We start from the raw sequence: 288,358 nt of genomic DNA, 5'->3' as shown, positions 1-288,358 counted from the left end.
TGCCCTGCGGCCAAGAATGTAATTTTACTGATAACCATACTCAATATACCCAGAATGTATCTGATGTTCTAGTCAATGGCACCTATATTAGTGCATGGCAGCCGTCCCCACCCCAAACCATCAATGTTTTGGCTCCCACTCCCAGCCTGCCCATTCCCCCCTCACAGAACTGGTCCATTTGGACCAAGCTCTTAAACAAGAGTTCCAGTGTGGCCCAACAGGCCTGATTAGTGGCCCAGTCCGCGATCAACATCCAAATTCGTGTTTTAACTTTATTTTGCTTGATGACTTACTTTGTACTTCTGTTATTACTTGAAACCACTTAAATCCTACCTTTTATACTTAATAAAATCACTTTTGTTTATCAATATAGCCAGAATAAGTGATTAATAGCTGGGGGAGCAAGCAGCTGTGCATATCTCTCTATCAGTGTTATAGAGGATGGACAATTTATGAGTTTACTCTGTTGTGACATTCCCCTCTGGTGTTGTCTGGACTGGTGATTTGCTAGGCCTTTCCAATCCTCGACTCTGGCAGCCAGCCTTACCCTGCACTGCTGTGAGAACCCCCACTCCTGGGATGTTCACGCACAGCCTCCGGCATGTAAGCTGCTCCCAGCTACTTGCAAGCGAATGACACTAGACAATATCTCCGGTCCCAGGCACAACCCTAGGAATCTCCGTCTTGCAATGTCCAGTTATGCCCACTGGACACTGCAAGCTTATGTGAGCTTATCAGTTTAACAAAGAAATTGATATGTACCAGGCTTGTTATCCCAAAGAGTGTCTCTGACACACTTCAAACCAAACACACAGCTTCCGGTAGAATAAACAAATGTATTAACTATAAAGGTAGATTTTAAGTGATTATACATCAAAACATAACAAGTCAGATTTGGTCGAAAGAAATAAAATCAAAACACATTCTAAGCTGATCTTAACACTTTCAATGTCCTTACAAACTTAGATGTTTCTCACCACAGGCTGGCTGGTTACTTTTCAGTCAGGCTCTCTCCTTTGATCAGAGCTTCAGTTGCTTGGTGATGGTGGTGTCTGTAGATGTAGGTGGAAGAGAGAGAGCTTGGCAAAATGTCTCTCCCTTTTTTGATGTCCTTTCTTTCCTCTTGGCTTTGCCCCCAACATGACAAACTTTGCATTGAATACCACACAATCATTTTATAAAGATGAACATGGGGGTGTAGGGTGTTTCCCCCGAGGTACAGAGCATCACAACTGTCAAAGTCAGACTCGGGACTCACAGTTTGTCAGACCACTCTGTTTATTAGCAAAGCGCTCTGCTAATACACCCAGATAATGTGAGTGCCATGCAAAGCCCAAACTATCTTATTTATACAGATAAAAAGGGCATGAATTTAACAAGATAAGAAAAGGAAGCAGAATCTGATAAGTTTACCTGGGCTAGACATGCATATCTTAATTCCTTACTAACTATTACCGATCTTCTGTTAATGTCTCACCATTAGCTTAAGTAGACCCATTGTTTTGTACCTTAATGTTTTTCTTCCTGACAATGCATACAGCATTTATTTAATTTATTTTTATTTTTACAATATAATTCATTTTACTTTCACACAACCATGTATAAGCTTTATACAGAGTAAAATGGATTTATTTGGGGTTTGGATCCCATTGAGAATTGGATGTCTGGGTGCTTGAGGCAGGTAACCTGCTGAGCTGTTTTCAGTTAAATCTGCAGCTTTGGGAGCATGGATCGGACCTGGGTCTGTGTTGCAGCAGGCTAGCGTGTCTGGCTCAATAAGACAGGGTTCTGGAGTCCCAAGCTGGTAGGGAAAACAGGCTAGAGGTAATTTCAGCACATCAGGTGACAGTCCCAAGGGGGTCTCTGTGACTGAATCCGGCACAGTGGTATAGTCGAACAGGATCTGTGCACAGCTCATTGCTTTGAGACACTGATAGAGATTTTAAGTGAGTTTTAAGTGTGCTGGGTGGAAAACAAACAAAGTAGTTACTTGTTTGTTATTTTCTTAATGCACCTTGTTGTCATCATATTGATTATTCTTAGTATACTTTTCATTGTATTTTTATACTTATGTTGTTATACCTGGTTGTCAGGACAGGCAACAGCAGATACTTACCCTTTTCACCCAATTCCTGGCAGATAAAGGAATCCAGCATGTCTGTACTCCCAGATACTAGCCTCAGCCTAATGTAGGGGCGTAAAGAGATTTAATCTCACATTCCTCCTAGAAATCAAGTTGTTACATGAGGAATAGTTTCCAAATGCTTGTTCAGTACTAGCAATATCTCTTAGGCCATGGCTACACTTGCAGGTGTGCAGTGCTGGGAGTTACAGCTGTCTTCGTACAGCTGTGTAGGGAAAGCGCTGCAGTGTGGCCACACTGACAGCTACCAGCGCTGCAGTGTGGCCACATTTGCAACATTTGCAACGCTGCTGGGAGTGGTGCATTATGGGCAGCTATCCCAGCATTCAAGTGGCTGCAATGTGCTTTTCAAAAGAGGGGGGTGGGGTGGAGTGTGACAGGGAGCGTGGGGGAGACAGAGTGAGTGGATTTTTGGAGCTGATTTTTGTGAGCTCCTTGCCTTGCAAGTTCTAAGGACTGGAAGATACACAGCACCAACCTTCAATCAATTTGAAACTTTCGACCCCTTCCCCTACCCCTCTCTTATTCACTAAATGCAAATAGCCTTCAGACCACATAAGCAGCTGCTTCAAAATGGACCCCCTCTGCCCCCCCCGCTTCTCTCCTCAAGCAAATTATCTCTCTCCTCAAGCAAACACTAGCTGTGCACATTCCAAAGGAATTCCCCTGCCTGCCTCTGCTCCAGCAAACAGGAGCTGTGTTTGTTTTTTAGATAAGCAGCTCCGGGAGCCGGGAGTTCACAACAAAACAAAGAATGTTATCTGGTACTTAAAGCATTATGGGAAGGTTCCGGAGGTCAGTTACAGCATAGTAAGATTAATCACTGTTTACAATTGCTCCCCAGTGCTGCATCACCAGTGCTGCACTCGTTATACCTGAGGCAGATCAGGTGTATGGCCAGCATTGCAGCCAGGGAGATGCAGCTCTGGATGTGCCTTGCAGGTGTGGACAGTTACATAGGGCTTGGCTACACTTACAAGTTGCAGCGCTGGGAGTTACAGCGCTGGTCATGCAGCTGTGGAAGGGCCAGCGCTGGAGTGTGGCCACACTGACAGCTACCAGCGCTGCAGTGTGGCCACACTTGCAGCACTTTCCAGCGCTGTATTGAGAGGTGCATTGTGGGCAGCTATCCCACAGAGCACCTCGTCCCGTTTTGGCGCCGTTTTGGCGCTGAGTATTGTGGGAAGGGGAAGGAAGTGTGCGGGTCATTCCGCTTCCTGTTTGCCAGCGCCCCGTGGTGCATCGCTTCACATCCCAGCATTCACTCTTTCCAGCAGCGTTTGGCGCCATTGTGAGTGTCTTTCTGTTACTCTCTGTGTGAATCGCGATTTCTGTGGCAAATGGAGCCCGATCTGCTGAGGACTCTGCTGATGAGTGTCACCAGCACAACACGTTTGGCAGTCCAGCTATTCCTTCAGCTCCAAAGTGACAGTGAGGATTCCGACGATGATATCAATATGGATTTGCCTGCCGCGTGTGACACTAAAGTGCTTGCGGCATTTACGGAAATGCTCAGCACCGTTGAACGCCGCTTTTGGGCTCGGGAAACAAGCACTGAGTGGTGGGATCACATCGTCATGGAAGTCTGGGATGACGAGCAGTGGCTGCAGAACTTTCGTATGAGAAAAGCCACTTTCATGGGACTGTGTGCTGAGCTCGCCCCCACTCTGCGGCGCAAGGACACAAGATTGAGAGCTGCCCTGACGGTGGAAAAGCGAGTGGCTATTGCAATCTGGAAGCTGGCAACTCCAGACAGCTACCGGTCGGTCGGGAACCAGTTTGGTGTGGGAAAGTCGACCGTGGGAATCGTTTTGATGCAAGTTTGCAAGGCAATTAATCGCATCCTGCTAAGAAAGACCGTGACTCTGGGGAGCGTGCAGGACATTGTGGATGGCTTTGCACACATGGGTTTCCCTAACTGTGGAGGGGCAATAGATGGGACGCATATTCCTATTCTGGCCCCCCCCCACCTGGCATCAGAGTACGTTAATCGGAAGGGGTATTTCTCTATGGTTCTCCAGGCGCTTGTGGATCACCGCGGGCGTTTCATTGACATTTACACAGGCTGGCCTGGAAAGGTGCATGATGCACGCATCTTTCGGAACAGTGGCCTGTTCAGGAAGATGCAGGCAGGGACTTTTTTCCCAGACAGGAAGATCACAGTAGGGGATGTCGAAATGCCCACTGTGATCCTTGGAGACCCCGCGTACCCGTTACTGCCTTGGCTCATGAAACCCTATACAGGGAAGCTTGACAGGAGCAAGGACCGGTTCAACTACAGGCTGAGCCGGTGCAGAATGACTGTGGAGTGTGCTTTTGGGCGTTTAAAAGCCCGCTGGCGTTGCTTGTATGGGAAGCTAGACTTGGGGGAAAGCAGCATCCCCGCGGTTATATGCGCTTGCTGTACCCTCCATAATATTTGTGAAGGGAAGGGTGAAACATTCAGTGAGGCATGGACCACCGAGGTTCAAGTCCTGGAGGCTGAATATGCACAGCCAGAGAGCAGGGCTAATAGAGAGGCCCAGCACAGGGCTACAAGGATTAGGGATGCCTTGAGGGAAGAATTTGAGGCTGAAAGTCAACAATAATGTTTGCTGCCTTGCATGGGAGTGAATTGCACTGCTTACACTGTTATTCTATTATCCATAATAATAATATGATTTGTAGTGCCTCTTTCTTTACTGGGCTAAGGTATCTTTCACTATCTGCTATAATAAAGACTGTTTTCAAAGCCAAGAATTGTTTTATTGAAAAGAAAAAAACTTCCTTGACAGACAGACAGACACACAACATTTCATGAACACAAGAGGGCAGGGGTGTGGGTTGGTGAACTGTACAGTCACAAGTTTGCATATGCCCTGTCTGGATTGCTGTTTAATGAATCCTGCACTTCAGGGTTCATATACTGCATGGTGATGGGGGTTGAATGCAGAGGGTAAGGGTGGTGGTAGGTATCAGGGCTGGTTGGGGAACATACAGGTGTTGGAGGCAGCTGGTGGTGGTAAGAACCTGGATGCTGGGGAAAGGTGGTTTGAGCTGACATTGGGGCACAAGGCACAAAGGACGGGGCGGGTGGGGGAGTAGCACGGTAGTGCTCTGCTTGCATGGCAACGAGTGACTCTATAGACTCCGCTTGGCGCTCCAGGATGCTTAGCAGCCGCTCCGTGGTTTTCCTCTTGGCCACTGCATTTCTCTTGCGTGTCCTGCTTTCTTTCTCTCGCCAATCCTTCAAGTCCTTACTCTCTCGAGCAGACTGATTAAGAACAGTTTTCAGCATGTCTTCTTTGCTCTTTCGGGGATTTTTTCTCAAATTTTGAAGCCTCTGTGATGTTGAACATCTGGGCAGTCCAGTAGTCAAGGTCACTGTAGAAACAGAAATGACAACATTTAACACGGGCAGCATTGTATCCACTATCTCCAGACATGAATTGTTACACTGAGGGAGTGAGTTCTTATTTAAGCATTCTTTTACCCACACGCATAACACTACAGAAGCCACGACATGGTGAGTGAGCAGTGCTTATATGGGGAGAAGTGGGGCTTGGGTGATAGAGGGGAGCTGGTTGCTTCGGGTAATCTGGAGTGCTAGAGGGTTTGAGTGAAATGAAGATGCAGATGCAGGGGTGATCTTATCTCCCTATCTCTTCACTAAAGAGTCTCCCAACATTTTTCACAGGACTTAATCCTGGAAGATGTTTCCCTACTGCGAGTCACTAGGGAACAGCGGGGGGCTCTTTTAGAGCAATGTGGATTCCGCCCGGGACCCTATGCGGCTTGCCTGTGTTCAGAAATGGTCCCCCCACCACTGGCAGAAGAGTGGCGCGGACGCGTCACCGTCACTGGGACAAGGGACACAGTGGCTCTGCCTATAAACCTGCGCAGGCATATTGCCCACGCTCTGGATGAAGCTTTTGCTGAGATAACTGAGGCAGATTACCGCGACGTGATAGACCACATCAACGGGCTATTCCACATCTAGAGGCTGGCATGCATGCATCCATAACCCCCCCTCCTCTCCAGAAACATTTCACCCAGAAAATAAAAGCCGCTTACCGGTAACACGCTCCTCTGCTTGTCCTTCTGCAACTGCTGGCTGCTGCGATTGGGTGCTTTCCTCCTGGCTTGAGAAGAGCTCCTGGCTGCATGCCTCCAGGGAATCTGCGGTTTCTTCCCCCATGCCAGGAGCTTCACTCGCGGTTTCCTCCCCCCCCCACGCCTCCGCCTCCGCCGCCTCCTCCGCCTCCTCCTCCTGTCCCCCAGCCTGCTCAGAAGTGTCCATCGTTATCCTGGGATTGGCAGTGGGGTCACCCCCAAGTATCTCATCCATCTCCCTGTAAAAACGGCAGGTCGTGGGAGCAGCTCCGGATCGTCGATTCCCCTCTCGGGCTTTGTAATAGGCACTCCGCAGCTCTTTAATTTTCACCCTGCATTGTACTGCGTCCCGATCATGGCCCCGATCCAGCATGGCCCTTGATATCTGCTCAAAGATATCGTAATTCCTACGGCCGGAGCGCAGCTGTGCCTGAACAGATGCCTCACCCCAAACACTGATGAGGTCCTGCAATTCACCAGTGCTCCATGCTGGGGCTCGTTTGCCGCGTGGAGGCATGGTCACCTGTAACTGATTAAAACTGATTGCACTCCACACCTGGCTGCAGCAAACAGGAAGGAGATTTTTAAATTTCCCGGGGCATTTACAGGGCGGGTCACCTGAGGCAAGAGCAGTAGAGTGCAAACTGATGTGCAGAGTGGCTGAACAGGAATTCTGGGATACCTCCTTATTCCCTGGAGGACAGGTAAAGCGCTGGTGAGTGTCCACACCTGCTGGGCAGCGCTGGATCACCAGCGCTGCACTCCTTATACCCCTGCCGGGATGGGTTTTCAGCCAGCGCTGCAACCAGGGAGTTGCAGCGCTGGTTGTGCTCTGCAAGTGTGGACGGGGTGTTGTTGCAGCGCTGGAAAGCCTCCACCAGCGCTGCAACTTGTAAGTGTAGCCAAGCCCTAAGTTGCAGCGCTGTAAACCCACCACCAGCGCTGCAACTCTCCAGTGTAGCCAAGCCCTTACTCATCAGGGGACTGCTTTTCCTTAGAAGTTCAGCTGTAACTGTGGAATTAGGAAGTTATCTGAACTTTATCAATGACTGTTTGCACTGCTCACCATGTTCAGATTTACCAGCAGTGGATATGTAGAGGTGACCAGGGTGTCTTTAAAAGATTATTTCCTTGCCTTCTGGAGCATGTACTCTGGACAACAGGGTAGCCCCTTGATAGCTTTTAAGAGCCTCTTCCTATTCAGGAGAAGCTGGAAGTCAGCTTGTCAATGATTATCAGCCTGAATCTATTCTGTTCTGTAATAGCCTGGCTCTGGTCATTGGTTATGAGAGCAAACCTTCTTCAGGTGAAGAACAGTGGCTTTTTATGCACCTTCCTTTCATGCATTAGGCTAGTGTCCAGCCCATAGGGTAGTTGTCTCAATTGGCTGAAGCATTCTCCTGGGCTGTCTTATGCAAACTTGATTTTCTATAGTTCTAGTTACTGAATTCATATGCAAAGGGGTGAGATGACTTTTGGACTGAAAATCCGAACATGATAAACCATTTCCTTTCTATGTGATATAAATGTGTGTGGTACATGCTACTTATTTGCTGAAAACTCCTTCGTTGTGCACAGCTCTCCCTCTTGGCAGTCTGCACAACTAGAATACAATTCTTCAGCTAATTTGAACATTTCAAGCATTGGTACTAAATCCCACAACTGTAGAATTTAGAGTCTGGGAATAATTTCCACGGAGGCTGTTATCAAGGATTAACAATTCCTATTAAATGTTCACAGTGTTACATTTCTCACTGTGATAAATCAGCAAAAAGTCAGGATAAGAGACACAATCCTTACAACAGCCTTGTTGCTGTGAAAGATAAACTACAGGGTTTAAACTTCTGTAAAGATTGTCTGTGGAAAATAATGAGGAAAGAAACAAGGTTGTTACATTAGTTAATGCTCATCTAGTGTTTACTAGAACTGTCTGCTGAGAAAGATGGTCTTGGTTTACTCTTCTGTCTAAGGGCATGTCCTCACTGGCAATGCTAAAGTGCTGCCACGGCAGCGCTTTAATGTGGCTGTGTAGTCACAGCATAGCGCTGGGAGAGAGCTCTCCCAGTGCTCTAAAAAACCACCTCTACGAGGGGCGTAACTACCAGTGCTGGTGCACTGTACACACTGGCACTTTACAGCGCTGAAACAATATGGTTATAGGAGCAACAAGAGGGAAATCAGTGTGGGAATCTACTTAATATCTAGATATCTATTGTAAGGAGTATACGGGGAATAAACAGGAAGAACTGGAAGTAGTACCTAAGCTAAAATATTACTTATTTGACATCACAGAGACTTGGTGGGATAAGACTCATAACTGGAACATTTGGACAGAAGGGTATATCTTGTTCAGCGAGGACAAGCAGGAATAAAGAAGGAGATGTTGCATTACATATCAAGAACATATACATTTGTTCAGAGGTTCAGAAGGAAATGAAAGGCAGACCAACTGAAAGTCTCTGGGTAAAAATAAAAGGGGAAAAATAGGTGTGACATCGACTATTGCCATCAAAACAGGAAGAGGAAGTGGCTGAGGCATTTCTAGAACAAACAAAAGAAATATCCAAAATTAGGGCTGTCAATTAACTGCCATTAATACGTGCAATTCACGAACAGCACAATTAATGCATTAATTTTTTAACACGTGTTAATTGCAGACCTCTGGGAGGGAGGGCAACAGGAGCTGCTCCGGAGACCATCTGATCAGGCGCAGTAACACAAGCTGCCACCAGAAAGCGGGAAGAGATGAGGCTAGAGAAAGTAACCTGGATCTCACCCAGGGGCGGCTCTAGGTTTTTGGCCGCCCCAAGCAGTCATGCCCGGGAGGCGCCCCCGAGCCGCGGGAGCAGCGGACCTCCCGCGGGCATGACTGCAGAGGGTCCGCTGGTCGCGCGGCTCGGCTGGACCTCCCGCAGCTGCGGGCGGTTCTCAGGTCCGGCGGCTCCGGTTGAGCTGCCGCAGGCATGCCTGCGGGAGGTCCAGCCGAGCCGCGGGACCAGCGAACCGTCCGCAGTCATGCCTGCGGGTGGTCCACTGGAGCCGCCGGCCGAGCGTCCCCTCCGCAGTCATGCCTGCGGCAGGTCCGCTGCTCCCGGGGCTCCGGTGGACCTCCCGCAGGCATGACTGCGGCAGGTCCACCGGCCCAGCCTGCCGCCCCCCCGGGAAAGGGCCGCCCCAGGCGGGTGCTTGCCCCGCTGGGCTCTGGAGCCGGCCCTGATCTCACCCCCGCATTTTTAAAGTAAAAACAGGACGGCCAGGGGCTCACTGGAGCTGCTGCCCCACTCCCTTGCAGGGCTCGCCTGAGCCGCCCTTCCCATGCCTCCCGGTGCTGGGGCTGACCTCCACCCATGCCGCCTGCAGCTGGGGCTGCCCCCTCAAGCTCCACAGTGCCCACGGTGAGGTCTCCCCATCCCAGCCCTGTGCCACCCTCAGCTGGGGCTGACCCCTCCCCCATGCCGCCTGGGGCTGGGACTGACCCCCACCCCCGAGCCCTGTGCTGCCCACAGCCAGGGGCGGCTCTAGGAATTTGGCTGCCCCAAGCATGGCGGCATGCTGCAGGGGGTGCGCTGCCGGTCCCGCGGCTCCGGGGGACCTCTTGCAGACGTGCCTGCGGAGGGTGCGCTGGGAGGGCGGCAGGCGGCTCCGGCGGACCTTCCGCAGTCATGCCTGCAGGAGCTCCACCCGAGCCGCGGGACCAGCGAACCCTCCGCAGTCATGCCTGCAGGAGGTCCGCTGGTCCCGCGGCTTGGGTGGACCTCCCACAGGCATGACTGTGGAAGGTCCGCCGGAGCCGCCTGCCGCCCTGCCGGCAAAATGCTGCCCCAAGCGCGTGCTTGGTGCGCTGGGGTCTGGAGCCGGCCCTGCCCACAGCTGGGGTTCAATCCAGCCCCCAGTCTTGTGCTGCCCAAAGCTGGGGCTGATTGCCCCCCCTCCATGCCACTTGCAGTTGGGGCTGATCCCTCCCCACTCTGCACCTCCCCCGGCTGAGGCTGATTCCCACTCCCAGCTGTGCACCACCCAGGGTCAGCTCTGAAGCCAGAACTGCCCACCAGCACCAAATTTCTCCACCTTCCTGCTGGCAGGCTGCAGCCCCCTCTCTCTGCTCTGCCTTGCAGCCGGGATGAATGCCCAATTTTGGCGAAGAAGTAGGGACGGCCGGGACAGGACTGAAAAGGGAACTGCCCTGGCTAATATCGGATGTATCGGCACCCTAGCCAGCCTGGGCCCTATTGTTCCAGACCAGCCACTCACTCCCAGGACCAACTCCTCTGCGCTGTGTCCCCTTGCCCTTAGCTGGCCGCTCGCTTCGGGGGTACCCCATAGAGAACATGGGCCTGGCAAGCTCAGCATCCCTGCACCAGCCTCTCCTCCGCTGCAGTATGATGAGTCCCTGAGGTAAAATCCACCCTCCCTTGCAAACAAGGGCTTACTTAGCTGAGGGGGGCTCCACCTAGCTCAGTAAAAGGAGGTGAGCCTGGTGAGCCCAGTACCAGAAACCACCCTTCCGGAAGCAGCAGCAAGACACCTTCCTCACCCTCCTCCTGCACAAGTTATTGCTTGCTCCTCCTCATTGTCACCCCCTGTCCTCCCAGGCCCTCCTCCTGCACACAACATTGCTTACTTCCCCCCTCCCCATCTTCCCCCAACACTGAATGCTTGTTTGTCTGAGCAATTGGCTGAACAAGAAGTAGAACTGAGTGGACTTTTAGGCTCTAAAGTTTTACTTTGTTTTATTGTTAGGTAAGTTATTCTTTTTTACATAATTCTACATTTGTAAGTTCAGCTTTCATGATAAAGAGATTGCACTAGAGTACTTGTGTGAGGTGAAGTTTCTTTTTTACAGTGCAAATGTTTGTAATAAAAAATAAATATAAAGTGAGCACTGTACACTTTGTATTCTGTGTTGTAATTTAAATCAATATATTTGAAAATGTAGAAAATATCCAAAAATATTTAAATAAATGGTATTCTATTGTTTAACAGCGCAATTAATCATGATTAATTTTTTTAATCACTTGACAGCCCTATCCAAAATATAACACCTGCTAGTATGCAGATATCTGTTGGAAAAGTAATATGACAAAACACAAAATTTCCAATAAGTTTTTGGAATGTATTGGGAACACTTTTTGTTTCAGAAAGTGGAGAAAGTAACCAGCCATTTTAGACTTGATTCTGACCAGCGGCGACTCTAGGCATTTTGCCGCCCCAAGCATGGCAGGCACGCTTGGCATTCTGGGGCCTGGAGCTGCCCCTGATTCTGACCAAGAGAGAGGAATTGGTTGTGAATCTGAAGATATAAGGAAATTTGGGTGATGGTGATCATGAAATGATAGATTTCATGATTCTAAGAAAAGGAAACAGCGAGAGCAGCAGAATAGAAACAAAGGAATTCAAAGAACATACTCTTACAAAATCAGAGAACGTGTAGGTAAGGTCCCCTTGGAAGAAAGTCTAAGGTATAAAGGAGTTCAAGAGAATTGGCAGTTTCTCAAGGGGACACTATCAATGACACAACCCAAACTATCTTGAGGCAAAGAAAAGATATGAAGACTATAAAAGGCCAGTGTGTCTCCCCCAGGAGTTCTTTAATGCCATGAAAATCAAAAAGGAATCTTACAAAAAGTGGAAACCTGGATAAATTGCTAAGGCGGAGTACAAAAAAATAGCACAAGCAGATAGGAACAAAATCAGAAGGGCTAAGGCCTGGTCTACACTACGAGCTTAGGTCAAATTTAGCAGCACTAAATCGAATTAACCCTGCACCCGTCCACACAACAAAGCCATTTACTTCAACATAAAGGGCTCTTAAAATCGATTTCTGTACTCCTCCCCGACGAGGGGAGTAGTGCTGAAATAGACATTGCCAGTTCGAATTAGGGTTAGCGTGAATGCAATTTGACGGTATTGGCCTCCAGGAGCTAACCCACAGTGCACTGTTGTGACTGCTCTGGACAGCAATCTGAACTTGGATGCACTGGCCAAGTAGACAGGAAAAGCCCCAGGAACTTTTGAATTTAATTTCCTGTTTGCCCAGCCTGGAAAGCTGATCAGCACAGGTGACCATGCAGAGCCCATCAGCACAGGTAAGCATGCAGTCCGAGAATCGAAAAAGTGCTCCAGCATGGACTGTAGAGGAGGTACTGGTTCTGATCGCTGTATGGGAAGAGGATTCCGTGCTAGCAGAACTACGTTCCAAAAGACGGAATGCCAAGACATTTGAAAAAGTCTCCAAGGGCATGATAGACAAAGGACACTATAGGGACTCACTACAGCGCCATGTGAAAGTTAAGGAGCTCAGGCAAGTGTACCAGAAAACCAAAGAAGCAAACGGAAGGTCCAGGGCAGGGCCGCAGACATGCCGCTTCTACGCTGAGCTGCATGCAATTCTGGGGGGGAGAGGGGTGCCACCACTACCCCACCCCTGACTGTGGATTCCGAGGAGGGGGTACTCTCAGCCATGCCTGAGGATTTTGCGGATGGGGAAGATGATGATGAGGACAAGCTTGTGGAGAGCACACAGCACTCCGGTCTCCCCAACAGCCAGGATCTTTTTCTCAGCCTGACTAAGGGTTGAAGCCATGGAAGGGACATATGGTGAGTGTAACTTTGTAAATATAAAACATGGTTTAAAAGCAAACATTTTTTAATGATTAATTTGCCCTGAGGACTTGGGATGCAGTCATGGCCAGTACAGCTACTGGAAAAGTCTGTTAATGTGTCTGGGGATGGAGCGGAAATCCTCCAGGGACATCTCCATGAAGCTCTCCTGCAGGTACTCCAAAAGCCTTTGCAGAAGGTTTCTGGGCAGGGCAGCCTTATTCCATCCTCCATGGTAGGACACTTTACCACGCCATGCTAGTAGCAAGTAATCTGGTATCATTGCATGACAAAGCATGACAGCGTATGGTCCTGGTGTTTGCTGGCATTCAAGCAACATCCATTCTTTATCTCAATGTGTTATCCTCAGGAGAGTGATATCGTTCATGGTAACTTGATTGAAATACGGGAATTTAATTAAGGGGACAGAGGTGGCCGTTCCTACTGGGCTGTTTGCCTGTGGCTGAAAAGAAATCCTTCCCTGCAGTTAGCCAGGCGATGGATGGGGGGAATCATTGGCGCTGAGCTGTTCGCGTTTGGCTAGCAGGGATCTTCCCTGATACCAGCCATGCAGTGGTGGGAGGGGTAAAGTGATAATCCCAGAGAATTGGATTGGGGGGTTTAGTTTGGTTTCTGCTGCTGCACGTTAACACGAAAACTGCAGCACTCAACGGGCTTTGCTTGGTATAGGAAAGGAGGGCTCTGCTTTTATGAAGGTTGCAGAAGCCGAAAGACAATGGCTTACCATGGCCGCATGCAAGCTGAATTCTGCTGGCCGGACCTGCGTCTGTGATCTCTAACACCAAAGCCGCAGGCACTCAATGTTAAGATGCAAAATGCAACCTTGTACCGAAATCACATATGCTATGTAATATGAATAGTGTTGTTCACCGTGAAAGAGTATACACATTGTTCTGTAAAATGTATCTTTTTAAATACTTTTCTCCCTTTTTTCCCTCCCACAGCTGCAAATTTTTCAAGCCTCCCTCCTCCATCCCGAAGGCTATCTCAGATAAGGCAGCGAAAAAAACGCACGCAAAATGAAATGTTCTCTGAGATCATGCAGTCGACCCGCAGTGAAAGAACTCATTTGAATGAGTGGAAGGACACAGTATCACAGTACAGGAAAGTGGCCAACGAACATGAGGACAGGAGGGATGCTCAAGATGAGAGGTGGCAGCAGGAAGATCAGAGGAGGCATGATGCAATGCTGCAGCTACTGCGGGATCAAACTGACATGCTCCAGCGTCTGGTGGAGCTTCAGGAACGGCAGCAGGATCACAGAGTGCCGCTGCAGCCCCTGTATAACTGCCATCCTCCCTCCCCATGTTCCATAGCCTGCTCACCCAGATGCCCAAGAACGTGGCGGGGGGGGGAGGGGAGGCTCCGTGCACCTTGCCACTCCACCCCAGTGGACAGCCGAAGCAAAAGGCTGTCATTCAACAACTTTTGAAGTGGCCTTTTTCTTCCTTCCCTCCTCCCCACCCCACCCGGGCTACCTTGTCAGTTCTCTTCCTATTTTTATAATCAATTAATAAAGAATACATAGTTTTTTAACAATAGGGACTTTATTTCCTTTGAAAGCAAGCTGTGATCAAAGTGGGGAGGGTGAGTGGCTTACAGGGAATGAGTCAATCAAGGGAGCAGGTTTTCATCAAGGAGAAACAAACAGAACTCTCACACCATAGCCTGGCCAGTCATGAAACTGGTTTTCAAAGCTTCTCTGATGCGCAGCGCTTCCTGGTGTGCTCTTCTAATCGCCCTGGTATCTGGCTGCGCGTAATCAGCAGCCAGGCGATTTGTCTCAACCTCCCACCCCGCCATAAATGTCTCCCCCTTACTCTCACAGAGATTGTGGAGCACTCAGCAAGCAGCAATAACAATGGGAATATTGGTTTGGCTGAGGTCTGAGCAAGTCAGTAAAGTGCACCAGCGTCCCTTTAAATGTCCAAATGCACATTCTACCACCATTCTGCACTTGCTCAGCCTGTAGTTGAACAGCTCCTGACTACTGTCCAGGCTGCCTGTGTATGGCTTCATGAGCCATGGCATCAAGGGGTAGGCTGGGTCCCCAAGGATAACTATAGGCATTTCAACATACCCAACGGTTATTTTCTGATCTGGGAAGAAAGTCCCTTCCTGCAGCTTTTGAAACAGATCAGAGTTCCTGAAGACGCAAGTGTCATGAACCCTTCCCGGCCATCCCACGTTGATGTTGGTGAAACATCCCTTGTGATCCACCAGTGCTTGCAGCACCATTGAAATTACCTCTTGCGGTTTATGTACTGGCTGCCTTGGTGCTCCGGTGCCAAGATAGGGATATGGGTTCCATTTATCGCCCCACCACAGTTAGGGAATCCCATTGCAGCAAAGCCATCCAATATGACCTGCACATGTCCCAGAGTCACTACCTTTGGTAGCAGCAGCTCAGTGATTGCTTTGGCTACTTGCATCACAGCAGCCCCCACAGTAGATTTGCCCACTCCAAATTGGTTCCCGACTGACCGGTAGCTCTCTGGTGTTGCAAGCTTCCACAGGACTATTGCCACTCGCTTCTCAACTGTGAGGGCTGCTCTCATCTTGGTATTCTGGTGCTTCAGGGCAGGGGAAAGCAAGTCACAAAGTTCCATGAAAGTGGCCCTACCCATACAAAAGTTTTGCAGCCACTGGAAATCATCCCACATCTGCAACACTATGTGGTCCCACCAGTCTGTGTTTGTTTCCTGGGCCCAGAATCGGCGTTCCACGGCATGAACCTGCCCCATTAACACCATGATCTCCAAAGCGCCGGGGCCTGCGGTTTGAGAGAATTCTGTGTCCATGTCCTCATCACGCTCATCGCCGCGCTGCCGCCTCCTCCTTACCTGGTTTTGCAGGTTCTGGTTCAGCATAAACTGCACGAGGTCTTTACAATGTTCATGACTGCTGCGTTGAGCTGAGCAGGATCCATGCTTGCCGTGGTATGGCGTCTGCACAGGTAACCCAGGAAAAAAGGCACGAAATGATTGTCTGCCGTTGCTTTCACGGAGGGAGGGAGAGGGAGGGTGGCCTGACGACATGTACCCAGAACCACCCATGACAATGTTTTTTGCCCAATCAGGCATTGGGATCTCAACCCAGAATTCCAATGGGCGGGGGAGACTGCGGGAACTATGGGATATCTATGGGATAGCTACTCACAGTGCAACGCTCTGGAAGTTGATGCTAGCCTCGGTACTATGGACGCATATCGCCAAATTAATGTGCTTAGTGTGGCCGCGTGCACTCGACTTTATATAATCTGTTTCCAAAAATCGATTTCTGTAAAATTGGAGTAATCCTGTAATGCAGACATTCCCTTAGACACAAAATAAGTTACACATAGTAAAGGACGTAAAATGCAGTAAGAAGATGTTCTTTAACTATAATACAAGCAAGAGAATGGAAAGTGTAGGTCCTCTAGTGTGGAAGGAGATCTAATAACTGGTGACATCAAGAAGGCAGAGATGTTTAATGCCTATTTTGCTTCACTAAAAATGTTAATTGTGACTAGATACTCAACACAATAACAATAAAGGGGAAGGAACACAAGGCAAAATAGGGAAAGAATAGGTTAAAGAATATTTAGGTAAATTAGATTTATTCAAGTGGGTAGGGTCTGATAAAATTTGTCCTAGCATACTACGGAACTAGCTAAAGCAATTTCAGACACAATAGCAATTATCTTCAAGAGCTCATGGAGAACAAGTGAGGTTCCAGAATACCAGAGAAGGGCAAATATAGCACCTATCTTTAAAAAGGGACCCAGAAATGATAGGCCAGCCAACCTAACTTCAATAACTGGAAAGATACTGGAGCAAATTTATAGAACAATCAGTTTGTAAGCACCTGGAGGATAATTGGGTGATAAGGAATAACCAGCATGGATTTGTCGACAACAAATCATGCCAAATCAACCTAATTTCTTTCTTTGACAGGGCTATTGGCCTCATGGATGGGGGAAAGAAGTAAACGTACTTCATTTTAGTAAGGCTTTTGACACAGTCCTACATGTCATTCTCATAAGCAAATGAGGAAATTGTGTTCTAGATGAAATTGCTATAAGGTGAATGCACTGGTTGAAAGATTATACTTAAAGAGTAATTCAAATAATTTATTCTCAAACTTGGAGGTTTATCTAGTAGGTTCCCTCTGTTACCCAGGGTTCTTTCAACCCAAAGCTCTTGGTTACTTTTACTCTGCATGAGGTGGTGTCAGAAAATAAATCAGGGGAGGCACAGCCGTCTGACCGATAGATAGCTGGCACAAACAGGACAACACAAGAGCGCTTTCATTTAAAGCTAAACTTTACTTAATCTCAAGCACTTACACATGTCTGCAACAGGTTAGTAAAACACCCCCAACTGAAGCTGAGTGTGGCTCTCGGGTGGCACAGCGGCAGCCCATCTGCCAGTGGGGAACACAAGATGCATCCAGAGGGAGAGTTCCTGAAGAGCGCCTTCTGAGAAGTCCCACTATCTCAAACTTTTTTCCTTTATTTATACATTACTAATACAATGACATGTCCCTTAAAGAAAACTTGCTAAGCAAACAGTTTTTAAAGGTCAAGCAAGAGGTTTCCTTATGATCGTCAATTAACCAAATATGGGTTTTTTTTTCCAAAGTGTGCATGCCTTGGGACCCTAACAGACACATTCCTCAAGGTACATTATAGACAAGCTTCCTGTTTTTCTAAAATACATATATCAGCAATTTCAACATTCTTAGCAGGAAGGACACGAGGTCAAGCCACCCTGTCTGTGGCACCCCAAACCTCCTCCTCTCTTGCCTTGGTTATGCTAAGGCCGCTGCATGACCAGTTTACGTCCTGCTGACTTGACTACTTTTAAAAATAAGCAATAGAGGTTTCAGGCACTTTACTTGTTTGCCAAAATCTCCCCATACACCTTCGGTAGGGATCAGTCCTGGGTCTGGTATTATTCAATATTTTCATTAATGACTTTGATAATGGATTAGAGAATATGATTATAACATTTGTAGATGATGCCAAACCAGAAGGGGTTGCAAGCACGTTGGAGGACAAGAATAGAGTTTAAAACAACTTTGACAAATTAGAGAATTGTTGATCTGGAATAAAAAAGATGAAATTCAATAAAGTGCAAGTAGGAAGGAAAAAATCAAATGCACGGTTACAAAATGGGGAGTAACTTCTGAAAAGGTACTGTGGTTTACGGTGGATCACAAACTGAACAGGAGTCAACAATGTAATGTAGTCGAGAAAAAGGCTAATTTGGGGTGTATTAACAAGAGTGTCATACATAAGACATGAGAAGTGGTGAGGCCTCACCTGGAGTATTGTATCCAATTCTGGGATCACACTTTAGGAACGATGTGGATAAATTAGAAAGAGTCCAGAAGAAAGCAACAAAAGTGATAAAAGGTTTAGAAAACCTGACCTATGAGGAAAAGCTAACAGGCCATGTTTAGTTTTGAAAGAAAGACTAAAGAGGGGCCTGATAGTCTTAAGTTAAGGCCTGTTACAAAGAGGATGGTGATCAATTGTTCTCTGTGCCCACTGAAGGTAGGACAAGCAGAAATGGGCTTATTCTGCAGCAAGGGAGATTTATTGTAGATACTAGATAAAAATTTTTAACTATAAGGATAGTTAAGCACTAGAAAATAGGCTTCCAAGGGATGTTGTGGAATGCACATCATGGGAGCTTTTTAATAGAACGTTGGACAAACACCTTGTCAGGAGGGGGAGATATTTTGGTAGCCCAGAGCACAGTAACATGCATAGACCACTGCCCGCAGATGGAATACCAATTGTTATGCTTATTGCTGAAAGCTGCAAAACGGATGCCATTTCCAAACCCTTAGCACAACTAACAGACCAAGAAGGGATGGGGAAATGAGTGACCATAAGGAGTAAACACGACCCTGTGCCCTCCTGTCTTGAGCTTTTTGCTGAAGCATGCACTTGTGCAAAATGGGAAGTATGGCAATAGTTAACTGTTGTTATGTGAAATACATCTGGTTAACAGATGGAAAGTTCCCTGCCTGACAGGCCAGAAAACGCCACACTTAACTTCTGCTCAGCAGTTTTTTTGATGAATAAGCTATGTAATACTAACATTGGGTATAAAAAGAGGAAGAGATCTGAGCTCAATGGACACCTGAACACTGGGACACCTTCAGGGGTGAAAGTAACTTACAGGACTTACCGGTACTGCCGGAGTCCTGAGGGGGGCGTGGCCTCATCAGGAAGGGGCGTGGCCTCTCATGATTTAAAGGCCCTGGGGCACCAGCTGTGGCTGGGAGACACAGGGCCTTTAAATCAACCAGGGCCTCCCAACTGCAGAGGTAGCTGGGAGGCCCCCAGAGCTCAGGGGTAAATTAAAGGGCCCGGGGCTCCAGCTGCCGCGGGGAACACTGAGCTTTGCGGGGCTGCCGCTGAGGGGAGCTGCCGCTGAGGGGAGCCCCAAGCCTTTTAAATCCTGGCCCCAGCCCGGCCACCAGAGCCGCAGCCGGGATTCAAAGGGCTCTGGGCTGCCCGCAGCAGCGGGGAGCTCTGAGCCCTTTAAATCTCAGCTGCGGTGAGGGGTTTCAAGGGCTCTGGGCTGATCGCAGCCGCGGCAGCCCAGAGCCCTTTAAATCCGGCCCCAGCCGGCTGCCGGAGCCGCGGGCAGGGGGGTTAAAGGGCTCTGGGCTGCCAGCTGTGGCAGGGAGCCCAGAGCCCTTTAAATCCCCGCAGCGAAAGCTGGTGCAGTCCGGCATGGCGTACTGGCTCTTGCCGGTATGCCGTACCAGCTTGTACCGGCTTACTTTCACCCCTGGACACCTTGAACATTTCTTGAACACCTCTCAAGTTCCCCTGCAGATGGAAGGCTGTCCACTGGAAGTCTTCAGATATCCACTCAAGACCTCCTCAAGATCTTGGGTAAATATTAATATGAGGTTAATTTGAGGTGCTCTACTAACCTGTTGTGGATGTGTGTAAGTGCTGGAGACTAAATAAAGTGGAATCATTGACTGAAAGCACGTTTGTTTGCTCACTTGCATCAACCTTCTATCGTCCGGACGTTCCGTGTCCCCAGTGATTTATTGCCTGCAACCACCTCACAGAGAGTAAAGTTATCAAGAGCTTTGGGTTCAGCAAAACCCCAGGTAAAAAGGGATGGTCTAGATTTACTTGGTCCTGTCTCAGTGCTGGAGGCTGGACTTTGTTGACTTCTTGAGGCCTACATTTCTAAGGATTTGATTATTTTTTTTCAGATAAACTTTTTTATTTTTACTTTACAGTGTATAAAGAAAGCAAATTGATAAAGCTGGTTATTTGTTCTATAGACGTTTTAGTGTACTATTTCAAGATGACTTCACGAAGAATAAAATATAGGGAAAATATTTTGAAACTTATCATCATAAATTCTCTGTAGAGCAGCTGTAAATACAATAGTGATCTGTAAGTGCCTGAAGAATATATATATAGATATAGATATAGATATATTTGTAAAATAAGCTGTAAATCTAAACTTTAACAATCTGGCTGCATCATCGTGATGAAAAACATATGGACATGATTATCTGGAGCACACAAAAGTATGAGGAAGCAGGAACAGGTGTATCGTACAAGAATATTTTAAAGCAAACACTTAAGGAAAGTGTTTTAGATAAATATTATCAAACACAAATATATTTAAAGAATCAAAGAATGCAGCATGAAATATCATTTCAAGGCCCTCTTGTATAATAGTTATTGCACAATTAGCAGTATTATGTACGTTCACTTGAAGTATCTGAAATTGGCACTGGATACTGAATAAGATGCACAATCAGTCTGTCCTAATGTGGCAATTCTAATGTTGTTAGCTGGAATGTTTTGTGGACTTTACTTACACTATAAAATCTGTTGTAAAGTCTGTTGTACTGTCAATCTACTAGCCCTCTCTTCGTTTATATTTGTAACCATTTCAGAACGTTCTGATGCTATTCAGAAAATATACACACTGAATTATTTTAGTTATTAATTAATTTTATTTCATTTCATAGCAATCTCTAGCTATGAACCCTATAGCGGTAATCTGGCAGCAGTTGAAATATTGATTTGGACCTATATTCCAGTCAAACAAGAAAGGATGATTGTGATATAACATTTCTGGAAAGAAATAATGACTAATGAGTGCTGCATCAAGGATAAAGACTGAGATGCTGGCAAGCCAGTTGCCAGCTATTGCCCAGGTTGCAGGAATTAGTTAGGAACTGACAAACTCACAGATGGGGACCAGAACAGTTCACCTGTATGTTAGTTTTGCTTAAAATAGGTTTTAGTCTTATAAGAATGTATTTAGACTTTGTGAAATGCTTGTAAATTGCTGCATGCATTAATCTCACTTGGAATGTCTGTATTCCATGCTATAAGGAAATATAACCCATCCTGGACAATGATCCCTCACTTTCACAGGCCTTGGGTGGCAGGCCAGTCCTCTCCCACAGACAACCTGCCAACCTGAAGCATATTCTCACCAGTAACTACACACTGCACCATTGTAACTCTCACTCGGGAACCAATCCATGCAACAAACCTCGATGCCAACTCTGCCCACATATCTACACCAGCGACACCATCACAGGACCTAACCAGATCGGCCACACCATCACCGGTTCATTCACCTGCACATCCACCAATGTAATATACACCATCATATGCCAGCAATGCCCCTCTGCTATGTACATCGGCCAAACTGGACAGTCCCTATGTAAAAGGATAAATGGACACAAATCAGATATTAGGAATGGCAATATACAAAAACCTGTAGGAGAACACTTCAACCTCCCTGGACACACAATAGCAGATTTAAAAGTAACCATCCTGCAGCAAAAAAACTTCAGGACCAGACTTCAAAGAGAAACTGCTGAGCTTCAGTTCATCTGCAAATTTGACACCATCAGCTCAGGATTAAATAAAGACTGTGAATGGCTAGCCAACTACAAAAGCAGTTTCTCCTCCCTTGGTGTTCACACCTCAACTGCTAGAAGAGGGCCTCATCTTCCCTGATTGAACTAACCTTGTTATCTCCAGCCTGATTCTTTCTTGCATATTTATACCTGCCTCTGGAAATTTCCACTACATGCGTCTGACGAAGTGGGTATTCACCCACGAAAGCTCATGCTCCAATACGTCTGTTAGTCTATAAGGTGCCACAGGACTCTTTGCTGCTTTTATAAGGAAATATGTAACTTTTGCTTTATAACTTGGAAAATGTTTACTCTGAACTTGTGAACTCAGACACAGGAATCATCCCCGCTGCTTATCCAGAACTATCAAAATCAGATGGGCCATCAAGGAACATTGCAATAGAAAGATTTGGTTAATGGCCCTATTGCATCTTGGCAATGCTGTGTGCAAGGAAGCTCATCCTGTGGACTTGGAAGCTGAATGAAGGAAATAAAACAAAGTCACAGGAAAATTTTCCATCTCTTTTGCTGTTTGAACTCTCATAGGGCTGGAGAAACCAAACTGAAGCCAGAGGTCCCCAGAAGTTACCTCCTGGTCTGCTCTGAAAAAACACTTGAATTGACATATCACTACATCTGTCACTCTTAGAATCTAGATGGTAACTCATTTGTGTGTATATGTTTGCTTGCTTTAACCTGTAAATAACTATTATTTGTTTTTCCTAGTTTAATAACCCTTTAGATAGTTTATTACAGGATTGGCTACAGACACTGTCTTTCATGTAAGATATAGGGTGCCAAATGATCTGGGGTAAATGACTGTTCTCTTGGAACTGGAATCAACCTGAATATTGTGTAGTTTTTTATTTTTATTTATGGTGTAAGTGACCATTTATCACTAAGTCCAATTTGTCTGGACAGACAGGAGAGTCTAAGGGGACTGTCTGTGACTCTGTGGTAGGATTGGTATAGTGATCCAGAGGTCACGTTTGTCACTGGCTTGGTTAAATCTAATTATAGAACATACCACCAGCTTGGGGTGTCTGCTCTGTTTGTGACAGTCTGACTTGAGGTAGGCACTCCCATTCGTGAAATGGGAAATACCATTGACCGAGTTTTTGAAAAAACACATAGAGCAATATAGTGGTAGACACTTGTGTACTATAGGAGTTCACAAGCTGTCAAAGATTTTCATACCCCTGACCCACAGCATACGTTGTTTCTGTTAGTAGCTTATGATCTTTTTTCAAAATGGCTGAAGGTAGCAGCTAGCAGCCTAGTAACCCCACAAGCCATTTGTGATGTGCTGGAGGAGTGGTTGTGTAGGTGGGATTGTCCCTGCATAATTACTGATAATGGACTGCAGTTTCTTTCTGCTTGTTTCAACCAATTCCTAGCAGATAAAGGGATCTGGCATGTCTGTTAACTCCCAGATACCACCCTCAGGCTAACGGGGGTGTAGAAAGACTAAGGGTATGTCTACACTATGAAATTAGGTTGATTTTATAGAAGTCGATTTTTAGAAATTGATTTTATACAGTCGATTGCATATGTCTACACTAAGCGCATTAAGTTGGCGGAGTGCATCCTCACTACCGTGGCTAGCATCAACGTACAGAGCGGTGCACTGTGGGTAGCTATCCCACAGTTCCTGCAGTCTCCGCCGCCCATTGGAATTCTGGGTTAAGCTCCCAATGCCTGATGGGGCAAAAACATTGTTGTGGGTGGTTTGGGGTACATGTCATCAGTAGCCCCTTCCTCCATGAAAGCAAAGGCAGACAATCGTTTCATGCCTTTTTTCCTGGTTTACCCGTACAGACGCTATACCACAGCAAGCATGGAGCCCACTCAGCTCACCGTCACCGCTGATGTTGTGGGCAAGTCTACTGTGGGGGCTGCTGTGATCCAAGTAGCCAATGCAATCATTGACATTCTGTTATCAAGGGTAGTGACTCTGGGCAAAGTGCAGGCCTTTTTAGATTTTAGGTGCATCATATTCCTGTTCTTTCTCGCTGGTGAAGAAGTCTTGCAGCCGTACATTCCAGTCCAGTCAGTGCTGTAACACCCCACAGCACCTCTGTGGTTGACACATGTAACAGCTCCAGGGCTCTTGGTATTTTGCTTTGACCGAGGTACCTTTGCCCTACCCGGACCTCCAAGCATTCAACACAAAAGCACCTGCAGCATCTGGCATTGCTACACAGCAGCACCTCCTTGCCTTTGCAGCAGACAGTGAAGTCGGACTGCTAACCATCCTCGTCGGACATGTAGCTTGACCGGGGGTTCTGGGAACGTCTTCCCTGCCCAGCTCCTTGCAACCTCCAGGGCATGGTGTACAGATTCACTGCTTCTGCTGCAACTCAGCTCGCCTGCTCCCCAGCAATGAGCTCGGGGGATCCGTTCTGGTCCTCCTGGGTGCTGCTGGCAGCAGATGGTGCAGGACTGCTAACCGTGCTTGTCCACCATTTCCGCTGCAACTCTGCTCTCCTGCTTGGTGAATCCATTCATGAAGCCTGGACAGTAGTAAGGAGCAGTTCAACTATAGGCTGAGCAAGTGCAGAATGATGGTAGAATGTGCCTCTGGACATTTAAAAGCTCACTGGTGCTGTTGGTCAGACCTCAGCGCAGCCAACATTCCCATTGTTATTGCTACTTGCTGTGTGCTCCATAGTATCTGTGAGAGTAAGGGGGAGACATATATGGTGGGATGGGAGGTTGAGGCAAATCACCTGGCGTCAGATTTTGACCAGCCAGACACCAGGGCGATTAGAAGAGCACAGCAAGGCACGCTGCGCATCAGAGAGGCTTTGAAAACCAGTTTCATGACTGGCCAGGCTTCGGTGCAACAGTTGTGTCTATTTTTCCTTGATGCAAACGTGCCCCCTTTGTTGATTTTAATTCCCTATAAGCCAACCACCCTCCCCACTTTGAAATAAAGTAACTATTGTTTTGAAACCATGTGTAAGCAGAGTCAGGATGAGCTCTACCCTGACATCTGGTGGTAAAGTATGGGGAGTGTGGAAAGGAATTTCAGGTATTTGCATTGGCACACCCACCCCACCTAGCATAGCACATGGCAGCCTGGAATGATTATTTTGACAGCTCTGGGATCCCCAATTTCTTTGTTATTGGGGCAGGAGGAATAAAGTGTTGTCACCCTGATTATGTAAATGAGGAACTATGAGACTGCGTTAGGACAAAAATGTCTCACTATCCATTAAGTAGCACTTGCTAGACAAGGGACATGGGTGCCAAAACCCAGCGAACTGAGAGAGGTTGGGGATTGGTGTGTGTGTACCTGATGATATGGGCCCCTTTTGAGGGCCTGGAACACCAATTGCACAGCCTCCTCTCTTCACTGTTGAAGAGCAGAGCTAATTTTGAATTCTTTAGGAGTTCATTTAGAGGCTGCTGACCTGAATTCACATTGGGCCAATGGTGCACCAGCACTGGGGCTCCCCTACTACAAGCTGAAATCACTAAAAGAGCTAAGCTTGCTGAGATCACTGAGCACTGTGTTAACTAGTGGGGGAGTCTGAAGATCTATTGCTAAGCGGCTGACAGAGTGGAGCAGTTTGCAGCATGTTGGAGCAGCCCATGGAATGCGGAGTGGAGCGGTTTGCGGAGACGGCTGAAGCGGTTCACGGGTCGGCTGGAGGAGCGGCACAGCTGGTGGAGAGGAGCCAGTCGTGGTGAAGGCTGCAGCAGAACTCCACGGAGAGGCGGAGCAGTTGGCCCCGGCCCATGTAAGGTGCCCCTTAACACCCTGTGTGTGCCCCCTCCCATTTCCACCCAGGCTGGGGGGAGGTAAAACTCTGCAGATAAACTTTTGAACTCTGGGGTGGCACTGACCAGAGGCAGAGACTTTTGGGTTGTTGGACTTTGGAGTGATTGGACTTAAGACCCTAAGGGGGAAAGGACATTGCCAAACGTACTTGGAGGTGGAGTGTGTTTTTTTTTTGCTTATGGTTTGTGTTATAATCTGGTTTGTGGTGTTTCTCCAATGGTGATGCTGCATTGTTTCCCTCCTTTATTAAAAGGATTTTGCTACACTCGGACTCCGTGCTTGCGAGTGGGGAAGTATTGCCTCCTAGAGGCACCTGGGGGGTGGTATGTAATTGTCCTAGGTCACTGGGTGGGGGCTTGAGCTGGTTTTGCATTGCGTTATTGAAACGGAACCCCTGGATACTGAACCCAGCCCTTGTTGCTGCCAACTCAGAGGGGCAGAAGGGTTACATATGCATTCTTTCTTTATTAATTAAAAACAAAGATAACAGACAAGGTAGCTGGGGTGGGGTGGGGTAGGAGGGAAGGACAAAGCCACATTGCTTATTGTAGCCACACTAAAAATCAAACTGTTTGAATGACAGCTTGGGCCATCCTCTGGAGTGGAGTAGCTGAGTGCCCGGAGCTCCCCGCCACCCTCTGTGTTCTTGGGCATCTGGGTGAGGAGGCTATGGAACATGGGGAGGAGATGGTTATACAGTGGATGCACTGGTGGTCTGTGCTCTTGTTGGCTTTCCTGCAGCTCCAACAGATGCTTCAGCATGTCCATTTGCTCCCCCATTAGCCTCAGCATTGTTTCCTGCCTCCATTCTTTGCGCTCACTTAATTCTTTCCTGGCCTCTGCCACTGAATTAAGCTGTGCCCTATCAGTGCAGGAGAACTGCAAGAGCTCGGAAAACATGTTATCGCAGGTGCATTTTTTTTCACCTTCTAATCTGCGATAACCTCAGGGACGGAGATGATAGGGGGCATGAAGAAACATTCTATGCTCTACGATTCTGGGGCGACTGCATGGTCACCTGTGCTGCTGAGTTCGCCATGCTGACCAAACAGGAAATGAAATTCAAAAGTTCCTGGGGCTTTTCCTGTTTACCTGCCTAGTCCATCGGAGCTCAAAGTGCTGTCCAGAGTGGTCACAATGGAGCACTCTGGGATAGCTCCCGGAGGCCAATACCATCAATTTGCAACCACACTACCCCAAATTCGACCCAGCAAAGTTGATTTTAGCGCTACTCCCCTCATCAGGGAGGAGTACAGAAGTTGATTTTACGAGACATTTAGGTCAATGGAACAGGATTGGGTTGTGTGGACACAGTCATTTTTAAATCAACCTAACACAGCTAAATTCAACCTAACCCCATAGTGTAGACCAGGCCAAAGAAGAACGTGCATCAGGTTTATCTGTAGCAGGGTTTGCCCTTTCCACAGGCTCTCCACTCAGTATTACAGCATGAATGGGCTGTTCCTTAGCAGGGCCAGCTATGGCTTTTTTGCCATCCCAAGAAAAAAAAGCCAAAAAACACCTGAGGTCCGGCTGGAGCAGCGAAGGAGAAAAAACCCAAACAAACAAACCCTGTCCTTAGAGAAGTACAGGTCGGTCCCTGGCTTCTTTTGATGGAGAAGAAATTATTTTGAATTGTTAGAGAGATTGACCTACAATATTTACAACCTCCTAAAATTTTAATTGAATGTTAACCCAAGCTCAACTCCCTGGGTTGGGGTATTGCTCTGCTCACTTAAGGCCTGGTCAGTGTTCAGCCGATATATTAATAATTTTTAGCCAGGACAAGGCATAATATCTTTAACCCAGATAGAATGTTAAGGCAGCCTAAGTGCCTGGTTACAGCTTTCCCATCATCTACAAGCCCTTTCAAGGCAATAGAGCTATTTCAATAGAGGGATGTTAAGATCAGCCTCCCAATTCAGTTCAATGGGTTTGAATCAGTGCCACTGTTCTCAAGCACATAACTCTAAGATGTATGTTTGATAAAGCAATGTAACAATTTTTGCTTTCTTTTAAATGCCAGTATTTTATTTCCAACAGATTGTACTACAAATATTTCATTTTTTTATGGTAAAATGATCTTTTCTCTTAAGAAGAGAACAGTTTTCACACAAACTATTTTAATTAAAAGCCACACAGGCCTTGGAAGCACCAATAGAGTCCCTTCACACTCCTTTTCAAAGTTTTAATACCCCTCTTGTCAAACTGTTCACTCAACCAGGTTGGAGGAAATAAGGGGGAAGATTGAGATTGGATGAGGAGCCCAGGGAGGCAGAAGAGGACTGGAAGCTAGTGGGGTGATGAGTTAGGAATCTAAATGGAGGTACATGTTTTTCAAAAAAACTTGATTGATTTATTTCCCATTTTCTGCCATTAGCAGAACTCTGTAATCCACGGGTTCACCCTCCCCACTTTAGAACAATGCACTTTTCTAAGGTTGCCTGTTTACTTGTTGCAAAACTCAGTAATTTGTTCTTCCTAGAAATTATATAGTATAAGGGAAATCCACAAAATATTCCAGCTAACATCATAAGAATTGCCATATTAGGACAGACTAATCCATCCCATTCAGTACCCAGTGGCAAAAATGTCAAGTTACTTCAAGTGTTAGGTGTATAATGCACCTAATTGTGCAATAATTATATAAGAGGGATTGAAATAACAATTCACACTCAATTCTTTGGTTCTTACATATTACCAAACACAAATATTTAAACTACAATACTTCCCTTAAGTATTTGTTTCAAAATACTCGCTTCCTCATACCTTTGTATGTTCCAGCTAATCTTCCATTATGTTTAACTATACATTTTTTTCTCATCAAGGCACAGTAGCCAGAATGTTCCATTTTATATTTGCACCTTATCTTATATTCTGCAGGCACTTACAGATTGCTATTATATTTACAGACACTTTACAGAGAATTTGTGATGAGAAGTTTCGAAACATTTTCCTCCATTTCATCCTTTGAGTCCTTTTAAAATAATACACAAACTCCTATAGAGGAAATAAAGCTATCTAGAGGATGGAAAAGCAGGTTAACAGTTTGCTTTACTTATGGCCTGTCAAGTAAAAATAAAAGTGTTTCTCAGGAAAGTATCATAGAAATGTAGGGTTGGAGGTTTCTCAAGAAATCGTGAAGTCCAGCTCCCTGCGCTGAGGCAAGACCAAGCAAACCTAGATCATCCCTGACACATTTGCCTATGGGATGCAGTCATTGGAAGACTCCCATTGACTCTGATGAGATTTGAATCAGGCCTGACATTTTCAGAATCCAGTGAAGATATCTTCTCAGAGAAAGAAATTGTTAATGAAATCTCCATTCCTTTGATGTCAGTGGCAAAGGGCTTCAGCGGGTCAGGATTTCACCTTGTGTGGGCAATAGCACTGATGATAGAAACAATCGTGTTGCACAAGCACCGCTTTTCATAGCTGTATGAAAGACAGTCAGTAAAAAGAAATTTCAGTTAACTTTCCACAGGGTAGTACTAGTTTATCTACAGTGGAGCTGGAGCTGTAATTTCCAGGCCGCATTGCAGAGACTACACTTCTATTTGTACCATGCTAGCTCAGTCAAAGCTAGGGCCTGTACATCTGCCTGAGCTGGAAGTGCCTCCCATAAACGGGGCTTCATTAACTGCTCTTTATTTAGGCCCCAGTTTAGCAAAACACTTAAGCAGATGGTTAATTATAAATGTGCTTAAGTGCCATTGATTTCAATGAGACTTAAGCACGTGGTTATAGTAAGTCTGCGCTTAAGCAGCTTGCTGAATTGGGGCTATAGGAGGCCCTCTTTCACTAAGTGCAACTCAGTTAAGGGATTTTACTAAACACACACTAAAATAAGTATTTGTACATGAAACAAGAAGACAAGGTATATATATTAAATTATATTGTATACATTGAGATCATGTGAAAAATAGATAGAGTATGGATCAGGGAGTTCTCAGAGCAGCAGGAAACCGAGTGACTGGAGGTTGTGAGGTAGAAGACATATAAGAGGTGGATGACTGGGAAGAAATCTGAGAGGAAAAAGGTTCAGAACTATACCACGGCAAGCATGGAGCCCACTCAGCTCACCGTCACCGCTGATGTTGTGGGCAAGTCTACTGTGGGGGCTGCTGTGATCCAAGTAGCCAATGCAATCAATGACATTCTGTTATCAAGGGTAGTGACTCTGGGAAATGTGTGGGCCTTTTTAGATTTTAGGTGCATCATATTCCTGTCTTTTGTCGCTGGGGAAGAAGTTTTGCAGCCATACATTCCAGTCCGGTCGGTGCAGTAACACCCATAGCACTTCTGTGGTTGACACACATAACAGCTCCAGGGCTCTTGCTCTTTTGCCTTGGCCGAGGTACCTTGCCCTACCCGGATCTCCAAGCATTCTACACAGAAGCACCTGCAGCATTGTGTGGCATTGCTGCACAGCAGCAGCTCCTTGCCTTCACAGCAGACAGTGAAGTAGGACTGCTAACCATCCTCGTCGGACATGTAGCCTGGCTGGGGGTCTGGGAACGTCTTCCCTGCCCAGCTCCTAGCAACCTCCAGGGCATGGTGTACAGCTTCACTGCTTCTGCTGAAGCTCTGCTCTCCTGCAACTCTGCTCGCCTGGTCCCCAGCAACGAGCTCGGGGGATCGGTTCTGGTCCTCCCTGGGTGCTGCTGGCAGCAGATGGTGCAGGACTGCTAACCGTCCTCCTTCACCGTTTCTGCTGCAACTCTGCTCTCCTGCTTGGGGAATCCATTCATGAAGCCTAGACAGTAGTAAGCAGCAGTTCAGCTATAGGCTGAGCAAGTGCAGAATGGTGGTAGAATGTGCCACTGTCTCCGGACGTTTAAAAGCTCACTGGTGCTGTTGGTCAGACCTCAGTGCAGCCAACATTCCCATTGTTATTGCTACTTACTGTGTGCTCCATAATATCTCTGAGAGTAAGGAGGAGAGATTTATGGCAGGGTGGAAGGTTGAGGCAAATCACCCGGCATCAGATTTTGAGCAGCCAGACACCAGGGCGATTAGAAGAGCACAGCAAGGCACGCTGTGCCTCAGAGAGGCTTTGAAAATCAGTTTCATGACTGGCCAGGCTACGGTGTGACAGATGTGTGTATTTCTCCTTGATGCAAACTCACCCCCTTTGTTGATTTTAATTGCCTGTAAGCCAACCACCCTCCCCCCTTCGAAATAAAGTAACTATCGTTTTGAAACCATGCATTCTCTCTTTATTAATTAAAAAAAAAGAGCTAACAGACAAGGTAGCCAGGGTGGGGTGGGGGAGGAGGGAAGGACAAAGCCACATTGCTTATTGTAGCCACACTAAAAATCAATCTGTTTGAATGACGGGCTTCTGTTGCTTGGGCCATCCTCTGGAGTTGAGTAGCTGAGTGCCCGTAGCCTCCCCCCCCCCCGCCCACCCCTCACGTTCTTGGGTGTCTGGGTGAGGAGGCTATGGAACATGGGGAGGCTATGGAACATGGGGTTAAAGATATTATGCCTTGTCCTGGCTAAAAATTATTAATATATCGGCTGAACATTGACCAGGCCTTAAGTGAGCAGAGCAATACCCCAACCCAGGGAGTGGAGCTTGGGTTAACTTTCAATTAAAATTTTAGGAGGTTGTAAAATATTGTAGGTCAATCTCTCTGACAATTCGAAATAATTTCTTCTCCACCAACATGGGGAGGAAGGGAGGCAGTTATACAATGGATGCAGTCTGTGCTCTTGTTGGCTTTCCTGCAGCTCCAACAGGTGGTTCAGCATGTCCATTTGCTCCCCCCAACAAATGCTTCAGCATGTCCGTTTGCTCCCCCATTAGCCTCAGCGATAACCTCAGGGATGAAGATGATAGGGGGAGCGTAGAAACATTCTACGCTCTACGATTCTGGGGGGACTGCATGGTCACCTGTGCTGCTGAGTTCACCACGCTGACCAAACAGGAAATTAAATTCAAAAGTTCCCGGGGCTTTTCCTGTGTACCTGGCTAGTGCATCAGAGTACAAAGTGCTGTCCAGAGCGGTCACAATGGAGCACTCTGGGATAGCTCACGGAGGCCAATACCATCGATTTGCATCTGCACTACCCCAAATTTGACCCAGCAAAGTTGATTTTAGCACTACTCCCCTTGTCGGGGAGGAGTACATAAGTCGATTTTAAGAGACATTTAGGTCGATGGAATGGCATTGGTTGTGTGGACGCAGTCATTTTTAAATCAACCTAACACAGCTAAATTTGACCTAACCCCAGAGTGTAGACCAGGCCAAAGAAGAACGTGCTTCAGGTTTATCTGTAGCAGGGTTTGCCCTTTCTGCAAGCTCTCCATTCAGTATTACAGCATGAATGGGCTCTTCCTTAGAGAAGTACGGGTCAGTCCCTGGCTTCTCTTGGTGGAGAAGAAATTATTTCGAATTGTCAGAGAGATTGACCTACAATATTTTACAACCTCCTAAAATTTTAATTGAAAGTTAACCCAAGCTCAACTCCCTGGGTTGGGGTATTGCTCTGCTCACTTAAGGCCTGGTCAATGTTCAGCCGATATATTAATAATTTTTAGCCAGGACAAGGCATAATATCTTTAACCCAGATAGAATGTTAAGGCAGCCTAAGTGCCTGGTTACAGCTTTCCCATCATCTACAAGCCCTTTCAAGGCAATAGAGCTATTTCAATAGAGGGATGTTAAGATCAGCCTCCCAATTCAGTTCAATGGGTTTGAATCAGTGCCACTGTTCTCAAGCACATAACTCTAAGATGTATGTTTTATAAAGCAATGTAATAGTTTTTGCTTTCTTTTAAATGCCAGTATTTTATTTCCAACAGATTGTACTACAAACATTTCAATTTTTTATGGTAAAATAGGTTTTTCTCTTAAGAAGAGAACAGTTTTCACAAAGACTATTTTATTTAAAAGCCACACAGGCCTTGGAAGCACCAATAGAGTCCCTTCACACTCCTTTTCAAAGTTTTAATACCCCTCTTGTCAAACTGTTCACTCAACCAGGTTGGAGGAAGTAAGGGGGAAGATTGAGATTGGATGAGGAGCCCAGGGAGGGAGAAGAGGACTGGAAGCTAGTGGGGTGATGAGTTAGGAATCTAAATGGAGGTACATGTTTTTCAAAAAAACTTGATCGATTTATTTCCCATTCTCTGCCGTTAGCAGAACTCTGTATTCCACAGGATCACCCTCCCCACTTTAGAACAATGCACTTTTCTAAGGTTGTGTAGCAGAGTGGACCCCTGCTCCGGCTCTGAAAGGGTTAAAAACAGCCCTGGAAAGGGGCCGAGGCTGGAGAAAGCAGCTTTTAAGCTGGGCTGAATGGGAAGCGGCTGCAGCTGGGCCATGCCCCAATCAGGCCCAGCTGGCCACTATAAGAGGCTGTGAGCCAGGATCACACTCAGTCTCTCTCTGGCTATAAAGGGAGATGGGCCTGGCTTCAGGGAGCTAGACCGGGTACCTGAGTGGCACAGGGTTGGGGAAAGGCAGAGGCGCTGGGGAGCTCCAGCCTGGAAAGCCCCAGGCTGCGGCCTAGCATTGGGCTAACGGGTACTGGAGGTTGCAGAGGGCAGCCCAGGGGTAGGCCAAGGCAGCAGGTCCAAACCCTCCTTGCCAGTGATGAGTAGGCTGATACTGCAGTCTGCCCCAGGACGTGGGAGCTAGACGGTGACTGGCAGTAGCCATATACTGAGGCAAGGTGGGGATAGAGGGTAGGGGTTCCCTGGGGAGGGGAGACCCAGAGAGAAAGGGGTTACTGCCAGGGGGCAGCACCCCATGTAAAAGGGCACCAGGTCCAGGGAGGGACACAGGGGCCAGAGGACAGGCGCATCACTGGCCTGCAGAGGGCGCTCCAGGGCTGGAATGAGCTAATTCCCAGAGTCACCAGCAGGAGGCGCCACAGGGGTGAGTCCGGCCCGTTACAGGTTGCCTGTTTACTTGTTGCAAAACTCAGTAATTTGTTCTTCCTAGAAATTATATAGTATAAGGGAAATCCACAAAATATTCCAGCTAACATCATAAGAATTGCCATATTAGGACAGACTAATCCATGCCATTCAGTACCCAGTGGCAAAAATTTCAAGTTACTTCAAGTGTTAGGTGTATAATGCACCTAATTGTGCGATAATTATATAAGAAGGTTTGAAATGACAATTCACACTCAATTCTTTGGTTCTTACATATTACCAAACACAAATATTTAAACTACAATACTTCCCTTAAGTGTTTGTTTCAAAATACTTGCTTCCTCATACCTTTGTATGTTCTAGCTAATCTTCCATTATGTTTCATTATACATTTTTTCTCATCAAGGCGCAGTAGCCAGAATGTTCCATTTTATATTTGCACCTTATCTTATATTCTGCAGGCCCTTACAGATTGCTATTATATTTACAGACACTTTACAGAGAATTTGTGATGAGGAGTTTCGAAACATTTTCCTCCGTTTCATCCTTTGAGTCCTTTTAAAATAATACACAAACTCCTATAGAGGAAATAAAGCTATCTAGAGGATGGAAAAGCAGGTTAACAGTTTGCTTTACTTATGGCCTGTCAAGTAAAAATAAAAGTGTTTCTCAGGAAAGTATCATAGAAATGTAGGGTTGGAGGTCCCTCAAGAAATCGTGAAGTCCAGCTCCCTGCGCTGAGGCAGGACCAAGCAAACCTAGATCATCCCTGACACATTTGCCTATGGGATGCAGTCACTGGAAGATTCCCATTGACTTGATGAGATTTGAATCAGGCCTGACATTTTCAGAATCCAGTGAAGATTACCTTCTCAGAGAAAGAAATTGTTAATGAAATCCCCATTTCTTTGATGTCAGTGGCAAAGGGCTTCAGCGGGTCAGGATTTCACCTTGTGTGGCTAATAGCACTGATGATAGAAACAATTGTGTTGCACAAGCACCGCTTTTCATAGCTGTATGAAAGACAGTCAGTAAAAAGAAATTTCAGTTAACTTTCCACAGGGTAGTACTAGTATATCTACAGTGGAGCTGGAGCTGTAATTTCCAGGCCGCATTGCAGAGACTACACTTCTATCTGTACCATGCTAGCTCAGTCAAAGCTAGGGCCTGTACATCTGCCTGAGCTGGAAGTGCCTCCCATAAACGGGGCTTCATTAACTGCTCTTTATTTAGGCCCCAGTTTAGCAAAACACTTAAGCAGATGGTTAATTATAAATGTGCTTAAGTGCCATTGATTTAAATGAGACTTAAGCATGTGGTTATAGTAAGTCTGCGCTTAAGCAGCTTGCTGAATTGGGGCTATAGGAGGCCCTCTTTCACTAAGTGCAACTCAGTTAAGGGATTTTGTGAAAAATGATCTCAGTGGAGGATTTTTTAGTTAAATGCATCGAATTTAAGGCGTTCTTATTTAAGTTTATTGCGTTCCTGCCGCTGGCTGTTTTGGTGCAACAGGGCCTCTGGTGGACTAAAGGAGGAACTGCAGCAGTTCTTGGGAAGAATGTATTTTCTGTGGGGAAAAAGAATTCTGCACCAGACATGAATTCTGTGCATATGCAGTTGAGCAGAATTCCCCCGCAGTATATAGTTAAGGGCACTTCAGTAAACTATGTCTCATTAAATATCATAGAGAAATGCATCTTACCTAAGGATGCCTCAGTTATAAGTTCACACCTTAGTGAAGGAAACTTACTACGGTGGAGGATGCATTAGTTATGCCTGCCTGAAGTAAGGGTGTCCTTAAGTTAAGGATGCTAAGGTGTGCGTTAAAGTTAGCTGACTTACACTAGGGATGAATTTGCCCCCCCCCCCCGCAAACTAACCACATCATTTTAACATTCTTAAGCATGTACAGCTACAGCACTCTATAGACATCTGGATTCTAAATGCACACTAAAATAAGTATGTGTACATGAAAAAAGAAGACAAGGTATATATATTAAATTATATTGTATACATTGAGATCATGTGAAAAATAGATGGAGTATGCATCATGGAGTTCTCAGAGTAGCAGGAAACCGGGTGACTGGAGGTTGTGAGGTAGAAGACATATAAGAGGTGGATGACTGGGAAGAAATCTGAGAGGAAAAAGGCTCAGAACTTTCTGGTAGAAGGCTACAGGGTTTAATGAAATCAGGAAGGGATAAAGTGGCCATTGCAGCTGCCTGCAAAAGACATCCCGAGTTGTACATATTTGAACTGATGATATCATTGCAAGTGAAAAGGACATTCATGTGTTTCAGAATTCCCTGCAGGACTTGGAACTGACTTTGCTGATTCATATCGACATTTTCCCACATACTCCTCACTGTGTGAAGAAAGCAACGGTATTTGATATTTTATTTCAAAAGCTTTTTTATACTTTACATGCCTCAAGGGCAAGTCTTGAGATGTCCTTGCCTACTTTGTCTATACTACTATCTTGCTGCTGCTTCTGAGATATTGGTATTATTGTGTAGAAATCAAAATGTGTTAAACAAATCAGTGCACTTTTTTTTAAAAAAGATACAATTAAGCTTTTGTAAATGTTTCCATTCCACTGGGCCTTTTACAGCTGCTTATTTGTTACTTTGTTAAAGTTCTACATTTCTGGCTGAAGTATCCCAGATCAGATCTTTGCCCAAGGATAAATTTCTTTAGAAAGAATATGCACAGTCATATTTTATCAACTAAGACTTTTTAATAATGATCTCCCAATATTCTGTTGGCACTGCAAATGTATATATTACAAAGTGATTGGGATTTTAGATTGCACTAAACATTTTTGAAAAACCCACTTTCATTTGATATGTAATTATCTATGGACGGCAGCAGATGTTTGCCTCATTCTCTGGGAGTTTTGAGGGAATATATGGAATAAGTCAAGATTTTGGAAGGTGCTAATGAAATGACACAGGGCTTTGATGCACCCCTACCTCAATGAGTTCACAAAGGGCTCATTCAGTGACACAAGGCTCCAAAGCAGCCCTTGCTTTAATGAATATACATCGTGTGTAAGACTGGGGGTGCAATCCTGGCTCTATTGAACTGAATGGAAGTTTTGCCTTCGACTTCAATGGGGCCAGGAATTCATCCAGTGAGATTTAGTGCTTTCTAGCAAACAGTGCCACATTACAGGGTTTCTTTTTTTTAATCTTGCATCATCTTTTCATACAGGAAATAGAATTTCAAAACTGCCTTTCAAAAATGTTAAGGTAGCAAAATGAAACACTTAAAAGTAAAGAAATGACAGTTAACATTGTCTGCAAAAGCTAAATTTTTCCCTTTAGACATATTGTGACAGTTTTTACCCCTATATTCACCCCTTTTAAAGCTGTGAGTGTGGCCACACACCAGCGCTGGCCCTGCACAGCTGCACGACCAGCGCTGTAACTCCCAGCGCTGCAACTTTCAAGTGTAGCCAAGCCCTGGGATATTTCCCAGAAGCAGAGCATAATACAAAATACAGACAGTACAGAGCCAATACTTATAACTTCAACTACAAAATGATACACAGACATACAGACACCATAATCATAACCAACAACCCAGAACCTGGTCTTAGATACCTTATATGACCCCCTTTACTTAAGATTTGGTGCCACTACAGGACCTTGGTTGCAACCCATGTTCTATATGGTCCCAATTTATATCAATAACGTCACAGATGGTGAGTGCTCTGAGTTATCACACAGAATTCTTTCCCAGGTATCTTCCTGGCAGGTCTTACTCCCATGGTCAGGGTCTAACTTATTGCTATATTTGTGGTTGGGAAGAAATGTTCCCCTAGGTCAGATGGGCTGTCAGGCAGGGAGGAGCACAATCTCACTCCCTATGCACAACAGCCATTAAACTATGGAATTGGTGCATACATCATCACATAAAAGTCACCGATTCCTACCTGCCCATGTGTCACAACACTACCGCCAACACACTCAGCAGACACTTCTCCGAGAAACACAAATGGGAATTACATCCCTCGAAACCCCGACAGCTCTCCTCCCACTGGGGCACTCCGTTGATAGACCTGTTTGCCACTCCTCAAAACTGCAAATGCCATCTATTTTGCTCCAGAGCGGGACTTGGAAACACACCTCATTCCTTGGAACAACTCCCTCATGTACGCTTTTCCACTGATTCCACTCATACACAGGGTTCTACGCAACATCACAGAGGACAAGACCCGGGTCATACTTATTGCCCCAGCTTGGCCCAAGCAGACATGGCAAATTTTGCCATCTCACTGTTTACCCCTTTTTACAGATCTTTTAATTTCTGTTTAACTAATTTCCTCATTTTTGTGTAGTTTCTCTTTCTGAAATTAAATGCTACCATGGTGGGCTGCTGTGGTATTTTCCCCACCACAGGGATGTTAAATTTAATTATATTATGGTCATTATTACCAAGCGATTCAGCTATATTCACCTCTTGGACCAGATCCTGTCCTCCATTTATGACTAAATCAAGAATTACCTTTCCTCTTGTTGGCTCCAGGATTAGCTGCTCCAAGAAGCAGTCATTTAAGGTGTCAAGAAACTTTATCTCTGCCTCCCGTCCTGAGATGACATGTATCCAGTCAATATGGGGATAGTTGAAATCCCCTATTATTATTGAGTTTTTTTATTTTTATAGCCTCTCTAATCTCCCTGAGCATTTCACAGTCACTATCACCAGCCTGGTCAGGTGATCAGTAATATATCCCTACTGCTATATTTTTACTATTCAAGCATGGAATTGCTATCAATAGAGATTCTATTGTACAATTTGGTTCATTTAAGATTTTTACTTCTTTTGATGCTATGCTTTCTTTCACGTCTAGTGCAACTCCTCCACCAGCACACCCTGTTCTGTCCTTCTGATATATTTTGTACCCTGGTATTACTGTGTCCCATTGATTTTTCTTATTCCACCAACATTCTGTAATGCCTATTATATCAATATCCTCATTTTATATGAGGCACTCTAGTTCACTCATCTTTTTAGACTTCTAGCATTTGTATATAAGCACTTAAAATTTTTCACTTTTTAGCTGTCTGCCATTATGTGATGTAATTGAATGGGATTCTTTTTCATTTGACTGTTTATCATATCCTACCTGTATTTTATCATCTTCCACCCTCTCCTCCTTACTAGGACATAATGGATATTCTCTAATAGACCCTCCCCATTGGATGTCTCTGTCTGAATCATGTGCTTCTCTGCACCTGTCAGCTTTCTCCCAGCTCTTAATTTAAAAACTGTTCTAAGACCTTTTTAATTTTAAGTGACAGCAATCTGGTTCAATTTTGGTTCAGGTGGAGCCCATCCTTCCTGTATAGGCTCCCCCTTGCCTAAAAGGTTCCCCAGTTCCCAATAAATCTAACCCCCTCCTCCCTAGACCATCGTCTCATCCATGCAGTGAGACCCTGCAGTTCTGCCTGTCTAACTGGCCCTGCATGTGGAACTGGAAGCATTTCAAAAATGCTACCATGTAGGTCCTGGACTTCAATCTCTTACCTAGCCACCTAAATTTGGCCTTGAGGACCTCTCTCCTGTCCTTTCCTATGACATTGGTACCTACATGTGCCATGACCACTGGCTCCTCCCCAGCATGACACATAAGTCTGTCTAGATATTTTGAGGGTACGTCTACACTACGGGATTATTCTGATTTTACATAAACCGGTTTAGTAAAACAGATTGTATAAAATCAAGTGCACGCGGCCACACTAAGCACATTAATTCGGTGGTGTGCGTCCACAGTCCGAGGCTAGCATCGATTTCTGGAGCGTTGCACTGTGGGTAGCTATTCCGTAGCTATCCCATAGTTCCCGCAGTCTTCCCCGCCCCTTGGAATTCTGGGTTGAGATCCCAGTGCCTGATGGGGCAAAAATCATTGTCGCAGGTGGTTCTGGGTAAATGTCGTCACTCATTCCTTCCTCCGGGAAAGCAACGGCAGACAATCATTTTGTGCCCTTTTCCCCTGGATTGCCCTGGCAGACGCCATAGCATGGCAACCATGGAGCCTGTTTTGCCTTTTGTCACTGTCACCGTATGTGTACTGGATGCCGCTGACAGAGGCGATACAGCAGCGCTACACAGCAGCATTCATTAGCTTTTGCATGATAGCAGAGATGGTTATCAGCTGTTCTGTACCATCTGCTTCCATTGTAAATTAACAATGAGATGATGGTTACCAGTCCTTCTGTACTGTACTCTCTGCTGCTATCATGGGTGCCCCTGGCTGAGATTGGCCGGGGGCGCAAAAGATAAAAATAGGAATGACTCCCTGAGTCAATCCCTCCTTTATGGTATCTAAAAATAGAATGAGTCCTGCCTAGAGTATGGGGCAAGTGTACTAGAGAATCAGTGTATCAGAGAACCAGAAAGCACAGCTGCTCCGTGTCAGATCCCGCAGAAATGATGAGCTGCATGCCATTCACAGGGGGTGCCCCTGCAACAACCCCACCTGTTGCTTCCCTCCTCCCCCAGCCTTCCTGGGCTACTGTTGCAGTGTCCCCCCATTTGTGTGATGAAGTAATAAAGAATGCAGGAATAAGAAACAGTGACTTGTTAGTGAGATAAAATGAGGGGAAGGCAGCCTCCAGCTGCTATGATAGTCCAGACAGGACATTAAGCAGTGTGGGGGAGAGGAGCCCAGCATCCCGCTGCTATGATAGTCCAGGCAGAACAGAATCTTTTCTTTACACATGAAGGGTGGGGGCTGATGGAGCTCAGCCCCCTGTTGCTATGATGAAGATGGTTACCAGCCGTTCTGTACCATCTACTGGGAAGTAGTAGCACTCATGGGCTGATGATGAGGACGGATACCAGTCCTTCTGTACTGCACCATCTGCCACAAGGCTGATGATGAGAATGGATATCAGTCATATTGTACCATCAGCTACCAAGGGGGGGGGGCGAGGATGCTACAGTTCACTGCCGCAGCATTGCGTCTACCAGCAGCATTCAGTACACAGGGTGACATTTAAAAGAGTCAAGAGACGATTTTTTTCCCTTTTCCTTCTGGAGGTGGGGGTGGGGGGTAAATTGACGAGCTATGCCCTGAACCACCCCGGACAATGTGTTTGACCCTACAGGCATTGGGAGCTCAGCCAAGAATGCAAATGCTTTTCGGAGACTGCAGGAACTGTGGGATAGCTTGAGTCCTCAGTCCTCCCTCCACAACCTTTGCACTAGGCAGGCAAGTCACCCAGCAGTTCTCTCGGTCATAACATACCCAGCTATCTATGTTTCTCATGATCAAATCCCCCATAACTATTATCTGTCTCTTCCTAATAACTGGAGTTCCCTCCCCTGGAGAGGTATCCTCAGTGCGAGAGGATACCATGACATCATCTGGAAGGAAGGTCCCAACCATGGGGTTGTTTTTCTTTGCTCCAGTTTGATGTTCTTCTTCCCTCAGACTTTCATCCTCCTGAACAGCAGAGATGCTGTCAGACCAGAAATGGAACTGTTCTACCATGTCCTGGATCGTTTCATCTATGTACCTCTCTGTCTCCCTTAGTGCCTCCAATTCACCCACTCTGGTCTCCAAAGCCCATATACGGTCTCTGAGGACCAGGAGTGCCACAGGGCAGGTAATCATACATGATGCATTGAGTGCAATAAACTGGATAGCCCCCACTCTGTTGCTGGACTTCTGCCAGCAATCTCTTTTAACTTCTGTAGCTCTTTCCTTTGTTGTTTTGTTTTTCTTCTTTCGTTTGTTTTTGTTTGGATTGAAGTATTTGGGAAGCTCCAGTTGGGATAACAAGATTTGTGCCTATCATTTTCTATTAATAAAATGACAGACTATATGAGCTTGTATTGTCCAGGAGAGAGCTGGGCAGTACAAGACGTCCTTTCCTGGGGAAAGTCTGGGACTGCAAATTTGCTGGTGTTGCTCTGCAGTGTAATTCAAGAATGGCTGGCTATAGCACTCAGACAGTACAACGGGGAGTAACTTACACGATGGAGACTGTGTGTGAGCATATCAGGAGTGGTAACTTTCACAGCAAAAGAATGTAAAAGGCATCCTAGTCTGAGAACTGAGGGGACACAGCTGTTCATCAGTCCAAATTTTACCCTGAGTAGTGTCACACACACACACACACTACAATACAGTCTTCAATTACACCTTAATTTACTCTTTTCCCTTATGATGCATCTCTCATTCTATGCACAGACTGGATGGTATGTGCTGTATAAAGTTGGGATGTGAATAGGACACAGGTGCCTTATATGGCACAAAATTCTATGATCAGTTATGATGGTGTAAACCTGGAGAAATCCACTGAAGTCAATGGAGTTAATGTAAACCAACGTAACTAAAAGCACATCTGGCCCCTTAGTGGGCAGGATGGTCAGTGTGTAATGAATGAGGGAATGCTGTCTAGTAAACAAAGCAATGGAGTGCCATGCCTCATTCAGTATGCAGGATAGATAGTATGTGATCAAAGAGGCAGAATCTCCATTCCCTGGACATTAAGAATAAAAATATTTAACTGCCTCTTCATTCACTGCACATTGTGCGGTTTGTGCAATGACATCCTGATCCAGTTGGCCACTGAAGTCATAGGAAAGCCTAGCACTGCGTTCAGTGGGCTTTCAATCTGAACTTGAATAAGGCAGGAGTCCTGCAGGGGAAAAAAAAGTGATCACGTAATTAAAGACTACATTGTAACGCATACACACAAAGGGGTGGAATTAGCGCTGGCCATTTCCTGACATTCACGTTCCCTGTGATGATGCCTTAACATTCTAACAGTTTTTTAAAAATGAATAATAGTCTTTAGGTGCATGTCAATCATTAGTATTGGGATTACATACAGAAGGAATTTATAACCATTTACTTGGTTTGTTCCTTTTAGGACTCTAGTTAAGGCATAAGAAAGAAGAATGGGAACATTGCAATGCTTTATACTTGGAATGAGACCACACCAGTGTGCACTAATGGTACCTGTAAGATTTTGCATGATTTATGAATAACCTACAGACAGAAAGCAAACCTAGTTTGCATTAGGCATACCTGTGACACACTGATCAGGTCTCTCCCTTGGGGATTCCTGGATGTTTAATAAAATTTAAGCTGGGGCTGGAGTTTTCCCCATCTTCAGTACACAGATAAGGGGTCTCTTTTGAGTGGTTTTCCTGATGTCTGAGAAAGGCTGAGCTCTGACTGAAGTTTTGTCCACATTCAGTACAAATGTCAGACTTCTCTCCCATCTGGGTTTCCTGACATTGAAGAAGGTTAGATCTATTAGAAAATCCTCTCTCATTCAGAACATCTATTATATTTCTCTCCTGTGTTGACTCTCTGATGTGTAATGAATACTGTGTTCCCACTGCAGCTTTACCCCCATTCTGGCACTCATGGGGCAGCTCGCCAATGTGGATTCTCTGATGTGTAAAAAGGTTTGTGCTCCATCTGTGACTTTTCCCACATTCTGCACATTTTAGGGTTTTTCTCCTGCATGCAATAAGGTTTGAGCTGCTGATAAAGTTTTTCCCACATTCAGAACATTTATAAAATTTCTTTTCTGTGTGTGTTCTCTATTGATCAGTGAGTTTCCTATCCTCTCTGACTTGGCTAGTGGATTTGCCCTGTGTCTTCCTCTGTTGCCTTTCTGATATGAGCTGACCCTCATATCCTATACCTCCGTCTGGACTCTGCGCTTCAAAGCCTGATAATGTGTTTTGACCTTCTCCAGATCTTTCTGCTGCTGAGAAGTTGCCTCATCTTCACCCTTGATGTCATCACCTGCTGGAATAAAAAGGGAATTCTGTCATCATTCATGACCTCTCCTGCGTTGAAAGGAAGCATGGGGATGGTACCTGTGAAGTATTTCGCCCTAATAAATCTGTACATTGAACCTTAAACCCAGAGCTAAAGATCCCCAATTACTCTCTCAGAGAGGAGGAGGACATGAGAAGAAGGCAATGGAGAACAGGAAGAACATGGGGCTGATGGGAATGGGGATATTAAGGCAAAGAGAGAGGGTGAGAGAAGAAGACACTGATGAAAGGATGGAGAGAACTATTGGGTCTTTATCGCTTTTGAAGGTGTTTAATTTTGTTTTTATTTTAATCAGAAAGACAGGAGAGCAATTTGCCTTCAGCTTCCCCATCAAAATCTTGCTAGGGGACCAGGAAGGGTGGGAGAATGTGCTCACACACACTGTACTTATATTAAAAATCTCACTCAACTACTTCCTGAGCCTAGAGGCCATCTGTACATCATGTGCTGGTGCACTCATCTAGCAGAGTACCAGAGAGAGTCACTGGAGCACCTCTGCTGTAAAATGGACCATTCTTTTCTACCTTATCAGGTACTTGAGCATCCTTCTAAATGACAACATAAGTATAAGAGAAAACTTTACTCAACAGGAGTCTATTTTGAGTCTCTCATTCAGCATATTAATGAAAGGTGGTCTCTATTTTCATTTATTTCAGGCAGGCTGCAATCTTTTGCTTAGGTGGAAGAATCCCAAGGCAGAAAAGAATGCTCAGTGTTACAGCACATGCATGACTCTAAGGGACAGCATAATACAGGCTTTGCTATTGTATAGCAAAGTGAACAGATGAGGTGAGCCAGACCTGAGAGCGCTCCTGGCAGCTTTGTTATGATTCTTTTTACTTCATTTGTTGTTGGTCTCTGACATGGAATAAATTATTCCTCCCCTGTGCAGACAACTCTTGGGATCTTCCTTTCTCTGGAGCACTGGAGGTACAAGACACATGGCTTTGTCATTAGTTCCATGCAGGAGGCTGGGAGAACTCTGGAATTAAAACTCCTAGTCAGAGGAATGAAAACTAGTGTGATGCACTGCTGGGGTGATATTAGATTCTGCTGCGATAAAAGAAGTGAACATGACAACCCCATACCCAACACACGAGCTTTTATTTAGGAATTGATCATGAAACTCAGAGATTGGTATGAATAACTTCAGAGTTCTCTTCTTCAAATAAAAGAAGAGGAGAGATTCTGGAGCTGACACACTGCAATTGGCAGGGCCAGCTCCAGCGTTTTTGCCACCCCAAGCGGCATGGGGGGAAAAAAACCCCCCGCGATCGGCAGCACTTTGGCAGCAGCTCTACAGCTGCCACTTCATTCTTCGGTGGCAATTTGGCGGCAGGTCCTTCCCTCCACGAGGGACGGAGGGACCTGCCACCAAATTGCTGCCGAAGAGCCGGATGTGCCGCCCCTATGCGTTGGCCGCACCAGCAGGGGCGGCTCCAGGCACCAGCACGCCAAGCGCGTGCTTGGGGCGGCAAGCCACGGGGGGCACTCTGCTGGTGCTGAGTGGAAAGCTCTGTGGCCCCTAAGCCTGACTCTCCGCTCTGGGATAGGGAGCACTCATTGTTTGAGCAGCAGCTCTCCTCACCTGACCTGGATGCTTTCACTGATAGTGAGAACAGTACACAGCAGCAGGCAGAGTTCTCCTTGCCTGAGTCCTCCCCCCGCCATGGGAGCCATACATACCCCAAGACATGGGGCATCATAAGAATCAGCCTCAGTTTCCCTACTTTGTTCCCCAGTGGCCGGGACCCATTTTTTTCCCTACCCGGTGCTCTGGCCTCAGTGGTACCCGTGGTCAGCTCCTGCCACCGCTTCTCCTTGCGCCCCTTCTACCAGACTGCAAGCTCGTCCTATGCCTATATCCCCAGCTCTATCAACATCTAGCGCTCCTGAACCCCCTCCTGAAGACGTGGGCTATGACCCCTTCCCTGTTTTACTGGCTCCTGCCTTGTCATCAGCCGCAGAAGTTGCCCTTATGCCTCCACCTCCACAAAACGTGGACGACTTTATGCAATTCCAGGAACTTTTTAAGAGAATGGCACTCAGCCAGGACATCCCTTTGGAGCAAGTCCAGGAGACACAACATAGGCTTCTCAAAATTCTCCAACCCTCTGCACCTTCAAAGATAGCACTACCCATAGAGAAAGCTCTCCTAGAACCAGCTGGTGCTCTCTCGCAGACCCCTGCCTCCATTCCACCAACATGCAAGAAAGCTCAACATAAATACTATGTGCCTGCGAGGGACATCGATTTCTTATTTTCCCACCCACAACCCAATTCTATTGTGGTTGATGCAGTGAAGCACAGAACAAAGCAGCCACACTACCGGCCCACTCTGCAGGACAAGGACCTCAAACGTCTTGACCTCCTGGACCACAAGGTTTATATTCTTCTACTTTGCAGTTTAAAATTGCAAATTTATTCTACCCTCCTTGCAAGCTATGACCATGACAACTACAACAAACTCTTTGATTTGCCTCCCATATACTGGAGGACAGGAGAGCGGACTTCCAGTTAGTCCTCACCAAAGGTCAGTTGGTGTCTAGGATGGCACTACAAGCATCCATGGACATGACTGATCCAGCTGCTCGCACCATTGCAGTGGTGATGCGCTGGTCTTCTTGGCTCTCGGCATCCGGTATCCCTAAAGAGTTGCAGTCCAAAGTGGAGAGTTTCCTCTTTGACAAAGATAACCTCTTTTCAAAAACAAACAAACAGATGAAATCTTTCACACTATGAAAGACTCTAGAGCCACTTTGCGCACATTGGGCACATACCCATCCCTCCCCAGGAGACAAGGGTATCAACCTTACCGAAGGCCCAGCACACAACAATATCACTAACCCCAGTCCAGACCGTATGACACTGGGAAAAACTGCAACAGACCTCCTAGATGCAGGCAAAACCAGGCGCAACCAACTTCTTCCCACCATTGGGTAACAAACAATTTTGAAGTGCTGATCGGGGGACTATGCAACCACCCCTTGACTCCGCCACCTATTTGCCCATTTGGCTACCGCCTCCAGACTTTCTACCATGTCTGGCAACAGATCACGCAGGACAGCTGGGTCCTGGAAGTAGCTCAGTCAGGTTACTCCATCCTTTTCCTATTTTCCCCGCCCATCCTTTCCCCTTTCCTGTCCCTCTTAGGGACCCCTCTCACGAGCACCTTCTCTGCGTGGAGGTGGCTCATCTTCTCCACCTAGATGTAGTTGAACATGCACTGATGCAACATCGGGGAAAAGGATTCTACTCCCAAAAGAAAGGCGGGAGGTGGAGACCTACATTGGACTTACACCAACTGAACAAGTTTGTACATGTACAAAAATTCAAGATGGTCACATTGGGCACAATAATACCCGCATTGCACAAAGGGACTGGTTCACAGCCCTCACCCTACAAGATGCCTATTTCCATATATACATTCATCCAACCCAACAGACATAGTTTCTGAACTTATTGGCCTCCCTACATTGGTAGACAAAACCAGAGAACCTATGCACAGACGTTCCCTTCCATCCACGCTCCTCAGTACTCATGCTGACCACGGTCGCTTCCCAGATAGATCGCGGAGCAATCTCCTAGAACTCCAAGCTGTCAGGCAGGGAGGAGCACAATCTCACTCCCTATGCACAACAACCATTAAACTATGGAATTGGTGCTTACATCATCACATAAAAGTCACCGATTCCTACCTGCCCATGTGTCACAACACTACCGCCGACACACTCAGCAGACACTTCTCCGAGAAACACAAATGGGAATTACATCCCTCGATACCCCAACAGCTCTCCTCCCACTGGGGCACTCCGTTGATAGACCTGTTTGCCACTCCTCAAAACTGCAAATGCCATCTATTTTGCTCCAGAGCGGGACTTGGAAACACACCTCATTCCTTGGAACAACTCCCTCATGTACGCTTTTCCACTGATTCCACTCATACACAGGGTTCTACGCAACATCACAGAGGACAAGACCCGGGTCATACTTATTGCCCCAGCTTGGCCCAAGCAGACATGGTATACTTACCTGCTACACATGTCCATCCATCCTTCCCATCCTCTCCCTGACAGACCACATCTCCTCTCCCAGAACTGCGGTCGGTTTCTTCATCTGCAGCGCTGGAAACTCCATCTGCCGGTGTTGTTCTTTCATGGTTTCCATCCCACAAATTAGCTTGCTTAGAACAGGTCTGACATGTCCTCCTGCACAGTAGAAGGGACTCCACTCCTAAGACTTACCTGCAAAAGTGGAAATGCTTCTCGATCTGGTGCTTCCACAGATGCCTAATACCCCAGACTGCAACCCTTCCTGACATCTTACAGTATCTTTTTTAACTAAAACAGGATGGGTTTTTACTCAGTTTTATCAGAGTATGCCTTGCAGCCCTTACCACCTTCCATGACACTCTGGATGGCTATTCACTTTCTCACACCCCACCATGAAACGCTTCCTCATGGGCCTGCAAAATCTCTACCCTGAGATTCATTCACCAGTCGCCTCCTGGAGTCTCAGCCTAATTCTCTGCACTCTTATGAAACCCCTTTTCCAGCCCCTGGCCACCTCATCCCTGCTCCACATGTCCAGGAAAGTGGCTTTCTTGGTTGCCATAACGTCAACAAGAAGGGTTGGTGAAATAAGCGCCCTGATGGCCTACCCTCCCTACACCATTTTCTCTAAACACAAGCTTACCATACAGACCTGCCCCAAATTCCTTCCCAAGGTGGTGTCTACCTTCCACCTTAACCAGTCAATACACTTACCTGTATTCCATCCCAACCCTCACATGACTCCACAGGAAGCTGAATCACATAGCCTTGATGTCCGACGGGCTCGTGCATTCTATCTTGACAGAACTAAACCATTTTGTGAATCCCCTAGGCTTTTGTTTCTACTACCGAGAGATCAAAGGGTGAAGCTATCTCTAAGCAAAGACTCTCCAAGTGGGTCTCTGCCTGCATCAGATCCTGCTATCAGACCCAGAATGTTCAACCACCAGAGGGTGTTAGGACTCGTTTTACTAGAGCAATGTCAACATCCATTGCCTTCCTCCACAGCGTACCTGTTACAGACATATGCAAGGCGGCCATGTGGACATTTGACCACACATTTGCCAAATATTATGCTATCACATGGGATACCACGGCAGACACCACAGTCGGACATATGGCACTGTCTACCTATGTTCCTCACACAACTCCAAAATCCCACCAACATAGTGGGTACTGCTTCACATTCACCTACAGTGGAGCACCCACAGGGACAGCCCTCAAAGAAGAAGAGAAAGTAACTCACCTTGCAGTAACTGAGGTTCTTCTAGATGTGTGTCCCTGTGGGTGCTCCACTCCCCACCCTCCTCCCCTCTACTTTGGAGTACTAGTATGATTTCTCCATGGTAGAGAAGGAACTGAGGAGGGTGCGGGACGCACGCGCTCAGGAAGATTCCAATGAGACAGGAGATACCAACTGAGTGCATGCGTCCCAACCAGGCACTGCTACCGAAAATCTCCGATCAACGGCACCAGGATGCACCGTCACCTACAGTGGGGCACCCACAGGTACACACATCTCGAAGAACTTCAGATACTGCAAAGTGAGTAACTTTCTCTTATGAATCTGTGTATTTAAGTATACAGAATGCTATGCTCATGACCTGTACTTCAATTTCAAGTACACCTCATGCCAGTACACCTCCCAGGCTAGTTGTTTACACAAAACCAACTTCAAGTATCATCCAGGGTCCAGCCAGGAGGAGACAATGGTGGACCATTAAAGTTAATGGGAAAACAATGAAACAACTTGAGACTGAAAAGAAAACCCTAGTCCTGGAAAACTAAGGCCTGGCCTACACTAAGAAATTACACTGGTATAACTATGTTGCTCAGGGGTGTTAAAAATCCACACCCTTTGAGCGATGTAGTTAAACCTGCCTAACCACCAGTGTAGACAGCAGTAGGTCAACAGAAGAATTCTCCTGTTGACCGAGCTACTGCCTGTCAGGGAGATGGATTACCTATGCCAACAGGAAAACTACTGTAGTTGTTTTATGTGTAGACAAGCCTTAAGAAAGGTGGGAATTCTCCCCATACTGAATAACTATGAGTCACAATAACAAGAGAAAAAAACTTTTAAAAACAGACTTAGGTCTAGGATGTTTTTATCCAGAAACTGAGGGCCAGCATCTAAACAGAGTGCTGTCTGTGAAACACCAGATCCCATCTAGGACAGAGGGCATGCTGGGAAAGTGCTCAAAGGCAATAGGTAACTTATATTAGAAAAACGAATTTAGTTAATATAGAAGTATAAAGCCTGAGGTTGCATCTTTATATATATTTTCTGTTAGCTAGTATGTGTTAGCTTTCCCTTATTATTTCATCTTTGAATCTATTGTTTTTGTATTAAATTAACCTTTTGTTTATTTTTACCCCAAGCAGGTCTGTGGTGTGTACACTGTGTGGAGTGTGTGTCCTCAAGTGAACTGACAACTTGCGGGCAGGTTTCACTCCTTTGAGGGGTGACGAAACAGAGTGGAAAAGGCTGAGTGTCTAGTAGTTAAGAACTCAGGGTAGATGGATTTGGGGAGCCTTGGGCCTTGAAGGAGTTGCCCTGTGAGGTGTAACTAGGCTGGTGGAAGCCAGGGTGAGATCCTGATGCTTATATGCTGGTTAGGGCTCTGATCCATAGCCGTGTAGCATTAAGGCATCCAATGTTACATGACAGGCAGTGAAAGAACCCTTTACTGGTCTGAGGGAATCCCCAAAACATCACAGGAATATGAAGCTGAATACAAAGAACTGAAAAGTTTACTCACCCGTAATCCATGCAGTAATATTTCAACATTGCCTGCCCTACAACACTTTCTGTGGATGCCTCTAAATATGGACTAGGTGTTGTACTATTGTAAAAGGAAAATATGCAACTGGAGACTTGCGGCATATGTACCCAAAGCCTTCCAAAGCCATATACACCTTTTTAGAAATAATAAAGGAAATTCTGCAAATCACATTTGATTATGAAGCTTTTCACATTTATGTCTATGTACAAGCATTTGTGATTGAAATTGATCACAAACACTTATTAACCGATTCAAAGAAGGGTCTTTGGCAAGTAACATCTAGAATTCAAAGACTGTTATCACAGGTTCAGAAATATTGGATTCACTCCAGAAAGTCATTTAATTGCAGCCGATACTTTGTGCAGGACGTGGGATGAGACCCAACTAGGTCAGGATCCAGAAACTAAATCTGCTATAGATATCCACATGGTAAACTACTTGGATGCTTTGTCACCTCGCATCTTGGAAAAAATACATGCTGCTCCAACACAGGATGAGACCTTGTGGTCCTTCATACATGGTATACACATCAAAAACCTTTCATGCCTCAGCACTAGGTACCTCCCAGGCATGAGCTCTCCATGGTGGATGGTGCTCTCTCCTTAAAGAAAGGTGTATAGGGGTTGCATTTGTACTAAGAAAAGAAAAAGTCTTAAAGTTTATTCTTGGAGATGAAAATATGTAATAGGAGGATATGAGAAGTAATCTATTAGCCAGGAATGAGCAAAAATATCACAGACATGGCGTGGCTACTGAGACCAAGATCATTCTCCATCTTAAAAGGTGCAGTTTGACTACAGGCCGACCAGGCAACTGCAAAACAGCAGGATCTGGTTACTATGCTCTGCCATGTTTAAATATCAAGACTGATGGGCCTTGTGATGTTATGTGATAAAATATGACCATGTAGATCATTGTTGCTACCACTGTTTTATATTTGCAACAAAACTTGTACAAAGGCTGTCAAGTAAGGTGTCTATGGAAAGGTTATGATTTGCTGAATATCATTATGCTATTTGTATGCATGTATCTGTGACGGGTTGGGTCACAGAAACTCCCTTGGGATTGCCACTTGATGTGCTGAGCCTACCTGTGAGCCTGTTTTCCCTGGCAGTTTGGGACTTCAGTACCCTGTCTTTTTGAGCCAGACGGAACATGGTTGCTGGTTCTGTCCACCTCTTCCCTGCTTCCATCCAGGCTGTTGGCTCCTAGGTTTCCCCCAGAAACCTCTTCCAATGGGCTGGAAGGTCCCTGTAATTCTGGACCATCATTTCTTGTCTGGTCACTAGACTACTGCAAGTCTACTTGGTATGTCTCTGTCCCATCCTCAGTGTTGAGCTGCCTTTCCCTGCATAGCTCAATTAGGTGATTTTTCTTCATTTATTCAGAATTCATTTCCCCCATCTCTCTTTTGACAATTTTTTCCCCAAAAGGACTATTGAGACATTTGTTCTGTTGCTTTTCCTCTTAGAGTACTTGCTTTCAATACTGTTGGCACTTATGGAATTCACACCGTTATCACCAGATAAGTCACAGTTCAGGACAACTACATCTGTATTTCTCCTCTGTATTTCCCCTCTCTCAGGCTTCTGGCTGTCACTTCTTTTGGGTGGACACCCATTTCTCTTCACATCATGAAAAGCTGCACAATTCCCTGCCTACACTGTGATATCCCCAGAAACAGACAGATTAACTAAGCAGGCCTGCTTTGCCTTTATCCTCAGGGACAATAAACGGAGTGATTGACTACAGATAGGTTACCACACAGCCCTTCCTAAGTGAGCACATATATGTTTAGGGTAAAAGCATTACAGAGAAAACAATAAACGAACCAACACACATGCTAATAAGCTTACAAGAGACCAACCCTCACTCCAATTAGGGCTCTGGCCCAGGAACAGTATTTCAAGTCCCAGCTAGATGGGGTTTTGGGATATTTTCAGTCACAAGTTCATAACAGCTTTCATTCAGAACAAGGACCTCAGTTTTATGGGGCCTCAGTCCTTCCAATCCTTCCTTGAGGATTAGGGCCATGGACAGCAGGTGTAATAGGCAAGGGGAGGCTCAGCATCCCCTGACACAACCACCGCTGCCACCCCGCCACTGGACACCTGGGCCATGGTGGCCCCACCTCTTCCTCTCCCTGCTCTGCCCCTTCTCCAAGCCCTCCACCACCTGCTGCCTGGTAAGTCTTCCTCCTCTCCTCCACTCTACTCCCCCCTCTCCGGAGGTCCCCACCACTTGCTGTGTCCCTCCTCTCCTCCACTGCCCTCCCGCTCAGGGGCTGAGGGGTGAGAAGAGACACAGTGGGCAGGTGACCAGGCAAGCAGCAGGCTGGGGGGGGGGTCACGTGGCCAGCCAGTGACCATGTGAGCAGCAAGCAGGTGAAGAGGCAAGTGGCAGATGGGTGGAGAGGTCTCGCGATGGGCCAGTGACTTGGCAAGCGGCGGGCGGGTGATCAAGCAGGTGGCAGGTGTGTGTGTGGGATGTAGCCTATAGGACTAACCTACTTGCTTGCATATATATATATCTATGGTCTAGATAAAAGATCATAGACATAGGCATGGGTACTTATCCTATATATATAATCTTTTCTTATAGTTTAAGTATTTGGTTTATTGTAATAGGTTTATAGATTTATATTAAAGTAAGTTTGGCTGTAATGCAAGAGACCTACAGGTCGTATCCTGTATGTTAAGCTAAGGCAAAGTTAGCACATCTATATTAAAACTTTTACTCAGAAAAGTAAAGTTGACCTATACCTTGTTACCTAAATAGATAAGCACCCATGCCTATGTCTATGATCTTTTATCTAGACCATAGACAATGGAGAATGGCATGGGGGGGTTTCAATGTTGTACCGACAGACTTAACAAGTACACCACAAGAGACTGATGTGCGTACATACCTGTCACCAATACGCACATACATATTAGCCTATGGGGTAAGCATACCCTAACATTTTGTGGGTGAGGAATGAAATTTGTGCATAGGAGGAACGATTTCCAGCACTTTGCCCTATAAAAGAGGTGACCCACCTCAATAGAGTACTCCATCTTCATTCTCACTTACATTTTATTTGTACTCTATCTCTCTATCTATTCTATCTATCTACGATGACAGCAGCTACTATTAGTAGGCTGTATTTGTTCTTCTTAAACTTTACGTTTCAAGGGAACTAGGCTAAGCTTGGTTTCCCTAAGTTTTATTCTTAGTTTGTTTATTAGGTTTTGATTTTAAGTTAGTCAAGTAAACCCTAATTTAGTTTTGATAGCTCATAGCATTAGATTTCTTCTAAGCACTGCATCCATCACTCAAAAATTGAGAAACCTGAACTGCAAGGCTGGTCCTGTGTTTCTTACCACCAGGTTATCAAGGAAGGGTGTGAGTATATTAACCAAAGCTTTGTTGCATATAATACTATATTAGCATATGTATCTTTTGAATAGTAGTAATGCAATTGTAACTTTGTAACTCTAGGTATTTTACCATTTACTTACTATTATTGATTTTAATTAAAGTCTTTAAGGCTATCTCTGCCTCAGTGTGAGCTTCCTGTCATACCCCCAAGGGTCCTTTGTAAATTTTGTGGAGCCTGGTTCAGGACAAGAACTTTTATCTTCTGATCAAACAGCTTGGCGAGCCTAAGACCCATACTAATTAATATTAATGATTATTAATATTATTAAGACATTAAATTAAATAAGAATTAAATTAAATTAATATTGTCAGTACACCCTAAGTCAGGCTAAATCAGGCTCACAGTGGGATGCAGCAAACGGAGAAGGGGCGGGGACAGTGGCAGAGCCCGGGTGGAGTGTGGGCAGGGCCATGGGCGGAAGAGGCGGGACAGGGAGCTAACCTCCCCCAGGGAAGCTTCACCTGCTGCCCATGATTAGGTCCTGTCTGTTTTCTGAATGAGAAAGAAGGCCTCAAGTCAGAGTAAATTCAAATTAGGGGTTATGTAAGAAAATAGGGAACTGGCCGAGAGGCTACCATGGTCATGGAGGTCTACAAATTAATGGGTATAGAACAAGTCTGTTAACTCCTCTGTCCCCAAATCCCAAAATCCTTTCTTTATGGTGATGTTTCTCTTGCGGTGTAAGACCCTGAGTGAACCTGCCTAAGTACTCCACACTGTTTTCAGTTCCCGTAGGAGCTATGTTTATCTTTCCCATGGAAATACATACAGTTCCTGTTCACGAGGATACATCAGCCATTAATTTAATACAGTGGACTCCATAGATATTACACTTAAATCAATAAGGTTTAACTTAATTCAGTAAAGTTTGTCCAGGTTAATGAAGGAAAATCATCATATCTGTGTCACACACATGTTTCAAAAATGGTTTTGCCAGGACACTGGTATCAATGCTTTTATTCTTGCAAAAAGTTCCACCAGACCTTTAATGACCACAAGTCATCAGGATCTTGGTTTTAGGTATCCAGCAAAATATAACAACCATTGGAGCATAATTCCTCCTAAAATGACACTGAGATACTGGGTTTAGAAAAATACATCACCTACAGAGGAACTAATTCAGGAAAGCACTTAAGCACCTGTTTTAATGTTAAGCACATGCTTAAGTCTTACTAAAGTCAAAGGTACTTGTACTTAAGAACCCTTCCAGAACAGAGATGCCTTTCTGAATCAGGGTGCAGCTAAATTGTCCCTGTGTGTTTCTCACTCAAAACAGGACTATACCTGCTTACTAGTGTATATGAGATTGGATGGGATCATAGGCCAATGTGGTTTAGCTGTGTTGACTATAATTTTCATAATGAAAACAATCCAAATGTGCATAAATTCATACTTGATCGACCTCAAATGTTGAGTGCTGGGCGGAAGTTTGGACTGATGCTTATCTGTTCCTAAACAGTTCACCTAGTCTCAGTGCCCAAAAGATGTGGGATCTTTGAAATATTTAAATTCCTTTTTTGCAGAAAAAGGATCAGAAATGACTGAACCAGAATTAGAGAGACAAGGTGGGTGAGGCAATATCTTTTATTAGACCAACTTCTGTGGGTGAGAGAGACAAACTTTCAATCTTATACAGACCTCTTCTTCTGGTCCTCTCACCAACAGAAGTAGGTCCAATAAGAGATATCACCTCACTCATTTGTCCTTCTAATATCCTGGGACCAACCCGGCTTTAGCAACACCGTGTAGAACCAGAATGGAGATTTACCTCTCCTTCCACATTATTCTGTGATCCACTTCTTTTATCATAAACCCAATACAGTTATAAATATTGTGATACAGCAGGACTAGAGGGCAGCAGGAGAGTGATCATATTGGATTCTGGGAAGTATATAAGCCCCAGGATGAGCAGAGCCTTATTCCCTGTGAACTAAGGAGTGGTTAGTACAGGTTAATTAGAGCACCTGGAGCCAATTAAGGCCCTGCCCAGATCTCATAAAAACCCTGTTTCAGGCAGCTAGGAGGAGGAAGGAAGGAGAGCTGACTGTAGTTTGGAGGTGTACTAGTGTTAACCAGAGGACCTGGGGAAGGGAGCCCCTGCCCAAGCAGGGTAGATGGACTCCCCCCATACAGAGGACTGAGAGAAACCTTGTGCAAGGGGAAAGAGGGTAGGTAAGAAGCCTGTGAAGCTGACGGGGCTGGGACCAGAGTAGGGGGCAGACCGGGGTCCATACCCTGCTCCCCTTCTCTTCCCCCTCCAGGGCCCAAGAATAGGGGTAGGGGTGGTGGCCTGACCCCCACAATAGTGTTGCCATTTGGCACAATATCTTCTGACTACTTTCATCTTCATTAGCTACGTTGAAAATCAGCATTTCTCAGCCAGTGTCTAGCTCACATGGCATCTCTACTGTTCCCTTCAGGTGAATCTTGGAGAAACATACGAGAGCCAGCATTGTGAGCAGAGCCTTAGAAATATTGTGCCAGCAGCAGCAGCTGTTCTGTCCTGAAAAAATGAAACAAGTGGTAAGTGCAAGGTCCTCAGTTTTTTTGCTTAAATATTATGAAGAATATGGATCCTTTTCTCTTTAGTGAGACAAGTGATCTTTATAAGTAAAGAATGATGTAGACCTATTGGAAAGAGTCTAGAGGAGAGCAACAAAAATGATATAAAAACCTGACCTATGAGGAAGGCTGAAAAGAATTGAGCATATTTAAATCAAAGAAATGGCTGCAAGGAGATAAAGAGGAGGATGGTCAATTGTTCTCCAACTCCAACAAGGGTCGATGAAGAAGTAAATGGCTTAGTTTGCGGCAAGGGAGATTAAGGTTGGATATTAGGAAAATGTTTAACTATAAATGATAGTTAGGCTCTAGAACAGATACCAAAGGTGGTTTTGGAATCCTTGTCATTGGAGGTTTTTAAGAACAGGTTAGACAAACATCTGTCAGGGATGGTCTAGGTATATTGGGTCCTTCCTCAGTGCAGGGGGCTGGACTAGATGACCTCTTGAGATCTCTTCCAGCCATCTGAGTCTATGAAATTTGAGGGCCTGATTCCTACTTAACTGGTGTATGTGTCAATGGTGCTATAATGATTTACATCAGCCAAGGATCTAGCCCTAAATGGGTGTTGGTTTTTTTTGTTTGTTTGTTTTTTGCTAAAGCAGAGATTATCAAGCACCAAAATCAGGAAGACTGAAATTCACCCCTGTGCGAAGGGCTACCAGAAGGCATATGTGCCACTTAAATCCCATATAAATCCCCAAAACAGGTCTTCAATGGGATTTAAATGGTGCCTAGGACTTGTTCTGCCCCCTGCACAGGAGTGCATTTCACCCTAAAAGAGATATAGATACATTTTAAATCAAACTATTTGGAAACCAGTGTGATGGGTCACCCCCAGGGTGCCACCTGGAACTGGTGTACCACTGAGCCCTATGCCCCATCTTCCCCTTGGGTTTTGGAGTGGGAGCAGAGGGTGAAGCCTCTTGGTGCTGAGCCATCTCTAGGTATGGAATGAGTGGGCAAAGAGCCTCCTGCTGCTGGGCCTCTCCCCACAGCAGAGCAGCTGGAGACACTGGCCTTTTCATGGGAGCAGAGTGAGGCCCAGCTGGAAAGGCAGAGCAGGGAATCAAAGCCACAGAGGACTCAGCAATGAGGTGCAGTGGGCATAACTTTGTATGTGGGCACAGCTGTATTTGAGGTCAGAATTTTAACCTGCCAGGGCTGTACACGAGATACAATGTGTCAATGACCCAAAATGAGGGTCATGAGAATTTAAAGGAAGGAGGAGGGATGAAACCCTCAAAAAAGGCAATTCCAGGGCTTGACCACACAGGGGCTACATGAGCTGTAATAAGGCCTCCAGCTGCTGTTAATAATTGTTCTGCTTCAGGTGCATAGTGGGTGATCTCTCCCCATCTTATTGCCTGAAAGAGTAGGAGGATGGACTATATATTGGGGAAGCAGTTAAGGCTGTGTTTCTGAGTTCAGTTTTAACAGTAGCTTTAAATCTTTGTTTTATAAAAAAACCTTCTTACTGAAATGGCAAAAGACAATAATAGAAACTTTGAGCACTGAATTTTTCATGCTGATTTGATAAAAATGGTTAGATACAGAAATACTGCAAGATTAAAAATCATCCCTTTGGGAAATTTTTTCCTGGAGTGTCTCACTTTTTTGTACCCCTTTTGCAAGCAACCTAAAACCCGCTAGGATCTGTCGTTTGGCCATTTTGTTGCTCCTTATATGCCGACTCCTAGAATAGAATATCAATTATATGTTGATGTGTCTATAGAGTATTTTATAACACTTTCCATTGCAGCTAAAAAATGTGGGAAACTGACCTGATAGTTTGACTAATTTGCTACCGCACTGTCACTAGCTTCCAGGATTCCTGTCAGCAATAGAATATTGGGGATCAAATAATCAATCATGTGCCCCACTCTAATATAAAACCTTAACAGTGACCTCATCAGTATTCAGGTAGCATAATTTCCCAAATGCACAGAATGTGAGCCAATCAGATCTGCTGATGTAAAACAAATGAGGTCACTGGTAAGATTTTTGCATTAGAATGCAGTTTGATTAAACTGTGGGTTCATATTGCCTTTTCTCACCTGTTGGTATTGGAAGTGAAAGCCTTTTGGTACATAGGAGTGTGTTATCAACACTCTTGTAGGCTACATGATGGCGGAAAGGAATACAGAGATCTTTCCCTTTAGCTTCTTTTTTCCATTCTTTGGTTGGAGGGGATGTGTCCTACTGTAAACTTACCAGACACTAAATATAATGTTTGCCAAAATCTATTCTTTCTGCCAGAGAAGGCAGGTAGAGGAGTGGGGTGAAGTGTGATTCTTAGTAATGATACTTTTTCTTAGGTTAAAGATACAGCCAGGAATTGCTGACATGTCCACAAAAATGCAAATTTTAATACAGTCCCACTATGGTCACACAATTAGGGAAAACTGCAAAGAATGGGGCAGACAATCATCATAAAGCTGGTGGATATTCCAATACTTAGATTTACCAAGCCAGAATAAAACAGCTTCTTTATTACCTTACTGGTTACTCAGAAATCCAAACAACACAGTTCCCTTGAAGTGGAGCCTCAGGTCTCCATCCAGGTACCCACGTCACAGAATTTTTCATCATATTTGTCTTATTTCATCATATACAAGAAAAGGTTCCACCAATCCCAAAGGATTGGACACATTACCTTCCAGGTTAATGAATGTTTCAGAACTTACCCAAATCACGCTACAGCCAATTCTTATTAACTAAACTAAAACGCATTAAACGAGAGAGAGAGCGAGTATGGTTAAAAGATGGTTAAAATATAAATACAGACATGAGCTCAGTTCATTGAGGTTCAGATTCATAGCAGAGATGGTGAGCTTTGTAGTTGCAAAGTATCAGGGGGTAGCTGTGTTAGTCTGTATCCACAAAAACAACAAGGAGATTAAATCTGTCAGTCTTTAAGGTGCCACCGGACTCCTTGTTGTTTTTGTAGTTGCAAAGAGTTCTTTCAGAAATAGTTCATAGGTTATAGTCCAATGTCAATACAGGGTGTTGCAGCTTAGGACTGGGATCTCAGTCCTTTTGCCTAAGCTTCTCTGGTATGAAGCCTCAAACAGATCTGAGATGAACAGGATCTGGACCCAAGGATCTTTCATACAATTTCATGTCCTTTTTGACAAGTTGGAGTTCCTTGAAGGAGATCCATCTTAGCTATACGAATTAATATAAGGCAACTTGCTCGTTCTGCCACCATTCACAGATGATTTGCTATACATTTCAAAGAGAGATGAATACAGAGCTATCCCATGTTTACAATTCATTTTAATACTAGGATGTTCTTTTGATCTCTGCATTAACAGAATACAACATAGACAGAGACTGATTATATTGTTGACCCTACTCATATATATGTAAATACACAAACATTATCTCCCCACATGTCTTTTGAGGTTATTTATTTTGCAGGATGTTTAACCCTTTCTAGCCATGCACCACAAGCACCCTTTTGCTCTGGACGTTCTAAGGCTGAGTGATCACTTAATAATCTTAAAAGGAAATTTAAGTGATACAATTCCTTTAATATGCTAATACTCTTCAGTCGTTAAACACATCATCATCCAGACATGCCAAAGAATGGTGGGATTTTGCCAGTCTGAAATGGTCTTTTCATCTTATCAGCAATCTCCTCTGCCTAGTGCTCAATGAAGAGATCCTACTAAGTGACATAGGAGTTTGAACCTTGATCCATGTCATGTGAATAGGGCCAGAAAATAAAGATCAGTCTCTTACCAGCATTCCTGTGTGTGACAGCTTTATTACAGTAACCAGTGGCTGTACTGCTTATCACGAAGCTCCTACTCTAATGCTATAGGAACCAACACTTACATGGCTGCAGGTTTTTTTCCCTTTTAAATTAATATGATAAGGGTCTTTATATGAATCAGGAGGGAATTAGTTGTCACAAAAGCTCCTTCACCTTTTTCTTTGCCTTTAATTACCCCCTGCCCCAGCCAGTGTAGTTCTATTCCTAATGCAATCCCTGCCGCTTGCTAATCTTAAAATGCAAAGAGTTGAGATTTAAATGTTCCTCTTCTATACTCTTGTTTAGTAAATGTGATAGTTACTAAAAAGCCTCCAGCCTAGTTGGGATTATAATGGGTGTGGGAAGCTGAACGCCTGTTACCTTGGTTTAGTAAGAAAATAAAATGTAAATCATAAATAATACGGCTGCGCATGGCCACTTTAATTCACTAGGGAAAAACGAGAGATTTCTGTGCTATTACCTTTGCTTTTGAAGTGGTGCTGCATAGCTGCTCTGTAGTAAGAGGTGTGTCTGGAGCATTTTGACCTGGGGAGAATCTGTTCCCTGACTTATTGCCACATTAGCCTTGCTCACCTTTCCAGTCCTGATTACTTCATTAGCCTATTCACTGGTGAATTTGTTTTCACTGGATTAGTGCTTCTTTGCATCTCCACACCAAATTCTACCTGACAGCCTATTTATCAACAAATTTTGCCAGCCACACAAAGTGGTGGAAAACTTTTCAAAGAAGCGTGAGATTGATGAATATTTACACACACGCACGCACGCACACACACACACGCACGCACGCACACACACACACACACACACACACACACATTCTTCTCTTTTCCTATAGAAAGCATCAGAGCATTCTTCTCACCAGCTTTATACTTTGCAAACCCAGTGGCTGAGAAGGGGCAGGGAAGTGACAACAATGATGAAACCAGCAACTCCCCCTCACTCCGCCGGCCCAAGTCTGATTCACACACCCCTCGGGCTACAGCTTTACTCACTGCATTTGTTCAGCAATGTGTTTAATATGATTACTTCCCCCAGTTATAAAGCGCCTGGTTATATGCTTCCTGTCCTTATGAAAAGCCCCAAGGAACAACAAAAAAAGTAGTAGGAGGAGGAAGTATCAGAGTATTCACCCTTATGAAAAATAACTAATAGGTATTAGCAGTGGACCAGACCTAGCAATGGAAAAGCCATCTAATCTATCCCCTGTCAGTGCAGGATTGGTCCCTGGAGAATGTTTTCTAGCACTTTTTCTACTCCGGGTTTAAATGTTCCAAGCAATGGGGCTCTCAGTACTTTCCTTGGGTGTCTTTTCTACAATCTCTTACAACAGATCTCTTTAGGTGAAATTTCTCCAGGTGCAGAGGGCCAAGAGAAGGCCTATGCATCTCCTAAAGCCATTTAAGAACTATTGTCAGGTTATAAGTCGGACTCACGTGATGTACAGTCTTTTGTGGTGACCCTCTTCACAGGAACAAATTTCACGCGTTGATAGGAATTTTTTCCTCAGTTGGACTTTTATTTTTAGGAAAATGAGAAGTGGGGAGGCTGGAGGAAGGGTCTGGAGAGCAAATGACCCTAAGTAATTTCAGTGTTGGTCCTATAATAGAGCTCTGTGTGGATAGACTCCACTGAAAACCATGTACCTTAAATTGTAGTCAGTGGGTCTTAGACTGTAATGATCTCATTTTGCCTATCTCTTCCCTTCTCTGGTGCTGAGCAAGAAACAGTAAATGATAGAGAATCCAAGTGAATAGGAACATGAAAGAATAACTTGCTAAAGTAAAGACTTATACAATCACCCCTTATGTCTTCCTTGGACTTCCTACAGTAGTTTCTGCTGGTGGTCTGTCAGAGGTGTCACCTTCATGCTCGCTTGACTGATCTTGTTTCCCGGCTGTTTTAACAAAGCACTGTCGTTGGCAACCATATCATTAAAAATTGCCATGGAGGTGTGACTAGCACTAATTGGTGTCCCTCCTCTCAGGAGGGAGTGATTGAGCACATAGCCGGCAGCCCTGGAGCAGTTGAGACGCCTCATGAAGCAGGGGAGTGACAGAGGAGCAGCATGCCACCTGCCAGCTCTTAGGTTGTGGGCAGAATCCTCTTGCTTACATGTAACTATCATTACAGCCACATTTATACCCTGCCACATAGCTAGGACATCCTAATGCTACAGGCCAGACGTTCACTGGTCACTAGCGTCATAGGGCCTCATACCTTGTGCACTCATTTACATTGGAAAAAGAGTGTAAAATGTTTCCAAAGCAAAATGATTCAGGCAATGGCAAATTGCCCTCCCCCACCCCCACACTGACTCTTTGTAATGTGTACATACAGCATGCTAGTATTGTTCTTTAACCGCTAATGAGTGAGGCTAAAGGTAGTTCATGAACTACTGAAGTATGAAGTGAGCTGCAGCTCACGAAAGCTCATGCTAAAATAAATTTGTTAGTCTTTAAGGTGCCACAAGTACTCCTGTTCTTTTTGAAGTATGAATGGTTACCTACGTGTATGCCATGTGTGGCAAATCTCAATACATTGTTTACGCAGGGTTCTAAAAGTGGCAGTTCCCAGGAAAGCTGTTGGTGTCGGGCGGGGCACTCTCCAAGGAGCACAGCACAGGCCTCACAGCCAGGGGAGTGGGGCACTAAGGTAGCTTTAAGTCCCCTGTTTGCCCACCCAATCCAGGGCTGCTGTGGGGGCTGGAGAAGCCCCCAGTGTAATCTAGACAACCCTGGGTGCTTAAGTTACAGCAATCTCCCCAGGCTGCCCCTTGGGCCTGATCGCTGCCCTGAATTTCTGCAGTGCTGTGTGCTGCCATCCAATCCCTGACATGCCTCTCCCACCTCTGCCCTACCCGGATACACCCCTCATGCGAGGGCTTGTGTGAAGGGTTCCTCAGAAGCCCGGCTTACTACTGGCACTGGACCGTGTATGCTGGAGGAATCCTCCCCTGCTGGATACAAGGGCTTTTAGCGCCACTTTACACTGCTCTGGCCCTGTTATCTGGTACCTGTCTGGCATGGGGCTGAGACTCTCACCATGAGTGTCCCAGTTGACGTTGTTTATGTAACTGAATGGCACGATAGCACAGGTTAATCAGAAATAAGGCTTCAAATATTGAAATCTACAGGCTGACCTTTCTATTTTTTTTTCTTATGAATAAATGAACTTTTTTGCTGATGGCTTTAATTCACGGTAGGTGGGGCTGTCACTAGCAAAATTTCTCCCCAGAACTCACATTTACATTAAATTGACTGATATTTGAAGAGAAGCATTTTATTAAGGTTTATTAAATATGGATTTTCTTTTTCAGTCCATGCATTGTGTTCCATTGTACTGGAATAGTTATTTTACTGAAGTGCCAGACACAGTGTTAATATTGTCATTTGAAGAGTCATTCTTTTTTTGTGCAGCTTTCATTTAACACTTGTGTATAGTATAGGCATACTGGGTGGCAATGGACGATTCCTACTGAAGTGGTCTACTGTTTTATACTAGGTTCTTAGGGACAATTTTCAAAATCTTTGAGGGTCAGGCACCTAACTGCCAGCTCTGCTTTTGAAAAGCTCCTCCCTTATTACATTGAGACAGCACCACTACTTGCAAACTCAGCACAAGTTTTCAAAATGCAGCTGCTTTGACATAGCACCATTATAGGCCAGATCCTGCTCCCATGGGTGTTCCATTAACCTGAATGGAAGAAGGATCAGCACACACATATATATTTAAATAGTTTGGGAAGCATGTGCCAGATTCTGTTTTCTTCCCACAGGCCACTTGTGGGGCAGGAATGGCTCGTGGGGAAGGAAAACAGTAGCCATCTTTGCCCCTCCACATATTCTGAGGTCTCCAGTGCAAGCTGAAGTAGCTTTGCAGGGTAGTTGATATCTACACTCAGATGTAGTGGCCATACAGGGGATATCCTGGGGACTGGAACTAACCAAAGCACAGTATGCTCTGTCATTCCTCTCCTTCCCAGCACATGTCCTACTCAAGGCTGGTTGCTAAGAGCTAGTGTGACAGCTCTCCACCATGCTGGGGATCTGCCTTACATTGGGGAAACTCCTTCTGCTGCATGGCCTAGTTCTGCTATTGGAGCAACATGAGGGGCCCTGTTGGAGCACAGAACCTGACCTGTATGTTTTTAACCAGCTTAGTTATACGACCTGTTATGATTTCTGGTAATTCTTCTATATGAGAGAATTTACAGTCCACAGGGCTTTGTGACTACAAAAAGATCAGGGGAAAGGTTCAGAGTAACAACAATTATTAACTAAATTTTTGAACCAAACCACAGTCTATGGTAAAACAAAAATTCAGGTTTTGGTAAAAATTTGTGGGTTTTTTGGATTTTGAAAATCAAAACTTTTTACCAAAAACTGGGTTTTTTTGGGGTGAGGGGTAGGAAATTTTTAAAAAGTGTTTAATTTTTTGTGTGCAAATCATAATTGGCTTTTCCCAAACAGCTCTAGTTGTATTCCTTTGTCTGCTTACCTTTCAGGCCTTGAACCTGCAACTGGCTTCATATGGGCAGACCTTTGTATGCACATAGCGGCCCTGATATTCACTGGAGGCTGAGAGCGAGGGGGTGGGAGAAAAAGATCGATATAAATGACACATCAGAATATAATGGGGGAAGTTTTCAGCTGCTTCCCACCCTCAGACAATAAGAAAAGGAGATGTCTCCCTCAAAGACCATAAACAGTATGCTGAAGCATCCAAAGGGCAGTGTAAGATCACATGACAATGCCGGTTGGAAAGCCATTTTTATTTTATCATGAAAATATTTTTCTGATAGTTTCCAGTTACTAAACATGGGCTTGATTTAAAAAACAGTAAAAAAAAATAAATAAAAAAAATTGATAATTCTGTACTTAAAGATGCACTGTATTTTTGTCTCTGCTAGGTTAATTGTAATGTATATGTCACCCTCTCTGTGTAATGCTTGTGTGCTGATATATCATCACTTTGCATACAGCCCCCCCTGCAATTCATGCACGCTTACAAAAAGTACAGCCTGCACCGTATAGGGAATTGGCTCTACTATGTTTGGTCAAGCCCTTCCTCTTCACCCATGTCAGGAAATAGAGAAATTGTGAATTCCATAGCCAGCTGTGGGTTTTTTAAACAGAACTCCCTGAACATGCTATGACATTTCTCGCAGAATCCAGACTGTTTCGAGGCAGATCCCAGTAATTCACTAGAGTTAATTTTGAACAGTTTAAATGATATAGGGAAGGTCTTCATGGCCCAGACCCTCAAAGGTACTTAGGCTCCTAATGTCCAGTGGAATTTAGGAGCTTAAATACCTTTAAGGTTCTGGACCTCTGCTCACATTTCAGACCTGTGAGGGAGTCAGCCGTCTCTGCAGAAGAGATTGTTGCTGAACCCAGACCTTTTGGCATCTTTCATTTAGGCACCTGGAGACCTTGAGACCATAAGTTCTAGGCCAAGGTGATTTTTCCAGAATGAGTAGGGTTGCCAACCCTCCAGGATTGTCCTGGAATCTCCAGGAATTAAAGATTGTTGTGTGATGGCATGTCCAGGAATACGTCCAACCAAAACTGGCAACCCTAAGAATGATGCCTCTAGTTCAGTAACCTATAAGATCTGTTTTGCATGTAAAATGTCCCTTGCCTGCTAGCACTTCTGTATCTCTATTAGGGCACATTTCATAGTCCATCTTATTACATCACCATTTCTAACTGGCTACAATTGAGTCGGAATCTAAGCATGAAGTCACTTCAAGCTGTGTTCAAGCACTGCACTTGCCCTAGGTATTCTGGGCTTTTTGTGGGGCAGGCCACGCCTGTTATTGGATTAAGAGTGGCAGTTTACTTACTGCTTTAATGTAGAGAAGTCTGTCTGCAGTTCTGGGCATATATTTAGAGTCTGGTTCTCATTTTCACAAGGAGCCCTTTTAAATGGGAGTAAATTATATTTATACTGACTTTAAGTTGCCAGAGTAATGCAAAGTGGCTCTAGCGTAATTGAGAATCAGATTGTTAATTTATAAATTAAACATATCATCGCTTTGGGCAGATCCTTAGCTGGTGGAAATTGTCAGCGGAGCAACAACCATTTACCCCCTACTGAAGCTATGTCCCCTTTGCTTTCCAGGTGTAAGTGTGTCTGGTGGGCACCCATGTAGAAAAAAACAGTAAGGCTGTGTCTATATCCAAAACGATGCGCTTTCCCGAGCTAAATGTAGACATTCTCTCTCCCCTTATAGTCCCTTTAGCTGCCTTTTGCCTCCTGAATCCTGTAGGTGGAGGGCTTGAGCAAGTCCATGTAAAACTTACCCTTTTCCGCCCCAAGTTTTGAAATAGTGAAGAAGAGGCATATGGAAAAACACCACTGCTCGTAAATAACTTTTCCTCAGCAACTCCAGTAGATTAATGCATAACAACAACTGTTTTAAAATATTTTATTTATTAAATGTTTAAAATAACATAATTAATATTAGCAATTTTATGGCTGAGGTTCTTGTATTCCGTGACCGTACAACTTTGACATGGAGGGCTCAAAACATTACACTTTTGAATAAGAAACTTCATAAGTAACATTTATAACAGTAAATTGTCTCATAGGGAAAAGTGTATAGAAATATCAGTTATAACCATATAAACTTTGGGCAGTGGGACAATAAATATTTTGCTATAAAGGGGGTTCATTCTATTGTCAAGGTTATGTATAGTGATCAAGAAACAATATTAAAGCCGTTTAATTGTCTATGGTACTCGTTGAAAAAAGAATCAAGATTTCTTTCTTTAGTAACTGAAAAACTGGGATAGTACCTTTAAGTCTGTTAAATTACTCCTAATATGCACATTTTTATTTGCCCTTAAGTAAGTTTTTTAACCACCTTCTTACCAAGGTGTAGCACCATTTAGCAAGATCATTACTGATACATTTGCTGGGAATGTACAATATATAATCTATTCTGCGCTAGAATACAAGGCCCAGTTGAACAACAAGTTCATCCTTGTTGTCTGCAGTAGAACTTCAGTGCAGGAATAGCAACAACACGCTTTAAATCATGAAGCTGAAATTTATTTAAAAACAAAAAGCCCCCCCCCCTTCCAAGTTGCATAAGGATTCATGAATGATGACTGATTATTTAACAGTACTGTTTTTTTTTTAAACCTAGAAAATTAGAGTGGTGGTTTTGACATCATCTTAACTTTATGAAGAAAAGCACATAATAAATGGTTACTGCCTGGCCTTTCAAAAAGATCAGATAGTTGCAACATTTCTGGAAGTCATGTGAGATGATTGGTGCTGAAAATGTATAAATATACATACAGCTATGTACACTCACCCCCACACACAGAGGTGCACCAGGTCACCTTGAAAACACATCATGCAGCAGCAAAAGGTGACCAAAAGTGCCCCCAAGAAATGTGGCCTGGTCATCAAGTTTTCCTGCAAATGTATTGGGAAAAACCTCATTTTGCAGAAAATTCTCTGGAAAGAAATTGACTTGTCAGTCAAATGGCATGTTCAGATTAATTTTGGTGGGTTTTTTTTTTAGCAGGGGTATTTAGTTTAATTTAAAGTATACAATTTGTTATTTGAAAGCTAACAGTTTGACAGACTTCCTATAACAGAGAAATCATTTGACAATGAAACGATATTCAGTGTTTCATAGCTTCTACATACCACTCAGCTTATAGCTATAGCCTGGTATGCGTGTATAATATTGACTAAAACAAGAGTACATCGGGTTCAGTGTGTCACAGGTTAGTTTCCCGAGTAACTATGACAACTCTGCAGTATTCTGTCACAATATCATGTGGTAACTGCATGGTAAGTCCACTGAGTACACAAGTCCACTGTTTTGTGATGCTGTGGCAAATAAACTGTCTTGATTGTACAGTATGTGAGCACCAGCTCTGTCCTCAAAGCTGCTTGTTCATAAAGGGCAGCGGGGGAGCAAGGAAGATTCGAGGCTACTGCTGAGTCCCACCCATGGCAAAAGGAAGCTAGATGTAGCTCTGTGATTGGTCAACAGCATTTCGTCCGTCAACAAGATGATAACACAGGAAAGTGAATCCACTTCTTTGCACAGGACTAAGCATGCTGCCTCAGCAAAAATCTCTAGCCCAACTGGCCTCCGCTCATAAAGATGCTATGGGCCCATCTCTGCAACCTTCCCTCCGGTACGTCATGTATACTTATGACTCCGCACTGAATGGAATTTTTTGATTAATAGTTTATTCAACAAAAAATGCAGCTTTGATCAATCCAAACCTATTCACAAATGTGACTACCGATAATTTTGGCCATGGCAGGAAGAGAAGGTGATGGTGCTACTGCTATTGCCACCCTCCCTTACGCTCTTTAGTCAAGTGGTTGGGGCACTCACATGGGATGTGGTTTAAATCCCTGCTTTGGAAGGGACCCATGGTGGGGTTTTTTCAATTCACCAAAAATTTCATTCTTTGACCCAAACCAATTTTTTTCCAAAACTGCCACCAAACTGAAAAATCAGTTATTTGCCCAGCAAGTGTAATGCCAATGAACCAAAGTATGATTTCCTACAGGACCTCTTTAAAACTGCAACTTTTTAAAACAAAAAAAACTAAACTGGATTTTGCTTCATTTTATCAAAAGGAGGGGGAGGGAAAAGGCGAAGCAAGCATCTGTTTCCTTTTTTAGCGAGAACTTCCCCAGGGCTTTGAGTTCACTGAGAAAGAGTGGCTGTATGTTGATGAGCACATTGTTTGGAGACCATTGCAAAAGTCCCATAGACCTTTGGTGTGAGGTCGTAAAGATCTCAAGAGCCCAGAGAAATCACTGCAAGCCTGAGCTCAGTAAGAATTTCCACCAGGTCGTCAACATAAGCACCAGAACACCATGGCCAGAGTTGTCCTTGATGAGACCTTGATTGGTCCACAGAACGATCTCAATCAGGAGATGTTCTGAGCCACATGAAAGAGGATTAAAGATGTAAATTTTATCATACTTATGCTCAGGTTTAGAAAAATTAGCAACCTGGTTTTCCACTCAGGAAAGGCAACACAGGTCAGGAGCTATTTGCTGGCAATGCTGGAGTTCCCCAGAGACAAGGATGAGGCTGAGAGGATGGCAGGGCAGATGGTGAAAGCTCTCCAGAATACAGTTTGCCACTTGGAATGAGAAGAAGTGGTCACAGTTGTGCATTTGCAATATCCCCAACAAGCTCTACTGCTCTTCAAGGGTGAGAAAGAAAGGGCTCACTTTGCTCCTGTGGTTGCATTTGGCAAAATACTAAGGTGCCTGGAAAAACTTAAACTTGGTACCACCAGCCTCCTGAGTGAAAACTACTGCATCCTGATTCTCATGCAGGTACAAGGGTCCTGACATGTTCATGGGGAGACAGACTGGTTGGGGTGGGCATAGCATATGCGAATGACCAGTCACAAGTAGGTCTAGCCAAAGGAAGGGGTTGGTGGGGATCAATATAACTCAGAATCTGTGAAAATAATGTGTGTTGTGTAGATCTTTCACATCAGATATGTTCAGAGTCCCACTGCTTTCAATGGAGCTCCACGTGTGCTGAAAGGTTTGACCTTGTGCATCTGATTGTAGGATTGGGTCCTTTGTTTATGTGGGCAGAGTAAGATTTAAGATTGCTATAGCTATTTGTTTCTTTCTTTTTAAGTGCTTGGATTTTGTAAATGTGCTTGGTCAGTTCATTGGTGCTAATTAGCATCCTTAACTGGACTTTTTTGGTGAAGTTTTTTGTTTTCAGAATGACCCAGGTTTTGTTTATTTTTAACATTTCATTTTTTCTTGTGTGCAGGTAAATGAAGATAGTGTTTTAAATCAGCGGGATGAATGTGCCACCTGATTATTAAAATAAAGGAGTGAGTGGTGCAGGTAGGGTGACCAGACAGCAAGTATGAAAAATAAGGACGGGGGTGGGAGGTAATAGGAGCCTATATAAGAAAAAGACCAAAAAATCAGGACTGTCCCTATAAAATCGGGACATATGGTCACCCTAGGTGCAGGTCTAACTAACAATGCATCCTGCAGAGATAGCCTTGCCTCATTCCATGTGGACCTGACAATTTAGGTGCATTCACTAGGTAGCTATGTTAGTGATGCATACAAGTACAGTGCACCTGGCCTTCACTCCAGACACTGCTGAAGAGTCAGAGCACACGACATGTCCAATCCAAGGCTAGAAAACCACATCTCCTGATTGCACAAGCAGCAGCAGCTAAGCCAGTAGGATGCAGTGCCGGCTAGACACCTCCCTGAACCTCTGTGTCTTACTCACCCCACCTGAAAAAAACGTGGCTAACAAAGTTTTGCATTTACAAAGCACTTTTTCATCCTAAGACCTCAACACACCTTACAAAGGTGGTTAAGCATTAGTAGCCCATTTTACACTTAAGGACAGAGACTTGAAGCAATCTGTATGAGAGGTACTGTGGTCTAGTGAGAAAAGAAGTGGTTTTACCATTTCAGAGAGCTGGGGGAGGAGTGTCTATATTCTGGGATCCACCAAAAGCCTCCTTTGGCAACGTGTTTAAACTCTGTTACTCTCATTTGGAAAATGGTCCTGTAGAGGATGGGGAAGGAGAGGTAACTTCACTCGTTCTTTTCACTTTTAAAAAGAAATATTGCTTGTGGCCATGATTTTTTCCCCCCATTGTCAGAAGCAGGTATCATTCCGAAATAATGGCCACTTCATAGACATTTGACTATTCTTGGCCTTAAACTGCTTCTTGTATCACATTTTGTGATGCACTGTTACTTGCTTGGGAGGCAGAAGGCACAAAGTTAGACAGATTGGAAACTTGCAAACACTTTAAAAAGGAGTCATTTTAAAGTGTTTTAATCTTAACAAATGCTCACTCAATTCACTAAATGTAAAGAAAATGTTCCAGTTGTCAATGAGACAATCATTAAAAACTGAAAGCTTAATAATGTGGTGGGTTTTTTTTTTGGTACAAAAAAATCAGCCTTTCAATGGGATCCTAGTTGCAACTCCTTGTCCGCCTTCTAAGCTGCAGCAAGCTGTTCGAGCACTATGCTCTTTATATATCACATGCAATCCCTCTCCAACAGAAGTCAATGAAAAATAATGCCTATTGTTGTCCATGAAAACAGGACTGGGCCCGTTACTCAGACTGACATCAATGGGAGCAAGATCGGGATGCATGATCCATAACAAAACACTGTTATTAACTTTGCTTAATTACACTTTCTTCAACAAAGTGGGTGCATGAATTTTCAGGGAAATTTAACGATATGGAAAGTTTGAAAGGGGAGTAACAAGCTGTTTTTCAGCTAGACAAAATAAATGTTAGCCAAAAATCAGAATTTCAAAGCATGGTGATCTTTTTTTTTAAAATGACTGATTCAAAAATACCTTTATTTTCTTTCAAGGTTTGCACACGCATTCTCCTTCATGTTGAGAGTAAATACAACTCCACTCAGGCCACATAAATTTTCCAAGCAAAAGCTATAGAGGTGATAAAAGAGGGCTTTTTAATGGAAGACAAATTATAGAGAGATTAATGCTTCTCCATAGTAAAGTCACTTGTGTGTGTGTTCATGCTGATAAAAAATGTACACAGCTTCTGTATATCTCATCAATCAGAGCTTGAAAGTATCAGTCCTTGGCAACCTGAGATAGAGATCTAAACCACATTATCAGCCTTCCACAGTTTACTTTTCCTTACTTCCTTTAGGTCTGAGTGACATAGAAAATGTGGTTTCACAATCTAATAAGGTATTTGGCCCTGTTGGTTTCATTGAGCTAAACTTGTGAATTGCATTTAAGAAAACCTCTCACTGATTTATTTCTCTATTTCCTTGTCTTATCATATTCCTTTCCTAATTTCTATTACTTTAACATTTGCAACTATTAAGGAGGGAGGTGGGGATGAGAGTGTCTAGCTCTTAGACTTTGGATGGAAAGATGGCAGCTTTGGTTAATCCATCCTCTTGCACACCAGAATCTAGACAAAAGACCCAGAATAGCCCATGCCTAAAGCTTCAGTTATGGCTTTAAAATTAGCATGGTCCTATGGAAGAAAGTTTGCATATTAAAGCATTAGTAAAAAGATAATTGTGGTCATAGTAACAGGACACATTGACTGCAGGCAACTGGTGGTGGTAGTGGATTCCCTGCTACTTTCAAGCCCAGATGCCCACAGATGCTGTTTAGAGGAGAGGAAGGTCCTTTTGGCCGCTGACTGACTATTTCAGTGCCTGAGGGTGCTTGATGCCCTGAAATAGGAAAGGAACTTATAGCAGAGGCTCACAACAAAGTACCAGATGTTGCGAGCCATCTGCGACCTTGCAATGAAAATGCGCCAGATGATCACAAGGAGGGTGGTGTTGAATGCATACTGGATGTTCCTTAGCCTGTCAAATAAAAGAGAAGCACATTAAGAAAAATTACTTAAAACAATACCGAGATGCAGCCTTAACATCTTTGGATCAAACTTAAAGAGGAATTTCTGCATTGCACTTTTAAAGTGATCTTATTTATAAAGCGGAATGATGTGGCCTTCCTGCCTTTTCTGTTTATTAGCAAGGATACTGGCGCCTAAACAGGTGTCTCCTTTGTGTCCCAAAGCCACCACCTCCTACATGACCTTGCATTGAAATTATAAGGCAATGAATGCAGTGATGTGATAGATTCAGCTATACCAGCATGCCCCAGATGTCTTTGATTCCATGCATTCTGATTTCAAACCAGAACTGAGACTGAATTAACATTGACAGCTGATTGCCTAGGGATGGACTAATTGATGTCCTATTGTCCATGTTTTACTCTGGTGTGTCAGCAATTTTTAATAACGTCAACAATGAGGTTTTGGTGACTGGCTTATGGAATGTTTGCAGGGATTGACAAAATGCCCCTTCAGTGGGTTTGTTCCTCCCTTGCTGCAACATCTCAGACAGGTAATGTCAGGCAATGGTTCATCCTCCCCAATGGTCCACTTTTCAGGATCTTGCAGGGTTCTGTTTTTTTTCCTACCACTCCTGTTCATTGTGCATGTCAAGCCATTTGAGGAAACTGAGATGATTTAGGCTAAAATGTCATTATTATACTGATTATATTAATCTCTGTGTCTACCTTTTGTCAAACACAGATGCTACAATTCTATACATTCCTTACTTTCCTAGTGTCTGGCCAAGGTGAGGATCAGGACAAAGCAAACTAGCTGTGACCTAGCCTGGTCAAGATTGCTTAGTCTTTTGTGTGTGTGCACTTTGTTTTGATATTTTGGGTTGTACTGGTAGTGATGGAGTTTATGCCACCCATTTGGGTTACTATGTAGTTTATATGTTTCTGATTTATTATAGAAGCACTTAGAAACTAGGAATATAAATCTTTAAAAATTACTCAAACTAATGATTCATTTGTGACATCCCAGCAATGGCAACGGCCTGTCTTACACTTATAGTTTCACAGGAGCAAGTGTTTTCCAGAGTGAAAAGTGCTGTTCCTTGAAAGGCATAACACTGGTCCTCCAGCAGAAGTGCCTCTGTCCCCCTTTGCATGTTCTTTGGCACTTCCGAGTATTTGGTCTGGAGAAGATGAGCAGGGCTTACACTTTTTTAATTTGAAAAAAGGAACCCAAGATCTTTAATTTAGAATGTTTTAGAACTTTATAGGTTCTAGTTCCAAAATACCAAATCCAACTTTGAAGCCTTTATTTTATTTGGGAATGGGAGACCAGGAAGATTTTACCCTCACTCCCTATCTCCAGTACAAGTGTATTTCTAGATTGTTTTAAAATTTTACACAACCCCTGGAAATTGTCATCAACCTTTAGGAGTTTCGCTATATCCAAAGCTGCTCCTCACCCCTTTATTTTTTCCTGTCCTGAATGAACCTTTGGAACTTTTGCAGCAACAGATCTGTAACCCCTCTCTGCCGCTTTTTTTGGGGGGAGTGGGGGGAGGGGAGGTTGACTAACTCATTGGTGAGGAAGATTGACTACTTCCATGATAGTATAATGTGCTGCTGCTGGACTATGGGGCCAGCCCAAACCCCCTTTTCTTCCCAAGATGGGCAAGGAAATATTAGGCCAGATCCTCAGCTTATGTGAAAAGGGAGCTATGTCATTTTTTATCTCCCACAAGATCATTCACAACTTGACACAGGTATGATTCATCTGTCCTCGTCCCAGGAATCGTATTATTCAATTTAAAATGGAAACCCTTGCCTTAAAAACCCTTATGTACAGCTACCCAAAGCAGCTGGGGGCTGTTGCCACATTTGACCATGTATGGCTTACTTTCGTAAGTGCTGCTTTGCTGCAGGAATCCCAGACATGTCCTCATTCAGCAAATATTTCTTCGCACCTATGCAGTAATTTTCAATGTATTCCGACCAATGCAGCTGACGCACATCAAAGTTGAATAACTGGAATTAAAGAAAAGGAAAGTTAATTAAATGCAACAGATTTGCAGTGAGAGTAAAGCTGTACAACTTCATGCTGTGATTTTGAACTGAGCTTCACTCGGAACAAAGCCTAAAAATTTCTGAATCACAAGATTCAGTGAAGAAATGTGCAATGAAAAAATGTTACTCCAACTCTATTATACTACTCTTCATTCGTCACCTGGCTCTGCTTTCAACTCAAACCCTCCGATCTTAAAAAAACTAGATATTTCCTACCAATGGTCTTCCATGCGGTTATCTGTATATGTAGAGTCACCAAAAAGAAAATACCATCGTGCTAGAACACAGACTGTATATTGAAAATACTTCAAAACAAGTCCCTGTTCACTGGTGTCATACTGGGATTATATTTTTAGTGAAAATAAATGGACCAGACACTGAATCAACAGGTCTCCCTGTGTCAGTAATTCAGCTGGGCAGAGCTACATTCTCTCTTGGCATCTGTGGCTCCAGAAATCCAAGAAATTGCTTATTCAGTTCTTTGCCTTGCTAATGACATTTAGTTTCATAGATCAAGATTTTAAATGGAAAAGGTGTCAGCAATGCTCTCAGGGGATTATAGGTCTAACAGAGCGAAGAAACAGCTTAAGCAAAAAAGAATGAAGAGGAAGTGCTTTCTTTGCAGAGAGAACTGTTAACTGTGAAGCAGGGTTTTATGAATGAATAACAAGATGGCTGACATGACTCCACAGAAGTATTTTCAAGGAAGATATGCAGAAAAGAACTCTTCACTCTCAAGCCCACCCAATCCTTTCAGCTTGGTGCAAGAGCACTGGCATCAGCATGGCTGTGAGCTAGAAGATAATTCTGGGTATGGCCTAGCTATACCTGGAATTTACTGCCTCTCTGAATCCACAGTGTAGGGGTTCCATGACGTGTGAGGCTTTATACCACAGTGGGGATCTGCATGAGTATTGCACAAGGGACTAGACCAATTTTATTTGATCACTGAGTCCTCATCTTGCAAGTATATGATACAGCCCCACAGGTACGTTGAAACTCATCCTAGATCTGCTCATTGTATTCCTTCGGCCCTGTTGCTTCTTCTTCCATCACTGCCCCACTCATGTGCAGAAGTACTTAAAACCAGCAAAGAGTACATTAGATTTTGACATCCTGCAGTTATTGCTCTATGGGGGCTCAAATCTAACAAGAACTTGTTCATACTGTGTGTTTTCTCTGGCTATGATACTGTACTATTTTCTAAAATATTGTACTTATGGCCCTGTCCAACTCCCAATGACATCAATGGACAGAAGAGGTTATTCAAGATATGTGGTCCCTATTTGTATTCCAAACATGTGTGCCATGCGCCGGATCTGAAAGATTTTTGTAGCAGTGTCCGTTGACCAGCATGTGCGTCGTGAGCTGCCTCGCGTCTCAGGCAAGGTTATATTAGGTCATGCGGGTCAATGCCTCTTCAGTCACTCTTACCACTGAGCAGATCAGTCCGCAGCAAAGGGGACAGAGGACAGGTATTGGAATACAAATAGGCACCACACATCTTGAAGAACCTCCAGTTACAGGCAGAGGTGACATGTAGGCGGGAGGCACAAGGGGTCACGTGTCCGCCCCCAGAGATGCTGCTTGGTTTGTATTGAGCATGCTCACATGGACTGAGCAGGCTCAGTAACATCTGCTGAAGCCACTGCCCTCATTCCGTCCCCCCACTCTCAGCAGGTACGGGTTGTCTCTGGACAGGTAAGAAACATCTTTTTCTTCGTGTTGTGGTCCCTATATGTATTCCAAATGTGGGTAAGTATCTAGCAGTGATCAGCATGGAGATGGGTGCCAAGATGCAAGAGGTAGCACAGTTTGCAATTTGGCATGGCCCACTGCAGCGTCTTCAGCCATCTCTTGGGTGATGGTGTAATGGGTGGTGAAGGTATGTAATGAACACCACATCACGGCCTGATGGAAGTCCTGCCAGGAGACGTATGCTAGGGAGCTGGATGTGGCTGCTTGCACCTGCATCGAGTGCACTGTAATTCCATCAGGCCGTGGGATGTTGGGAAGTGTGTAGCATTCTCAGATGCAGCTGGACACCCATTTTGAGATTCGTTGGGAGGAGAGGGCTTGGCCCTTGAATCAGTCAGCAACAGAAATTAAGTCTTGTTGACATGCAAAAGGCATAAGTTCTGTGGAGGCAGAATGCTCGCGCATCATGGACGTAGAGGGAATGGAGGGTCCTGTCTGCAGGGGAGACGTGGCTTAGGATGGAAGACTGGGAGGTGGACAGATTGGTTGAGGTGGAACTCTGAGACCACCTTTGGGAGGAACATGGAATGCAGTCGCAAGGAAACCTTGTCTTTATGACAGTGTAAGTGTGGGGATAGAGGGGTAAGCCATCATGGCAGCTAGTTCGCTGACCTGCAGAGTCGAAATGATGGCCACAAGGAAGATTACCTTCATGGAGAGATATGAGAGGGAGCATGTTGCCATTGGGTTGCAGGGTAGAGAGGACAAGATTAAGATGCTACAGGGTTGTGGGTTTTAGTACCAGCGGGAAGCTATTGAGAAGACCTTTCATGAAGTGAACTATGGTGTGGTGAGTAAACATCGAGTTGCCATCTTCAGTGATTGGTCCAACCCTTTTTTGCTGCATTGCAGAAGCAGAACATCCTCCTAAATGAAATTGAAGGCTTGTACAAGTCTAATTAACAAAACTGGGGGGAAATACATTATTTCTGTTTCTTTCAAGGAAGTGTTTTTAATGCTGCCCGTCCCTGGAATATGCTATTCAAAGGCTCACCCATAACTCAAATATGATAGGCTGGAGGTAAACAGAACTGTGGTTGAGAATGAGCAATTTAGCAATAGGTATACTTACTCTCCTGTCCTCTGGACTGAGCTGGGTCATTAACATGTTCATATTTTCTGAAGACCACTCCCAGGACTGACAGGTGAAATATTCCAGAAGCATCATAGACTTGTGCAGCCGATTGAAGATCTTCATCATCCTGGAACAGTGCAGAGGTGTTGGAGCCATGCAGAGCCATAGCAGCACGTATAATGAAATAAGGAGAACTTGCTCTTATCTGAAAATTGGAGTTTCATGCAGGGCTCTCCTACTTTACATAATAGGTTTCTCCATGGAGCTTAATGCCTTAGTTGCTTTTGCTAGTTATTGTGAAGCTGAGTTTTGGGACTCAGCCATCCAGCAGCAGCCTCCTCTTCTGTTCAGCAGACTGATAACTTGCTTAGTTGGAATTGTTATATACTTGCTGAGGCCCTGATCCTGTAGCTGGCTCCTCAGGGACAGACCCTGGTGCCTGAGAAGATCACTATTGACATCAGTGAGACTCAGCATAACCATGACACTGTACCTACACAGAGCCAGTTGCAGGACCATGGCCTAACTTACTAGTTTGAACCGAATAACAGTAACAACTGACTAAGTCCTAGAACATAGGACACATATAATACCTATAACATAGGTCTTGGATATCTTACAGACCCCCTTTCTCCTTGTGTACTACTGCAGCAGTTTTGAACAGTTCAAGTGCTCTAAATGATGTCCCCTTTCTTAAATGGGAAGGGCCTGGTGGCAGAGCACTCTGAGTGAAGGATTCTTGACTTCTGTAAAAGTCATACAACCATAGCTGCTGTGAGTCTGGTAGCTATCTTTCACAGTTCCTTTTCCAGAGGAAAGATTCATAGATTCTTAGGCCAGAAGGGGCCATTGTGATCATTTAGTCTGACCTCCTGCACAAAAACAGGCAAAAGAACTTCCCCAAAATAATTCCTAGAGCATATCTTTTAAAAAAAAAATCCAATCTTGATTTTAAAATGGTCAACAATGGAGAATCTATCACAATCCTTGGTAAGTTGTTCCAGTGGTTAATTACTCTCACTGTTAAAATCTATGCCTTATTTCCAGTCTGAATTCTTCAACTTCCAGCCATTGGATTGTGTTACACCTTCCTTGGCTAAACTGAAGAGCCCACTATTCAATATTGGTTCCTTGTGTAGATATTTATAGACTGTAATCACCCCTTAACCTTCTCCTGGTTAAGCCAAATAGATTGACCTCCTTGAGTCTCACTAGAGGACACATTTTCTAATCCTTTAATCATTTTCATAGCTCTTCTCTGAAACCTCTCCAATTTATCAACATCCTTCTTGAATTGTGGACACCAGAACTGAATGTAGTATTCCATCAGTGGTCACACCAGTGTCCTATACAGAGGTAAAATAACCTTTCTATTGCTACTTGAGATCCCCCTCTTGTTCAGAGTCTGTTTCCCAGGATAGAGTCCCCCATCTTGTAAATATGGCCTACATTCTTTGTTCTTTGGCCTCTCTGAAGATGCCAATAAGGGTAACAATGGTGAGGCTGGGTTTTGGGGACACCTGTCCAAAGGGAGTTGAACATTGACCACTAAATCCTTCCATACAAGCCATCAAACAGCTGACAGGGAGTAACAATTCAACCCAGGTTAACTCTGGCTGGCACCTGGAAAGTAAATGCATTTTGATGGCTAAAAAGTTAGGACTGAGTGTTTGTGGGGGAAGATTATGGGTGGGTGCCACAGCGGGTAAGGGGGAATCTGAATCATCTGGGCACTTGCTGGGGGGGCAGGAGACCAGCAGAAGATGTAGCATCAGGGATAGTGGAGAAGGCAACATGATGCTGTGTGAAGGAAAGGAACTACTTGAAGGTGTGGAAATTGGAAGAGGCATCGGAGGGACAATAAGAGAATTCAAGCTGATGGGATGGAGGAAGGTTTGGATTTAGACATTGCAATGGACGGTGAGAAGGAAGTCAAGGCTATGTGTAACACTGACAGACTCTGGTCATCAGCGGGTGAGATCAAACTGGGGACCTCTGGAGTTTAATGCATGACCCTCTACTGCATGAGCTAAAAGCCAACTGGCCCTTAGCTAAGGCTGTAGAGCAGACTCATTAATCTCTCTCTGAGTGGTCTCTAGACCACTAGATGGGCCAGAACACCACATCCAGGAGGCAAGTGGGTTACATACGGACTTGTCTGAGGTGGAGAAGAGGGGTAAGGGGAGAGTTTAGCAGCTTGAGCAGGCTCAGTGGCATACTTAATGAACTCAATGATGCAAGGCTGTGTCTTGTTTGCCCAGCTCAGAGATCTGAAAGTTCAAGGGGTGGGAGGTACTTCTCAGCCTGAATAAATTCCAAACTGCATTTGAAATTAAAGTTTAGGATTATAGCTGACATTTCTGCATCTACTACAAGAATTATTGCAGGGATGTTCTGTGGCCTGTATTATGTAGGATGTCAAACTAGATAATCACAGTGGTCCCTTCTGGCTTTATAATTTATTAACTTAGTGGCAACAATCTTGCTGAAAGGGGCCATCATTTGTAACACCAGCAGTAACTATATTTAGCACTTATTACTGTTCTTTATTTGCATTACAGTGCCTAGAGCAGTGGTGGGCAACCTGCAGCCCATCAGGGTAATCTGCTGGCAGCTCCCATTGGCTGGGAACGGTGAACCACAGCCGCTGCGAGCCATGAGCAGCTGTGCAAATGTAAACAAACTGTCTGGCAGCTCGCCAGCGGCTTATTCTGACGGGCCGCAGGTTACCCCCCACTGGCCTAGAGGCTTCTTGCACTGCTCTAATTTATGCCCAGTTTTCTATGATTCCTAGGGCCCATTCCTGAAGTTGGGAATAACTGGGGCTCTAAGTATAGGCCCCATTTCCTTCAGACATGTCAGGGGGTAGGGTAACATCACAGCTGCTAGAGCAGCTCCAGGCCATCCAGAGATTTCCCTACAGATGGCTGATTTAACCAGCCATACACTGCCTGAGTGGGCCAAAGCAGCTGGCCTGGTCCACTGTTCAAGCTTTCTTGTGTGATTATTAAACACGCAGGAAAGAAGTTGAGTTATTATTTACACAGAGGTCCCCCACGAAAGGGTCATGGATGCCTTCATTTTGCTTAACCACACTGTTGCCAATGCTCAGAAATCATCTGTAAGTGTAAACGTTCTTTTTAAATGCAGTTCAGAGCTTACGAACACTCAAACACTCATTACACCTTTCCAACTGTCAGACTGTTGTATGCGGGTTGTCACCTGCTGGACATGCCACTGACCTATAGGTCAAAATAACTGTGTGTGGTAGCACTCTGAACATTGCCAAGCCTGAGTCTTTATGCATGGACACAATTTCACAACAGACTGAACTAACATCAGGATATTGCAGTGATCTAAAGCTTGCAGTATGCATGGCAATAGGGCCAGGTTAAGCACAGACAATAAAAGTAAGGGACAGAGGCACCACCCTTTTGTCTACCCACACTAGCTGTTCAATGCTTGACCTGATTTCTCTTTGCAGGGTTTTGGTAGTGGGACCAGATGGAGAGGCCACTCCTAACCTTCTGGCAGCTTGGGAAACCACAAATTCTGAGACCAACTCCATGGAGCTGAGTCTTATTGAAAATCTAAGACTCTCCCATGAAAGCTGTGAGAGCTGGGAGCTGTATGCTGAGCTGAGCAAATGGGGTTCCGTTCTTTCTTCTTGAGTAAATGGCTCAAGAGGAGTACTGGAGAAAGGAAGACAACCAAGAACTTTAAAGCAAGTGCAGACACTGTAGGGCTGATTTTCTCAGGACATGTTAGAGCCCGTCTCCTCTATGATATTTTTAGGTATGATAATATATGGAGTAGCGCAACTTCTCACCTGGGCTTTCTTCCTGTTAATCTCAAGTAGAAGTCATACAGCATGGCTGGAGCCTTATGACTGACAGTTATCCAGTACTGGTTTATCAGGTGGTTTGAGGTCGTCTGAGCCCTGGGTATTCTGAAAGCCTGCTCAAGGGGGTTCCTTTTGAATGTGGATATGACATGGTATCCTGTAAGAGACCAGAACAGATGTTTTGAATTAGAAATGCATCACTTTTAGAACAGGCTGCCATGAGCATAGCAATGTGCTCAAATCTATGAATACTACCAGGTAATATGGTTCTAGGGAAATAGTTGGATTATACGATTTACATTTTCTCAGAGGAGAAAGATGGCTGTTCATGCTGATTAACTCATACCATATACATATGTAAAAAGAAGTGTTGTTATAGATATAAAAATCAACAATGAGAGCCCACTAATCGGGTTTTTACATATTTCCCAACTCATGCATGGCCTTTGTTATATTTGTCACAAATGTGTGTTGGATACAGTCTCTGTCTCTGCCTTTTCTACTGTCCTTAAAAAGAGAGGATGACAAGATAAGCGTGGCCCAAAATTTGATCAGTTTTATATTTATACATTTTTAAAAAGATAAATCTCTTTGCAAAAATCCCCATCATTCATTATGGTTTGAGGGACTGGTCCTACTCCATGGCAGTTTTGCCATCAAAAGGAAAGGGGGAAGGATCCAAGTCTATAGGCAGTCTTCATATTAGGATTGGATGCATTTCTGAAATACACCTCTACCTTGATCTAATGCTGTCCTCAGGAGCCAAAAAATCTTACCGCGTTATAGGTGAAACTGCATTATATCGAACTTGCTTTGATCCACCAGAGTGTGCAGCCCTCCCCCACCGGAGCACTGTTTTACTGCGTTATATCCAAATTCATGTTATATGGGGTCATGTTATATCAGGGTAGAGGTGTATATGCTTTAATCAAACACAAATTATTGGGTCGAATAGAGGAACAAATGGATTATTCTATGGCATGCATTGCACAGGAGGTCAGATAAAATAATCTAATGAGCCTTCTGGCCTTAAAAATCTATGAATCTGGGCTGCTAGTTATTTTAAACAAATGCACTCATGAAAACAACATATGATGGAGGAAACATTTCAAGAGGGAGCCAATTTCCGCTTCAAACTTTTAACAACAGTGAATTCTAATAGCTCAGTAGTTTAAGCATTGACCTGCTAAACCCAGGGTTGTGAGTTCTAATCCTTGAGGGGGCCACTTAGGGTTCTGGGGCAAAATTGGTCCTGCTAGTGAAGGCAGGGGACTAGACTCGATGATCCTTCCAGCTCTAGGAGATAGGTATATCTCCATTACAGTGGTGTAAATCCAGGAGAATGCCATGAATATCAGTGGTTACTCCAGATTTACTCTTATAACTCAGAGCCAAATTTGACCTATTAACTTTAAACTATGATCGTATTTCTTAAGAAAAGAGAACTTTAATTAATTTTCAAAAAAGTGCCAGTGCATATACTGGGTTGTACTGAGAAAAAACAGCTAGCATATCTGTATATTCTATATACTGTATATTCTGAAATCCTCATCATATTCCTTCAGAGCAGAATTGGTTTAGGGTAACTAATTGCAATCATCATATATACCACAGACTTTGTGGGATTTGTTGTCTATGTAACAACAAAGTTAATTCCATTATAGTCATACCCTATGGAGCCTGAGAAATGAGACTAAAATGGCACAACTACAGTGTGGCAGCTGTGCCACTGTAGCGCTTCAGTGTGGACACTGCCTACGCCAACAGGATGAGTTCTCCTGTCAGCATAGGTAACCCACGTCCCCAAGAGGCAGTAGCTAGGGCAACAGAAGAATTCTTCTATCAACCTACTGCTGCCTACACTGAGGGTTAGGTCAGCTTAACTATGATGCTCAGAGGTGTGGATTTTTCACAATCCTAAGTGAGGTAGCTAAGCCAACTTAATTTTGTAATGTGCACCAGGCCTAAGAAACAAAATGCTTAGGGCTGATCCTCCAACCTGCTATTTGAGGGAATCCCCAGGTAGCACAGAGTCACTGTAATGTCACCCCTCCTGACCTTTTATACAGAAAGCTCGATGCTGGAACAGACCCTGGGGACCAGAGGCAGCTGCCGATACCTCCAAAAGAATTTACTTTTCAATGGGAACCTGTGGCAGGGTGGTCACCCTGCTCCTGCTCTGAAGGGCTTAAAGCAGCCCTGGAGAGGGCTGCAGCAGGAAAAGCTAGGTTGACTGGGGGAAGTAGCCACAGCTGGGGCCACACCCCAATCAGGTCACAACTGGCCCTATAAAAGGGCTGAGAGCCAGGAGCTCAAGAACAGACTCTCTCACTAGCTTTGGGAGAGAGAAGGACTTGGCTGCCTGGAAAGCTGAGAAGGGCACCTGAGGTGGAGCAGTGCTGGGGAAGGGCTAAGGGAGCTGGGGAGCTCCAGCCTAACAAAGCCCCAGGCTGCAGGCCTAGTTAAAGGCCTACACACAGGTACTGGGGCTGCAGAGGGGCAGCAGATCCTAACCCCCTTGCCGATGAGTGGCCAATACAGACTGCAGTCTGCCCCAGGGAGCGGGGCTAGATGGTGACTGGCAGTAACCACCGAGCCAAGGTGGGGATAAAGGGTTGGGGGTTAATGCTGGGGCAGAACTCCAAGGCAAAGAGCACTGGGTCTGGGAGGGATACAGGGGCCAGCGGCAGGCGAGACACTGACCTGCAGAGAGCTAATTCCCAGGACGACGAGCAGGAGGCGCAGTGCCAGTGATTCGTCGCCCCGCCACAGAACCGCATGGAACTGTGTTCCTGTTGCTTTATTCACTTGGCTTATGTCACAAATAGAAAACCAGATCAAAATGTTCAGTGTCACAAATTATGTCTAGACCATCCTCATACAGGATGATTCCAGACTAGTGCCTGGCCAGTCCTCTGCTACATATCATATGGTCTGTTCATCACTGTGCTATTCCTACTTAAGCATATGTAGGAATGTAGCCTGTGACTGGGAAGATGCTGGTTAGATTTTGTGCTAGGAGGAGGAGTCAGACACAACATTTAAAAAAAAATAGTACATTATAATTTTAGCTTGAGATCAGTGTTGTTTGTCTTTGTTTCCAACATGCTACAAGGAGCTTAATGGCTAAAATCCAATGTTCCTCAAACTTGTTTTGCAACTGTCTAATCAGAGCTAGTATTCCTTTTATTTTGTAATTCTGTAGATCATTTGTGGGCCACAGGGTAGAGATGCTCTTGCTTGTGGAGATGCTTCTCTTTACTGTATATTCGTTCACCGAGAAAAGTAAAAGGTGGAAGTGAGAGAGAAATAGTATTACATAATCAAACAAATTAGTCTGGTAGGAAATTCTAGAGTGAGGCTATTTTTTTTTCTTTACAGAATTCCGTATGTATCCAGAAGCTGTAACAATGAGTGGCCATATACATTCAGTACAGCCCCCTTGGGCCAATTAAGGAAAAGAATTCACAAGCCTTGCCTCCAAAAAAGCACAGGTTTGTGCGTTATCAACTGAAAGACCAGCTCCACTACTTCATCCAGTCAAGGAAGCCCTAATACACATAAGCATGTTTGATGCATCCTAGCAGAAGTGCACATACACAAAAGCTAGCACCCCAACTCTGCATTACCAAGGTCCATAATGACAATCTGCCAAGAGTCCTATGGATTCTGCTCATCTGGATTTTTAAATTTGGCCCTTTCTCGTTATCATTCTGCATATTTGGATCTGATGCATTTGACCTTTGAAGCAATGGGGGAGTGCACTTTGCCTACCACTTTGAGCCAGACACATGATGACATTACTCACTCCAGTAAATAGGCTTTTAACATGCTTTCTTTAAAGAATTTTCAGTTTGCTTACTGCTGTGGCATCTCAGCCCATTACATACCAAATTAGCTTCAATTAACAAAGGCATGAGGCATGGGGTATGGGGAGTGAAATGCCTCAGATCTGACAAAGCTTTGGCCAACCAGATGAGGTCTTACAATAAGGCTGAGTTAGCTAACGTGGGCTTTTGACAAAACAAGTCCACTGAGAACACTTGCTTGACCTCAGAAATTCACTACTAGTGACTCTCAGCAGAACTGCTTCACTTAAAACCAGCTGTGATTATGGTGCATGGAGAATGAGATGGTCTCTAAAGTCTTAATGACTACAACCATCACCTTGAATTGCACTCAGAGGCGCACTGTAAACCAGTGCAGTACATGGAACACAGGTGCCCACATAAACCTAATCCACTAGGCAGGCAAGTTGCCACATTCAACAGTAGCTGAAGTGGTTTTCAAGAGTGGCTCCAATAGAGAACATGGCCCTTAGCCCACTTGGAACTAAGCATGCATGACTGTGACAAGGTCTTCATCAGCAAGGAAATACCTCAACCTCGGAGCTAAATACAGATTTAAAAAAAAATATGAGTTACTGGTGAGTCCAAGATGTACCCTGAGACTGCCAAATCCCTGGTAAGGGAATGGCCTGATCCGCTGACAGATGGAGTACTCACAACCCTAACTAATTCAAACCAAAACAATTTTAAGTGAACACACTTGTACACACACTTCTTCAGTTTTCACCCATAAACAAGTTGCCAACACTAACAGTAAGTAAATGAAAAGCAAATTAATAGTCCTAGTTAAGGATGCCTGTGTTCTGATGGCTTTGATGGAGGTGCAGAGATATGCAGGAGGGGATGAGACTGGGTGTGTTCTTTCCATAGGCTGTGTAGCTGGGCAGGTAACACACTGAAGGAATAATTTCATTCTTTATTTTCCCTGCTTTTGTGGATTTACATTGGGGAGAGTCTCACATAGGCAGCGTTAACTAGATGTTGGTATTTTGTGGAGAAATTTGAATTAAGCTTCAGAGAATTTAGCGTTCTCATCTTGGTTCTTCACTCAACACTAACCACAGGATGTCAAAACTCCTGATGTCATAGTTTAAAAATCTTTAAAGAGAGGGTATTAAAGTTTAGGAGGAATTGACACCAGTTCTACTCTGAAAAGTGGCAATGTGAAAAGGGCACCTTCTCACTCAACAGGCCTGTTTCTTGAGTGTATTCAGAGTCATTTCTCCTTACTTGAGTGACAAAAATAAACATTTAAAGCCTTTTACTTCAGTTAATCCTGCAGAGCCAGAACAGCTAGGAGAGATGGCTCAGGATTCTGTCTGCATTGACAAGACAATTGTTTACTACATTTAGACCTGGGCAAATCCACTTGAAAATAAAGGGTTTGCCCACATATAACTGAGGGGATAATTTGAAAACAAATGAGCTACCTCCTGTATCTGAGTGCCTGATTTAGCTTGCAGAACCTTGTGATGAAACCCTAGAAGGAAAACACCCACCTTACCTCTCCGAATCCAGGTGATAGTGTTAACAATACAATGTGGCACCTCTTGAACATGGGAGTAAAATGGTAAATAGAGCTCATCAGGCCCAATGCACTGGAGTATATCTTCTAAACACTTTCATCATCAAAATAGAATAAATTACTTTATTGTGGAAACTAAATGGGTTCCATGATATTTACAAGTGTGGGGAACCTTATTCTTTGTACTTCAGCTGAGGGCAGCTATACTTGACCATAATTACTTCTGTGAATTTTCCTGAATACGCTTGGTCTATTCAAAATCTACATTTGGCCATTTGTTCCTCCACTGAATGCTAGCAAATATCGTTTCAGGCATTGATCAATCTCTAGATCCCTGTCTTGCTATCTTTCCCTCTCCATTAATTCTACTTTGGAATGATTACAATGGTGGGTTGGAAAGAGAAGAGTTTTAGTATAATTTGATTAGTTATTAAAAAATCTTGCCAAGGAGTGGAGACTGAAATATAAACCAACCCAGGAGAACAGAAGGCTGATGTGTTTGGATGTCACAACACAAATACAGTGAAGAGAGTGTCCAGGCCATCTCTTTGCTAATTACAGGGTCAAGCATGTTGGTGCTCAGGAAATAATCATGAGAGACATGCCTAACCCCATGCACGAATCTGTGGATCAGGTGGGAAATCCCATGAACTCTGTCCCGTCTCCCCTAAAGGAGAGTTCTTTAAAAAGTCTCTTTAAGTCCTGAACAGTGTTCAAGTTTCAGAGTTTATTTAGCCTTTCCCTTTCCTAATGGAAACTCACAGTGTTATTTGCTGCCAGTGATATCCTGGAGCTGTGATAGTGTTTTGATACCATATGCAACAAGTGTTTACAGCATCATCTGCTTTTATTCAAATCCAAACATTTGCAAATCCAATTTTCAATTATAAACTGATGGAGGTTTTCCTTTTGGAAGCAGTCACTTATTTAGTCCTCCATCCACTATTCTTGGTATCTTTGGCTGTGACAAAAAAAGACAAATCATTGTCATATTTATAAAATGCAGCCATTGTCATTTCAAATCACATACCAGACATTGCATTTGGGGAAATCAGCAATGCCTTCTCTGTGTAAGCTAATTAAGGCTTCTAGCAAAACAGCTGCAGCACGCTGCCCTGTGTTTCTTCTTGATGTGGAAATCATGTTTAACAAATGGCAGAGGAGACAAGAGAAAATGCTGAAAAGCAGGAGGAAAACATCACCTTTGTATTGTATTAGTAAATACCTGAGATGGCTGTGAGACCTACATGAAAATCTCAATGAAGGGAGGTTCGGTGACTGGTGGAAAATACAAAACCATTCTGCACAATTGGCATAACTGGTGCTGTGGCCAATTTATGATCAAATACACCTTATTCTATCTGGTAGTTTAATTCCTGCCTTTAACTTCTTTCTCTCAAGACTTACACTGGAGAGACCACAGCCCTTATTTCACTGAGTTGGCTGCATTGACATATGTACTATATGTACTAGCCTCTGTGTGCCTAGGCATGTTGCTCTATAGGAAGTGGTCAGTACTCACAACTGGGGTCAGATTAAGTAGCTAGATTTTCAAAAGAGGTATGCATGCTGAGCACTTTTGAGAATCTGACCCTCATTTACATGCATAAATGGGAGAAAGTTGAGCTTTTATGAAAATGTGGCTCCAATTGACTTTGAACATCTGGCCTTGAACTCTTTTGAAAATCATCCCCAACCGTTCAAGATCCCAAATCAGTATGAGTATCATAGCTATCAGTACAACCAGGCCATTATGTATCTAAGTACATGTATGTCACTATATGTGATGGATGTAAAATGTGGGACATATAAGGACACTGGTATAGGAAGCATCAAAAGAGACCATTAATTTTTAGAATATTTTCTCTAACCTTGTACACCAATTCTGTTGTAAATAATATCTAGTAATAAGTGTCCAAGCACTAGTTTGTGTGGGAAAGAGGTAAATCTGGGCCTAAAATGAGGTATGCGAATTCAAGTAAATTTCAAAATGAAAAGGTGGTTCAAATCAAAAGGTCAAAATGTTTAATCTTGAAAATTTCAAATCTTGAAAATTGAAGCATTTAGACTTTTTCAGAATTTTGTTCAGTTTTTTCAACTGAAGTAATTCAACACAGATTCATTAAACATTTCAGCTGACCCAAATCTGCATTTTTCAGAAATAAAAAAAACCAACCCAATCCATATACAAACAACAATAAAACCCACCCCCCACACACACATTTCAGCCAAAAAAATTCATCCAGCACTAATCATAATGGGATGTGTACAAAAGGGCCATATTAAGGTTGTTCAGGGCAGGCAAAGAAACCTGAGCACAAATGAAACCCCAATAGATTTGCTGAAATGACACCAGGACAGCCTTCCCCACTCCTCCTTGCTTAATAATAAAAGCAAGTTCTAGAAGTCCATTTAGAATTTCAGTGGGTCAGAATTAGAACTCATTCTGCCCTACCCAGTTCATCAAGGGAAAACTGAATGGCTTGAAATTCATTAATATTCACACAGTGAAAACCATATTGCAGCCTGTTTGAATAACTGCTTTTGACTAGAAGTTTCAGAACATACTGTGTATGCTGCAGCTAGCAAGATTAACCCACTTTGATTTTATTGGCCAGACCTAAACTGCAGCAAAGCAGAACAAATTGCTTTGCGATTACCTCAGGTTAATGCTTAGCTGTGGGGCACAGACTTTGTAACAATAATAACAAATAATAACAATAATAGAAAAGAGACACAAATATACTTTCAATGGTATGTTGTTATTTTGAAAGGGAATAAAATAACAATTTAAGTAATTGGATAATTTGACATTTAGGGCTTGTCTACACATGGAAATTTAGTGAAACATATATTCCAGAATAATTATTATCCTATTTTGGTATAGGTCCCCACTTACGAACACTCTTATTTCAGAATAAGAATGTCCAGACAGGGGCTTTTACTGAAATAACTATTTCAAAATAGCTATTTCAGTAAATTTCCAAGTGTAGACAAGCCCTTAGAATCAACCTGGGGAGTACAGGAAGTAGAAGAGAACTAAAGAAAGATTAACATTTTAGAGAAAACACGTTTTAGCCTAAATTCTTCCATCTGCTATTCCACTGAAAATCCAGTGTAACTCCATTAATTTCTATATATTTGTATGGGTGTGGAACAGAATTTGGTCCAAAGCAGGGAAAAAACATTTAGAAATAGTTTCTCAGTGTAAATTGGCACAGATCCATTGGAGTCACTAGTTTATGTCTGATGAGGGGCTGGCCCTTACTTTCACACCCACGCCGAAAGGGCCAAATTCATCCTTGATTTCACCGGAGTTCTTCCAGGGATAAATTTGGCCCTGGAGGCTTGTTTTGTACTCCTTGCAGCTCATTAATTCTTATGAACTATTTCAACTGCTTGGTGAAAAGAAAATATAATTCATAAAAGAAACATGCAATTGGTCTCAAGAAAGAAATCCCAACAGAGTCATACAGTCTACAGTCAGTCCCATTTAATACATAAATGTGAGGGACTCCCTATTTCCACAGCAAAATGACACGTCAGAGACAGTGAAATTAGTTAAGGCATTGCTCCTATTACTAAGCTAATCTCTTATCAGGATCTGGCTCCTTACAAAAGGCCAAATTCAACCTCACTGTAGTGACACTTTATATCAAGGACGCTTTATACCAGGGGAAGTGCTATATTAAGAAGAAAACAGCTAAACTAAAAGATAAAAGAAAACACTGGATAATGATGATACACTAAAAAACTTACTGGAATCAGCCACTCAAAGGGTCAGCAAAATATTGCTTGACTGGTACAAATTTCTTTGATTGAAAGTTGAGCAAAATTTTACTGGATACCACAAGAGCATAGGTCAAAAATATCCTTTAAAAAGGGGATGCTAATTACAGATATCCATGTGTGCAGAGTTTACTGCACATTTAATAATGAACTGTTTGAGTAATTTGTTTCCTTTGTGGAGAATGTATGTGTTAGGTGTTGGGACATATGAAAAGATGCCTGCTTTCTGGCAAGGAAAGAGAACAGCCAGGTAAAAAGCTGAGCCAGCAATGTGACCAGGTAAACAACTGGGTCAGCAATCTGATCAGGTAAACAACTTGGTCAGCGTCCAGTCAGGTAAACAACTGAGTTAGCAAATTTATCTTAGTGCTAGGCAGAAAAAGTGCTTATACAATATATCATGAATAGCTTTGAAACAATGCAGTTAAGGCACACCTGAATGTGGTTGTGCACTTGCTTTTAACCCTATGCTGTGCCCTGTTTTGGTGGACTGATCACTCACTGAAGCAGCAGATAAATGACACACTTTTTCAACTCAGGAGTCTGTCTGTGAACCTGAGGGTTCTGGATAGCGGGAAGAACCACCATCAACAGTTTGGTGCCATGACTGGGAGTGGAGCCCATGATGGTCAGCGAGTATACAGTCCTGTGGGGAATTTTGAAGGACTATCATGGGGTCTGGTTGAGATAAAGTAAAGGTCATAACTGGGCTTTGCTATATGGATTTGGTTATCTTTGTGGAAGTTTGGGTCAGTGACAAGGGAGGTCCCTATGACATTGATCCCCAGAAAACAGAAGTCCCTTAATCATGCTAGATCTGAAAGTGAAGGAAAGACAGAAGAAAGCTTGCATTATACAGGGATTAATTAAAGGAATTAATGTGTTATGGGAGCAGTTTGTACTAAGGAGGTTGAACTTCAGACACTGCCCTCGAGCTCGAGGGGGATGGAGATAAAGGAGAAGCTTTTAAAATACATGTGGTAATAGCTAATCAAGGCTTCGACCAATCATCTAATGATTGTGATAGCATACAACAGGAATGGAATGAATTGTTGAATGAGGTAGCAAACTTTAGGGACCAACTGGCTCAATGCCAGCATGGGGATCCGCCGGTTCCCCAGGATGGGTCTTTCCCCATGTCCCTCCCTCCTTACTTTTCCCAACCCTCAGCCCCTCCAGTGGTGCCCTATCTGGCTGCCCCTATGATTCTAAAATCTGAGATGGATGGTAATCACATCTGCAACACCCTGGATGATAAACTGTTGGCAGCTAGGGAATTTCAGTCTCCATGGAAAAATCCAGGTCCCAACCCAAGGGATCACTGGAATAAGTTTTGTCAGTGGCTTTGAATGGCTGCGGATATCATGGAGGACAGCAATTTAAATGATAAAGATTGGAACCAGATGTTGAAAGGTGTATTCAGAGGTTTATACGCACAAATTGCTGGATGTGTCAACACTCACCAGCCAGAAAGGAAATTTTGTTTGGTAGTCCATCATCTACAAGTGACATGAGTAGGTTACATCTTTGCCTGGGGAAAACCCCACAGAGGTAGGGGAAAGGGCTATGAATTATTGGAATTTGGGTCATGGACCAAATGATTGAGTGGGAAGGAACTTCCAAGAGCATACTGAATTGTTGTTAATAGAACAACCAGATGAGTGTCCACGGCAATCCTACAGTTGTCACCCCAGCCCCATGATTATGAGCAAACTATTACCCATGCTGAAGCATGGTTGAGGGAGAGGGAGGAGACAGTCCTACCTATAAACAAGGCAAGGGTGTTTCAAGTTGAGGTCAGGAGAGGCACTGGTGCATGGACAAGAGGAAGGGGATGGAGAAGAGGAAGCATGGGTAGAAAGGGGGATAAGAGAATGGATTTCTTTCAGGCAGTTGCAGGAAGAAAAGAAGGCTCTGGAATGTCAGGTAAAAGAATTAGAGGAGAAGGCTGGAAGCCTGTCCCCACAATAAGGTTGTGCCATGCCCTGAGGCCACTGCACATCAGGTTTGTCCTATTAAATTAGATAAATGGGGGCAGCCTCATGTTCAAACATATATTAATAGATAGTGGGAGCAGCAATTTGCATGACACAAAGTTAGGGAAGGAAATGCTCAAAGGAAGATAAAGCGGGTAAAAGAACAGGTAGTAAATGCTAAGGAGGAGATTCTGTCAGCAGCAGTACTTGGAGCCTACAATTTTTTAATATATCTGGCTAACCTGTGTGTCTGAATGTGGTTAAACATTACCAGCCTGTAAACAGAATGGAAGTTACAGAGTTAAAAGCTCTTGCTGCTGTGTAGGCAGAGCACAAGACAGACTGCGGCAGAACAAGTTTTATAGCTAGGATAGAGGGACTTGATCTCCCACCCCCGCCACCCACAAAAGCAGTATGCTGTGCCCTGGGAGGCTGTTGCAGATGTAACAGAGAAAGTGCAGCAGCTGCTGCATCAGGGGTGTCAAAGGGAAATTTGGTCTACCTGTTATGCACCTGTATGGCCAGTAAAGAAGCCTAAAGGCAAATGGAGGCTAACTATAGATTATAGAGCCCAGACTGACTATGCAATGGGGGAGCTAATGTAGTAGTGGCATATCCACAAATGATTGCTATAATACATCCAGATAGAAACTGGTTCTCAGTGTTAGATGTGGCAAATGGCTTTTTGGCAATACTACTGACAAAGAAACAGCAATATAAAACTGCCTTCACTTGCCAGGGGTTGCAATATGCATGGACAGTTTTACCACAAGTATATAAAGATTCATCTGCCATTTTCCACAAATGCATGAAAGATTTTGGGGGATCTTGGAAATCATAAATTAATCATTCAGTAGGTAGATGATATCCTAGTCCAGGGAAGGAATAAGGAGGAACATGATGAGTTGTTGACAAAAGTCTAACCTATCTCATGAAAGGGGGCCTTAAAATTAATCCAGATAAGATCCAGATCCATCAAAGTACAGTTAATTTCCTAGGAGTAACATCCTAGGAAAAGATGGGAGAAGTGTTAACGCATTTAAGGTGGCCCTAATTGAAAGACTTCCTATTCCACAAGAGGTAAACAACTGAGTTAGCAAACTAATCTTAGCACTAGGCAGAAAAGGTGTTTATATAATACAGTACACTCTTGCTATATTACCCCTGGGGATCCAAGCCATTTGTTCTGTATAGCCAGGGGTTAGTTATAGCAAGGTGGTGGTGGGGCTGGGGGGGGGGGGTGAGGGGGAGCACAGAGTGAGCTCCTCTGGCCCCGAGAGGGGGCAGTGTGCTCCTCTGGGCCTGGCGCTGGAGGAAATCTCTGACCCAGTTGCAGAGCGAGAGGAGCACTGCTGCAGCCCCGGGCTGGAGAAGCTGTCAGTCCCTAACCACAGCCCAAGGTTCGCTATTGCGAATGGCATTATAGCGAGGCTCTACCATATATAATGAATAACGTTGTAACAATGCATTTCAGGCGAGTACCTGAACGTAGGTGTGTGGTTGCATTTACCCCTATGCTGTACCCTGTTTCGATGGACTGATCACTCACTGATGCAGTGAATAAACAAACATACTTCTTCAGCTCAATAGTCTGTCTGTGAACCTGAGCATTCTGGGTAGCAGGGAAAAGAACCAGTCAACACTTAGAAGCTCTTATGTCTTCCACTGGCCTTCTGGGTGACTTTAGGCATGTCACATCACTCTCCGTGCCTCAGTTTACCTATCTGTAAAATTGGAATAATGATTCCAACTTTCAGGACTTCTGTTCAAGCATGATCCCCACCCCAACTTGGAGCAGCCATCACAGGGAAAGTCCTTCTGAACCCCCATAACTCAGGTTTGGAGGAAGCATGCTCAGTCGCTCTGTGGGGTGGTGCAAGTGCACTCTGGTCAGCACTAGAAGCTGGGAGAGGCTTGAGCATGCTCAATAAAGATGGGGCCATAAGAGATTTTAGCAGTTAAACCCTAAGAGGTCTCTACTGAGCATGTGTAAACTGTGATTTTTCAATGGCTATTTTTAGCCAATTATGAGTCAATTTTTATAGGGATGGCATAAGGGACATCTATGACACAAAGTCCACTCCTCTTCCAAATATCAATTATCTACTCCAAAGCATGGGCATGCTAGAAGATCTCAAAGAAAAAGTTTGCTCATATTTTTTTTTAACATAGGCAAAACAATGTATTTTTCCCTACCTTTGTTCTCGGAAATGGCTGGACCATTTTGACTGTAATTTTCCAGAACAATTCAGCCTGAGGCAGACATTTGACAAGGGAAATTTCAGCTCAAACTATTAAATTTTGGCAAAGTTATAAGCACTTGAAAACAGGGTATAATAATGGGAAGTGCTACCAGTCCTGCCTTTAATAAGGATTATTGGGTGAGGTTCTATGTGTTATGCAGGAGGTCAGATCTTCATGGTCTCTTCTGGCCTTAAAAAATCTGTGTATATGAAAAGTACTCACCACAAGTCCTGGGGTGTAGAGGCTATGTGAACAGGACAGAGGATAGATAGGAAGTTGCATGGAGAAAGGTTCAGAAAGTCTGTCATGTATAAAGGCCATTTAAAAAGCATGTATTCTTATTTCTAGGAAATGGAAAGCAGACCCATTTGGAAATTCAAATTGTCTACTTGCTTTTGAAGACAATACTTATGTGCTAAGCCTGAACTACTAATGTGGTAATCCCCTTTCAAACCTACTTCAGAAACAGTCCCACTTCATTTAGGGCAAAATTCTGCTCCCAAATGTACAGTACATCTTTCCATTGCAAATTCTGCACTCAATCCCCAAGCAAACGCCCACTGACCTCAATGGCTCTACAGATCTGCACTGTGTATCAGAGAGAATTTTGCCCTCAGTCCATTTACAAAGCTGAACTGCTCATGCACAAGCTTGCCTTGTGCATCTGGTTGCAAGTGGATGGAGCTGAACCATCAGAAATGCAAGCTTCTGTTACACAATCTGATGAATCCAAGTTCCTAGTTAGACTAATGAGCACTGTAATAGGAAAAGATTAGGTACAATCCATTTATTTATCAGTATTTTCATCAATAAAATTACAACTGAAAATAAAACAGAAAAGGCGACAAATGGGAGTGTTATGAAGGCTTTGACCTCGACTAGTGGTACAAAGTTTGTTCAAGGCAATGGAGAATCAGGCCCAGTATGTTTCTGCTGCAGTATACTGACTGATTATGCTGATTTGCAATACTGTAGCTGAAGATACCTCAACAATGTGGGCCAAATTCTGCTATTGGGTTTCTGTGACATTTTTTCTGAGTAATGACCTCAGGATTTATCCTTACATTTCCATCACCTCTGACTCAGCATCATGCCGGATTTAAAACATTTCACTCAAAAGTTAAAAAAAAAAAAAAGCAATGAAAATGGCTTGAATATTTCCATTGACCAGCTTTTTGCAATGAAAAGCAAACTCTCTTCAATTAAGTCTGTTCTTTCCAGGATCATCTTTTCAAGTGAATCAAAGACATTTCTATTTCAAGACTGTACCCTTAAGGTGCGCCATAGAAACATGAAGAAAAGTCTATTTTATTTTCTCTTTATATACTAACTTTTTCTATTCTGATAATTAGAGTGGCCTTTGGAAATTACATCATTCATGTCAAGGGTCTTCTAATTTGGATTTAAACACAATAAAGCAAAAAAGAGGAAATTTGGGTTTGGATACTTATAGCATCTTCCAATGGAACCTGAAGTTATGACCTCCTACTCCTTCCTTTACACCCTCAAAAGTTCAGCAAAGCATTTAAGCATATACTTTGATGAACAGGGACGGGTTTACTCAAATACTTAAAATTAAGCATGTGCTTAAACACTTTGATGAGCAGGAATGAGATTATTCACACGTTTAAAATGAAGCAGATGCTTCAGTACTTTTCTGAACTGGGGATTAAGTCTGATCTGTGAAACCACTGTACGCAACACACCTGTTCAATGTAAAGGGAGTTCCACATGTTAAGCGCTTACAGGGTCAGGTTGCTGCTACTGAATCTGTCAGCTAAAACCAAGACCATTGTTTCCATGTTTGGCACCCAGGAACACCACTGATGGTTTGTTTTCTTGCTTTAGTTAGAACTTACCCATCTCTCCCCAGCAGAAAGGGTTGATTCCACCTGTTGTACAGTTGTACACCATCATTGTTTTTGGTCTGGAAAATACATGATGTGAAAAATGAAGGAAAATTTAAAAATGTGGAAAGAAAACACACACAAAAAATATCCAGTTATCTTGAGATGGGGCTTAAAATCATGGACAAGAGATTGGGAGCAAGAAATACTTTAACTAAAATATGGCAACTATGTCTGACTGTACTATTTGAGTTTATGGGACAGTTTTGTAATTTCACTGTATTCAGTGGAGATAATTAGGTGTAAATGAGAGCAGAATTTATCTCTATATAGTTTAATCCAAGCTAACTAGATAATAAATAATCAAACAAAACACATTCTAAAAATAAAAAATATCTTACTTGTGCATAGGGTTTTTCATCCCCAAATGCTTTAAATCTATACCCAACATACAGCACTAACGAAATGCAGCTACATCTGTGGTTGAGCATGACAACCAAACATCACATTAGTGAGATGGGGGCAAATGTAGCCAAGCACACTAAGGCCTCTTATTGATTTCAATGGGAGTAGGTGCCTATCTTGCTTAGGTGCTTTTGAAAATCGCAATAGATGCCAATCTGTAGGGTGACCATATTTCCCTACGCTGAATACGGGACACCTGGTAAAATTACTCGTATTCAAGTGAGTTCAACGGCAATCAATTAGAACTATGCAGTGCAAATGTTCAAATTAACATAGTTGACTGAGCCCCCGTTAAAAAGAAATACTGCGTAGCTGGATTATTTTTATTTACCTTCTTATCTTTAAGGTTTTAGGGTTCACACAGGAAGGGGTGACATACACACCCCTACCCTCCCACACACACATGGGGAGAGGTGACACACACACACTCCCGTATACCTCTGACACACATGGGGTGACCGACCAACCTGACCCGACTCTCCCTGCCCAGCACTCTCCACCCTCCATGCTTGGCTGGGCCCCTGGGATGGATCTACCTCTCCTGGTTCCTGGTGTCATGTCTTCCCGAGGCAACACATGGTGGGGGGAGGGGGCATGCAAAGTCGCATGCTCCTGTACCCAGATTACTGCCAGGATTCACACCAAAATGTGGCCAGCAGCAGCCTTTTGGCACTGTGGGGGAGGGAAGGGACAGGAGCTGCTACCAACCACAGGGGAAGTGGAGGAGGGGAAAGGGATTACCTGGCCTGTGTATTTGCGGAGCTCAACTCTTCTTCCCCCCCCCCACCCCTGTGACTGGAAGCAGCTTGTCTCTTCCTGTCCGGTGTCGAAAGGCAGCTAACACCTCCAGGCTGCTGCTGGCCACCGACATAACCCAGCCACCTCCTGGTCTCCCCCAACTACAGCATGGGCAGGAAGGGCTTAAGCTCTAAGGATGCATTGTGCACCAGGGCCCATGAAACCTGACTGCAGGGGCTACAATAAGTGCATGTATAACCAATAAATAACAAATCTTAATTTAACATACATGTGAAAGCCATTAGGCAAGAATACATAAAGCCACACAAAGACTTATATTGAAGCATGAAAGTCAACAGCTCATAAAACAAGGACACTAAACAAGGTTCATCCTATATATAAATGCAAAATACAATTTAAAAAAGATTAATCAAATCCAGCCAGTGAATCTAGGTAGTGTATGCAATCAATAAACAACAGATTTGGCTTGAGATAAATTATCTATACATCAGTTATTAAACTATGAAAACAATAAAGGAAATTATTAATAAAAGCAGGTTTTTGTATTTACTGCAACGTTTCTCTTGATGTATTGTAGCTCATTTGTCCAAGCCAAAGTCAGGAAGAAACTGTGCTTTATAAATCATTTATTTGAAAGATGCCACTTTTGCTAGAGCCAAAAATCAGTGGTGATGTGGGGAAATTCTTGCATTTTCCCCGGTTTCTCCAAAATAACATGTGTCTGTTGATCTTTCATGTTTCATTTACCCAGATGGGAGAGAGATAATCAAATCCTGGAATGAGGTTGCAAGTTCTGTGATAAAGTCCACATTTCTCTGATGTATTTTAGAATAAGGTTTTCCTGTAGAATGTTACCTGATCAGAAATGATAGTAACCTTCTTGATCACTGATTTTTTTACTAAGCCATATAGCAGCACCACTAATAAACAAAGGCATAAAATGCCCCAGAGGCCACTGGGTAGATAATAGAAATGTATTTTAGAAATGCTCAGACTCTCCCTTTAGATTTACATGCCACAAAATATCTCATTTCAACAGAGTGGTTTTGCCAGCCAAGTGGAGTTTGTAATGATAATCTGTAATTGCTTTTGAGTCCCACAGGTGTTAAACAAGGGAACCTCAATAAAAATATAGTTAAATTAGAGGGTAGGGAATTCTGTAATAAATTGCATCCTAGCCCACACTGTCGGCTGTAGATTATTGCATTTAGCAGCGTTATTGTGTAGGAATTACACTGGCGAAGACTATGCTATCGCATATTATACTTACCATGAGCCTGCTCATGGCTGGCTGTGAACAGATGCACAAGGAGATGAAGAGGGTGCAATGAGTCTTCTTTCCAACCCCCTTTTGCCAGGTAGCAAACACAAGGACAAGTGGATTAGCCCTTTCCTTAGGGGGTAGTGAGCGTGGGTAAGCAAGGGAATTGACCTGAGTTATAGTCCAGCTCTGCTACACAGTCTTTGGGCCTGATTCTCAGTTACATTAAGGCCCTTTTGACATCATGCTGGCAGCGTACAGAGGCCTTAAAGTGGGTGTAAATGTAATTTTTGCATGCTTGAAGGCCCCTTACGCTGTCCAAGTGGTGTAACACGGCTTTAGTGTCAATAAGAATCAGGCCAGCTGTGTAGATGTGGGGATACATCACTTAACTTTTCTGTGCTTCAATTTTCTCATCTGCAAGATAAATGGCAACATACTAAATGTTCCCGGTGGGCAGTGCATCTCTGCACCTTCCTACTGCCTTGAAGACCTCATCTAGTGCTACACTTCTGCTTAGAATAACCCCAACTTGCTCCATACCTGGGATTACTCATTTCAATCACTACTGTGAACATACTGGGTAAAGTTTTCAAAAATGTTGAGATGAGTGCGGGTCCTACATCACTTAGGTGCTTTAAAAAAAATCTCTTACCCATTTTGACAGGTTAGAGGTAAAACCTGACCATTTCCCCACACACATATAAAGAGAATTTAGAGAACGTTTTTCAAAGCTGTCCAGCTGGTGTCAGTCACTGTTTAAATACATTCTATACTTACATTGATTATTTAAAGTGTGTTCCTTATTTTGTAAAATAAAAAGCACATCAAGTAAGCATTTTATCTTTATCCTACAACTTGCTGTCCACTATCTAGGTTTTTACATAATGCCCATCACTGTGGTATCTAATCTCCTCCCAAAATTATGAAATGTACATATAAAATAAATTGCATTCTCTTTGTTCCTTGCAAAGCATTACCTAATTGTTTTTAATTTTTGGTTGTGGTGTCACTGTGGGAAGGCTAGATCAAAAAAGTGGGTTCTGCATTGTGCTTTGAAGATACTGAAGTTCATGGTCATCTGATCTGCCTGGGTAGTGAGTTCCACATTCCTAAGCCAGTCATTGAGAACACGCTCCCTTCTGTATTCATGAGTTTCACACTTGAGGTTGACAATTCTCTTGTTCCAGTGGAATGTGGTTGTCACAGGGCATTCAAGTCACACAGGGATGAAGTGGTCCCTCATGTAACAGGGGTAAGTTCCACAGAAGAGGAGGACTGAATTCTTACATTTCACCAGGTATTCAACAGGGAACCAGTCAGGAAAGTGGAGCGATGAGCTCTCAGCAGCCATGCATTGCTGGGCACATGGGCTACTGTGATCTGAACCAGCATTTTAAGTTCTTTGGTTTCATATTCAGCTACAGAGAATTACAGGAATAAGGCCTAATGGTAATAAATGCATGAATCACCACAGTTAACTCCAAATCTGACAAGAGGCGTAATAGTTTTCTTGCAAGAAGAAGATGGGAAAAGACTTTTTTCACTGCTATGGCTGGCATCCAGAAGCAGTGAGATCAGGTGAATACTGAAGCAGCAGTGACGTAATTTTAGGATAGATGCCGTCAGTGAAGGGTGTTATTATAGAGGTGAGAAGTTCTTGGAAGTGCTTCCTTCTCCCTTTCCAAGATTCAGCTTCAGGAGGCTTTTCTTCATTTAATTGCTGATTGCAACCAAGGCCTTGGATAGCTGAGAAATGGTGTTGTTTTCAGCTGATGAGAAAGTAATGTAGGACTGTGTGTTATCTGCTCATTGTTGGCTTTGTAGTTCATGCTGATCACAGTCTCCAACACTGATATGAAATCATAAGGAACAGAATGGCCGAGAGAACAGATCTTTGAGGAACTTCAAAGGTGTGAGCTCTGCAGATGAAGGAGCAGAAATCAGTCACCTTTCTGGTTGTGATCTCAGAGGAATGACTGAAGTCATCATGGCATGATCCTACTAATCCCTACTGCATGTCTGAAGCAGGACATCAGATAGACGGTATCATGGTCCAGCACTACAGGTGTAGATGAAGGGCCTTTGTCCGTGGCTAAAGGATGTTCATCCATCAGTGCTAATAGCACTCTCTCTGGAGAGCTTCTCAGTTAGGTTAGATACTGGGTGGTAGTTACAGAGGGTGATTATGTCAAGGGATGGTCTCTTAAGTATTTGCCAGATTATGACATGCTGTAGGGAGGTGGCAGGATTTTCCTCCTCAATGAAGATATAGATATCTCAGTTAGTAGGAGTCCAAGATGCTCTTGACACTCTTTGACTAGTCAATGAGAATTTAGATCAAAGACATAGGTGGTAGCTCAGTTTTTCTCCTGTATTTTTAGACCTTCCTGTTATGTGCTGGGCTGGCTTCAGAGGAGGATGGTATTGTGTTATGGTGGAAAATGCCAATGTATAGTACATGGTGTTTCAGCAGCACATCTCTGTTGTTGGTGATATTTTATGAGAAGTAGAGTGATAGTTCTTTGCAGCAGAAGACGGTGAATTCTGGAGCTGAGCGAGAGCATTCCCCATTAACACAAGACAATTCATAGTCCAGAATAGTTCAGTAGAGTATGATTTAACAGTTGCTGTGGTGAAGGAGAGGTGGAATTGTTTTGTTAGTTTGTTTCTTCCACAAATAGTGCATAGATTCACAGGAATTCCTTGTACTGGTGTCTGTCTGCATCAGCCCAAGTTTTATGCCACACACATAAGAACTCAGCTTCCTTCCACCTGATGCTTTTGTTTCAGCACATCAAAGAAACAAAGGAGATCTGTAGAGGAGAAAAGCACTTCGGTGAGAGAGGTGACTAATAAGTTGTCATAGTGACTGGTTAGATTTTCTATACGGTGATCTTTTTTGGTGGTGAGGCGTTACCTACAATAATGTTGTAGAAATTAACTCAGTTCCTGAGCCTGAGGCCAATTGTTATTGTTCCTTCTTGCCTAGACATTAGGTCAGCTTTGATCGCAGCCTGGTGGAAGTTGTGGTCAGTCCAGGATAAGGACAGTTTCTTGTGTCCCCTGTATCCATGCCAAGTCTAAAATCAAGCTCAAATATGACTGGCAGCATGTCCAGGTCCAAAGATGACTTGTCAAAAACAGACGGTGGCAAATATACAGAAAAGGTTTGGGGCTATTGTATCTGAGTTGTTGTCAACATGGATATGAAAGATCTCAGGATAAGAAGTCTTGGGGACTTCATTAACATATCAGACAGCAACTCAGGCAGTCCCTCTAGGAAACCTTTGCTCTTTGCAGTCTATAGATTAGTATAATGCACATGTATAACTTGTCTCTGGATTTGCAGAATGACTGGATCCTCTAATTCCCCCCCACACCCGAAGGTAGCTTCTCTTACATTTGGAATATGATGACTGATACCCCTCCATGCTTGCCTTGTACAGGTCTAGGTTTGTGGTATGCTGAAGTTTCAGACGCAGGTCAGGACCTCTTGAATATAAAGGGCTTCCTGACAATTCACCTCACATTCATCAGCAGGAACATGATATCCTGATGTTTGTCTCCCCCCGTTGTAAATTTGTATGAAATGACTGTTGTCTGACTGCATTCAATTGGCAGCAAATTTATACCAATCTGCATTCTGGGTCCTGGTTTGCGCTTCCTGTTTGCATTTCTTCCAGTTAAGACTTGGATAGGGGAGAAGTGTTGGGTGTTAGTTGTGGCTGGCTTTGGCAGAGACCTGGGTATGAACCAATTGGCAAAGGTTCTCAATACCTCTAGCCATTATGTTGTTGCTGTGAGAAGGAACGACACTGCTCAAACTCCACTCCAGAGTAGCAGAAAGAGGGTTTGCAAGTAGGAGCCATTTCTACCTCCACTATTTTAGGTGCAGGCATTAGGCAGTTTGGGAATGATGGAAGGTGTGAGCTTGTCGTTTTCTGGGTCTCTGTGGTAAGACAGGCCCGTCTTTCTCCTGGAGGGGCAATGGGAGAGAGCATTTCCTGGGTGCGGGTTTCAAAGCTCACAGACCCAGGAAGTCTGTCTCTGGGGCTCTCTCTGCTTCCTGCTTTGCTGGTCAGACAGCACTCCTCAGCCTATGGAGGGTGCTTCTCCCTGGTGGAGGGAAGTGGCATTTGTGTTTTGGAACTGGAGCAGTTGTACTCTCATTCGCTTGTGCTGGGCACCCCTCTTCTTTGCCAGCTGCTGTTGGGTGGGAATGAGGAAAAAAATGAAACTGCAAAGTCTAAGCTGCCTTTAACGTTCATTTCTGGCTCCCCATATTCTGGCTCTTCTTTGTGGGTTTTCTTCACCCTAGGCTCAGGGGATAAGACTGGCTTTCATGTTTTCTTTCTCTTTTTCGGTTGTATTGATTTCACATAGTTACATAGGCCTCTATAATAATCCATGAAGCTTATACCATAGCTCCCACTACACAAAGATTTAAATCTCAGAGCATGAAGTTAAACAGGAAAAGACGTTAAATCTTTAATGTGGCTTATACATGTGCCTTTACCAAGCAAAGAACTGGGGTTTAATAGCTCTTCCCTCCACCCCACCCCCCGAACCTGTAACGTAATAACCTATTTAAATCATGCAATTTTTTTCAAAGCAATATATTCCAACTATGAAACACCAAGATCCATTTGGAAAACACCCGTATGAATAGCTGATTCAATGCACTGGTTGGGAAAGAGGGCCAATTAAATGACTTTAACTTGATACCTCAAGAGAAGAAGAACCTTGTGATTACAGTTCTGCAGTCTTAAAATTCCATTTCTCTGGCAAGGGCTGCCTTTTTAAAGAACTCAGTGTCATTTAATGGCAGTAACCATGTAGGGCAGGAAATATGAAAAAGAGGTAGAATTTCAAAAGTTCAGGACTGTAGTTAGCTGGAGAAAAGTTACTGCTGAAGAGAGAACCTTAGGTCTGCCATTTGTGCTTGCACTGCACAGAGGAACGTGCATTGGTCATAGCTTGTGAGTAAGAATCCCATCTGGCCAATGACTACAGAGAGAGCTCTCCACCTGCAGAGATGAAGTGAGAGAAAGTAAACCCTCAGCCCTCACATCCAGAAGCCGGACTGAGGACAAAGTGTTGCTGGTATTTTCCAGTCCCTGCCCACAAAACAGGCTTTGCCCTGTGAATTACAAACACTCACAGTAGATTGGGCAGATGTTCAAAATATGACTGTGTGTGCCGCCTGGCTCCGCGAGGCTCCTTGAGCTTGTGCTTCTCTCCCCCTTGAATATGCACTTGGACACTGCAATAATCCTGGGGCGGGGCTCTTTCTTGATTGGGGTTGGGGAGAAGTGGTGCTATGTTCCAAATGCCATCCACTTGTGGCACCATGATGAGACACCACTTACAGTAAATCGGCAGATCTGCAAGTCCCCTTTGCTTTTTTACATAAGCATCAATGTTTAAATGATAATTCAGAGGCCCACTGATGAACATTCCACTGAGATGAGTAGGACAGTTCAAAATCCTCAGAGCTGTTGATCAAGGCTCTCTGCAGATTCTTCTCTGAATCAGTTATGACTTGTTTACATGGGAGATTTTTCTAGTTACACTGGTAATCATATCCGTAAAGTTAAACTGCAGGCGTTATACAAGTAGAACAACTCTTCATATTAGGCACATGAGTGGCTTTTTCAGCTTATTTTATACTGCTTCCAAAATGATATAAGCTAAACCAGAAAAAGGCACTCTTATATTGCAATAAGAATGTCTATGCTAGGTTGACATAAGTATGGAAAAATCCACAGCCCTGAATGGCGTAATTAAGCCGACTTAAGTCCTCATGTAGAATTCTTCTATTGACCTAGCTACTGCCTCTCAAGAAGGTGAATTACCTACGACGATGGGAGAATCCCTCCTGTCATCATATGTAGTGTCTACAGTGAAGCACTACCACGGCACAGCTGTTCTGTTGCAGCATTTTAAGTGTATATAAGCCCGGAGACTTCTACTGGTATAACTATAGCACTTTAAAGTCACACCCTAACTTAACTTCCCCATGTAGACAAGTCCTTACACTCAATTCACATTTTAGAGGTTTTCTCTGCAACCGTAACAGATGGAGACTTACTTTTTTAAAATGAAAGCTGATACTCTGCAGTGCAACACAGCTGCTTCAGAGAGATGATGATGTGGCATATGGGTGTATATTGGCTTTTTCTAAGGGTTGCTCATGTCATATTCATGACTGTCTTGGCCGTTGGAGTTTGGGCCCAGTTGTAAGCTGGCTAATAAGGATAGTGTTATTTATGAGTGTAACTGGAGGTGAGTTAAATATATGGGACACATTCTGAAAACCCAGGTATTTACTCTGGCAACACTCCCAATAAAATCCATGGGAGATTTTTGTGAGTAAGGATTTAGCCCATATAAAATCCAGAGGACACGTCTCACCAGGTTCTAACATTTCCCCCTACTTGCCACCCCTTACCCCCATGGACATATTTATTTGCCCTCCTGTTTACACGCAACCACCCTCTGAAACCTGTATTCCATCAATTTTCCTTTGGTTAAAGAGAGTCTAGAAGACTAGACAGCCTTTTCAACACCATTCCCACTTTGATTAGTCATGTATATGTCCCGTACTTTATAAGTGCTACGTAATCATCTTACTGACCAAAGGGATTTCTGCAGAGTGGCATAAGAAGCTCCCCCACATCCCAGGATCTGTCTTAATGGCTTCTGTAGCACTTTTAGCCTTTACTACACCCAGGAAACAAGATATTGAACTTGGGAATCAAATGCTCCTGTCTCATGAAGTCCAAGTTTGATGATATTTGCTGTCCCATTAAAATCCATATTGTACCATAATACCTTACCAGCAATCTGAGAAACAAGTGCTCATCCCTACCTGTGAACTGCAGTGTACCACCCAGCTGCTAGGATAAGGTTGATGACGACATCTACTGGAATTAGATCTGCTACTGCATCATTATTGACTTTGAGAGTTTGCAGAATCCCTTTACCAGCCTGTGTGACAGAGGGAAAGAGTCAGTGACAATATGCCATGACAGGATTTCCTTCACCTAGAGAGGATGTAGCATCACTTAGTCACTTTTCAAGCCCACTGTGGAACACACAAGATCAGTCTACCTCTATGGAGAGCCAGTGCTCACAGACTCATAGACTTTAAGGTCAGAAGGGACCATTATGATCATCTAGTCTGATCTCCTGCACAATGCAGGCCACAGAATCTCTCCCACCCACTCCTGTAATAAACCCCTAAACTATGTATGAGCTATTGAAGTCCCCAAATCATGGTTTAAAGACTTAAAAGTGCAGAGAATCCTCCAGCAAGTGACCCATGCCACATGCTGCAGATGAAGGCGAAAAACCCCAGGGCCTCTGCCAATCTGCGCTGGAGAAAAATTCCTTCCTGACCCCAAATATGGCAATCAGCTAAACCCTGAGCATGTGGGCAAGACTCACCAGCCAGACACCCAGGAAAGAATTCTCTGTAGTAACTCAGATCCCACTCCATCCCATCCCAGGCCAGTGGGCATATTTACTGCTAATAGTCAAAGATCAATTAATTGCCAAAGTTAGGCTATCCCATCATACCATCCCCTCCATAAACTTATCAAGCTTAGTCCTGTAGCCAGATATGTCTTTTGCCTCTACTTTACTCACCTAAGCCCTGCCTCACCAGCTACACTGCTTTGATACCCGGTCTGGGGAGCTATACACCTACGTACACTGCATGCCACCCAAACAAGCGTGCTGTATAGATGCAACCTTAGTGCTCTCTTCAGAAGAAACAGCCAATCATGTTGAATTGTGAATTTTGTGATGTGAACAAATGGTGATCACATACAGGTGGACAAACTCACATTCACTTGTGCCCCAAATTGCTACTTGAACCCAGTAGAAGAGAGAGGATGATGCATGCTTATTTACCTATTGTAGTAGTTATGACATGTTATAAACATACTCTCTATTCATATTGATGGTCATATGTATTTGAAGTAGATCTTCGATATATAAATAAATATTAATATATAAATAATTCAAACAAATTGCATGCTGCACATTATTTGGTTCATTATATGGGCTAATTTTTTTATTAGATTGTTGACATTTTCTGTTTGGTATAATAAAAGCTACTTCTACTGAGGTCTCTGAGATCACTTGCCTCTTTGAGTTTGACATTTTTAGGCAGTATCCCAGCTGAAGAGCTCAGGGGCCAATCACAGTTCAGGACACATACCAAAAGCAGAGTTATTCCCCATAGCAACTAATCATAGCTTTGTAGGGGGGAAGGAAGGCTGTGCTACACTAAGACATAATTCTTCAGTTATAGGCTAGCAGAAATGTGATTCACTTCACACAACCTCTGAAATCCACAGATAAACCAAAGCTTCTCTTCCCAGCAACAGAATCAATTCGAAGCAAAGGAAAATAAATCACTCCATTCAATAAAGCAGAGCTCTGCCCCCTCACACTGTGTATTTAACAGAAAGATATGTATTTGGGCAGACAAATGATTAGACTCATATCTCTATATAAATGCTAATGAGGGGGAAAAGTTCAAAAGGTTTGGAGTTCAGGTTCAATTTGGATAAAGCAGCCAAAAGATGCTTATCTGAACTATCTGTATATCTGCAAAATTGGTCTGGAAAAACAGTCCAATGTCTTATATTTATAGGATGCCAATAACTGCAAGATCTAGGAACAAAATTCACTTTGCTTGTCGAGCACAGAAAATTACCCAAATGGAATTTTGCTTTTGCCATCATAGGTTTCACCCACTAAACTTCAATTATTCCTTCTTCCCTCATCATTGCAAGTAGGATCAAAAGAATGGGCCTGAAAACGGATAGACTGGGATCCATTCAGATCTCCTCAGCTAGGGCAGTCCAGCACCCAACATTGAGAACATCCTGCTTTCTGCTCCTGAAGGTTTCACCCTAAGCACTTCTAATTTCTATATCCCAGATTAATTCAGTTGCCTTGAGTGATCATTGATACAGATTCAGTCTCTGATGTAGCCTGTCTCAAGACCACTAAGGAATTTCAAGATAAGGACCAGAACTTTGAATTAGGCAGAGAAGGCATCTTAACCGGAGAGGGCACACGTGCGATATGCTCTCAGCAGCTTGTCCTGTTCAAAGTGTATATGTTGGACAAGGTGAAGTTTTTGATTGACCTTGACCAACAGGCCTACTTAGAGCAAGTCCAGCCCTGAGAAGATGAACAGGTGGATCACAGTTGCTAGTTTGTCATCTGCAATGGCTAGCTAGGAACAGCCTCCTGCCAATCAGAAATGAAAAAAAAAAGTGTTCCTCATGAATTCCATTCACTGGTTATCATGAAACAGAGATTCAAACAAGTATTAAGCTAAGAGCATGCATTTCCCCTGCCACTTACTGCCTGGTCCTGCACTCTATTAAGTCAAAGGGAAAATTTCAGTGGTGCAGGAACAAATCTTTGAAGAACAGATGGATACTTTTTATGGAGGGCCTGGCAGGATGCTAGCTAGCATCCTTGAAGTGTCTGGCTCTCCCTACCAGCAAATCTTCTGTCTTCCCTGGGTTGAAATCTCATGAAAATAGACTTTATCACAAGATTTTTGTACTTCTAGTTTGTGGTTGGTCCAGACAGAGTTTGAGAACAGCCCTTTTTACAATATTTCAGCCATTCCACTTCCATTCCCAGCCATAACTTGGAAATTCAGAGATGAGCTAACATGAAAAATAACCATACTTCTCCAAACCTGGTTTCGGTTATCAGATGGGGTGGGTTTTGTGTGAAGGTTCAAGGTGTGGTGTGTGCGTGCGTGTATGGAGGGACTTTAATTTAATCAAACCAGTTGACCATCTTAATTAAGGCCAAAAAAGTGATTGGCAGATGAATACTGTACATGTTTTTAAAATACAAGTAGCTCAAAACAGAAGAGAGTTGCCTCTAATCAAATGTGGTTCAGCTAATATGTAATGTACACCATTCAAGGGTTAGTTTTGAAAGCACCATGCAGGGATTATCGGTCCTTGATTTCCATTGATGTTAGTGCAAAAAGTGCAATTAAAACCATATACACTTTTGCCCTCCTTTAAGGAATGGATGGCTCAAAGGGAAAAAGTTGCCTTTTTCTATAACATTGGTATAAATCCAATAAAGATCAGTAACAACTGAAAGTTGCTACCAAACAAAAGCTGTTTGGTAGTGTATTAGAGTGGTCTGCCCATTTAAGGGCCTGCAAAGTCAAGGAACAGCAAGCCCTGGCCTCTGGAGAAGCCCTGCAGGCAGGTGATTGGAAACCAGCTGATCCAGCTAAGCAGCAGCTAAAGAGTGGTTCTGGTTCCTAGCTGTAATATATAAAAGTGAAGACCCAACTCTGCAACTGGGGAGGGGTCAGGCAGGAGAGACAAACAGTTCCCTGAGCAGCAACAGTAGGCTTCAACACGGCAGGTAAGCCCTGTGGTCCCCCTGAGGCAAAGGGAAGGGTTGTGATCCTCAAGCTACTGGGTGGGCACAGGACCTGCAGTATCAGTCCAGGTCAGGACTATCACTTTTGTTACATTTTCCATATTTTTTGCATTTCTATGTCAGAAAAATAACAGAGCCTGTGTAGAAGGTAATAACATAGTGGGAGATCTCTGACTATTTTTCCCCAAGCTGGTGGACAGACCCACCAGAGGATATCTGAAATGTGATGACCATCTAAGTCCAGTTCTTAGGAGATTCTGTGATGCAAACACCTCTAGCCTATCTAATGAAAACTGACACTCTTTTTAGTCTCAATGGGGTGGATAGTTCAGTGATTTGAGCATTGGCCTGCTAAACCCAGGGTTGTGAGTTCAATCCTTGAGGAGGCCACTTAGGGATCTGGGGCAAAATCAGTACTTAGTCCTGCTAGTGAAGGCAGGGGGCTGGACTCAATGACCTTTCGGGGTCCCTTCCAGTTCTAAGAGATAGGTATATCTCAGTATATTATAAAAGTAATCCCTCCAATGCCAGTGTTCAGGCACACTGACAGGGTGGAGTAGGGAAACCTACACTGATGCTGCCTGTGCTTCTATTGTTCCCTGCATAAACTTCAGTCTACAGGGCTGATGATCTAGCCCTTTTCATGAGTACTAACTTAAAGGAAACATTTTAAGAATGTTGATACTTTTCTATACTCACTCAGTTATGGCAGTGATCTACAGCAATGGTTTTCAACCTTCTTTCATTTGGGGAACCCTAAAAAAATGGAACCCTTTGGAAATTCAACCTGTGGTCCACGGACCCCTACCACAGAAGTCAGACTGAAAACAATTCAGCTATAAATGTTACACATGCTCAGCACGGCATTTGACACAGTGTGAGGACGCTAAACCATGGGTTTCTACAATAATGACAACACTTCTGGGTTTTGTACTGTAGGTGGGGGTATTCACATACTTTTGATTGATCAGAAAAACAGAATGCCTTTTCTGGGATCTGAAACTTTATTTTCATAGTCACCTTTCACAGATCCCTTAGACATAGTCTGCGGACCCCCAGGGGTCCATAGGCCACAGGTTGAAAACTACTGATATAGATACCAGGAAATAGTTATTTTGCAATATATAGGTTTTATATATGATATAAAATATAGTGTAGATATTAAAAAAAACACCACAGTGATCTTGCAATACATAAAAACCTAAATTTTATCACTATGTAAATACTTCAACCACTTTTCTTGGGAGAGGAAAGACAGACAAGTGAGCTGTCCCCTCTGGGACTCTCAGGGCAAAGTCATCAAAATGTGTGAGAAACCCCAAACTGTCAAAGGAAACTGCAAAAGTGGGATTTTTCTTCTCGGACTTCCATGTGTGATGGAATTAAATCGTCAGATCCTGCACGGGGTTGTTAATGTGTTCAGTGTAACCTAAATGTACACTCATTCCTTGTGATTATTTTCTGCAGTCTCTTCATTTCAGAAATATAAGAACCTAGAACCTTGGCACCTGATTCATTTGAACAAAACCCAAATCTTTCACAATTTAAAAATATTCAAGTCACAAAATGTGGGCAGTTTTTGTAAGAGAAAACTGCAGTTTAGGAAGAATTAGTAAAACAGTCCTGCAGTGTCAGAAACCCCAGCTATACACTAGAATTCATTCAGCACTAAAGACGTAACTTTAAATCCTGGACCTCTTGAAGTCAATGGTAGTTTTGCCACTGACATCGATGAGGCCTGGATTTCACAGATGGAATTCAGGAAAAGATACAGTTATATAATCGTGTAAACCTCCATTTCTCCTTTATTGCTGAGCCAAGGAACAATGACATGAAATACACACGGGATCTTGTACAACTTCAGCAGATGATTTAATGAAAGAAGAAATATTATTGGTGGATGAAGATTCCAAATACTTTGCCATGTAGGTCAGAACTGATTTGTTGATAGTCAAAAAAAGTGCAAGAAAAACATTTTACAAAAGCAGTGAAACATTTCAAGTCACACAGTCACACTTGATCGCTGAATTTCTTGGGTGGCTGAAAGACTCAGCTTTTGGGCGCCAGCCTCACAATGTGCCTGATGTATGCAGGTATACAGCACAACTTACTCAAAAAACAATCTCAAGGGAAATAAAGGACAAAACAACAGAACTTTGTTTTGTGTAACATCGTTCATGCAAATTATATCCCAAAGAACACACCGAGTTAAATAATACAGATATAAAATTAAAACAATAGCCAATGGAGAGAAATTCAGAGATGTTGGCAAAGAAGAAAAAAAATCTCTTTTCAGATGATAGCTGAAAAGCAATAGAGAGTTAATGAAGCGGGGATTTACATTTACAAGGAGTTTCCAGACATAAGTTGCAGAGGAGAAGGTTCTCACTCTTAACAGTGGCAAAGTTGTGTGAAAGAACACAGAAAAGACATGTACTGGGTGAACCTAAGGTGCTAAGTGTGGAGAAGAGAGAGCGAGTGAAACATTTGCGAGCTTGTCCATGGTGTGTGTGTGTGTGTGTGTGTGTGTGTGTGTGTGTGAGTGTGTGTGTGAGAGAGAGAGAGAGAGAGAGAGAGAGGCTGCACGTATGGCAGATATAGCACAAATCCCTGATTAGAAACACAGGAGCCAGGACAGCAGATGGACTCTTGTGTATTGCAAAAAGAGAGAGAAGAAAAACATAGTAACCACTACATAACAGATTCAGCATACACAACTACTTAAGAAACTATAACTGCAAATTCACATAAACAGATTCAAAACTCTGTTAAATACATTCAAGTATATCATATCTGTCCTTCCCCCTGAAAAATGAAATGGACACAAACCTTCAGAAGGTGGAGGAACAACCCAAGGTCCAGTAACAAGTGAAGTCTTTAAGGTGGCTTGCACTGTCTTTCTGGATAGCATCTGCCAACATTTTGAACACTTCTCTGAGGAAGTGATGTGTCTGCAGCAATTTCTGACTCAGATATTCCCTCAGATGATGCTGGTTGTTCAGCACAGCTGCTTCTTGGTTGCTGCTTCAGGCTGGGGCATTGATGTTGGAACAATTGGCAGTTCCCCAAATTCTACTGCTTTTCTCAGCCATAGGTCACGCCCAAATCTCACACTTGGTCAACGTGGCAGAACTAAAACATATTGGGTTCCTCTTGTACTATGTAAGACAAAGGACCCGTTTATGTGATAATAGTTGCTGGAAGCCATGTACTGGTTCCCCGATAATCATGCACCAACGCTATTAGACCCACTTGTAGCTGACGAGGTGCACTGGTCCTTCTCACCATAGCTTGACTTATTGGACAAATTCTGACTTGTAGTAGTATATTTGGCTTTAATAAGTCCAAATATGACCTGAGATTTCTGCCCATAAACAGCATCTCAGGTGTTTGGTTCGTCATGGAATATATCGCATTTCTATATGCTAGCAAGAAACATGCCAGCTTCTGCTGTAATGACCCTTTCTCATCTGTCATGGATCGCAGGGCTTGCTTAAACTTCTGTACAAACCTTTCAACCAAGCCTTTTGTGGCTAGGTGGTGTGGTATTAAGGTGATATATCTAATACCATTTTTCTTCATGAGCTGCGGAAACTCTTCTGAGCAACACTGAGGACCTGGTCACTCACAGCTTGTCCTGGCAGTCCAGTTCTTGCAAATAAACATCCAAGTTTTTCTATTGTCTGTGCAGCTGTGGTAGTTTTCATGCAAAAAACTTCTGGCCATTTGGAATGGGCACCTCCCACTACTAGATACATCATTCCCAAAAATGGTCTGGCAAAGTCAATATGCAGACATTGCCAGGGAGCTTATGGCCATTCCCAGGGGCAATGATGCTGGTTTAGGCATGTGTTGTACCTGTTGGGAGTCCAAACATTCCTTAGCAAGCTGCTCTATTTGTTGTTCAATGCCTGGCCACCATACAAAACTTCTGGCAAGCGCCTTCATTTTTACTATCTCTAGGTGACCTACAAGGAGCTCTTCCAAGACTCTTGTGCACAGTTTACTAGGTATAATAACATGAATCCCACAGGACACATCCTTAATGTATGGTAAGCTCACCTTCCCATGTGTAAAAGCATGCCCAATTAGGACTGTTAGCATATTTTCAGCTGTTCAGAGTGGCTTCATAAACCTGAGCTCACATGGGATCCCTCTTGGCTCTTTGTATGCTTCCATTAAGTAGTCCACACACAAATCTGTCTCTCAAGGCCTCGTTAAGACCATCCTTAAAAGGACAGTGTTTTGATCATTTTTTTTAACTCTGTCCCAAAGGAGGAAATAGATTCACCTTCAGGTTGATTCCGCTTATGAAACGCAAAACCATGGGCTGCACCTGAACCGCTGGCTGGGGGAGGCTAGTCCGCAGCTCTGCCCCTTACATCTGAGGCCCGGCCCCACCCCTTCCACGCCCCCAGAACCCAGAGATCCCCGCACGGCCGCTGGCCTCTGCCCCAGGCTGGCTAGTGCCTGTAGACCCCCACAGCCCTGGAGCGCTGGGAGGGAGAGCACATGGCACTGCTGCGGGCTCCCTGGCCATGGGGCACCAGGAAGGTGGGCGGCATGGCCCAAGTCCCTGGAGCCCAGTGGCACCACCGAAACAGGGCCCTGGTGGGCGGAATATGGGCGGGACCACGGCTGGCTGTTTGGGAAGGCACAGCCTCCTCTACCCGCCGCCAATGCCCAAACCTTTCAGCCATAATCAGGGGCTTGGGCGCCAAGTGCTCTTGAACAATTTGCATTCTCTCTTTAAAAGTTTTGCTTGCTGGCTTCTCTGGGATGATCAGACTGCGAACTACACTGTGTGTTTTTCCTTCCAGTACTCTTAGTAATGGTACATTTTTCTGAGGGAATCTCGTTTCCTTCAACATGGTGCTCCAGACTCTCTATAGATGTGGGCCAGTCCTCCATGTCAAAAGTCCTCCATTGTTCCAATATAGCCTGCTATTTCACCTCGCTGTTCTTAGTTTAGTAGTTTGGAGTACTCACAGTTATGGCAGACTCCTCTCCTCCCTCCCCCCACCACCCTGGGGGCTGCAAGCAGTGTGGTAAATAGTTTGCTATTCTGATGCACGGAAGGTTCTTGAAATTGTCATAGTCAGTTGTTCTGTATGATAGATATAGCACAAATCCCTGAATAGAAACACATGCACATACACACTGTTGGAGCCACCATGATGCCAGACTGTATTATAAAGAGAGAGAGAGAGAGAGAGAAAAAAAACCCATAGTACCACTATATAACAACAAACTTGGCACGAGCAAATGCTTAAGAAACTATAAGTGCATTCGCATAAACAGATCCAACACTCTGCTCGATACATTTAAATATATCACAGCTGGAATGCAATTATTTTAATTAATCTTAATATTAATGGAGAGCCAGTGGAGTTTTGTGAATACAGAGAATGTGGTTTGAAATGAATAACAAAGGCCTTGGATGATAGCATTAGCATGAACATATCTACTTACTAATCCTGCTCTAGCATGAAGGGTGTATTCCACATGTAATTATAACAACTTTCATTTCCTAAGGTAAAAATGAGCTGTTTTTATTAAGATGCTATGTCAACATAATCCTCCTTTGCTTTGATTACAAACCACAAATCCTGTTATACACTGCACAAGGCTGACAATAGCATAGTTTTATAGTGTAATCAACCTGGATAAAATAAAGATTAACAAAAATATACCGTATACCCCCATTTATTAGAATGTGCCCCTGGGGTAGCACATTGTATATATGAGTATGGATGGCATTAAGTGAGCATATTGATATCTGGGAAACTTGGTAGAATGAAAATAATCAACAGGACATGGTAATACCATGGTACAAAATATACAGAAGTCAGCCTCTGTACCAGATGACTGGAGGGTAGCCCATGTAATGCTGATTTTTAAAAAAGGCTCCAGAGACAATTATAGGCTGGCAAGCCTAACTTCAGTACCAGAGCAATTGGCTGAAACTATAAGTTACAGAATCATCAGACACAGAGATGAACATGGTTTGTGGGAGAAGAGTCAACCCAGCTTTTGTAAAGGGAAATGATGCCTTGACAATATATTAGAATTTTATGAGAGGAACAACAAATGTGGACAAGGGAGATCCGGTGGAGATAGTGTACTTGGACTTTCAGAAAGCTTTTGACGAGGTCCCTCAACCAAAGTCTCTTAAGCAAACTAAGCAGTCGTGGAACAAGAGGGAAGGGCCTCTCATGGATCAATAACTGTTTAAAAGATAGGAAACAAAGGTCAGGAATAAATGGCCAGCTTTCACAATAGAGAGAGGTAAATAGCCAGGTCCTCCAAGGAAGTGTACTGGGACCTGTGCTGTTCAGCATATTCATAAATGACTTGGAAAAGGGGGTGAGAAGTGAGTTGGCGAAATTTGCAGATGATAAAAAGTTACTCAAGATAGTTAAGTCCAAAGCTGACTGAGAAGAGTTACAAAGGGATCTCACTAAACTGGGTAACAGGACAACAAAAAGGCAGATGAAATTCAATATTGATAAGTGCAAAGTAATGCACACTGGAAAAATAAATTCCAACTACACATACAAAGTGATTGGGTCTAAATTAGCTGTTATCTTTCAAGAAAGAGATATTGGAGTTGTACATAGTTCTCTAAAAATATCTGCTCAGTGTGCAGTGGCAGTCAAAAAAGCTAAAAGAATGCTAGGAACCATTAGGAAAGTGATACGACCAATAGGGCTATGATAGAGGTCTATAAAAGCATAAATGATGCGGAGACAGTGAATAAGGAAGTGTTATTTACTCTTTCACATAACACAAGAACTAGGGGTCACCCAATGAAATGAATAGGCAGCAAATTTAAAACAAATAAAAGGAAGCACTTCACAGAATGCAGTCAACCACAGGATGTTATGAGTGCCAAAAGTATAACTGGGTTAAAAAACAATTAGGTAAATTCATGGAGGATAGGTTCATCAGTGGCTTTTAGTCAAGATGGTTGGGGATGCAACCCCATGTCCCTAAATCTCCAACTGCCAGAAGCTGGGACTGGATGACAGGGGATGGATGGATCACTCAAAATGTCCTGTTCTGTTCATTCCCTCTGAAGCATCTGACACTGGCCACTGTCAGAAGACAGGATACTGGACTAGATGGACTATTAGTTTGACACAGGATGGCTGTTCATATGAGTTGGGGGAGTAGCAGTAGTTTTGGTTTAAAACAAAAATCAAACCGATGAGAAATGCATGGAAAAGGATATGCTTTTCATATGTATTATTATTTCTGATTTACTTATTTATTGCATCTTTCTTCAAGGGAATTCTTTAGGAACACTAGTGTTTTATTCTCCATTATCCTGGATTTTGTTCCAAATGTGCAAATGTAAACAAACCGTCTTGTGGCCTGCCAGCAGATTACCCTGACAGACTGCATGCTGCCCGTGGGCTTCAGGTTGCCCACCACTGGTGTAGGTCAAGCACTATCATGATGCATGTGACACAAATGCATATAATGAGAAATGATGGTACACCTCTACCCCGATATAACACGAATTCAGATATAACATGGAAAAGCAGCGCTCTGGGGGTGGGGGGCGGGGCTGCGCACTCTGGCGGATCAAAGCAAGTTCGATATAATGCGGTTTCACCTAAAACACGGTAAGATTTTTTGGCTCCCGAGGACAGCGTTATATCGGGGTAGAGGTGTATAAGAATTGCATTGCACTTGTTTCATGGGAATAAATGAACCTAAGTCCTTGTGTGAGACTTGAACCAACAACTTTGTTGCCTTGAATTGAGTGCTTCCAACAGAAGCACATCTAGGTTACACATGTCCTGGAAATGACATGTGTAATTAAAGTTTCTATTTTATGACACTGTTTTCAGTTGCTTATAACTTTGCCAGATCTGAACTGTTCAGACTGAAGTTTTCCATGCCAGGTGTCTGTCTCAGGCTGAATTTTCTCGGAAACTTTCAGTAGAAACGAGTTGGTCACTTCTGAGTACAAGATTAGGGAAAAATACATTGTTTTGCCCATGTTAAAAAATTCTAACCACTATTTCATTGAGAATCTCTAGTGCCCCCATGCTTTGGAGCAAGGAGTTGGACATTTGGCAGGAGGTGGCAGACATGCTAAACCCACGGAAAAAACCACAGAAACTGGGCTTGTTTTTGGCTTAATTGGCTTGTGATTTGCTTGTTGGCTAGTTTTTGGATTGTGGCTTGTAGCTTGTTGCTTCCTTTTTTTGATCGGCTCCTGGAAAGCAGCAGCAAGATGGGGAGAGAGTCAGGGGTGCATAGAGGGCCCACCACAGTCCCAGACTGCATGCGGGGGTGATCTAGTCACAGAGCATTGGGGTTCTTAGGGATTGGCTTGTTTTGACCTTGTTTTGAAATGCGATTAGCTTGATTTTTGGCTTATTGTGAAAGTCAGGATGCTTATTTACTGTGTGAAAGTTGGCATCTGTGCCTACCATCAATGATGTGCCTTTTGCCAGCCCCATAAAAATTTGCCCAAATATGGCCAATTTATAAGCCTCTGAAAATCACAGTTCACACATGTTCAGTAGAGCTTTGGTACAAGCTGGCAGCTAGATTCTCCCAAGATTCTGTCTGCAATGAGCATGCTCCATACCCACACAGATCCTACATGCTGACTAGGATGAGCATTTGGTATCCCCATAGAGCTTGGCAGATGCTCCCCATTAGCTGCCACTGTTGTGCCAGGCATCAGAACTGAAAGCACGGAGACTATGCTCTCAATGCACCTTCTGCTGGTAGGAGGCCAGGATCCTGCGGAAAAGCTAGTATGTGATCATGTAATTAAAGACTGTATCATAATGCATATGCATAACAAGGGGGACAAAATAAGCTTGTACAGGTAACATTAATTCTTTTATTTCCTAACTTTTCAGTACTTGACTATGCAACCTTAATGTTGTTTTAAGGTAGTTTTTTTGGATGCAGTATAAACAGACAACACTGTCGGGTCCTGTAGGCATATGCCTAGAAATATATATGGTATGTGTCTCTATTAAAATCTACAAAATGCTATGGAATTTTCTGCACACACGTTTTGAGCAAAGGAAATTTTTTTTAAGTAGTAACTATACGTACCGCAATAATCATTCCACTTGCTCCATTGAAGTTGTCAATCCAACCCTGCAAAAAAGGAAAGACATTTTTTATTATTTCTTTCAACAATGTTTAGCTCATACAGGCTTCAAAAAGTGTTACAGTGCTGTGGTATGGATGAAGTCACTTAATCAGACCACTGTTAAAAAGGATGCCAATTTAGCTTGGACAATTGCCAGAGAGCAAAGATAGCACAACGTATTGATTTTAAATAAAGGATGCATGGTAAACAGCCAGTGTTGTCTGCAGTTTACAATTTAGTTAAATATAGTCAAATTTTGTTTTAAAGATCACCACATTAGGGTAATAATTTGACTATGTGTACCAGATCTGACTTTCCAAATGCCATGTAATCTAGGTGTTGATGCAATCACCCTGGCTTATAATTACCAGTGTGGCATAGCTGTGTAACGGTCAGATTGGAGGTAATTTATTTGATTTTTCCTGATGTTTTCAAAGACAGTAAAGAATATCAGGACTCTTGAACAACACTCTGTTGCAGTAAGGAAAGTCACATCTTGTGGGAATGTTAATTAGAACCAATAATATTTGGAATGACTTGCAATGATACTATTATGCTGCACGCTGTCCTTCCAAGATGGATATTTTGGGTCAGATCCTAGGTGATGTCTGACCTTTGCCTGGTACCACCCAGGTACGGAAGAGGCAAAGGTGACTATGTCACCTTTATGACTCAGGTGCAAACTTAGGACATGTTGCACCTCCTAATGCCAGGAGTAAATTTGGCCTAGAATATTTATTTCAATGTACAAATGTAGCTGAATTCTATTCCATGTGTGGTACTCCTAATATTTGCAACACTCCCAATAAATGTGCATCTGGAGCATCTCAGCTTGGTGAGTTGCTGAATGTCATGTTATGTCATCCAAAAACCCCTCACAAATGGCCCTACCTGGCATGCCTAACAGACTGCCTTAGCATAAAGATCAGGATGGAGAGCCTGACCTATCCTATGAGCCCTAGGAGTGTTCCCCCAGCTGAGTGCTGAGGTATGTTGGCATGGCAGTGTGTAGAAGCTCTCTGGATACAGGGCTTTAGTCTCCAGTATTGCAAGTCCAGCATTTCCCACCAACAGTAAATCCAATTCATTTGTTTTTTATTTTAAATTGCCTTTTTCAACTTGCAAATGTGAATCTTTCCTGGAGACGTTGAGCAAGTCTTGCAGTTCTGCACCAGACACTGCCTGCTCCCATCTCCCACAGCCCTCCCTGGAGACCCTGAAGAACCAGAGTGCACTTCTAAGATGATCAGCAGGCATCTTTATAATGAGGGCTTGCCCCCCGGACAGAAGGCTGGATTTAGAGCAGGAGCCTCAGCTGTATCTGGAGAGCACTCAGCGGGAAATGGTTAAAAGAAGGAGCGTAATCAGGCTTACTGGGAAAGGCTCATGCCAGCTGGCTCCCACGATGGATGGCCGGATGATGGCAATGTTGAAGTGCTCTTTCTCTTGCTGGACCAGGTACTCTGCCAAGGCTTTGGTGTATGTATACGTATTGGGCCAGTCCCCAATCAGCTTGGGTGTGATCTCTTGAATGATAGATTCATCCAGCCACCTAGTGGGACAAAGAAAATAATTTTGTTGACATAAACCACATGGACAGATGAATGAAATGAGGAAGAAGTTAAGCAAATTGGTCAGCATACTCAGCTGTCTATAGTTTCAAGACTCTTACCAGCAGTGGGGAAGTCAGCAACTAGAATACTTTTAGGCAAAAGAAGGAATAACTGGGAGTTTTGTTATTTACGGTAATGGAGCCAGGATTTCACCCCTAGTACCGATGTGCTGCACCAGCATTGTTTAGTAATGCAATTTTTACTGGTCTAGACAAACCCTGATGGATGTTCATAACCTGGCGCTATAGTTCCCTCTGAATTAGCTAGCACAGTCCCCAGCTATGCATGCAAATGCTTGGAAAAATTCAATTCCACCAAGAGTTTAGCAGCATTACAAAAGTTTAAAATATCACAATTATCTTCTTCAATGATATTGCAATTGCATTTATTATGCAACTATCTGACATTATCACTGTGGTTGCATGCAGGGTCCCTTTCCAAATCTCCCCACCAGCTCCCACCCCCACCCCCACCCCCACACCTCCCCACACAAAATCATGTGTTTAGTTCTACTCTAGCCAAGCACAAACGTTTGGTCCATTTTTTCTGAGAGGTAGTGTGGCTCAGTGGATAAGCTGAGCTTGCTATTTGAGAGACCTTGGCTGTACCAGATGTGGCTTTGTAGAACCTCTGTTGTCTTCAATTTTTCCATCTGTTAAAGGAGATGAATGATATTTGCTTTCCCCTCTGCCAAAAGATATTTTTATGGAGGTGAATGAATGCCTGTGGCTGGCTCAATAAGTGTTATGTGTTCCCTTCTATTACTGCTACCAGATGAAGGAGTTACCAATTTGGCTTCTGGAGTCAAGGTCAGTGATGTTAAAATGGAGGCCCTGGGTTCAAACTGCGCTCTGGCAAACCAACAAAACTTTGCTCATCTGCATGTGTTTTGGTTCAGACAGGAAGGGAGCTGGGTGTGTTTCTGAAATCTACAGACAGGGCTGGCAATCTAGATAGGTTCACAGAAGTCTGGTGCATAACTCCATAGAACCGAAAATAAAGTCCAATAACCTTTTATTAAGTTTTGGAGCTTTTTCTTTGTGGTGGACAGGAGAGCTCACTGGGGACATTCCAGTGATGCTCCACTACTTCCTTCTCTCCCCTATCTCTACATAAAATAAGGTGAGAAGACCTGAAATCTTAAAATAGGCCACTTGGGGGCAGAAAATGAGTACAGGACCTCCTGCTGGGCAGCGCTTACCTCCGGTGGCTCCCGGTTGGCGGTGGGCACAGCAAGGCTAAGGCAGGCTGCCTGCCTACCCCAGCCCCACACCGCTCCTGGAAGGGGCCAGCGTGCCCCTGCGGCCTCTGGGGAATAGGCGGGGGACATGTGGCTCCACACGCTGCCCCTCTCTGCAAACACTGCCCCCGCAGCTCTCCCAGCCAATGGGAACTGCGGGGGCGGTGCTTGCAGGCAGTAGCAACACACAAGAGGGAGACCCATGCCACCCTCCCTCCACCCCCCAGGGCCATGGGGCTGCACTGGCCACTTCCAGGAGCAGCGTGGGACCAGGGTAGGCAGGGAGTCTGCCTTAGCTGCAGCCACACTCCGCCAGAGATCGCAATTGACTGGGAGATCCTCTAGGATCAGGGGCGGCTCTAGGTATTTTGCCGCTCCAAGCACTGCAGGCAGGCTGCCTTTGGTGGCTTGCCTGCGGGAAGTCCCTGGTCCCGCGGATTCGGCGGCACGCCTGCGGGAGGTCCACCAAAGCCGCGGGACCAGTGGACCCTCCGCAGGCATGCTGCCGAAGGCAACCTGCCTGCCGCCCTCGCGGCGACCAGCAGAGCGCCCCCTGTGGCTTGCCGCCCCAGGCATGCGCTTGGCGTGCTGGTGCCTGGAGCCGCCCCTGTCTAGGATCGACCAGTCAATCACGATCAACCAGTTGGTGACCACTGTGCTATATCTTGAGAACCACTTCATCAAATGAGCTCAAATTTGCACCACAAACTCTGTCCCTGAACTAGCACAGCGATTTTAAACCAGTTCTGACTAGAGATGGGCAGGAATTTTCTGACAAAATATTATTTTTTTCAAATTGGAAATAGCAGACCCAAAACTGTTTGCAGGAAAGGGTTGGTTTTATTAATCTCGATTGGGGAAAAAAAAGTTTTCAAATTGTCAAAACAACACTTTTCAACATTTTTGAAACAAAAAGTTTCCTTTTCTGGTTCAAAACGACTTCATTTTGAAAGTATAGTTAATTTATACTAAATAAGGTGAAATTCTATAAAAGGTCAAAATCAAAACAGAACATTTCAATTGACCCCTGGAAAATTTCAGATCAGATTATTGGTTCATGAAAATTTTCAAAATTTCAACTTTTCATCCTAAATCGGGATGGGAGAAAATGTAGAAATCTCAAAAACTCTTGTGGGATAGGAAATGGTTTCCTGCCCACTTCCAGTTCTGACCATGTATGTGGATTTCAGAAATAATGCAAAATTCAGCTTTAAACAGAAACCCTGCCTACAGTCACAGCTATGGTCAGAATACTGCCTTTGCTTTCCCAGTGTAATTGAGCTACCATGGGAATAAGCCATCAGGGGTACTAGGGCAAATTGTAATGCTAATTTACCAGATGTTGCAACTTGTCCATCTAATATATCTAGGGCCCTACCAAATTCACGACCATGAAAAATGCATCACAGACTGTGAAATCTGGTCTCCCCCAGTGAAATCTGGTCTTTTGTGTGCTTTTATCCTACGCTATACAGATTTCACAGGGGAGACCAGCGTTTCTCAAATTGGGGGAGTCCTGAGCCCAAAGGGAGTTGCAGGGGGGGTCACAAAGTTATTTTAGGGGGGGTCACAGTATTGCCACCCTTACTTCTGTGCTGATGCCTTCAGAGCTGGATGGCGCTGGCTAAGGGCTCAGCTCTGCAGGCAGCAGCACAGAAGTAAGGGTGGCAATACCATACCATGCCATCCTTACTTCTGTGCTGCTGCTGATGGTGGCTCTGTCTTCAGAGCTGGGCTCCCAGCCAGCAGCCGCTGCTCTCTAGCTGCTCAGCTCTGAAGGCCATGCCACTGCCAGCAGCAGCACAGAAGTAAGGATAGCAATACCGCAACCCCCCTACAAAACCTTGTGATGCCCCCACCCCCCTCCTTTTTGGGTCAGACCCCTACAATTACAACACTGTGAAATTTCAGATTTAAATTTCTGAAATCATGAAATTTATGATTTTTAAAATCCCATGACCATGAAATTGATCAAAATGGACTGTGAATTTGGTATGGCCCTAAATATATACTTTCAAAGTGCCCAGCTAAAGTGCCCTGTCATGACTCCAGTATCTTGGGGGAGCCTCCATGTCGCTCTGAGCGATAGTTGAGAGGTTTGTGCTACAGACCCTCTCAAGAATACCAACCTCCCACATGATATGATTAATCGGTGTTCCCATCATGGAAGTACCGAGCCAACAATTCAACAAGGCCTTATGCTGCCCTACATTTTCTGTGACCTACATTCGAGGTTTTGAAAGGCTAATTCATATACTAACTGCTTTTCCTCACTGCTGTTGGTGCCTTATGAAATCAAAGAAAAATGCTGTGGTTAGCTGTCCACTGTCCCCCTGCTCCATCAAACAGATATGTCATTTTCCCCTGAGAAAATGTGACTTTCTGTATTAAGATTTTACACTGAACACAAATAAGATGCTCCCTTATGTAAATTAGAACTGACCTTTTACATTTCCTATAATATTATAATCAGGGACAACGTGCACCCTGCTTTAGTCCACACTGTATAGACTGTGCTGTGCTCCTTACCTCAGTGCACTCTCCAAAGCTGATTTCCCTCAGCTTTAGATTAAGGCATACCTTGCTTGATGTAGCAGATTTTACATTTCCTCTAGTGGCCTGGTGGTATTTAGAAGTGTGACTTTTGGTTTCCACAGATCAATCTTAACGTTTCAGTTACAGTTAAAGAAGCATCATATTTGAAATCAGGGACATAGAAGGAGGACAAATGCAAAAAAACCCAGCTTGACCAAGGATTCCAGTGGAGTCAATAATCATAAATATAAATTAAATCTGTCATCGAGAAGATCATTAAAGGATCTGTTATTTAGCTACAATTGTAAGGTCATGCCTTTTAATAACTTTGTAAAAATTCTGCTTTCCTATTAGACCTAAGAAGCTTCTTTACACATTAGCCTTAAAAATCCCCATTACACATCATAACAGCCAATGTCCTACAACTGTAGAAGTATATCTGAATGACCTGTTCCAGTTTCTGCTGGCATTGGCTACTATGAACCCGAACAGCAGGTGAACAGCCAGGATTATAATGTATTGCCAGCCTCAGACATACAGATATATGAAACTTAAGAAAAGAAAAATATAGATGCTTGTTCAGTTGAGTGCTTTAAAATCAGTTTTCAAATAGACATTTGATGAAGATACGAAGGGATGCTTTCACAGCTGGCTGGCCCAAAGTATAACTTGCTATTTCTTTTCCCTTTTTACTGACACAATCCATGTAATTCTTTGGATATATATGGGGTGGAGGAAGGGATTAAGGGGAAAACTCCCTCACCTATTAATTATCTTTCTTTGAGCCCTTCTGGACTAGTGCACACACTTAGATATACTTCCTCCTCGTTAGCTGAAGACAGAATAATGAAGTATTCTGATAGCATCATCTTTGCTTCCGTCCTCTTACCCATTCTTTGTCTCCCTCCCTGCGCCAGCCAGTTCTCTGCTCTTCACATTCTCCCGTAGTCTCCGGTCCCCAACTTGCCTTTGTATTTTCCTTACTTTTCTCCATCACAAGTCCCTGATCTTGACTTTCTCCCTCCTACTCCCCCATGTTCTTCTGCAGCCTCCCCCCGACACCACCGCCCACAAGTCTCCTTCATGCACCATTACAGTTTCCAGACCACTTTCCAAACCAAGAGTCCGGCAATCTTCGCTGAGTGACCCCTAGTTTCAGTGCCTTTAAAAACAATGGGAGACAGTGGTCCTCTTCACTATGGGCAGCCTTCATGCCACCTGCAAAGGCTGCAGGGAAGTGGCAGCCATCTCAACTGAGGGCAGCCTGTGGCTTCCAGCCCACTGAAAGCAATGGAAGATAGTAAACTTGTTGAGCAAGGACAACATTCACAAGAATGCTGCCAAAATTCAGGCAATCATGAGAAAGTGTAAGGCAAGCAAGTAACCAAGCAAACAAACAAAAAACCAAACTGTGGTGACCAAGAGCTGACAGCTGTATACTGCTGAGGCAAACATACAGCAGAGCAGATAAGAGCTAGTGCCTCACCCCCTAACTCTCTGAAGCTTTCATCATTACTTCCTTTGCCTGTGCAACCTGGAGGCTGCAGTAGAGGCATATTGTCAGAAATTCCTGCCAGCTTCAGAGGCTCATTCTGTCCTTTGCTCAAGTCTTTTTTTTCTGAGCCAGCACTTGCCAGTGACAGACAACTGAACTCTGCAAGCTGGCTAAACCCCTTATATGTAAGTAGTGAAGGCGGGAGGTCCTGATATCATTAAAGTTATTTTGACTCCATATGTTGGCTGGGGAGAACTATATTCAAGACTCTGGGCTGCTAGAGGAAAATCAAAGACAGAACAATATTTGACGTTACATTTTCCGGTTAGCACTCAGAGAATGCAATCGTTTATTTTGGCAAAATGGGATTCAAGAGCCAACCCAAATTCTACTCTTCCCTCAGAGAAAAAGCCAGCAGATACTGCTTATGCCCATCTCTGAACAAGTCCAAAGGACAAGGCAACTCACACCTGCATTCTGAGCTAATGGCTGGCAGAGTTAAAGTTGATATTATGCAAATGGAAAATCATTTGAAAAGAAAAAGGAAAGCAGAACAAACTGCCATGGGGAAGTTTAGTTCTTCTCAGGAAAAGGCTTCCCTGGAATCCCTGTCAGCAGGTTTTGTTTTTCTTTCTAATTATCCATCTATTCAACAAACTCAGTTAAATAAACACTTTTGTTGTCCTGCAGATTTACTGAATTCTCCAGCTGGGCCGTGGTTTTCAATTCAGAATGAACCTGGCCCTGCAGATGGACAGCTCATACATGGGGAGAAAGCAGTTGGAAAGGAACCATTAGAAAGGGCTAAACTCAGCAGTCTGGGCTGGGATTCTTGCAATGAGCTGTCATCATTTTAAATCTCTTTCTAAAACAGTGAGTCTGATTCACTCCAGTTTGACACTATTTGGGACTGCATTGAAATAAGTGGAGTCACACTGAGTGATGCAGTGGTGAAATCATGCTCACTTTCTGAAAAGTTACAGCTCCTATTGAGGGAACAAGAGTGTTGGGACTTAGAAAAGGAAGAAGCACTGCATCATTCTCACTAACACAAACAAGCACCATCAACTGACTCCATGCTGGACCATAAAAAGTCACATGCCACTATAGATAAAGACTGTGGAAAAACATCTGAAATAATAGGATTGACACATATGGATCATTTTATTTGCTAATTCTTTCCTATTCAAAATGAAATCAAAATACCATTGGAAGGTCGATCCAAATGACAATCTAATGTGACTTTAAAATACCTCCAAATAAAGATTCAGAGGTTATGTCTATATTGCAAATATTTCCAGAAAATATGAATAAAAATAGGTTAAAGGAGAAGGCCAAACATGCTAACATTATATGATACAAGCATGTAGGAATGATTCCTCCAATCAACGTTTTGAAAGTTGATCTCTTGAAGATAGTTGGAATCCAAGTTATCACCTTTGTCTCCTTCTCTTACACACCCATTTCCCAGCATTGTTAGCTGAGGTGCAGATGTGAAGGGCACTGCAACTATAACTGGTCTGGGGAAACATTCCATAGCATAGGTATATGAACAATCCAGTCATAGGTTTTCTGCAGAGGTGGCGCATCACACCAGCATCAGGAAGGAAAACTGTGTTTGTTTCTACTTACTCCACTAAGTCGCAGAGCTTCTTGGTCTCAACAGGTGGTGGGTAGATGACTTCATCTATATTTCTCCTATTACAATTTGCATAGGCAGTGGAGATGTGGATAAAGGCCTCGAGCTTCTGCATCTGCCGGGCCAGCAGTAAGAGCTGTTGTGTGCCCATGACATTCAGCAGCAGGGCATGTCTAGACAAGGGGAGAGAAAGCAAACAAAAGGGGTTCATAGGGGATGAATGTATTAAAACTACATACACTGCAAATCTCTCCTCAGAGGCAAACCTCCACAGTGAGGAAAATAGGTCACAGCAGAAGAGGAAGTTTAAATGAGATGCAAGAGGCAAAATTAGTTTTCAAACATGTAGGATTCTTCTACTATGAATCCACTACTCTGGTCAAAAACTGTAACTCAGGAGTATTTCTACCCAATCCAATGGACTGGAGGCAAAGTTCCTCATTAATTTATTATGGAAATTAAAACTGACAACACCTCTTTGCTGGCATGTTTGCTGAACAACCATTCCACCTCAAGAAAAATACAAGTATTTAAACAGAAGGACATGAAGTGTTGTTCTTATTGACTTTTTAGCCCCATTCAGCATGGTCTCATATCTGGTCTTGAAGGACACATGCTATACCAACATACAAGGGATTCCAGATAAGTATATGGGGCCTTGTCCAAAGCAATGGAACAACACTAGAAGAAGCCAAAGTTACAAGTAATAAAATTAGTGATTCCAAGTGGTTGGGGCGGGGGGGAGAGTTGGTAAAGGAGTAGGGAAAAAGGGTACCAGTGTGAAGGTCTTCCCTGAAACATTCAGGATATGAGCAAGGTGTTCTGCTGGTTTTCTACATGGGCTCTGACTGATATGTGGGCTCCCTTTGCCTGAGCTTGCTTGCAAGCTTCATATTAGAGGAAATGTGCTCTCCTCCATGGAGGCAGAGACACTGGGGAAGATGGGGCCAGTTTCAGCAACTTGTCAGCAGGAGGAGCTTTTAGTTTTGGGGGGGAAAAGAAGAACTCATTATCAATTCAGCTGGACTGGACAGAAATACCCATGAGTTATGATTTCTGGCCAAAATAGTACATCTAAATTCATTTATTTTGCATATACCATACAATATTACCTAGTCCAGGGATTGGGAACCTTTGGCACGCGGCTCACCAGGGTAAGTGCCCGGGCAGGCCAGGCTGGTTTGTTTACCTGCCGCTTCAGGCCAATGGGGGTGGCGGGAAGCACATCCAGTGGGAGACGTGATCTGCCGAACCTGTGGAAGTGGCAGGTAAACAAACCGGCCCGGCCCGCCAGGATGCTTACCCTGGCAAGCCACGTGCCAAAGGTTGCCGATCCCTGACCTAGTCTATAATTGGAGCAGAGTGAATAATAGGTTTTTCAGCTCACTCTCAATTCTGAACTAAAAAAAAAAATGTTTTGGAGAAATTAAAATGATTTTTTGAAAAATATTCAGCAAATAAAGTTGAAAAAAATTGTTTCAGGTCAAACAAAATGATTTGTTTGACTCAAAATGCAATGTTTAATTTATATTTAAAGCCTTTTAAAACTTTTTAAAATATAAGTAAAAGGAATTCCGAATCAAAAAGTAATTTCAAATTGAAAAATAAAAATGTTTAATTTCGAAAATGTAAAAACAAAATATTTCAATGTTCTTCCCCCTTGATGTGAACAATCTGATTAAACTAACATGAACTTGCAAAACATTTCAGTGTTGCCGAATACCCAGTTTGTTTGTTTTCATAAAAAAGAAGTTTTGGCTGAAAAAAATTCACCAAGTTCTATCTATAATCTCATTTTAAGGGCTTTGTTTTTGGAACACAAGAACATTCACTCTATCGTGCCATGCTGAATCAACAGTCCATGGAATCCACTATCTTGCCCATAGCAGCAACTCAGCCCTCATGTTTCACAGGAAGGCAAAAAATACATATCACATTTATACAATGCTCTGGGAGAAATTCCCCCCTGGTCCCTGTGGTGATTAACTAAATACAGTTACAGTAATAATAAGTGAAAAAAACCCTCATGATGAGCAATGGAGACACAATCAATGTACTGTCTCAGAGGGATATATTTGAATTGTCGTTAATGAACTTCTTTTGGGGCCTGTATCTATGACCACAATCACGTCATTATCATTATTAAAGTGGGACTCAAAGGCACCAGTCAGAATTCAGACCCCATTATGCTAGGAACTCTTTCATTAATATGTGACAATGAACAAACCAAGTGCTTTTCAAGGTAATGCCTTAAGTAACAGGCCATCTTTTTAAAATGCCTCATTACAATGAAGGCAACATTTTCAAAGCTGGGTGAATATTTTAAAATGTTACAGTACCTTGTGATTTGCTATTTAAAATATGCTGCTTCAAACATTTATCATTTACCTCCTTGAATTACCTTTAGTGAAAAAGTAGGACCAATAACATTAGCTGTAGAGTCAGAGACTGCGTAGTCTCACTTCATGCTCCTTCCCTGTAGCCCTGTCAATACATCTGAGACCAGGCACATAGCACCCTCCTGCTGTCCCAGTTCTGCGGCCCCACCTAACTCTGCCAGTGCACTGCAATCCTAATTTGCAGGACTCCTTTTTATTCCTGTCCTGGGCTCCATGTAGCAATGCCACAGTACCTCAGTCTTGGTGTGTGTGTATTTTTTAAGGTCTGACATATGTGATATTTTAGGCAGTCAATAATTTGAGCCCTTTAAATTGTATATCCAATCCAGAATTTATGTGCAGTTTGAAAACATACCTGGAGAATTATTACTGTAATTGTACAAGAAAAAACAATAATGGTCTCTCATATTTTGTGTTTCCCAGTAAGAAGCTAAGTTCTACTTAATAAATGCAAACAGAGAACCAAGGACATACTTTAGTGGCTCATCAAAGCGAACTGTTGCTGCACAGTGGAAGACAACATTGACCTGGGACAGGAGCTCCTGTGAGTCCTTGGCGCTGATGGCCAGATTTGGCTGAGTGAGTTCTGCATTAATGGGCTTAATCTTCTCCTGGAAGTTAGGGCAATCTTCCCGGACTCTGTCAAAGACCTAGAAACACAAACACAATGATCAGCTACTGAATCATGGACTACTGCTATCATTCCTATTGATGATAATAGCACCCTGATTAACAGCCCGTTAGCTTCATCAACTGATGCAAATACAGCAAACATGACAGAGAATGACTGATACTTTCAGATGTCATAGTGGTAGGAGGTTCTTTATTGGAGCATGTAGGCAGATAAATAATAATGGACCTGATCGTCCCCTCCCATAGAAAAATCTGTCAGAGAGAGTGCCCTCCCAAAAATTTGAGGACAGGATGAGTTGGCTCTGCTGAAGAATGAACAAAGGGTCCTCTCAGCATCCCATGTCTCCTGGGGAATCCACAGGAGGTCCCATGCCTCCACAGTGGCTCTGCAACCCCCTACACAGAATCTGGCTAGCAATGCTCCAGTGGAGCTCCATTGCCAGGATTTCCTCCACTGGCGGCTGACCCTAGAACTTTATATGAACAGGTGGGGGATGAGGGTAAGGTGTGGAGTGGGACCTATGGGAAAGTTAATGCAGTATTAGGCTCTGTTAGATTTCCTGCTGATTCTACAAAGAGCTTGAGGGGAAGAGGGAGACAATGTGCACCATCCTGCCCCCCAGCTCTCCCTCTGTCACCACCTGGCGATTCCCTCTCACAAAGAGCCATCCATGATATCTAGAGCAGAGGGATCAGTACTGGGGAAGTGGTTGACCACTGCCTACGCTTTTGCATGGAGGGGTCCCTTTTCATGCAGATCTCAGAGACAAGTGGGCTCAGCATGAACTATACTCTGCATTTACATCCTGCCTTTCCTAAGACCTCAGAAAGTAGATGCACTAAAACAGTATTTTAATTGTCCAAAATCCACCTTAAAGATAAGTGAAAAAAATGAACAATCATTTAAACTGGGCTTATGGATAGAAAAGTACTAATAAAATTAGCACCCTTTCCCACTCTACAGTTCTGCTCCCTGTGTCTTTGAATAACATGCGTTTACTTGCCTGAGAAAAATGCAATGTTACAGCTATCAGCAAAGTGAAGATTTGATTCTCCCTTGTGCATCAGGAGCAAAATAGCCAACTACTGTAAGTCCTAGCTGCAAAATCTTTGTTACTGGTAATGACATAAGAGGCAAAAGAGAACATGACTTGATTTTCAGAACTCCACAGGAGCTTGCTGGATTAGCAGTTAAAATGGCTTTTTGACTTGCAAATTGGTCAAACTATAAAACTTCTCTTATGGCTTTATACTGCCACCTATTACTGCAGTATCTGACCACCTTTTGCATAAAATTGATAATAGTGAAGTCCCTAGTGGACTTCATGATGTCTCTGCCCTTTTGGGGTACAGAGAGAATAACGAGAATACCTATGAAATGATAGAGGTATAATCTAGTCAGATTTCAGAGTAGAAGCACACTTCAAGGATCACTTTTTTCCTTTCTTGTTACACTGGAGATTTTCTGCCCAGTCCAGTGAGGGAGGGTGTGGGGCTGTGCATCTTTCCATTACCATGATCTCTGTTTTGATAGATACTGTCCTACCTGTGACTTGTTCAGTGCTTATGGAAGGGTATGAAGTACTTGCTTTAAAATAAACATACAGTAAATAAAAAGATGTACAAATATATTAAATTGCAACTAAAGCAAATATTCTGTCATCTGACTAAGGGATTGTCATCCTTCTGTTTATTTGGTCAACAAATCCTGATACGCCTCCATGTTTGCAGCAATATAGCAGTGATCAGGATATGATCAGCCTTCCCCCTAAAGCAATGTGTTTGTCTGCTATGTCTCTTTTCTTCAACATATTGCTGTAGGGTCTTAACAAACAAGAAATTCCCAAATGAGTGAGTTAACAAGAGTGTGGACATAAGGATGATGTTTTAATTTTCCAAATTGTACACAGTTACCAGGTATATGTTGGGAGCTGTACTTTAGCTATGGAAACTGGGTTTACAGCTGTAAATCATTCCCTAAATATCATACATTGAGTCACTGTTCTTTACAACAACAAAATCCTATACATAGTCTCTGAAATGGGCAAGATTTTCAAAGGCACCAGTTTGAGCTCTATTCCCACTTAGTTTCAATGGGAGTTGGGTGCCTAATGCACTTTTGAAAATCTCTCCCTGTAATTTGAGGGTCTATAGAGAAAGTGCCTTAATCTGCATCATTTCAATGTTACAATATATGTAGGGCCAGTAGGTAAGTCCTGATGAGACCAAAACTGAGCTGTGTTTTAAAGAGAGGTACTGTAAGACTAAAGTCTTGACCACTTGTGGTCTTTTAAGATCTCAGGCCTGATTCCCCATTGCCGTGCCTCTTGTGTAATCATTTACACCAGTGCAAAAGGAGCGTGAAACCCTGAATCAGAGTCCGTTACACTCCAGTTTGTGCAATTACATTCTGCCCATATCTGAATTCCACCCATTGTTCCCATATATTCTTCTTCAACTTCTTGTATATAATTCATAACTGCTCCTGCCTGTCAATCTTTTAATTAGAATGATTTGTACATAATTCAATATAAAAGCCTCCGTTGAACAGTTTATTTCAGGTCACCTGCACAATTGAAAAAGGAATTCATCCGGCAGTTTGAGATGCCAAACACTTAAACCTGCCCTCTTTACTCAAGACAAAATTCCTAATCAAATAATATGTTGAAGTAAAGACAACGAGATAGGGCCTAAAATTTCACCTACTTTAGAGGAACACTGTAAAGGCTGGCAGGCCCAACATTTGACCAGTTCTGTTTTCTGACAGCTATTTGCAGAAGGTTGCAGCCTTTTCTTTCGGATGTGGGCCTCATTAATTATCTATTCCTTTATCACCCACAGACTGGATAACTGTCATATGCTCCAAACAGGGCAGAAGGCCATTCAGAAGCTTTAGCTAGATCAGAAAGCAGGGCTCAGTGTGTTTTGCACTGATTCCCACAGCAAGCCCCTTCCACCAGTGCCCCCCTACAGTTTGTACTGGCTGCCAGTTTATTACTAACTGCCATTCAGAGTGCTGGTTTTAGTCCTTAAGGGAGTGATCTTGCCAAGTGCTGAATATCCAGGCCCTGATCCAGCACAGTGTAATCCACTGAGAAGTGTGTGTTATAAGTGCTGGGCACAGAGAGTATGAGTTGTTACAGCCCCCACCTACACAGCCATGGCTCTTTAGCTTAAGCGGTAGCAGCTTACACTTTTAGCTCTACAGGTCCCCAGTGTGTCAGCCAACAGAGCAACTGTCACAACTGCACTTTACATGCGCTTAACTTGAAACATATGGGCAGCTAAGCATGTGCTTATGTGACTTGCTGGATCAGGGCCAGAGTGCTCGGCCCATTTCAGGATTCAGCATTAAGTCCCTATATGGTCTGGGGCCTGGCTACGTGGGAGACTGCCTCTCTGCTTCTGTGGTACTAAAGCAGTTGAACAGTCTGATCTACTAGTCTCCTACTTTCACTGGGAGGTGCTGGTGTTTTTGGTAAAAGACCCTGAACTCTGCAATGTGTTCCCTGCTTGGTCTGACGGGCTCTGTGTCGGCGGATCTTGAAGACATACCATTTTATTAGGCTTTTGTGAAGGGAGTAGGAAAGAGAGAAATTTTGAATACTGCACTACCAGAAAGTTGTTAAATTGAAAGAAATTCAGAGAACAGCAACAAAAATGATTTTGAGACTGAAATGAGGAAAGATTAACAGGATCGAATACATATAGTTTGACCAAACAGAGAATAAGAGGAATAAGGAATCTGTCTACAAGTATTTAAAAGTAAACACCGAGAAGAGGTAAGAATTGTTTAGCATAATCCAAGGGAGCATAGTTGAATAATAATTAAGTAAAGAAAAACTACGTAAGTTAAGCAAAGGAAAATTTAGGCTGAATGTCAAAGCAACACCTAAACAAAACCATTCCTAACAGTAAGCTCCATGAGCCTGTAGATAATCTCAGAAAGCAAGTGGTGGAAACCCCCTTTATTTGGGACATTTAAAAGTAGTCTGGACAACAATCACTACTGTAGGGGACAATCTTGCCATGATATAGTATATTTATACTATGCCTCCTTGGTCTTCACTTCTATATCTAATTTCTATGAAAATGTGTCACTGTTATAAATGGATAAAACTAACCAGCATGTCAACATTTTAGAAAGATTTACTCAAGTTATAAAAATAGCTCAGCAAGTGCCAGAATGATCCCTACTCTCTATTTCTGGAGAAAAGAGCATACCTAATACATCCCAGTTGTGTTTACAGCTGATAAACCCATTCTGATAGTCTGCAAAAACTGTGTGTGCCTAATGCCTACTTTTAGAACTTCCAGTATAGCAACATTCTTAACTAATTAGGCAGCTTGTCAACATCAGATAATTAGTCTACCATTAATTGATAACATGGCCTATTTTGAGTGAAATGCATCGCGTAGCCAGACAATGCGTGAAAACCATAGCTTGAGCAGTGTTAAACAAGGCTACACTGTTGCCCTTCTCCACCATCCCCTTTTTGCCTCCTCTTCTCTCCTGAGTTACTTTAAGCATGATTTTTCTCAATGTAAATGAGGGCATAATTCATCTAATTAGTTAAAAAATGCACTAGGGATTTCCCGAGTATCAGTTAACAAATGACTTCTAATCAGATCCGGACTTAAGGCCTTTTCTTAAGTAGAAGCAGTGCAGTGAAAATGCAGTACCCATGACCAATAACTAGTAAACAAAAAAGCTGATTATTCCAGGGCAAATAATGACAATAGAGATACAGAGATGACAAAACATGAATTCCATTCTGGGTCAGCAGAGGCTAATGTGCCCAACTAGCTACTTAGCATGTGTTTTTAAATGGATGTTCTTGGGTTCACATTGTATTTAAGCCAATTTCCATGAACTTTGCCTGCTGCCAATGCTTAGCAGAATAGGCTCTGGAGAGAGCTCTGAATTACACACCATTTAACCTGGAGCTCTGGAAGAGCCCTTTCAGATATAACCTTTAATACCTCTGTTTACAAGAATCTATAGAGGCAGGAAAGCTTTCCATGGTGTTTGGTACTATTATGCAAGAAGACATGCAAGGGACAAAGTCTGATGATCCACTTCTCAGGTCACTCACACCCCCTTGTACTCTCTGGGCTGTGTATTGGAATGCATTGCCATCAGAACTGATAGTGTGATTGATGATGTTAATGACACTTTCAAAGTAGAGGAGAAATTAGGGTGCAGAGAATGGTTTTCTGTTCTCCAGATGGTAATTAAGAAGCCACATGTACATAGAAAGCTGAGGTCTATATACACAGACATACAACAGATATATGTATGGGTATGGACACAATGGACAGAAGTGAAGGCAGAAGAATTCAGAGACAAACAAAAGGTGGGCGAGTACATAAGAACATAAGAATGGCCCTACTGGGTCAGATCAAAGGTCCATCTAGCCCAGTATCCCATCTTCCGACAGTGGCCAGTGCCAGGTCCCCCAGAGAGAATGAACAGAACAGGTAATCATCAAGTGATCCATCCCCTGTCGCTCATTTCCAGCTTCTGGCAAACAGAATTTTGGGTATTGTGTCAGGAACATTTTCTAGTGATTTGTCCAGACCAGTTGTATAAATTGCCTGAATGATAAAAGTTTCCGCCACTTCCCACAAGAGACTATTCCAAAATCTAAGCAGATCTTTATCCTTCTAAGCAGCTTTTCTGAAAATTTCCCAGACTAACATTTCCTTCGCATAATGTCCACCCATTACCCTTGTTATACTCCAAGGTTTCAAATGAATGAGGAGAAAAGTTAAAAGGGAGTCAGCAGTGACCAGAGAGGTGGCACGAGGAGTGGGCAATTACCAGAATTCTATACTTCTTTCCTCTTTGAAGAATGAGAATTGATTACCGTAGCTTTAGTTTGCCTAATTACAAATGTTATGGTCATAAATTTATCCAGCCTCTTTTAAAATCCAGCCACACTATTTAAGCCTGGTTCTCCACGCCCATTGACTCAATAATAGCTCTTTGCAGCTTCAGTAACAGACCTTGCTTGGATGCCAAGAAAGCTAAGCAGCAGCTGATGGGCCCCAAAAGACTAAAAAATCAGGCACACAAGCCATACCAAACACAGATAGCTACTTCTTTGAAATAGTTAAACTATTGACTGTGTCTGCTTTTATTTTTAAGTGGCCGTTATGATAATTTAAGTTCCTTTTCAAGGCATCGCATATGGGTAGGAAAACTTACACTAAACAGCTTAGATTTTTTTTATTATTATTATTCTGCATCACATAAGAGCCCAAAGAGCCTGAAGGCTGGATCTCCACTCTCAGGAACTCTCCCCTCCCTGACCTATTGTGACCTTATCCTAAATGCAGACACAACAGGGAGCCCCCTTTGGAAGCACTGGTTGCTCCTTAATTGGCTGGGAAAGAGAGGTCACTGCAGGCCACAGTTTTCCATTATGGCGGACAAAGAGCACCATTTTGTTTTTCACAACTTTTTAGCAGTTCTTCAGGAATAGAGTTCTAGGCCACAGCAATGCTATTCAGACAGCAATCTTGGGCCTTCGAGGATTTTTGGTTCAACTCAAAACCAACTGTTCCTACCAGCTTCTATATAAAATCTGATAGAAGAGCTCAGGTTATCCAAGGCACAGTGCTGTGTTGCTCAACTTCCTCTGGGTAAAATACAGTGTATTTGGCCTCTGATGGATCTGCACCCATCTCCAGTTATATGCATTTGCTCCTACACCAGCAGCTCAGCATGGTGAGTCGATAGGGATAGTAGGAAAGGCAACATAGCCAAAGCAAGTAGATGTTATCTACAGTGAAAATTTTGGTGCATGTTGTGTTGATGGTATTGAGGCCAGCTCGGCCTGATGTGATGTATCCTACATCGAAGATGCAGGTGTCTAACTCAGTGCAGACAGGGATTTCATGGACACAGAGTTCTGACCCACTTCACTGTCAGAACAGCTGTGTCATGGACTGGAGATGGTATTGTCATCTCTGGCTTGTCTATACCAGGAAAGTACATTGTGTTAATGTGATGGCAGCCATCTTGACCAGCACACTGGGGAGTGAATTGGGGACCTTAAAGGCTAAAAAGCAAAAGCTGCTTCATCTTGAGTTAATGTGCCAAGGATTAGCACAGAGGGGGACCTGCAAAACACACTCACCAGTGGGTCATATTAGAACACATGTTAAGTATAATGATGTGAAACATGACTTAGCAATCAAGGACTATATTTAACATCATGTCCCCTTAAGGTTAACCACAGCCATATGACAGTGTTAAAACACAACTGCCCTTGTCTATAGAATCACAGAAATTATGCTGGGAAGAAACCTCAAGATGTATCTAGTCCAGCATTTCTCAATGAACAGTCCGTGGGCCGGTCCCTGAGATCTCCCTGACAGTTTAGGAAGGCAGCAAGCCAGTCCCTGGTATCAAAAAGGTTGAGAAAAACTGATCTATTCTATCTTTTTGTGTTGCGACAGGAACAAGTATACCTAGACCATCCTTGACAGGTGTTTCCCTAATCTGTCTTAGAAACCTCCAATGATGGGGATACCACAACCTCTTAACTCAGGTTTTCTAAACCTTTTATCACTCTCCTCTGGACTCTCTTCAGTTTGTCCACATCTTTCTTAGAACGCAGCACCCAAAACTGGACACAGTACTCCAGCTGAGGCCTCACCAATGCTGAGTAGAGACAATTACCTCCCACGTGTTACATATAACATTTCTGTAGCTATACCACAGATTGATGCCTTTTTTGCAACTGCATCACATTGTTGGCTCATGTTCAATTTGTGATCCACTGTAACCCCCAGATCCTTTTCAGCAGTACTAATATCTGTCCAGTTATTCCCAATTTTGTAGTTGTGCATTTTATTTTTCCTTCCCAAGTGTAGTATTGTGCATTTGTCTTTATTGAATTTCATCTTGTTGATTTCAGAGCAATTCTATAATTTGTCAAGGTCATTTTGAATTTTAATCCAATCCTCCAAAGTGCATGCAACCCCTCCCAGCTTAATGTCATCTCCAAAATTTGTAAGTGTACTCTCCACTACATTAGCCAATTCATTCACGAAAATATTGATATTACCAGACATAGGACTGATCCCTATGGTACCCCCACAGGAGTCACATCTCCCTCAGTTTGACAGCAAACCATTGACAACTATTTTGTGAGTATGGTCTTTCAACCAGTTGTGAACACACCTTACAGTAATTTCTCCTAGACCACATTTCCCCAGTTTGCTTGTGAGAATGCCACTGGAGAATATGTCAAAAGGCTTACTAAAATCACAGTATATCACATCTGCTGCTCCCTCCCCACCACCCACTAATGCTCAGACCAGGGCCGGCCCTCAACATTTTGGCACTTGAGGCGGGGAGCTTAAATGACGCCCCCATGCCCCCTGGCTTGGGCCAAAACTTTAAAAGGTCTCAATTCTGCCTTCCTGTTCTACTCCTCTCATTGTACTACTCTGCTACCTACCTCAGTAAAGGAGAACTAACAAATTAAAATGCCTTGTTCAAAAAATTTAAGTAACACTTAACTTTCAAATGCCTGAACAGTAAATGTAACTTTTCTTGTCTGCATAGTAAACACTGGCATTTTTATCTGTTTGAATAATCAAAGTGGTGCTTTCCATGCCTTCTTGGTTGCAAAGATTTGAACTGCTTCCTGCTGAAGGTCCACAGTCTGGGCCAGCTCATGCTCTGTTGAGATGGTTGCAAGGCCGACCAGCCTCTCCTGTGTCATTGTGGAGCGTGTATGTGTTTTTACTAACTTCAGCTTGGAGAAGCTGCGTTCTCCACTGGCAAGTGTTACAGGAAGTGTTAGAAGTATGCGCAGAGCAACAAAAGCATTTGGAAAGAGAGTGATCATCTTATTTGTGCACATATATTCTAGAACAGCATTTGGAGTTGATCCTGCTGAAATGTATCTTGAAAGGGCTTTCAGTTCATCACCTAAATCACTCGCATCAATATCACACATGTCATCATGTGTCAACACTGTCTCTAGTGCCCTGCATTGCTGGTGTAGGTCTTCTTCAAGTACAGTGAGGAGTTTCGGAATATCATACAACATCCCAAATATACTGCTGTGTTCCTTGAGCTGCATGAAACATTCTTCAACTGACTGTATTGCATAGTCTAGCACCTGGTTAAAGAATTCAACTTTGAATTGCTGTTTGGGGTATCTTATGGGATTATCCCGTGCCTCGTAATCAAAATGTCTTCATAGCTTCAGTGTGAAGTTCCGCTGCCAACTTCTGTGCACTCTTCAGAAAGTTTTGAAATCCCTCATCTGACTGGTAAGACTGTTGGTATGACTTTGCGTTGTCCATTTTTTCCATTCCTCCAGATATATCAAGGTCAACATCTTGGAGTTTCTTGCTTACAACATTTATTTCAAACACTATGTCATGCCACAACACTAAGCCACACAGAAATTTGAAGTTATGTATGTTTCTGGTGATTCCATTTCCCTCTGCCACTGCTCTCCCACGAACAGTTCCTGTCATAGCATTATCCTCCATAATGGCAACTATGTCATCATCTATCTTCCCAACTTGGTGTTTGATAGGCTTTATCGCCTCCACTCGACTTTCCCATCATGTGGTTTCAGTGTCAGAGAGGATGTTCCCAGATGTTGCTTCAAAATTTGCCATTGATGAGTTGATGCAGAGAAAATACATAGATGCTTTGAACTACATTAAAAAATTCAGCAGCCTCACTAGAAGCTGATGCTGCATCACTGACCACCAAGTTCAATGAATGAGAACTGCATGGGACAAAAAAAGCTCGAGGGTTTAACTCTCGGATCCATGTCTGCACTTCTCTGTTCTTTTCTCTCAAGTTGGCTCCATTATCGTAGCCCTGACCTCTCATGTCAGCTATCGCAATTCCTGTATCATTCAGATTTTTAAGAAGCACATTTGTCATACCAGCTGCTGTAATATCATCAATGTCAATAAATTCTAGAAAATGCTCTCTGACAGTCACCATTGCAGGGACACTTTCACTAGGTTCTGTTGTTGTTACAAAATGCACCATTAAAGTCATTTGTTCCGTATGGCTGATGTCAGGTGTACAATCCAGAATAACAGAGTAATATCTTGCTGCCTTCAGATCTTCCACAATCTTCTGTTTGACTTTAGTTTCAAGTAATTGTATGATCTCATTTTTTGAATGTTTTTTCCAAGGTAGTGGTGTGTGTACATTTCTTTGGTGGTGACTCTTCTGAGATGCTCCTGGAGTACAGCATCAAACTCAGCCATCAGCTCCACAATTTTAAGGAAGTTTCCATTGTTCAGCACATACAGCTGATCTGAAGTGCCACGCAGTGCTAGGTTTTGGGTAGCAAGCATTCTCACAATGGCAATGAGCCTTTTCAGAACATTTTGCCAGTGAAGAGACTCTGATGTAATCTTCTCTTGATGCTGATCATCTATGGTGGCCTTTAACCTTAGTCTCATTTTGAGCTCTTTCCACCTATGGAATGTTCTCTGGTGATTTGCTGCCTTCTCATGGCATGCCAGATTTCTAGCCAGATTTTTCCAGTCCTTTGTTCCTGTAGAACCCAATGTGGCTGGAACATTAGACTGGAAGACTTTGCAACAAAAACACTATGCAGCATTCTGGGTTTTTGAGTACCAGAATGCTTTTGGAAGCCATGGCCTCTCCAATTTGTCACCATTGGGGATTTCACACCAGAAATGTATTGGATGGAAACTTCTATTTTCATTGTCTTTGGAGAACATGAAGTTTTTCACTTGCTGTGGCCCATGCAGTACAAGGAAGTGCCTCAGGCTACTGCTCAAGTGGGTCCACAGTCCTGGATCATCTAGACTTAAGGAACTAAACTCAGCAGCAGCTCTTTCTTGCAACTCCACCACACTCTTCTCCAGAGGCAGCTCTAGGAATCAGCAAAACAAGCAGCTGCTTGGGGCGGCAAAATATCAGGGGCAGCATAATGCTGGGTCCCCAGCTCAAACCTGAGGCAGCGTCCTGGGCTGGATCCTGACCGCCCAGGGGCAGTAATCAGTCTGTTGTTCTGCCTCCAGGGTGCGGTGGGGCAGGGAGCCGGCTAAGTAGGGAGAGTGTCCCCGCTGCTCTCCCGCGGGCAGCGGCCACCCACCCCAGGAAGGAGCCAGTAGCGTGGCCCTGCCCAGGCTGCAGAGGACGGGCAGAACATGGCGCCCAGGCAGGCTGCTCCTCCTCAGCTTGTCCCTGCCTCTGCCTCCTCCTCCCCTCTGCTCCGCCTCCTGCGAGGGGAGGGGAGGGGAGAGGGGAGTGGAGTGGCAGCCCGGGCTGAGCCGAACTCATGCCGGGGCCAAGGTGAAGACTGAGGATGAGCGGGGCTGGGATCCAGCAGCAGCCCCAACCCCCAGCCACGGGAGCAGCAACGACAGGAGACGAGTCCACCTTGGGCCAGATCTGCAGCAAGGTAAGAGTCGGGCTGGGCGGGAGGGTCCCCGGGACCCCTGGGAAGCTTCTGCCTGCTGGAGCCCCAGAGGCTGCTGCATCCATCCCCAGCCCCACACAGCGCACAGGTGCCTGGAGTCTCCTTCTGCCTCCCCCCCTGCAGGGGGTGAGTGACCTGGCAGAGAGGGGCAGCATCTGTCCAGCAAGCCCAACACCTCTTCCTTGGCTCCTCCAGCCCCAGAGCTCTCTCTGTTGCATGCCCCTCGCGCTCCCAGCGGGGCGGCCTCAGCACTGGGAAAATGCCGGCAGGGCTGGGTCCAGTGTGTGTCTGAGCTTGTGGGGAGCTCTCTCGCCCCAATGACTAGCACCTTACCTACGGCAAATACAGTAGTGTGATAGAAGCGTGACGTGAAAAATATCATGTCATGTTGTGACATGGTCACTCAAATCACGATTACGTGTGTGTACTGTGCTGCCCTATCAGCGCCATTCGTGCTAATTTCCATTTTGCGTTGGTGCCAGTGATTATAGGGCTAAAATGCCTGAACAAAAAGAAAACAACTTTCCGGTGTTGCCTACTGGCAACAAAGAGAGAAACAGCAAAAAGAATTAGAAAAACTATTTTAAAAAAGTCGACAATCAAGGAGAAAGCTCTAAGCAATGCATTGAAGGTGATTATTCATCAACTGATGAAGACTGATCGAAGCAAAGATTACCTTTATCAACTGATAAAGATGAGCAACAATCTGACCAAAGATTATCTTCGCTAACTGATAAAGATGAACAATCACAATCCATCCAAAGATTTACTTCTTCAGCTGAAGAGTCCAGAAATGAAGAACTGTTATCCAAATCTAAAATTGAAGAACAATTATTGGAAGGTGGAGAGACTGACATAGGATCAGATCCACGTACATGGCCGACAATAATTACTGATGCAATGCAAATGATTATTGTGAAAAAAGGTCCTTCAAAACTAGATCCTACATTTGAATATCCATTTAATGAGTTGAATTGTCGATTTATGCCATCCAGTATGAAGAAAAAAATGAAAAATGGAGAACAAAGTAATATATCGTGGTTAGTGTATTCACAGACCAAAGATGTAGTTTTTTGTTTTTGCTGCAAACTGTTCTGTAACTTGGACATTCTTCTGGCAACTGCAGGTTTTCATGACTGATGAAATTTGCATCAGCATTTGAAAGAACATGAAACATCAAAAAATCATTTACGCTGAAGAGTCCATTTTTAAAAATTTTAAACAGTCAAAACAAAACAAAATTGCAAAGTGCAAACGTGTAAAAGCAAAACAAAAACAAAAAAAGCTGGGGGGGCAGCCAAAATTTTTTTTGCTTGGGGTGGCAAACAACCTAGAGCTGGCCCTGAATATTGCCAAGCCTAAAATATTTCTATGACAAATTTCACTTGACTGAAGGGAAAAGGTGTGTGTGTGTCTGCTTGGGCCCTATTTAATTAAACAGAGTAGATAAGATAGGAATTGGCTGCACCATATGGTGCTTATATTCTTTCCAAGAAGGCCATGTGAAGGATGATGGTATTTAGCAATATTTTTGAAGATATACCTATGAAGGCTAACTGAGCCTGGCTTCCTTCTTTTTCCCAACCTCCACCCCACCCCCCGCACAATATCTTTGGGCAGAATCACATTTGTGGACAACCAAGCACTGATAGTGTGTGCCCATGGACATGATGGAAGACAAATGTTATTAAAAGGATGTTTCATGTTTCCAAGAGGTAACTATGAATTGTGAATGAGTGGTGGTGTGTGGAGGGGGGAATTTCATTTTAAAATAATGAAAATACCTTGATAGCTTGTGCATTTTCCAGGAAGGTGTATGCTCCAGTCTACTGGTTGGTACTTTCTCTCAAGCTTGGATGGCTGTTATAACTTAAATGTACAGGGCACCAAAAGCAGCACTTTTGGCTTTGTCTCCTTGTGTTGCTGCCCTTGAATGTGACAATTTGGTGTTTGTTAGGTTTAACATAGAAGTCTGCCTACTGTGGATTTCTGACACCTTCCTCTGAAACGTTTCTATGATTCTATCTGGTTCTGCCCACTGTTGTGGACAGCATACCAGGCTAGATCTGTATTTTAATTGTTCTGTGACATACTGTGCTCTCCTAAACCCTTTTTTTCCTGAAAGAATGCTGCTATGGTGATTGCTATAGTGCCCTTTTTGTAAGGAACCCATTTTTTCCCACAGCTTTATAACCCAGGTTTAAGTGACCAGCCCAGGAGAAGTCAGACTTGACACTATCCTTTGCTAGCTGGATGTGCATAGGTGTTGCCTGCTCTCAGTTTACAATGTAATGTTTCATACCCCACGTGTTTCAAACCCGAGGGTAAAATGCTACAGGCCAGATTTTCATTTGGTGTCAATCAGAGTAGTTCTACTGACTTCAGTGAAGCAACACTGATTATGGCAACTGGTGATCTGGTATTAAAACTTAAAGCTTATTCTGACTTTCCTCAGATCTTGATGTTAGTTTCATGTGTGGTGGTTGGTAATAAGTTTGTGTTGATAGGCATTCATTGTTCTCTGTACTCATTGCTCTCAACAAGAATACATGCAAGCCTAAATCTCTAGAATACAGTCACCTTGCTTACTTATAAAAGGAGAAGTTCTTTCTCCAGCAGAGTGCCTCAAAGGAGACCATCACCCTGTGTTTCTGAAATACCCCATTTCCAGATAATGCAGAGTGGAGCCATCTCACAAAAGACACATTTCAATAACTTTCCAAACCTAGATATTTCTATAACAGTGGGTTGCAAGGAAGACTTGGTAATATCCATTTATTTTATAGCATATGGGTTGATTAAAGTATGGGAGTGTTTACCATTGGTAGGAAAATAGAGACCAAGGCTGTCAAAATGTATTGCTACTGAAGAGAGATCTGTGTTCCTTTATGTGTGTGGAAAAAGCAAGGGGCCCTGGGAGAAATGTTGCTAGAATTCTGTTGCAAGTAGTTACCAGGATAACACTGAGTCACTGGTTGTAACTCTCGATCTTCCCCAAGGAAGCAGAGCTCTTTCCCTGCCCTGCTAGGAACAGAACAGGGCTACTAGCTGCTGCTCTGTCGTTCCTCAGAACAGTTTTTGCATCAATTGTAATCAGAGGGCTCAATCAGAAAGCACAGGGATTGGGAACAACTCTTGTAAAGAGCTCTAATATTTGAGAGAAGGCTGTGAGGAGTCTGAAAGATTTTACTGGGTATTTTCTGAAGTAAAGTGAAAACCTACTGCTTTCTACTGTTGTCCAAATGCAACTTGTTCCTGCAGTATATATAATGTTTCAGCTAATACCAAGAACACAGGTCACTTGTTGGTTTGAACTAGAGTTAAGGGTGGATTCTTGGTAGCTCAACATCTTTAAATCAAGATTGCAGGACTTCAGTAACTCAGCCAAAAGTTATGGGCCTATAGCAGGTGTGGGTGTGTGAGGTTCTCTGGCTTGCATTGTGCAGGAGGTCAGACTAAACTATCATAATGCTCCCTTCTGGCCTTAAAATCTATGAGTCTATCTCTCTCTCTCTCTCTCCCTTTCCTTGTTGTCTCTTCTCTGAAGATTGAGTTGGAACCGCACTTTTAAAGTAGGGCTGTATTCTGAAAAGTGACTTTTTTTTTTAAGGCATGGTAGGAGGCCCATGCTTATTGTCTCTTAATAATTCCTTTTCAAATGTGTTCAGTTTACAAGCAAATATATGTTGATTGTTTGTCTCTACCTGCTAGCCCTGCTCGTTCAGCTTGGGATCTGAGAGTCAAGCGGAGCTGAGCTTCCTGCCCTTCATCTGTGTATCATCAGTATTAATAAAAGTTCCACGGGCCAAATTAAGACCTCAGTGCCACCTGCGCAATCTCATTGTCTTCACATTTTGCCTCTCACAGCTGTTCATCATCATCATCATGTTCCCATTACGCCTCTGGCATTTAGGGCAGCAACAAAGCTCCTTCACTCCTTTCTGTTTCTGGCAAGTCTTTCCATGGTTCCCCAGCCGTGCCCCAGGTTTTTCAGCTCAGCTTCCATAGCTCTTTGCCATGTCGTTTTCGGGCGACCTCATTTTCACTTGCCTTCAGGTGTCCATCTTAATACTATTCTGGTGATGGAATCAGTTTCCATCCGAAGCACATGGCCAATCCATCTCCAACGCCTCCTGGCACTGATAGTTCTCAGTCTTCTTGGCTTTACTGTGTCAATAGATGTTAGTTTGAGGCAGATTGTATGGAATGAAGATTGTTTTGACATGTCATACTATGTCATACTGCTGTTGCACGGGTGTAAATGGCTGGAGTTTAGTAAACAATTCTGTTGATGCCCAAGGTAAAATACAGTCTAGCTCATTCCATGATAGATTCAGTGGCTCTGCTGTGCTACCAGGAGTAAACTGTGGTAAAAGCTATTTATTTATTTATTTATTTATTGTTTTCTAAAGTCAATAGATAGGATTCTGAATATACAAAAGGAACAGGCTTATTGGGTAAGAAGGTTCCATCTTTATATAATCTCTTTTTACAGTGGTACCACATTTTAAAGATTAGTTCGGTACAGCCAGAGCTTAGCCCTAAGTGTCCTAGCATTAACACAAAGCAGGTAGTATTAATCTTTCTCTTCCTACTTCACTAGATAATCTCCTCCCCCCTTACCCAATCTCTTTTCATCCCATCTGTCTGTGTCCATCCCCATTTTCCTTCCCCCTTCACTTTTTGATGTCAGGTAACTTCTGGCCAGCCTACTACCTGCAGTTTAGGAAAAGGCTCCCAGAATTCCCAGGGCTTCTAGCAGAATTGATTTTTCCTGAAGTTGAACTCCTCCAAAAGTCATTTTAAGTGCCTGTAATATGGTATATAAATCCTACGCTGCAACAGTCACAAAGGAGTTAATGGAGAGAACAGCTACTTTGTAAAGGTTTTTTGATCAGTTAAATTCTCTCTCTCACTCTCTTGCTCTCCTCCCATGGGCCACCCCTCCTGCTCCACATGACTGTGTGTGGATGAGTCTAAGGTTGACTAGTCATCCATTGCTTTTCATCAGTGCCATAAAAGATATGAAAGAGGCACTGTTCACCACAGCCAGCCAAAAATGTCTGTCTTGTCTTTTTAATTAAGATCAATCTTGGATATTCTCAAGATACAGTAGATACATTCCAAACAAGTTTTGTGTCCTATTTTTAATCAGTAGGGAATCTGAAAAAGAACACTCCAGCTGTTTTTAATTGTTTTTAAAAATATTTTTCTATTCAGTGTGGTTTCTACTAACCCTCTAGAAGCTTGACAATGCATATCTTTGTCATTCCTGAGCTGTTTCGTTGCTATTGCCTATACACACTGCTTTGTTGTATCATTTGTTATATATTCTAGACTGCTGGCAATTATTTGTTCTGTTTTTGTGTTTTTAGAAGGTAAAGAGCACTGAAGTATTTATTTCAGAAAATTATTAAAGGTGACTTACAAATGCCTTTTACTAGGTTCTTTTACTGTAGCAAGATGCGTTAAATGCAACCAATATCTAAGATGCCAGGGACATCTCATACATTATCAGCCAAATTTGAGATAATATTTAATTTTTATAAGGGCTGTTAACCGTCATACTTCAGGGCATAAACCAACACCTAAGTAGGGTGACCAGACGTCCCGATAAAATCGGGACTGTCCCGATATTTAGGTGTTTGTCTTTGATCTTTGGTCGGGACGCAATTCATCCCAATATTTCGCTCCACCGGCAGCACTAGGTTTTTTTTGTTTTTTTTTGCTCCGCCAGTGGGCTGCCCCCCATGTGTCCCGATATTTTCTTCCTCTCATCTGGTCACCCTACACCTAAGTGATAGGGGCTAGGAAGTGACTTCTCTTTTGGACAGATTATTCCTTTCTTAAACATTTAAGAGTTTCCTGAATCTTACTCTGGAACATCTGTTATAGACAGTATTTTGCATTAGATGGATCTCTGGTAGTATTAGTATAACTGTGTTTTGTTGTTGTTACTTTATATTGATATTGGAATAGCCCCCAGAAGCCATAGCTAGGATTGTGGCCCCATTGCTCTAGGCACTGTACCAGACACAAAGTTTGATTTGATCACTGCCCCAAAGAGTTTTTCTGCTGTCACTTACTCACATGCTTAGCTTTAGCCATGAAGACTACTCACAGTGCATAAGTGTTTGCAGGATTTGGAACTAACACTTCAGTCCTGCAAAGTGTAGAGTGAGGGCTGACTGCTTGACCCACATGAAGCCACACTGACATCAATGCCCATGTAGGAATAGTTTCCAAGATCAGAGCCAAAGAGAGGATCAGAGGCAAAGACACAAAGTGTAGGGGAGAATGAAAAATACATCAGTGTAATAAAATACACAGTACACAGTTTTAGTATACATATACATACATTTGTAACTTTACAAAACTATTATAAATAAATAAGCATGCACTATCCCCATCTTCCCTTGAGCTTTGCCATCACTATTTGGTCGGATCTGATGAGGCAATTCTTAACATTTAAGTTGTGCCCAACAAACATCTATGAGCACATACATAAAATTATGCTTCCGAATCATCCCTTAGTGTGTGCATATTCAAGCACCCCCTTTTGTGTGCTTAAATGCATGGTATGCATGCACAGTTACCTGTTTGTGTGTACAATTTGCTTGTGACACTGGAGCTCTCCTCCTTGAAAGTTTGGCTTCATTAATGTAAAGCTCACTTAGATCCCATGATAAGAAGTTCTGATTGATCACCAGCTCCTACTCTGTTCTCATGGGCCAGCATGGAGAAAGGCACTTACCTGACTACCTCAAGGCTATCTTTTGCATCTGTACCCCATGCTTACAATGTGTGGTTCTTTGTCTCCTGAGTGGCTGGACTTCATAAAAGGAAACATGAGTCCACTATATTCTTTGAGCTAGCAGAGCTGGGTCTAGTTAAGGCATAGAAGCTCATACTTAAGATCCAGAGATCCCAAGTCCAGTACTCAATGCTTATCACCCACCCCAGGCATTGCATTACATGTGGTTTTGTAAAGTTTTAAATACTATTTTATATCTCAAAGGATATATTTTTAAAATCTGCATGGAGTGCAATATACGGCACTATGTATGGCTATTAGTCCCTCATTTTTATGACCACAAAATTCATTGACAAATACCATTACCCATGTATTGTAGCTATGCTTCATTGTTTTCAAAATATAAATGTTGTGAGCAAGGCTTGAAAAATGCACTTGCCCACACACTATTGCTGAATAAACAACTTTCCCTGGTAAGTGGGTGAGTGCTGAGAGCAGCACAGTGACATTGACAAATGTCTGGGTGCTCCAAATTCACCAGACACCTACAAGCCAAAAATAATGTGAAAGAATGAGCCTCTCGGCACGGTCTGGTGAAAGTAGCTCATTTCCGCTATTTCTAGCAGAATTTCCAGCAGGGCACCACCTTGGGACCCCATGGTGGGAGAATTCCATCTTTCATATCAGACTCTGGCTAGTGGGTGTCTGGGAAACTTGTCAAGCCCTGAATATATTGTGTGCAACAAATGACAAGTGAATGGAAAATACCACGACTGGGATGCATGGGGTCAAGCAATTCCTTAAAAAGATCACTTCAAGGTCTTTCCATGCTAGAGTACAGTTCCCCATGCATCAGTGTAACCTAGAGTTCAGTTATCAAAGTACAAAAAGTTGTTTCTTTCTCTCTTGCATGCTAATATCTTGCAAAAACATCCAGCATCTAAAAGGTAGCATAGAACAGCATTCTGCTCATTTTCGGTTACCTTATATCTTCCACATGTCAATCTCCAGCTATCAAATGCATTATAAAAGTCATTGTAAAAGTTGGAATCATAATAGTTAGGAATAATAAAAACTATAAAGATTTACAAAATGATAAAATATGGCATTTTATTGCCTCAAAGAAAGGTGTTGTCCAAGTAAAATATGGTCTAAAAGTGCACACATCCAAAGTGAAAGCCAAACAAACCTCAAACGTAAACATACTTTGAAATCCTTCTAGTTCATTCCATTTCTGGATGGGAAAAGGAAAGAAATAAAGAAAGTAGAAATCTCTCTATTCTGCATTAGACCCTGAGCCAATGAAGAACTTAAGTGCATGTGTAACTGCAAATATGTGAGTAGCCCTGTTAAAGTCAATGGGACTTATCACAAATGTAAAGTCATGCACATGTTCGAGTACTTTGATGGATCTGGGTATAAAGGTATTTTATCAAGAGAACACTACAGCTGACTCTGCTTACACAGAGTAAACATCACTGTCACATTTTATATAAGCACTTGTGCACCCTTTTGGTCTTTTCTGGATCATGCTCATTTTGGCTGAATTTCTTGTTTCAATTAATTGCTTAATGTATTACTGGGCCAATGTGTTAAAGGTGACTGTATGGCAGGCTGTGCTGTGTGCAGTGAAGAACTCAATTAGCATGCACATGACAAAATAATGAAGGGTTCAGCTCCTGAAGCAAATAAGCAGGCAGTGCAAATCAGAATGATGCAAATTTTAGTTATTCTCTCTCTTTTATTTTTTTAAGTTGAACAAAAAAGCTGTTGTAAATTACAATGAAAGAGGTAGAGGCCAAATTCAAGCTTTGTGCCAGTTTCATTAAAATGAAGTGCCCTGTAATGATGAATAAGCATAAAAAAGGCCATACTGGGTCAGACCAAACGTCCATCTAGCCCCGTATCCTGTCTACTGACAGTGGCCAATGCCAAGTGCTTCAGAGTGAATGAACAGAACAGATAATCATCAAGTGAGCCATCCCCTGTCACCCATTCCCAGCTTCTGGCAAACAGAGGCTAGGGACAAATCCCAGCCCATCCTGGCTAATAGCCATTGATGGACCTATCCTCCATGAACTTATCCAGGTCTTTTTTGAACCCTGTTATAGTCTTGGCCTCCACAACATCTTCTGGCAAGGAGTTCCCCAGGTTGATTGTGCAGTGTGTGAAAAATACTTCCTTTTGTTTGTTTTAAACCTGTGTTATTTAAAGCAGTGTTATTTTGAGCTCATTGTTGTCTGCAGCCCAGGTTACAGGTACTTGCACACATTATATTAGACAATCACTTGTCAGGAATGGTCTAGATAATACTTAGTCCTACCTCGAGTTCAGGGGACTGGACTATTATAACCTCTCGAGGTCCCTTCCAGTCCTATAATTCTATGATAATTTCTGTGAAGTGCAAGAGGAATCTGATTTAAAAAAATAGAGAATCTTATCAGGCAGTTTACGAACTAAGGCTGCAGCTCAGCTGAGCACTTAAGCATGTGCAGAACTATGCTTTGTGCTTTGCTGAATCAGGCCCTATGCCTGCAATCCAACACCAGTTGAACCCAAGCCTGTTGGAATCAGTTGAGACAACTCCTAAGATGCACTGACAGCCATTGGCTCGGGCATCAGCCCCAAAGCCCTGGGGCACCAGCAAGGTGTGAAGTCAGTGGGTTTTTAGGGAGCCAAAAGCAAATGGTAACCATAGTACTGTACCATGCCCCTTCTGGTTGCCTCTTCCTCACTTATGCATAACTGAAAACAGTAGTCTAAATATGGTCCTAGATGTTCAGGATAAGTTTCCCATTAAATATGTGAAAATCCATCTATTGCTTGCATGTCAGGAACTGAGTCCATGGATCACTTCTCCCAGGATGATATAATGAGCATTTAAAGCGAAGTATTACCCTGACTTAATTAAATGCTTTTGGTGTCAACTCTTTGGGGGAAGAATAGAATCCAGATATCAGATCTTTGCAGGTAAGTAAAGGAAAAGGGCTGGATTCTCTGGTTCACTGAATTTACTTTGTGCTAATGTACACCAGCCAGAGAATTCCCCCTGCAAGGGTGAAGCTCCAGCTAGTGTAAAGCCAGCAGAGGTGACACCACATATTTCCTGCATCAGTTCCATCACCTGCTGCCTCCTGTGTAAGGGGGAAGGAAGAGGGAAGTGGCATGTTGGAATCAGAGAGGGGATTAATGGGAAAAACCATGGGACATGGCTCATCAAAACTCCATTTTGCCTGATCCTCAGATGGCATAAGAGCTTGTGCCAGCAGCATAAATTAAAGCTGCCTCCCAGCAACTTTAACTTTCACCAGGGCCAGACAACTGAAAGTCAGGAAGCCACATTTGACATCCTGTCATCATCACTGCCTCCCCCACGCCACTGCACCCAGACTTTGTTCTGCCCCAGTGGAGGAGTGAGCCCGAAGTGTTTTGCACTTATGTAGCGTGCTGCATTTTTGAAATGTTGTGACACCAGGAATTCATGCCCAAAGCCTTGCTTTTCCAGTATCTTATTTTAAAATGTCAGTTAACACTTTAAACCTATGGGCCAAATCCTGTCAGTCAGTCACTGGGTTCATGAGCCACTTTGCTGAAAATAAATGGGGTTCTTTATAGGCTTAAAGTTAAGCATTTGCTTCAGTGCTTTGCCGAACTGGGACTATGTAAAGAAGCCTAATTTTAGGCACCCAGTTTTGAAAATTTTGGCCTATATGTCATATTTAAGAATGGAATCAAGCAGTTATGCTTTCCCATTGTCAGCGGTAGGCCTGGCATTCAGGGCCCATAAAACAGAATTTGCTTCTTTGCCATTAAACAAAATATACTAACTAGCTCCTTTTTCATCCTTCAAGTCTCAGGCTTAAATACATTCTGTACCAGGTGGTTCTTTCTCACTTTTAAAGAAAGCTTTTCAGTCCCCCTAAAAGCAATCACTTTCTTCATTTTTGCATTATCATCTAACAATCGACTCTGATTGAATGACAGATGTCAAGACCAGTTTTCTGGCAGTACAGCATGTGAAGAAAGAAGGCTGTGTAAGTAGAATACATGGTTAAAAAGTAATCATAGAAATATTGGGCTAGCTTCTCCAGTTTGTTAGACTGGTACAAAACTGGTCTAAAGTTGTCAGACTTGGGCAGTAGAGGATTCTTCATATATAAAGGAATCCTTGGCTGGCATAGAGCCAACATAGTTGCTTTTATTATATGCCTTTCCCAGCTGCTAGTATAGGGTTGTGGCTGGGGGAAAGAGCATAAACAGTGCATCCTTGCACCTCAGTGATCTAAGCTAGCAGAACAGACCCTATTGGGCTATTAGCAGCCAGAGAGATTTAGAGCAGCATTCAAGGTGCTCTAATCTGGGCCAGAAAACCAGCCCAACACAGATTCGGCCGAGGATCAGGGAGTCAAAAGTTAGCTTTAAGTCTCCTTCTTCAAGGCTGTCAAGGTGTGGGAGTACTACAGAGGGGCTGTGCTCAGTTCCCGGTGGAGTGCGGAGAGAGCACCTGACATTTGTTTCTAGAAACTCTCTCTGGCTGATGGAAATTGCTGCTGTCACTGATCTCAGAGTGAGCCATATCTGGCTTTGGACTACTTGAGAGAGTTCTTAGAGAGGGTGAGGGAGAGAAGTAAAAATAGCTCAACTGACTTTTCTGGAAGGGAAAGAGGATTAAGAGAAAACTGTAAAGCCCCCCCACTTACCAATAGCAGAATTCCCCACATTAGTTTTCGGTACAAAAGGAAAAAAACACAGTGAGGCAAGACAAAAACAGAAATGACAGCAGTCACATCTTCTCCTTAGCTAAGGGGGTGGGTGAGTATGCATGATTGCATGCATTGCGTTTTTAGTAAGCACAACAACCCAGGTCATGTCTCTCATTTCTCTGGGTATGAAACTGTCCAGCAGCCCTTATATCCTCTCACTCAGCCACTTACTGTGTCTCATGACCAAAGAAGCAAAGAGACCAGCCCAAGCTAAAGAGCCTTTGATCAATGGTAGAGAGTGGTGTGCCTGCAGGACCCAGTTGGAACTTGTGCTTTCTGTGTTGTATCTCACACACAGTCCCCAATCCTGCCCTTACTTACATGGTTATCTTTAAGCACACGAATAGTTCCACTGAGTTCTCATTGGGAGGTGCTGTGATGTAGTGGTTTGCTTTACAGTAACTTCTCATTTAATGTTGTCCCACTTAACGTTGTTTCAATGTTATGTCCCTGCCCAATTAGGGAACATGCTTGTTTAAAGTTGTGCAATGCTCCCGTATAACGTCGTTTGGCTGCCTGCTTGTAAGATTCTGTGGAAGATCAGTGACTTTACAAGGGAGCATTGCACAAGTTCTGCTTCTCCGCCTTGTCCCCCTCCCTCCCAAGGCTTCCCCCGTCGCCAATCAGCTGTTTGGTAGTGCTTAGGACTTTCTGGGAGGGAAGGGGAGGAGCGGAGAAGCCCCGTGTCTCCACTCCTCCCGCTCCCTCCCAGAAAGTCCTAAGCGCCGCCAAACAGCTTTTTGGCGGCGCTTAGGACTTTGGAGAGGGCGGGGGGGAGGAAGGGATGTGGCATTCTCTGGAGAGGAGGTGGAGTAGGGGTGGGAAGAGGTGGGCCTGGAGTGGAGCGGGGATGGGAAGAGGCGGGCCCGGAGCATTCCCTGCAAAGTCCGAGCCTGTTCTTCTCGGGGGAAGCTGCCGCTGCTGCTGCAAAGGTGCTTCCTAGAGTCCTTGCCTGGGGCGGGCTGTGCCTGTGAGGGGTAAGCCAGGGGCACTTCCCAACCACAGTGCAGTACTGTACAGTATATAATGCCTTTTGTCTGCCCCCCCAAAATTTCCTTGGAACCTAACCCCCTGCATTTACATTAAATTTTGTGGGAAAATTGGATTTGTTTAACATTGTTTCACTTAAAGTTGCATTTTTCGGGAGCATAACTACAACATTAAGTGAGGAGTTACTGTATTTACCTCACTTTCACAATGTGTTTCCATTTCTTAAAAGCATAGTGTGGGAGCCCATCTGTTTATTAGAATAAACAGAAAAATTGCAGATTATCTACAGTTGGTGTTTATCTATGTTGTGTTAGACATGTGCATGCACACATATAAATAACCACTTTTGAAATTAACTTGAATGTTAATTGGATTCATTCTCTTTTAATGTCTGATGTATTTAGAATGCATCATCATTGCCTCTTTTTTTGAATGGCTCTTTTGGAAGCCTGTTTGGCCAATATTGATGATTATGCTTGCATTAAGAAACCATTACTCTATATTAACATAAACTCCAGCATAGTAGATTGAATGACAAAAAAAATCAAATTGAAAGACCAGAAAAAAGAAACAATGTCTTTGACAGCCAACCTTTAACCTCAAGCATAGAGGTTGGGAACTGTTTCCTTGGCAACTGTGCTGAAAATCAAGAGCCATCATATTCAATTTAATTGAAAAGTCCTTGTTAAATAATGTTGTTTCTTCTGGTCTGTATCATTGTGTATTTTAAGTGGCAGTAAAAAACTAAGTATAGACACACATGCAAATATAGGGGGGTGTATACACATGGGTACACGCACTCTATATTTGATTGAAAGGTGCACCTTCATCATGCAAACTACACTGGAAAGCAATTACATTTAACAGATGCCACAGCTTTTAAATGCAAATATATAATATACGTATATTTCTTTATTTGTAATGAGACTGTATTAATCTTATTTTATAAAGAAGAATTGCATTCATAAGTAGATTTGTCAAAACAAAATATTTGTGGCTAGTTTCCTTGGGAGGAGCCAAGAAACATATTTTGGAAAATATGTTTTATTCATTATGTAATGTAAGAGTGAGGAGACTGAGAAACTGCTGGAAGAATAAGTCAACATTTTTCATGACAAAAGGCTCAGAGTGTTGGCTAAATAGTGCCTTTGGTGGTTGTCATATGCCAAAGTGCAAGGATTAACCTCCTGCTAAACAGGGCATGAAAGAACAGCTCTAACTGTCTTCAGTATTCATTTATGAAAAGGTTTTTGTGCCTGAGTGCTGTTTATATCAGTTACATACATGTATCCTGGTCCAACTTCACACTACCCATTAATTTACAGAAAATGTGTGATATCAGAACTGCTCTTATTTTGATATGCTGTTTTTAGACTCTAAGATCATGTTTCTGGTGAACTCTTGTACCATTACACTCCTACTTTAGCAATGGCTGTGGGTCTCTATTTAACCAAATGAGATCAAATGATACTGATCTCCTTTGCAGAGTGCTTTGAGATCTACTGATGAAAATTATATATAAAGAGCACTAGGTATTTATGTATTATTATTGCAATTTTAATCAAGAAACAGTTACAGCACAGAAAGAAGAAATGAAAGCATTCATGCTCTGACCCACCATTTTGCCCAGAAAGACTGACCCACCTCTGATAGGGAGAAGGCAGGGCTGGCGCTTCCATTAGGCGACCCTAGGCAGTCGCCTAGGGTGCCAGGATTCGGGGGCGGCATTTTGTGCGCTCCCCGTGGGGCGCACGGGAGCTTCTGGTTCTGCTCTCGTCGTGCCGCCAAAGAAGGACCTTCTGCTGACGTGCCGTGGAAAACACCGGCAGACAATTGAGCAGCTCAATGACTGCTGCTGTCGCCTGCGGCATTTCAGCGGAGGATCCTTCTTCGGCAGCGCGATGGAAGTGGAACCGGAAGCTCCCGCATGCCCCGTGGGGAGTGCACAAAATGCCGCCTCCCAAATTCTGCCTAGGGCGCCAGAAACTCTGGCGCCGCCCCTGGGAGAAGGTAGTTCAATCTCTCCATGAATCCCTGCATAGAATTTCTTCTCTACTGTGTGTTCCATAGCTCAAGGGCTTTACGAAAAATGAATTACTTATAATGGAGTGGCTTAATAGAAAAACTGAGCAGTCAATATGTGCTTGACAGCAGATTATGCACCCAGCAATGGATATTAGAGTCTTAGAAACTGAGAGGGCCAAAAAATATTTGTTATGCTAAAATCTCCCCTTCCTCTCACTAGTGGCACACTCAAAACTGATAAAAGGAAATATTTGTTCACACAGCATGTAATTAGACTGTGAAACTCACTGCCACAGGATGTTGCTGAGAGCAAAAACTTAGCAATTTTTAAAGGAGATTGGATATTTTAAATAATTAATGATGACAAAAATGTTAGAAGGGAGATTTAATCTCATGCTTCAGGGTTAAGCCAATTAGTAACTATTAGAGACCAGGATGAGACTGAGCATGTGGAGGCAGGGAGGGTAGATTATCCCACAGCTGTTTAATTTGGAGTTCTTATACCTTCTTTTGCAGCATTTGGGACTGGTCACTGTCAAAGCCAGAATAGTCGACTAGATGGACCTTGGGTCTGTTCCAGTGTGGCTATTTCTATATGATTAATCTGTCATGGCCTCTTTTTTTTTTAATTCTATTCTCTAGCAACTGCTACATCTATTTTACCAACCCTCCTTTCCAATCTTCCCCTTAGCTTTCACTCTAGCAGCAGTGTTAACCCAGCTACCACCCCAAGGCACAGATAGTGCCTGTGCAGTAGTCCCCTGTCAAAACTTTGAATCTGTAACACTGAAAAGAAAGAGAGCCTAGAAATGAAATTTCCATTCTGGGCACTTCAGTAACCTCTCTAGGGGCAGCATCAGTGCTCCAGGGATTTATTTTAGCAGGTCACTGTAAGACTAAGTGAAAAATGTCTTAGAGGTAAAATGTAGAGAAATGCCATTTATTTAACAGCATCCTCTCCTGACCTGAATGCAGCAGTTGGCTTTCTCACTGCTTTCCCGGTTGTTTTTTGTTGCAGGCATGGCCTGTATTTATACAGTTACTTCTCTGCTGCAGTTTGCGGGGGGTTTTTTGGGTGTTGTTTTTTCTCCTTGAATAACAACATAAATGAAGGTGACAGCTACCCATGATACATTTGGGCCTGGTATTTGATGAAGCATGAATACACAGTGCATGCTGCAATTTAGCTTCTGGTCTATGGTCTGTGCTCTGTAGTTCGTATGAGGTCTCCAGCATCAGATTCGTTGCTTTTTTTTATTACTGTTTGGCATGAGTAGAGGATTTGATGGAAGAGTAGGTTCTCATTATAGCAGATCTATTAGAACTTTTGTTTTGATTTTATTAATTTGTAACCCCCAAGGAGATTACCTAGATTCCTGGGGCTCTGTCTGCTGGCAGCCCAGGGAGAGGCACACTGTCCCTGGTAGGGAGGGGAGGCCAAGGAAGACTCAGTCTTCCTGGCAACCAAAAGGGAGTGAGATGCGCTTCCCAGGAAGTTCAGGAAAGGGGAGAAGCCATTTTTGAGTCAGTCTGGAGCCAGCCAGGACAAGGGCAGGACTGGCTGTATGGGGAGCTGGTGAGTCCCAGGCCTGCATGCAGGGTTCCCCCTGAGAACTGGCTTCTAGGGACCTGAAAGCAAGATCCCTCAGCTGGGCTTTTCCCACTCCACTGATGACTCCAAGTTTGTAGAGTTTTGCTGGGAAACTTCCCCAGCCAGGCTGAGTTAGCCCTGCAGTTCCCTAGGTGAGACCAGTCACCACCTGGGCAGCTCTGCTCTGGCTGCTAGTCCAGGGCTGCTGCCTGCTGTGTGTGTGTCTGGATGCTGGGCTAGGAGACTAAGTTTGGATTTTTGTGTAAACTGCACCTTGGGCCCTGCACCCCTTTGTGGTGAGGGGAAATCCTGGGACCAGAAGCAGCCTGACTCCTGCCTGAAGAGGATCCCTGCAAGCAGAGATCAGCCCCTCTGCAGTGACTGAGGAGTCCAGAGTCATCTCTGAACCTGAGGAGGTTGAGAGTTCACCATCTGTTAGTTAGTCAGGGAACTTGTTTTGGGGACCCCCTACTCCCTGAACTGTGTCCTCAAGCCAGGGAGTGAGGGTTTGGTGGTTTTATAACCTGCTGCATATTACACCTGTGGAGGGACTCACCACATTCTCTCACTTGAGAGTCCTTTGGGCTGTGCTGAACCCAGTCAGCCACACTGCTAAGCCACGGCAGAGTAGAATTTTGTGGTCACAGATCATCAAGGGCCCCAACAAAGTACACCTACCAATGTGATCCTAATCTTACATTTGCTACATCAGGTCATGTGACTAGGGAAAGTCACGTCACGGGTATTATCAGCGTGGGCACCGGTGACCCTAAGAATAGTGTTTTACCCTGTTACGTTATATTTGTCTCCTGTTTAATATAATTATTGTTTGTGTTATTTCTTGGGAGTCTTCAGCTATCTGGCAAGTAAGTGGGGATTACCCTGTGATTAGAATTTTCTGCCCAAGCTGCCCTGGTGACCCTGCCAGGAAGGAGCGAGGAGGGTGGAGGCACCGCCAAATAAATTCATAGGAAAAAATAAAGAGGAGGAACCCAGACCTGTCCATCAACACCTGTAAGCAGATTGGCATTAAAGAAGGTAACCAGGTGGAGAGGGGGTGCTACAAATTAATCTAACTATCTGAGGTATTTATATGTGGCCCCCATGACTGGAGTAGCTGAGCATCTATCCTCTCAATTCCCCATGAGGTTGGGCAAAGCTATTACCCCATTTTATAGATGGGGAATTGAGGCACAGAAAGACTAAGTGACTTTCCCAATGTGACACAGGAAGTCTGTTGCAGAGCAGGGAATTTAGTACAGGTCTCTTGAACCCCAGGCTAGCACACTATCCACTGATCATCTATCTTTTCTTATTGTACAGTGGGTATGAATATAAAGTTCTGTTCTACAGGCAAACCTTTTATATAGTCTCAAATATACAACCATGTCCTCACCTGGAGTAAATGGCATAGCTCCACAGAAATCAATGGAGCAACATCAATTTATATCAGCTGAAGATCTGGTGCACTGTGTATGGATCAGTACAGAGCAGATGATCATATAGCCTCATGACATAAAACCTATAAAATCTTATGCCTGAAGTACACATGTGACTGAATAGAGAAATGACAGCCAGGAAAGAGAGCTCTGCTAATTAAATATTTCCTTCTTGTGCTGAGGCTGTTCTGGCAGCTGTATCCTTTTTATATCCATCCCTCTAGCACTGTGGTTTGCAGCATTATTCACTAGTCCTCCCCTGGAGTCCTTCCTGGAGTAATACTTCTGGCAAATCAACATCTAAAAATCGCCTTTAGGTGTAAACCAAGGATGGGCCGGATCTGCCATGGGCCCTGTGCCGCTCTCTCTGCGGCCTCTAGGCGGGGGGACAGAGGGTACCGTTCGTTGCCCTTACCTCCAAGAACCGCCACTCTGCGCTCCCCACCACCACCACCACCACCAGAGGCTGCCGCGCTTTCTGGAGCAGCGCAGGGCCGGGGACAGGGCAGGCATACAGGGAGCCTGCCCTGGCCCCGGTGCGCTCCGCTGCCAGCCCGGAGCCGCTTTAGGTAAGCAGCGCTAGACCGGAGCCCGAACCCCTTCTACATCCCACCCCCCAACTCCCTGCCCTGAGCCCCCCCTTGTACACCCTGCACCCCTCCTGTACCCCAACCCCCTGCTCTGAGCTTCCTGCTGCACCCTGCACCCCTGTGCACCCCAACCCGCTTCCGAGTCCCCTCATACATCCCGCACCCCATCTCTGTTCCAATCCCTTGCCCTAAGCCGCTTCCTGCACACCACATGCTCTCCCACACACCGCACTCCCTCTCGCACCCCAACCCCCCGCCCCAGCCCTGCATACAATTTCCCCATCCAGATGTGGCCTTCAGCCCAAAAAGTTTGCCCACTCCTGGTATAAACTGTTAGTAAGTATGTGTTATGTTTACATATAACATAGTTTAGGTAGGGTCTAAAACCAAGCAGTAGCTCTCTTTTGCTACAGAATTTCAAACCAACTCAAACCTTTTTGTATTTTAACCACAATTCTTTGATTGGCCACATCAAACAGTCCCATGAGAAGAGAAGTTTTGTACAGGTAATAAGTGTGAGCTAAGGTACAAGTACCGCATGTTGGCCCCCTCGAAGACTTAGGTCTCCTCAGTGATTGCAGTTATTTCCTTCCTAACAGAAGAGACAAAATGCATGGAGGGTTTCGTTCAGTCATGGGGTGTGGGTTGAGAAAGCTGGGGAGCAGGTGTTTCTGGGTAAATGAAGTCTATGACTAAGACAAATTCTCAGAGAATGGAGAATGTATTGTGCTTATTTACCAAAGAATGAAAATATGAAAGATAACCAGGATGGAAACACAAAAATTAACAATGAAGCAAGGCTTCAAACAGTACATTTGACAGTGTTTGTGAAAGTTCCTGGGGAGAACCCATGATATGAAGGGGAAACTGTTGTGTATTTGGTTGACATGGTTTTTGTTGCTATGGCAACTGAGTTAGATTATTATGGGTTAGCTCAGCCAGCTTCAGCCGGCTGAGTGAGTTCTCTGAGTCTGTAAATAAAATGGTGGTTTTGTTAGCTGTCTGCTGTCTGGCCTCAAGTGATTTCTTCCTAAACCAGCTGCCCCCAAGGATATAACAAGTGGCGACGAGGGTGAGATTCCGGTGCTGCTCCAGTAACAGAAGGAAGTAGAAGTCAAGGTAAAGAACAAACGAACAAAAAAGCTGCTTGTTTGCACTGACTGTGAAAGTGAAACTAAAATCATGGCTACTCTGACCAGGCCACTGGAACCTTTTGATGAGAATATAGAGTAATGGCATGTGTATACTGAGCGTTTTGAGCTTTTTTTTATTGCAAATGACATTACAGAAGCGAAGAAGGTGCCAATATTCTTAAGTGTTGTAGGGGCTAAAACCTACTCCCTGCTACGCAGCTTACTACACCTTGTTAAGCCAGCAACTAAATCTTACAGTGACATTGTGGAAATCCTGGGGTCCCATTTTTCCCCAAAACCACTGGTAATTGCTGAAAGATATAGGTTCCGAACTGTGCCATATGCCATCAGGCCAAAAGTTGAAGCAGACCTGGAGCGCCTGGTCACCAATGGAGTCCTAATACCAGTTACCCATAGCTCATGGGCCACTCCTATCGTTCCAATAGTGAAGAAAGATGGCTCTCTCCGGATTTGCGGTGATTTTAACGTCACTGTCAACCCAGTGTTGTGTGCAGAGCAATACCCGCTTCCCTGCATCGATGACCTCTTCGCAGGCCTGGCTGGGGGACAAAAGTTCAGTAACATTGATCTGAGTCAAGCATATTTACAGATATGATAGAGGTATATAAAATCATGAGTGATGTTGAGAAAGTGGATAAGGAAAAGTTATTTACTTATTCCCATAATACAAGAACTAGGGGTCACCAAATGAAATTAATAGGCAGCAGGTTTAAAACAAATAAAAGGAAGTTCTTCTTCACGCAGCGCACAGTCAACTTGTGGAACTCCTTACCTGAGGAGGTTGTGAAGGCTAGGACTATAACAATGTTTAAAAGGGGACTGGATAAATTCATGGTGGCTAAGTCCATAAATGGCTATTAGCCAGGATGGGTAAGAATGGTGTCCCTAGCCTCTGTTCGTCAGAGGATGGAGATGGATGGCAGGAGAGAGATCACTTGATCATTGCCTGTTAGGTTCACTCCCTCAGGGGCACCTGGCATTGGCCACTGTCGGTAGACAGATACTGGGCTAGATGGACCTTTGGTCTGACCCGGTACGGCCTTTCTTATGTTCTTATGCACGTCGATGAAAAGTCCCAAGAGCTGTTGACTATTGTGACTCATAAGGGGCTTTATCGATACTGTAGCCTACCCTTCGGAATAACATCGGCTGCCGCCCTGTTCCAGAGAGCTATGGACCAGATCTTGTGTGGCTTGTAAGGAGTTCAGTGCTATCTGGATGATATCCTGGTCACTGGAAGAAATGAAGAGGATCACTTAAAGAATTTAGAGGCTACCCTACAAAGATTGGAAGAGTATGGCCTACGAGTTCGCAAAGACAAGTGTGAATTCTTCAAGCCCTCTGTTGAATATTTGGGACACATCATCGATTCTGCAGGTCTTCATAAGGCCCCTGCAAAAGTTAAAGCTATTGTGGAGGCTCCCCCACCACGAAATGTAAGCCAGCTGCGCTCGTTTCTAGGACTACTGAACTATTATGGAAAGTTTATCTCACAGTTAGCCACACTGCTAAAACCACTTCACGAGCTCCTCGGGCAGAACAAGGCCTGAAAGTGGATTGAAGCCTGTGATGTTGCATTTAACAAAGCTACGGATGCATTGTTAAATTCTGAAGTTCTAACGCACTTTGATCCATCCTTACCCCTGCAATTGGCCTGTGATGCTTCCCCTTATGGAGTGGGAGCAGTCGTGTCACACATTATGCCTTCGGGAGAAAAGAGACCTATTGCTTTTGCTTCACGCACTCTAAGCAAAGCAGAAACTAACTACGCCCAAATCGAACGTGAGACATTAGGAATTGTTTTTGGAATTCGGAAGTTTCATCAGTACCTGTTTGGGCAAAAGTTTACTCTTCTTACAGACCATCGACCTCTGACGTCAATTTTTGGACCCTACACAGGCATTCCCCCATTAGCTGCTAGTCGTATGCAACGTTGGGCATTGTTACTTTCAGCACACACATATGAAATCAAATATCGGAAATCCACTCTGCATGGCAATGCAGATGGCCTCTCAAGGTTGCCTTTGCCGGTCAAACATCAAGATAGTGCCCAAAAGGAAATCTTCTACTTTGAACAGGTAGAGAATACACCCATCACTGCTACTCAGATAAAGAAGGCAACTCGCGTTGACCCAGTATTGTCCCAAGTTATGGACCTGGTGATGCATGGAAAACCCCGACAAACTGTGCAACATCAGCAGCAATATCAAGTCATCAGACGGGCACCCAGAGCAAAAGACCGAACCTTTAGCCTGGGACAGCAAGTTTTGGCTCGGAATTACACTTCCAGAGCTAAATGGGTCCCGGCCACAGTCATCACTCAAACAGGACCTGTTTCCTACACAGTCCGGACTGCAGAGAATCTTACCTGGCGGCGACATGTAGATCAGCTGTTGCCAGGTCATGCCAGTCCTCAGGACCCATCTGCAGTTGAGGGTTCTGACTTCACCTCTTCTGGTGAGGCACCGAATCACGAGTCACCTGTTCCTGACTGTTCTCCTCCATTACTGCCGGCGGCTGAGATACCCCTTTGCCCAGCATGAGCTGATACCACCTCCTCACCTGTTCGTGCTGCGGACCCTGAGCCCCTAGTGCTTTCGGGTGCAATAACACCAGAAGTTCGCCGTAATCCACCTAGAGACAGAAGGCCTCCTCATCGGCTGGATCTTTAGCTAGGGCGAACCCACAGTTATGGGGCAAAATAATCCCCAGGGTTTAGCCGGGAATGGAGGCAGTCTACCCTCCTTCTCTAGTCTAGTGTGTGTTTTATTTAGGGGATGTTCTTATTGGGGGGAGGAATATGTTGTGTATTTGGTTGTCATGGTTTTTGTTGCTATGGCAACTGAGTTAGATTATTATGGGTTAGCTCAGCCAGCTTCAGCCGGCTGAGTGAGTTCTCTGAGTCTGTAAATAAAATGGTGGTTTTGTTAGCTGTCTGCTGTCTGGCCTCAAATGATTTCTTCCTAAACCGGCTGCCCCCAAGGATATAACAGAACCCACTTCTTAAATTCTGTCCTATCAAGAGCGTCTTCAAATTAGGTTGTTTTGAGGGTGTTAATTCTCCCTCAGACCATAGTAAATGATACGGGGCTGGACTAGATCAAAAGACACCAAACCAATTAAAATTCAGGCTGAACACAGGGGAGTCTAATCTACTTTGTCCACATATCTATTCAAGGGACATCATCATAGGACCTAATCACATCAGCCACACCATCAGGGGCTCATTCACCTACACATCTACCAATGTGATATACGCCATCATGTGCCAGCAATGCCCCTGTGCTATGTACATTGGCCAAACCAGACAGTCTCTATGCAAAAGAATAAATGGACACAAATCTGACATCAGGAATCATAACATTCAAAAACCAGTAGGAGAACACTTCCGTCTCTCTGGTCACTCAATAACAGGCCTAAAAGTGGAAATTCTTGAACAAAAAACTTCAAAAATAGACTTCAATGTGAAAATGCAGAACTGGAATTAATTTGCAAACTGGACACCATCAGATTAGGCCTGAATAAAGACTGGGAGTAGTTGGGTCGTTACAAACCATAAACCTATTTCTCCAACACTAATTTCCCCCTACTGTTACTCACACCTTCTTGTCAACTATCTGAAATGGACCACTCTCATTACCACTTCAAAAGTTCTCTTTCCTCCTTTGGTATCCTGCTGTTAAGTGAATTGTCTTGTTAGACTGACCTCACACTTGGAAAGGCAACTCCCATCCTTTCATGTATTTTATACCTGCTCCTGTATTTTCCACTCCATGCATCTGATGAAGTGGGTTCTAGCCCACGAAAGCTTATGTCCAAATAAATTTGTTAGTCTCTAAGGTGCCACAAGGACTCCTCGTTGTTTTTGCTGACACAGACTAACATGGCTACCACTCTGTAATCTAGTAGCAGTCTCCCATGATGACTTTCCTATTTCTCTGGACTCTCTTCTTCCAATCCGAGAGTGCTACAGGAAACACTTGTGACTATCCAGTGAAAGCCAGCACTTGGTTCTCACATGGCCTTCATAAAAGTCTTGAATAGTTCAAGAAGTGCCACAAAGACAATGAGGGATACCAGTATTTGGGCAAATTCCTCATCTAAGCTCACTCAAAACCATTGGTGGTACAACACACAACTACTATGATTTCCTTCCCTTAACCCCTGGTTTCATTACCTGTTCAGAAAATGGCCACCATTCCCCAGCACAGAAGACTTCAGTCATCAGGCTTAGGAGGTGACTGATCCATTTAACACCCCACCCCTCCCGCCTCCCACCAATTCAGAAGCACCTCATGTTGTGGGTTATTAACATTGTCCTGAATGAGCTACTACTAGCTCCTACTGAGCCATTTGATAACTTAGAGCTCAGGTTATAGAGTGTTTTATCTTCAGTATATGTAACAAACACTAATTAGGCCTCACAACCCCCTGGGAAGTATGGAAATATCTCAATTTTACAGGTGGGAAAGGTTAAAGTTGCTATGTAAAAATGGCACCTTCTTACTCAACAGATCTGCTGCTGTCTGTGTATTTTCCAAGTCTCACATGCTTACTTTACTGCATAAAGTACATTTTTATTCCTGTTAACCCAGCACAACCAACACAGTTCTGGGATGGTGAGCAAGAGCCTATTCTAGTTGCACTCACCCTCAGCAGAATTTTTAACCAAGCTCCAGTTGCAGAATCTTTCCCCCACACCGCTGAAGTGCCACCAAGGACCCGGTAGGGAACCGGTTCATAGGATTTTGGGAGCTCATCACTGGATCTAACCCCACCTCTTCTGCAACTACTAAAATACTGAACTCCATGTTGGGACTTACAAAATGGTCAAAATAATGGTAAAGTTAAAATGGATTTCAGCTGGACATATGGAAATCCCCAGCCTCTCCATTTCTGCTTACTTTTGATTTCTTTTTAAATGATCAGGGCATTCCTGCTGAATCACTTTTCTTCATTCCAATCCTTTCTGTCTCTCCAAATACTGTGGTATATTGTTTAAAACTGGGCCACAGCAGCTAAAAAACAGTCCCACATCAGTGCTCTGTCAGCGAGTGCCTGACACAGGCAAGCCCATTTATGTAGGGTGAACAATGTTCCCTCAGCCTTCTCAGCTTTTGAATAACATTTTCTGCCCAGCACAATATTTGCATCTGTGTCTATTTCCTCCTCTGTTTCTCTCTCACACTCTCTAATTAAAAAGTTTATTATTTGAAACTGAAGTTATAATTGTGTTGATCAGTATAGGACACACAAAAGCATTTGCCTTCATTCTTCTGTGCTTAGTGCAAGAGATAAATTTCATAAATTCTTCTTCGCCTCTGCTGAACCAGCAGATGCTCCACACCAGCAGGAAGGAAGGATTTGGAGGTAGTTGTGCCTTCTTGCAGGATGCACTGACCTCAGCTTTTTTCTGGCACCTTAACCAGAATTCGTCTCAGTCCTGTTCCTATTTGACAAGTGTCCAAAATGACTTCACAAACAACCACCACCACCGCTGGTCATCTCAAGCAGAAAGGCCAGGGATTCAAAGGGCACAAAAGTTGAACTAATCTATCACCCTCCAAGTTTGTTCCTCCAAATCAGGGTCAAGCCCCAAGAGTGTGACAGCAGCTTGCACGGCTGCTGCTTTGGATGTACCTGTTCTGTGAATAGATGGCTTCAGTTTCCAGGGCTGTCACTTCAGCACTTTTTGCAGGCATTTATATCATAAACTAAAAATCTCCTAGCAACCAATTAGAAGTAGCCAGCAGTTTTCTCAGCTGCAACAACATGGTGTAACTGCTGAAGACTGCATAAGTGAATGCTATTGCATATGAGGGTGGGCTGCTTTAGAAAATCAGATCCTAAACTGATCATCTGTTCTGAGTAATGCAATCAAGTACAAAGAAATGAATATATCTGAGAGGATCCCTCAGACTTAGGTTGATGTTACTCAGACTGTAAGCCCTTTGGGTCAGGGACCATCTTTTTGTTCTGTATTTGTACAGCCCCAACACAATGGGGTCCTGCTCTGTGACTGGGACTCCTAGATGCTGCCACAATACAAATAATAATGAATAAACTGAGCTACTGCTTTTCTTGGCTCTGAGGCTAGTAACGCGCATGCTGCCAGGGATTTTCACCTACCACAGCTCTCCCTCTTCTCCCTCCTTCTGAACCTGTAATGAAGGACGTAGACCAGGAAAGCTGTGCGGGGATATATCCATCAGGCAGCAAGACAGCATGTCCCTCTTCTTTAGTAAGTTTCCTCTGATCTTTTGCACCATTCCTCCCCCACCCTTGTTTCAGAGGATCAGCAAACTGCCACAACTGCAATGAGTATAATGAACTGACAGTAAGCTTAGAGCAGAACTACTACTACTGGCAGAGAAGACGCCAAACCTGACTGCCATTGTCTCCCAGGGAATGAACCACCATATAGTGTTGTTAGGAGAAAATTAGCTCAGAGTGTACGTGAAATGGGGTCACTCCACTCAACCCCTGTGTTCCTCTTAAGCTGTCAAGTTACAAACACTTTCATTGAAAACATCTAATCGCTATTTTTCAGCATTAATGTTCATATACATTCAATCCAAACTTGTATATTTGTGGAAACAAGAATCTGAACCCACTTGTATATGATCCCAGATGAAAATACACGCATAGATGGAAGAGTAGGAAATACTACAGGACTGTTGTTCTTGCAGCATTTCCAGCCTGAATACATTCATTAGGCAGACTGTGTGTGTACAACACGCACACATACAATCACAGGAGTTGTAGACATGCATTCAGGGCCGGCGGTCGCCTAGGGCGCCAGGATTCGGGAGGCGGCATTTTGTGTGCTCCCCACGGGGCGCACAGGAGTTTCCGGTTCTGCTCCCGTCGCGCTGCCAAAGAGGGACCTTCTGCTGACATGTCGCGGAAAACAGCGGCAGGCAATCGAGCAGCTCAATGACTGCCGCTGTCGCCTGCGGCATTTCGGCAGAGGGTCTTTCTTCGGCGGCGCGATGGGAGTGGAACCGGAAGCTCCCGCGTGCCCCGTGGGGAGCGCACAAAATGCCGTCCCCTGAATTCTGCCTAGGGCGCCAGAAACCCTGGCGCCGCTCCTGCATGCATTCAGGCAAGAATAGATGACAGCAGAGGATTAGCAACTACAGTCAATGATAATTCAGATTCCTTTGCTTTTAGACTATATTGCATCTTGCTATGCACAGCAAGTGGAGCTCAGGGAATGTATTAGGTGGCGTTCACAGCTTCTGTTTGCACCAACAAAGCACTAAATGATGTTCATTACTTGAGTGTTGAGCAACCTTCACCGCCCTCTCATTTGGAATATGCAGTAGATTTCCTCACTCAGTGGAGAGCTTTTGTAACATTGTACTTCTCCATTGTAATTGCACAAGAAAAGGGCAGAGAGTGGCATGGTGTAGCGGTCAAAGCTCACAAATAGGAACTAAGAATTTCTGGGAGTAATCTCTGCTCTAGCACGGACTTCTTTTTGGCACTGGACAAAACATTTAATCTCTCTGGCTTCAGTTTTATTTCTGCTTAAATGGTGATGACACTTATCCACCTTACAGATGCCTAATGAGAAACAATAAATACTGTTTTGTGCTTTGAAAATGAAAGATGCCACACAAGAGGAGAACATTATTGGTGTTTACGTTCTGGTATCTTATTTTGCAGATTTCTAATTCACTTCTCTTTAGGACTTTTTGCTGTGGGGTTAACTCTATTTTGTAGCTGCCATCACAATTTATTAGACATTGGGTCACACCTGTTCACTTTCCCTACACAGTCAGATGGCTTAACTTCCCACAAAGCTCCCCCAGGTCACAGGGAGTGACATTGTGGTGTGGTTTCAGAAACAACTAAAATCTTATGGTACTGGTGATCCAGTGATGACCAATTGTATCTGCCAACAATGTAGCCTTATCACAGGGAAGAAGTTTGTCCTAGTGGTGGACAGGGCACAGGTCTGGGAGTCAGGGTCCTGTTCCTGGGGCTCTGTCTCACTGAGATTCACTGTGTCACTTTGGTCAACTAAATTAACGTCTGGGTGCTTTATTTTCAGTATCCGTTGTTGTTAGTAGTAAATATTTGTATACTGGTGGTGCCCAAAATCCCAAATTGGAAATGGGGTTCTGTTGTGCTGGGAGCTGTATAAACATAGAAAAGAGACAAACCCTGCACTGAAGGGTTGATTGTCTAAAGATGTAAAACACACTTACCAGCCTGTGCAAAGTGCTTTGTTATCTATTGATTACAAATAGTAAGTAAGTATTCTGGGGACCTGGAAAACTTATCGTCACCTCAGGGCTGGCTCTAGTATATATATTTGTGTAATATACAGATGAGTGGCAAGTGTCATAATTTAATCCATAATCTAGATATAAAGTTTGTTGCAAGTGGATCTCTGGAATAGATAATGATTCAGTAGTTATAACCACCTTCTAATTTTATTTTATTTTTTGTCCAAGAATTTCATTACAGGTAATTGTTTTGTTTTTTTCCCCTTGGAGGGTTTTTCAGCAGCTAATTAATGCATTTAAATCATTTATAACCTGGTAGGTCTGGTGCCATGTGCTGAGGCTCATTATTAGTAATACCCACTCGCAGATGGCTTCAGCAGATTTTTGGGTACAAGCAACATTTTTGTGTTCAATCATTTGTTGAAAATGTTGCTTGTTTTGCTGACTCATTGGCAAGTGATCCAGTCACTCAAAGCTTAATTAGCAAATTCCCCATCCCCCTCAACACATGCTCACTCTTAACCCCTGCATGAACTGGATAGATAGTGTATAATTAATCAGTGAGGTCTGGTTTTGGGAGGCACATAGAATCCATGAATGCCATTGCAAGTGTTTTTTCCTTTGTGGTTTTTTCTTCATGGGGATGGATACTTAAAATTAATTGCAGAGGGAACTAACTTTTCTTTTAATGAATGTACTTTTTAAAAGTTCATTCATCTATGGAGACTGCATGTCAATTTGAAACAAGTTTTATATGGCAGCTTCCCTGATCAGCAATGCTTTTGACAGAGTGACTTACAGGGGCGGCTCTAGAAAATAGGCTGCCCCAAGCAGCCGTGCGCAGCGCCGCCCCTTCCCCGGTCCCGCGGCCGGTCCCCTCTTCGCGCGGCTCCGGCTGAGCTCCCGCAGGCGGGCCTGCGGGAGGTCATCTGGTGCCGCGGGAAGAGGGGACCCGCCGCAGTCATGCCTGCGGCAGGTCCGCTCGTCCCGGGCTCCGGTGGACCTCCCGCAGGCATGCCTGCGGCAGGTCCACCGGAGCCAAATGCCGCCCCCCAGGGAAAGGGCCGCCCCACGCGCCTGCTTGGCGCGCTGGGGTCTAGAGCCGGCCCTGGTGACTTAGTTTTGACAATTAAAAGGAAGGAGAGCTCCAAAGATGATGATTGAGGTTTGTAAATGTCTCTCTGAAATACACAGCAAACTCCTGTACAGTAACTCCTCACTTAAAGTTGTCCGGTTAAAGTTTAAAGTTTCGCAATGCTCCCATACCACATTGTTTGGCAGCCGCCTGCTTTGTCCATTGCTTGCAGAAAGAGCAGCCCATTGGAGCTAGTTGGTGGAGGCTTGGAACCAGGGTGGACCGGCAGCTCCCCCATCAGCTCCCCGCTCCCCTAAGTTCCCTGTGTGGCAGCCACCCAGCAGGCTAGCAATTGCCAGCAGTTCAGCTGTCCCTCCCCGCACCTGCCAAGTGCTGCTCCTGCCCTCTGCCTTGGAGCTGCTCCCGGGAGCCTCCTGCTTGCTGTTTTTTGGGGGGTGGAGGTGATAAAAGAGGGGGCTAATATCAGGGAGTCCCCCTGTTCCTGCCCCCCACTTGCCCCATCTCCATAGAGCAGGGGGCAGGGAGGGACACGACAGGGCTCAGGAGGGAGCGACAGGGCTGGCTCTAGGTTTTTTGCCGCCCCAAGCAAAAAAATTTTGGCTCCCCCAGCTCTGAGCCTCCCCCCAACCCGCACCCCCCTGTCATCCCAGCTCTGGGCTCTCCCTCCCACACACCCCCTGTGCTGCCCCAGCTCTGGGCTCACCCATTTCCCCCTACCAGTGCCCCCCCCCACCCACACACCCCCTGCCGCCCCAGCCCTGGGCTCTGCCCCCTCCACCTGTACCCCCTGCCGTCCCAGTCCTGGGTCACTGGTAACTCGCTCCCAGGGCGGGTCATTCAGCCGGAATTTTGGATGTGCACAGAACACTGACAGGATTGGTTCCCATATGGTTACAGAACAGCAGTAAAGTGGAACAATTTTCAGCTTGTGCGATTGGAGGATATCTGGATGCATATTATAAGACTGTCCTCCATAAATGAGGAAAAGTTGAGGTGCCTTTATTATTCTTTTGTTCCACTCTTTCTTTCTATGGGGAATTTGCCAATGCAATATTACTGTCTTCCTTTTAAACAAATAAAACTAAAAAAAAAGGCACTGGCTGTTGAAAATAGCAATTCCAGTCCTAAAAACCACTGGGAAGCATTTGTTGCTCAATTTTATCCTACTTTTTCTACAGCAAATTACAGTGGATCAGTATATTTGATTTGGGAGAAATAAAGTAACAACTGCCCAAATTGAGCTTGAGCACTCCTGAATTTTGAGGTGTTCAAATCTGGAAGGCGAGTGCTAGATTCCCTTTCTGAATATTGGCTAAATCTGGAAAGGAAAAGTAAATTTCTGCTTCCATGGTTCAGAAGTGGAAATCCTCCTACGTGCCTGGTACTGTATCTAAAGCTGCCCAGGTCCTCTAGCAGAGCCTCCCCTTCCTTACTTTTCATTTTAAATTCTAGTGGGATCCACGTACCCCCCTTGCTAGGCTTCAGTTAGAGAGGTGCACTGTCCATTCAGTCCACCCAGTTCTTTCTTTGGGGGCTGCAAGGTGAGGTCACACCAGTATCCCTAATCCAGTCTGGGGATGTCTTCTGAAGGGGGCATCTGGGGCAAAGCCTTCTACTCCTTGGGCACACTTGTCCCCCATTCACAGGGCCACCCCGCTCTACCAGTGAGCTCTCCATTCACAGCAAGCTGCAGCATGAGGTTTCAGCTACCTCACTCCCTCCCCCTCCCTTTCCTGTTGATAGCAGCTAAGGGAATGCTGGGAAATGTAGTTCCTTCCCTGTTCCAGGGATGGCTCTATAGGCAGGGAGCTAACCAAGGAACTACAGCTCCCAGGGCCCCCTGTTGGTTCTCAGCTCCCAGGCTGGATCCCTGTGGGCTGCCGCCTCTGCAAATGAGATGCCCCAAGCACTTGCTTGCTTTGCTGGTGCCTAGAGCCGCCCCTGGCAATATTATTTCCTTTCTTCTCCTGACTCCCAGGTGCACCCTCTTTCTCTCCCTCCATGTGAAACTGATAAGCTCTGGAGGAGAACAAGAGATGAAAGGAACAGCGATGGTGTGACAGGAAGAATAGATGATATTGTCAAAGCAGACGTATGATACATTGAAACAGAAGACTTCATGAAATAAATTATAAAATGGAAATAAAGAAATATTTCCTGCTGAAAGAAATATGACAGTATTGTACTGCTCTGACACTGTTGCAAGCTGTAAGGTATGTGACACTATACATACGGCAGATATTTCACTATCAGAACCTCATATGAATCAGCATGCAGTATAATTATATATATGAATAAGGAGGGCATCTTCTAAAATACCTCCATTGTTGCTCATAGCTTACCCAAATTTATGTATTCCGCCTGCCTATTATAATCAGGATTGCCAAATGAAAGTGAAATAGAAACTTGTTTCCACATCTGGAGAGAACCTATTTATTGAATTTAGCTACTTGAACAAGTATGGCTAAAGCTTACCAGAAACAGTAATGGAAGAGACAAAAGAGAGTTACCTTTTCTGTAGCTGGTGTTCTTTGAGATGCATTGCTCGTGTCCATTCAACTTCGGTGTGTGTCCTTGACACATGCAGAGGGAAAAACTTCTGGCACTGGTGCAGTATCCGCAGGGGACTGGCTCCGGCACCCCCTGGAGTGGCGCGTACATGCTATGGTATATAGGGCAACGCCAGTTCCCCCAACCTTCATTTCCTTCTTGCCGGAAATTCTGACAGAGGGGAAGGAGGGCAGGTTGTGGAATGGACATGAGCAACACATCTCGAAGAACACCAGTTACGGAAAAGGTAACTGTCTTTTCTTCTTCAAGTGACTGCTCATGTCTGTTCAACTTAGGTGACTCCCAAGCAGAACCCCTCGGAGATGGGTAGGAGTTCACAGACGTATAGATTGCAACACAGCTCTGCAGAACCCAGCGTTGTCCCTGGCTTGCTGAGTGACAGCACAGTGGGCCATGAACACGTGCATCAAGGACCACTTCATGGCTTGAAAGATGTCCTGGATTGGGAAGTGTGCCAGGAAGGCCACTGAAGATGCCTGAGCTCTGGTCGAGTGGGCTCTGATGATCGGCAGCAGAGGGACTCCTGCCAGCTTGTAGCAGGCCCAAATGCAAGAGGTGAACCAGTTAGAAATCCTCTGTGTGAACACTAGGAGGCCCTTAATCCTATCAGCTGTAGAGATGAAAAGATGAGTTGATTTATGGAAAGGCTTTGTCCGATCTATGTAGAAAGCCAGAGCCCCTCTTACATCCAAAATGTGAAGGTGCCTCACTTCACTAGTCTCATGGGGCTTAGGGCAGAAGACTGGAAGAAATATGTCCTGGCTCACGTGGAAAGCAGACACCACCTCGGGAAGGAAGGCTGGGTGGGCCCGGAGCTGGACCTTGTCCTTATAGAAGACTGTGTACGGCAGTTCTGAGGTCAGAGCTCACAGCTCGGACACTCACCTCACCGACATCACTGCCACCAGGAAAGCTACCTTCCATGATAGGCGAGACAGGGGGCACGAGGCCAAAGGCTGAAAGGGCAGGCCCATGAGCCTGGACAGAACCAAGTTGAGATCCCACTGAGGGGCCGGGGACCGGACTTGAGGAAAAAGTCTCTTGAGACCTCTGAGGAACCTGACTGTCATACCATGGGAGAACACCATCTGCCCCTGGATGGGTGGATGAAAGGCCAAAATGGCTGTCAGATGCACCCTGATAGAGAAATGCACCAGGCCCTGGTTCCTCAAACGAAGGAGGTAGTCTAAGATTGACTGCACCAAAGAATGTGAAGGGAAGATGCCCTGTTTGGCTGCCCAGCGGGAAAACCTCGTCCACTTTGCCAGGTAGGTCAGCCTACTCGAGGGCTTTCTCCTCTCAAGGAGGACCTTCTGGACCCCTTCCGAACAGGCCCATTCTTCTGGGTTCAGCCATGCAACATCCACGCTGGGACACAAGGTTGGGGAGCAAGAGTCGACCATGATCCTGTGACAGCAGGTCCGGTCGGTTCAAAAGGGGCCAGGGAGGGATCACTGACAAGCTCAATAACATCCCGAACCAGTGCTGGCGAGGCCACGCCGGGGCAATCATGATAACCTGCGCCTTGCCTCTCTTGATTTTTTGCTAGGACCTTGCTGATGAGTGGAATCAAAGGGAATGTGTACATCAGGCTTCCTGCCCACGGCAGGAGGAAGGCATCAGAGAGGGAGCCCACGCCCAAACCCCATTTGGGGCAAAACCTGTGGCACCTCCTTTTCTGCCTGGTGGTGAACAAATCCACTTGGGGAGTTCTGGAAGATCATGCAGGCTACCTCCGGGTGGAGCACCCACTCATGGTGAGAGAAGAAGTCCCTGCTTAGGTGATCTGCTAGCATCAGGGCTGGCTCTACAGTTTTCGCCGCCCCAAGCAGCGCGCCGAATTGCCGCCGCGGGTGGGGGGGCAGTCCCTGTGCCCTTAGGGTGGCAGGTGCGTTTCCGTGGCGGCGGCAATTCAGCGGCAGCTTCTATGTTTAGCTGTCCGGGGCGGCTTCAGCTAAACATAGAAACTGCCGAATTGCGCCGCTTTGGAAACGCGCGTGCCGCCCTAAGGGCACACAGACCCTCCCTCCCGCCCCCCTCCCCCGCCCGCGGTGGCAATTCAGCACGCTGCTTGGGGGCAAAACAAGGGGGACTGCCACCCCTTGCAGAATGCCGCCCCAAGCACCAGCTTGGAATGCTGGTGCCTGGAGCCGGCCCTGGCTAGCATGTTCCTGGCACCTGGAAGGTGACAAGCGTCTAGATGAATTCCATGGTCGATGCAGAAGTCCCAGAGACAGAGTATCTCTTTGCAGAGGGTCGAGGATCGCGCTCCGCCTTGCCTGTTGATGTAGAACATTGAGGCTGTGTTGTCCGTGAGGACTCTGACCACTCTGCCTGACAGGTGAGGTAGGAAGACCGCACATGCTCTGAGCACTGCTCTAAGCTCTTTGACATTTATTTGTAGTGCCAGTTCCTCTGGGGACCACATACCTTGGGTCTGGAGGGTGCTGAGGTGTGCCCCCAGCCGATGTCCGAGGCATCCGAATCCAACTCGACTGAGTGAGGAGTGCATCCGGAGCCTGGCGTGGCACACTACATAGGTACATGCTGCCATGTGACCTAGGAGGCACAGGCAAACCCTGGCCATGGTCAGGGGAAATGCAGAGACTTCCACAATGAAGCCCATCAGTGCCATGAATCTCTCCAGTGGCAGGAACATCCTGGCACAGGTCGAGTTTAGCACCACTCCACTGAACTCTATCCTCTGTACTGGAACTAACGTTGATTTTTTGTCATTCACCAACAGGCCGAGGTGATGGCAAGTGGCTATCATAACATCCCTTTGGACATGGGACCTGGCTCTGCCCTTGACTAGCCAGTCATTGAGGCACAGGTAGATCTGGACACCCCGACATCTGAGGTAGGCAGCCACCATCAACATGCACTTGGTAAATACCTGTGGTGCTGTCGCTAGGCCAAACGGGAGGACCACAGACTGATGGAGGTCAGGACCTACCATAAAATGGAGGGTGCATCTCTGTCCCTCAAAGATGGTGATGTGAAAGTACACATCCTTCAGATCAAGGGCAGCATATCAGTCTCTTGGATCCAGGGAGGAGATGATTGAGGCCAGGGAGACCATGCAGAACTTCAGCTTTGCTAGGAAGCAGTTCAGGTCTCGCAGGTCCAGGATAGCTCACAGACCCCCCTTGTTCCTGAATTCTGGAGGAACGAACTCCACTGCACCTAGCTGCAGTAACCCCTCTACCTCCTGAATGAGGAGACTCTCCTGAGAAGGGTCCCTGAAGAGGGATGGGGAGGGGAGGGTGGCAAGGAGGGGTAGAAAGCAACTGAAGGGTGTAACTCCACGCCACTGTACTGAGGACCCATCGGTTCGATGTTATAGATGCCCACACAGAGAGGAAAGGAGAAAGGCAGTTGGCAAAAATAAGAGAGGGAGGATCCTGGGAACTGTCCGGTATATCGCCCTCGGGCATACCCTCAAAACAAGTGCTTGTCCACCTGCTTATTGCGGGCCGAGTTCAACTGAGAGGCCACTTGTAACCTCTGGATTTCTTATGGGGAGGCTCCTGGTGAGGGAGGGTCCCCTGACCCTGAGGCTGCTGCAGCTTAAGCCATTTATGGGCAGGGCTGGGAACATACAGGCCCAGCATTTTAAGTGTTGTGTGGAAGTCCTTTAGGCCATGGAGTTTATTGCCCATCTGTTCCGCAAACAGGGCTTGCCCATTGACTGCTGAACATCCATGGACAAGCCAGAGAGGAGCAGCCAGGATGCCTGGCGCATGTCGACGGCTGAGGCCATGGTTCGGGCAGCAGTGTCCACCGCATCTGACATCTCCTGGAGTGTCGCCCTGGCCGCAGTCATGCCCTCCTCCATAATAGCCCAGAACTCCTTCCTAGAAGCCTCAGAAAGAGATCCCTCAAACCTGGCTCACCACATGTTAAAATCACAGCATCCTAGGAGGGCCTTCTGGTTGGCCACCCTCAACTGGAGGCTAGAGGACGAATAAACTGTATGCCTAAACAAGTCTAGTCTCTCGGAGTCTTTGTTCTTAGGGGTAGCCCTGGTTTGACCTTGTTGCTCCGTGGTTAACGGCTTCTGCAACTAGGGAGTTGGGAGCAGGGTGGGTGTACAGGTACTCGTGGCCTTTGGATGGCACAAAGTACTTGCGCTCAGCCCTCTTGGAGATGGGTGGCAGGGAGGAGGGAATTTGCCACAGGGCATTAGTGATCTTAAAGACCCCATCATGAAGGGGCAGAGCCACCCTGGCCGGTGCTGTGGAGCAGAAGACATCGAAGAGAGAGTCTGAGGGCTCATCTGTCTCCTCTGCCTGAAGACCCAGGTTGGCAGCAACCCTCTTCAGTAGTTCCTGGTGCGCTTTAGCGTTATCTGGAGGAATTGGGGGAGGGGGTCCTGTTATAGCCTCGTCTGGTGGCGACGAGAAAGATGCCGGTGCCGTAGGGTCCTCCACAACCATTGGTGGCCCAGTGGCTTACGCCCCTGCTCCCTCTTGGACTTACAGGGTCCTCGCACCCAAGGCTTCATGCGCCAGAGGAGGGCGGGAGAGAGAGGCAGCTAATCTTTCCGAGGCTCTGGACACCGAGTGGGTAGCCTGAGATGACTGGTTAAACCCCCACAGGTTCCATGGGTACCATGGCGCCAGCCACTGTGCCTGAGGCCATGGGTCCGGTTTCGGTGCCAGCAATGTAGGTGGTACTGCCAGTACCGGAGCCTGTCCCACCATCAGGGAACCTTGCTTCAAACCAGGGCTGGATCCTGAGCGGTCGCTCCCAGGTGACCAGAATGGAGCAGAACGGTGGGTCTGTCCCGACTGGTGCCGGTCACTTTGCCTGGAGTTCCATCTGGAGCAGAGTCTTCAGGACCGGTGGCGCTCGATGGATCCACGATGGTGTGGAGCCACCAATCTATGTCTCGCGCTTGATGAGTGGTACCAGGATGATGAGCGGGACCAGGAGTCGGAGCAGGCCCAGTGCCAGGAAGCACCCGCATGTGATGATGCCCTCCTAGGGGATCAGCGACGATCTGAGGAATGGTACTGTCGATCCTTTGATGGGTCCCTGGAGTGGTACCACGGTCTCGGAGATACCAGGTGCTGGGACTGGTACTCCTGCTGGGAGGTGTGTGCCTCCAAAGGTCTGCACCCAGTGGCCAGCGAGCTGTGCCTCAAGCCTCTCTGCCCAAGGTTTGGGGACTGAATGGGCCTGCGCTGTATCTGCCTATCGTGGTCAGATGCGTGGCGGCTATGGGAGGGCAAGCGCTGGCGGGATGTCCCCCGCAATGGGGAATGGTGCCACTGAAGCGGGGACGGATGTGGTCCGAACGCGGGTTTACCCTGTGACTGGGAAACCACAGAAGCCGGTCTGGTTGGCACCGGGAGGAACGTGATCTCCTGTGCTGCCTGCAGGGCCACCAGCATGGATGGCACGCGGAGCCGATGGAGGCCTCTGCCACTCTCTGGAGTAGCTAGCAGGGAGCGGGTTGGGCTACATCACTCCACTCCATCACTCTTGGGCCTGAGATCCCGATGTGGGTGAAGAGTTGCCTGGCATGGGACCTTGCTCACACCCAGTCTTATCCTTTCCCTTGCGGGAGGTTGGAGACCGGCCTCGTCCCCCTTTTTTGGGCTTCTTGGTTGGAGCCACAGATGGAGACCAGTGCTGACTAGTGGATGGTCCTGGTGGGGCGCTGTGCACTGAGGTCTCAGTACTCTGCACTGAGTTGGAGCGTTGTTCCAGTGCCAGGGTGAGTGCCGACTCCATAAGGAGCACTCTTAAACAAATCTTGCGCTCCTTCTTAGTCCTTGGCTTGAAGGACTTGCAAATTTTTCACTTTTCACTAATGTTTCCTTCGCCCAAGCAATGCAGACAACTGCTGTGTGTATCACTAATGGGCATGAGCCTCTTGCAGCGATCATAGGACTTAAAGCCTGGGGATCGAGGCATGCCCTGTCCTGAGGCAAAGTCCCATTTGGGACCTACAAAGTCTCTAACTATAGCTAAGGGATTTATAAACACTAATAAAACACTATATACAGTATAATACAGGAGATAACTAATTTGTACGAACGAGCAGCTACAGCACTAACTGAAGTGGCAACAGTTACAGCACCATCACTGGTGGCAAGAAGGAACTGAGGGTGGGGGGTACCGGCGGCGCCCTGTATACCACGGCATGTGTGCGCCACTCCAGAGGGTGCTGAAGCCAGGCCCCTACAGATACTGCTGAGGGGAAAATTCCTGGCACCAGTGCATGTGGTGATCACACACGCCTAAGTTGAATGGACATGAGCAATCACTCGAAGAAGTAGTTTACATACTGGGAGTGATGTACTATTTAAACAGCCTCTTGCCCTAGTCACACTGTAAGTAGCGGGGGAAAATGATATTCCCGAGTAGCAACAATTCTCCCTCTGGATAATAAAGGAGCAGGATGGTGGGATTCTAACTAGAGTCCGATGCAGTGCTCTTTGGCTCAGAGAATTGCTGGAGCTGGTGTAGGGCCTCCAAGAAGGGAGTGTTAATTTGAACGTGGCTGGCATTGCTGAGGTCTCTCTCAGTCTCAGAGGAATACAGAGACAACTCATCCCTGTGCACCTGCCTCTCACGAGTTGCTCTCTTAGACATGCAGCTGTACAGTAAATACTGGCTCAGTACCGGGGACTAAGCTTTTATATGCAGCATAGACTAGCTCTATGGCATTCAACATGTTTAAAGGATACTCAATGAACACTCCAATATTGTGCTTGTAGATTTCACTTGGGAGGACTCCACTGAATTCAGTGGGCTTTGGATCAGGCCCTTATACTGCAGTATGTTTATGTACAAAGGAATACTCTTTAGGTAGACAGATAAATTTAGCAAGCCCAACTCTTGGTCACACACCATTTCTCTAGGAAGGAAAACAGTTATTTTTTTCCAGAACACTGAATGGTTGTTTTATTTTTAAATGAACATCATCAACAGAAAACCTCCTCCTGGAGGGGAGAGGAATCAATTTGAACACACCCTTTGGGATTTTCTCCTTCAAACACTATCACCCCTAATCATTAGGCCTCTGGTCTCAAATACCTGGTCATAAACCTAGGTCCACTGGCTTCTTGGGAAGCAGCCTTAGTTGTTGCACCACACCGACCCATCCAATTACCAAGGAAATCACATATTTGGGTGCGCCAGCTTCCAGGGTTCGATAACCTGCTTCCTGATTGGCCACATGGTCTTGACCCTGACTGGCTGGTGGCTATATATAAACTTCCTGCTTCTTTCCTGACCTTGTCTGAGCAACAATCCATTGCCTGCTACTTGGATCCTACTTGATCCTGCTGTGTCACCTTGCCTGACACTGTCTTACTCCCTCACTCGATCTTGCCTTGCTATCTCACCAAGCCTCACCAGCAGCCTTGATGTACCTCTCCCTTGGACAGAATCCCCTGGCTATTGGACCTCTTGCATGACATCTGATTACTGATCTGGACGGCCCTCAACTTGCCTGATTTCTGAGCATTACACTAACTTCCAGAAACTTATCTGCTGATTTTCTTTAACATTTACTCCTTTGGAGCCCACTGAAGCATATTGCTGTAAAGTTCAAGGAGAGGTTATCAAGTCCCCTATGTTGTTGGTGTGTCTAAAACTGCTGACACACATTACAAAAGGAGGGTAATATCTAGTAACTGACAGCTGCAACAATAAAATAGCTACTAAGGAACCTTACCTAGAGCTAACAATAACAGTATCCTGTGCTGAGCTATTGAGCAAATAGGTCATAAATATTTATCACAGGAAATGCAAACAGAGCTTTTAGAAGTCCTGTAAAAATAATATCCTTCACTTTATTTTGTGGGAAAGGACTGCATTTGGACTTTTGTTGTTTTATTATGAAAAATGTAGCTGCAGTTGTCAATGAAGAAAGCCGTAGAACTATGCGGAAAATTATATTCACTGAAGGCAAAATGATAGAAAAATTATGTATTTGCCAGATTTGCAAAAAGCAAACAATAGGACACTTCTCAACTGAACCATTTGCTAGATGTAAGTTACCTCTGCAGGTAAGTATGCAATTCTAGGTCCAGGCCATAAGGAAACAGCAAAGAAAAAAAATTCACAACATCCCTTCCTCCTCCTGGCCCTGTTTGTTAAGTCTTTAATCCCCTGGGACCACTAGTGGGACATCAAATAGCATCCTTCTAGTCAGTTTTGCCCAGGACAGAGTTTTAGATACTCTAAATTCTCTCATGGCTGTTACTTGTAGCCTCAATATACCCTCTGTACACTAATGTTTCCCAGTATTTTTAATGTTTCATAATTGGTTTATCAGCTTTACTGCTGTGCCCTATGAAAGAAGAAAAGTATAATTGTTAGCATCTGTTGATGTTGTGGTGGTTCAACAGACCTAAGGAGGGCAGGGAGATCCCACAGGGGGGTTACTTTGAATTTTATTTATGTTTGAGCAGTGTTCAGTTTTCCTAAGGGGGTGGGGGCAGAAGATTTAGTTAATGGCTGATAAATGTCACCATGTTTACAATGACAACATTTGTTAAATGTCACTGAAATTTGTTATGGATGCACCAAATTTGCATTGTGATTATGATGATTTCACACAGTCTCACCACACTGATGTCAACATGTTTTTGATGTTCATTGGGAATTATTATTTTCCGTATAAAAATAAATAAAATAAATAAAAATATATATAGTTTTCAAATTCTGTATATCATTTAAGTGTTCTGTGTGCAGCTTATTTTTCCATACTAAACCTATGTAAGGTTTGTAGCAGAAGAGTGATACTGTCCTCAACAGGTGAAATATAACATATTGTCATTTACTGTACACACATTTAATTGCCCTGTTGATTTCAGTTTAGATTTCTTTGTAAAATGCAGAAACCTACCTTGGATTTCACCATATTTGACACTCTCTCCTGCGTTGATTGTCCTGCCTTTGGCCTCACGAGGATATAAACAGCTTCCACATCAGGGCTGGAGCGCAGTAGCTTTTCCATCAGTACTTTGCCCATAAAACCCGTGGCTCCTGTGATGAGTACGGTCTTTCCATTATAATAAGCTGCAATTGAAGACATGGTGCACTCTCTCTCTGTCCTCCTTCTGACTTCCTGCAGGAGGTACCTGAGGGGAATCAGTAACAGAGCAAGAGATTAGATGCTGGGAAGTTTGACTAAGAATACAGGGCACACTTGAGGACCAATAGGGCCCACACCAGACCATGCTAGCTGACATCTGCAATAGCCTTTTCAGTCTGTTAGCTGAGGCAGCTCCCACAGCAGACCAATCAGCGGCAACTTTAAAGATTTTTTTTTTAAATAGAGGATTGAACATGGACCACACAAACTCATGAAGTTGCAAAGCCTAAACTCCAGTGTAGCCTTAGCCTCCATATTACTATTTATACTATTGTAGCATCTAGAGCAGAGGTGGGCAAACTACAGCCCACGGGCCACATCCAGCCCGTGGGACCCTCCTGCCCGGCCCCTGAGCTCCTGGCTTGGGAGGCTAATCCCCTCCCCTGCAGCCTCAGCTCACTGCGCCGCCAGCGTAATGCTCTGGGTGGCAGGACTGCGAGCTCTTGCCAGGCAGCGCAGCAGCAGAGCCGCAGCCTGACCCGGTGCTCTGTGCTGTGCTGTGGTGTGGCATGGCTGGCTCCCACCTGTATGGTGCTCTGGGCAGGATGGCTGTAATGCCACCAGTCACCGGTACTCCAGGCAGCACGGTAAGGGGGCAGAGACCGTGGTCAGGGAGCGGGGTGTGGATAGGGGTCGGGGCAGTCAGAGGGGTTGAATGGGGGCAGGAGTCCCAGGGGGGCAGTCAGGAAGGAGAGGGGGGTTGGATGGGGCAGCGGGGGGCAGTCAGGGGCAGGGGCTCCAGGGCCGGTCAGGGGACAAGGAGGGGTGGATGGAGCAGTGGTCCCAGGGGGGGCCATCAGGGGAGGGACCAGGTGGGGTTGGATGGGGCAGGAGTCCTGGGGCGGCCGTCAGAGGGTAAGAAGCAGGGTGGGGGTCAGATAGGGGCGGGGGCTGGGCCATGCCTGGCTGTTTGGGGAGGCACAGCCTCCCCTAACCGGCCCTCCATACAATTTCGAAACCCGATGTGGCCCTCAGGCCCTAAAGTTTGCCCACCCCTGATCTAGAGGATGCAATCTAGAGTAAGCTAGGCACTGTCCATACACATAGTAAGAGACAGTTGCTGCCTTGAAGAGTTTACAGCCAAAATAGACAAGACAGACAAACAGCATGATAGGAAACAGAGGCGCAGAGAGGCAAAGTGGCTTGTTAAAGTTCACGCAGTAGATCAGCTGACAGACAGGGAACAGAACTCAGGCCTCCTAATGAATATCTTATCCACCAGACCACACTGTGTCAAATCAACTGGGATTGTGTCCCAGCATAAAAAGTTCACCTTGGACAGCCACCTTCCCAGGGGGCCAACCTTTTCCTACCACCTGTGATTTGGAAATGGGTTCATTTGGGTAAACCTGGTAAGGTGAGTGGGTCTCAGAGCCCAGGCTCCAGCTCGAGCATAAACATCTACACTACAATTTTTAGCCTCACAGCCCAAGGCCCACAAGACTGAGTCAATTGACCTAGGCTCTGAGACTCGGTGCCACACGTTTTCTATTGCAGACATGCCCTAAGCACGGGCTCCGACTCAGGTTTGAGCCTGAGTCCCCCTTCCGTCCATGCACAAGTCAGTCTGACTTGGGTCAGCAAGCACTCAGGACCCAGGCCCTTGGACCCCGCTAGGGGGGTGGGTTAGAACCCAAGCCCTGCTGTGACTTGGGTCCAAGCCCTGTCATTTTGCAGTGTGGATGCAACTCAAGCCACTCACCCAAGTCAGACCTGGGGCCAACAATTGAAAACCCAGGTATACAATGCAATGTGGATGCTCAAGCACAGGCTTGGAAACACCGAGTCCACAAGTCCAGGTCCCAAAGACCCAGGCTTTACATACAGTGTAGACACACATACACCCTCTGTTTATCTCATCACCCTGGGTTTCTCCTGAGCACAGCTTTCTTATCTATTTGCTGTATTACTGGTAATCTAATTATCTATTAATCTAAATCTATATACCTATCTGGATTTATATATGACCAATCATGTGACAATTTTGTGATATGGGCAACTGTTTAATAAGTACTGCTTGAGGCCATCCATTACACTCATTTAATTGTGATGTAGGCCGGATTTAAAAGTAGGCTAGTGCATTAACTTACTGAGCCAGAGTCCCCACAATTATTAATTTGTAAAATAACCTCATTTGATAGCGAGTTTCTGTTTGACCCATTTTCTAAATTGGACGGTACACCTGATGATTGGTTTTGGATCTCTTCTAAAGCTGGGATTTTCCTTTGTTTTATATTATATAGTGCAGAGTCTACAAGGCTTGGGATAATACTTCAGCTGGATTTGATTCACTAACTTAAGCATCTGGGCTTCTGTACTGTTAAAGACATGGCTATTTTTTCCCCTATAGCGAATTTAGTGCTGATGAAAATTGACAGAGTGGCAGCACTGAAGACTGAAAATTCCATATAGATCCAATAAGTATGTAATGCAGGTAATGACAGTATAAAATTTCCCAGCACCACCTAACCACTGTGCCACAACACTACCACTACCTGGAAAGGTCAGGAGTTACATGCTCTATATCTATACCAGGGGTCTCAAACACGCGGCCCGCGGGCCATTATTTTCTGCAGCCCGCGAGGTTCTCGCGGCCCCCCCGCCCTCCCCCAGTGTTTACCTAGAGCGGCTCCAGCCTGATGCTCAGGGGCAGGGCAGACTCCCTGCCTGCCTGCCCTGCCCCTGTGCCACTCCGGGAAGTGGACAGAACCTGGGGGAGGAGAGGCGCAGGGGTGTGTGTTGATGTTACTTCAGGCACCGCCCCCAGCAGCTCCCATTGACCACCGCCCCCCGAACCCCTCCTGCAGTCGAACCTCCTGCCCTGAGCCCCTTGCCGCACCCTGCACCCCAAACCCCTGCCACACCCCTCCTGCACCCCAAATCACTGCCCTGAGCCCTCTGCTGCACCCCAACCCCCTGCCATATCCTGCACCCTGACCTCCTGCCCTGAGCCCCCTGCTGCACCTTGCACCCCAACTTCCTTCCCTGAGCTGCCTGCCGCACCCTGCACCCAACCCCCTGTCCTGAACACCCCTGCCACACCCCATACCCCACCTGCACCCTGAGCCCCCTGCCGCACCTCTCCTGCACCCCGATCCCCTGCCCTGACCCCCTGCCACACCCCTCACCTCTCCTGCACCCCACACCCCAACCCACTGCCCTGATCCCTGTGCTGCACCCTTCCTGTACCCCGATCCCCTGCCCTGGCCCCCCTGCCACACCCCTCATCCCTCCTGAACCCCCTGGGGGCAGGGAGGGGGTGGAGGTGGGGTGGGGATTTTGGGGAAGGGGTTGGAATGGGGGCAGGGAAGTGGTGGGAAGAGGCATGGCAGGGGCAGGGCCTCTTGGAAGGGGTGAAGTGGGGGCACAGCTAAAGAGATTGAGCTCCTTAAATCTATTGCTAAAAAGCTTTTTGTCTAATCCTTTAATCATTCTCATGGCTCTTCTCTGAACTCTCTCCAATTTATCAACATCCTTGAATTGTAGGCACCAGAACTGGACACAGTAGTTCAGCAACGGTTGCACCAGTGCTAAATGCAGAGGTAAAATAACCTCTCTGCTCCCACTTGATATTCCCCTGTCTATGCACCCCAGGATCACATTAGCTCTTTTGGCCACAGCATCCCACTACCAACAGTTGAAAGTCCTACTATTCATATTTGATGCATTAAAATGGATGCTCAAAAGTAGAAGAACCAGGTAAAATTTTCAAGACTGCCTACTTCCTATTTTCAGGAGTGACAGGTGCCTCTTTGCCTAAGTCACTTCTAAAAATTTTACGCTAAATAATGAATTTGACAGGTCCACTAATTTAGACATATTAAAATATAGTATAAAGGCTTGATAGAATTTCAGTATTTCCGGGACTGCCATCAAATTGGTTGGTTAGTATAATTCAAAAATTGGATATTTCAAAAATTCAGTTTCTTTTTTCTGGACCCCTTTTGCTAACCAGGGGCTGGTTTGTCATCCTTCAATCTTTCCATATAGTTAAGACTTATTAATAACTATCTTCAATTGCACATTAGATTGTAATTAAACAAAATTATAAATAAATTGTCAATATAGCAGCGGAGGTGCTGGAACAATTTGCATAGTGGGGGTGCTGAGAGCCAATGAACCAAATAGTATATAATGGAAACCACTTCAAGCCAGGGCGTGCAGCAGCACCCCCAAAACCCCTGGTTCCAGCACCTATGTATAACAAGAAATATAGGAAAATAAAGAGACTCAAAATGGTGGTTATGTGCTATAACTTACGATGAAGCTCCTCTGCATCACTAGTGGATGACGACATTAGGAAAGATGATCACCATTGAGTTCTTTCCTGTAATGTAAGGTTTAGAATCTATGTACCAATGTACATTTTAGTAGAATGATCTGGTTTTTAATACTGAAGACTGGCTTATTGGCAAAACAAGTTAAACAGCTGTGTGAGTAAGTTTTGTACCACAGAAGTACTTCTTCAAATTACAGAATATAGATTTGTTTGAAATGCAATTAATTAACTACAGGTTTGATTCTGTAATGATGTAAGGGCCTCTCAGGACTGATACTGTTGTGCACATATGATATCAAGGACATTTGATCATCTGCAGCTACAGGACAGAGCTATACAAATGCATATCATTTGTAAAAAATATTAAGTTGCCCGGGCAGCTCCTCTCCCTGCAATCTCACTGTGTTCAATTTGGTTTAATCACTGTAGTCATTTTATAATATCAGACTATGTCATTGCATCAGACTGCTCATATATGAAACCTGTGCATGTTTCACTAATAAAGACGCACATTTTAAGTGCTTTCCACTACAAACTGGATCATGCAACACTCTGCAATTGTGCACCGAACTACCCCACAACAGCACAGAAAGTTTCCACCCAGTATCACTGAAATGTACAGAAATTGATACTGTGGAACCAAACCAAAAACTCCTGGCTTATTTGCCTGGCTTTGATCTGAAGGATCTAATTTCTATCCAGCAAACCAAGTCACTTTTGATGGGAAATAATACAGGAGTCCGAGATCAGGCATCAGAGATGAGATTGCTTGACAATATCAAGACACTGCTCAGGCAAGGCCTCTGAAACAGAAGAAACCCAGGAAGAATGAAACAGGAAACACTGTTTATGATATTAAGATCACCTCTGCTGATACATTTTTTCCCCTTCCTTAACTAGGATAGACCTTGACAACACAGTGCTCTTTGATGTTGTGGCTCTATGTTACTTATTCTCACCATGAGTATTTATACATGTAGAGGTTGTAAGTTATTGAGTTGGAGAAATAACAAATCAGGACCCTGATCCTGCAAGCTGGCTCATACAGGCAGATTCCGGAACTCCTGCTGGAGCCCTCTTCACTTCAATGGGGCCCTGAGCTAGCACAAGAACCCACAATTTGATGCAGCTTGAGTGTTTAGGCCTAGAACATTCAAGATATGCCATTGCAAAAAAAAAAAAAAAAAAGGTAAGATAAGGTATTTTCCTTCCATTCAAGACAGCGAATGCTCACACAACTTCTGTTTTGCAGAATGGCCTTGGTCTTACTGATTTATTTTAAGGTTAGACCACAGTTTTACAATGGGAATTTATCTTCTCTTCTTGGATTACATTGATTTGGTTTGAACTTGTGAAAAGAAAGTGTAAAAGCTGTGGATATTATTAATAACCATGATTTCTAAGTTCAGGCCATAGTCTGAATAATGTGTACTGTATTTCTGGATCTACGCATTGGAACTCTATGGCTTCATCATGATTTCAGTTACAAATGACACTATAAAAGCTTACATTGCAAAAGCAATATGCAAGCAATACTGCACATTAGCAGCTCATTTGGCTGTTGTATAAGAATCAAGAGTCTAGTGCCCACCATGAAAACATTCAAATTTTGGGCATTAACTGCTTGCTAGCTGGCTCCTAAGAACTAGCCCATACAGAGCCACAGAGAGGTGGATATTTCAAAGCCCGCAGCTTCTAGCACATTTTAAGATCAGTTGAGTGAGAGGTAAAAAACACTGAAATGTGGAGAAAACCCTTTCTGACTGGAGTAAACCTCTGAACAATTAATTGCCGGCAACTCAACAGACAACTTCGACACCTGATTGGACCAGGAAAGTAATCACTGATGCAGCTGAATTATCAAATGTAATATCTCTGCAATATTATACTTATTTATGCTGGCTCATTTCTAATTCAAATACACAAACCATACCCATGTGTCATCTCAAGGAATTTGCCCTGCAGGATAAACAAAAAGAGGTGGCAACCTTATCAGGATGAAAAAGATGACACCAAATTCTCAGCTAAAACATTAGACAGAGGAGGCAGGTGTCCACCTCTCTGGATCAGGTTTGATTTAAAAGGACCATGGCATTAGTCATAATTTTAAAGAGACCTTTCCCCTCCCCATTTATTAATAACCTCTTGGAATTTTGCATTCCTTGGGGAAAGCAGTGACTCATTCTACTTCTGTCTCTGTATCTGTGCAAAATAGGGTGTTCACTGTGAGACTGGCTCTCATTATGTGTTCCTTTGAAGTAGAGAGGTGTAAATCAGAAGTAGCTCCAGTGAAGTAAATGGAACTACTCTGGTATAAAACTGGTGTGTGAGAAAAGAATCAGGGGTCAGGAACTTTAATACGGAACCAATGTCCAACTTTTAGTTCCACCGACGTTGCCAATGTGCCTTTTCTGGCTTGTTTACATTTAGATAGGTAGGTACATTTATTTGTGGGTGTGGGTGTCTGTGTGTGTGGGGCGGAGGTCTATATAAGGGTGTGCAATTATCCTTTCTGCTTGCAGCAATGATTAGTGGGAGTTGCACAAATATTGATTTATGTATACTGAAGTGAGAACAGACCCCAAAGGCCCTGATTCTTCATTGCCTTGCATAATCATTTACACACATGAAGAGTTAAATGTTAACATTCTAATCAGCTGGTGTTCTAGACCCACTTTGCACAGGTTTAAATGACTAGAGGAGGGTGCAAGGCAATGGAGAGTCAGGTCCAGAATGCACTCTTAAAAACAAAACAAAATAAAAATAATTCCTTTGGATTATTAAAATTGATTTTTTTTTAATTTGGCTTAACTTTTGAATATTTATGCTGTTTATTTAATTTTTCTCATCTTGGATAATGAAAGTAAATACGCCATTTTCACTTTAGTTTGCAATCAGTTAATTTCACTTAAAGGTGCCAATATTGCTGTGTTTGGTTTACAAATACAAAACAACTCTCTTTACACGGTTATCCTTAAAATACATTATGGAGACACTAATACTGGTCTTAAATTTTTCCAAATTCTATTTTTTTTTTAACTAAACCTACATTTTGAGCTAGTATTAGAAACTCCAGGGATCTGGACTCCCAGTATCATGCTAAACACGTCCTACAATATTGTTTCATCATTATAGCTTACAATGGTGTCATTAAAATGGCTTAAACCATTATCGTAGAATACTGTAATAAGTGGTATTAAGGGTTTTTCATCACTTGACTTACTGGGCTAGTAATATATTAACAGAAATACAAAGATTTTTTCAGTTGAAAGAACGAAATCTCTCTGAAAGGTTTGAAGTGAAAGAAAAGGAGCAATCTGGTCTTGTGTGGGAGTAAGTGATAGTGTGTTGACTTATTTCTAGATCTGAGAGGAAGTTTCCTCGTGTCTTAATATATTTATTCTGGTTGTGATGGAAGTTCTAAAGTCTGATGTATAGGCTGTTACATTACAGATTTTCAAACACCAAAGTGAGCTCAGTGAAAACAATGGAACCAGCTTTCCATCGGTGAATGCAAACTAATGATTTTTTAAAGTTCCAATACAGTCAGTGTTTTGCGGCCAGTGATATAACTTTACCCAATTTCTGAGCAGAAATCTGACCAACAGGTGGCATTCCTGAAAGTATCACACACTACATTTTCTCTTTTTATAAAGTTTAATTTAGTGTAGGTGAAATATGACAGACTGACACCTCTTGAGAAAAAAACCCTTCTCTGTTGGCCCAAAAAACTTGTACTACACAGGTAACAGCAATGTTCCCTTCATCACATTGCCCCACAAATATGCTTCAACCTTAACCTGAAACAATGAGACCAAAGACCAATTCAGTCCATCTGACTGCTCAATCTGGTAATTACTTTATGAGTTTAAAATGACTAAAAATGGGCCCTTTAAGAAATTCAGCACCTACCTCTTCAGAATAAATTATGTTAATAGAAGAACAACATAGACTCTTCCAAGTTTCCATAATGGTTAAAACTAAGGCATCTCGTGTGTAGGCTCCACCTGAAGAAATTAGTTTGTAATTAACCTAAATTATTAGCAAGTGTGCTATCTCATTGTTATGGTAATAGTGGGATTAGGTCAATAGCTCAATCTTATGTGGCACTAAGGTGACAGCAAAGGTTACTTAACCAATCAGCACTCTTCTTCTCAAGCTAATTTGCATACTGCAATTCCATGGTTTGAAGTGAATCAGTGGAGTGAAGGGATTATACATATGTGTGAAGAGCTTTCATTGGTACATGATTTTGTTCCCGTAATCTTAAAGGATCCATTGCTGCATGCTGTCTCCTATGCTTTGTTGGAAGGAAGTCCAGTTCCAACATATAAACTGTATATAAATAAAGTGTCTTTTCTACCTTCCTGATTCCTTCAACCACAAAATGTAAAGTAAGGGGTATGAAGGAAAAAAATTACAAAGGGAAGACAGCTTCACCTTTCATGTCCTTGCTTTTGTGTCACGTATGCTGTGTGTCTAGCAATCTTTTCATGGTTAAATTTTATGTGTACAAATATACGTAGGTGTGCAGCCTGTCATGGGAGATGCTTTAGTTTTATGTCAAGGCTTTGTTAAATCACCAGGCTATGCTTCAAAGATTTCACACAGTATTTTGAGCCTCAGGACATGCAGAAGTAATAGAGCATGCTATGGTCTTAGAGTCCCAGACCATGCTGCAAATACATACAGAAGTTATTCAGATTTCATTGCAGAGAAGCCAGGAGACTGAATCTTCAGTCTCTGTAAAAGAGGGAGGGGATAAAGTCATTCAGCTCTACTATAACAAGACACTGGGCCAAATTCACCAATGGTGTAGTTCCACTGTAGTCACTGAAGTTACACAAGGAAATAATTTGGCCTAGTATCTTTCCATATTTTTAGGTCTGTGCAATAAGTGGTGGGGAGAGTTAATATAGAAAGAGGCTTGAGTTCTGACACTGCACAGCATTTTATGACAGTAGTATATGTCAGCCACAGGAGAAAAGAAAAACAGAAACTAACAACTGCCATGCTTTGAAATTTTATAAGGTCAGAGTTTCAAAGATATTTAGGTGCCTAAAGATGCAGATAAGTGCATGATTTCCATGGGAGTGAGGCATCTAACCTGCTTAGGTGCTTTTGAAAATCCCACTAGGTGCCAATCTGCATATTTAGGCACCTAAATATTTTTGACCCATAGCAGTTTCATGCAAGAATCTCAAGAGCTCTTCTAGAAAGGTAGATCTGGTTATCCCTGTTTTACAGACGGGGAAAATGAAGCAAGGGTGGGTTAAAGTGACGTGCCCAAGGCCACGTAATGACTCAGTTTAGCTGACATCAGGGGCGGCTCTACGAATTCCGCCACCCCAAACAGGGTGGCGCGCTGCGCCGCTCGCGCTGCCGGGCGCCGGTCCCGCACCTCCGCGGGACCTCCCGCAGACGTGCCGTTGGTCCCGCGCCTACGGTGGAGCTTCCGCAGGCATGCCTGCGGGAGGTCCACACGAGCCATGGGACCAGTGCACCCGCCGCAGTCATGCCTGCGGGAGGTCCGGTCGTCCCGCGGCTCCGTTGGACCTCCCGCAGGCATGCCTGCGGAAGGTCCGCCGGACCCGCCTGCCGCCCTCCCGTTAAAACGCCGCCCCACGCGTGCGCTTGGCACGCTGAGGTCTGGAGCCAGCCCTGGCTGACATACCATTAAGAAGTATTTAGTGACATTAAAATCCTTTTAATAAAAAAAAAATAGAAACAGTACTAGTTAGCCATAAAAATAAAAGCAAGGAAAACATTATCTGTCCTTCGTATGAGCACTATGGATGTTAATACAGCTCAAGAAAATAGATATATCTTTACACTGCATTGTAAACCCGGGCTTACAATTGCTGTATATGGGTCATGCTAATGCAGACCTTCAGAGGGGTAGCCATGTTAGTCTGCATCAGTAAAAACAATGAGGAGTCCTTGTGGCACTTTAGAGACTAATAAATTGATTTGGCCATAAGCTTTCATGGGCTATAACCCACTTCATCAGATGCATGGAGTGAAAAATACAATAGGCAGGTATAAATATACAGCACATGAAAAGATGGGAGTTGCCATACCAAGTGTAGGGTCAGTGCTAACGAAGCCAATTCAATCAGGGTGGATGTGACCCATTCCCGACAGTTGACAAGAAGGAGTGAGTATCAACAGAGAGAAAATTACTTTTTGTAGTGGTCCAGCCACTCCCAGTCTTTATTCAAGCCTAATTTGATGGTTTGCAAATTAATTCCAGTTCTGAAGTTTCTCAATGACGTCTGTTTTTGAAGTTTTTTTGGTTGAAGAATGGCCACTTTTAAGTCTGTTACTGAGCGTCCAGGGAGACTGAAGCGCTCCCCTACTGATTTTTGAAGGTTACAATTCTTGATGTCTGATTTGTGTCCAGACTTCAATGAGAAACTACAGAACTGGAATTAATTTACTTAATTAATTGCACAATCAAAAAAAGTAATCCCTGATTGTTCCTAGAAATCTCTTGCTGCTTTGAAATGCCAGCTTTGCAATCCACCTCAGACTGTAACAGTTAAACTCAAACAGCTAATGCATCGTGGGCAGTGTAACTAAGAGCTATCGAACATCATAGAGCAAGATCCTGCAAGCTGCTCAGCATCTCCTGCCAGCCCAAAGTGTCCTCCAATGTTTTTGAAACCAGTGGGAGTTGAGGTTTCTCAGTCCTTCAGAAGAGGCACACTGTAGAATAAGCCCCAAAATGAATGAGTGGAGTATGAATTTCAAGCTTCTATCATTGCCTAAACTTTATCTGCCTAGCTACACAGATCATCTCATTCTTAGAAGTGGCCTCCATCATATATTAAATACTCCCAGACTGTTAGAGCACAGCAAGTGAAGCAGAATCCCTGCTGGTATGATAAAAGTAGGTGTGTCCTCTTGACTCTTCAGAGAATCTTCTAGTCTCTCGACTCCATTAGTTTCTCTTTAAGATCTCTGAAAACCAGCCAATGCCCATGGCATTTCAGCACAGTTACCTTTTAGGAATAAAGGGCCTGTCTACACACGAAGTTATTCAGGAACAGCTATTTCCTCAATGTGTAGATAAGCCCTAATTCTTACTTACAGATAAAAGCAGCAGTACCTGCCCATGGAGAGCTCAGCATGGCTGCTTTTGAAGAACTTCCTGCACTACTCAGATCAGTGAGTGTTTGTACTCAGCACTGCTCTCCTTTTATCAGTGCTAAGTTAGGGCTCAATGCTGAGCAGCTCATAAAACCAGGGTCCCCAGCACTGCACACAGAACGGCACCGAGGCCATGCTACTCTGAACTGGAGGAGATTCTGCTTCCTTTGCCTCAATATAGTTCAATATATTATTATGTATTACTATTAATTATTTGTATTATCATAGTGCCTAGGAGCCCTCATCATAGAACATAGTTTTCTTATGCCAGCATATTCCTGCAAATATCCCCTCTCTTTTCCTCTCCCACTCTCCAATACCATGTCACTGTGTTAATTCTTTACGACATAACTGGGATGTCCACAATACCCCCCCTCCACACATACACACACACACACACACACCAAAAAATCATGAAATTAAAGTCACATGTAATCCACTAGATTTCCATGCCCTTTACATTGGTCAGCTTTCTGAGACCAAAGCTATTGTACATAACTTCACATTATGCACCAAAGCATACACGTAAAAGATGCCCTCAGCTCCAAATATATATCCACAATAAACGCTCTGTACATTACACATTGATCTACGTCACTGCAAGTTAGTGTGCAAGACAGTTCTCTCTCGTCGTAATGTCGTCAGAAGGCTATAATACATATCTGAGACATAACAGTGATACAATAACAACACCAAGCTCTTATATAATGTTTTTCATCCACAGAGCGCAGAAAGCTTTACAAAAGGAGGTCAGTATAATTATCCTCATTTTACTGATGGGGCAACTGATGCACAGAGAGTGAAAGTAACTTGCCCAGGGTCAGCCAGCAGCCCAGTAGCAGAACTAAGAATGTGTCCCAGTCCAGTGCTCTAGCCATTAAGCCATGCTGCCCTCCCATTTTTGCAGCAGCCCAACGATTGATGGTGCAATCAAGTCAATTGCATAATGACTGGCTACATTATCACCACTTTCATCATCCCACTGTCCAACAAATAACTGTCCTCTGGTGGCCCAAAAATAAAACTGAAAGTTGAAAACAAAGATCTAAAGCATTTTTCTCAGGTTTATATAAAAACTAAAAGCAGGATGGTTGGTATTTATTATTATTTATATTGCAGTAGCACCCAAAATGTGCAAGGCACTGTACAGACATATAGGAAGGCATTGTTTCTGCACAAAAGAATTAGTGGGCATTGATCCTGCAAAGACTTCTGCACTTGCTTAACTTTAAGAATGTGTGTAGTACAGTTGAAGTCAATGGGACTACTCACATGCCCAAATTTAAGCATGTGCACAAGGGTTTGTGGAACTGGGGCCTAAAAAGACAAGCAAACAGAGAAAGGGGAAAGGAGGGCAACATACAAGGAAAGTGGTCACAGTGATGACTTTAGGATGTCTTGTGTTTTTTAAAAGTTATGTAGAAATTATTCCCAAATGCCCCTCTATCTAGCCATTATTAGATGGTGATTTTTTGTAGGTATCATGGTACAAATGAGGCTCGAATGCAGAGGTCAGTGGCTTGGTGCACCAGCTCAGGACATTTTACCCAAGTTTCTCTTATTAAACATTTATGCTAAACTCCATATATTGTATTTTGCATATGAAAAGCTCTGAATGACACTATCTGCAGAAAAAAAAATAAAAGAATATAAACATAAATATATACTCCTCCGGGTTCTGATGACTCACTCAATGTTCCCTGCCACAACTAGCATAAATGATGAATCTCCCAAACTTTGTTATATTATTCCTCCTCCAAACACTCAAAATATTCAAGCTTTTACTGATGATCCCTTTTCTACAAGGTCTATTTTACCTGACTGCACAGGACCATATGTATGTGTATCGGCACAGGATGGGCAGAGAGAGGACATTTGCTAGTTTAATTTAAATTTCTTTTCTTATTGGGTCATGTCTATGTTGCTATTTTGGGCACATCAACACCAGAAGTGTCTATCTGTTGCCCATTTAGTATGGAACATTCATTATATGGATCTGCCAGACCCTAGCAGAACAAATATTCCTTCTCCTTCCCCACATTCATATTCCCTGAACTTGCTTGCGGGCCTTCTGGAGTCAACCTCACAGCTGGAGAAATTGTGACATGTTGCCAGCAAAACCTCTTGATGAGTGTGTATAAGCAATACACGTCATTGTACCACATCGCCAGATATCAAATGCAGCTTCTATCCCAAGGAGCCTAACAGTCTTCTGACAGCAGGCTAAAATGTAATTACACACTATACTAGGAGGTCTAAGAGACTGGAAAATTTGCCTTTTGTGTCCTGCCTTAGAATTTTAGGGTCAATGGAAAGCTGAGCTCAGCAGCTTTTGTTTATGTTTATCTACAGGCTTTTTTGAAACCCACCCTATATAACCCTCCTCGGGGCACAGCCTCTGCTTTATCTGGGTAACAGACAAAAATGTTTGGCAAGTTTCTTAAAGAGAGACATCTCCTTTAAAGGGTGATCAGGCTGACATCAGAGCTTCAAACATCAAATTCAAAGCCAACTAAAAATACATACCCTTTCCAATACACACCTTTAAGATCCAATCAAATCTTATTTTCATACTGTGCTTAAAAGGGATACCATGATCCCCAAAAATCATTCCTCTGCCTGCAAAGCTTTCCTCTACTTTTTGACAAGTGACAACCGCAAAGAATTCAGAGGAAAAAGTATTTTTCTCAGTTCTTTTTTCATTGTCCAGTTTGAGCATTTCACAGCACTCGAGAGAATGGAGAGAATTTGTCTGCTTTGCACTATCCTCATGTCTCCCCACTACAGACCCTTCAACTGAGGTGGGTATCTCTCTCCACTCCACCTTACAACACCTGCAGGAGCCACAGATGGGAGCAATTTGGTGTCCACTCAAGTCTCAGGACCCCTGCAACTAGCTTGGAAAGGGAAGCCAGGAGCAGTGGTTTCTGGCAGGTTTTCTCCTTTCCCAGGCCACTTCACAGAGCTGGGACAGCAGAGATGAAAGGCACGGAGGCAGGAGGTGCACAATAAGGCCATTGGGAGCCCATCCACAAGGAAAGGAAGCAGTGGAGACTAGAAGCAACCTCCTTGGAACTCCTCCCTGAATGCAAGAAGTGCTGCGTGTGGGGATCACAGCAGGGGCATCTGCATTCTGTTAGTGTATGTATGTACGTCAGACATAGTATAAACCACATTAATGGGTAATACACTCACAGTATTACTATAATATGCATTTAAGTGTTGGGATGTTGTGTTAACTGAATGTATGATGCTCTCTCCACAATTCTGTTCCCCCACAGCACTGTGCAGAGCTGACGTCAGCTTTGGCATTAGAAAATAGGAAGCCTATCAAAGGCAAGATACACAATAGGCAAGATATCTTAGAACAGGTTGGGACACCGAACTGGTTTGGAATGTAGTATCCAAAACAGAGAGAGAAAAAAATACAGAAAAAAACCAACCAGTTACGGGACTGTTATAAACTGGTGGGTGAATTTGAGCACGGTGTAAAAAGAGTTTGGTAACTTGTAAAGTCATACTATATATTCTATTAGCTGAAATGCATATGTTTGAAGCAAATCTTCTGTGTAAGGCGAACATGCTGTGAGATAAGAATTGCTTCCCAGAAGAAAGGTATCCATGTCACCTTTTTGTATTGTACTGCTTTGTTTAGACAATAAATTTGGCTAAATTCAGTTATTTAGATTCTTGAACATTTTTTAAGAATGAGTTGCGAGTGTAGCCAAACAATTGGCTCCACCTTTTAGTCAATAATTCCCTGGGATCCCAGCAGGCAATGGAGGTCAAGCATAGAAATTTTCAGGCCTAATGGTGAAAGCTTCATTAAATGTATATAAGTAGGTGGAATGTGTTAATAAGGATCAATCATGTCTAATAGAGCCAGAAAACCCTTTGGACTGAGTGCTGGAGAAATGGAGCTGAAAGATTGCAGCTTTATTTATTTTATTTTTTTTAAGAGAGAGAATAAAGTGAATTAGATATTTTCAGTCCAGGACCAATCAAAGGACACTCCCCTCACCCACCCACCCTCCATCCCCCTAGGACAATGAATCAGACAAATTGTACTTGTGTCCAGGAGATGCCTGAGAGCTTGCATTGGAGGGGAGGCAACAAAAGATATACCGGTAGCTACCCTGTTGGAAGAGAGAGGAATTCTATAAAATATCCCCAAACGACTCTAGAAAAGGCCAACTTGTCTGGACCAAAAAGTCAAGACCAGCCAAAAAGTAAACAAGAGAATTGGGGGCGGGTGGAAGGAGGATACAAAATTCTGCTTCTTCCCAACAGGGTAGGAGAAACATCTGAATAGTGAAAAGGGGCAGAGCTCAGCTCATTGATGGACTCCAAAACTATTCTGTATCATTGATTGCTATCCTGATTAATATGACATAAGAGGAGCTACCCATTTGTCCTGCACTAGTGAAACTGGTTCCCAGAATGGGCTATTTAGGTGAATCTAGCACAGCCCTTGTCTGCATCATGCCTAGATCTATCCAGTGCTACTCAGTCCTTCAGAATAATTTTAGGAGCCCTACATTCATTGGTCCAAATTCATTGGTGTAATTCCAGGGAGTTATTCCAGGGATAAATTTAGCTCACTGATATGTCTGAAATTTATTTCAGGCTAGTGCAAGGTCACAAGATGAAAGCAATGGAAAATGCCCCAACAACATGATTTAAACTGATTTGGAAGGACTACCTTTAAGGATGAGAGGGATCAGTTGCAGTGGACTCTGTTAACAAAGGTCCAATGGCCACATGGTACTTAAGTCTGCCAAAAAAGTACAATTAGCACTCATAGTGATAACAGGATTTCGGGCACCTTCCCATTAGGAAATGGGCTGAGACCAGCTTGCTTCATATTGGCTTCCAAACAGCTGTTATATGATAACCTGGTCATTACAATTCCCTGATCCACCCAGCCCTTCAAATATTGCAGGAATTGGCCAATTCCACAACATTCTAAAATATATATTTAAAGATACATGCAGTGTAGTTCATAAAATATATTCAACCTTATAAAGAGAATATTAGCATTTTTCATACAGAAATACACAGTAGGCTTTTCCCACCAGCCATTCCATCACCCTGAAGACTCGCTGTTATTGCAGTTCAATCTTACTGAAAGGAAATGGTTTGGAGAAAACACCTGCCACAAAATACTCCTTAATTCAAAGGGCTGCTTACTTTAAAAGTAAAATAATCTCCTGTTATCTCACTTTTAGCTTTCAGCCTAGTTACTGCTAGAGTGACCAGACAACAAGTGTGAAAAATCAGGACAGGGGGTGGTGGGCAATAGGAGCCTATATAAGAAAAAGACCCAAAAATCGGGACTGTCCCTATAAAATCAGGACATCTGGGCACCCTAGTTACTGCCCTGCTGGCACACACAGTCCTTAAGTAGCATGGGGGAAATGGCAAAAATGAAAGGTAAAATTCAATTAAACTAATTTAACACTGTTGCAAAAAAAAAAATTAGCCATTTTAGAATCTTGATTTCATAATTTAAGTCATTTGATGCTAATCTCCGCTAGTAAATTGACAGCTGCACTACAGGGAAATGACTAGACTTGAATGAGTGTACATTGCATGCTGCCCAGACAATATTTTTAGTGCTTTATAAAGGAAAATGTGTTTAATTAGCTAAATACTTTTCCTGTCACATTACCCCACGTGTGGAGCATTGCTCTGGTATATGAGTGTTTTTGTGTGATATTATTTGGTTCTTTTAGGTCTCTCTACCTCCATTACTCAAAGTTTATTGGATTTTGGCATTAGAACTGGGAGGGAAACAGTTTTTCTATCCAGCAGGAATATTGAGAAAATTTTCAGAAAAAAAAAAAAAGGTTGTTCCCATCCTGAATGGGGATGAAAATTTTTGCAAAACACAAAATAAAACAAAAAATTCAGATTAGGCCAATCAAAACATTTTGTTTAAATAATTTTGAAACTTTTCATTTTAATTGCAACCTTTTAATTCTTTTTATTCTCATTTAACTAACGTAAAGTTTGAAATGAAACATTGTTTAGAACTGAAAAACCAACATTTTTGGTTTAGAAAATATCAAAACAGGATATTCATTAACCGACCACTTCCTGTGAAAACTCGGTTTTGATGAATCAGCATTAAAAAAAAAAACCTCAAAAAATTCCCAACCTGTTCTATTAATCTTATTTTAAACACATCTGTCTATATTTACATTTCAATCTAGTGGGAAGTATATACCAGCTAGAAAACTTAAGTAACTGGACCTCAGTCGGTAGCCCATGATATATGATGTATGTGCTACCCCAAAACTTGTCTCATTGCAGTGGATTATACAGATTTGCTAAATGAAAACACAACAACATTTGGAACAGTATTTTAAATCTTCTGTTCTCTAGCCTTTTTTCACCAAAAAGTGTTTGGAGTCAAGTGTGCCTGTTTTCTCTAGTCTCACCCCTTCAAAATGTCTCTAGTAATTTCTTTCAGATAGTGCTATAAATCTGAATTAGCTTTATCCAATATACAGTAAAGATTGTCTAGTAATACACATAGTGTAAAAGATGTATTGTGGAGGCTTTTCCAGAGTACAATTAAGTGCATGATAGACAGTTATTATATGGTAAATCAAATTGCATGTAATCACACATTAAGCAGAAAAAGCCTGAAGGAATTCCCCCAAAGAAATGGAAAGTCATTTATGACTCTTCTGTCAGGCACCCAGGAACTATGTTTTCATTGCTCTGACAATGACAAATTATGCACAATATATATTCTATAAATCCTTTCACAAGAGACATGCTAATATGGTTCATGAGAGCATTTATTCAGTATTGCTATCTGCAGACATTCAAAAACACAGAGTCAGACCTGAAAAACAAAACAAAAAACAACCCACACCCCCATGAGATTGGCTTAAAAATCATGCAATTTAAAAAAATAATAATAATAAATTTTGGCTTCCTTTTATTTGCCTTCTAGGTTTGAGCCTTTAGAATTGACGCTTTCAAACTTTCCTCTACAACCATAGGGACTAGAGACTTTTTAAAAATGAAAACTGAGATTCTTGAATAATCGCATGATGCCAGCCAGCTGGGGTTTTAAGAACACCACGAAATAGTGTGAGACGCACGATAAAATTATGAGAGATGGCCACGCTGTAGCAGTTCTCCCTTGGCTGTCTTCATATCTGATGTTAACTGATACCTTTTTTTGTGGTCTGTCTTAAGCCTTCCTAGAAATGGTCTTTTGTAATAATTTAGAGAGTGGAAATGGAAATGAAGTGAAGGAAGCAGGGAAGAGGGACCTTGTGAGAGGAAGAGTGGCCTAGTGGATAAGGCACTCAACTGGGAGTCAGCAGACCTGGGCTCTCTTCCATTGATCTGCTGGGTGACCTTAGGCAAATCACTTCACCTCTATTTCCTTTCTCACCACTCTGTCTATTTAGGTCATAAGTTCTTTACATAATAAGAGAGAGCTTCTGTCCTAAAGTGCTCCCCAAAATGGGATCAAGTCAACAGTTATGCCTTGAAGAGCTACAGCAGGGCAAATATATTTCTAGGGTTTCATACCTGAATTAGACTATTTTGATTCATGATTTGTATTCCCACATGTATGCTATTCAATGCTCTACCCATTCCATGTCTGATTTATTATAACAATACTTTTATACTTTGGGCTTGTCTGTAGGACCAAGTAGTTTGCAGAAAACTAGGGTGTAAATCTACCCTGCACTAGCCTGCTGGCACTAACTGGCCACGTGGTCCCAGCTGCCATGCCTTGAAAGTTCTCTGGTATGCTTTGATCTACCCTGCTTTGAAATGGGAGTAGATGAAAGTGCACTAGGAACTTTTAGTGTGCAGCAGCAGAGTCTACATGGACAGTTAGTGCATGACAGGCTAGTGCAAGGTAGATTTATACCCTGGCTTGCTGAGAACTAAGTATTCATATAGGCAAGCCCTTGCATGGTGCTTTTCTTCTTCAAAGTGCTTTGCAAACAAATCAATAATTCGTCTTGAAATACCCCAGCGAAATAGAGCTGTATGTATAACACTATCCCCATTCTTAGAGATGAGGCGGATGACTTGTCCGAGACCATTGTTAGAATCAATGACAACGTGCCAGGATGGTGATGCTGTAGTCAAAGATGATACAGCACTTCCCTCTTACTTTTATGTTAAGTTGTGCACAGTCCTTGAGGCATGTTGGGTCATGCTAGAATGGGGCATAAAAGTGCCCTCTATGGAAACAAAAGAAACATTAGAACTATAAGGAAGACAGTGCAGTATATTACGTTGCTACATTTCCAGCGATACATTCTTTGCAATGCTATGGTCCTACATGAGTCATATGCAAATATACTATTGTAAATGAAAAAGTCTACAAAATACGATCTACTTACAGTCACAAAACTAGTTCCACATTACACATCTTACCAGGGCTGGCTCCAGGGTTTTTGCCGCCCCAAGCGGCGGGGAAAATACATTTAAAAAAAAAGCAATCGCGATCGGCAGCAGTTCCACCATGACGCTTTCTTCTTCGGCGGCAATTCGGCGGCAGGTCCTTCGCTCCAAGAGGGAGTGAGGGAACCGCCGCTGAATTGCTGCCGAAGAGCCCAACGTGCCGCCCCTTCCCCTTGGCCGCCCCAAGCACCTGCTTGCTGGGCTGGTGCCTGGAGCCGTCTCTGCATCTTACTCACAAAAACCTGTTCTACGCAGTTACACTTGTAGCAGAAGAAAAAGCAGTCTGTACTGTGCATTTGAAAGGCCTGGGTTCAAAGTCTGCACTCAGACCCATGTGGGGAACTATATATATGAAAGAAGTCAGACTAGATCGGGGTTCTCAAACTGGGGGTTGGGACCCCTCAGGGGGTCGTGAGGTTATTGCATGGGGGGGGTTGCAGGCTGTCAACCTCCACCCCAACCCCCATTTTGCCTCCAGCATTTATAATGGTGTTAAATATATAAAATGTGTTCTTAACTTATAAGGGGGGGGGGGGTCGCACTCAGAGGCTTGCTATGTGGAAGGGGTCACCAGTAAAAAAGTTTGAGAGCCACTGGACTAGATGATCACAGTGACACCTTCTAGTATTAAAAATACATAAATTACTTTTCTGCTGAACTTGCAATTATTTTGTTGTTTGACCCACCCTGTATCTTCAAGCAAAGTGAAAATTAAATATTTGTACTCGTCAGATAATGTATTTTTGGGTTTCTCTGGGGTGGGGACAGGGGTGAAAGTAACTTACAGGACTTACCGGTACTGCCGGAGTCCTGCGGGGGGCGTGGCCTCATCCGGAAGAGGTGTGGCCTCTGAAGTTTTAAAGGCCCTGGGGCACCGGCTGTGGCTGGGAGCCCCAGGGCCTTTAAATCAACCAGGGGCTCCCAGCTGAAGAGGTGGCTGGGAGCCCCCCAGGGCTCAGGGGCAAATTAAAGGGCCCGGGGCTCCGGCCGCTGCGGGGAACCCCGAGCTTTGCCGGGCTGGGGCAGGGATTTAAACGGCCCAGAGCTCCTGCCGCTGCAGGGAGCCCCAAGCCCTTTAAATCTCGGCCCCAGCCCGGCCGCCGGAGCTGCGGTTGGGATTTAAAGGGCTCTGGGCTGCCCGCAGCCATGGGGAGCTCTGAGCCCTTTAAATCCCAGCCGCGGCCGGGATTCAAAGGGCTCTGGGCTGCCCGCAGTGGCAGGGAGCTCTGAGCTCTTTCAATCCCCGCCGTGGAAGCCAGTGCGGTCCAGCACGGCGTACTGGCTCTTCCCAGTACGCCGTACCGTACCAGCTTACTTTCACATCTGGGTGGGGAGAAGAGTGAGAAGCTGGTTGCATTTTCCCTCCAAAATTCTCCAGTATGTCAGCAATTCATCCCCTGAGGAGACAGGAAGAGGAAGGCCAAAAGAATTCCCTCAGGTTACTGAAGAATGCTTTAAGGAATTTTGCTCGGCACATCAACAATTCCCCAAAGAATTAAAGAATCCCTGGAGCGCTGGGAGCCTTTGAAATGTCCTCAGCAATGAAAGAAAACAAAAATGTCAAGAGCATAAATGCCCTCGGCTGGCACATATCGGTGCAGAGAAAAGACTCTTTCTTCGGAATATGATTAGGCTGCCCTTTTTTTCCCCCTCTCCCCCAAATATTTAGGCAAAGATCTGATGAGAGATGACATTTTACATTTCATACATTTTCAAAAAGGGACACTGAATAAAACAGCAAGTACTAGAAAAACCCTGCCAGGCTGTACTAATGTCTTCTAATACCCGGCTGTGCACCAAAATGCAGAGAGGGAATGGAACTGAAGGGAGAAAGAATAAAATGCATCTAGCTGAATCCTCATTAATGGGCAAAATAAAGAAATCCACTTTACTTGAGATTCCAACTACATTTTGTTTAAAGGCCAGCTGGGAGATTCTGATTAATTAGACATGAAATTAAGAACAATCCCACCCCATCCTATTTTTCCAAGTTCCCAGTGTGTCTAAACAAGCACTGGCATAGTCCACCAAAGTTTAGATGATCACTGAAAGGATGATATATAGGAATATAAGTAATATAAAAGGTTAGTTCAATCACGGTATTTAATTACAAAGATGAATGAATCACTACCTTAAATAGTTCCATTCCTTACTGTGTTACTGGCTCAGTGTGTGACCTTAGGCAGGTCATTTAACCTTTTTCTGCCTCAGCTTCTCATGCTACAAAAATAGGGATAAAGCCATCTGTCCTGCACTGTAAAGTATTTTGAGAACTATGAAAGAAGCCTCGTGGCTATATCATTTGGCTAACACTCAGAAGACCAGGGTTCTATTCCTGGCTCTGCCACTGACCTGCTGGATGACCTTAAAAAAGTCATTTCCCTTCTTCGTGCCTCAGTTTCCCATTTGTAAAATGGGGATGATAATAATATTGACCTCCTTTGTAAAGGGCTTTGAGATCTACTGATGAGAAGCTGTATGTTAGAGCAAGTATTATTATAGAATAGCCAAGTATTATTAAATATTAGTACTAAACAATGAAAATAATTAATCAAGTAATTTGATGGTGTAGAACAGAACTCAGGGAATGAGCTCAACTATATGTGGAAATAAAAGAAATAATAGAATTTACACTACACCACTTTGATAAACTGATTTCCCAAGCATTCAAGCAGTGAAGCTGATTCCCTGTTCAACTTTGTGTCATCAAACTGGTTCTCCTGCTGAGAAGTATTATTAGACTGCCAGCTTTGTTGGTAGTGACAGCAGCACCAGTCACAGTTCTGCTGATACAACAGAGACAGAACACTCACATGCTGTTCTTATGGTTTCTTTCTCTATCACTCGTGATAAACAATTTTTTAAAAAATTGTAAGCAAAATATTTTTTTATGAACAAATAGCTCCTCCTATCAGTGCATTCAATCATCTCACAAGTGTGGTACAGCAACATCAGTGAATGCATCAGACAGGAGAAATGTGTTGCTATTAAAGGGGAAAAGCATCTCGTAACATAAATCCTCTCAGTAATCAGCAATGATATGGAAGGCTCTACAGGTTTTTGGTGGAATATTTGTTTTAAATTCCCCAGATTTCAGCTGTAATTTCTTAAGTAAACTTTTAAGATGAACCCAAATGATAGGGTCCATCTCCTGAGGAATTTACACCCAAATTACAATTTACATCTTGCTCCCAAACTGCAGGAGAGTGTGGGCCTAATGCCACAAAACACTTAAGCATATGCTTAGTTTAAAACATGTGCATAACCCTACTGAAGTCAATACAAGATCAAAGCCCATGCTTTAGTGTTTTACTGGATCAGGCTCTCTTTCCTTAGAAACAGAAAACTCAATCATCTAATAAAGCTTTGCAAAATTTACCAGCCCACTTACTGTACAAAATTTACTCAGAATATTTTCTATGATGACTGATGATAATCAATTAATATTTTACTCTTCCACAAAAAACAGAATACTATGCAAAATCACTGCTCATTTGCAAAAGTAGAATTTAGCAGCACAAGTCTCTCTTTTTGCGTCTATCTACCATGATCCTATAAGACAAAGAAGAAATTGCTCTTAGTCATTGGGAATTCCACAGAACCCTGATTAAGTCTAACCACTGCCGAATTTCTAGATGACCTTAGATTAGGTTAGCCCAGGGGTAGGCAACCTATGGCACATGTGCCGAAGGCAGCACGCAAGCTGATTTTCAGTGGCACTCACACTGCCCGGGTCCTGGCCACCGGTCCGGGGGGCTCTGCATTTTAATTTAGTTTTAAATGAAGCTTCTTAAACATTTTAAAAACCTTATTTACTTTACATACAACAATAGTTTAGTTATATATTATAGACTTATACAAAGAGACCTTCTAAAAACGTTAAAATGTATTACTGGAACGCGAAACCATAAATTAGAGTGAATAAATGAAGACTCAGCACACCACTTCTGAAAGGTTGCCTACCCCTGGGTTAGCCACATATCAGCCAATATACCTTGCAGCAGAGTTAGATGTAGGAAATGCTGAAGCCATCCAACCTAAGGAGGACAATAGACACATCACCCCAGCTAGTCAGAAATATTTTTCTTCTCTTCCTGACTTGCTTTAAGGTATACATATAAAATTCTAGTTGCCCTAACATCATTGCTTCTGAAGTGACAATAAAAGCCTGTCCAAAATTTTCGAAGACCATAGGTGGTTGTTTAAATATCAGGCTCAGTTTTAGTCACTGCACCAAAGCATGGCTCATTTATCTCAGAGAAAGACTGCTTTCCACTCACAAGGATGTGGCTATTGGCTCTTGACAAAATGGATTACAAAATATACAATGTGTGCAAGTACATTAAAAATAATATAAACCTTCTGGGTCATTACATTATGCCAGTATTCTGTTACAAAAGCTGCACTATAGTGAGTCGGTGATTTCAGGTTTAAGTACAGTTACCCTGTCCCCACAGCTCCTTTGTGATTTTCTCTGATATTTATTTATAATCCATTTCTGCTTTATAGGGCTTGGAAACTGCTATGGACCAAATTAATTTATTTAGGTGCAATGTGAATCCGTAAGTTTTAACCTTTGATCAAACACAATAAAACATATAATATGCCTCTGAGGCCCAATCATCAAATGGAAAGATTTTATTGACATTGTAAAAAATAAAATAAATAAATGGAGAAAACATAATGATTGTGTGCTCCATTTAACATTTTACTGTATTTTTCAGTAAATGAAAAAATGTATTCGTTGATTTTATGAGACCTGCTTCCTTCCGCAGCAAAGCATAACTGAGGGATGCCTACTCTTCAAGGTTATGGATACCAGTTTACCAATCAATCCTATTGCTTCTGAGACAGAAATCGAACTAAATTACTTATTTACCCTTTTAGTTTGCATCAAAAGGAAGTGTCACCATATCTTGCATCTCTCTTTTTTATGCATTTAAATAAGCCTGCTTTTAAATTAAGAAACTAAGCCTAAATTCAATAAACTCGTGCTATTTTGCTATACTGCCACATAGAAGACTTGGGTTCAAATAAGTAGTTAGGTGTTTCCGTCTATATCCTGGCACAGTTGTGAAGATGGATGTAAGTGACTCACCAGTGTCCAGAACTTAATTTAGAAGATGCATATATGAAGAAGCAGAAACTTCCATTCCTACAGCTGAACAAATAACTTACTGTCTAATGTCTGGCTCTATAAATTCAGTAACTTTCTAGCCAAGAGATGCATTATCCTGTTCTGTAGTTCACAATGGTATGGTTTGCATTATCATGTTTGAAAAATTCAGGATAAAGCATACACCTCAGCACAAAGCACTGAGATGTTTATCTGACAGCCCCTTCTCTTGGAATTTTACTAATAAACCTCTGTCTATACTACTGACGTACTTAACAACTGTATAAAAGGGGTCTGAAGGGAATGCTATCCAGATCTGCTGTGTTTGGGGTTCTTGGCCAAGACACAGGGCTTAATCAGACAAGGAGGGAATGTGTTAGCCACAGAAGGCATTTTAAAAATGGATGATAAAATCATGCATATACTGACAGCCAAAACATAAAATTTATCTGCCAAAAATTGTGCTTTAGGACAGGGTATGTCCTTTATTACAAAGACATTTATCAGAATAAGCAGATGGGCTGCAGGTTGCCCACCACTGCTCTATCAGGGTAATCCGCTGGCAGGCCGCAAGACAGTGTACATTGACCGTCTGCAGGCATGGCCGCCCGCAGCTCCCATTGGCCGAGAATGGCAAACCACGGCCACTGGGAGCTGCGGGACGCCGTGCCTGTGGACGGTCAATGTAAACACACTCTCGCACTGACAGGACGCATGCGGCCTGCAGGCTGCCCACCACTGTGATAGAGCAAGGCTCAAGCTCAGTTATACCTCTTGGGAAAAAAAGCAAATAGGAAACGCTTATGTAGAGTGTAACAGCCATTTTCCTCCTCACCAGCTTAAGAAAGAGTTTGGTAAAGAAGACACCACTCTGTTTCCTGCTGAGAAAAGGAGAGGGGGGGAAAGCAGTGGTTCAGTATTAAAATTCTTGAAATCTAACATACCTAGTGTTGTGTATTTGGTTGTCATGGTTTTTGTTGCTATGGCAACTGAGTTAGATTATTATGGGTTAGCTCAGCCGGTTTCAACCAGCTGAGTGAGCTCTCTGTATATCTGTAAATAAAATGGAGGTTTTGGTTAGCTGCCTGCTCTCTGGCCTCAAGTGATTGCTTCCTACACCGGCTGCCCCAAGGATATAACACTGGCGACGAGGATGGGATTCGGTGCTGCTCCAGTAACAGAAGGAAGTAGAAGTTAAGGTAAAGAACAAACAAACAAAAAAAGCTGCTTGTTTGCACTGACTGTGAAAGTGAAACTAAAAATCATGGCTACTCTGACCAGGCCCCTGGAGCCTTTTGATGAGAATACAGAGCAGTGGCATGTGTATACTGAGCGTTTTGAGCTTTTTGGTATTGCAAATGACATTACAGAAGCGAAGAAGGTGCCAATATTCTTAACTGCTGTAGGGGCTAAAACCTACTCTCTGCTACGCAGCTTACTACACCCTGTTAAGCCTGAGACTAAATCTTACAGTGACATTGTGGAAATCCTGGGGTCTCATTTCTCTCCAAAACCACTGGTAATTGCTGAAAGATATAGGTTCCACAAAAGAGACCAAAAGGAAGATGAAACAGTTGTACAATTTGTAGCCATTTTAAAAAAGCTAGCAGAACACTGTGAATTTAAAGAGATGTTAAATGATGCCCTGCGTGACAGGTTAGTGTGTGGCCTCTGCAGTGAAGCTATATGGAAGCGCCTACTGACAGAGGCTCAGCTTACATTACAGAAGGCTGTTGATATTGCTGTTTCCATGGAACTGGCTACAAGGGAGGCACAATACATCGGTGCACCCCCTAGGGTGCAAAAAGTGTCACAAGAACCGACCCATAAAACTGTGCAGAGTCAAGAATGTTACCGCTGTGGTAAGCCAGGACACCAGGCATCAGAATGCTGGTGTAAGGACCTGGTGTGTTGACACTGTGGCAAAAAGGGACACATTGAGTGTGCCTGTAAACAAAAGAAAAAGAGGCCTGTGGTCTGGCCGACAAAAAGAGGAACCTTGCATACCCTAGAGCAGACCCAGGATGATCAAGGTGACACCTCCTCACAAGAGGAAGTGCCACTGCATGTTTTGTCTTTGGCAGCGGGCTCACATGAATACTGGGTAACCCCTTTATTGGAGGGCAAACCTATACGCATGGAACTAGACACCGGTGCAGCTGTCTCGCTGGTTCCTGAGACTGTGTATAAGGAAAAGCTACAGCATCTTCCGCTTAAGGCAACAAAAACTGTTCTGAAGACGTATACAGGTGAAGCTGTGCCCATGTTGGGCACTATTGATGTTAAGGTGGAGCTCAATGGACGGGCGGCTAAATTGCCACTGTTTGTGGTGAGAGGTGACTACCCAGCCTTAATGGGTAGGTCTTGGCTTGGGAAGATTCAACTGAACTGGGCAGAAGTGCACCGGATGACTAAAGAAGAAACCAGTCTAACCCCTATTCTAAGGAAACATGCTGCTGTTTTTGGAGATGATTTGGGAAGTATGAAGGGAATCACTGTGACATTGAACGTTAAACCTGACAGTCCACCAAAATATCTGAAAGCCCGAACTGTGCCATATGCCATCAGGCCAAAAGTTGAAGCAGACCTGGAGCGCCTGGTCACCAATGGAGTCCTAATACCAGTTACCCATAGCTCATGGGCCACTCCTATCGTTCCAATCGTGAAGAAAGATGGCTCTCTCCGGATTTGCGGTGATTTTAACGTCACTGTCAACCCAGTGTTGTGTGCAGAGCAATACCCGCTTCCCCGCATCGATGACCTCTTCGCAGGCCTGGCTGGGGGACAAAAGTTCAGTAAGATTGATCTGAGTCAAGCATATTTACAGATGCACGTCGATGAAAAGTCCCAAGAGCTGTTGACTATTGTGACTCATAAGGGGCTTTATCGATACTGTAGCCTACCCTTCGGAATCACATCGGCTCCCGCCCTGTTCCAGAGGGCTATGGACCAGATCTTGTGTGGCTTGTCAGGAGTTCAGTGCTATCTGGATGATATCCTGGTCACTGGAAGAAATGAAGAGGATCACTTAAAGAATTTAGAGGCTACCCTACAAAGACTGGAAGAGTATGGCCTACGAGTTCGCAAAGACAAGTGTGAATTCTTCAAGCCCTCTGTTGAATATTTGGGACACATCATTGATTCTGCAGGTCTTCATAAGGCCCCTGCAAAAGTTAAAGCTATTGTGGAGGCTCCCCCACCTCGAAATGTAAGCCAGCTGCGCTCGTTTCTAGGACTCCTGAACTATTATGGAAAGTTCATCTCACAGTTAGCCACACTGCTAAAACCACTTCATGAGCTCCTTGGGCAGAACAAGGCCTGGAAGTGGACTGAAGGCTGTGATGTTGCGTTTAACAAAGCTAAGGATGCATTGCTAAATTCTGAAGTTCTAACGCACTTTGATCCATCCTTACCACTGCAATTGACCTGCGATGCCTCCCCTTATGGAGTGGGAGCAGTCGTGTCACATATTATGCCTTCAGGAGAAGAGAGACCTATTGCTTTTGCTTCACTCACTCTAAGCAAAGCAGAAACTAACTACGCCCAAATCGAACGTGAGGCATTAGGAATTGTTTTTGGAATTCGGAAGTTTCATCAGTACCTGTTTGGGCGAAAATTTACTCTTCTCACAGACCATCGACCTCTGACATCAATTTTTGGACCCTACACAGGCATTCCCCCATTAGCTGCTAGTCGTATGCAACGTTGGGCATTGTTACTTTCAGCACACACATATGAAATCAAATATCAGAAATCCACTCTGCACGGCAATGCAGATGGCCTCTCAAGGTTGCCTTTGCCGGTCAAACACCAAGATAGTGCCCAAAAGGAAATCTTCTACTTTGAACAGGTAGAGAATACACCCATCACTGCTACTCAGATAAAGAAGGCAACTCGCGTTGACCCAGTATTGTCCCACGTTATGGACCTGGTGAGGCATGGAAAAACTCGACAAACCTCTCCGGTCTCATCCGACCTTGTTCCCTACATGTCCAAGCGGACGGAGTTATCGGTCCAATCTGGTTGTTTGTTGTGGGGGAGACGTGTCATTATTCCACCACCACTGAGATCACAGATGTTAGAACAGCTACATTCCGATCACTGTGGAATAGTGCGCATGAAGGAAATTGCACGAAGCTATTTTTGGTGGCCTGGACTGGACAGCGCTATTGAAGAGAAGGCAAAAGCTTGTATGTCATATCAGGGTGTGAGGAATGCACCCCAGTGGGCACCCCTACACCCATGGGACTGGCCTGAAAACCCGTGGCAACGTATTCACGTTGACTTTGCTGGCCCCCTTGAAGGAAGCATGCTCTTGGTGGCAATAGATGCCCATTCTAAATGGCCAGAAGTCTCTATAATGCAGTCCACTTCTGCAGAGAGTACTATCCAAAAACTACGAGGACTCTTTAGTCGTTTTGGTCTGCCAGAACAACTTGTGAGCGACAACGGACCGCAGTTCGTTTCTCAGGAGTTTTAAAATTTTATGAAGGCAAATGGGATACACCACATCACGTCAGCACCATATCATCCGTCCACCAACAGATTAGCTGAAAGATTTGTGCAGACAATGAAAAACGCTTTGAAATCAGCAAGGGGACAACACTCCATTCAAAAGCGTCTGGATACCTTTTTACTTTCCTACAGAAACACACCTCATGCTACGACCCACGCATCTCTGGCCTTTCTAATGATGGGACGACAGCTGCGCACTTGCTTTGATCTGCTGAAACCTTCTGAACCCCGACAAATTGTGCAACATCAGCAGCAATATCAAGTCATCAGATGGGCACCCAGAGCAAAAGACCGAACCTTTAGCACGGGACAGCCAGTTTGGGCTCGGAATTATACTTCCAGAGCTAAATGGGTTCCGGCCACAGTCATCACTCAAACAGGACCTGTTTCCTACACAGTCCGGACTGCAGAGAATCTTACCTGGCGGCGACATGTAGATCAGCTGTTGCCAGGTCATGCCAGTCCTCAGGACCCATCTGCAGTTGAGGGGTCTGACTTCACCTCTTCTGGTGAGGGACCGAATCACGAGTCACCTGTTTCTGACTGTTCTCCTCCATTACTGCCGGCGGCTGAGATACCCCTTTGTCTAGCACGAGCTGATACCACCTCCTCACCTGTTCGTGCTGCGGACCCTGAGCCCCTAGTGCTTTCGGGTGCAATAACACCAGAAGTTCACCGTAATCCACCTAGAAACAGAAGGCCTCCTCATCGGCTGGATCTTTAGCTAGGGCGAACCCACGGTTATGGGGCAAAATAATCCCCAGGGTTTAGCCGGGAATGGAGGCAGTCTACCCTCCTTCTCTAGTCTAGTGTGGGTTTCATTTAGGGGATGTTCTTATTAGGGGGGGAGGAATATGTTGTGTATTTGGTTGTCATGGTTTTTGTTGCTATGGCAACTGAGTTAGATTATTATGGGTTAGCTCAGCCGGTTTCAACCAGCTGAGTGAGCTCTCTGTATATCTGTAAATAAAATGGAGGTTTTGGTTAGCTGCCTGCTCTCTGGCCTCAAGTGATTGCTTCCTACACCGGCTGCCCCAAGGATATAACACCTAGAGCCCTGTTCTGGGGGCCACTTAAGCACTGGTGGTACAAAGCAGCCAGAAACTTGGCAGATCTCTGGCCTCCTGAGAATTCTTCTTGGATGGGAGTACTCAGAGGTGGCGAAGACTCACTGTAATCTACCCCAACCTCCTTTCTCGTCCCCAGCACAGGAGGAAAATCAGCACACCTGTGGGCAGATATCTCTATGTCCCAGGGATCTCTGACTGTCAGAAAGGCTCCTGAGACTGTTGGCAAGTGTGCATAGGTCAGTGTTGAAGCTGCTCTAACTTACACTGGAGGCTAGATGAGCCCTTGAGGAGCTCTAGGATTTATGCCTTCCTCACACCTTGCAATGGGCACAATTCAGCCAAACCAGGGAATCTGGGCTCTAATCTCTGCAGGGTAGAGATGTGGGTGCAAGACAGGTGTACCTACATATACATGGGGAACAGGATAGGGAAAAGCATTAATCTGACCTTAGTGTGATTAATTTGGCAGAGAGAAAAAAATGTACCAGGCACTGTACTGTGATGCAACCAGGATACAATAATTCAAGTTATAAGGAAAAATTAAGGGACTTTAGATTATTTTTACTGGAAAGAAGAATAATTTCAAGCGACCTAACTGAACTCTTCAAAATTCTGACTGGGATAAATAAGGCTGATAATTAGAAGTTCACACTGGTGAGAGAATTGAAGCACAAAGCAACATGTGTGTATGTATTTTTAAGGATTTTCAAAAGTGACTATTTATTTGGGGTGCCTAAACTGAGACATCTTAAAAGGGCCTGACTTTCACAGAGGGTGCACAACATTTTCTAAAAATCAAGCTCCTTTAAGGTATCTCAAACTGGGCACCTAAAAACTGATGCATCCAAAATCACTAATCACATTAGAAAATCTTAGCCTAGAATTAAATAGGGAACTTAGTCAAGGAATTACTTCCACAAAAGGTAATCAACGGATGGAATAACTGGCTGAAAAAGGCAACTGAAGCAAGGACTATAAATGCATTTAAAATCCTTCATGGATGGTGAACTGGGATAGAAAAAAAAGAAAGGCACCTTTGTGTTCCCTGGGGCCAAAGCTGTCAGTGTGATGGACCACTTTGCCACGGTAACTTGCTGCCAATTGCTCCCAGGCCTATGACATCTGAGGATTATAAGGTGCAGCCAAGTCCTCACCTCTCTCCCTTTCCCCCAGCCACAAAGAGAGGTGGTGCCATGGGAGCTGTTAGGTCAGCTCTACACCACAGTAGCAACTTAGGCTGTGGTGAACCACCTTGCACCCAGGGGCAGCTCTAGGTATTTTGCCGCTCCAAGCACGGAAGGCAGGCTGCCTTCAGCGGCTTGCCTGTGGGAGGTCCCCGGTCCCGCGGATTCCGCAGCATGCCTGCAGGAGGTCCACCGAAGCTGCGGGACCAGCAGACCCTCCACAGGCATACCACCGAAGGCAACCTGCCTGCCGCCCTCGCAGCGACCGGCAGAGCACCCCCCCGCGGCTTGCCGCCCCAGGCACGCGCTTGGCATGCTGGTGCCTGGAGCCGCCCCTGCTTGCACCAGTGTCACAGCACTAAGAGCCAATACATTTCCTAAATCAGTGTGATTATCAATTTTACTTTCCAATGGACCACAATTCTGACTGTGAAATTAACACACTCAGCATCACTACAGCCTCATTTAATGTAGAAAAAGCGTCACTAGTCTTACAAACTTATTGGTTTTAGTGTCTTTATGGCATGTCTGGTGCCAGCAGAACATCTGTGAATGTGAATCTCCAAGCTGGTAGCAATCACATTTCATCTGTCTTGTTAGCAACCTTGCTATTTTGACACGCCTGAGCACTGATGCCATTTTTGCTGAGCAGTTTTAGGCTCTCTCTGCTTGCAATGACAGGAGAAAGTTAAAAGGCAGGGTTTAGTTGTTTTAGGGTGACCAGATGTTAAGGGGAAAATATTGGGACCGCCGCAGGGGGGGCGTTTTGTTGTTGTTGTTTTTTTTAAAACACTCACCCGTCTGGGAGTTTGGCAGCAATTCGGCGGAGAGCCGTTCAGTCATGGATGGTCTTCGGCGGTATTTCAGCGGTGGGTAATAAACCTTGCTGCCAAAGACAGAAGCACCCACCGCTGAAATACCGCCGAAGACTGTTCGCAACTGAAGGACTCTCCGCCGAAGATCAAGAGAGAAAATATTGGGACAAATGGCGTCCTGACCATACTCTGGTAGGGACGTGGGACAAACTCCTCAAAATAGGGACAGTCCTGATTTTATCGGGACACCTGGTCACCCTAAGTTGTTTAGCCAGAGTTCTGACATTTCCCTTCCAGGGCCTTCAATTCTCTCTCTCTATCCCTTCATAGTCCTCTCCTTCACAACAGGCCAGGCAGGGTCAGCTCCAGGCACCAGCTCAGCAAGCAGGTGCTTGAGGCGGCTAAGGGGAAGGGGCGGCATGTCGGGCTCTTCGGCGGCAATTTGGCAGCGGGTCCTCAGAGAGAAGGATCTGCCGCCGATTTGCCGCCAAAGAAGAAAGCAGCACGGTGGAGCTGCTGCCAATCATGATTGTGGCTTTCCCCCCCGCCCCCGCTTGGGGCGGCAAAAACCCTGGAGCCGGCCCTGAGGCCAGGACTCACACGACTTGCTGTTTTGTCTTCTATATGAGGAGGCTATTGCTGGCCTGCTATCCTCTCTGTTCGTTTTCTTCTCTAGCAAATCCCTTCCAACACCCAGGTAGCCTGATTTTCCCCAGCCCATCCAATCAGGTCTCATTTCCTTGTGGCAGCACAGTCCCCTGTTCTGATGCACCAGAAGCAAGCAACCTCGCTGCAGGGTCCCACAGAGCCACTACTTTAAAATGTAAAAGGCGCTCTGCAGCTTATGCCAGATCACCGGAGATAACCCTACAATTTCTCACAAGATGCATTGTTCCAATCTCACATGGCCCAGGATTTCACAACAGCACAGCACTCTCTGTGGCACATGAGACATTACCTTTTACATTTAAAACTGGCATGTTGGGGCACTCACTGGAGTGACTACTGTTGCACCAATGCAACCGTAGCTGAAAGATGACTGGTGGGCCACCAATCTGCCCCCAAAGGCCTGCAGATGCTGCAACTGGAGAGATAGCAACAAGAGCAGCAGGAGAATACCAGGAGTGTAAAAACAGAGGGTAAGTTTAGGTCTGCAGGAAATGAAAACCATCCATTATTATGAACAACTTATACAGAACCCTTCCACTCCTAGCTATGGCTCTAGGAATGTTTGCTTTGAAAGCAGACCGGAATGCTATAAAAGCAGGAAGAAGTATTACTACAGCTATGGCACCCAAAGGGTTAACACACTTGCTAAGATGGCACAATACTGACAGTTTTTTTCTCACAACTTTCTGTAAGATTAATTTCCTGTTTATGCACAATGCTTCTGGTTTTTTGTCATCTACAGTTGGGCCCTCTGAAAAGGTGAGTCATTGTTTTCACAGAATAACTTCACTATAAACTGAGCATCAATACATACAGGTAGTTTGTGCAATATGCACAAAGCAGTCCAGTGAAACAATATGGGATTCTCATTCTACAGCCTAGAAAGAGAGCTTCTTTACAGGAGAGTTCACTGTACACTGAATGACTGTATTTACACAAACTGGGAGTCATAAACCAAATACATTTGGTATCTTCAATAATGCAACAAACTGGGACACTTTTTAGTGCTAATCCCATTGTGCTCATACCATAGCAGTAAGAAATTCCACTCAGTTCCTCTCCCCCATTGAAACCAACCAGGATGATGAGAAAGTTGAGAGACAGAACAAAAAGTGGCTCAAACTAGCCATAGAGCAGATCCATATTCTTACTAGCACCGTGAGTCTGCCGTTTTATCTTAGAAGGATTTAGTAAATAAAGGAAGTAAAAAGGTTAAAGTTTCATTCATACAACAAATCTGCCCATTTACAAAGGATGATATTATCACTACTGATAGACCTCTAATGACAGACATCTTTCTTCATATGGCCGTCGTCATACTTCCTGGCACAAACTGCGGTCCTAAGCTAATAGCCTGCAGTCACTCACACTCACAAACAGCAACTAAACAGTCTATATGAAAGAACTGTCCTTGATAATTCCCTTTTGAAATGAAGGCCATCTTCAGAAAAACAAGTAAACAAAAAGCAGGAGTTTTGGAGTCTCCATCCTTTTTTCAAGGGGGAGGAAATTCTTTCCATTCTACTACCAATCACCACCTTTAAATGGATGCCTCTTCCTCCCACCCTACCCCACCTCCCCACTTATTCATGAAGGGACATGACCCCTCAGGTGATCTATACCTCTCTGAATGTTGGTGAGCATGTCTCTCAAAAACAATAAAAAGGACTACCCAGGGAACAAACATGCTCACTCTATTGGTCTAGGAATGAGGGATGATTAGGGCCCTACCAAATTCACAGTCCATTTTGGTCAATTTCACAGTCATAGGATTTTAAAAACCATTAATTTCATTATTTCAGCTGTTTAAACCTGAAATGTCATGGTGTTCAATTGTAGGGATGCTGACCCAAAAGAGGTTGTGAAGAGATCACAAGGTTATTGTAGGGGGTGTTGCTACCTTTACTTCTGCGCTGCTGCTGACAGCAGCGCTGCCTTCAGAGCTGGGTAGCTGGAGAGTGGTGGCTGCTGGCTGGGAGCCCAGCTCTGAAGGCAGAGCTGCCACCAGCAGAAGTAAGGATGGCATGGTATAGTATTGCCACCCTTACTTCTGTGCTGCTGCCTGCAGAGCTGGGCCCTCAGTCAGCAGCCGCCAGTCTCCAGCTGCCCAGCTCTGAAGGCAGTAGCGCAGAAGAAATGGTGGCATGGTATGGTATTGCCACCCTTACTTCTGTGCTGCTGCCTGCGGAGCTGGGCACCCGACCAACAACCACTGCTCTCAAGTCGCCCAGCTCTAAAGTCAGCACAGAAGTAAGAGTGGCAATTCCGCAACTTCCCTAAAATAACCTTGCGACTCCCCTGCAACTTCCTTTTGGGTCAGGACCCTCAATTTGAGAAACGCTGGTCTTCTCCCATGAAATCTGTATAATATAGGGTAAAAGCACACAAAAGACCAGATTTCACGGGAGGAGACTAGATTTCACAGTCCATTACACATTTTTCATGGCTGTGAATTTGGTAGGGCCCTAGAGATGACCAAGGGAGCCATACACAGAACTTCCTGCTCAGTTGTGCTGGCTCAGATATTATTCCCTATTTCCATCTTTAACCACAAGAACTTGGGAAACTTTTCCATTTTCCTTTGACTGAAATTCAGCCCCCCCTACCCCAAGTATTAAATCACCATCTCAATGCCAGGGAGTTAGCCATGTGACTTTAAAAATAATGCAGAGATGCATATTGACATCCACACTCTGCAATTGGTCTAAGAGAAATTAGACAGACTCATTTTTCTGGTCCAATTAGACCATTCTCCAAATCCCATTTTTACCAGTGATTAAAAATAAATTCAGATGATCTTTCAGTGTCATTACCTGAGAGACAATTAGTTGTCTTCCTATTTCAGGCTTTTACTAATTTTACTCTTCACTCTGGGAACGCTACTTCTATTTCCAAGAGAGTGAAGCGATCAGTCATCAAATGCAACACACAACAATACATACACATAATTTAAGCAAGCAAATAGCGACAGTGCAAAATTCAGCTCTATGTCAACTGATGCATCTTTACTGACTTTAATGGATTTGCATCACTTATGCCAGGGATGAATTTAGCCCACAGAGAGAAAACTAAAATGTTCAATTCGTGATTTTCATGTAATATATGACACTTGCACAGGCTAATCTGTTTCCGTTCTGTTATCTGAAACTCACAGAATGGGAGCTTCATATACTGTCAGTGTGACAGACTAATTTACATTAGCCACTCTTGGTGCCTCTCTCCATCAAAACGTCAGAAAGATTGTCCTGATTAAATACCACCCATGAGAGAAGCAAAGAGATGAGCAAGTATCCCTTTTAATGAAAACAGTCATGGCAGAGCTATAGCCAGTCAAAGGGTGGAACGCACAGGCTGAATTTGATGATCTTCCTCTCTTTAGTTAGTACAGTGTGGGCTGCAGCTTCATTGATTCTTATTTGTATCACAGTGGCATCAAGAAGCTCCAGTCAGGGATCAGGGCTCCATTATGTAAGGCACTGTAAAAGCACATAGTGACAGACAGAGCCTGCCCTTAATTAGAGTCCTAAATTAGCTTGCAAGCAAAACACAGCAAGGTGGTGTAAGAAACAATGATGAAATAGGTAAGTGAGGACAGGGGTACCACTAACAGTGACAGAAACACAGACTAGACAGATATATAGTTAGTTGATTCTGAGTCATGTGAAGGTTTTTATTTTGTTTTTTTCTAGCTGTAAAATGTAAATAAAGAGGTGGATATTAAAAAGCCTCCATAGTATGAGGTATTAGTATTAGAATGATTACCTGTTATTTGTAATGTGGTGGCTCCTACAGGCGAGAACCCCATTGTGGGCTCTGCCCTGAAGAGCTTCCAATCTAAGTAGGAGACTGTAGAAAATAGGTGGATACAACAAACAGCAAGAGCATAAGGCTGTTAACTTGCTAGTGTGATAAGCAGTGGTCACAGCACATGATCCACTTAACCGCTGTTGAGTTTTTTTTATAGGCATCATGGCAAATAATTTTCAGAAGGGATCTGAAGGAGAACAATGAGGTGGCTTTGTGGTAGCTGATGATTTGTTACAGGCTTCACGTAAAAAGTGGGTTTCCAAGAAAGATCTGGAGGAAGATAGCGCAGTGGCTTTGCAGAGGAGTTCAGGGAGGGTGCTCCATGCATAAGGGGTGGCATGGAAGAAAGTATGAAGGCACTCAGAGAAGTGGACAGATGGGTGATTGCAGAGAGTATTGCTGGTAGAACAGAGGCAGTGTGAGGAGTGACACAATATCATACAAAGGCAGATAAGTAGAGAGGGACGGAGTTGTGAAGGGCCTTATGGAAATCTTGAATTTGATGTGGATGAGGAATGGAGTGGGAGCATGTGGCGTAGTGGTCAGAATGATGGGACAGGAAGATGACCTTATTAGCACCACCTTTGGGTGTCAATAATTCATTTATGATTTGTTACAGTGGTTCCCAAACTTTAACAACCTGTGAACCCCTTTCACTATAATGTCAAGTCTCGTGAACCTCTTCTTAAAAATGAATATTTCCAGGGATTTTCTCCTTTACCAGAGTATAAATTATAAAAGCAGTCATCTTGGAAATGTAAAATTTGTTTTTATGACATTCTTATTACACACTATTATTAATTATTATTTATCATTGCAGTATTTTTATTACATTATGAAAATGGCAACACTCTTCCAAGATCTCACTTTCGTAGCTTGTATCACTTTGAATAAGCCTGTTATAAGACAAGGCTCCTATGTTTTATCAAGGAGTATCAGATGTGAAACAGCATGAAGGTATTTAAGAAGCCAACTCAAAAAGAGTTCCTCCTACACGAGCATTCAGGTCTTGAGCAGTCCAGGCAAACAAAGCTTAAACTTGTTCTTCATAATAATTTAAAAAACAATACTAGCTGCCTATTTAATTTTAAAAACAGCAAAAAATATCCAGCTCCCTTTCCATTTCTTATAAGGAGTCTTGAAGTTTAAATCTCCTCAGTGTGATAAATATGCTTGCTTTGATCTGCTTAGCTCTTGGAAGTCCATGGGCTCCAGGCTGCTGGCCCCATGCTGCCCGGGGTCCCTAGGGACAGCTCTGTCAGCCATTAGGGATTTTTTTCCCCCCGAGAAACGTCTGTAACATTTTGCAAACCCCAGTTTGGGAACCACTGTGCTGTTAGAATGGTCACCAATGGTAAGAGAGATGGGAATTGTCCAAGAGGCAGCCCAGTACACAGCCAAAGAAAACCAAAAGACTTTCTTCCTTCAGAGTTGTTTAGGAAAAGGGTTTTTTAGAAAAGAGATTCAAAGAATGTGGGCTCAGTCCTGCAAGATGCTGAGCAGTCTTCATTCCCTTTGAAGTCAAGGAGCACAGAAGACACTCAGCAATTCCAGGAGTTGTTCAGCACCCTGCAATATTAGGCCCTATTGTAGCAGGTTTTGCAGACTAAGGGGCAGAGCTTTCAGCCAATCCAAAACCAGAGGAGCAGGGAGTGCTGCAGATCAGGATTGTGGTCTATATGAAGAGCTATCTGGAGATCTTTGGATTGGAATATCAGGGGATGCACTGCATTGCATCTGCAGAGCTATGTGTGAAAAGTCAATTCACAGTGGTCATACCTCCAAACACACACCTGATGGCTATTTACATCACTCATTTGAGGTACACTGTTTAATTACATAAGTAAAAAATAAAGTTTCAACCACAAACTTAAACTACCTGAATCTTCACAAAGATTTGGATAAATCCTCACTACCCTTATTCACCCTTTCATCTCTATATGCCTCAGTATACTCCCTAGTAGTTTCCACAAAATTGTCATTTTCTATGGGAAAATGTCAATTTTGCTGATTTTTTTTAGATTTTCTGTCAGGAAGATCAAAACCAAATATTTCATTTGGGATCAGCTCATTCTGAATTAAAACAGAACCCACTCAAAATATTTGTTTTGACTCAATTCAGCATTAATCTATGTCTACCTGAGCTCCTGTGATTCCTCATGGGAGTTCTAGTTTGGGTGACTCATGTCTCTATTGTCTCTAATGGGCTGGGCTTCCTGGCTGAGCCACATCTCAGTAATGTTGTACCATGGTCTCTCCTCCAGCTGAGCTGCTGTAGTGCAGCATAAGAGTCCCATGAGTGTGGTGCATCATGAGAGAAGTAGTCCAGTCAGGGAGCCCATACAGATGAATGGGGGCAAGAGGCATCTGAACTACAACTCCCATGAGACACCACAGAGGCTCAGGTGGACACAGTTTAATGTCAAGCTGACCCAAAGCAACTTTTGATTTCCAAATCAATTTTTTTTTAAATCTTTCATTCTTCAAAAACATTTCAACATTTTGACTTTTCATCCTAACTCAGGACAGAAACACACCCTGAAATTGTCAGACTTTCTGCAGAACGGAAACTCCAATTTTCAATCAGCTTTATCTTCCCCTTTTGGTTATTGCTTAGCAGTACTGCATGTATTCAGTTCTTTTAATCTTTCCTCATAAGTCTATCCATCCAGAACCTATATTGGTTTCTCACTCTTCTCTGAACTTCCACCGGTTGGTTGACAATTTTCTCACTATAACAGGGCAGCTCGCCCCTAAAGCCTGGGAGGGGCTGAGGCTAGCCAGCCCTAATTACTAAAGAGGCACACCTGGGTTGGCTTAGAAGCTTCCTTGAAAAGGAGCAGGAAGTTGAAGGCTGTGTCTGACAGGAGAAAGAAGGCAGGGCCGGCAGGATGAGTGCCAACCAGAAAGGGCTGGGAAGAGCTCTGGGTGTAGCAGAAGTACCAAGACTGTGTACAAACTCTTGTGTTATGGTTATGGACTTCTGGGGGGTGGGGTTCTCTCTGGGGATTGTTTGAACCATTTTTGTTATTAAAGACTCTGAGGGTGGCTTGAACCTTTTCTGTTATTAAAACCAGCCCTGGGTAGAGGTGCCGTTAGCCAAAAGGGAGACTGTGTGGCATACTTAAGAGACCTGCAAAAGGGGAACAGTAGAGGCAGGGTGCTTCAAAGTGACCCCTGGCCATGAGAGGGCACTCAGTTAGTGGCCATTCTGCTACACTCATGCTGAGGTTCCCAGATGTGGACATACTAGATAGATAACTATTCCCATAGAGAGAGGGATATTCACATTCCAAATTGTGACATGGTGCTTCTTTGTATATAGTTGAAACTGGCTTTCTATCATTGGCTTTCTAGCTATTGCATAACAATGTAAGAGAGTTTCTTCATTGCATTCTTTGCTATCATCCATAGGACTCTTTGAGCACTACTTATTTTCAGTTGTTTCCACCCTTCTACTGAATGTGTGTGTTCTGGGTTGCTTTGTGCCCTGAGATGTATTAGCTTGTTCCTTTCCAGGCTGAACTTCAGTTTCTTACCTCCCCATATTCCTAAACTCTTCTGGGTACCTTTGCAGCAAGTAGATATATTTTAGGTTGTTCATAAAATCCACATCTCAGTATTTCTCTCTGCATGCACTGATGCTCTATAAGATCCACTTAAAGTAAGTTACGGGCAACAGCAAAGTATAGGACTAGTTCTTCTGAGGGGGAAGGGATTCTGCTGATACAACATTAACCCACAAGAGCAAAATTATCCAGTTACCAGAACCCCAAAATGAAACTTTGCTGAAACCCGCATGAAGCTTCTCGCTTTGAATAAGCAGCGCCTATTTTCAGGACCACCTCAAAGCATTCCAGTGCTTCCTGTACTATTTTATTTTTAATTAATGATCCCCTCTCCTGTGTAACTACATTTTTCTGGTCCCTTAATACAGATTTGGCTAGATAAACCCCTCAGTTAAAATGTTACCTTCTCATTTTAGGGATAATGGCCAGATGTTTTATGCTCATACAAAGCACACGGGATCTTTATAGAGAAAGGCAAATACGCAGCATTTATTGAAAATATAACAGTTAGCATATGCTTTTCAGTCACACACACACACACACACACACACACAGACAGAGTCCTGCCAGTGATGTTTATAGTTACCAGTCTATTGTAGCTCGAGTCAATCTAATGGCCAGTTAGACTGATCACAAGTATGGAGCTGGGTTCTGTCGGTCACGATCTGATGCTCCGAGGCTTTGCAGGACTGAACCCAGAGTTCCATAGCAAAATACCCCAGCTTTATAGTTGTAAATTCCCATTTGAGTCCATGCATTTTGCAATGTTATCCTGTAATCATTAGTCCTTAAGTGGTGTTATCATTTGATGGTTATTGTCAGGCTTCCCATCGTTATCTCCTATTTGTTGTCTCGCCTTCGGGGGTGCCTGCCTCACCGCTGAGGTCATCAATGCTGCTAACATGTTTAGCATCAGATACAATGGATGTTTTCTGATTGTCTCCTGGTCTTTCCAAGTCTCTCACTTCTTCTTGACCATCTGGACATTTGTGATGGCTTTCACACCTTATCTTTTCCTGATGCATGCATTTCTCATTCATACAAAGAATCTCTTACAGAAACCTTCAAAGGTATACAGACAGCAATATTGTATATTTAGCAGAATACATTGTAAATCAAGCCTTGCTAAATCTCATAACTAAAACAATTCACATTAGGGCTTCAGGCCCTCAACATTCCTCTAATCTCCTTAACATAGATACAATACAAGATCCTGTCTCTTACTTACTAAAATCTTAAAACAAAGAAATGTATATTTAACTAGAATGCCTAATTTGTAATACATATAGAAAACCATAGAAGACATTATAACTGATCCTAAAACAAAAAGGTGACCATAATCAGAAGGATTGTTCTGGTCTGCCATTCCTTTCTGCTATTCAAAAAGGGTAGCTGACAGGATGAAATCAAATCATACATTAATTTTTATGGGACATTATAAAATCCTGCTTCTACATATGTACCCTTAAATAAAGAAGTCTCCCTCATCCTTCTTTCTTCTGTCCCTTCCTTCCTGTTTACCATTCTCCTTCGGTCTTTATGTTCCTACCACTTTCCTTCAAAGGTGCATCAGAGCAACTCATGGATTACATCCCAATAAATGTTTTACTCTGCAAATAAACATGACAAGAAACATAATGGCAAATCTTGTCCACCACAAAAAGAAGAGCTCAGGTTTTCTGCATTGGCCTAGAGAATGAAAAGTGTGTTGCAAATAATCTGAGAAGTTAGGCTTCCACTTATTTTATTTTTGTTTTCTTGCTTTACTATGAAAGTCTGATACAGTACACAGCTATTAACAGATCCAATACAAGCTTCAGGGAAGGGCAAATTCTGACTTTCTGCCAGAACTGGATGAAAAATATTCCAATGACTCATTACTAAAACAACCAAGTTTCTTGTCAGATTTTCTGAGAGGCAGAGAGAAAGAGACTTTTTCTGTTATACTTAAGAATGGAAGACCCTCTTTTTTTGTTGTTTTCCCTCCCTTCAGCTCTAATTTAAGATTTTCTATTTCAAGTGCAAGGTTTTCCACATGCCTACAATAAGTGGAATGCTACTCTTTCTTATCCACATGTAAAGCCAAGAGATCAAATTTTCATTAACACTTCAAAAGAGAAAAGCTAAGAAGTTCAAAAACAAAAATCTCCCATTTCAAGCTGAAAAAAATGCTGCAACAGATTAGAAGATTTAAATAATGTAGGCAGACTTAACTTCAGCCAATTTTTTCCCCAGTTATAGAGCAGTCTCATTTTTCCCAAGAGATGAATCAGGATCACTTTTAAAGGCACTGGGGTTTGCAGATTTATTGTAACTGATTTACCTGTTGTCCTTGCAGCATTAATCACATGTCCAAACTCCTCATTACTGTAAATCATGCTTATGAGCACAGAGATTTTGGTGGAGCTTATACAATGCTTGGCATGGAGGGACTTTCCTTGAATGCCTCAAAGTCTCTTGTTCCAACTTGTTCCTTTAAAAGACCTAATTGCTTTATGTCAAAAGAAACTGTCTGCCTAAAGAAGCCTTTATGAGAACTTCAGCGAAGTGTGATTTCTGACAACAATCTGACAACAAACAGTCCCCCAAGTGATCCAGCTTGTGTTGACATTAGAGCAAGATAAATAATGGTTTTTTTTGTTTTGTTTATTGGCAATTCTGAAAACATCAAAAAAGGTTTCATGTTGAACTAAAAATGAAAATTTTCAAAAAAGTATGTGAATCAAGGTAAAAAATTTGAGACTTTTTGAAACACTTCATTTTATCCTGACTCCAAACTTTTTATTTAGATTTCATGCATTTTGTTAAAAGCAAAGGAGGACTAGATTCATAAAATGCCAAAAGGGGAGGAGGACTTCCCTTACCTATCACTGAATGATGACAAGTTGCCACTATAAATGACAAATTATTAGGGGACCATGGAAAGAGATTGAGGGTGACTCTATGATCTGGTGTTTAGAGCACTCATGTTGCATATGGGAGACCCAGGTTCAAGTCCCTGCTCTAACATATATTTAATTATGTATACAAAATAGGACAGCTGCAAGACGAGATTGGGAAAGCCCTGCACCAGAATATCCCAGAGCCCAGGAAACCCTTGCAATGTGGGAGACCCAAATTCAAAGCCCTTCTCCACATCAGGTGTGGGGGTTAGGAGGAATTGAACCAGGGTCTCCCACATCCCAAGAGAGTACCCTAATTGCTGGGCAAGTCTCTCTCCCCACTGGCATTTTGTGAATCTAGCCCTCCTTCGTTTTTGGAAAAATTTCCACAATCTAAATGAAAAATTGAGTCAGGACAAAATGAAATGTAATGTTTCAACATTACCAAAATGTGTCAATTTTTCAGTTTGGTCGAAACTATTTGGCAACCATGGACATGAATTTGCAAACCATTTCGGCTGATCCCAAACTGCATTTGTATGTGAATAAACTATTTGCCAGCAACATTTTGCCCAGCTATAGGTGACATAGGATTGGGGAGACTGATGCTGAAAGAAATGGGATTTCTATCAAGCCTCTGACAAACACTTGGCCTGGTTCTCTACCACTTTTCACCTTGTGTGGCCATTTACACATGTTCAAAGTGACCACAAAGAGCATTCCAAATGCAGCCAAATCAGAATGGTAGCCCAATGGTAGTTCCACCGAGCTTCTGCTGGAGGTGAGAATGAGGGACAAAGTCAGTTTATCAGACACAGCAAAATCACTCCTTTTGTCCAGAGACTCTGCTGGCTGATAGACAAAGGGACACAGCCACAGCTCCTCCTGCTCCCTGCTCATTGGTCATGGGAAGGAAAGTTGTGACCCTTCGGAGCTAGCTCTTTCCCCATATCTAGACTATCAGTCATGGGGAAGACCCCATGACAGCAAATAGGAACTACACAGCAAAGTTTAAACGGAAAGAGGGTGAATGTAGACCAGAGTGCCAAGCAAGTGCACATGTCAGAGTGCCCAATGCATTCCACCTCAGCACTTTTACAAAGCAGGAGTCATTAACTAGTGATTAGTTCTTCTACCTACTGGTGTGTCCCTAACACAAGCACTGAAAGAATGCCACTCCATGCTGGGAAACGGAGAGCATCATGGGACTGGTTGAGCAATCTTGCTTGGGCACCTACCAGATTGTAGTGAGGGGATCCAGCAGTTGCATCCCCATGTGTCTTAAATCCCAAAAATCTGAATGGGACCTAGGCACTGTCCCTCTCAGACTCTCTGAGCACACTTACAGAAGAGCTACACCCCACCTAGTACCAACTCCTGAGAGCTAAAACCACACAATCCCCTGCCTAGTCCCGAGAAACAACCGTGACCCCTCACTCTCCTCATACCTTAAACACACCCTCTCCTAGTACAGCATCTGAAGGTGAGAGTTTTCTGGTGTACCTCTAGAAGGGAGCATTCGATCGGCATAGCATATATCAGACATACAGACAGTCCCTGCACAAGATTCTAAACCATCATTGCTCTTTATACATAAAGCACAGAGTAAAGATCATAAAGAAAACAAACATCCTGATGGCAATGACCCTCAACTCTACCTCACCCTTCCATTGTAAGTCCTTGGTGGATCATCTGAGTTCAGGTAGGAAGAGCTTCCCAGTCTCCCATCAGGCTCCTGCAGCAGCTTTGCTTTGCCTGAGCTGGTGAAAATGGCCAAGGATCCCAAAGAGATCCGCTTTTGTGTCCTGGATCAGCTGCCTCCAGGTGATTCCAGACCCCTAACAGGTGACTTCTTTGCCAGGCAACCACTCACTTGACAAACCAGTTCTCCTAGGTGGGAGATGGTCTGCGGTCTAGAATGTTTTTATTTGAACAGAGGAACATCCTGATTTAATGACCCTCTATTATCAGACTTGTATCAATGGCCCTGGGAATTTCGGTCCAACATGAAGGTAAAAGCACAACAAAGAAAACAAAATGCTGTATCATGTTGTGTGTTTTTAATGTAACAACAATTTGAGAGTGTCAAATAGCAAGCTCAAATGGAATTATTTAATCAGAGATTATTAATCAAACATTAATACAGCACCATACAGAATAGAGAGAAGATATATCCCCACAGATGGTGAAGAGAAGGTCATTTTGTTCCTTCCTCTGTACCTGGTGGAAAGATGAGAGTGTTCATTCCCAATCTAACTTTCCAACCCTCTTTCCTTTAATAGTATATGAGACGACAAACTCCTTTTTTGGAGGGAAAATTGCTTTCCCACAATTCATTTCACTGTGTTCTGTTTTGACATTTTCATTTTACCTAATTGCGTACAAAATTTCTTATATGGTATTTTTAGGTTACATGATCAATAAACTAAAGGGAATTCTAATCCTGTCATTATTATTGACAGGTGTGACAATCAGCAGTTCTTACTGAGTTAAACCATCTTTCAGTGGATCCTTATTTCATCCATTGCCAAAAACATCTGCAACAAGTACCTCTTATCAGTCAAAGAACAATAATTTAAATCACAGGCACTCCTTATCAATCATCCAATCTTGTTCTGTAGATGCTTTATCAAGTTGATGGATCTTTTCCCTACACATGTATATTCCCGCAGACTTGGAGGCACCAGCCATAATGAAGTACAGCCTACTGTTTGATCACGTTACCGAATACAGGTCACTCGCAGATTAAGAACCAATGCTTTGGCCTTAAAATTCAAACACACTCTTTGCTAACATCATAAAGGGTTCGGAAGACTATGGGAATGAGTTTAATATACAATTAATAAAAGGACTAAAAGGCTTAATATTTACTGACAGCTACTAGCAACTTTAAAAATGGAATTTGAAGCCTGGTAAAGTCACATACAGAGAGTTCTTAATCTCAGACAGAATTCATAAAATGAACAGGCATATTCTCCAAATCATCAGAGAGCATCCAAAGAAATGAGGCACTTCCTGCTGACTGACAGCCCATCCGTTCACTCCAAAGGCCATCTGTATGTCTGCTCAGACAATAATGGAGGAGGAGGAGGAGAAGAAAGGTCTACAACCTCAGAACACTCAGCAGAGCCTCCTTTCACAGTTCCATCTGAGCTCCTGTTAGGAGACAGGAAGGAGGAAGAATACTGTCTTATCACCATACACAGCAAACTCCCTTCTTTGCCCACCTGGAAACAGGAACATCAGGGGGCATCCAGAAAGAAGCCTTTATATAAAGGCAGTGACATCACCCAAAGCATTGGGGATTTCTGACCACAGCCACTAGGTCTCCTAAGCAGTACAGTAATACAAATGATAAATAATAATAATTACCCAGTGTCTGAGCTGGAACCGACAGCAGATTTGAGCTTCAATTAATTTCAATTAAGAGTTTTTTTCCCCAATCAAAAAGCAAGGTCTCATTGAAAACCATTCTTTTTGCAAAAAATAAAATAAAATAAACCATTTTCAATAAATTCAGATTTTTGTCAAAAAAACAAAACCACACCCTGAAAAATATTTTGGTTTTCAGCAATTGAAAGTATTTTCTTTAAACAAAACAAAAAACCCACAACCTCAATTTTTCAATAGAAAAAGATGTTTTCCTGACCTGCTCTATAGGAGAAAGAGAAAGAGGTAGCTGGTAGCCAACCCCATGAATGTAGAAAAGTCTTTTTATTATTACCTTTGTCTTCTGTCTTTCTGCTGGCTGTCACATTTTTCAGTGCTTTTGGCTGCTCTCTACTTTCCTGCAGGTCTACTTCCCTCCTGCCTAGCATTCTTTCCCTTTAGCTCTGTAATATTGCCCTTTTACAAGGGAATAGAGAAAACAGCTTCCCTTTAGAAGCTCCTGCCAGCAGCTGTATAGAGCCCCAATCAAATGCTGCTTCCTAAGCCATCAGCCTAACCTGAGGATTTTTTTTTTTTAAAAGACAAAGAATGGATGTGTTGTGTATTTGGTTGTCATGGTTTTGTTGCTATGGCAACTGAGTTAGATTATTATGGGTTAGCTCAACCAGTTTCAACCGGCTGAGGAGCTCTCTGTATATATGTAAATAAAATGGAGGTTTTCGTTAGCTGCCTGCTCTCTGGCCTCAAGTGATTGCTTCCTACACCGGCTGCCCCAAGGATATAACACTGGCGACGAGGATGGGATTCCGGTGCTGCTCCAGTAACAGAAGGAAGTAGAAGTTAAGGTAAAGAACAAACAAACAAAAAAGCTGCTTGTTGCACTGACTGTGAAAGTGAAACTAAAAATCATGGCTACTCTGACCAGGCCCCTGGAGCCTTTTGATGAGAATACAGAGCAGTGGCATTTGTATACTGAGCGTTTTGAGCTTTTTGGTATTGCAAATGACATTACAGAAGCGAAGAAGGTGCCAATATTCTTAACTGTTGTAGGGGCTAAAACCTACTCTCTGCTACGCAGCTTACTACACCCTGTTAAGCCTGAGACTAAATCTTACAGTGACATTGTGGAAATCCTGGGGTCTCATTTCTCCCCAAAACCACTGGTAATTGCTGAAAGATATAGGTTCCACAAAAGAGACCAAAAGGAAGATGAAACAGTTGTACAATTTGTAGCCATTTTAAAAAAGCTAGCAGAACACTGTGAATTTAAAGAAATGTTACATGATGCCCTGCGTGACAGGTTAGTGTGTGGCCTGTACAGTGAAGCTATACGGAAGCGCCTACTGACAGAGGCTCAGCTTACCTTACAGAAGGCTGTTGATATTGCTGTCTTCATGGAACTGGCTACAAGGGAGGCACAATACATCGGTGCACCCCCTAGGGTGCAAAAAGTGTCACAAGAACCGACCCACAAAACTGTGCAGAGTCAAGAATGTTACCGCTGTGGTAAACCGGGTCACCAGGCATCAGAATGCTGGTGTAAGGACCTGGTGTGTCGACACTGTGGCAAAAAGGGACACATTGAGTGTGCCTGTAAACAAAAGAAAAAGAGGCCGTGGTCTGGCCGACAAAAAGAGAACCCTGCATATCCTAGAGCAGACCCAGGATGATCAAGGTGACACCTCATCGCAAGAGGAAGTGCCACTGCATGTTTTGTCTTTGGCAATGGGCTCACATGAATACTGGGTAACCCCGTTATTGGATGGCAAACGTATACGCATGGAACTGGACACCGGTGCAGCCGTCTCACTGATCTCCGAGACTGTGTATAAAGAAAAGCTACAGCATCTTCCGCTTAAGGCAACAAAAACTGTTCTGAAGACGTATACGGGAGAAGCTGTGCCTATGCTGGGCACAATTGATGTTAAGGTGGAGCTCAATGGACAGGTGGCCAAATTGCCACTGTTTGTGGTGAGAGGTAACTACCCAGCCTTAATGGGTAGGTCTTGGCTTGGGAAGATTCAACTGAACTGGGCAGAAGTGCACCAGATGACTAAAGAAGAAACCAGTCTAACCCCTATACTAAGGAAACATGCTGCTGTTTTTGGAGATGATTTGGGAAGTATGAAGGGAATCACTGTGACATTGAACATTAAACCTGGCAGTCCACCAAAATATCTGAAAGCCCGAACTGTGCCATATGCCATCAGGCCAAAAGTTGAAGCAGACCTGGAGCGCCTAGTCACCAATGGAGTCCTAATACCAGTTACCCATAGCTCATGGGCCACTCCTATCGTTCCAATCGTGAAGAAAGATGGCTCTCTCCGGATTTGCGGTGATTTTAAAGTCACTGTCAACCCAGTGTTGTGTGCAGAGCAATACCCGCTTCCCCGCATCGATGACCTCTTCGCAGGCCTGGCTGGGGGACAAAAGTTCAGTAAGATTGATCTGAGTCAAGCATATTTACAGATGCACGTCGATGAAAAGTCCCAAGAGCTGTGGACTATTGTGACTCATAAGGGGCTTTATCGATACTGTCGTCTACCCTTCGGAATAACATCTGCTCCCGCCCTGTTCCAGAGGGCTATGGACCAGATCTTGTGTGGCTTGTCAGGAGTTCAGTGCTATCTGGATGATATCCTGGTCACTGGAAAAAATGAAGAGGATCACTTAAAGAATTTAGAGGCTACCCTACAAAGACTGGAAGAGTATGGCCTACGAGTTCGCAAAGACAAGTGTGAATTCTTCAAGCCCTCTGTTGAATATTTGGGACATATCATTGATTCTGCAGGTCTTCATAAGGCCCCTGCAAAAGTTAAAGCTATTGTGGAGGCTCCCCCACCTCGAAATGTAAGCCAGCTGCGCTCGTTTCTAGGACTCCTGAACTATTATGGAAAGTTCATCTCACAGTTAGCCACACTGCTAAAACCACTTCATGAGCTCCTTGGGCAGAACAAGGCCTGGAAGTGGACTGAAGCCTGTGATGTTGCGTTTAACAAAGCTAAGGATGCATTGCTAAATTCTGAAGTTCTAACGCACTTTGATCCATCCTTACCACTGCAATTGGCCTGCGATGCCTCCCCTTATGGAGTGGGAGCAGTCGTGTCACATATTATGCCTTCAGGAGAAGAGAGACCTATTGCTTTTGCTTCACGCACTCTAAGCAAAGCAGAAACTAACTACGCCCAAATCGAACGTGAGGCATTAGGAATTGTTTTTGGAATTCGGAAGTTTCATCAGTACCTGTTTGGGCGAAAATTTACTCTTCTCACAGACCATCGACCTCTGACATCAATTTTTGGACCTTACACAGGCATTCCCCCATTAGCTGCTAGTCGTATGCAACGTTGGGCATTGTTACTTTCAGCACACACATATGAAATCAAATATCGGAAATCCACTCTGCACGGCAATGCAGATGGCCTCTCAAGGTTGCCTTTGCCGGTCAAACACCAAAATAGTGCCCACAAGGAAATCTTCTACTTTGAACAGGTAGAGAATACACCCATCACTGCTACTCAGATAAAGAAGGCAACTCGCGTTGACCCAGTATTGTCCCACGTTATGGACCTGGTGATGCATGGAACATCTCGACAAACCTCTCCGGTCTCATCCGACCTTGTTCCCTACATGTCCAAGCAGATGGAGTTATCGGTCCAATCTGGTTGTTTGTTGTGGGGGAGACGTGTCATTATTCCACCACCACTGAGATCACAGATGTTAGAACAGCTACATTCCGGTCACTGTGGAATAGTGCGCATGAAGGAAATTGCACGAAGCTATTTTTGGTGGCCTGGACTGGACAGCGCTATTGAAGAGAAGGCAAAAGCTTGTATGTCATGTCAGGGTGTGAGGAATGCACCCCAGTGGGCACCCCTACACCCATGGGACTGGCCTGAAAACCCGTGGCAACGTATTCACGTTGACTTTGCTGGCCCCCTTGAAGGAAGCATGTTCTTGGTGGCAATAGATGCCCATTCTAAATGGCCAGAAGTCTCTATAATGCAGTCCACTTCTGCAGAGAGTACTATCCAAAAACTACGAGGACTCTTTAGTCGTTTTGGTCTGCCAGAACAACTTGTGAGCGACAACGGACCACAGTTCGTTTCTCAGGAGTTTCAAAATTTTATGAAAGGCAAATGGGATACACCACATCACGTCAGCACCATATCATCCGTCCACCAACGGATTAGCTGAAAGATTTGTGCAGACAATGAAAAACGCTTTGAAATCAGCAAGGGGACAACACTCCATTCAAAAGCGTCTGGATACCTTTTTACTTTCCTACAGAAACACACCTCATGCTACGACCCACGCATCTCCGGCCTTTCTAATGATGGGACGACAGCTGCGCACTTGCTTTGATCTGCTGAAACCTTCTGAACCCCGACAAATTGTGCAACATCAGCAGCAATATCAAGTCATCAGACGGGCACCCAGAGCAAAAGACCGAACCTTTAGCCCGGGACAGCCAGTTTTGGCTCGGAATTATACTTCCAGAGCTAAATGGGTTCCGGCCACAGTCATCACTCAAACAAGACCTGTTTCCTACACGGTCCGGACTGCAGAGAATCTTACCTGGCGGCGACATGTAGATCAGCTGTTGCCAGGTCATGCCAGTCCTCAGGACCCATCTGCAGTTGAGGGGTCTGACTTCACCTCTTCTGGTGAGGGATCGAATCACGAGTCCCCTGTTTCTGACTGTTCTCCTCCATTACTGCCGGCGGCTGAGATACCCCTTTGCCCAGCACGAGCTGATACCACCTCCTCACCTGTTCGTGCTGCGGACCCTGAGCCCCTAGTGCTTTCAGGTGCAATAACACCAGTAGTTCGCCGTAATCCACCTAGAGACAGAAGGCCTCCTCATCGGCTGGATCTTTAGCTAGGGCGAACCCACGGTTATGGGGCAAAATAATCCCCAGGGTTTAGCCGGGAATGGAGGCAGTCTACCCTCCTTCTCTAGTCTAGTGTGTGTTTTATTTAGGGGATGTTCTTATTGGGGGGGAGGAATATGTTGTGTATTTGGTTGTCATGGTTTTGTTCCTATGGCAACTGAGTTAGATTATTATGGGTTAGCTCAACCAGTTTCAACCGGCTGAGGAGCTCTCTGTATATCTGTAAATAAAATGGAGGTTTTGGTTAGCTGCCTGCTCTCTGGCCTCAAGTGATTGCTTCCTACACCGGCTGCCCCAAAGATATAACAGGATGCAACTTTAACAGCCTAGTAACATGGGAAACCTGGCTGATGGGATAAAATCCCAACTCTCTAAGGGCTTGGCTACACTTACAAATTTGCAGCGCTGCAGCAGGGTGTGAAAACACACCCTCTCCAGCGCTGCAAATTGCGGCGCTGCAAAGTGCCAGTGTGATCAAAGCCCCAGCGCCGGGAGCGCGGCTCCCAGCGCTGTCCGTTATTCCCCACAGGGAGGTGGAGTACGGACAGCGCTGGGAGAGCTTTCTCCCAGCGCTGGTGCTTTGACTACACTTAGCGCTTCAAAGCGCTGCCGCGGCAGCGCTACCGTGGCAGCGCTTTGAAGTGTAAGTGTAGCCAAAGCCTAAGATTCTTAGCAAGACAAGGTTTGCCAAGACTAGTGGTATTGTGAAAGCTGTAATAAGTACTGGAAGCTAAGCTGCAGGGCTGCTGGAAAGCCAACACCTTCACTGGGTATTATTCTAGCCAGACTTTGAATTAAGTGACTCTGAAGCATAGAAATGGATCTTAATACTGCCCTCAGCAAGGTGTGCAATGAGACTCAGAGTTAAGAAATGGTTCTAAGTTACTCCACAGTTTCACTTTGCTCTGTTCTCTCACTTCTTTTTCACAGATGCTCATTACTTTCTTAACCTTTCCTCACTTATCTACCTACCTCCAGTATCTATAAAGGTACCTATCACCAAGGTATCCAAGCACCTATGCACTGAAGCCACTGGTTATACCCTAGAAACTAAATAAATTTAGTTTATTTAGTCACTCTGGACCCTGAGGGAACTGGGGCTTATTTAGTTTACAGAAGAGAAGAGTGAGGTGGGATTTAGTAGCAGCCTTCAACTACCTGAAGGGAGGTTCCAAAGAGAATGGAGCTATGCTGTTCTCAGTGGTGGTAGATGATAGAACAAGGAGCAATGGTCTCAAGTTGCAGTGCAGGAGGTCTAAGTTTTTCCCAATATCCAACCATTTCACTAGGAGGGTGGTGAAGCACTGGAATGCTTTACCTAGGGAGGTGGTGGAATCTCCATCCTTAGAGGTTTTTAAGGCCCAGCTTGACAAAGCCCTGGCTGGGATGATTTAGTTGGGGTTGGTCCTTTTTTGAGCAGGGGTTGGACTAGATGACCTCCTGGAGTCTCTGCCAACCCTAATATTCTATGATTCTATGCTGTGCAAACATGATAGAATTTTTTTATCTTAAGGTTGCAACTTTAGGCAGGCTAGATTTAAAAAAAACTTGGGGGGAAGAGGGAATGAATACTTTCAGGTGTGGTTGGAGTATGGCTACTCATAAAGGAACACTCTACAGAATGGTAAACTTAAAAATTGACCTAACTTGATATCTGTACCTACATTCATGGCTGCAGGCATTTTGTTTCATTCCTCGTGATGTATGGACCGCAGAAGGTTCAGTTTGGTTCTCACAGGCACACAAAACTTCCAGATATGCTTATCTCAGCCTGTTTGGTCTCAGGAGATCAGGCTCTCTTGTGAGATTCCCACACTTGCATTTCTTGTTCTGGCCAAATCCAGGAAGTGTAAAGGAACAAAAACATTTTAAAATGATTAAACTAACCAAACTTTTCCACTTCTGAAAAAATGTTTTAGTATGAGCTGAGTTCTGGACAAAGGTTCTGCTCAGTAGCGATTTCATTCTAAATGGTTTTCCCACCTCTAATTTGTTCTCCATTCCATTAAGTATCTGTCAGAGGTATGTCTATATACTGGGATAAGGTGTCATAAACACCAAATGGGTTTTTAAACCAATCTTCTTGCCAGGCAAGGAGGAATTGGAAGTAAGATGGAAAAAACTAGCGGGTGTTAAACTTTTACTTTATGCCATAAAACAATTTTTATGGTAGTTTGAATAGACTAGTTCAGTTAATGTGCCCGCGGGGGCATCTAAATGCGCCCATGTCCTGGCCGGCGGTGGAGCATCCGCCGACAAGTGACATCATCGAGAGGTGTCACCGCCGAAACGCCACAGAAATTCGGCGACATTTCAGCGGATGCTCCACTGCCGCCATGGTCCTTTGTCTGGCGCCCGCCAGACAAAAAGGTTGGGGACCACTGGTTTAATAGTTTGCCTTTTCCCCTTACCATTCATGGTAGGAATGATCATTTGGAGGTGGGAAAGTCAAGTTAAAATACCTACTGTCCCGAAGGTTGAGGCCTTCCGGATAGGACAACAATCAATGAACAGTACGTAAGCTTTAGGCTTTTCAACCTTGAGGCTGATCATTCCTTTAAGTGACTAAATTTCATGTTATTAACTATGGTGACCTCGGATGATTCTTTTCAAATACAATATCTGTTCAGGGTCAAACCACCATCCTTCTGCACTCATCCTTACTACTGGAGATCCAAAGAGATACAGCAGAAGACATGTTATATCCAAAGACCTGGCAGAGAGAGGGGAAACTGTCTGTGCTGGCTTAAATCCTTCCTCTTGAAACAGTCCTCGGGGGCCATGGTGGGCAATAGTGTCTCTTGCTCCAGAGCCCTCATTTGTGGAGTTATAGAACAGTGGTTCTCAAACTAGGGCCACCACTTGTTCAGGAAAAGCCCCTGGTGGGCCGGGCCAGTTTGTTTACCTGCCGCATCCACAGGTTCAGTGATCGCAGTTCCTAGTGGCCACGGTTCGCCGCTCCAGGCAAATGGGGGCTGTGGGAAGCAGATGCCAGTATGTCCCTTAGCCCATGCCACTTCCTGCAGCTCCCATTGGCCTGGAGCGGCGAACCACGGCCACTGAGAGCTGCAACTGGCCAAACCTGCGGACACAGCAGGTAAACAAACCGGCCCGGCCCACCAGGGGCTTTCCCTGAACAAGTGGCGGCCCTAGTTCGAGAGCCACTGTTATAGAAGACTGTCCTCCCCAACAAGCCAAATCAACAAAGATGTAAGTCAACTAGAGAAGATGATGAGACATCAAGGTCTTAATTGCCAACCGTACAAAGAAAACGCCCAACCAGACATAACCTTGACTGCAAATGCTAACAGCAACTTCTTCTGGTTCCTATCTGAGATTGATAAATACACAGAAAAGAAGATATACAATGGATGAAATCCTGGATGCATTGAGGTATGGTACCATTGACTTCAATGGAGTCAGGATTACACCCCCCATGCCAAAGGCCACGGGAAATTTTTTACGAGTCTGAATTTCACTCAAGTCTTTTCTAATGCTTCAGAAAAAGGCTTGATTTGTCCATTTTCAATTACAACTCCCATCTCCAATTAGTGATCTTTGTTCTGCAAGGCAGTTCAATCATTCCATACGGCTAATGTTTTATTTCTATCTCATTACATAAAATCTACTGACTCCAATGTAGGAGAGGTATTTACTATATTTTTAATGGGATCAAATAGCCAATTGAAAGCTATTTTCCAATCAATGCCTTTCATTGATTATTCGTGTACAGGGGATATATTCATTTTGCTGAGCTCCAGCTGCATCCTTCACATAATTGATGTCATCGTGAGTGGCTGAATTGTTTTCATTTCCTCATAATGAATCCACTGCTGTGCCAAGCAGGCAGATTCGAAAAGTCACACATAACCTATGACACTTAACTCTTACTTCACTGGCCAATCCTGGAGTGTTTCATGTGATCAGGACAGGCCTGTCCTAACCTAACCCTCCTCCCCTCTGCTAGTAATCTGTCTCTTCCCATAGCATACCTGGGAGTCTTATTCTTCCTTCCACCATTACTAGACTCCCCTGCCAAAAGCCGCGTGACTGGTGGCAAAATACATAGAGCCGCCCCGGTGGGCGACCAACATTCAAGCCCGACTGTGCCTGATTTGGAGCAGGGATTAACTTGCCAGGCATCTGGTTTTTGATCAGAATACCCAGTTCAAAAGGGACCCTGGTGGCTCCGGTCAGCCTCGCTGACTGTTAAAAGTCCAGTTGGTGCAGGGCTGGCAGGCTCCCTAGCTGGCTCTGTGCAGCTTCCTGGAAATGGCACCATGTGCCTCAGCTCCTAGGCATAGGGGGCGGCTCTATGATTTTTGCCGCCCCAAGCACGGCAGTCAGGCAGCATTCGGTGGCATTTCTGCGGGAGGTCCCCGGTCCCATGGAGTCAGTGGCGGTTCTGTGGGTGATCTGCAGGTCCCACGCCTTTGGTGTACCTGCCGCTGAATTGCTGCCGAAGCTGCGGGATCAGCAGACTGCTCACGGAAATGCTACCGAAGGCTGCCTGACTGCCGCCCTCACAGCAACCGGCAGCCCCCCCCCCCCCACGTGGCTTGCCGCCCCAGGCATGCGCTTGCTGCACTGGTGCCTGGAGCCGCGCCTGCAGGGGAAGAGTGGAAGAGAGAGATGGCAGCTGAGGATTTTGATACTCTACCTACTCACAAGTATAACAGCAGCAGGCAGACAGGGATGAGGAATACATATCTATATATCTGTCTGCCTGCAGCCTGCTATAGTATATACATGTGAACCAATAAAACCACAGCCAGCAGATATAATTTCACACCTACAGCCCTTAACCACATCCCATCAAACAATGCTTTGTAGTTTGTTAAGCAAAACAGATCTCTTGTCTTTTTAAGCAAATCTGCATACCCAGGTTAAAAAAAAAAAATAACTAGCCATTTTTGCCTGCTATCATTAGCACATTAGATGGGTTCTGGTAACCAGGGCCGGCTCTACAGTTTTCGCCGCCCCAAGCAGCGCGCCGAATTGCTGCCACGGGCGGCGGGGGCAGTCCCTGTGCCCTTAGGGTGGTAGGTGCGTTTTTGCAGCGGTGGCAATTCAGCGGCAGCTTCTATGTTTAGCTGAAGCCGCCCCGGACAGCTAAACATAGAAGCTGCTGCCGAATTGCCGCCGCCGTAGAAACGCGCCTGCCGCCCTAAGGGCACAGGGACTGCCCCCGCCATCGGCGGCGTCAATTCGGCGTGCTGCTTGGGGGCAAAACAACAGGGACTGCCGCCCCTTCCAGACTGCCACCTCAAGCACCAGCTTGGAATGCTGGTGCCTGGAGCTGGCCCTGCTAGTAACACACTCACAATCACAAACAGCTAGATTCTTGTGAACCTGTATTTACCGAACCCCTCTCTGTATAACATTAGAATAGTCATCCAGATAAGTGAGAGATAAAATACATTTCTCATACCAGCTGTTTTCTGTTCAGACTCCCCCCTGCCAAGATAAAACACATACCCAGTAAGAAATACCAGTTTATCAATCTAGACTTTCCAATCTCTTTTATTGCAGTCCAACAGCATATGTTAAAGAACGTAGAGCTCTCCTGGGACTAACAAAACGGGGAGTGTTCCAGTGGTTCAAGCAAAGGTCTAGGCCCACGACTCTCTGCTCAGCAAATAACACATAATGCATCCCTTGACTACCCTGTGCCTCTGTTTACCCAAATGTAAAATGGGTAAATCTACCTAACAGTGCTGTTCAAAGAAATTTTCTTGAGAAGATCCTGAGATTAAAGATGCTGTATAAGCAAAGGGCCTAACTCTCATTATGACTGCCAGATAAAGTTTAAAGTTGTCAGATCAAAGTCTTGGGGAATCACACCACCATTTTATAGGTGCATTGCATATGTGCTACTTACAGTAAAAACAATTACTATTCTTGCACTTTGTCTTTGACTTTTCACTTGTAGGCAAAATCCTTCCGTTGGCTTCTCTCCCTGCTACAAACCTTCCTTCCCTCCACCTTGGAATACAATTTGCACTCCCATAGATTTACACCCATTTACCAACATCTCATTTGCACCATGGAGTGTCATTTGAATCTTGTCCATGATGCTCCATCACCATGCAATTTATATTACCTTTTTCAGGTCAAGTGGCACCACTTAAATTCAGAGCCACTTTCATTTTTACATAATAGGCTTTGTTCTGCTAGTGCAACAGCTAATCTCTCCATTCAAAGGGCTTGGAGGCAAGAGGGAATTTTGCTACTCTCGTATGACTAGCAGGGGAAATAATTTTTACAAAACACTGATGTTATGACGCAGGTGTCATCTAGCAGTTGGCTAACACAGGCAGGGAGTCAGAACAGCTTCACTCAAGAGAACTTGCTGGTTGCCTCTTGCATCACTTCAGTTTATTCCGTTTTGCTTTTTTCCCTTCCCTCCACAGCCTGTGTTAAACATTTAAATGTTACAAGGAAGAGCATCTAGGTAGATCCTAAGCTTCTAGTAAATTATTTAAAACCATCACACAAAACAATTGCCTATTACTTTTTATATGATTCCACATAGAACATCAGTAGAATCCTCTTATTAAAAGCAGCCAAGGAATTTAAAGTATAGGCAACATGTATTTCTGTGGAAGGAAGCAGAGGCACTTTTCCCCCTAAAACAGTAAGAAGTGCATAAAGCACTTATTTTTTTATGTGACAGAACAGTATGATTTACTGAGCTGACCACAGGAGTGAGAGCCATAAAATTCTGAACTCAGGAGTTGCTGTGTCGTCAAACTAATTACTTAAGCTCTCTGCCTCCACTTTCCCCATCTGCAAAATGAGAATCTGACTTACCCCTCCAGGGAATTGTGATGATTAATCACTTCATACTTGTAGAACACTTTCAAGATGAAAAACGTCAAGTATATTGCACTATATGTGAAGCAGAATAAAAAAAATACTTGAGCTGTAAATGGTAATTTCTTAGTTGGTAATTGGGTTACTATGCCAAACCCGACAGTGGGTATGCGATCCATTCTTTCAGCAGGTAAAGTCAGAAAAAAACAGAGCATTTGGTGATCTAAGTGTCCATATACAGAAGCTTTGCTGGCTACCCAGCATGAATTGTGTAAAGTTGTAACAAAGGTCTTATCAGAAAAATCAAACAATATGCCGTACCTGTCTCAATGAGGAAATTGGGGTGGGGGTCGGGGGGAGGACTTATTAGGCTTGACTTCATTACTATGAGGAAGGGTATCTAGCCTGTCTTATCATAAAATAGTTGTAAAGGATATATAAATGCAGATCAATGAATTCCTAAAAACCTCAATTACCAGTAAAGAAATTCCCCCTCTCTGTTATCCTTCTATGACAGCCCAGATAATAGGACTCCCACAGCAGCAAGAAATCAGAATCATGAGCAGGGCTGTCTGGAAGGGTACGATGTCCACTGCCTGATACAACACAGAAAGACATAGGGAGCAATGCTTCGCACACAAACTAAAAACTGACAACATGCGTCTTTTAGCAGGTTTTGCCAAAAGTCTGGTGAGAAAGTTACTTGTTTTCTCTGTGACATTTGGATGGTTTTTTCCACAATTTCAGCATAAATTTAATTAATGAAACAACTATACTTTTATCTCATGGAGGTTAGGAGGAGAAGAGGGACAAGAAAGGGGAATGCATGAAGCACTGGAATGGGTTACCTAGGGAAGTGGTGGAATCTCCATCCTTAGATATTTTTAAAGCCCAGCTTGATAAAGCCCTGGCTGGGATGATTTAGTTGGGGTTGGTCCTGCTTTGAGCAGGGGGTTGGACTAGATGACCTCCTGAGGTCTCTTCCAGCCCTAATCTTCTATGATTCTACGTAGGTCAAAAGGGTAAATTCTCTTTGGAAATAATTTTTTCATGTCATCAACAATATTTAGATTCACAATGGGAAGAGCAAAGAGTGAACAGGGATTGTATAGGGAAAAATGAGTTCATCCATGCATTTGGAGGTTGAGTGAAATACAGATAGAGCTAGAGAAAATTAAGTGGATGAAATAGGGTAACACATACTGAGTGGGATTTTCAGAAACATTTAGGAATATAAATCCTATTTTGCTCCTCAGCCACTTAAATGCTTTGGAAAAATCCCACCCATGGTCTTTTTCTATATTTGAAATTTCATGTAAAATGGCCAGACTTACTGCAGGTTTTTCACACAATGAAATCTAGACACTTCATCTAATTCTCTAGCTGCATAAATTGCAATTAGACAGAGTGCATGCACATTTAAAAACCACATTTATCTAGGCAAAAATTGTGAACTTTTACTTCTGGCAGTACTTAGAAAGCAGCATTATTTCACAGGAATGTACTTTTACCATAAACTTGACTTTCTAGAAGATAAATCAAAAGCTGAAGGGGTTAAACAGACATAAGAACATAAAAAGGCCATACTAGGTCAGACCAAAGGTCCATCTAACCCAGTATCCTGTTTTCTGACAGTGGTCAATGCCAGGTGCTTCACAGGGAATGAACAGAACAGTTAATCATCAAGTGATCCATCCCGTCACCCATTCCCAGCTCATTCATTAGTGAGCTTAGGTTTGGCCGGTAACATGTTTGGAAAACAGAAGTTAAATGTCCCTGTTTCTTCTCCATGGCATTCCTGGTTTTTTACACCCTAATATCAATATTCAGATTACCAGGGGGTGTGGTCTCAGTGGGTGGGGCATAGGATAAGGAGGCAGGGTTGCCTGGGTTCTAATCCAACCTCTAGCACTGATTTGTCTGTGATGTGGGCCAAATCATAAAGCCATGCTATCTCAGTTTCCCTAGCTGTAAAATAAAATATTTATTTGCATGCTTTAGAGTGGTGGGAGGATTAATTTGTTAATGTTTGCACTGAAGAATGAAAAGCGGTATGACAGTGCTACCTAACAACATAAGGGGGATGGAGATACCACAGTGATTTTGACTGCCTAGAGAGACTGGATCCCTGCTCTTCAGACAGATTGTATTTGGCAGTTTAACTTTCACCTCCAGGAAAGAACAGTCTCTGATCTGCCACAGCAGCAGCCGTTTCCAGTTGCAGAAGCAGAAGGGGATGGGTATTCTAGAGAGAATCCAACTCCTATGCTATAGATCAAATATTCCAGGTTGATGCAGCACTTCATGAAAGTCAAGGAACAAGGAAGCTCCTCTGGGAGAACTGATGTTAAGACCTCCACATGAAGAGTAGTTGTGGTAGGGTACTCAGGATGCAGATGTGTGTGGATGGGGGAAATATGCTGCCTGTTGCTGAAACCTTAGCTCTGAGCCTTCAAGCCACACAATATGAGCCCTTGATCTGGCTCGTCAGAAAACAGACCGCTCTGGGAAGCAAGCCACTCATGCACACTTATTCCCATTTGGTACATTAACTAAATGCCAGATCTGGTGTGTTGTGGACTGCACTACAAACACAGAGCCTCATAAGAGCATTAACTGTATTGATCTTTGGCAGCTTGAAACCTCAGAGTAAATGAACATCAGACTCAGATCCTCAAACTCCTGCCCTCAGCACTTCCTGCTGCTTCCCCATGATGTACATTAATCAGATACAGTCACTCACTCCATTCTCACTTTTTTTGCCTGTGGTATTAATATAGACATGACACACTTGGTAAGTAATGGCTACACCAAGGAGGAAGAAGGAAAGCAAAGTCCAGTGGCTTCCTGAAAGCCACAAATATGGTAACTGAGCCCAATAATAGGTCATTTCCTTATGAGAAATCACAAGCATCTTGTTCTCTGAAGCAATTATTTCAATATCCTATCTGCTTACAAGAACAGAACAGACAGGCAGAGTGCAGAAATGTCATAACATGCGTCCACAAACCAAACCACAGCAGGGAGTTCTAATTTTAGAGCTAGTGGCCTGGATAGTGTCCCTCCAAATACGTAGCATGGCATTAAAGAGGAGGAAATCCTTTTGTTTTTGTTTCTTTGATTATTCTGAACTCAAAAAAGCAACTAAATGGAAATCAAAGATTTAATGTAGTATATAGCTGGCTGTGACTTATTTTAAGATATATATTGAACCAAATTCTGCCCTCGTGAAAAGAGTACCTAACTAAAAGGACAGCAAGAGTTAAATTGAAGTGGGGAGCTGAAAGGAGGCCCCTGAAGAATCCCTTAGGTTACCTGAACAGAGAGGGACTCCAGGGAGAGCAGCCGGAGAGTTGGCATTCTATAAAAGGGAGGGTGGGGGCTTTGCAAGGAGCAGAGAGACTCTCACAGAAGTCCTAGGTTAGGGAAAGACAGCAGAACTCAGGAGGGTTGGAAGTGTGTCTGAAGAGAGGGTAGATGCAGGGACTAGGAATGGCCTGTGACTGGTGGCATAAAATTATTTTTGATTTTGTGGTTTGTTTGCATCTTAATGCCCTGGAAAGGGTGGGTGGACTCAAGTGACCTCAGCAACTGAATGTGCTGAAAGCTGCGTGAATCGCTGAAAACCCAGGAGAGAAAACAGGCAAAGTGTCTGCAGTAGCAATGCTGTGTCACAAGTGGACATGCTCAGAGACTGCACTCTGCTACGGACTGTTGTTATAACCCTGTGACCATCCTGATGGGTGCATTTATAATGGACTAGATAGATACCATTCTACCTCCGCACTGCCTAATTGCAAATGTCTCTTCTCTAGGCCCCTCAGGGGAGGGCTTCCAAAGGTGCTGGCTCTGAGCACCCACAAGTCCAGCAGAAGTCAATGGAAGCTGCAGGTGCTTGGTATCTCTGATAACCAGGCCCACAGTCTCATGCTTTGGAAATCCCCATCCAGTCACCCAGTGTTTTTAGACATTCCTATCTAACTTTATCTAGCAGAACCATAAATTATTAACTTCCTTCTTTCCCCCGTGTATGACCCCACCACAGTTACCCACCAGCTCACGACACCATAAACAGTAAGAACTAGAAGATGCCCATATAATCCTCCAGGGATGGACTAGTAAACTGTGGATTATAGATGAATATGAAATTAGGTGGAAATATTAGCAGCTACATGCTAGTTTTCATGCTGGATCTCAATGTTAAAAAAATGTGTATTTTCTGCACTTGATGCAGTATATACCACCACTAGAGAGAGTCGGCACCATCCCAACCATGATGCTCAGTTACCACCTCAAATGCCCCAGCTCCCCACACAGAGTGACTCAGCCACGTTCATCTGACTGAAAGCATACGTAACAAAGACTACAGTGGTACCTCTGTGTCCACTGTAGTAAAATTGTTATCTGATACACATTTCCTTGTGTCAGACCTATGGCATAAACTTCCAATTAAAGAGACAACGCAGATGAGGTAATATCTTTTATTGGACCAACTTCTGTTGGCAAGAGAGACAAGCTTTCAAGCTTATAGAGAGCTTTTCTTCAGGTGACCAGATATGGCCTCACCACCTTGTCTCTCTAATATCCTGGGACCAACATGGCTACAATAACACTGCACAAACTTCCACTGCCATCTGCCATCTTGGTATCACACACAGGAATACAATCTACCACAGTGATGGGGGCCATAAGGACCCAGACAGAGGTAACATATCACCACCATTTCTGTGCAGCTCACTAGTAATCAATCTTGAAGTACATCAGAGTGTCATTCAAATGCCTGCAATCAGTTAATCTAAGAAGCTCTGGAAGATCTTAATTTTTCTTCACTGACTCCAAGAGTTTTGGCTCAACTCTCAGCAGTTCTCATTTTCTAGTATGGCATTTGATTGCATGTCTCCTCAGTGGAGAAATATGCTGGAGGTTAGACTAATAATGGGCAGAGGGTATAGCAAAAGCCACATCAGAGAAACACAAAAGAACCACTAAAGAGATTCTTGGGCATGGGTGGAGCAGTTGAGGCATGTACCAGCACTATAGCTGCAATAGCGTATGCTGGGATGGGAATGCATAGTCCTCAACTGTTGAAAGGTACCAGGGATGGACTAGTAAACTGTGGATTACAGATTAATATGAAATGAGTTGGAAATATTAGCAGCTACAAGCTAGTTTTCACACTGGATCTCAATGTTCAATTTAAAAAAATGTGTATTTTCTGCACTTGATGCAGTGTATACTACCACTAGAGAGCCCCCCTTTTGTTTCCTCTCTTCCCTGAGCATAATGTGGATGCAAGAAAGTGCACACTGCTACAGGCTACTCATAAACATCCATCTGACGTACATCCTCTTATCAGTGCGTGTTCAGATTCAGGTCACAATTGGCTGTGCCATGGACTATACAGTGCGCTGTTAGAGAAAGGTATTTCAGGCAGCTTTACTTACTTTAAATATATTTTGGACTAAATCCATGTCCTGCCTGACATAGCAGAAAGGGAACAAACACACTGTGCTTTGTGCATCCTTTTTTACAGAATTCCTGCTAGCCAGAGCTCAATACCTCAGGGTGGCCCTAAAAGGCATGCTCAAGAGCATATTTTGCCATTCCTTTCAACAGATTCCAAGTGTACCTTATCTAGCAGCTGCTGCTGACAATACACTACACCCTGAGCTAACTGTGGGGAGCTGGACCCACCTCCCTAAACTGTAAGCTATTCTTCAAAGAAGCAGTGATGTGTAGGTCAATACCATTCTTTCCTAATGCTTTCAGGAGCTATACAAAAATCTTACCCTGCTATTTCCCTAGGAAAGAAAGAGGCATTGGGGTGGAATAAGTAGCTCCTTGTCACTCTAGAACACAAACACAGAACAGGACATAACTAGAGCTGTGCAAATAACTTTTTTCAGTTTGGCGTGTGAACCAAAAAAATCACTGGGGAGAAGGAGGGGATTGAAATGATACAGGTCCCTTCTAACCTTAAAGTCTATGATTCTATGATTCTAGGTCAACCTGAAACAAACAAAGTTGAAAAAAAAATAACTTCATGTCAAACAAAATGTTTGGTTCAGACCAAAATTCAATTTTTCAGAATTTAGAGATTTTTTTCAAAAACTTAAAAAAAAACCTGAAGGAAAATTCAAAATGAAAAGTTATTTTGAATACAAAAAAAAAGTTTAGTTTTGAAAGTATCAAAACAAAATGTTGATTTTCTTTTCAGAATTTTTTTTTTTTTTGGCAAATCCAACTCTAATTTGCAAAATTTCAGTCAACCCAAATCTGCGTTTTTCAGCCATAAAAAATTCCACTCAACTCTAGACATAGCCACTAGCCGTATTTGAATAGTTGGCCTGAGAACAAGATTTTGGAAAGATACCCAACCTCTGCCACAACTATCAACCATTACATGTTGAAAGGAATCTTTGACTCAAATACCTTATAAATTTCAAAACTCTTCTCCATAATTTTGATTTACTTGGGGAATATGTTTTCTCTGATCCATCACAATTGTCAAAATATCATAGCCTACAGGAAGTAACCACAATACTGTATCTGGAAGATTGTAAATACTGAGATTTTGCTTCTTTTGCAGGTCACCCTCTTTCGCACCTATAGAGGAACACTGAAGAACTGTCTAATTTTAAGTCATTAATATCTGCCAGTTTATGCAGCGCTGTGGGGAGACAACAGAAGCCTGAGAATGGTTCGCAGTTCTTGTATTATAAGTTGTAATGTTTGAAACACAGCGCTGAGAGGTAAAAATGACCACAGCCATAGCTCCACAGTTGATGAAATGTTCCTAAGGCTCTCTGTGCAGAAAACACACATGCCATATTGCAGTGTTGTTTCTGCTATTTTATATATTCTGGGCCTGATATTCAGAGATGCTGAACTCCAGCTGAAACAAATGGATTCTGCAAGTGCTCAACAACTCTAAAAACCAGACCCTATTGGCCTTTGGAAATGTAATGCTAGCAGCACATCTTTTGTGCTACACCTACACTAGGTCCTCTAGTTTAAGATAACAATACCCTTGTTAGTATTTTTGTCTGCAAATTCATTCAACCAATTGTGATCTTCATTCCCATGCATTATACAATTTGTTAACAGTAATCAACATGCCCATAAGTCACATATATCTATTATTTAAGCTAATCTTGCATAGATATGCCACAATGACTGCATCCGGATCCAGGATCTCATCCTTAGAACATGGTAGTTGTAGGCCTCATTTACGGAGGTATCCTGATTCATGGTCTGGTTCAGTAATTTAATTGCTCATCTGTGGAGAAGTAGGTGGTAAATTTGCATCTATGCTTCATATTCCGCTTACTTTTTTTTTCCCCCCCTTCAGTTCAAGTTGGGGGATCTTTGCCAATCTGAGATTTGTGTGAAAGCTTCACATGTAAGTCAGGTGTACCAGACATATTGTCCAGCTATCGTCTGACAGACTTTGAATGTGTTGAAGTTGTCACACCTTCCTCAGTTATTCACAGGTTGAGACTAATATATTGGTAGGATGTTCACAAATCATGTGTGTGATTATAGTGTCACTTTAAATAGTCTGATACTCCGTGATACAATAGGGACTGGGATACAGTTTCTTCTCAACACGAATCACCGTTGCCACCAGTGCTACTTGGTTTTACTTGATATATGGTTCATACATCATTTTATACACGTGGTTCAAACCCTCAATAGTTGTGTTAAGGTTGATCAGTTAGGTTTTCCTAATCATATGTCATTGACTGAACTCATATGCCTGTACAACCAGCTGGATTGGAAAGAAGTGCTGTCACAGCAAAAAGGTCCACATTCTTAATATTTATATGTTATGTAATGGCTGGCACATTACCATCCCTGTCTTTGCCAAATGTCCTGGCTTTACACAAGATACTCATGTAACATGGATGCCCTGGGTGGGTCGCTAGCAGCAGGTATCAAACTTGAGATCTCTGGATCTTAATGCATGAGCCTTTTCTGCTAGACCTAAAAGATCTTTTAGTCAAGGCTGTAGCATGCTTGTAAAGTTTTGTGGCCTAGCCACTACTAGAAGGAGACAGAATGACACAACACCACATTGAATGTGCATGGCTTACCTTCATTTTCAGCGTCTCATGCATTAAACAGTCAGCAGCCAGAAAGGTATTGATGGCTCCTGGGTGAATATCTGCTTATGTATGTGGGGGCCAGATGGTGGGAGATATTCACTGGAAGAACTGTTTGTGTGGCTACAAAATGCACATATGTCTTGTCATTTGCTGCGTCCCATGATGTTTCCCAACTGTCCCAGGTGATGCAACTCATATCACCTTATCATGGGATGGATGTTATTTAACCCCCATAATGCTAGACATGGGATATATTTTTGTTTGAATCAATGCTGGAGATGGGTGTTTTGGACTCATGAGCATCATCTTTATAACACATGGCTTATATGGCACTGCTTATGTCAACGGCACGTTGATTGCATGGGTATTACAATGAGCAATTGTGTAACTGTTTCTATCTGAATCATTATCTCTGCTCACTTGTGTGTGCGGCTTATGCTATAACAAGCTATTTCAACAGGTGTAAGAAGATTATTGTCTGTGTTACAAGCATTAGATACCTGCAACTAGCAAGGCTGGTGCCTCAAAGCATAGCTAGTATCTGCACACTAGTAAGTCTGTCTACCGTGGCATGCCTGTCTCATGCACATTTATTGAAAGAACTCCAGCATGTAATGTGCAGCATGACAATCTTGTCAGATGTAATAAAAAAAGATGTTATTGGTGAAGCGGTACACGAATATTTAGAGCAGTGGTACTCAGGAGTTCAGTGGTTCAGGAGACAAATTAGTGATCAACATTACCCAAAACAGCCACAGTCGTGTGAATTCAGTATGACAGGGGAAATATTTAGTTTTTATATAAATATTATTCTCACAGCAAAATGACTGGCCAAGTATTATTATTTTATCAACTACAATTGGTTAATAACATAGTAAAAACACCCTGATTGGTTAATGTGGCGTTTAGATGCGGCTTGTAGTATTAGAACTGGGAGCACTGGCTGTTGGGAGTCTGAAAGGACAGGAAACAGGAAGCGGGGGGCGGGAGAAGTTGAGGAGGCGGAGTGAGAGTTACAGAGGGTGCAGCACCAGCTTGGAAAAGAGGTTTCCACTGTAAAAATAAAGTCCTGTTGAAGCTTGTTAGTACCTTGCCTGGTTGATACAACAGTTAATAACTTAGATTGGTTAATAATTAAAGCACACAGTGTTTTAATATCACGTTCTGCAAACTCCTGTAGGAGACATTAAAAAAAGGCATTTGCGGCAGAGGATAAATGGGAGTGATGGTAATGGCTCATAAGGAATTTTTAAGTGGCAAGCCTAGACAGAATAGAGAAACAATGACACAGATAATAGGGTGTAGGCTCTCAGAAGTGGTGTTTCTGTGAGTTTTATTTTTTTAAATGTTGCCTCACCTTTTCCCTAAATCTTTGCCTCTAAGGATGAGAAAAAGGAGGATTATATTGCAGATATCTAATAGTAGATTTGTATTTATTCCACACCAGTTTGCCCACCATATTCCTAATGATGACTTGACTGCTAGTTTGAGAAGGGAGGAAATAGCTATAAGACAAAGTTCTTATACAGCTTATTATTAGTTAATTATATTATCATAGAACCTAGGACCCCCAGTCATGTACCAGGACCGGCTAGTGTTGCCAAAGTCTCTGATGATTTTTTTTTTAAAAGGGAATAAGTAAAACAAGGAAAAAGGCATTACAGATGAAAGGATTATCATTTATGTATGGTATATATGAAGTTTTTCCCCCCCACTATGAAAATCCTGTAAAAGGAACATTTTTTTTGATTGCATAAAGCTTAAAACTTCAGTTATGATACTAATGACTTTTCTGGGACACAAATTGCCAAATTTTCAGTGGTTTAACTTGTTTTTAATTGGGCAGAAATCTTAGATAGAAGTTACACATCTAACTACTTGCTTGCAAGTATAAATCAGATAATTAGACATGAAGCTAAGATTTATGCCTACAATTGGTTTGTGGGCACCTCTGTAGGAGTTGCAAATTATGCCTGCAAAAAAGGGCCTAAGCCTGACTGAAAATTCTTCTCAAAATCTCCACTTTCCAGAAAATCTCCTTGCCTTAGGACTGGTAGAAACAATGCCCATTGAAGTGATTTGACAGAAACTTGGGTTTTCAACTACTTTTTTTTTTTTTACACCAAAAATAAATAAATAAGTTTGCTTTGTGCAGAACATTTTTCAATCTTTTCAGCCAAAATATATTTAAATGTATTATTTGTATTGTGCTAACACCTAGGAGCCCCAGTCATGGAACAAGACCCCATTGTGTTGGACATACACAGAACAAAAAGATGGTCCCTGCCCTAAACAGCTTACAGTCTTCATAAGGAACCAGCTTTTGTTTTTTCCAAGAAAAATTCAACCTTCCCTGTTGGTGGGCAGACACTACAGAAGACTGAACCAATTAGTGGCCTTTTCTCTCCAGTCGCTGAATTTGATATGCAAGCCTTCTGCGCACTAATGCTGCCAAAACTCAAGCTAGAGCCCTTTGAGCTGTAAACAGCAGCTCCGACAGGTGAGCGAGAAGGAGGAGCCACTAGAATCTGAGGGCTTGTCTACACTGGCACTTTACAGCACTGCAACTTTCCTCGCTCAGGGGTGTGAAAAAACACCCCCCTGAGCACTGCAAGTTTCAGCGCTGCAAAGTGCCAGTGTAGACAGTGCACCAGCACTAGTAGCTATTCCCCTAGTGGAAGTGAGGTGTTTTGTTTTTTTTAATAGTGCCAGGAGAGCTCTCTCCCAGTGCTATGCCGCAACTACACAGCCACATTTAACATTACTAGTGAAGACATACTCTTAGCTTATCACTCATGGAAGTCACTCTGCATGTCTTACCACAAATTTTCTGCAAGCTGATACCATTCATTTAGCAAACATGAAAAAACACTTGTCCTGAGCAATGTTCTCTATTTTAAAAAAACCATTTCATTTACCCTTTTGTCCCTTTCCTGTACAGCCAAACTCAGGAACATGTTAATTGCCCAAATGGGAAATCATTTCAGTAACCCCATCTGGAACCAATATGAAGACTTGAACAAGCATGGATGAGAGGCTATCCATACTACACCACCCTCTGCTGTCTTCCTAGGAAGAGGCAGGCCCAAGCCAGTTCAGTTTGCCCCACTTGCCTAAAGTTTCTAGAAAAGTAGACCTGTGAGCTCAGTAGGTTAGACCCAATAGTTGCCTAGGTGACTGGTTGTTCCTTTGAACCTAGGTTGATATTTAGTATCAGAGGGGTAGCCATGTTAGTCTGGATCTGTAAAAGCAGCAAAGAGTCTTGTGGCACCTTATAGACTAACAGACGCCTTGGAGCATGAGCTTTTGTGGGTGAATACCCACTTCATCGGATGCATGTGTATGCATCCAATGAAGTGGGTATTAACCCCAAAAAAGCTCATGCTCCAAAACGTCTGTTAGTCTATAAGGTGCCACAAGACTCTTTGCTGCTTTTAGGTTGATATTGTGGTTTAAGAAGTTTGCCATCATCCTCCTTCCTTGCAACATCTGGCTCCTGTTCCCCCGACAGGGAGGGCTATTCTGCTCCAAGCAGTATCTCCGCTAGAACAGCAAAATGACAGAATGAGGAACTTGGAGGGAAAATGCATGAAGCAACCACTGCTACCAGTAGTTTTACTCACAACCGCGCTGTACCTAATCACAAATTGGAGTGCAAGCTTCTGCCCACATAGTGAGAAACGGAAGAAAGGAGGTATGGACAAAGGATATGGTAAGGTGACCCTGTAGCTGCTTGCAATGTGGAAACTACAAAAGCCAAAAGGTTTTCTTCCAGCTAATGACTTCCTGGTTTCTCTGCCATTTGTGAAAATAAAATGACTATTTTTTAATCTGTAAAATAATACAGCCCTTCCAATGACAGTGGAGTACAAGAATTGAGATGGCTTTTTTGCAGCCTGAACAGTACGCAACACTCTAGTCCTCCTCAGTTCTATTCAAACTTACTCAGTATGGACAAACCTCAAATGTTTGTGCCAACCTCATGAGTCAGGCCCCCCAAAACATCATAAATATGGGGGGTTTGTCTTTTTTTTTTTTTTTTTTTTCTTTTTTTTTTTTTTGAGTCTTGTAGGGTTTGAGCCTTTAGGGTGCACTCAGGTCACAATTTCCAGCTTTTCTCTGTAATTATCAGGGTTAGGAACTTTTTTTTTTTAATTTTAACAAAAGCTGAGATTCTCATGTTATCACAGGAGTCCAGGAGCAGGGGCTTTAAGAGAAATTATATATATATTGCACCTCTTGTAATAAAAATCATGTGAGTTGGCAATGATGGCTATTTCCACAAATGCCATCTTGGTCTGGGAAGACAGGAGGTCTCTTAACAACTTGAAGCTGCATCAGTTTTGAGACACAGAGGGTGTCAGTCATATAACAATAGTCTAAAATTCACCAGAAAGTCAATACAAGAAATGCAATCTCTCATTTGGAAAAGCTTCCCAGGAAATATTTGAATATTAATAACTCATCTGTACAGTAAGGAGAAATATTTTAGCTTGAAGCTTTTATTCAATATATTCTTATAGTACTCGGTGGGTGAGATGAGTAAGAAGAGGCACCAACTGCTGTCTCTATCACTAAACAGGGGTAAAGCAATATTAGACCAGATTCTCTGGTTTGCTTAGTTCACATGACACTGTGTAAGCTGCGCCCCTACCGCTTTTACTTACACGAGGGCTGGATGGCTGCGACTAACTCCTTGAGAGCACCCCCTCTCCTACATACCCTGAACACGGCTTGCACACAGTAGAGAACTGAGTCCATTATATTTTAGCTCTAATGTTTAAGCTTTGTGCCTTTAAGTCACCCCCAACCCTCACATGCGTGCAAAACAGCCTGACTCTTCCTATGCACCCTCTCCTTCAAATCTCTGAAAAGGTGCTTCTTTCAGTTTACTCTTCAAGACTGAGAGGCAGAGTGGCCTAGTGGACAGAGTGCTGGACTGAGACTCAGGAGACCTGAGCTCTATTCTTAGCCCTGTCACTGGCCTGCTGGGTGATCTTGGGCAAGTCATTTCCCCTCTCTGTGCCTCAGTTTCTCCATCTGTAAAAAGGAGATAACAATGCTTATCTCTCTTTGTAAAGTCCTTTGATATCTACTTATAAAGAGTGCTCTATAAAGAGATAGATACTATTATTATTATTACTGTTAAAGCTCCTGCTTCTAGCCAGTAAAGAGTCCTTACAAACCTTTGCATTGTGGTTTAATTAACAAACGGATACAGTTGAATTAGTCAGGCAGCATTTGGGTGACCAGATACTAACTAGTTACAAAAATCCCTTTCCTTCCTTCCTCTCTTTAAAAAAAAAAAACCACAATACCCTAGGCTCTTGATCTTATTAGCATTACAATGTGTCAGTCTGGCAGTTCTTTTCTCACTTTATTTACAAGCCCTGCTTTTTCATATTGTCATTCTTTGTGCCAGCAGTGCCTGTCTCTGATTGCCTCTCAGGGTACGTCTACACTTACCTGCCGGTTCAACGCGGAGAGTTCGACTTTTTGGAGTTCGAACTATCGCATCTGATCTAGACGCGATAGTTCGAACTCCGGAAGCACCGCGGTCGACTCCGGTACTCCACCTCGGCAGAAGGAGTTGGCGGAGTCGGCGGAGTCGACGGGGGAGCCGCGGAGTTCGACCCCGCCGCGTGTGGACGGGTGAGTTGTTCGAATTAGGGTACTTCGAATTCAGCTACGCTATTCACGTAGCTGAATTTGCGTACCCTAATTCGAACCCCCTTCTTAGTGTAGACCAGGCCTCAGAGGGGATGGCCAGCTGGAAAAGTCTGTCCAGTTAATAAAGTCAATCTGGAAGCATTTTACCCACCGGCTTGAAAAACAGGAGGTGATGCAGCCTGCTAATGTGCTTGTCACACTGAATGTAAAAGGTAGCACACAAACAAAGTTATATTAAAAGAACAATGCAGATTACGGTTTTTCCTCTCTTACTAAAATGGACAGAAACTGAACATACGCTGAAAAATCTGGGATTTCACTTTCAGGGCGTTTTGACTACTTCAGTACTAGGCAACAGTTACTGACTGACTCATTGCTTAAATTCTCTTCTGGTTTGTGGTAACACTGGAGGTAAAATCCTGGCCCTAAGGCAACCAATCGGAGTTTTGCCACTGATACCAGGGAGGCCAGGATTATACCCTGGGTCAATTTTTCTACCTTCCTACTACTTTGTAGCTAAATAGCATGCCCTTATGAAGGGTTAGATTGTAATTCAGGATGTACACCTGTGCAAGGGAATAAGGATCTAGTATATCCCTGTGTGGGCTATCCAGAACAAGTGGGTGAGGAATTACGGATAATGGATGGAGTCTTGGACGCACCTCCTAACACACACCAGCTGCACTGGGAGGGGGGGGGGTTTCTATAATTTGCTGCTGGTATAGGAAGGAAAGGCACGGAGGGACTTGGGTCTCAGAGAGGTGTTTCTGAAGCACACTGCCTCCTGGGGTTTTTGGGGTGGTGCATGTTACTCCTTGCCCTAAAGACACAATCTCGATCTAATGCTTTAAAGAGGTGATGTAAATACCTATATTTAATCAAGATAACTGAAGGACAATGAGAACAGAATTCCACATACATGCAAGCACACACTAGATTTTGTTCTGCAATCTACATTACAAGAACATTTGAGTGCTTCACTTTGCAACCATCAAAGTCATTGTAGGTTTGCATTACAACACAGTCTTTAATTATACAATTATTGTTAATTTTTGTCCAGTAGCACAGAGAAACCCTAGTCAGGATTAAGGCCCTGCGGTGCAAGATGCTGCACAAACAACACACCTTACTTACTATTTTTCCATAAGACCCTGCCCCAGTTCTGCCACCCTGGCTCATGCTGTACTCAGTGAAATCAATGGAACAACTCACAAAGTAAGGTACTACTAAATGTCAATAAGGATGTCAAATCTGGATGCCCAGTACACATGATGGATGATGTTCAGAGAATGAAACAGCTATTCAATATTTCTCTTAGTCTCATCATTCAACATGTAGGTGCTCCATGCTTCACACAATGCACTCCATCCAATGCTTGCCCTAAATGGGGGAAGGAACCTGCAGACCCAAATGACCAATTTCAGCAAAGAATGAAGGTTGGATCGTCTGTACCCCAGTTTTACATAATCCTGCCTCATTCACATTCAAGCCTGCACTCTTTCCAAATCGGAGCCCTTCCCGGGCTTGGAACACACATGCCAAATTTCAATCTGAAGGGGGAAAGCGTGACAAAGTTGTAAAGATCTGAAAATGAGCCTTTTGAATAAAAAAATGCTTGTACAATATAAATAGGGTCCTACCAAATTCAGAGCCACAAAAAATGCGCCACGGACCGTGACATCTGGTCTCCTCCCCTGAAATCTCGTCTTTTGTGTGCTTTTACCCTATACTAAACAGGGGAGACCATCGTTTCTCAAACTGGAGGGTCCTGATCCAAAAGGGAGTTGCAAGAGGGTTGAAAGGTTGTTTTAGGGGAGTCCCTGTATAACCACCCTTACTTCTGCGCTGCCTTCAGAGCTGGGTGGCTGTTGACTGGGTGCCCAGCTCTGAAGGCAGTGTCCCGCCATCAGCAGTGCCGAAGTAAGGATGGCAATCCCAGACCATGCCATCCTTACTTCTCATTGATGCTGGTGGCAGTTCTGCCTTCAGAGCTGGGATCCCGGCCAGCAGCCACCACTCTTCTGCTGCCCAGCTCTGAAGGCAGTGCCACCACCAGCAGAAGTAAGGGTAGTGATATCGCAACACCCCCTACAATAATCTTGCGACTCCCCCATCGGCAACTCCTTTTTGGGTCAGACCCCTACAATTACAACACCATGGAATTTTACATTTAAGTGGCTGTAATCATGAAATTTCTGATTTTTAAAATCCTATGGCCATGAAATTGACCAAAATGGACCATGAATTTGGTAGGGCCCTAAATATAAGCAACAGGCATCACAGTGTGCTCTGGCGGTAAGTCCTTCAAATAAAGCAACGTAACGAGAGGCTCCACAGTTTAATCACACAAGAGTCAAGCCAGGAAGAAGATAAAACTGGACATGCAGCATTAACTCAATCCTTTTGCTTACTATTTTATCACATAATATGACACCATACTTTTTTTTCCCTACAATTATTCAAACTGCTCATAAGTATCATCAGTTTTTCATGAGCAGGTTTTTTTTTTTTTTTCATTCCTCCACTCACTGCTGGACAGTGCTGAATTGGCACTCAAACTGATTCAGTACTTACAATCAACACCTTTCTGGGGTGGGGTGGGGGTTCTCAGCAGAGAAGGGGACAGATTCTAAGCACTTGGGGCAGGGACTGTTATTTATGAAGTGTAATGGCGCTTAGCACAATGGAGCTCCAACAAAGCTGAGGCCTGTTGCTACCACAATATAACTATAAGTAACCATAAAAAATGAAAAAGTGGAGAGCAGTCCCCTTCTCTAATGGGGAAAGTCTTGGAATGTTTCATTCTCCCAATGGAGAGGGAACTTGTGCATCTAGTTCAATGTGCTTCCTTCCAATATCAGATTACACAGGATTTGTTCTCAAGATGCAACTAACAGAAAGAGCTTGCAATTAAAATGTAAAATCCTTAAGTAAAATTCTAAAGGGAGGTAGGGAGGGGAGGTAAATTTCACAGGGAACCTTATTGCTGGCATTTGTAACTCCTGAGATCTTGACTTTGTAACCTTAACACTCTTTTAAACATAGGATTTTTTAATGTAATATAATAATAAACTACAAGTGACAATAGCATTTGAATGTGTAAATTAAGATGCACTTAAAAAGTGTCTTAACATTGTCTTTCCATTATTTCAGATGTTTGGAGGTAACCTCCAAATTTCCTGACTGATTTGTCTATGTATTGTTTACTACAGTATTCTCATACAGATTTTTCTGCTTATGTTTCTGATAGATACTTTTAGCCTTAACTTCACTCACATGGAGTTCTATGCCTGGATATGTTAATAACGAATGACAGTATTTTACTGAGCTACCTGTTTTGGTGTGTTTGCTTGCTTTGAAAAAAAAAAAAAAAAAAAGAAGAGAAAAAAAGACAATACAAACAACAAAACAATCTAAATTAAAATTTAAAAAATGCTAACATACAAATATAGAACACATTTATCTTTCCCACCACTGAGGGCCTGAAGCCACACAGTATTGAGATGTGATTCTGAGCCAATCACAAGATGACATTCCCTTGTAGATCCAACTGGACTGTGTGTTTCCTGTTGAACCAGTCCTATAGTAATGTTGTACATAGTTCAACAACTGCTGCCTTTTCACCCCAGAAGTGACTGTATTTGGCAGTATATGAAACAATTCCTGATGTATAAAATGCTTTGGGATGAAAGTAACTACAGTTAACAAATGGTACTATAAGAGAAAAGAAAAATTATCGCCTCACGTGAGCTTTATCAATACACTAATTAGCTACAGCTCAAATCTGAAGTCCTTAATCAGCAAAACTGCCATATAATACAATAGGAAGGAAACTCTCAGACCATATCACAAGTTTTACCAAACACTCTAACTATCAGAACACCTCAGGAAATACAAACACATATACAAATATAATTGAAGCCTAAATGCAAATACTTCACCCTGCAAACACCCCTGCTAATCTACTCAGCTTTTTTTTTACTTTAACTCAAATACCTGATTGCAGAGATGGAGAAGTAGAGAGACTGCGATGGCGAAGAGCAGGCAGGGGATGAGCAATTAAAGTTATTGGGACTAAAAGCTAACAACTCCACAAACAAGAGAGTTGGTGACTTATTTACATCCTTAATATCATTATTTACTACAGGAAGTAAATAAGCCTGAGTTTATTTTTGCACTATCAGCCTGATTCTATTTATCACACTGAAGTAGCAGTGGTATATAGAACATTTCTCCTGGGCTCCCCACAGCCATCACAGCTCAAAAGGCGAGCAATTGCTACATCCACCTTGTTGACTGATATACCAGAGATTGAACCAAGGATCTCCAGGGCTAAATCATGAGCTGCTACATCTCTGGCTAGAGTTGTAACAGATGTTGTGGATTGGGCACAGAGGGGGACCTGTACCTTATGCTCATCAGGGGTTTACACAGCTCCCACCACCCATTTGCACTGCCACCATGCCTCCTGTAATGATTACTCCTTCTGTCATGGGAGGGTGTCCATTCCTAGCCACCAGACAAAGCAATGGAGAACCGCACACCTTAATACTATTGCATATTCCCAGCACACACCTACGGCTCCCCAGGAGCTTTTGGTAACTTATCCCCTTAACACAGAGAGACGACGAACGCATTAATACTGTAATCCCAGCATCTGCTATGAGACACGGGATGAAACCACCTGGCCAAATGCCAAAACATTTTCGAAGGCCTAGAACTGGATGGTCCCATTTCCCAACGACGGTGAATTATTTGTTCCAAGGTGGCTCTGTATTGAAACTCATTTCCACTCCTCGGGAGCAGCAACTGGTCACTTGAAATTTCTAAAGAGTAATCTTGTATTTATAGATCCAAACGTTCTTCAGGGTTAAAAATCAGGAAGACAACATGACAGGCCAAATTACTATATTCTCTTAAAGCCAAATTGAAAGCTGAGTTTCCTGAGGGATTTTTACTTCTGTGTAATTCCACTGAAAAATAAGTGAAATACTGACTTGCTACTGAGAAAAAAAAAAGGGGGGGAGAGGAGGAACAGTACCTGAAGCACAGCTTGTGAAACTAATATTTATAAGTTCCTATAGAGTTGTTCAGTCTCAGAAAAAACATCTAAAAGGAGGCATGGCAAAAAAAAAAAAAGAGAGAGAGAGAGAGAGAGGGAGAGAGTGTACAGGCATTAATTGTTCTCACTAGTCAATATAAGTAGTAGTCCTGGATTTAAGATGCAGTAGGGAAAATTTAAGGAAGTTAGGGAAAGTATTCCCATAGTATATTTCCACTTTTGGGATGAATCTCCAGAGTCCTATAGGCCTGTTTCACTCTAGGGAAGGTTGCATTCCCCAAAGGACAGAAGACTCACTCAGCTGAAATAAGGGAGCATCTATAGCCTGTCTCTGTAACAACACTTTTAGAAATAAATGGACTTGCCACTTGGGATTTCAGTGCTCACTTTTGTACAGCACTGCTCTCATGCCTTTGCTTCCAGATCAGATGTCTGGTTTGGCAGGACAGTTTTACAACCACCATTTAAACAGAACCATTCATCCCACCTTCCTGGGGGTTGTACCACTAGCCACATTCTCACAAGAGAGAATATGCTAGGTGAAAAATATTTAAGTGTTTTGCAGATCCAAAATGCTACAGGTTAGACATGCAAACTCTTGGGCAAATATTTTTTTTTTTAATCTCCGTACTCAAAGAACACACCAGGAAGTGGTTAGATGTATGACTTGCAAGCTTCTGCACTTAGGACATGTTGTGAGAAGGTTAAATCATGTAATTCAAGAAGCAGCAATATCATGTCAACAAATAACACTCATTTTAACCTACAAATCAAATGGATGTGTATTAGCAACTGAAGTGGCACTAAACCTACTTTCTGAAACCCAAAACTACGTGAAACTCACCGGGGTGAGGAGAAAAGGGAAAGAGCTCAAGATCTGTAAAATAATCAGTTCACAGTACAAACACTCATTGGGCTAATATTGCTAAAATATCATTACACTAGCAATAAACTTAAGGTACCTAGAATGGAAACATTTGCTATATAGAATGGCAGAAAAATCTCATATCTGCCTCACTGCTGACAAGCCATCTCTCCATTCAGTGTCTCTGGCTCTTCTTAGCTATAATATCACATGGAGTCGCTCCAGCATAGGTTCCAGAAAGGTTCCTGCTTTACAGGAAAACAGTTGTCTTTGTTTCCCTAACAGATCCAACTGTTGTATCCACATCAACAGTTCAGGGACCCATTACAAGGCCTCCTCAAACTAGTTGTGTGGGGCCTTCTTTCACCAAGCACCCAACCCAATGAATCACAAGTCACCTCTTCTTGCACATTCCACTTCCCCTTTAAAAGAAACAGCTTCTCTTTCTTCCCTGTCTGGTTTTAAGAGGCCTAGAACTCCTAATGTAACACCTATTGTGTTAACCCTTGTGTTGGCAAGTCTCAGGAGGGTCTTCCCCAGAATGACCCCCCCCCCCAAAAAAGGCATATCAATTTTGCCCAGACTCATCAAGCAACAAGTTATGCTAGAAGAAAGTCATATGGAGTTTAAGATGCATTGGAACCATAAACTCATTTCAACATCTACATCATTTTTTTCAGGTATAGTCAAATAACTACCAAAAAGCTTACCGGTAACACAGTGTTACCAACTTTCATTATTTTATCATGAGTCTTGTAATATTTGTTATTTTTCTTAAAATACCAGCTCCTGGAGCTCTGTGATTACACAAGGATCTCACCTTTCATTACGTTTCTGGCACTCATGGTTCCAGAGAAAAGCTTGAAAATGTGACCACTGCCCTGAAGGATCGAGAACCAGAAGGCTAATGAGAAAAACCCAAAATGTATTACTGTTTTACAGTCTCATGCTTTTGGGGGCCTCATTCATGACCATTTGGAATTGGCAAAATGGATTATTAGACAGTGAATATCCAACGTGGGCTCCCTCCTAAAGCTTTTATTCAAAATGAGCAGGAGGGTTTTTTTGAGTAAGGGCTCCAGGAGTGGAATCTTTTGTTCATAAACCATTTGAGGCATGTGCGTGTGTCCTTGTCCTTTAATTAAACAAACAATTTACAGTTGGTATATTTTCAACCAAATGAATATTTACTACCCAATGGTATTTACTACATATTTGATACTTCGAAAAAGAAAAAAAAATTAGCAAAAAAACTAACTATTGCAGGTGATAAATTTAATATTTGAATGGAACCCACTGAATGAGTCACCTAATTCAAATACGATCACAGGCTGCATGCTGCTGTATTTCTCAGGTTTAAACGAACTACATTTTATTGGCATTTGCCAATAATAAAAGGCAATTTTTGTGTAGTAAACCCAGCAATTTTATCAACAGTCAGGACTGTACAGTTCCTTCATTGGGCACTTTAAATTGTTCCATCAGCCTCACTAGTTACATTACTTGATATTCATAATTTTCAGATTTAATAAGCCAACAGAATCTAATGAAAAACAATAGAAACTTTGTCTTTGAACTTTACCAAATTACCTTTCTGCAGTTCAGTTTCTCAGTAGCCTGGAGAGTTCTCTTTTCTGCACTCCATCTAGTCTCAGTAGGCAATAGGAATACAGTTACTGGCATATCTCATAGCCCATTTTTTGAGTACTTCCAAAAATAATCCATTTTGCAAGACCAACTCATAAACACAGGACTATGGAAAGCAAGCAAAAATTCTACCTACACAATCATAGCTTTTGAAGGACTAGCTGTATTAACTTTGATCAAATTCATGAGTTTAGAAAGGATATTGTCATTTAATAATTTTAGAGACTTTTCACTCCTTAGTGGATAAACTTCTAAATACAGACAGACATTTGTTTCCTTCCCTAAAAGATTTTCTTCCTCTGCACACAAGTTTGATTTTTGTAAAATTGCACACAAATGCTCTGCCACTGTCTTTTTTTTTTTAAAACCACACTGTAACACGCATGAGATCCTCATCTGATGTAAAACAGTGTACCTCCTATGCACCAATTTACATCATTGGAAGAAATGACCTGTTATTTGTAAAATAAAAACAGATATATTATCTTTGAAAACTGAAAGGGGTATAAAGTGGGGGGGGTCATGTGTGGGCCTCGCAATCTCCAGAACCCATATTAATCATGATTCTGCACATTCGCAAACCAGGTCCATGTGCAGACTGTACTGCTAGTGAAGTTAACAAGGCCAGTCATTATGATGCAATTTGAACCAACTTGGAAGGACAAAACAGGGTAAGATTTAAATTTATTTTGATGCTATAGGTAAGATTCTCCACCATTCATTGGGGCAAACTCTTCTGGATCTTGGAGGCTGAACCATCCAGAGATGTTCCAAAGAGAAAACAATAAAATACTTAGCATCAAATAAGCTTATGCATTTGTTCCCATTACAAGCATTCTGGACTTGTGATCAAACTTTGACCACTCACCATTACATGGTCTCTGTTACTTCCTGTGCTGTAGCAACAATTACACAGGCATTACACAATGTATTCTGTGGAGTCAGTAACAGGCTATATGAACGATAACTAAAAAGTTAATATTTAAGGCTCAGATTCAAATATGACTGCTCAGGTTGAGTAGTACCTTCCTCTACCAGTAATCCTACTGCAGCAAATATTTATATTGACATTAACAACAGTGGAACTACTCATGAAGTAGGGCACTACGCAGCTTGAGCAAAGCAATCAGAGTTTGCCTCTTGATAACATATCTTTAAGTCCCAAACAGGATCATTAGAACATTTCTACTCTCCAGGTGCTAATTTGCTTCCTGTATTTATCCAGCCAGTTATGGTGCATTCAGTTACAACCCATGGTTGGCTTTCTTCAATAGTTACAGCACATTTGAGCATGGACACTTTTCCCACAAGAATTATGAGGCTCAAATTTACAAATGAAATGGTCCCTAGCAGATTATTTTCTCTATGAAATCTACATATGTGCAACCCAACGTGTCAAGCTCCTTTCATCTCAGTAACATTGCCAAGTCCATAATTATTCCCTTGTAAAACTATCCAACTGTTGTGACAGAGAGAGACATATACACACCAACAGTCTTTCTCAATGAAACCGCTCTAACGGTTGAATAGTCTTACAGCTAAGACGATAAGCTATAACCAATATATGAAATCCTGAGATGCAAGAATAACGAATGCATTTATTTTCTGGTGACAACTTCCCAGACTATCATTAGAAAAATCATACAAATGATTTTGCTGAACTGAAATCTAGTTTATGGTGCATTTTTTTCAGATTTATCCTTGACATTAGGCTGTTCAGTTCCTCAGTAAATAAGTATATAACTGTATCTATAGAACTATTTTATATTTTTAAGGGCAAGAGCAACTTTTACAGTTATTTCTCTCCAAACCACGGAAATGTCACTATGGTGATATAAACATAGGAAATCCACATTGACTCAAAAGGTTGTTTTTATATATTACAACTTCACCTCTGGCACAGTTTACTAACAGGAAATTATAGTAAACCAACAGCAAAGCCCCATTTATGAGCTAACCAAATGGGTGTAGTCTAGAATAAGTTAATAGCTGTTACTATACTCACAGAATAAATAGCCTGAACTAGAAAATGAAAGATTACATGTCAAGTAAAGTTAATGTTTAGAGACACAAATTGATCCCCAAAGCAGCTAATGCCAACTACTATTAAGGGTGTAGAGGGTAAACCAGAGTCTTCCAGTCCCAAACCACTTCACCATCAGATCCAGAAGGACCCTCCCAGAGCATCAGGCCCAGCAGCTTCCTGTCTCCCATGCCATACAAGGAACATCAGCAACCAAGTGGAGTCTTCACAGCCGCTGACATCATCATCATCCATTCAACTGTGAAATCTAGACTCTGGATAGCCCTAATTTTTCTCCTCCTGCAACACAGCATTGGTTGTCATCCCACTTCCCGCTGCCCCTCTCCTACCACTTTGATCCTTCTGGTAACCTCAATATCCTGGCTTTACATTTTGCATGTCACGGTCCCTCCTTCCCTCTTTCTCACACTCTCTTTTTCCACTACATGTCTCCCTCTCTTACCAAAAAGCCTCCAAGGCCCAGATCCTCAAAAGGTATTTAGGTGCTTAATGCCCATTGAAACCACTGAATCTGGGCCTAAGTTTTTATAGTATAAATAAAATATTGAATTGACTATCTTAAAAAAAAAAAATAAAAAAAAAAAAGAACTATCAAGATGGTTGGATATCACCACGCTGACAACTCTGGGTATCTTTCTCCCCACCATTTTTTGTCCTTACAGATTATAATTCGAGTGAGGACTGTGTAATCCTGTACATTTGTACAGTATGTAGCACATGTAAGGTGCTGCCACAAGAATTACCAATAAATAATATCGTTGTTAAGCTTAAAGCAACATGATTCAGGTTCTCATTTTTCCCATTGTATTTTAAACACGTTTTCACCAAAGACATTACATGTGCAGTAAAAAGGACACTCCGATCCTTTTAAAATTTAATTGACATTAACATAAAAATGTTGGCGCCCGAAAGGTAACAAGGTCTTGCATGTGACAAACATTCAAGGTGAAATTGAGAAGCATCATGCTGCTTGAAATAGTATTTTTTAGATGAGATGTAAAATTGATGCCCAACCCATTTTGTTGTTAAAAAATCTCATGGCAGTGACCATCATGCACAGTAGGCATGTTATAACCCAGCTGTCGAGGGCAAAATTCATATTGGATAATCACATTCTACATAAAAGGTTCCTCTGTAGTTTTAAAGAGACAAAGTGTCCCTCATTTCATCTCATACAGTTCCTAAGTACTGCGATTCTAGATACTTTTTGGTTTTCTGTAAGCAATACCTGGAACCATTTTGCAAGAGAAGAATCGCCTTCCCTCCAAATACCCCATCTCAAAACATTTCATTCTGAAGACCACCAGTATTGACCCAGGCCACTGGTGGTCTGAAGACCAGTGTGTGATCCATCTAGTTCAGGCGTCGGCAACCTTTCAGAAGTGGTGTGCTGAGTCTTCATTTATTCACTCTAATTTAAGGTTTTGCATGCCAGTAATACATTTTAATGTTTTTAGAAGGTCTCTCTCTCTATAAGTCTATAATATACATACAACAATAGTTTAGTTATAAAGTAAATAAGGTTTTTAAAATGTTTAAGAAGCTTCATTTAAAATTAAATTAAAATGCAGAGCCTCCCGGACCGGTGGCCAGGACCCGGGCAGTGTGAGTGCCACTGAAAATCAGCTCATATGCCGCCTTTGGCACATGTGCCATAGGTTGCCTACCCCTGATCTAGTTAAAACACTGCTGCAAATAGAGGGCAGCACTGCAGGAGAAAAACCTAATTCTCTACCACCAATGCACAAAATATCAGATCAGCTGGGGACCTCTCTTAGGTAATTATATAGTACCTATTAATATAGTATCCGAGTGCCTCACAATTTTTAATGTATTTAGCCTCACAACACCCCTGTGAGGCAGGGAAGTACTAAAACTGTATTGCATTTTACAGATGGAGAACTGAGGAAGTCTGACATTAAGGGTATGGCTACACTTGAGAGTTGCAGCGCTGGGAGTTACAGCGCTGGTCGTACAGCTGTGTAGGGAAAGCGCTGGTGTGTGGCCACACTCACAGCTACCAGCGGTGCAGTGTGGCCACATTTGCAGCATTTGCAGTGCTGTTGGGAGTGATGCATTATGGGCAGCTATCCCAGCATTCAAGTGGCAGCAACGTGCTTTTCAAAAGAGGGGGGTGGGGTGAAGTGTGACAGGGACCGGGGAAAGAGAGAGAGAGTGGATTTTTGGAGAAGACACTGTGTATCAGCTCCCTGCCTTGCAAAATCAGAAAATTTTCCCGACCCCTTACTCTTAACTGCAAACAGCCTGCAGACCAGATAAGCAGCTGCTCCAAGGGACTACCTTTCTCCCCCCTGCCCCCGCTGTTTCTATCCTCAAGCAAACACTCATCCCCCTGCCTGCCTCATTCACAGCAAGGTAGTGGGTTATCTCATTTGATTGTTCACAGTCAGTTACAGACTGATCACAGCAAACAGGAGCTGTGTTTGTTTTTTAGATAAGCAGCTCCCGGAGCCCCGAGTTCACAACAAAACGAAGAGAGTAATTTAGTTAAAAGCATTCTGGGATATCTCCTAATACCCTGGAGGCCAATAACAGCGCTGGTGTGTGGCCACACTTTACGAGCAGCGCTGTAGCACCAGCGCTGCAATCGTTATACCGCAAGCAGACCCAGGTGTACAGCCAGCGCTGCAGCCAGGGAGTTGCAGCGCTGGATGTGCCCTGCAGGTGTGGACAGTTACTAATTGCAGCGCTGGAAAGCCTCCACCAGCGCTGCAACTCTCAAGTGTAGCCATACCCTAAGTGACCTGCCTAAAGTCACAGATGTAGAGCTTGTTTACACAGACAGCACTGCAGCTGCACCACTTTAGTGAAGATACTACTATGCCAATGGGAAAACTTCGCCCATTGGCATATCTAATCCACCTCCACAAAAGGCCATAATTATGTCGATAGGAGAAGCTTTCCTGACGACACAGCACTGTCTACTCCGGGAGTTCAGTCACTATAACTACATCACTCCATTTTTTCACACCCCGAGTGAGGTAAGTTTGTAGTGTAGACCTGGCCATAGTCTGTGACAGAGCAGGAAACAGAACCCAAGTATGCCAAGTTCCAGGCTAGAGTTCTAAAAACTTGACCAAGAGCAAAAGGACAAAAATACTAGACTCTTGAAATAAATGTGACATTAAAGAGTTTCAGACAATTCTTATGTCTTCCAAACAGCTGGAACAAAGAAGAAGAACAGTACACCATTTTTGGGCAGCCGTTCATTCCTGAACTACAGGAACAAAAACTAGAGGTTTTCACATGTGCTCTGTTAAAAAAGGGTACAAATAAAACATAATTTAATTAGTACCAGAAATATCACATAGTGCTGTATATAGTGCCTCCGCAAAACATATCTGCTGGTGTATATCTGCTACACACCACTTCATCTGAATCTACCTGAGATTTACTGAGCTTTCTCAAAGCAATATGGTGATTAGTTGCTTCCAAGTCCAGAGGGTTCTCAAAGGAAAATGACCCCAGGATTTAATTATAGTGCTGCTTCAAGCCATTGTCACTGACACCAAGTCTTGTACACCTAGAAATTAGATCAACCTAGCTATGTTGCTCAGAGCTGTGAAAAATTTTGCACTCTGAGCACCATAGTTAGGCTGACCTAACCCCCAGTGTAGATGTGTCCAGGTTGATGGAAGAATTCTCAGCATAGCTAATTAACTACATCAACTGAAAAAACCCTTTTGTCAACACAGGAAATGTCTACACTCTGTACTCCTGGGAGAATTCTGCTCTACAGTGCAAGTGCAGAATTAATGTCCCCCAGAGATTTTTCCACACCCACAGAATAATTAATTCTGATGCCGAGGTGAAGGGAAGCCTCGAGAAAGGTCACACTGCAATTACATCTTTCACCCACAAGGGCAGCTGGCTGACAGGCTAGAGTAGCCAGCCATGGGGAAGGACTGGGTAGAGACTGCCTTCCTCATAGCACCCTACCCGCAGGGCCAGGTGAGGCGATACAGGATATGGTGGGGGTGGACAGAGCACGGCTCACAGGGCTGCTGGGTGTGTGTGTCACAGACTGGGGTTCATAAGGCTAGTGGAGGGAAAACAAACTGGGGCAGGGGCACAGGAGCTAGTTGGGTGACAGCATTGAGACAGAGGCTGAATTGGGAGTGGGGGTGCAGGGCCACATTGTGACAGAAGGATGGGGGATGCAGGGACACATGGAAACAAGGGCAGCTATGCCTGGCTGAATGGGGATGCAGGGTCACATGTGGACAGAGGGGAGCGAAGGTGCAAGGCCATCTGTGGACATGTGCAGATGTACCTGACTGAATGGGAGAGGCTAGGGATAAGCCAGGGACTGCATGGAGGAGATTCCCCAACTCCCTAACAATCCCTTCCCCCCCCCCAAAAAAAATACCAAACTCTTCCATACTTCTCCCATCCACTCCCAACAATTCAGGTTCCCTCCCAGGCTCCTTCCAATTAATTACTTCCCTCTCCCTCAGCCCCACCATTACTCCTGGCTTCCCCAAGCCTTTGCACTGCTTCTGAGAGGTGCGGGAAATACATTTCTGTATTGTAGTTTAAATGAACTCTTACTCAAAATTCTGTATTAATATGTCTAGTAAGGAATCTATTTGTCAAAATCTTTTCCTGGATCTTTTTTGTTGTCTGTATTGTTACAGACATACTTGCTGACAGGTATTTTGAAATAAATTACCATAATAATTGAAACTGGCATGATTATATTGTGGTATTTTGACAAATAAAATGCATAATTTTGCAAAATTTTAAAATATTATGCACAGAATTTTTAACTTTTTGGCACAGAATTCGCACAAGAGAAACCCTGGAGATACAGTGCTAGAGCTGTGCTACTGCAGTGTAGATATACCAAGTCAGTCTTGACAGATTTCCTTCTGCCACCTTGCTACGCATGCCTACTTACAGCGAAACAGAACAAGCCATTGCCACTGAAGAGAATAGTCATATATATGTTTAACATTTCTCCTTAGAGTATCTGTTAACTTTCTGCATCCTTGCATTCATCCTCTTTGGAGACCTACATTAATTGTTTATAATGAAGCTGAGGACACATTTGCAAAGTGGAGGTAGTTGTATACCTGTTTGCATTCTCTGTAGGGGGCACTGGTAGCTATCTGTATCTTCACAGCAGCCTGAGGTCTATCCTGCTTTTAGTAAACCTCACCTTCCTATAGCTGTATGCATTATTATAATTCTTCTCCTCTTCTATGCTACCTCCACCTCAAAGGGCCGAAAATGCCAATAGCGTTATATAGATAGCAAAAGCAGAGGATAAATGATACAGAATATCCAAGTAGGATCATATAAGCCAGAAATGTAAAATACCTACAAGATCATTGAGATCTTCAACCTGTAAGCGCAGGATATAAATACCCAGACAGATGACACAATGCATCCATCCACAAGATCATGCAGGACATCTGTGGCCCAATAGAGAAACTCAAATTTTGCTCTTGTATTCATGTTTCTTCAGGTGAATCTCCTAATGGAATGTTGGTGCTTCTACACAAAACACTAAATTGCACATTCTGTTGCAAACACTACTATGAAGACGTATTTGTAGTGTACGCTAAAGACATGCAATCAACAGTGATGGAAGAGGGCACAAAATTCAAAAAGCATAGGGATTCTATCAAAAAAGTTGTTAGCTTATGTCTGACCACCCATTCAGAGCAGAGTTTTGAACAGGCAGACAGATGAAACAAAAAGGGACACTATGTTTTCTAGCTCTTATTCTTCAGTCAGGTTCCTTCTAAATCTGCCGTGAAAAAGAAAAGAAGAGCAGGTCAGGTAAATGCAATATTGTACAGATGTTTTCTTTGTGATGTTCTACATTTGATCGTTTGCCATAAACAGGGAATAACTAAAAGACATCTTTGCTTAGCCACTCACATTACAGATTTGATGTTGACAAGCTTGCCTCTCTCTGCTCTGGTAAAATACCTTTAGCCAACTATTCAGAGTATGTCTACACTACCCGCCGGATCGACGGGTAATGATCGATCTATCAGGGATCGATTTATCGTGTCTAGTGTAGGTGCAGATAAATAGATCCCCCATCGCTCTGCCATCGACTCTGGAACTCCACCACGGCAGAAGCGGAGTCGGCGGGGGAGCAGCGGCCATTGATTCCATGCCGCGAGGATGCAAAGTAAGTGATTCTAAGTTGATCTAAGATACGTCGACTTATCTTAGATTGATTCCACCCCCCTCCCCAGTGTAGACCAGGCCTCAGATGGGACAACAGAAGTGAATTCAATTGGAAAACTAAATCTTTCAGTGACTGTGCTGAGCTGAGAGGAGAGAGACTATGAAGCAGGGATAGAAAACTACAAGTGACAAAGATCTAACAGTAAGATTTATGGGCACCAGATATCCTATGTGGAAGATAAGCCCCCAGGTTTTGTCCTTTTGACAATGGAAATATCAAGTTATGTAAAACCCTGGATGTCAATTCCGTGCCTGATTCTCACTGCACCTTCTGCTATCATTTACATGTAAGCAAAGTGGGTATGAAATGTTACCACCTCTGAGAGTGGAAAATTCTGATTTATTTGCATTTTTGCACCACTTCTGCACAGGTACTAATGACTACACAAGATACAATGCAGTGGAAAAATCATGCCCTTTAGGTATCAGTTATCAAGAAAAACATTTTCAAAGAATTCAGAGCATCTAGGATAGAAGGCACCATATAACAGCAATTATTATTTCGGAGACGTGGATGGACATGGCAGAGGATTGCATTTGGCAGATACATATTTCACAAAAAGGTGTGCATGGAAGCATCCTGTTAATCTGCAAATGCAAGGAATTAGTGGAATTTATACAAAGCCTTCTAGAACATAGTGCAGTCAAGTAGCCACCCTTTGGGACAATCCTGTAGTTGTGAAGACATATACAAAGAACTGGAGAAGAAAAAAAATTACATTAAAAATCCTTAAAAAGAACAAAAGAATGTTGAAACTCGTACTGTATGCATGATGCTTAGAAGAATCCTATTTTCTGTTAGCTTGGAACAATCAAAACCCCAATCTGAAGAGCCAAAATTTACTCTCTAGCCATCCAACAAACTACTAAACTGCACTTAAACATCCTGGGAGCTCTGACCACTGGGACCAATTTTATTATTCAAATGATTATTTATATAAAGGCTGTTAGTGTAAGCAGCTGTGCAATATGGAAAAAAAAAAACCTAACAAACAACCCCCCCACACACAAATACATATGTAAAGAGCAGCAAACCATATCAAAAGGCCTAACGTCTAACATCACAGGAGTAAACAAAGAGGCACAGAACTAATTCAAAGTGAAGAGCAGTCCTTATAGCGGGATTTCTTGCAGAGTAGTTTAACTCTCAGAAGAGAGATGGGCAAACATTAATTGGTAGTGTGACAGGCAGCAAAGTTGTCACAAAAATACCTGAATGTGTGAGGGAAACAATAAGCGCAGTCGGAAGAGCTTGGGTGGTGTGTTGTGAGTGGGAGGGGATGGGGGTGTAGGGTGGATCTGTGCAGAGCCTTTAAGGTCAAGACAGGGAACTTGAACTGGATATGAAGAGAGAAAGGAAGTCAGGGAGGGGATTTGAGGAGGGGGAGAGAGAGATGGTCAGGCTTGAGGCTGAAAGTGAAGAATGACCTCCTTCCGTCTCAGTTTCCTCATAAATGGCACCAAAGAGCAAAAGAGGAGGAAAATTTGCCTATCAGGCTGCTACTTTGCTCAAACTCCTCCTCTGACACTTAGCCAGTTAGACTCATTGTGCATTTCAGAAACATGCCCACGGCTTAATTGCACATACACTCAATTCTAAGTGCCTTTTTGGGACCCCACTTGCTGTTCAGTGGCATTTACAGGCAAAATTATGCTGAAGGCTAGTTTCATTTTCAACTGTAGCTTTTCCATGCTGAATACTCCATGCAGCCAGGATTTTTAAGTACTGGTTAAATCAGATCAGCAGCTTTTCTGTCGAGGGAAACCACATAACATCTAGGAGTCTTCCTCCTGCCTGAACGCAAGGCCAGGTTTCAAGCACTAAGAAACAGCCAGGTAGCCCGCTCTTCTCATACCCAGCCACTACCTTTGTTGCAACGTTGGTTCTAACTGCGCAATCTCCCTTTACTGATCTGGGTCGCAGTGAACATTGAGCAGGTCTCTTTAGCAATAACACATTTAAAAAAAAACAGAAAAAACTAATTACCACAAATTCAAACACTGCTGTGTCACTGCTAAGAAACACAAGGGGAAGTGGCAATCTCCATACAGTGCATTCCCGTCAAGTGAACTGACAACCCTGAATCCATAATACCAACGGTCAGCCTCCCCTCCACTCAGAGTATCTCCATCAAGAGTATCTCCATCAAGATAGCAAGTCTGGGAGAATCTTGCATTGAAATGAGGAACACTAGTAGGCTTCAGGGCCAGGTCCAACTAGTAAACTCATCAAAAGGAAACATACCGTATGTCCCATATGCCCCCAAACACATCCAAGCCAGTCTTACATGTAGTACAAATTCATGAAAAAGAAAAAGAAATATTTTGGCTACAAAATAGTTGCAGGAACATTTTCTTGCTGACAACCAAATCAGAAATCCAGGCTGACTCTGGACAAGTCATTTAAAGATTTTTTTTCCCTTTTAAAATATTGTGGATATTTGAACACTGGATAAGATAACAGTCAGGTGGGTTCTTTTAAGAAAGGGGGTCTGTATCTCACAGCTTTCAGCAGCACAAGATGCATAAGTTGCCATGGAAATTAAATGTTACTGAACTGCAGAATATTTGTTTTTAAAAGGATTGTGGGTACCATTACATATAAAGGCTAGGAAAGTACTGGGCTATCATCAGTGCTGGGAAGACTGGTGTTTCAGAATATTTTTGTGATGTTATAATACAATTTTAAGGCAAATTTAAGGACAACTAAAATGACAACCTAGAGACTAACGTTTTCTATTTATTCTACTTACATGGTATCGCATTGACAGTGACAAACAGTCTTCCCTGCCTATGTGCCTTAATCCTGACCTGGAGAACTATAGCATTGGGAAAGAGATGGGCACTGAGATATGTTGCTATTTAAATGTTTACTAGTTACTAAAATAACTGTTGAAACTTCCACATCTTGTCCATATGAACTTTGCCCGGCTTGAGAATTAAAGGCACACTAACCATTATTTTAAACCAACAACAAAGATAAACAATTTTGTTACTCTTGGTAGAGTCCAATGTCCTGATTTTCAGGTGTCATCATCGTATAGCCCTGAAGTAGAGCTGTTCTTGTCTGAGCCCAAGAAGAGTGTATGAAGTCCTCTGTAACAGGTTTGAAAGTGGTGAGTGATGGCCAATCCGGGCCTTTCAGTGGCTGTGGGAGTTCTGCAAGGATTCACCCAAGTGTCCTTAGCATCAAGCTTTCAGCTGACAGAGTGAATGGTGCTGTAGACAGCAGATCTGAAATTACTTGCATACAGGTTGTGTATCATCTGGTGTGATCACTCAGTAGAAATGCTGCTAGACCTTCAAAGGCCCAGACCAGTCTGAAGCCAGTTTCTGCTCCCTGTATAGTATGCTAACACACACTTTGGGGAATTCGATTATGCATGCATAAGAATAATACCCTTTTAGCAGTCCTGTCCATGCCAAGGCAACTTAAGAATGGGGTAGTTCAACTCCCTTCCAGCATGAAGGAGGCAAGAGAATGCATGGTAGTAGTATGCATAGCCTTATGGTAGTAGGGAAGGGTCAGTGAAGTGCCAAATAGAAGGGGTGAATCTGTGGCTCAGATGAGAAGCCAATCCTTCTTTATGGGTGCAGTTAAACCTCTCAACTCCTCTGTCAGCGTGGTGATGGAAGAAGTGGGTGAAGGAGGTGAAATGCTGGAAATGACAGGCAGTAATTTGGAACCACCGTCTGTAGCAGTATGTGATGCATGCCATCAAGTTAACAGATCATCTAGGATCCTCATCATGACCTGAGACTTTATGGCCTAAACTGGAATAACTCTAGGACATTTAGGGATTGGGGTGGGGGCACGTCAGTCAGTGAGCAGGTATTTGAGGGTAAGTAGACAAATTTCCCAGAACTTGAGTTGGGTATGGTGGCAATTTGGAGGAATTTGGGGCCCCAAATATTTGCCACTGGGTTGATAGGCTCTGCAGAATTTGACTAAAATGTCTCTGTCAGGACAGAGCATAAATGTCCTGGTATTTCTGGTTTAAAAAAGAAACAAAAACAAACACGTGCTTATTCTGGATGAAAGCAAAGACATAAGCTCAGCATGCAACAGGTTCCAAGCAAGGCAATCATCTCAGACAATTTTCCCCAGAGTAACCAGTATGGAAAAAAGGCAATGAGCACTTAGATCAGAGGATCTGCAGGAGACAGTCTCATCTTATGCCAGAGCCCTGACCAGACTAGAGGCTTGCTTTAATTTCTTCCTGAAGATGGTAAGCTGATGAAGTCTATGGAGAAGTGCATACAAATCCACAAAGGAAGAATGCATGCAGCAAAAGGCATGAAATGACAGGTAAAGTAGTCAGAATCAGAGACTTCTTCCAAAGAAAACTGAAGCTGGTAATTAAGTGGTTTTGTCCAAAGGGAAATATATTGGCTCCAGCACTAGACTGCAGAGCTGTCAGTGTCTGTGGTTCTGTGTGAATACCACAGAATCTGCCAGAAAAGCAGACAACCCATTTCTCTGCTGCCCACAAGCCCGGAGGTAAAAGCAGTCAGGTTGCAACTGTTCTCAGCAAAGGGAAATCCGAAGGTATTCTGCTGTCACCTCCAGTTTAGGCATTTGGACAGAGACAATCAATTGAGGCGTCAGGTTTCCTGTGGTAGGCAAAGAGTATTTATCCAGGATGAAAGCCTCATTCACTGTCTGGAGATCAACACAACCCCAATCATTTCCTAATGTGTTGGATAACAAAGCACTTGGGCACTTCACATCAATTACATTCAATAATGGTTCGATAACGATGAATTAGGTAAGTGAGCAAAGACTTGCCACTGAAAATCAACAATTCAATGCATGACCTGTGAAACTCATTGACTTGTGCTTGAGTTATGTGGCTAAAAACAGCGATTCCACAGATGTATGAACAAGTCTGGGGTGAAATCCTGGCTCATGTGAAATCAGTGGGAGTTTTGCCAATGACTTCAACCAAGGCAAGATTTCAACCCAGGTACTGTAAGGCCCAAGGAAAGTCAGCACGTAGGATGAGGAGGATGCCCTCCATATCAAATCAGGACTTGGCAGCAGTAAAGAAGTCAGTGAAAAAACATATTAGTCGTGTTGTAGTTTCTTAAAGGCTTGCCACAAACTGGGGAAGTGCATCAAGTGAGATGCTTCTGAAGATTGAAACAAAACCCTCCACTACAGAATGACCTGAGATTTACAAGTGTAGCTTGAAGCACAGCTCAGGGTGCATAAATACAGATGTTCAATCCCAAAACAGGTGGAAAGTACGACTCATTTTCTCCCTTCTGCCACTGCCTGAGTGCCAGAAGACAATAGAGAATTAGAAACTATGCTCTGCTTTCTGTAAGAGACACAGGGTTGCTGGTACTTCCAAGAAACATGTGAAGGTGGGGAATTACATAGCTGGAACAAAATATGCTGGAGCAACACTTGTGACTACAGTGTCTGTGGAGAACAGTTTGCTGTAATACCAACATTCACCATACCTGTGAGAAGTGCAGTCTTTTCCATTTGAATACTTATACTGCACCCATCTCCATAGTATCTACACCCCATTGTTATCCTGTAGCATTAGTAGAGACAGCCCAAACAGCTCATTACAGTATAACATTAGACTGGCTCCAGGTCACTAAAACAAAGCTGGCTGCTAAAGCTTCCATCTCTTGCCATGTTACCATTGCAGTGCTTGGTAAGTAAGGCTAACCTATTAATTATAAGCTATGCTATATTTTAAATTAGAAACAAATACAAGAGGATAGGCATATGCTGTCACTGTAGTCATTCAGTCCTTGGCTTTTTTACTGAAGTGAAGTTACAGTCAACTATAGCCCTGGATTTTGTGATCTGGGTAGCTGTGCACTAGGAGAACTGAGACCAACTCATTTCATGTATACCACCAAGAAGCCATTCAATGGAATCAAATTTTGGCTACTACCAACCGAGGTTCTGTACCCCATTATTAACCCTCCAATATATTCAATGCTGCAGCACACCATTTTATCAATTGGTGTGCTTCCACTAACAGAAAGGAAAAATAGTGACCTAAGTGTCTGTGTCTAACATAGGAATCTCTCTTTTCAGATTCACTAAGGAGGAGTATTGTAGGAATTAACCAAACAGCATTTCAGCAGAGGCTACAACACTCTTTTACGGATGCTACAGTGAAAGTAAAGAACCTTTCGTTCCTTTTACTGAAAGGCTTTGCAATTGTGTCAAGACAGATAAAGCAAAAGGACACTGTCAATTTAGTTGGTTCCAAATTTAATTTTGGTGTCAGATGACATTTTACACTAATATGGATAGAAAAAGTTTCATGATTTTTCAATCTAAAAATGTATCTTTTTCTTCTATTTAATTTTTATTATTTATACCTCACACATCAGGGTGGGTAGTTATAATGAACTCTGTAAAAGTGCTGTGGTATACATTTGGTATTAAAGACGCTATCAATTATAAAGCTGTATTGCACAACAAATTTATTAAAGATTGATAGTAGAGCTTGGGTTACCAAAAAACAGAGGCTCCAACTTACAAACCTGTGTCTTTAAAGATAAGCTTCTAAGTTGATAGTAGTCACCTAAATAAAAGTGGACATACACCCCTGGAAATCAAGCCACTTTTATTTCAGGGTCTGAATACTGGCCAGGTTCTGACACCCCTACTCATGTTGATTAGTTCCTTATTCCTAGGGTGACCAGATGTCCCGATTTTATAGGGACAGTCCCAATTTTGGGGGCTTTTTCTTACCTATTACCCCCAACCCCCATCACAATTTTTCACACTTGCTATCTGGTCACCCTACTTATTCCTGAAATAGCCCTACTGAAGTCAACAGGACTAATCTGGAGTAAGGCCCAGCTCCTCAAAGGTATTTGAAGTCAATGGAAAGTTAGGCACCTAAATACCTTTGAGGAGCTGGACATAAGGTATTACCTCATGTAAGTGAGGGTTTCAGAATCTGGTTCTATAGATTTTAACTTTGCTTCAGCAAAGCACTTAAGCCCGTGCTTAACTTCAGTGGAACTTCAGCATGTGGTGAAGTGCTATGTTGAACCAGGGGCCTAACTGTAAATACCACCCTTCCACAGGGCCGCCCAGAGGGGGGGGGCAAAGGGGGCAATTTGCCCTGGGCCCCGCAGGGGCCCCCAAGAGAACAGCGGAGGCTCCCGCCTCCGCCCCTCTCCTAGAGCCTCAGCGCATCAAGTGCCGAGTCTCCGCCGGGGCCCCTGAGCCCCGCCCCGCTCAGAGTCGCGTGGTCAGGGGGCGGGGCTGGGAGCTCTGGGCTGAGCTCAGCTCCCTCCGCTCGGCGTGGAGCTCCCAGCCCCGCCCCCTCACCACGCGGCTCTGAGTGGGACGGAGCTCAGGCCCCTCCGGCCGCACGCTGCGGCTGTTTCGGCGAGGCGCTGAGACTCCGGGTGAGGAGGGAGCCGGGGATAAGAGGCTGGGGCCAGGGCGGGGGGGGAAGCGGCACCCGCCGCCGAAGCGCAGCCCGGTCTTCAGCGGCGGGGGGCCCCTTCCGTTCTGGGACCCGCCGCCGAAGTGCCCCGAAGACCCGTGGCGGGGACCCCCCCCTGCCACCGAATTACCGCCGAAGACTGGGCTGCACTTCAGCGGCGGGTCCCGCTTCGGTGGTAATTCGGCGGCGGGGGGCTCCCGCCGCGGGTCTTCGGGGCACTTCGGCGGCGGGTCCCGGAACGGAAGGGCCCCCCGCCGCCGAAGACCCCGGGCCCCCGGAATCCTCTGGCGGCCCTGCCCTTCCACACACTGAGTAGTACTTTATCCTGCAAGTTGTCCCATTATCTTCAAATCGGACTTCTTGAGGAATAAGCTACTTCTCAATGTACACAAGGATGACAGAATCAGGCCTACATAATAAAAATAAAGTTCAGTTTGGGAAAAGGCTCTAATACACTACACATCCTATGGGCCCAGTTATTCCACGTTGATTCCTGGCAAGTAGAAAACAAGAAGAGTGAGGTGTGACCCCAAACCTTGTGGAGGAGTAAGGGTGCTACTCACTGTGAGCAAGGATGGAAGAATCTAGCCTTGTGTGATTATTCACCACTTGCATTCCCAATTCTATGCATGTATATTCAGGCGATCGTATGTACAGTTGAATCTTGTGAAAAAAGAGAGACAGTATTGTATTATATCTGAACATGCTTGTAGTCAGATTACAGAAATTCTTGCCAAGCCTTCAATAGTGCCCAAGTGTTTTAATAAAACAAACTTAGTCAATGATTAGAGAAAAGAAAAGGATTCCTAGCACACCAATAATTACTCAGTGGGAGACTAATTACATGGTCAAACCATAATTTGGCTTAGTTACAAGAATGTATTGACGACTATTTACTGTGCAGAGACACAATTAACCATGATTTTTGATACCATGTTCTGTATAAAGACATCACCTAATAGCTATTATCTTTTCTGAAGAGTCATCAGCAATTTGGAAGCACTAATTTGAAAAAGAATTTGTTGAAAAACGTAAAAACAAGATAAAATGGTAACTCAGATGGTGTCAGAAAAAACAGGAGTTACATGCTTGGCAAAACACAAAAAGACTGGGGGAGAGAGAATATAAAAAAAGGCAGAAGATGCCTCTGTTATAAATACTGCCTGTAATAGCAAAATGAAAATGAATCTGTGCAGATGTGTCTGAAGGCCAGAGTTAGCCCTGAAGTGGCTACCATGCATTCCAAGCCATGTTGGAATTATGCCAGAGCGCACAGCGACGGAGCCCCAGTAGCCCAAACAGCAGCTCAGGTTCCCTCACAAAGAGAGATCAGACTAAGTCAGAGTGAAAACACCACTATGACCATGTAGCTAATTTCTAAGGCCCTGATTCTTCATTCTTATGGGATAAGATACTACCCAGCGTGAGGCTGGCATCACTGGGCCAAAACCTTGGTTCTTACAGTTAGACTCCTACGGCCTTGATTCAGCATGCACTTAAGTCCCATTGTAGATAAGCACATAGCATTTTTCTGAACTGGGCAAAAATCCATAGAGCCAGAAAGTAATACCCCCTCTTACATGCGGTAGTGAGACTGGCAGTAACCAGAGAGAGACCAAATGACTCTATTGCCTGGTAGGTGGAGTCACATGGGTTCCAATGAAGGTGATCAAATAGCTAGTGTGAAAACTCGGGACAGGTATGGGGGGTAATAGGTGGCTACATAAGACAAAGCCCTGAATATCAGGACTGTCCCTATAAAACTGGGACCTCTGGTCACTCTAGTTCCAGTCCCTACTCCATATCAGGCAGAGCAGGGATTTGAACCCAGGTGTCCCACATCCTGGGTCCCCTGTCTAACTACTGGCTTACTGGGTAAAGTGGCAGTGATATGCATAAGTCCCTTTGTAGATCTAGCCCTTGAGTCTAAGTGACTTTTTACTCCCAGTGCCTAAAATGTTTAACTCTTTGGCTAATCAAAAATGTGTGTCCCCAAATTCAGGCAGAGAGCACGGTGAACAGAATGCAGAATATGCAACTATTTCCCTGCCGTTTTCCCTTAAGTCCAACATAGCCAAATAATATATGCACTGAAAATGCATTGTATCAAACAGAGATCAGAGACTGAGTCTCTGATCCCAGTACCCACCACTTCCCAGCCCCACCCACAGAGCCCAGCTCCTCAGTTGCAGCTGGTTGCCTGGTTCCCTCACTTCCGTTCCAAATAGAAATTTTTTTTCCCCTTTATTTATATGATCATTTCCCTTTATGGATCGAAATAAATGGTCATTAAAGCAACTATACAAAAAAAGGGGGGAAATAATTTTCTGTGTGGAATGCAGGTGGAAGGCCCATGTGACTAGGGAGACCAGAGTGCCCACTACAAGCAGGGAACTGCTCTACAGCAGGTCTGGAGACCAGTGGACCAGGGAGACAGTGAGGAGCTCTGCTGCTCACTCCTGCTCCCAAACTCTGCTGCAGTAACCACTTCTGTGCCTCCACCTCACATTATCCATAGCCTCTTATTCATTTCCCCATATCTATACCCCTTTCTTCCCCACAACACAGTCTTCCTCCCTCATAGTCATTCAGCCCAGCAGCTGAGTCCCAGCCCAAAGGGCTGCCACAGGCCTGCCAGACCAAGGCTGACCTCTGAGAAATCACAGGTTTCAGCAGAGTTGTCTGTGTAGCAGAGATGCAGGTTAAAGGCCTGGTTGTCAGAGACCCACAACTCTCCTGGCCCTCTCTATAAGCCTATCAGCCTCTCTAGAGATTCACCTTGACCGACTCACATATTCTCCTATCTACACAATGTTTTGGTTTTTTTTTTTTAAACATTCATTAAAACTTTTTAGCCACTGTGTTTTAAAAAATACCCCTGGCTGAACTATCATCTGAATATGCAGGAGTGTTAAGTGTGGAGTTTGTGGGGAGTGTGGTTGTTTAACTAAAGGATCCTTCCCCCCTCGCCCGCCCCCCAATATATGAAGAAAACAGGGCAAAATTTCAAAAAGGGAGCATTTTCAAACATTGCTGCTACAAAAACTGGTAAGTATCATACTAAAACTTATTACATAAAACACGCAACAGAGAGTTGTTGTGTCAATTTTTTAGACTAAATTCAATCACTAAATTGTATTAGAGAGAGGATAAATAAATAATAATAATTGGAGATATACCAATCTCCTAGAGCTGGAAGGGACCTTGAAAGATCATTGAGTCCAGCCCCCTGCCTTCACTAGCAGGACCAATTTTTGCCCCAGATCCCTAAGTGGCCCCCTCAACAATTGAACTCACAACCCTGGGTTTAGCAGGCCAATGCTCAAACCACTGAGCTATCCCTCCCCCTGATTTAGATTTAGACTTAGACCAGTTTTAAGTGCCAATCTCAGTGCAACCTTAACTAAGCAATCTATCATAGGGATAATCATAGTGATGAGTCCTCTATTATATAGACACACACAGAGAAGCAATTTCCCTGTTTAGTAAGAACATTGCTTTAGCACTCTAGCAATAATAAACACAATCTATATTGGCTGCTAGCTACATTTCAGACACTATAGCTTCAGACAAAAGAGCCACAATGATATGTGCCTGTAACATAAATAATAACATGTGCTCAGCCACTTGGGTGGAGCTGAGGAATCCAGGGTGAAGACAAATGCAGTAAACAAGTCTGCAAAGGGGATATCATAACTTGTGACTTCTGATTAAAAAACTCCTAAAAACTCATGAATTTTGACACACCTTTTGGTTTTGTTTATACTTCAGGTCCTTTTTGTTTTAACACCAATTCAAATATCAGAAGGGGGTATCAGAACTGGGTGGAAATTTGCGGTCTACAGAAAGCCTTTACAGCTGTCACAAAATTACAATCTTAGTTATCAATTGATGTGCCTAATCTGCTCACCAAATTTTTGGGATGATAAAACAATCAGATGTAACAATAGCTGTTCAATTTATTATTACAAACATAAGGCTGTATCTGATAATTTCCTGCTCCTTTTCTCTAGCTAAGTCCTTTAAAGGCACAGAGGCAAATTCATTATTACTACACAAAAGTTAGCACTTTAACTGTACTTTATCAGCAGGCATCTTCAATGTGCTATACAAACACAGCACAAAGAGATGCCTCTTATTCCTGAAAAATTGAAGATCATCCCAGATTTAGGAACAGTTAGGACCGCAATTTAAAATTAAGGATATGTCTTCATATTGAAAAAATTATGCTGTTTCCTGGAAGTACCGTAGTTATAATAAAATGTGAGCAGAAGTAGTGATTGTAGGGATCATAATTACACCTCCGCCCATGTATTAAAAATCTAAATAGTTGTGTCCAAGCTTTGTATTATATGCTGTTCTTTATACTGACTGATGGACAGAAAAAAATTAAGAGGTGGGGGGAGAAACCTGCAAGTTTAAAAGCACCTTTAAAAAATAAAAAAAAACCAACATATTGGATCTCCTCACTTTACCACAAAGTCTCTATTTCTCCCCAAAGCAAATCTTAAGGTTGTGAAACAGAGCGTGACTATCCACCCATGACACTCCTGTCCTCAGTCATATGTCTGCACTTCATGTTCAACTCTTCCAAGGAGAAGCCCACGAGAGTATACGTGCCGGGGGCTGGAGATGATCACTAGCCAGTCTAGGGCAGATTCGCGTGCGATGGAGAGTCAGGTACCAGCACAGCTCCCGTTTCCATTGGCTTTGGCACGCCCGGCCCCTCGGCTTTAAAGCCTCCTCGAGGGTCCCCAGTCCAGGCGTGTCTCTCCTTCTCCCTCGTTAAAGCTCCACACACTTACCCGCTATGAAAGTCAGCAGCGTCCTTGGGTTGCGGTTTGTGTCCTCCCAGCCCTCGCTCCCAAACTGAGCCCAACCCGAGCAGCCCCGGCTCCTTCCCCTCCCGCGCACCCCGCCCCCAAAGCAGCCCCACCCCAAGCCAGGCTCTCTCACTCCCGTCCTCCTCCCTTTCCCCGCGGCGCGGGCGAAAGGCGAGAGACTCTGCTGGGCTGAATCCCGGACTGTCCCCATTTTCCAGCGGGCTGTTACCTTCCTTACCGTTTCCGATCAATTCCCGGCTCCAAAGCGCTTCCCCCGCCTTCCCCGGTCACAAGCAACTCTAGGCAAGGGGGGGAAAGCACAAAACCGCTTCCCTCCTCCTCCTCCTCCTCCTCCTCCAGCCACTGACACTATATATCCGGCTTTGAGACGGGGGGGGGGGAGTTGCCCTGCCCGTCTCTGCCTCTTGCAGCGAGCGCTGGGCGCAACCTTTGCGCGCGCACACGCCCAGAGGCGAAGGGCAGCGGAGGCCGGGCAGCCGGGCAGGCTGCAGACTGGCCCGTCCCGCCCTGGCGGGGTTAGACTCCCGCTTCTGGGCCCGGGGCCAGGATCAGGGCGCGCTGAGCGGCAATTGACGCGCGCTGCAGTAGCAGTTGCTGCTGCTTCCCGTTGAGCCTAAGAAGATAAAAGCGGCGGAGGGGCAGCCGGTCCGCTCCTCGCTAGGCATGAACTCCAGGCACCCGCTCCTGCCGCCCGCCCGCGAACACGCAGCAGCGCCTAATGCAAAGCAGCGGGATTCCTGCCTGCCCGCCCCAGGGTCCGCACCCCACTCGCTCGACCTCTTCCCTCATGCCCCTGAGCCATGCCGCAGGGAGCCCAGGCTAGGTAGTGGCGCTTTAAGGCAATCACGGGCTATTTGGGGTAGGGTGTTGCGATGTCTTTCCCTACCGTGAGCATGGGTCGCCTCGGTCGGGCTGCACTGGGGGCGCTGCCTGGCTTCAGGATCCCCTTGCAACTTGGGAAGCGCAGAGAGAGCGCGCGCTAGAGCTGCAGCGGCGCTTGCCTCGCCTTCCTAGCTTAGCAGCGCCTCCTTGCGTCTATTATCCATCATCATCTCACTCCTTACCCTTACAGCCCAGCTTTAAATAAAAGGAAGTGGGGGGCAGACGCGCTTGACAGAAAGAGAGCGGTCTGGACTCCAGTACTCAGGCCAGGCAAAGGGAAACCATCACGGATGGATGGGGAATTTAGCATTCTCTAAATTCATCCTGAACTGGCCCATGCAAAAGACTGTTATTAGGCTTTGAGTGCCTGGTTTTCTTGCTAGGGGCACCGTTTCAGTTTTGTGTGTGTGGTAGGGGGGTCTTTAACTTTGATTCTAGGGGCTACTGAGGCACCTGAAAAGTCTGGTGGGTTTTTTTACAGAGAATTTATAAATTAGCTGACAGAAGCACTGTATCTAATTCCTATATAAAGAAAGAAAATTAAATATTAGACCCACCCAGCTCTGATACAAACACGTTAGAATATCTTGTGTCAAGTCACTGGATATGTTTAAAATTGTAATGTATATTCTTACTTTGTTACTAACTCTTGAATACATAGACTGAAACAAGTGTAGAAAAAAATCAAGATAACTCTTTTGCTGTTCACCGAGACTGAAATAGATTGTTTAACTTTTGGAAACATTGTACTAGGGCACCTGCCTGGGGCTCTAGGGGTGTTACCTCACTACAAATAATTAATAGACTACAAACTGTCCATAAACAGGAGTGAAATTGACACTTTCAAGTCACTTTCACAGTATTGCCAACCCCAAATGTTCAAAAATCATGAATCAGGCTTACCCAAAATCATGAGATTATGTAAAAATAATAGATTTGATGATCTTTTTATTTGTCTTCTGCTTTTTGAGCCCTTAGGTGCGCTGGGGTCACATTTTGAAGCTTTCTCCTCAGCCCCGAGGGCTAGAAACTTCATGTTTCTTTAAGAATGATGGCTGAAATCATCACATAGCCACTTGACTCCAGGAGCTGGGGCTTTAAGGAAAACAATAATTATTGTGCGACTCATGACAAAATCATGAGAGTTGGCAACACTCTTTTCACTTCTGTTTAAAGACTAGCAGGGCCAGCCTTAGGCACAGATGAACTGGGTGAAAGCCCAGGGTGCCATTATAAACGGGGCACCTCTGGAGCAGGGGTGCTCCTCCCCCTGCTGGCTTCTGCAGCCCTGCAGCTCCTGCCCCATGCCAGCTGCTCCTAGGAGCTTCCTGTTTGCTGCACGAGGGGTGTGTGCGAAGGGGCACTGATATTAGGGTGTCCCCTGCCCGCGCCCCATCCATGTACCCCATCTCCACGGAGCAGGGGTTAGATAGGGCTTACCAAGAGTGGGACAGAGCTGCTGGCAGCTGCTGCTGTGTCTGAAGGAGTTCCTTCAGACTGCTCTCTTAAAGGAGTAGTGTGGGGGTCTCTCATCCACTCCCCCAGCTCACATACTCTGTCTCTTTCACACTGACCCCAAACACATACTTATATTGTTGTTGTTACTTGTTGGTACTTCCTGCAATGCACATCTATTCTCTGTAATTGTATTCTTTCAAAGTGCTGTTATTTTAGTTTTTTGACTGGTCTATGCATTTCATAATTTTATTTCTCTCTTATGCTTAAATTTAATGCTTTGAGTAGTGAGTTCTAAAATGCCTAACCTGTCCTGGCTGGAGTAATTATCATTATTACTTTTATTATCATATTATGCTTTGTCATTCATTATTTAAAGTGGTACAATCAAATAATAGTATCCTTCTAGAATGTAACTTTAGCTTGTACTAACCTTAGCAGTGCCCGTTTAAAAAACATTAGCTAAACACATAATTTTAGACACTGGACAGATGAAGGTTGCTTATTTTCAAATTGTATTTTTAGTTATATCTGTTACATAACTTAAAATTTGCATGAAAATAAATGCAGTCCCAACTATGACACAAATAGCAATGATGGAGTCAAATGTTAGTGAGTCACATACATTATTGTGACAGTAAACAGAAATGCCAAAATAATTAGAAAAATAAATTCCTTTTCTTAATAAAAAAAGAAAAACAACAATCACGTTAAAATTATGTTTTTACTGAAAAACAATTGAGTAAAATAGAGTAGATAATGGCAATAACACAGAGTGTGTCTGTTAGAGAAAGTAAGCAGATTTTATTTATTTTTATTTATCTCTGCTAAAGATAGTGTACAAAGTATCAGACGTGTTTCTGATATCTGTGTTAAAACTCCAGAACTGATACCTCAAGGCTTGGGATTGGGAATATTTTGCTGTATTATCTCCTGATTGTTCCAAATTCACGTATAAACTTTAAACGTGGCTTTGATTGGAGTTTGTATATATTTTATCTTTTTTACATAACAATTAGAGTGCTCCTGTCAGCTAATTCCTCAGTTATTATCTGCAAAAACCCTAGAGTTTTCAGGTGCCTAAGTCGTCCCTGGAACCATAGTTAAAGTTTCCTCTCACCCCCACCCCAAAATCTGAAATGGTGCTCTGGTAAGCCAGGAGTGGCCAGAGAGATGCAGGAGGGCTGTGGGCTCTGGCAAGATGCAGCCTCCCCAGTACTACAGTACTTGTATTAGGTGAATTGAAAAATACAATTTCTTTTGTTTTTTACAGTGCAAATATTTATAATAAAATAAATACAAAGTATACAGTGCTCACTTTATATTTCGTGTTGTCATTGAACTCAATATATTTGAAAATGTAGAAAACATCAAAAACTATTTAAATAAATGGTATTCTATTATTGTTTAACAGTGCGTTTAATCACAATTGATTTTTTTAATTACATGATTAATCGTGATTAATTTTTTTAATCACTTGACAGCCTTAGTTTTTATCAATTTCTGTTCTGTTTGTATACTATGAATATACAAGAGAATAATTTAAATACATTCTGCTTGCAGAGGCACCACCGGGGCCATAAAAGAAAGACAATGAGATTACATAACAATGAATGTAAATGAAGGACTAATCTGACCTGTAGAACCTTTTGCTGGTGATGCTGTGTGGGAAAGAAAGAGTCCAGCTCGATTCTTAGAACCAACTTTAAGTTTGGCCTTGTCTACACATAAAAATTGTACCACTTTAACTGCATCAGTACAGCTAAAGCAGTACAAGCCCACCTAGTGTGGATTTAGTTACCTTGTTCATGGCACCTTTATACTGCTTAACAGCATCTATACTAGGGGTTGGCCAGTTTGCCACCACTTCAACTTTTTGTTGGTCTGTGGAAATATCTTCTGCACTTATGGTGTGTCCCAGGTATGTTATCTTCTTTTGAAACAATTCACACTTCTTTGGAATCAGCTTCAAATTAACCTCTTTAAGCCTGTCAAAGGCTACTTACAAATGCACCACTTCTTGTTCAAAAGCCTTAGCATGCACCAATATGTGTCCAGATATAGAAAACAAGTGGAAGGGAGCATACCATGAAAAATCCTATCCATAAGCCTTTCAAACATCGCTGATGCAATACATAGGCCAAATATCATCTCCTCAAATTGCCTTGCTGTAAATGCTGTTTTCTCTTGGTCCATAGGGTCCACTTGCACCTGCCACTACCCATTTTCAAGATCCAATGTGGAAAACCAAACTGACCCTGCCCCAGCATCCAGCATATCATCTATCCTTGGCAAAGGATACAAATCTTTCAAGATGGCTTCATTCAGCTTTCAGTAGCCTACATAATCTAGTGCTGCTATCCTTTTTCTTTACCGGTATTATAAGCAAGGCTCAAGGGCTGACTGAAGATTCAGTTCTACCTTCATGTTGCATTTCTTCAATAACCCTTAAAGTTTCTTCCCTCTTTTCAACTGATAACCAATAAGGTGTCTGTTTTACCAGTCTGGCTTCCCTAGTGTCAATCTTGTGTGGTATCAGCACAGTTTGCTCTACATCAATATTGGACTGGGAAAACAATCCCTAATTTTTCCTCAGAAAGTGTTTTAAACTACTCTGCTGTTGCACTTTAAATGTACAGCACTGCACTGGAACAGTTCTAGAAGGAATTCTAGGAACGCTGCTTTGTTCTCTCCCTCTGCTGAGTCCTTTTCTGCATTGGACACTACCAAACTCACCAGCTCACTAGCCTGAACAAAACAACTTTGGTATGCTCCCTTGAGCCATCAGTTTACCCATAAACAAATCTAGTGTTCTCCCTTGAACCATTGTTGTTTCCCTACAAAAATCCCTACCCACTGTCAAGTAAGGGGTCTGATGCCTCCTGGATCCAAAATCCACATCAGTTCCATTGGGACTTCATCTTCTTTTGACTGATCATGCTGGGGGCTCTGTCTGTCTCCAGCGCTCCAGACCCTCAGCTACCACCACCACCTGGGAACCCCGACCAATTCAAGCTTCACCGAGTGGTGAGAACCCAACTCTCTGTTGTTTTTTCTTCTCTCTACTCTAAGGGTACGTCTACACTACTCACTGGATCGGCAGGGAGTGATCAATCTATCGGGGACCGATTTATCGCGTCTAGCATAGATGCGGATAAATCAATCCCCAATCGCTCTGCCGTCGACTCCGGATCGCCACCAAAGCGAGAAGCAGAAGCGGAGTCGACGGGGGAGCAGTGGCCATCGATCCCGTGCCACGAGGACACAAAGTAAGTGATTCTAAGTTGATCTAAGATATGTCGACTTCAGCTACGTAGACCAGACCTAGGTATAGCTTTCTAACCTGACTTGTGTGATCAGGTATAGTTTTCTAAACCTGACTTTTGTAATCAAATTTAAGCTAGATTTAATATTGTAACTGTTTTGTTTGTTTGGCTCTCCTTGTATGGTTATTACCTGGCAATAAAGAACTTTTATGGTTAAGCTGGTTGCTTCCCTCTGCCCCCTCTCTCTTTTGTGTTTTTGGCTTCCCCATTTGCTCTGCTGCAATGCTCCTCTTACCTAAGCTAAAGATCCCTGTAGTGCCCCAAAATCCTGTGGGGTTTGCTCATCAAGTGGGTTACTACCAGAACAATTGTAATGTGAAAGTGGGGATAGGGACATGCTGAACCTGTGGCATAGAAGGGTGGCAGCTTGGAAGTGCTGTTCAACCCAGCCTGCTGAGTCCAAAGGCATATAAGGGGTCAGCTTGGGAGTGCTGATTGACCTGGTCTGCTCAGATGCGCTCTGTTAATGTGTGTTTTCATCTGATTCTGGGGCTGGAGGAACACAGCCCTAGGGAACTTAGGTCCTGCAGGATAGCTCCATTGGGAGGGAACTTGCAGAAAGGAGAAGTAGAGCTCCGTATGAAAACACAA

General features: G+C 43.7%; 1 protein-coding gene across 5 annotated transcripts; it reads right to left on the bottom strand.

The window, feature by feature from the left end:
* Nucleotides 1–71,213: 71,213 nt before the first annotated feature.
* On the bottom strand, nucleotides 71,214–283,048 carry FAR2 (fatty acyl-CoA reductase 2). 5 transcript variants are annotated; one of them, XM_044996407.1, is made up of 12 exons: nucleotides 282,991–283,048; nucleotides 181,342–181,576; nucleotides 129,654–129,829; nucleotides 126,774–126,953; nucleotides 119,633–119,810; nucleotides 118,219–118,263; nucleotides 105,554–105,672; nucleotides 96,207–96,274; nucleotides 80,951–81,122; nucleotides 77,119–77,248; nucleotides 74,122–74,249; nucleotides 71,214–72,235 (listed from the first exon to the last, which is right to left on the bottom strand). In XM_044996407.1, the coding sequence occupies exons 2-12, from the start codon at nucleotides 181,528–181,530 to the stop codon at nucleotides 72,073–72,075; spliced, it is 1,548 nt and encodes a 515-aa protein (XP_044852342.1). In that variant the 5' UTR covers nucleotides 181,531–181,576; nucleotides 282,991–283,048; the 3' UTR covers nucleotides 71,214–72,072. The 5 variants fall into 5 exon arrangements, with proteins under 5 accessions (XP_044852342.1, XP_044852317.1, XP_044852333.1 ...); XM_044996382.1 differs by lacking the exon at nucleotides 282,991–283,048 and adding an exon at nucleotides 282,322–282,421; XM_044996398.1 differs by lacking the exon at nucleotides 282,991–283,048 and adding an exon at nucleotides 282,066–282,104.
* Between the last annotated feature and the right edge of the window lie 5,310 nt (nucleotides 283,049–288,358).

This window comes from Mauremys mutica, chromosome 1 (assembly GCF_020497125.1).
Source record: "Mauremys mutica isolate MM-2020 ecotype Southern chromosome 1, ASM2049712v1, whole genome shotgun sequence".
In the NCBI taxonomy this organism is placed as follows: domain Eukaryota; kingdom Metazoa; phylum Chordata; order Testudines; family Geoemydidae; genus Mauremys; species Mauremys mutica.
Note: the sequence above shows the minus strand (reverse complement) of the source record. Positions and strands in the feature narration are given on the sequence as shown.

What these genes read in the sequence shown, in the direction of transcription:
- FAR2 (XM_044996407.1), bottom strand. Translation starts at nt 181,530, where the DNA reads ATGTCTTCAATTGCAGCTTATTATAATGGAAAGACCGTACTCATCACA. An exon ending in CAAGTGGAATGATTATTGCG is followed by an intron (nt 105,673 to 118,218) that starts GTACGTATAGTT and finishes TCTGTCACACAG; the next exon opens with GCTGGTAAAGGGATTCTGCA. An exon ending in TTTCTGCTGGGGAGAGATGG is followed by an intron (nt 81,123 to 96,206) that starts GTAAGTTCTAAC and finishes GGTCTCTTACAG; the next exon opens with GATACCATGTCATATCCACA.